Genomic DNA, 259,941 nt, shown 5'->3' with positions numbered 1-259,941 from the left:
GGATGTGTTTCCTTCAGGTTTCACCTGGTGTTTTTCTCTCTCCCTTCCCCCCCACCAGCTTTTTTTCTCCAGTCTTGCCAAAGGGTTTCGGCCCGAAATGTCGACTGTACTCTTTTCCATAGCTACTGCCTGGCCTGCTGAGTTCCTCCAGTATTTTGTGCGTGTGTTGCTCGGACTTCCAGTGTCCGCAGATTTTCTGTTTGTGACTGAATCTGGCTCCGGTCCTAAAGTGGAGTGGAGGAATGCAGTAGTTACCATAATCGGAGGAGCAGAAAGTAGATTCTGTGGACATGAAAGAAACAACCAGATGGTACTTTGCCTCCCAGGTGCCAGGGTCAGGGATGTCTCGGGTCAGGTCCACAGAATTCTAAATGGGGCGGGTGAACAGCGGGCGACATATTGGTACCAATGACATAGGGAGGTAAAATGGGGGAGGCCCAGAAGAGACAATATAGGGAGTTAGATAGAAAGCTGATATACAGGACCTTCAGGGCAGTAATATCTGGATTGCTGCCTGTGCTACAAACAGTGAGGGTAAGAATAGGATAATTTGACAGATGAATGTGTGACTAAGGAATTGGTACAGGGGGCAGAGTTTCAGATTTCTTGATCATTGGGATCTCTTCTAGGGAAGGTGAGACCCATACAAAAATGACAGGTAACACCTGAACTCAAGGCGGAGCGAGATGATTGTCGGGCAGGTTTGCTGGAGCTGTTAGAGAGCATCTAACCTAACTTGCCAGGGAGATGGGCACAACAGTGATAGGGCTGAGGATGGGGCAGTTTGTATACAAGTCGATGCAGTGTGTAGTGAGACTGAGGAAGGGCAGACAGATGACTGGGCAAAATTGCAGTTCGAGGGAAATGTAACAAGGAGGCAAAATCAAAATGAGTGATGAATACTTAACTGAGGTGTTATATTTAAATGCAGAGTAAGGTAGGTGGTTTCAGAGTACAATTTGAGATTAGCAGGCATGACATTATGAGCTTCACTGAGACAAAACTGAAAGAAGATCATTATTCAGAGTGCAGAGGAGATTTAAGAGGATGTTGCCTGGATTGGAGGGTGTACCTTATGAGAATAGGTTGAGTGAACTTGCCCTTTTCTCCTTGGAGCAATGGAGGAAGAGAGGTGACCTGATAGAAGTGTACAAGATGATGAGGGGCATTGATCGTGTGGATAGCCAGGGACTTTTTCCCAGGGCTGACACAAGGGGGCATAGTTTTAAGGTGCTTGGAAGTAGGTACAGAGAGGATGTCAAGAGGTAAGTTCTTCACACAGTGGTGGGTTCATGGAATGCACTGCCAGCAACGGTGGTAGAGGCAGATACAATAGGGTCTTTTAAGAGCCTCTTAGATAGATACACGGAGCTTAGTAAAATAGAGTGCAATGCGGTGGGTAATTCTAGGCAGTTTCTAGAGTAGGTTACATGGTTGGCACAACATTGTGGGCCAAAGGGCCTGTAATGTGCTGTAGATTTCTATGTTCTAGGTTCTGTTTAACACTCAAGGATACACTTTGTATCAAAAGGACAGGCAGGTAGGCAAAGGGTGTGGGGTGGCTCTGTGATTAAAAAAAAATAAAATCCTAAGAAAGAGGTGATATCGGGTCAGAAGATGTAGAATCCTTGTGGATAAAGTTAAGAAACACAAGGGTTAAAAAGTTAGATATGGCCCTTGTGGCTGAAGGGATCGGGGGTATGGAGAGAAAGCAGGTACAGGGTTCTGAGCTGGATGATCAGCCATGATCATACCGGATGGCGGTACAGGCTCGAAGGGCCGAATGGCCTACTCCTGAATCTATTTTCTATGTTTCTATGATGGGAATTATATACAGTCCTTCAAACAGTAGCCAGGATGTAGAATATAACTTACAGCAGGAGGTAGAAAAGACACGTCAAGGGGATAGTCATGAGGGATTCCAACATGCAGGTAGATCGGGGAAATCAATTAATGCAGGTGTCCAAGAGAGAGAATTTGTGGAATGCCTCTGAGATGGTTTTCTAGAGCAGCTTGTGGTTGAGCCCACTAGGGGATCAGCTATTCTGGACTCGATGTTGCGTAATGAACCAGATTTGATCTGGAAGGTTAAAGTAAAGGAAGCCTTAGGTGACAGTGATCATAATGTGATAGAATTCATTCTGCAATTTGAGAGGGAGATGCTAAAGTCAGGTCTATCAACATACCAGTGGAGTAAAGAAACTTAAAGAGGAGTGATTGGAAGGGGACGGGTGCAGGGATGACAGCTGATTAGAAATGCCTGGAGTTTCTGGGAGCAACTTGGAAAGTGCAAGATAGGTCAACCCCAAGAAAAAGTATTCTAAAAGAAAGATGATGAAAACATGGCAGACAAGGGAAGTCAAATACAGCATAAAAACAAAAGAGAGGGCACATAATATTGAAAAAATTGGTGGGAAGTGGCAAGCATTTAAAAACCAACAGAAAGTAATTAAAATAAGCCATAAAGATTTATGGAGTTTAATGCTGAGAAGTGTGAGGTTCTACATTTTGGCAGGAATAATCCAAATAGAACATACAGGGTAAATGGTAGGGCATTGAGGAATGCAGAGGAACAGAGAGATCTAGGAATAACAGTGCACAGTTCCCTGAAGGTGGAGTCTCATGTAGATAGGGTGGTGAAGAAGGCTTTTGGAACACTGGCCTTTATAAATCAAAGCATTGAGTACAGAAGTTGGAATGTAATGTTAAAATTGTACAAGGCATTGGTAAGGCCAAATTTGGAATATTGTGTGCAGTTCTGGTCACCGAATTATAGGAAAGATATCAATAAATTAGAGAGAGTGCCGAGACGATTTACTAGGATGTTGCCTGGGTTTCGGCACTTAAGTTACAGAGAAAGGTTGAACAAGTTAGGTCTCTATTCATTGGAGCGTAGAAGGTTGAGAGGGGATTTGATCGAGGTATTTAAAATTTTGAGAGGGATAGATAGAGTTGACGTGAATAGGCTGTTTCCATTGAGAGTAGGGGAGATTCAAATGAGAGGACATGATTTGAGAGTTAGGGGGCAGAAGTTTAAGGGGGTATTTCTTTACTCAGAGAGTGATAGCTGTGTGGAATGAGCTTCCTGTAGAAGTAGTAGAGGCCAGTTCAGTTGTGTCATTTAAGGTAAAATTGGATAGGTATATGGACAGGAAAGGAGTGGAGGGTTATGGGCTGAGTGCGGGTAGGTGGGACTAAGTGAGATTAAGAGTTCGGCACGGACTAGAAGGGCCGAGATGGCCTGTTTCCGTGCTGTGATTGTTATATGGTTATATGGTTATATAAAGAGTCAAAAGATAAATATGAAGGAAAACTAGCCAATAATATAAAACAAGATACAAACTGTGTCTTCAGATATATAAAGAGTAAAAGAGAGAGGAGAATGGATATTGGAACGGAGGAAATAACAGACAGGACAGACAAAGGAGAATGAGTCGGTGGAGACTGCTTACTTGGATTTTCAGAAGGCCTTTGACAAGGTGCCACATATGAGGCTGCTTAATAAGTTAGGAGTGCATAGTTTTACAGGAAAGATATTAGTATGGATAGAAGATTGGCTGACCTGCAGGAGGCAAAGATTGGGAATAAATTGCACCTTTACTGATTGGCTGCTGATGACTAGTGGTTTTTCACAAAGGTCAACGTTAGGACAGTTTCTATTAGATGACAGAATTGATGGTTTTGTGGCCAAGATTGTGGAGGGCCATTTGAGGAAGCAGGGAGTCTGCAGAAGGAGTTAGACAGATTAGGAGAATGGGCAAAGAAGTGGCAAAGCGAATATAGTAGAGGGAAGTGTATTTTGGTAGAAGGAATAAAGGTATAGACAGCTTTCTAAATCAAAGCTGTAAAAGGACTTGGGAGTCCTCATGCAAGATTCCAGAAAACTTGCAGATTTAGTCAGTGGTAAGGAAGCCAAATGCAATGTGAGCATTCTTTTCAAGAGGATTCAGGTATAAAAGCAATTATGTAATGCTGAGGCTTTTTAAGGCATTGGTCAGACTGCACTTGGAGTATTTTGAACAGTTTTGGGCCCCTCATTCAAGAAAAGATGTGCTAGAATTCGAGAGAGTCCTGAGGAGGTTCACAAGAAGGATTCCAGGAATGAACAGGTTAATGTATGAGTAGTGTTTGATGGTTCAATAGACAGTAGGTGCAGGAGTAGGCCATTCAGCCCTTCAAGCCAACACCACCATTCACTGTGATCATGGCTGATCATCCACAATCAGTACCCCGTTCCTGCCTTCTCTCCATATCCCTTGACTCTGCTATCTTTAAGAGCTCTATCTAACTCTCTCTTGAAAGCATACAGAGAATTGGCCTCCACTGCCTTCTGAGGCAGAGCATTCCACAGATCCACAACTCTCTGGATGAAAAAGTTTTTCCTGAACTCAATTCTAAATGGCCTACCCCTTATTCTTAAACTGTGGCCTCTGGTTCTGGACTCCCCCAAAATCGGGAACATGTTTCCTGCCTCTAACATGTCCAATCCCTTAATAATCTTATATGTTTCAATCAAATCCCCTATCATCCTTCTAAATTCCAGTGTATACAAGCCCAGTCACTCCAATCTTTCAACATATGACAGTCCCGCCATCTCGGGAATTAACCTCGTGAACCTACGCTGCGCTCCCTCAATAGCAAGAATGTCCTTTCTCAAATTTGGAGATCAAAACTGCACACAATACTCCAGGTGGGTCTCACCAGGGCCCTGGACAACTGCAGAAGGACCTCTTTGCTCCTATTCTCAACTCCCCTTGTTATGAAGGCCAACATGCCTTTAGATTTCTTCACTGCTTGCTGTATGTACATACTTACTTTCAGTGACTTATGAACAAGGACACATAGATCTCGTTGTACTTCCCCTTTTCCTAACTTGACACCATTCAGATAGTAATCTGCCTTCCTGTTCTTGCCACCAAACTGGGTAACTTCACATTTATCCACATTAAACTGTATCTGGCATGCATCTACCCACTCACCCAACCTGTCCACGTCACCCAGCATTCTCATAACATCCTCCTCACATTTCACACTGCCACACAGCTTTGTGTCACCTGCAAATTTGCTAATGTTACTTTTAATCCCATCATCTAAAGATTAATTAATTAATTAATCCCTACTCTTTGTTTCCTGTCTGCCAACCAATTTTCTATCCATGTCAGTACCCTACCCCCAATACCACGTACTCTAATTTTGCCTACTAATCTCCTATGTGGGACATTATCAAAGGCTTTCTGAAAGTCCAGGTACACTACATCCACTGGCTCTTCCTTGTCCATTTTTTTCTAGTTACATCCTCAAAAAATTCCAGAAGGTTAGACAAATATGATTTCCCCTTCGTAAATCCATGCTGACTCAGACCAATCCTGTTACTGCTATCCAAATGTGCGGCTATTTCATCTTTTATAATTGACTCCAGCATCTTCCCCACCACTGACGTCAGGCTAACTGGTCTATAATTCCCTGTTTTCTCTCTCCCTCCTTTCTTAAAAAGTGGGTTAACATTAGCTACCCTCCATTCCACAGGAACTGATCCTGAATCTATAGAACATTGGAAAATGATTACCAATGCATCAATGATTTCTAGAGCCACCTCCTTATGTGACCAGCCACCTCCTGGGATGCATACCATCAGGCCCTGGGGATTTATCAGCCTTCAGTCCCATCAGTCTACCCAACACCATTTTCTGCCTAATGTGAATTTCCCTCAGTTCCTCCATTACCCTAGGTCCTCTGGCCACTATTACATCTGGGAGATTGTATCTTCCCTAGTGAAGTCAGATCCAAAGTACCTGTTCAACTTGTCTGCCATTTCCTTGTTCCCCATAATAAATTCACCCATTTCTGCCTTCAAGTGCCCAACTTTGGTCTTAACTAATTTTTTCTCTTCACATACCTAAAGAAGCTTTTACTATACTCATTATATTTTTGGCTAGCTTACCTTCGTACCTCATCTTTCCTCCCAATATTGCCTTTTTAGTTATTTTCTGTTGCTCTTTAAAAGTTTCCCAATCATCTGGCTTCCTGCTCATCTTTCCTATGTTATACTTCACTTTTATTTTTATACTGTCCTTGACTCCCCTTGTCAGCCACGGTTGCCCCCTTCTCCCCTTAGAATCTTTCTTCCTCTTCGGAATGAACTGATCCTGCACCTTCTGTCTTATTCACAGAAATACCTGCCATTGTTGTACCACTGTCATCCCTGCTAGAGTATCTTTCCAGTCAACTTTGGCCAGCTCCTCCCTCATGGCTCCATAGTCCCCTTTGTTCAACTGTAATACTGACACTTCCACCTTTCCCTTCTCCCTCTCAAATTGTAGATTAAAACATCATATTATGGTCACTACTCCTAATGGTTCCTTTACCTTGAGTTCCCTTATCAAATCTGGTTCATTACACAACACTAAATCCAGAATTGCCTTCTCTCTGGTAGGCTCCAGTACAGGCTGCTCTAAGAATCCATCTTGGAGGCACTCCACAAACTCCCTTTCTTGGGGTCCAGTACCATTCTGATTCTCCCAGTCTACCTGCATGTTGAAATCCCCCATAACAATCGTAGCATTACCTTTGTGACATGTCAATTTTAACTCTTGATTCAACTTGCACCCTATATCCAGGCTACTGTCTGGGGGCCTTTAGATAACTCCCATTAGGGTCTTTTTGCCCATACAATTTCTCATTTCTATCCATACTGACTCTACATCTCCTGATTCTTTGTCACCCCTCGCAAAGGACTGAATTTCATTCCTCACCAACATCCCCCCCCCGCCCCGCCCACCTGTCTGTCCTTTCGATAGGATGTATACCCTTGAATATTCATTTCCCAGCCCTGGTCCTCTTGCAGCCATGTCTCTGTTATTCCTACAACATCATACTTGCCAATTTCCAACTGAGCTTCAAACTCATCCACTTTATTTCTTATACTTTAATCCATTAATCCCCTCACCTTTCACATCGATTCCTATTGCACTTGGCCATACACTCCGATCCCTTCCTGAGCTTTCTGCCCCATTAATTCTGTTGTCTTTCTTAACTTTTCTTATTTTCTCTTTCCCTTTAATATCATCCTTAAATTTCCAGTTCGTCTCCTACCCCCCCCCCCACCCCGCTTCAGCTCCTTGAAGAATGGGGGAAGGGGGAATCTCATTGAAACCTATCAAATATTGAAAGACCTAGATAGAATATTGCTTACGACTCTTTACAATGCGAACAATTTGAGTTCAATTCCAGTGCTGTCGGTAAAGAGCTTGCACGTTCTCCTTCTGACCGTGTGGGTGCTCCGAATTCCTCCCACATTCCAAAGGTGTATAGTTTGGCAGGTTAATTTGTCACCTGAGTGTAATTTGGCGGTAAAATTTTGTTGGGCTAGAAAGGTATTTAACAGTGCTATTATCTCTAAATAAAAATCAATAAAATCTCCTCTGCTCCTCCCTAAAGCTTCCAAGTCCTTTCTCTAATCTGGTAGCCAGAACTGAAGAGGTAGTGACTGGGTTTAAGGTGCAGCCTAAAGGTGGTGGTTAAGACCAAGGTCAAACGCAAGGGGCTGCCGATGGAAGCTGTAGCAACAGACGATCTGTGGAGGGAACTCAGCAGGTCGAGCTGCATATCTGGGCTGGTGGGAACGAGGAACTGTCAGTTTCGGGTTGAAACACTGCTTCGTGAGAATGGAGAGTTAAGACAGCTAGTATAAAGGGAGAGGGAAGTGGGAGACAGCTTTCAAAAGGTGATCAGTAGACCACTAAGAGAAGGATGAGGTGCAGATGGAGCCTGCTGGGAGTAAGGTGGAGTTGGGAGAAGCAGAAGTCTGAGAGACAGGGGAAATGTGAGCAAGGCCTCCATCAACTACAAGTGAAAGGGAAGTAGCACGTCTTGCAAAAGGAGAAACTCTCGGATGTCTAGAACAGAGAAAGAGCTGGCATCCTTACAAGAGACAGGCTGGGGTGAGGTATAGTCCAAGTAGCTGTGGGAGCCAGGGAGGTTTGTAGTAAATGTCAGTGATCAGTTTGTCTCCTGACATGGAGAAAAAAAGAGCTAGCAAAGGGAGAGAAGTGTCAACAATGGTTAAGTTGAACTTGAGGGTGGAAATGTGGCAATGGTGATAACGTTGACAAGTTCTACAAGAGTACACAAAGAAGCGCCAATTAAGTGAAACTTTCCCTCTCCATCCTGCCCTCCCCATTAATCCCCACCCCACCACTCAAACCCCTTCCTCAAAGTCTTGGGAGCAAACGGGTGGGTTCCTGGTCTCTGCTCCAAGGAGTGAGTGAAGTGTGATGGAGCTTATGATGTAGGTCCGATGTCCAGTATTTCGAAGAAGCATTGGCGAGGGTCCAGAGGAGGTTCACGAAGATGATACGGTGAATGAAACAATAACTTACGAGGAGCATTTGATGACTCTGGGCTTGTACTCACTGAAGTTTAGAAGAACAACAGTGGATCCATTGAATCCTATTGAATATTGAAGGGTATAGGTAGAGTGGATTTGGAGATGTTACAGGAGCAGTCGAGGACAAGAGAATAGAAGGACGACACTTTAAAACAGAAATTAGAAGGATTTATTTTAGCTACAGAGTAGTGAATCTGGGGAATTCATTGCCACAGATGGCTGTGGAGGTCAAGTCACCGCTATCTTTAAAGTGGAGGTTGATAGGTTCTTGATTAGTTAAGGCATTGAAGATTTACAAGGATGTTGCCTGGATTGGGGAGCATGCCTTACAAGAGACAGGGTGGGGGGAGGTTGAGTGAACTGGCCTTTTCTCCTTGGAGTGATGGAGGATGAGAGGAGACCTGATAAAGGTGTATATGATGATGAGAAGCATTGATCGCATGGATAGCCAGAGGTTTTTCCCCAGGATTGAACTGGCTAACACGAGAGGGCATAGTTTTAAAGTGCTTGGAAGTAGGTACAAGCGGGGTGTCAGAGGTATGTTTTTCCACACAGAAAGTGGTGGGTGATGGAATACACTGCCAGTGTTGCTAGTGGAGACAGATACAATAGGGTCATTTAAGAGACTCTAAGAAAGGTACATGGAGCTTAGAAAATTAAAGGGCTATGTGCTAGGGGAATTCTATACAACACACACAAAATGTTGGTGGAACACAGCAGGCCAGGCAGCATCTATAAGGAGAAGCACTGTCGACGTTTCAGGATGAGACCCTTCGTCAGGAAATTCTATGATGTTTCTATAGTAGGTTACATCGTAAGCACAACATTGTGGGCCGAAGGGCCTGAAATGCGCTGTAAATTTCTATGTATCTCAGTTATGGGGAGAAGGCAGGAAAATGGAATTGAGTAGGATAATAAATCGGCCATGATAGAATGGCAAAGCAGGTTCAATGGGCTGAATGGCCTACTTATTCTCCTATATCTCACTGTCTTTTGGGTGGTATGGGGAAGGGGTGGGGGTGCCCTGATTGCGTTCGGATGCTTGGGGTAACTTGGGCCTTTGTCTACGATCTTTTTTAGGGGAAGGCTCGTAAGGCTTTACAGCAATAATTAAGCAGGCGTGGACACCGGTGGTGGGAAACCTGTTGGCATTTGTGGAGATTAGCCATTGATGGTTGGGACATGGTCAGGACACTGGAGGCTTTTGCAGCAATAAGACTATAAATATAGAAACAGGAGTAGGCCACTCAGCCCCTCAATCTCATTCAATACTGTCACAGATGATCATCTCCACTATGGTAGTTCCCCTCAGCTCTCAATACCCTTTATTTTACTTAGAGATACAGTATGTAACAGGCCCTTCCACCAATTACACCCATGTGTCCAATTAACCTGTTATCCCGTATGTCTTTGGAATGTGGGAGGTAAAGGAAACCAGAGCATCCAAAGGAAAGCCACATGCTCACGAGGAAAATGTGTTAACCTTGGAGCTAAAAGTATCATGGATATAGGCAACTCCTTCCACAACCTCCCAGCATTTGACATCGAGCACACTTCCCAGCAGAGCTCTGTCATTCTGCAGCCCCGGAACATCCCATAGCCCCTGAATCCAGCGACATGCTTTATTTTGCCATTGCAGTCTCCTCCATGACACAGGCCGACAAAATCCAGCGTCACTAGTCAGTAGCTGTACAGAGTGGAGTGCTGAGGGAGGGCGGTGGGCCAGTCTCTGACACCCCTCTGAAGTATTAGCCATTGGAATCTGACTAGCAGAAGGCAGAGAGGGGGGATGAAGGGGGCTTGGCTGTTCGTGACTAGCGATGGGCTCAGTGTTGGGTCCACAACTTTTCACATTTTATGTTGATGATCTGGAGGGTAGAATTGGGGGCTGTGTAGCCATGTTGAGGGATGGTACAAAGATACATGGAGAGGCAGGCGGTGCTGAGGGAACTGGTAGCCTGCAGCAGGTTGGAAGAATGTGCAAGGATGTGACAAGTGGAATATAGTGCAGGGAAGTGTATGGTTGTGCACATTTGATAGAAGGAATAAAGGCATTGACTATTTCCTAAATGGAGAGAACATTGAAAACTCAGAGGTGCAAAGGGACTTGGGAGTCCCAGAGCAGGATTCCCTAAAAGTTAACTTGCAGGTTGAGTCTGTAGTAAGGCAAGCAAATGCAATTGTAAAATTCATTTCGAGAGGACTAAAATATAAAAGCAAGGATGTAATGATGAGGCTTTATAGGGTATTCGTCATACTGCACTTGGAGCATTCTGAGCTGTTTTGGGCCTCTGATCTAAGAAAGGATGATCTGACGTTGGAGAGGGTCCAGAGGAGATTTACTAAAATGATCCTGGGACTGAAACAGTTAACATATGAAGCGTGTTTAATGGCCCTGGGCCTGTAATTTCCAGAATTTAGAAGGATGAGAAGAGATCTCATTGCAATCTGCCAAATACTGAAAGACCTGGATAGTCATAGAACCATAGAACATTACAGCACAGAAACAGGCCTTTTGGCTTTCCTTGGCTGTGCCGAACCATTTTTCTGCCTAGTCCCACTGACCTGCACCTGGCCCAAATCCCTCCAAACCCCTCTCATCCATGTACCTGCCCAAGTTTTTCTTAAATGTTAAAATTGAGCCCGCATTTACCACTTCATCTGTCAGCTCATTCCTCACTCCCACCACTCTCTGTGTGAAGAAGCCCTCCCCTAATGTTCCCTTTCAACTTTTCCCCTTTCACCCTTAACCCATGTCCTCTGGTTTTTATCTCCTCTAGCCTCAGTTGAAAAAGCCTGCTTGCATTCACTCTATCTATACCCATCATAATTTTGTATACCTCTATCAAATCACCTCTCATTCTTCTACACTCCAGGGAATAAAGTCCTAACCTATTCAACCTTTTTCTGTAACTCAGTTTCTCAAGTCCCAGCAACATCCTTGTAAACCTTCTCTGCACTCTTTCAATCTTATTAATATCCTTCCTGTAACTTGGTGACCAAATTCGTAATGAAGAGGATGTTTCCAATAGTGAGAGAGTCTTGAATCAGAGGACAAAGCCTTAGAATAGAAGGACATCCTTTAGAATAGACATGAAGAGTGATTTCTTCAGCCAGAGGTTGGAGGGTCTGCCGAATTCATTGCCATGCAGGGCTGTGGAGGGCAAGCAATTGGGTACATTTAAAGTGGAGGAAGAAACGTTCTTGATTAGTGAGGGTGTCAAAGATTATGTGAAAACAGGATAATGGCATTGAGAGGGAATAATAAATCAGCCATGATCTAATGGTAGAACAGACTCAAAGGGCTGAATGGCCTAATTCTGCTACTATGTCTTATGGTCTTATGGATCCTCTCTGCCAGTCTGAAAACAGAAGCAGTGCCCTGGGTTCAAAAACACAAAGGCAGTGAAATGCTGGCCTAGTGGGACTGATCTTCATCTAACCCAAAGACTGCACAGGCAGCAAGGAATATGTAAATCCAAACACCTCTGATCTGACCTGCTGAAAATACGCCCCCCCCCCCCCAAGTCTTGTTCTTCCACCATCCCTTCTACTATAGTTTCTGGATCAGACCAGGCCCTACGATTTCTGTGGAATCTCAAGGCAGCTTGTTTTTTATATTTGTTTTTGCAAATGGCCTTGGAAAAATTCAAAGAGGAACACTCGCCTTCAAAAGGCAAGTGAGAAAGTGAAATGTAAGCATCTAGCAGTGACATCACATCACCAGCAGGAAGTTCAACTATTTCTGTACACTTGGTGTTTCCTGAGTGTTACTAAAATTCAGACACTCTTTGGGGAGAGAGAGAGAGGGAGAGAGGGGGAAGGAGGGGGTGAGAAAGAAGAGAGAAGAAAATCACAGCTTGTTGATGAATCCTCAAGGTAAGAAACTCCTATGTGATTGGTCTTGTGTGGATTCCTTAGAGCAAACTTTTCTGCCAAAACTCAGGGACATCGCTTTCTGGCATTATCTCTTGTAAGGGAAGTTCTGGTCACTGGTCTGGGCTGATGTCTGTGGTTCTGTTAACACTGCAGGGTGAAACCTTCAGCCAAACTATCTAGAAGACTGTCTAAGTTAACCTTATTTGGCCTATATCCCTCTCGAAAGAGGTTCCCAAGCTGGGGTCCACTTACCCCTTGGTCCATGGCAAAAAAGGGTTGGGAAGCCCTGCTCTAGACCCTGTCCCATGTATCTTAGAATCATTGTAAATGCACCACTTTTGTTGGTCAGCTCATTCCATACACCCACTGGCCCATTTCCCAGTGTGATATTTGCGATTTCCTGCATCAGCTACAGCGCAGATCACTTTCAGCTAATTCCCTCAAACCAATCGATTCCTGAACCTTTCCACAAAACCCTAAACATCACTACAGTTCAGTAACGCTATCAGCAGTCTGATCACTATGCACTAACATGGACTTCTGTTTGGTTTTTCGTAAAAAATATAGCTATGGTGGTGCACTACAGCACAGAAACAGGCCCTTTGGCCCATCTAGTCTGTACCAAACTACTATTCTGCCTAGTTCCATCGACCAAAGCCCTCCAGACCCCTCCCATCCGTGTACCCATGTACCTCTCCAAACATCAATTTTGAAATCAAAGCTACATGATATATAATTTTTTTCTTGTGAATGCTGCTTCCGTGAAGCTCTTGTGCCTACAATGAAGATAAAAACTAGCTTAATTTGTCACACGTAAATCGAAGCATGCAGTGAAATGAGTCTTTGCACATCAAATCAAATCATCCAGGATTGTGCTGGTGGGGGGGGGGGTGGTGGTGAAGAGGGAAGGGGCAGCCAGCAAGTGTTGTCACATTCCCAGTGCCAGAATGCCCACTGCTTACTAACCCTAATACTACCCATACATCCTGGTAATGTGGAAGGAAACCGGAGCACCCAGAGAAAACCCAGGTGGTCATGGGGAGAACATGCAAACTCCTTAGAAACAGTGACGGGAATTGAACCCCAATCAGCGATTGCAGGCACTACTATCGCTAAACGCTACAGATGGTGACAATGCCACCTTACGCACTGCTGCTAGGTCATTTTTCAAAGCAGCTGGACCCACTTGCCTTTGCGTAAATGGCAATAAATTCAATTTTGGCTTTGGCTTGTACTAATGTGTAATAAGGTCAGAGTTGATTCAGACACACCGCAATTTCCTTGAAGCATCTGAATATAAATTATATACAATGTGGGTTTGAGTGTGGAGTGAGCTGCTAGCACAAGTCGTGCATGCGAGCTTGGTTTCAATGCTTAAGAGAAGTTTAGATAAGTACATGGATTGGAGGGGTAGGGAAGGCTATGGTGCAGGTCAATGGGAGTAGGCAGAATAATAGTTCAGCACAGGCTAGATGGGCCAAAGGGCCTGTTTCTGTGCTGTGGTACATCATTACTATGACTATGGAATACTCATACCCATTTCCTTAGAATAGAGAAAGAGGCCATTCCTGCCGCTGAGTCTGTGCTGGCTCACTATTGCATTACTCCCTAATTTCCCCTGTAATCTATTCGTCCCACATCCCCATCCTCTCTATCACCCTCCAACACCAAGGGTTATTTATAACAGACGATTGACCTAGCCGCCGCATCTTCAGGATGTGAGGAAACCACTGGGGGTGGGCAGGTCACAGGGTGTGATCAAGCATCACACAGAGACAACATCAAACCGGGTTCCCTGAAGCAGCAGCTCTGCCCACCATACCACTGAGTCACTCAGTAAGCAACAAGTGCCAGCTTTACCAGGGACAGCTACAAAACACCCCAGCCCAATGCCAGGACTGCTTTGACGACATAATGGAGATTTAGCTGAGTTTGAGACTTTCCAATCCTATTTAATCATAGTGGACCCAACAAAGAGAAATAGAAATGTAATTTTAAAACAGTTACATTGAATATAAAGCGTCCTGTCTCCACATGGTCAGATGCTGCGTGCAAATATTTTGCCACATTGTCTAACTCTTTTGAAGGACGGTGTGTTGACCAATTATTTTCATTGGACCCAAGTCAACAACTCATCAGGGGTGATTGATAAGTTTGTGGCCTAAGGTAGAAGGAGATGAGTTATTAACTTCAAACTGTCTGCATAATCACTCAAAGAGTTGACCTGCATATGCATGTAATGAGAGCTGTATAACTCATATCGTTCTACCTTAGGCCATAAACTTATCAATCACCCCTGCTCTTGGACACTTTCTAGAGGTCCAAGATCCGTATGCTCCATGACCGCTGGACTGTGTGTAAATGTAGGAGGGGACTATGCTGAAAAATAAATATGCTAGGTTTTCTAAAATTGACTCCTACCTTAGGCCACAAACTTATCAATCACCCCTTGTATGATAAGATTCTGCCCCCTTCCTTTCTGGTCCTCATAGAGGGTTTTGATCCAAAACAGCAACTGTTTATTCACTTCCATAGATGCTGCCTGACCTGGCGGGGTCTGTTAAAGGTTTTTCAGCCCTGCAGCTTAATGAGTTGATAACTCTCGCCACTAATCATTTCAACCCATCCAATCTCAGACACTCCCTTTTATTCCACACATCCCCTCCCTCCAATGAAAATCTACCTGCTTTCCAGGTCTAAACAAAGGTCTTAGATATGAAATGTTACCCCACCCACAGAGATTTCCCAACATGCTGAGTATTTTCTGACCGGATCCCAAACTCAACAAGTGACTCCGGCTTGGATAATATCAAGTTCCTTGACTCATTCCAGCTGTAAAAATGAACTTGGATGGTGCAGAATCCCTGAGGTGCTCAGAGATTCCGCACATTCGGTCAATTTTACTGTCCTGTCCTGCTTTTGGCTAAACGTCTACCCTTCAAAGGTGGCAGTTGCAGGGATCCATGTCAGTGGAGACATTATCGGACAAGCTTCTTTAGCCAGGGTGGTAAATCTGTGGAATTCATTGCCACAGACAGCTGTGGAGTCACTGAGTATATTTAAAGCAGAAGTTGATCGGTTCCTGATTAGTCAGTGCATTAAAGGATATGAGAAAGCAGGAGAATGAGTTTGAGAGGGATGTTAATTAAGCTCCTGTGTCCTATGGTCTTAGGGCTGGTCTAAAAATAGGAAAACCTTATTTTAGTTGGAGGAGAAACCACGTCTGAGGAAAATTTTAGTCTTCATATTTTGGAAGGGTACACATGCACTGGAAACTGTTCAGAGTAGATATGCTAGGGTGGTCTGATGAGGGTTAATGATCAGCTTGTTCCTACTATTTTCAGTCTGGAAGAAGAGATTATCTTTATGATGATGGGGGTTGAGAAAAGGAATGCCCTATTGGGGGTGTCTGGACTTAGGTGGTTCGTTCAGATGGAAATAAATAAGGATATCTTCTTTGGTTGGCGAGAGTGTTACCAATCTTAGCAGTTCTTCACCCACAGAGCAGTAGAGGTGGGGCAAGATATTCAAGGCAGAAGTGAGCAGATGTTTGTTGTTAAGAAAAGATGAGGGTTATGTTCAGATGGGAAGGTTGACTTCAGGCCTAGGTCAGATCAAGCTACGATTTCCATAAATGCAAGTTAGGATGGATGGGCCAAGTGGCCACCCCGTCCTATTTCTTGGCAGTAGTCAATTAAGCCTAGGGTTTTCTCTCAATGAAGAGCAAGATAAAGCGAAGCCTAGGAAAGAAAGCAGGGTCGGGAAGGTAAGGGGCGATGGATAGAATCATTTCTGCTTCTGGCAAGAGAAAATGGTTACAATTGTTTGATCATCTCTGTCCCAAACATCTTCAGGAATGTCAAGATCATCCAGGACATTGCAGATTACTTGATTGAACCTGATTGGCTAAGGCATTGGTCAGGACGAAGGGTCTCAGCCCGAAACGTTGACAGCGCTTCTCCCTATAGATGCTGCCTGGCCTGCTGTGTTCCACCAGCATTTTGTATGTGCAGTTTGGGGGCACACATTAAGGGAGGAAGTGTTGGAATCAGAGTGGGCCAAAATGAAGTTTGTGAGAATTATTCCAGGAATGAAAATGTTAACATATGAGGAGCACTTGATAACTCTGGGCCTGTATTCACTGGAGTTTAGAAGAGTAAAGGGGAAACTCATTGCAACATTGAAGGGCCTGGATAGGGTGGACATGGAGAGGATGTTTCTAGTACCGGGAGAATGCAGGACCAGAGGGTACCAATTTAGAATACAAGAATGTCCATTTGGAACAGAGATGGGGAGAATTTCTTTAGCCAGAGGGTAGTGCATCTGTGGAAGTAATTTCCATGGATGGTTACGGAGGCCAAGTCATTGGGTATATTTAAAGCGGAGGTTGATAGGTTCTTGATTCTTAAGGGTGTCAAAGATTACAGGGAGAAGGCTGGAGAATGGGTTGAGAGGGAAAATAAATCAGCCATTATCAACTGGAGGAACAGACTTGATGGGCTGAATGGCATAATTCTGCTCCTTTGTCTTATGGTCCTATGGTTTAATTCATCAATATCCCCGCCAAAATAATTACGGTGTGTATCATTTGTAAAATGTTGTTGGAATTGGTTCTGCCTCTGCCTTAAATATACAAAATGGCCTGACTTCCACAGCTGCTTGTGGCAACAAATTCCACAGATTCACCACTCCCTGGCTAAAGAAATCCCTCCGCCTAGTGGATGTTCCTGAGGCTGTGTCTTCTGGTCTTAAATGCCCCCACCAGAGGAAACATCCTCTCCACATCCACTCTATCGAGGCCTTTCAACATTTGATAGGTTTCAATTAGATTCTCCCCCCACCTCATTCTTCTGAATTCCAGTGAGTACAGGCTCAGAGTCATCAAATGCTCCTCATATGATAAGTCTTTCATTCCCAGAATCATTTCTGTGAACCCCCTTTGAACCCTCTCCAACGTCAGCACATTGTTTCTCAGTTAAGGAGCCCAAAACTACTCACAGTACTCCATGAGGCCTCACCAGTGTCTTATAAAGCCTCAACCTAACATCTTTTATATTCTAGTTCTCTCAAAATGAATGCTAACATTGCATTTGCTTTCCTCACCACTGATTCAACCTGCAAATTAACCTTTACGGAATCCTGCACAAGGGCTCCTAAGTCCTCTTGAACCTCAGATTTTTGAATTTTCTCTCCATTTAGAAAATAGTCAACCTTTTCATTTCTTCTACCAAAGTGCATGACCATATGCTTTCTGACTCTGTATTCCATCTGCCACTTCTTTATCCATTCTCCTAATTTGCCTAATTCCTTTTGTAGTCTCTCTGCTTCCTCAAAACTTCCTACCCTCCACTTATCTTCATATCATCTGCAAACTTGGCCACAAAACCATCAATTCCATCATCCAAATTATTAACATATAACGTTAAAAGAATCAGTCCCAACACAGACTCGTGTGGAACACCTCTAGTCACCAGCAGCCAACCAGAAAGTGCTCCCTTCATGCCCACTCTTTGCCTCCTGCCAATCAGCCAATGCTCTGTCCATGCTAGTATTTTTCCTGTTATACCATGGGCTCTTCACTTGTTAAGCATCCTCATGTGTGGCACCTTGTCAAAGGCCTTCTGGAAATCCAAGCACACAACATCCACTGATTCTCCTTTGTCTATCCTACTTGTTATTTCTCAAAGAATTCCAACAGATTTGTCAGGTAGGACCTTCCCTTAAAGAAACCATGACTATGGCCTATTTTACCATACGCCTCCAGGTACCCCAAAATTGTAACAATCAACGCCAGCGTATTCCCAACCACTAAGGTTAGACAAACTGGCTTATGCTTTCCTTTCCTCTGCTTCTTTCCCTTCTTGAAGAGTGGAGTGGCATTTGCAATTTTCCAGTCCTCTGGAACCATGCCAGAATCCATTGATTTTTGAAAGAGCATTACTAAAGCCACAACCTCTTCAGCCACCTCTTTCAGATCTCTGGGGTATATACCATCTTGTCCAGCTGATATATTCACCTTCAAACCCTTCAGTTTCCAAAGCACCTTCTCCCTTGTAATGGCAACTTCACCCACTTCTGCCCTCTGACACTCTCAAACTTCCGGCACACTGCTAGTGTTTTCCACAGTGGAAAATACTTACATTTCCTTGCCCCCATTACTACCTCTCCAGCAGCATTTTCCAGTGGTCCACAACTACTCTTGCCTCTCTTTTACAGTTTATATATCTGATAGAACTTTTGGTATCAACTTCACACTAATCTTTGCCCTGTTATATGCCTCTTTGGATTTTATGTTGGCTTTGACTTCTCTTGTCTGCAACCATTGTGTCATCCTGCCTTTAGAATACTTCTTCTTTGGGATGCATCTACCCTGTGCCGACCAAATTTCTCGCAGGAACTCCAGCCATTGCTACTCTGCTGTTGTCCCTGATAGTGTTCCCTTCCAATCAATTTTGGCCAGATCATCTCTCATGCCTCTGTAATTCCCTTTATTCCACTGTAATATTCATACATCTGACTTTAGCTTCAATCATTTTATGAACACTAGCTCCCAATAGTTCCTTTACCTTCAGCTCGCTGATCAATTTCAGTTCATTGAACAATACCCAATCCAGAATAGCTGATCCCCTCATGAGTTCAACTATGAGCTGCACTACAAAACCATCTCATAGGGATTTTATAAATTCCCCTTCTTAGGATCCAGCGCCAACCTGGATGCCTGGAATCCACAGCCTGGTATCTTGCAGAAGAAGTTTTTTCAGAGGCTTTTAAGAGATAGGCACATGATATAAGGGAGATGGAGGGATTAGTGTTTAGGTGTTTTTGATTTGCTTTTTAGCTGATTCACCACAAGAAGGCCTGTTCCTGTGCTGTACTATTCTAAGTATATCAACCTGATTTTCCCAATCCACCTGCATATTGAAATCATCCATGACTATCATAACATTGCCATTTTGACAAGCATTTTCCATCTCCTTGTAGACCCACATTCCTTACCACTGTTCGGAGATCTGTTTATAATTCCATCAGGGCCTTTCTACCCTTGCAGTTTTTTAACTCTACTTAGTATAGTGTATAGGTCACATCATGCAGTGGGGAGTACTTGCATTTTTTCAAGAAAGGTTAATTTTCCTCTTATGAGTTTACAGCAGCTCCATCGTGTTCTCCTTCCACTTCCCTGAGTTTCAGACAAGCCCTGTAGCCAACAGTCCATGATAACAGATCCAAATCTGTAAAAGTCCCAAGCCCTCTGTTGTCCAAAGAAACCCACCCCCTCTCAACATCCCAAAAACGCCACCATGAAGTCAGAGACATATTGATACCAAAACTCCTTGGTCAGGAAAGTTAGTTCAAGCCCCACAGCTGACTAATATTAGTTTGCTGCTGATTCCAACCACATCCTAACACTCACTGGAACACATCCAAGACACAAGAAATTCTGCAGTTGTTGGAAAACCTGAGATACATACATAAAGTGCTGGAGGAACTCAACTAGCCAGGCAGCATCTATGGAGAGGAACAAGCAGGCTCAGTCATCAATTTCTCAAACTCCCAGTAACTTATTCCCCCATTCCCCTTCTCTCTTTTCCCATTCTCTATTCTGTTCCCCTCATCAGCCCATCAGCTGCCTCTGTTTCTCCTCCTCCTCCCCTTTCTCCCATTGGCCACTCTCCTCTCCAGTCAGATTCCTTCTTCTTCAGCCCTTTACCTCTTCCACCTATCACCTCGCAGCTCCTTACTTTTTCAACCCTCCCCCACCCACCCTCCTCACCTAGTCGTATCTGTCCCCTGACAGTTTGTACCACTCCCCCTCTCCCCTTCTTCTTATTCTGGCCCCACTGAAGGGTCTTGGCTCAAAATGTCAACTGTTTATTCCTCTCCATACATGTTGTCTGAAATGCTGAGCTGCTGGAAGACGTCCCAGTCCAGGTAGTACTGCTTACAGATTAAATCTGTCTAATAAAGTGCTATTTCCAAAGGCTTATCAAAATCTGGCAACATCAATTAGATTCAGTAAATTCTCATCAAGAACCCCATTTATGTAGTTCTAGGGCTGCAGCATCTCAGTTAGATACAGACCCCTTGTATAATGTCTTTCCAAACAATCCTGGGATAGGGCAACACAGTTAAATACAGAGTAGAATTCCTTCTACAAAACAAAAACCGAGAAAATGGGTTACGTACAATCTACAATTCCCTCGACATCAGGGAATCCCAACATTTTAAATGCCGTGGAGTCATACCATTAACCGAGAGATCCGTGGACTCCAGGTTGGGAATCCCTCCGCAGCCCTATCCCATCAAACACTCAAGGAAAAAGAAGCTCCTTCTGCACTGTTCCATCACACCGTCCCCATAGCAGAGACACAGAGATCAGACAGAGGGTCAGCTCACTTGACAAAACAAAATAGGAAATCTGCTGAAAACAGAAAATACTTCCTTCACAGAAATCCCCGTGCATTACAGCTTGGTTTGGCGGCAGCTCGGCCCTTCACTGGAAGAAACTACAGATATCTGTGGACACAGCTCAGCATATTACAGGAAACCAGCCTGCCTAATAAAGACAGGCTGATTTCTCTGTGTGGAGTCTACCAACACTTCTCACTGCCTCGGGAAAACAGCCAGCATAATCAAAGACCCCACCACCCCAGACATTCTCTCTTCTCCACTCTCCCACTGGGCAGAAGACACAAAAAAACTGAACGCATGTAGCACCAGGGTCAAGGACAGTTTCTACCCCACTGTTATAAGTCTATTGAATGGACCTCTTGACCTCACAGTCTACCTCATCAAGACCCTTGTACCTGCACTACACTTTCTCTGTAACTGTAACACGTTATTCTGCAGTCTAGTACAAGTCTTTTCACTTGTACTACCTTGATGCACTGATGTGACAAAATGATGCGTATGAACAGCATGCAAAACCAAGCTTTTCTCTGCACCTCAGTACATGTGACAATGCTAAACAAATGTCCACGTTATTAATGTGTTCCATCGAACCCTCTCAGGCCATGAGTTAGACACAGAGTAAAACTCCACAGGACAGTACATAACCTGCATTCTTGAAATATTCCAGGTGGAAAAGCCTTTGGAATCCTGAAAGCACAACAGGATGACCGGCTGGAGGGAATCAATAAGGTACGGAGAAGGATTGAACTGCTGTTCAAAGCATCAGGGCTCTTTGTAAATGTTTGTTCTCTCTGTAGGAGTTGAGGCAGTGGAGTTGATTATTGTGAGAATTTCTGGTAGGGAGCTCCATCACGGGAGGTCTCCTATCAAATCAAGTAAGAGTGAAAGGTGTGTGGTGCCTTCAACACTGTTCAGACAAACACTCCCACACATACACACAAGAGTAGGCTGTGTAAAGGCCCTCCAGTTTCCTAAGGGCATCTATGAACTCTTATTGCCCCGTAACCTGGTAGTTTCCTGGTCACTAATAGTGAGACTAGATTGAATTCCACATCCAGTTAACTATCTGAATTTCAACTTTCAAAGTGACATGTCTCTGCATTGTTAGTGCAGAAGTCAGCAATTCCACCACTGTGAGAGAGAAAGCTGGGGAGAGAGGGGAGAGAGCAAGAGGGAAAGTAAGAGAGAGGGGAGGAGAGAGAGTGAAGTGGGAGTGGGAGGAAGGCAGACAGAGAGGGAGAGTGTGTGTGTGTGTGAGAGAGAGAGAGAGAGAGAGAGAGAGAGAGAGAGAGAGAGAAAATGTATGCAAGAGGGAGAAAGAGAGATGTGGGGGAAAAGCAAAAGTGAGAGTGAAAGGGGGTTGGAGAATGAATAGATAAAGAGCATAGGAGTGGGAGAGAGAGAAAAAGTGAGGGAGTGTGAAAGAGAGAGAGCGAGAGAGAAAGTGGGTGAGAGAGTAAGTGAGCTGAAGAGAGTTAAAAGGGAGTAAAAGACTAAAAAGAGACAGCAAGAGGCGAGGGAAAGAGGCAAGAGTCAGTGAGCGAGGGGAGAGATCAGAAAAGTGAGAGAGTGAGGCCGAGCCAAATGAGAGAATGAGAGAAAAAATGAGTAAGAGTGAGGGAGAGAGAGGAAGTGGGATGAGAGATTGAGAGGGGTGCAAGTGAGAGAGAAGAGAGCGATACAGAGATCCTGGGAGAAGAGGGGCTCAGGTGCTGACTGGAGCCATCTCTGCTCTGCATTGCAGGTTTCCATTCGGCCGGTGAGCCAGCACTGACAACCCAAGTAGACAGCAAGTCGCCCCACTCTCTGAAGTCCAACCCCGAAACCGTAGGACGATTGCCAAATGCCACCCAGAGCGTCTGGCCAGTGGGGGGTAGGTGGGGAAGAGGAGGAGAAATTGCTCAAAAAGCCTGACAAATCACAGTCCCTAATAGATAATCGGGAATGGATAAACTCATATCCTCAAAATGATTTCTGTTTTGAGAGAAAGGGAAAAGACTGGACGGATGGCCAAGCATGTGTTTTCCCATCTGTCAGCAGAATTATAATGTAACAATGAGAAATGTTGCTTAAATTGAGGAAGTTATCCAGTGACTCAGTGTGTTTAAACATAGCGGGAAAGATTAACCCCTTCATAGCCAAAGCATGCAGACAGATCCCAGGCAACCAAGGAGAGAGGAATAACCCTTTCACTCCCCACTTCCCACTCACATCAGACACTGGGTAGTTTGTTCCAAGGGAAAGAATTAACCCTCTCACAATCCATCCCCAGCCTGTACCCAGGGGAATTAACCCTCTCACCACTGCTCCCACTCACAGTCCATCCCGAGCCTGTACCCAGGGGAATTAACCCTCTCACCACTGCTCCCACTCACAGTCCATCCCCAGCCTGTACCCAGGGGAAATTAACCCTCTCTCCACCACTCCCCACTCAGAGTCCATCCCCACCCTGTACCCAGGGTAATTAAACCTATCACCACCACTCCGCTCTCACAGTCCGTCCCCAGCCTGTACCCAGGGGAATTAACCCTCTCACCACCATCCTCACTCACAGTCCGTCCCCAGCCTGTACCCAGGAGAGTTAACCCTCTCTCCACCACTCCCCACTCACAGTCCATCCCCACCCTATACCCAGGGTAATTAAACCTATCACCACCACTCCCCTCTCACAGTCCGTCCCCAGCCTGTACCCAGGGGAATTAACCCTCTCACCACCATCCTCACTCACAGTCCGTCCCCAGCCTGTACCCAGGGGAATTAACCCTCTCACCACTGCTCCCACTCACAGTCCATCCCCAGCCTGTACCCAGGGGAATTAACCCTCTCACCGCCACTCCCCAGTCACAGTCCATCCCCAGCCTGAACCAAAGGAAAAGATTAACCCTTCCCTCATCGCTCCTCTCCCATCATCACCAACAGCCTGTTCCCAGCACTGAGTCCGAAACTCGTTGTAACATAGCAGAAGTTTCCCTGGTGTTTAGTACGAGCTGTTGTTCCTTCTCGACCCGACCACCTGACCTGTCAGCTGTTTTCCCTTCTGTAGGAATTCCTGGACAGCCCGAAGTACAAAAGCGACCCAGATTTGGAAGATAAGCTCCGAGCTTTCAAAGGTAACAGCTCCAATCACTCACCTACAATGTGGGACATTAACCTAAGGGAGAGGAGGTGGGGGCTGGGGGGGAGGCTTTGATTTTATAAGTTTGAACTGCCACATTCCTTGGCCTGGACTCTGTCTGACCCTCTTATCTACATAATAGGATCCGTCCTTTGGTCTGTACTCTCTGCAGGTGCACAGCAAGGTTACAGACCATTCCTGAATAATCGACCGCCTCCATTTCCACACGTATCCGAAGGTTAACTTTTTCCACAGGCCAGGAAATGCACCAATGTCACTCAAATGGAGATCATGCCAACACAGTATTGTAATGAGTGGCATTGAAAGCATAGTGTTGGAATAATTATCAAATCATTACCAAAAGTGGAGAGAGAGAGGGATGGGTTCAGGGGAAAGTGAGACAGGGAAATAGAGATAGAGAGGGGGACACACAGAGAGAGGGAGAGACTGAGAGACGGGATGTGAGAGAGAATGTGTGAGAGAGAAAGAGGAAGATAGAGAATATGACAGAGAATGTGTGTGTGTGTGTAAGAGAGGAGAGAGAAAGAGTAAGAGATGGAGAAGGAGAAAGTGAAGAGGCAGAGGGTGAGATGCAGTGAGAGGAGAGAGAGTGAATTGAGAGAGAAAGTGAAAGTGAGAGAGTGAAGGAGAAAGTGAGAAGTACAGCCATAATGTATCTGCCTGGGAACAGCAGCTGACATAATCATAGACCCTCCATTCCTGTCAATCTCTCTTCTTCCACCACCCACTGGGGCTCAAAAAATCAAAGCCTGAGTCTGTCCCGAACAGGCTCGAGCAAATCTCCAACATAATATGATCTCTTGATCTCCCAGTCTACTTCATCGTGGCCCTCGCACTTTACTTGCCCACATTTTCACCGCACTTTCTCTGTAACTCTATCCTGTTTGCTACTTTTTTAACTCGATACACTCATGTATCAAGTCATATAATCATGGAACACTACAGCATCAATACAGGACCTTCAGCCCATTGACTCCATGCCAACCATGGTCGACCCATCAAGTCCCGATTTCCTGTCTTAGGCCCAAATCCTTACAAGTCCACCCATCCATGTACAGTACAGTACAAAAGTCTCAGGCACCCGAGATTTTTTATGTAGTTTCAGACGGTATGGCCTCCACAGAGCCTCAATCTCAACATCGTCGAGGCTGTCTGGGATTACTTGGAGAGGCAGAAGGAAGCGAGGCAGCCAAAGTCTGCTAAAGAACTGTGGCAACATCTCCAAGATGCTTGGGACAACCTACCAGCTGACTTTCTTATAAAACTGCACGCCAGTGAACCTTAGTTCATGCAGTTTTAAAGGCCAAGGGTAGTCACATCAAATATGGATTTGATTTTGATTTTTTTACTATTTACTGCTTTTTATAGAAAATTTTTGATATTCAGAAACTTCTTGTTTTATTATTTTTATAAGCATCTTCACTTTAAGAGAATTTTTTTACATGTGCCTGAGACTTTTGCACAGTACTGTACCTATCTAAATGCTTCTAACCTCAAGTTCCTTAAGGTTGTTATAGACAGGGGTGGTAGTGGAGATAGTCTCCCATTACCCATTAAATGCTCCCAATGGCACACATCCCAAATAGCCTCTGACAACCAAGTCCAACTCCTGGCCTTCTCTTGTGGCTTAGCTACAAAGCCCGGTAAAACCATTTCTCCTGACAGGAGAAGGGGCAAAGGTGGGTTACTGGCACCTGAAAACCAGTCACCTCAGGCAGATGGGGCTGACTTGTGGTTGGCAGCTCACCTGGGTGAAGGAAAACTCTGACCTCAAACCTTGCGGTTATGCCCACTCATGGGGAAGGCTTCGGGGGTGAACCCCGAGGAAAATTCCAGAGTAGGAGTCCCTAAGATGTGGAGTTCAATATTGACTGGCAACTCCTGCAACGCCGCTGATGTCAGAATGGTGCCGTCCCCTTTGGATTCATCGTGGAGTGGAGGAGCCAGCTACGTGGGCAACAGCTTACTCTACGTGTCTTACTGCCCTGGCTTGCGTAACACATAGACAGCTGGGACACAACACCCATGGTCAACCCTCACCAATGGAGGGACAATCTAAATTCTGTTATTGATTTACCTTGTTCAACTTCAATGCACTGAGTAATGATTTGATCTGTATGAACAGTATGCAAGGCACACTTTCCACTGTATTTGGTCAATAAACCAATAACAATAATCAATAGTCAGAGGTCTGAACTATTCAGCTGTTGACAAATGGTTCCAACTCCACATAAAGGCCTCACTGAGTCAAAGTGGGTATTGAACCCTCACGGGTTAAATTAAACACCTGGTATTTCATCACTTTTGAATTGTGGTAAAACAGTTCCTTTCATTTCATTCCAGAGAAATACATGGAGTTTGACCTCAACGCTGATGGAGATATTGGTAAGTCTCTAAAGTTCTTGTGGGCTGCGGGACTCTCAGTTTCCATTTTATGCAGAGTTATTATAACCATATAACCATATAACAATTACAGCACGGAAACAGGCCATCTTGGCCCTTCTAGTCCGTGCCAAACGCTTACTCTCACCTAGTCCCACCTACCTGCACTCAGCCAATAACCCTCCATTCCTTTCCTGTCCATATACCTATCCAATTTTTTTAAATGACAAAATCGAACCTGAAAAATCATTACTTTTTTTTCTTTCCACGCTGCAAGCACTAAGTGTGTACATCCGCTGAGAGAATATTCTTCACAGTTAGCTAGAGGGTCAGCACAGTACCATAGGGTTAGCGTCATGCTTTACAGCACCGGCTGTAAGACTGGGGTTCAATTGCCACCACTGTCTATACAGAATTTGTCGAAGAAAGACAACCTCCGGCCCCACCAAACTCATAAGATTGAGGTGCTCTCACACCCCAAACTCTTGCTTGTGTGGATGCTGTGTAATTTGCTACCCTGTTTCAAAACAGTGCCACAAAATCACCGCATATGATTAAAAGATTATATTTATGATTCTTAATTTGACTAAAGGGTTAGTAAAGAAAGGGAAAAAAAGAAAAGGGCCCATTTTAATGAAACAGTCAAATGCTCACAAGTTACATGTCAAAGTTTCTCCATAGTCACCTATCTCACCCTGGCTTTGTCGAATCACAGTCTTGTTCTGAGTTGAACCCTACGAGCTCTTCTCTCCTGCATTTTCCCTCTTAATCCCCTCTCGAACCTAAAGCCCCAGGCCCATCCTTAGCCTCACCAGTGAAACCTCCACTTAATTCAACCATCCTAATTGGATAGCACATATTTCTCCTCATCTCTTATCTTCAACAATACCCAAACAAGCACAAGCATGAAAACAGAACAGACTGCTCTTACAGAACCGCTAAATGGAATACATACAGCTTAACAGTAAAAGTATGAGTCATGGCATTACACACACACACACACACACACACACACACACACACACACATAGAAACAATAGTTAAATTAAATAAGTAGAGCAAAAATAGAAATGAAAAAGAAGTAGTGAGGTAGTGTTCATGGATTCAATGTCCATTCAGAGATCGAATGGCAGAGGGGAAGAAGCTCTTCCTGAGTCGGTGAGCGTGAGTCCCGGGTATGAGATGGCACGTCCTGGGTGGTTGGGTGATGGGGTCCTTAATGATGGATGCTGCCTTCTTGAGGAATGTCCTTCGGAAGATGCCCTCAATCCTGGGGAGGCTGGTGCCCACGATGGACTGGCTGAGTCTACAACTCTCCACAGCTGTCCGATCCTGTGCATTGGACCCTCCATTCCAGGGGGCTGACGCAACCTGTGAAAATGCTCTGCGTGGTACATTTGTAGAAAGTTGCTGGCCTCTTTGGTGGCAGAGCAAGTACCCTCAAACTCCTAGGGAAGTATAGATGCTGGCGTGCCTTCTTTGTGATTGCATCAATATGGTGGTACTTCCCAGGACTTCCCTTATTGAGCTCAAATCTTGCAGCTGCAATCACTCCACTACTGTGCCGCCCTTTGATATGTATCCTTGAGCAATCAGTCCAGGGCCTGCTAACCCTTGCCTGCTCTCCTTCCCCGCAGATATCATGGGCTTGAAGAGGATGCTGGAGAAGATGGGGGCGGCCAAGACCCACCTGGAGTTAAAGAAGATGATAAAAGAAGTGGTGGGCGAGATGGGCGAGACCATCTCCTACCGAGATTTCGTGATGATGATGCTGGGGAAACGGTCAGCGATTGCCCAAATGTAAGTCATCAACAGAGGCTGTCAAATTGACCCTAGGATCACCCGATGGCTAATTCCACAGGGAAGCTTTCACTTGCACGGAATGTATTTAAGACCATAAAACAAAGTAACAGAATTAGGCCATTTAGACCTCAGTCTGCTCTGCCAAGCCATCCATTGTTTGCTCTCTGAACCCCATTCTCCTGCCTTCTCCCTGTAATCTGTGACACCCTACTAGTCAAGAACCTACCAACCTCCATTTTAAATATACCCAATGACTTGTCCTGCACACCCATCTGAGGCAATGAATTCTCCAGATTCATCAGCATCATCTCCATTCTAATAGACATTCTTTATTCTGAGGCTACTTCTCCCATTATTGGAAAAAGTCCTTGCCTCATTCATTCTATCTGGGCCTTTCAATAGTTGATAGATTTCCCCTCATTTTCCTAAACTCCACTGAGTACAGGCCTAGAACCATTAAACACCTCTCAAGCATCAACATTTTCAGTCTCAGGATTATCCTCATGATCCACCTCTGGGCCCTCTCCAATGCCAGAACACCTTTACTTAGATAAGGGTCCCAAAACTCCTCACAATACTTCAAGTGCAGTCTGACCAATGCCTTCAAAGCTTCAGCATCACATCCTTGCTTTTGTATTGTAGTCCTCTGGAATGAATGCATTTGCAATAACTTGCATTGAAATCAACAGGCTTGTTGTAATCCCCTCACCTGAAGGCATGTGAGAAACTGACCTTTGTTATTCACCGTAATGAATACAGGAACAGTTGAATACAGATCAAGTTGATCAAGGCAATCTTGAGGAGGACTTCATAGAATGCATCCATGATGGCTCTCTTCAACAGCACATCACTGAACCTACAAGGGAACGTGCCATCTTGGATATGGTCCTGTGTAATGAGACAGGCAAAATTAGTGACCTTGTAGTTGGGGATCCTCTTGAGAAGAGTGATCACAGTATGATTGAGTTTCTCAGCCAAATGGAGGGTGCAATATTTCGAACTAAAACCAGTGTACTGCCTAAACAAAGGAGACGACAACAGGATGAGGGAGGAGTTGGCTAGGGTAGACTGGGAGCACAGGCTATATGGTGGGATGGTTGAGGAACAGTGGAAGACTTTCAAAGAGATTTTTTAAGGTGCTCAACAGAAGTATATTCCAGTTAAAAGCAAGGATGGGGAGAGCCAGCCTTGGATAACTAAGGAAATAAAAGAAGTCATCAAACTAAAAGCTCATGTGTACGAGTAGTGGGAAACTGGAAGATTGGGAAAACTTTAGATTTGGTCCTTGTAGATTGGAAGAAGGCAAATGTCACGCCACTGTTCAAAAAAGGAAGTAGGCAAAAGGCAGGTCACTATAGGCCAGTTAGTTTAACATCTGTAGTTGGGAAAATTCTTGAAGCTATCATTAAAGAAGAAATAGTGAAGCATCTGGAAAGAGATGGATCCATCAGGCAGATGCAGCATGGATTCAGCAAAGGCAGGTCCTGTTTGACAAACGTACTGAAATTCTTTGAGGATAAAACAAGCACAGTGGATAGAGAGAAACAGATGGACATTATTTACTTGGATTTCCAGTAGGTGTTCGATAAGGTACCACATAAAAGACTTATCCATAAGATAAGGATGGATAGTTGGGGTTGATGTATTAGCATGGATAGAGGATTGGTTAACTAATAGAAAGCAGAGAGTTTGGGATACATGGGTGTTTCTCTGGTTGGCAATCAGTGGTGAGCGGTGTGCCGCAAAGGTTGGTGCTGGGGCCACAACTGTTCACGATATACGTTAATGATCTGGAAGAGGGGACTGAGTGTAGTGTATCTAAGTTTGCAGATGACACTAAACTGAGTGGAAAAGTAAATTGTGCACAAGATACAGAGGGTCTGCAGAGAGATATAGATAGGTTAATTGAGTGGACAAGGGTCTGGTAGACGGAGTACAATGTTGGTAAATGCAAGGTCATCCACTTTGGAAGGCAAAATGCAAGATCAAATTATTATTTAAATGGTAAGAGATTGCAGCATGCTGCTGTGCAGAGGGACTTGGGAGTGCTTGTGCATGAATCACAAAAGGTTGGTTTGCAGGTGCAGCAGGCTATCAAGAAGGTGGAATGTTGGCCTTCATTGCTAGAGGGATTGAATTTAAGAGCAGGGAGGTTATGTTGCAACTGTACAGGGTGTTGGTGAGGCTGCACCTGGAGTACTGTCTTCAGTTCTGGTCTCCGTCCATGAGGAAGGATATATTGGCTTTGAAGGCAGCACAGAGGAGGTTCACCAGGTTGATTCCAGAGATGAGAGGGTTAAACTATGAGGAGAGACTGAATCACCCGGGACCGTAGTTGCTGGAATTCAGAAGAATGAGAGGAGATCTTATAGAAACATGTAAAATTATGAAAGCGATAAATAAGGCAGAGGCAAGTAAGTTATTTCCACTGATAGGTGAGACTAGAACTAGGAGACATAATCTCAGGATTCTGGGAGTGGAATTAAGATGGAGATGAGGAGGAACTGCTTTTCCCAGGGAGTGGTGAATCTGTGGGTTTTTCTCTGCCCGCTGAAGTACTGGAGGCTACCTCAGCAGATTTATTTAAGTCAAAGTTGGATAGATTTTTGCATAGTTGGGGAATTAGGGTTCTGGAGAAAAGGCAGGTAGGTGGAGATGAGTCCATGGCCTGATCAGCCATGATCTTATTGAATCAGGTTCGACGGGCCAGATGGCCTACTCCTGCTCCTATTTCTTATGTTCTTGTGTTAAACCTATTGGACACTGAAACCGCTAGACAGAGTGTTAGTGGAAAGAGTGGCCCCATTAGGAGAGTCTCAGACCAGAGGGTGCAGCCTCAAAATAAAGGGATGTCCCTGTAGAACTGAGGTGGGGAGGAATTCCTTCAGCCAGATGGTGGTGAACCTGTGGAATTCGTTGCATGGAGAACATTTCATTGTGTGTATTTAAGGCAGAGATTAATATGTCCTTGGGTGGTAAGGGGTTTATAGGGAGAAGGTGGAACAATGGGGTTGAGAAAGATCAGCTACAACTGAATGACCCAATGGGCAGAATGCACTAAATCTACTCCTATATTTTACAGTCTCAGCCTTCCTCAGGTGTGACAGCACTGGAGAGGGTGCAGAGGAGATTCACCAACATGTTATCAGGGGCGGACTGTTTCAATCAGGAGAGATTGGACATGCCAGTCTTTCCACAGAGCAGAGGAGTTTAAGAGGGAACATGACAGAGGTATATAAAATAATGAAGGTTTTAGACAGGATAGACTGCAGGAATACTTTTCCCTTGCCGGAGCCAGTATAACTGGAGACTTTGGGTAAGGGAAAAGATCTGAGAGGGGAACATTTCTTACCCAGAGCCTGGTGAGCAACTGAATCCTGAGAGAGTAATTGAACCCCAGTCACTGGCAGCACGTAAGAAACCGAATAATGGAGGAGGTCAGTGGTCGAGCAGCATTTGGGGAGGGAAAGGTGTTATTCCACGGTTGGGCCTGGTCTCCTAGATCATGGTTGTTTTTTCCCCTTCATATAACAGAAACTGCAGTCTCTTCAATCAAGGCATTTAAGCAATATCTGGACAAGCACTTTAACCATCAAGCCATAGAATGCTATAGGGTGTGTGCTGGATGATGGGATCAATAGAATGAGTGCTCGCTGGTCGGCATGGACGCGTTAGGCCGAATAGCCGGTTGCCCGGTCATTAATATCCGCCATCTCTAGTTTAAGTACTTTGAGCCGCTAGGTGGCAGCAGCGCTATTCCACGTAAGAGCCAGACAAACACTCTCCCAGTCATCCTCCTTCCGACATGGAAGGACTCCCGCACTCTTACAAACTTCTGGCACCTCCAGACTGTTCCAGCGCTACGGGGAAGTATGGAGTGCACAGTCAATATCTGCAATGCAGCTTCCAAAGCTCTGAGGTTAGAAAAAAAAAGAAGGCTGTAGCGATATGGTAAAACAGCGGTGGTCAGTTCAAAAGGACCTCGGGAGAGGAGGTCAGACGAGAGGATGCATGATTAAGATTGGACTTGGACACGCTGCAGTGAAATCAGAGTATGCTTCTCCTGTCAACACACACAAAATGCTGATGAAGGGTCTCGGCCCGAAGCGTCAACTGTTTACTCTTTTCCATAGATGCTGCCTGGTCTGCTGAGTTCCTCCAGTATTGACAACATTATGTAAACAATAGTTTTTTTTCTAATTATGTTGTTTTATTAAAATGGAATATAATTTATTTGCTATATATTCTTAAAGAAGTTGTGTACAGCAGGCAGTGAAGAAAGCTAATGGCATGTTGGCCTTCATAACAAGGGGAGTTGAGTTTAGGAGCAAAGAGGCCCTGGTGAGACTGCAGCTGGAGTATTGTGTTCAGTTTTGGTCTCCAAATTTGAGGAAGGACACTCTTGCTATTGAGGGAGTGCGGCTGAGTGAGGTTGAGTCCCAGGATGGCGGGACTGTCATATGTTGAAAGATTGGAGTGACTGGGCTTGTATACACTGGAATTTAGAAGGATGAGAGGGGCTCTGATTGAAACATATAAGATTATTAAGGGATTGGACATGCTAGAGGCAGGAAACATGTTCCCAGTGTTGGGGGAGTCCAGAACCAGAGGCCACAGTTTAAGAGTAAGAGGTAGACCATTTAGAAGGGAGTTCAGGAAAAACTATTTCACCCAGTGAGTTGTGGAACTATGGAATGCTCTGCCTCAGAAGGCAGTGGAGGCCAATTCTCTGGATGCTTTCAAGAAAGAGATAGAGCCATTAAAGATAGCGGAGTCAAGGGATATGGGGGAAGGCAGGAACGGGGTACTGATTGTGGATGATCAGCCATGATCACAGTGAATGGCAGTGCTGGCATGAAGGGCCGAATGACCTATTCCTGCACCTATAGTCTACTGTGTCTCTGATGCTGTGTGTGAAACTGCTGCAGGTAAGTTTTTTCATTGCAGCTGTTCGTACACATCCCTGTTCGTACACTTGACATTGACTTTGGCTATGGCAGCATGGTGTTAGAGCGTTGTGGAGCCAGTTGCAGCAGTGGGTCACACACTCTCCTGTCTCCTCCGTTTCTGGGTGGGGCAGTGTCACACACACCCCTCTCCTTCAGGGTTCAGGGGTTGTGTATGTAATCTGCAAATAGACTAGACTGGAGGGACCAGCCTGGAATTCTTGGCACTGTATCTAACATGCTGCCTCACTCCTGGGAACGTGTGATCATTGAAGTTGGGCTTACTGTCTCCCACACACGTACCTATCTGTTTAGTTGCAATAAAAAACCCACTTACAGCAGCATAACATTGGATAAACAACATCAACAATAAAATAAAGAATACACAATTTCTACACAGAGGGATGCAGTTAGAACAAAGAGATGACCAGAGCGGTTGTGGTGTTGCTGTGCCGAGGTGGTGTTTAGGGTTGTGGCCAGTTGGGTCAAGAACCGGATGGTTGAAGGGAAGTCACTGTTCCTGAACCTGGTCGTGCGGGCCTTCAGGCTTCTGTTCCTCCTGCCCAATGGTAGCTGGGAGAAGATGCCATGGCCTGGATGGTAGGGATCTTTGATGATGGATGTTGCTTTCTTGAGGTAGCCCCTCCCATAGATATTACCGATTGTGGGGAGGGATGTGTCCGGGCTGAGTCCACTACTCTCTGCAGCTTCATCTGGGCATTTGAACTGCTGTAACAGACCAGGCTGCAACCTACACTTTGGGTGTGACACCCCTCATCAGGCAGTCCTCATACATCAGCTGTTTCACCTCCTGCAGAGGCTGTCCAGCCTGCAGTGTGTTTCGAGTATTTTCTGGTTCCATTTCAGATTTTCATTGCCTGCAGTTTATTTATATTTACTCGAGACACAGAAGCCTACAGCATAAAAAAATCAGGCTCTTCTGACCCAACATCTCCATGACAACCCCGAAGCTCATCTACACTAATGCCATTGGTCTGGTTGAGACCAGTATCCCTCTGTACCTTTCCTAAGGACATGATTCTCGGTAGAGCTTGTCAGAGTGTTAGGTACCAAGCCGAACCTCCTTAACCTCCTAAAATGGGGCAGGGTTGAGGGAGGTCAGCTCAGTAACTAAAGGCCATGAGACACAGGAGCTGAATTTGGCCATTCGGCCCATCGACTCTGCTCTGCCATTCCATCGTGGCAGATTTATTATCCCTCTCAACCCGATTCTCCCGCCTTCTCCCCGTAATCTTTGACACCCTGACTAATCAAGAACCTGTTAACTTCCGCTTTAAATATACCCAGTGACTTGCCCTCCACAGCAGTCTGTGCCAATGAGTTCCACACATTCACCACCCTCTGGCTAAAGAAATTCCTCCACATCTCTGTTCTGAATGGACATCCCTCTATTCTGAGTCTGTGCCCTCTGGTCCTAGTCTCCATCGCTATCGGAAACATCCTCTCCACATCCACTCTTTCCATATATTTCAGTGAGGTCTCCCCTCATTCTCCTAAACACCCTGGGAGAGTGTGACAGGACAACACAGAGAAATGTGCTGTTCTTGCCCTAATCATATTTGGCAAAACTGAACAAGAGAGGTTTTCTGGTGTTTATACCAAACCTCCTTTTTAACGATTTCGCGATCCAGGGCGACCTGCTGGGGAAACGTTGAACTCATTTCTCCTGTTCTGTTTACCTTCACAGAATAATGATGTACGAAGACAAGACAAAGGAACCAGAGAAACCCACAGGACCCCCGACAAAGAAAACCTTCAGCGACCTTCCGTGACCCAGTAGTGATCGTCCGAAACCCAAGTCCGCTCGCCCCGTCCCCAAAGCCGCTGGCGTCGAGCTCGGTAACGTCCCCTGCCCCCGGTCGACCTTGTCTCACCCTCCAATCATCCCGAGCACCGTGGAGAGCGCGCAAAAACCCGCGGGTAATCTGTAACCAATCAGACGGATCTCTTACTTTGTTGTTTATTAAAACTCGTGGTCATGTTTGCCTGATTGAGAGTTATCTTTCTTATCAGTTTCTCAAACAGTCCTCACTTCTCTTTAGTTCCGATTCATTTACTTATCATGTGTACAGTGAAAGGGTCTGTCGCGATGGCACCCAACACACCCAAGGGTGTCGCCGCACATTCCGGCGCAAACCTAGAGCATTCCATAAAGCTCGGCAGAACGACAGAGAACAGAACTCAAGCAACAGCAGCAAAATAAGCCCCGTTCTTCCCTCTCACCCATTTCTGCCCCCCCCCCCCCCCCACCCACAGACACGGACAGTTCTCCCTCTCCAGTCTCAGGCTTCGACCATCCGCCTTCGAATCCTTGGGTACTCGGTAACAACAGACGGACGAGCCGATGACGGGACACTGAACTCCGGACTCGCCGAATGACCTGTCCCCTCAACTCTGCTCGCACAGACATCCGGTCCCGGGTCTCTAAGATTTCCGCTTGCAGAGTAAACTACTGCACTCCTTTCTGCTGCTGCGTAAAGGAGCCGCACTGGGTCTGGAAGGTTAAATCACTTTTTGAAGTACATTGTTTAATGCACCTTTTGCTGCAGCTAATACAACTCCCAGTCTATTATGACTGGATATTCTTGGAGAATCAATCTTCAGCCTCGACATAGAAGCTGTTGAACAATAGAGTCACAGAGTTATACAGCATATTAAGGGGCAAAAGTTTAGGGGTAACATGAGGGAGAAGTTCTTTACTCAGAAAGTGGTAGCTGTGTGGAAGGAGCTTCCAGTAGAAGTGGTAGAGGCAGGTTCGATTTTGTCATTTAAAGAAGAATTGGATAGATATGCGAAAAAAATTTAGCCAGAGGGTGGTGAATCTATGGAATTTGTTGCCACGGGCAGCAGTGGAGGCCAAGTCATGGGTGTATTTAAGGCAGAGATTGATAGGTATCTGAGTAGTCAGGGCATCAAAGGTTACGGTGAGAAGGCGGGGTCGTGGGACTAAAGGGGAGGTTGGGTCAGCTCATGATGAAATGGTGGAGCAGACTTGATGGGCTGAATAGCCGACTTCTGCTCCTTTGTCTTATGGTATATGGACAGGAAAGGAATGGAAGGTTATGGGCTGAGTGCAGGTAGAAGAGACTAGGTGAGAGTAAGCGTTCGGCATGGACTAGAAGGGCTGAGATGGCCTGTTTCTGTGCTGTAATTGTTATGTAAACAAGATCTTCAGCCCAGTACGGTAGCATACCGTTTAGCACAACGATTTACAATATGCTTGACCTGAGTTCAATTCCCACCGCTGCCTGTAAGACGTTTGTACGTTCTCCCGTGACTGCATGGGTTTCCGCTGGGTGCTCTGGTTCCTCCCACAGTCTCAGAAGCTGGAACAATAAGCAAATCGCTGGGGAAATCTGCAGATGCTGGAATTCCGAGCAACACACACAAAATGCTGGAGGATCTCAGCAGGCCAGGCAACATCTATGGAAAAGAGTACAGTCAAGGTTTCGGGCTGAAACCCCTCAGCAGGACTGGAGAAAAAAACCTGAGGAGCAGGTTTGAAAGGGGGGGAGAGAAACACAAGGCAACAGGGTGAAACTTGGAGCGGGAGGGATGAAGCAAAGAGCTAGGAAGTTGATTGGTGAAAGAGACAGAAGGACATGGAAGAAAGAAGAAATGGGGGTGGGGGAGGAGCAACAGAGGGAGCCGATGGGCAGGCAAGGAGATAACATGAGAGAGGGACAAGGGGATGTGAACTGGTGAAGGGGTGAGGGGGCGAGGCATTACTGGAAGTTTGCAAAATCGATGTTCATGCCATCAAGTTGGAGGCTTCCCAAATGGAATATCAGGCATTGCCCAGCCTAAGTGTGGCCTTATCCTGACAGTGGAGGAGGCCATGGATGGACATATCAGAATGGGAATGGGAAGTGGAATAAAAATGGGTGGCCACTGGGAGATCATGCCCCTTGTCATGGATGGATCATAGGTGCTCAGTGAAGTGATCTCCCAATCTACGTTGGGTCACAAGAGGCCACACTGAGAGCACTGAATACAGTATATGACCACATCAGGTTCAGAGGTGAAGTGTCACCTTATCTGGAAGGACTGCTGGGGCCCTGAATGATAGAGAGGGAGGAGATGTATGGGCAGGTGTATCACTTGTGTCGCTTGCAAGGACAAGTGCCAGCAGGAAGATCAGTGGGGAGTCAATCCTTGTGGAAAGCAGAAAGTGGGAGGGGGGAGGGAAAGATGTGTTTGGTGGTTGAGGGTGGTAGAAGCTTCGAGGAATTATGTGCTGGATGCAGAGACTGGTGGGGTGGTAGGTAAAGACAGGAGGATTCTTATCCTTAGTAGCATGGTGGGAGGTTGGGGTAAGAGCAGACGTGCGTGAATTGGAAGGGATGCAGTTGAGGGCAGCATTGATGGTGGAGGAAGGGAAGCCCCTTTCTTTGAAGAAGGAGGACATCTCCTTCGTTCTAGAATGACAACCCTCATCCTGAGAGCAGATGCGGTAGAGATGGAGAAATTGAGAGAAAGGGACGGTGTTTTTAACAAGTAGCAGGGTGGGACGAGGTATAGTCCAGGTAGCTGTGAGAGTCCGTTAGTTTATAACAGACATCGGTGGATATGCTGTCTCCAAAGACAGAGACAGTGAGATTGAGAAAGGAAAGGGAAGTGTTGGAAATGGACCAGATGAACTTGAGTGCAGGGTGGAAGTTCAAGGCAAAGTTGAAGAAGTTGATGAGTTCCACATGGGTGCAGTAAGCGTAACCAATGCAGTCATCGATGTAGCGCAGGAGATGTGTGGGATGGTCACTAGTGTAGGCTTGGAACATAGACTGTTCCATGTAGCCAACAGGCAGGCAAAGCTGGGACCCATGTGAGTGCCCATGGCTACCCCCTTTGTCTGAAGGAAGTGGGAGGACCCAAAGGAGAAATTATTTAGAATGAGGACAAGTTCCACTAGGCAGAGGAGAATGGTGGTGGAGGGGAAATAGTTGGGTCTTTTTCTCTCTGGTCCTGCCGAAGGGTTTCAGCCCGAAAGGTCAGCTGTCCCTCCAGTATTTTGTGTGTGTTGCTCGAGAAATCCAATGGCCAAGCAGTACCTGTGGAGGGTCGGGGAGGGATGGTTGATGTTTTGGGTCTAATGCTTGCAACACAGCATTCCTGATTTAGGGTTTCGACCTTTCGGTACACCTGGCCTTTATATCACAGGGTGTTGAGGGAAGGAGTTGTGACATAACATTGAAGTTGTGTGAGATGCTGGCGAGGTTTTATTTGGAGTATTGTGTGGGTGTTGTGGTCAGTCTGGAGGGTTGTCAGAGGTTACAGTGTGACATCAATAGGATGCAGAACTGGCTGAGAAGTGGCGGATGGAGTTCAACGCAGATAAGTGTGAAGTGGTTCATCTTGGTGGGGCCAAGTTGAACATAGAATATAATATTAACAGTAATCCTCTTGGCAGTGTGGATCTTGGGGTCCATGTCCACTGGACACACAGTGCTGCGCAGGTTGACAGTGTTGTTAAGAAGGTGTATGGTATGTTGGCATTCAACAACTGTGGGATAGAGTTCAAGAGCTGTGAGGTAATGTTACAGCTATGTAAGACCTTAGTTAGACCCCACTACTCTGTTCGGTTCTGGTCAACTCACTGCAGGAAGGATGTGGATACCATAGAAAGGGTGCAGAGGAGATTTACAAGGATGTTGCCTGGATTGGAAAGCATATCTTATGAGAATAGGTTCAGGGTGAAACTGAAATATTTAAAGGGAACCTTTACAAAGGTGGTGGTGTGAGTGTGGAATGAATTGCCAACGGAAGCAGCGGATGTGTGTTCAGTTGTAATACTTACTGTAGAGGCCGAAGGCCCTATTTCTGTACTGCAATGCTCTTATGACACTGACTTCAAGGGACACTGCTGTTTGTCCAGCAGATTGCTTGTTTCCCACCCTAAACCAGGGGTTCCCAACCATGGGCCCCTACGGTTAACTGAGGTGCAGACCCCAGTTTGGGAACCCCTGTCCTAAACCTTTCCTATCCGTGTATCTGGTGTGCAGGAGAATGAGGAGAAAATTAATAAAGACGTACGGGAAAGATACTAGCGAGGATAGAAGGTTGGCTGCAGGCAAGAGGTAAAGAGTGGGAAGGAAGAGAGCCTTTTCTGATCAGCAGCTGGTGACTAGTGGTGCTCCACCGGGGCCAGTGTTGGGACTGATTCTTTTCACAATATCTGTCAATGATTTGGGTGATGGAATTCAGAGTCAGGCTTAATATCACTGGCATACGTCATGAGATTTGTTGTCTTCATGGAGAAGAAAATGTGAATTACAACAAGTATATAAAATACTTAAATTAAATAAATAGTGCAAAAATAGAAATAAAAAAAGTAGTGAGGTAGTGTTCAGGAGTTCCAAATCCATTCACAAATCGGATGGCAGAGGAGAAGATGTTCCTGAATCATTGACCGTGTGCCTTCAGGCTTCTGTACCTGCTTCCTGATGGTAAGTATGAGGAGAAGGCATGACCTCGTGATGGGGGCCCTTCATGATGGCTTAATTGATCGCTGTGTGGCCAAGTTTGTGGATGATATGATGGAAGGGTATTTGGTTGCCACCCACTTCAACTCTGCTTCACATTCCCATTCGGATATGTCCATACATGGCCTCCTCTACTGCCATGATGAGGCCAAACTCAGCTTGGAGGAGCAACACCTCATACACCGTCTGGGTAGTCTCTAGCCCCATGGTATGAACATTGAATTCTCCAACTTCCGGTAATTCCTTCCCTCTCCCTTCCACCATCCCACTTTCACTCTGCCTCCTCTTTTAGCTGCCTATCACCTCTCTCATAATTCTGCCTTCTTCTACTACCCATAGTGCTTTCCCCTTACATTCCTTCTTCACCTCTCCTGCCTATCCCTCTCTGCTTCCCCTTCCCCACCCCTTGATCTTTCCTCTGATTGGTTTTTCACCTGGCAACTTCCACCCTCCCCATACCTTCTTTATAGAGCCACTGCCCCCTTCTTCTTCAGTCCTGACGAAAAGTCTCAGTCCGAAATGTTGACTGCTCATTTCAACGGATGCTGTCCAACCTGCTGAGTTCATCCAGCTTGTTTGTACTTGTTGGTTTGACCACAGCATCTGCAGTGTACTTTGTGTTTGCTTTGAGGAAGCAGGGAGTCTGCAGGACTTAGACAGATTGGGTTAATAGGCAAGGAAGTGGCAGATGGAATATAGTGCAGGGAAGTGTATGGTCATGCACTTTGGAAGAAGGAATAAAGGTGTAGATTATTTTCTAAACAATCAGAATCAGAATTAGAATCAGAATCAGACTTTAATCGCCAAGTACCTGTACACATACAAGGAATTTACTTCCGGTAGATGTTGTCTCTCTGCTCATAACAGATGATAAATATAAATGAAAATATAAATTATACATACAAGTAGTGCAATCCAAGTAATAGTTAGCCGACAGTTAACCGGCAGTTAACTGTTCAGCAAAGTGACCGCAGTAGGGAAAAAACTTCTCCAGTGCCTATTAGTCTTAGTCTGGAGGGATCTGAAGCGCCTACCAGACGGAAGCAGTTCAAACAGTCCGTGCGCAGGATGAGGAGAAAATTCAAAAATCAGAGATGCAAAGGGACTTGGGATCCTCATGCAGAAATCCCTAAAGGTTAACTTGCAGATTGAGTCTGTGGTGAGGAAGGCAAATGCAACGTCAGCATTCATTTCTAGAGGACTAGAATGTAAGAGCAAGGATGTGAGGCTGATGCCTTATAAGGCTATGGTCAGACTACACTTTGGAGTACTGTATTGTGAGCAATGTTGGGCTCCTTATCTAAAAAAGGACATGATTTAATTGGAGAGGATTCAAAGGAGATTCAGGCAAATGATTCTGGGAATGAAAGAGTTAATGTATGAGAAACATTTGATGGTTCTGGGCCAGTACTAACTGGAGTTCAGAAGAAAGGGTGATCTCATTGAATGGTGAAAGACCAAGATAGAGTGGATATGGAGAGAATGTTTCCTATAGTGGGGGAGTCTGGGGCCAGAGGGCACAGCCTCAGAACAGTGGGATTTCCATTTAGAACAGAGATGAGAAGGAATTTCTTTAGCCAGAGGGTGGTGAATCTGTGGAATGCATTGCCACAGATGGCTGTAGAAGCCAAGTCATTGGGTATATTTCAGGCAGACGTCAATAGGTTCTTGATTAGTCGGGGTGTCAAAGGTTACAGGGAGAAGCCAAGAGAATGGGGTTTAGAGGGGTAATAAATCAGTCATGATGGAATGGTGGAGCAAACTTGATGGGCTGAATGGCCTAATTCTGCTTCAATGGGAAGCAGAATTATATTGTCTTATATATTATATTGTTACCCTATAAGCCAGCTGATCAGTTGTCAGGTTATAAATCATAGTCATATAGCACAAAAGAGGCCCTTCAGCCCATCAAGTCTACACTGACCATCAATACCCACTATACTAAAGATGAGAGAGGACTGGAGGAGTTGGTCAGGTCACACTTAGGATCATGGGTTCAAGACACAGCGATCCCATCCTGTGCAGGAACAATTACCTCTGTATTCGTTTCCTAGTGTCTCTCTCTCTCTCTCTCTCTCCCCCCACCCTCTGTCACTCTCCATCTCCTCTGCCTCTCTCTCCTGCTCCCTCTCCAACCCTCTCTCTTCCTCTCCATCCCTCTCTCTTCCTGTCCCTTGCTCCCTCCTCCTCCCTGCCTCCCTTTACCATTCTCTATCCCTCCATCTGTCTCTCTCCCCCTCTCTCTCCCTAGCCCTCTCTCGCTCTCCTTCTCCCTCCTCCTCCCTCTCCATCTCACACTCACTTTTTGTCCATTCTCTCTCCCACTGCCTCTCTCTCCCATTACCCCTCCCTCTGTCTCTCTCCCTCTCCCTCCCCTTCTCTCTCCCACTCCCACTCTCTCTCCCCCTCTTCCTCTCCCTCCTCCTTCCCCTCCATCTTCCTCTCACTCCTTCTCTTATTCACACTCTTTCCACCCCTCTCTCCCTCTACTCCTCTTTCCCATTCTCTATCCCTCTCCTTTTCTCTCCCCATCTGTCCCACTACCCCTCCTCCTCCCCTTCTTCCCCCTCTCTCTCCCACTCCCTCACCCTTTCTCTCCCTCATTCTCCCATTTCTTCACCTTCTGTCACACTCTCTCCATTCCTCTGCCACTCTCTCTCACACTTCAGCTCTCCCTCCTTCTGCCTCATTCTCCCATTCTCCCTTCACCCCTCCCCTTCACCCTCCGCCACTCTCTGTCTCTCCTCTACCTCTCCCTCTCTCACTGTTTCCCTCTCAATCCCTCTCCCTCATTCTTTCTGTCCCCTTCACCCTCCACCACTTTCTCTGTCCCCCTACTTCTCCCTCTCAATCCTCCCACTCTATTCTTCCCCCTCTTTCTTCTTCTCCCCTCCCTCCCATTCCCTCTCCCTCTATCCATCTCCTTCCCTCTCTCCATCTCCACCTCACTCTCTCCCCATTCCTTCTCACTCTCCCTCCCGCTCGCCATTTCTCTCCTCTCATTCTCTCTCCCCACCTCTCTCTCTCTCTACCTCTCACTCTGCGCCTCTCCCTTTCTCTCCCTCTCCCCCTTCCATTCTCTCCCTTCCCTCTCTCTCCCCAATTCTTCTCCCTCTCACTAGGTCCTTTCCATCTCCCACCCTCTACGTCTCTCTCCCATTCTCTCCCATTTCCCTCCCATCTCCCCTCTTGATCCAAGCCTTTTCCTCCCTTTCTCTTGCTTTCCTCTCCCTTCACCACTCTACTTTCCTCCTTATCTTTCCCCCCTTTCCTTTTCTCTCTCAGCCTCCTGCTCCCATCCCCATCTCTCTGTTTCCTTCTCTCCCATCCCCTCTGCCTCTCTCTCCCTCTCACCTGCCCTCTCTCTCTGCTCCCCTCACAATTTCCCTTTCTCCCACTCCCTCTCTCCCACCCTCTCTCTCTTTCCCTCTCCTCCCTTTCTCTCGCTCTCCCTTTCCCTCTCCCTCTCTGTCACACTCACTCCCCTTCCCGTCCTCTGTTGTCTTCTATCTCCCTCTCTCTCTTCCTTTCTCTCTCCTTTTCTCTCTTCCTCCCTCTCCCTCCCTCTCCTTTTCTCTGTATCTGTGTCTCTTCCACCCTCTCCTGCTCTCTCTCTCTTTCCCTCACCCCCTCTCCTTTACTCCCACTCTCTCTCCCTCACTCTCCCTCTCTCCCTTCCCCATCTGTCTCTCTTCCCCCCCGCCATGTCCTCCCCTCTCCCTGGCTCTCCCTCCCACTCTCTTCATCTCACTTGCTCCCCCTCTCTCCCCCCTCCTTCACATTCAGATTTCCTCATTGTCTAGGGTGCTCACGCGAATCTCAGTGAGTAAACAGTGCCCACTGTAGTAATAAATATAACAATAACCGTTGACGCCATCAGCGAACCTGCAGTTCGAGGCCTGCACCGGACCCTCACCCAGGGTCCCCTGTCTTCATCATTGGCGTGACCTGTGTTCTCTCCCGAAGGTCAGTCAGAAGTCTGGAAGTCAAGGCCCGACGTCCAGAGCCCCAAGTCTCCAAATCTAAATTTACTGGAAGCTGGAAGATGGTTGGTCCTGGGGCTGAATAGATGGGAGAGAGAGCTGAAGATGGTTCATCCCGGGGTTGGAGGATGGAGTATGCGCATGTACAGGTGGGTGGGAGAGCTGAATATAGTCTGTCCTGTGGTTTGGAAGGCAGTGTAGGTGGGTGGGAGAGCTGAAGATGGTCCACCCTGGGACTGGAGGATAATGTTCATGCATGTATCGGTGGGTGGGAGAGCTGAATGTAGTCTGTCCTGTGGTTGGAAGACAGTCTAGCTGGGTGTGAGAGCCAAAGATGTCCATTCTGGGGTTGGAGGATAGAGTATGTGAGTGTATAGATGGGTGGGAGGGATGACCTGGACTAGTTTTGCTTGTGTTGTTTCCTCACTTGTGTTCTGTGTTGTTCTGCCTGGCACTGGAATGTGTGGGCTGCCCCCAACCCATCCCTGGGTTTGTTGGTTAACACAATCGGCACATTTCACTGTACGCTTTCGATGTCATCATCATTGTTATATGCCATATCATTTGTTGTGGGCGATCATGATCTTTGACCATGATTGTTCTTGACAAATCTTCCTACATGAATGGTTTGCCAATGCCTTCTACTGGCCAAGAAGGGTGATACCAGCTATTATCAATACTCTTCAGAGACTGTCTGCCTGGCGTCAGTGGTCGCGTAACCGGCTGCTCATACGACCGTCCACCACTTGCTCCCATGGCCTCAAGTGACCCTGATCATGGGAGGGGGAGGAGGGAGCTAAGCAGATGCTACACTCTGTCCAAGAGTGACCTGTAGGCTAGCGGAGCGAGGGAGCACCTTGCACCTCCTTTGGTCGAAAGGTTTTGGTGTTCATGTGATAAACGAGTCTAAATCTGAATGTGAATAGATACAAAGCAGTGGAGTGGTTGTAGTGCAGAGCAGAATGCTAAAGTGACAATAACAGTTTAGTTACCACACCGGGTGGTGTATAGATATCCAACCAGCAGCACACACCATCGCAGCGGCCTGTCTGGGTCCAAACAAAGTGTAATTGTTCATACTGGAAGACACTGCTGGATATGAAGAACGTCAAGTACTGCAGGTCTGCCCCATCTGCGAGTTGCTCGATAGCGACGGAGCTGGACTGGATGCGTACAGTGTTGTCACCCAAACTTGCTGCGTTCCGTTGTTGTGCAGCTGCAGTGTGCGGTCCGAAAAAGCGGTGCAAATGTTTGTCTTGTACGGTTTTTTTGTGTGATCACAAGACTCTTTTGGGCATTGGCAATGTAGAATTCTGCAAGTCAGGTTCACTGGCTCATTGGTGCGACTGGCGGTGGGGTAGCCGCGTTACCTGGATTGTTGTGTGGATCAGGCCCTCGTGCCGCGGTGTCGTCTGTTACAGTAACTGTCGTCGTCATCAGAGGAGAGGCCAAGGCTGTGTGGGAAGGAGCAGAGGCCTCTGGGCATGCTGGGATCCTCACAGAGTTGAGGGGCTGGTCCCTCCTGTGGGTGCTGTTCTTCAGTATTCGCTCAGTGGGAGACAACCTAGACCAGGATAACATCCCATGCACCACCAATCTATAGGTCATTCCACTCAAAGACATGGTGATGCACCATCAAAAACTCTTGGAGACAGGAGGTGAATGATAGGCTTTTATTAGCAGGAGAAGTGACCACAACCTCTTGGAGACTGAGGGAGAAGCAGTGCCTCCAATTGCCATTATACAGGGGTCTGTGGGAGGAGCCACAGGAGCAGTCAGCAGGTATACAGACAGGTATACATGGTTTACCACACGTGGACTATATAATTTTTTTGTGATTATATGTATTTTTGCTATCATAAGTCTATGTACTACGTGCTGTGGGCTACTGGTACTGCGTTTTGCACCTTGGCCTCCAAGGTACACTGTTTAGTTTGGCTATATTGATGTATGGTTGAATGACAATTAAACTTGAACTTGAGAGGAGGCATGACTCACAGTGGACCAGAAGCAAGAAAAATACCCAGAGCTACAGGTAGCTAGCTTAGAGTGTTACTTGGTGAGGTGACGCCTGGCCCACATTGCTCACCGGAGAGAGTCATAGTTACTCCAACTAGTGATAGCTACTCCCGCCAGTCAAAGTTACTCCTGACAATCATTGTCCCTGCCAGTCATCGTGACACAAATAGTGCCCATCCTTCATAGTTACTCCTGCTGCCAGAATTGAGGGTTTGAGAATGTGGCAGCACCATTGGGAAGGGGATGTGAAGGAGATGGTCGATTCAGAAGTCTGACAGCAGTGGGGAAGAAGCTGTTCTTGAGTCAGGATGTCAGGACTTTCAAGCTCCTGTATCTTCTCCCAGTCCGAGGGAAGCCATGCCCACTCCAGAGGCCAGGATCACTGGAGCTGTGGGGCAACAGCTCTACCAGCTTCCTACCCCCTTTGCCGCCCAACCACTTCTCAGTTTGCCACACCCTCTTCCCTCTCCCTGCTCGCTTTCCAGCGAGGAAATGGGAACAGCTCTGCCATTGACTGAGATCATGGTTTACTTCATCTGAGCCTCAGGTACCTTGTACCTCTCTCTCTCTCTCTCTCTCTCACTCACTCACACACACACACACACACACACACACACAGACACACACACACACACACACACACACAGACACACACACACACTCACACACACACACACACACACACACACACACACACACACACTCACACACACACACACACAGACACACACACACACACACACACACACACTCGATCTTTGCCATTTCATTTCATCACTCAGCCTATGCCTCACTGTGGGAGGTCCAAGATCTCCAGAGATTCGCCACTTTCTGGGAACAGAAATTCTTCCTCAGATGCACCTTGAGTTGACCACAGAATAATCAGTAAGCATTTAAGTTTGTAGAAAGATTTATAGATTTCTGTGGTTGCGCCAGGCAATACATCAGCAATAAATTACTTCTGAAGTGGTTCATAATACAAATCTTGTTACCTTTTTAAATAAAAGAAAAATGAGGGGTGTGGAGAACGCTTTAGAAATAGATTCCTACTGGTCTTTGAAGCAGACATCCAATGATTCAATGTTGATTTCACACTCAGGGTTACTTGAACTTGTCCCTCCATGTTTAACACACTTTCTGCGGTTAGTAGAAGAAATAAATGGGTGTTTTTTAAGGTATGCTAACAGCAAACACTGTTTTCTCTCTTTAATCATGCCAAAGCTCTCTATAGAAAGTAAAGTCATAGTGTCGCAGAAATAGCCCCTTTGGCCCATTGCTTTTATGCTGTCCATCATGCTGTTCTATACTAACTGTACTTTCTGCATTAAATGCACATTCCATGTTCATTCGAGTCCCTGTCCCCGCTTCCTCTTAAACATTCTTACTGTTCCTGCCTCCACCATCTCCTTGGGCAGCTCGTTCCAGACACCGACTACCCAATGAGTCAAATTTACCCCTCTAATCTCATTTCTGATCTCCAGTTATTACCCTCCAACCATCAGGCTCCTGAAACAGTGTAGGTAACTTCACTGACCTCAACTCTGAACTGATTCCACAACCCATGGGCTCACTTTCAGTGACCCTACAAGTCATGTCCTCAGTTTATCATTATTTGTTTGTTTGTTTGCTTGTTGTATTCGCACAGATTGTCTTCTTTTGCACATCGGCTGTTGTCATGTTTGTGTGAAGATTTTGATCGACTCTATATTATTTCTTTGTTCTATTGTGAATGCCTGCAAGAAAATAAATCATAGAGTTGTATATGGTTACATATAGATATTTTGATAATTGACTTTGAACTTTAAACTTTAACCTTCTTCCCTCTCACCTAAAGCTCATGCCCTGTAGTTTTAGACAATATTATTGTATGATACTTGCTATCTACTCTCTGACTTTCATAACTTTATATACTTCTATCATTTCACCTCTCAGCCTCCTTCACTCTGGGGAAAAAAGTCCCAGGCTAACCAATCTCCCCTTAAAACCAATTCCTCCAATCCAGGCAACTGCGTCTCTCTGTCTTCATCCCATCTGTCCTGCAACGAGGCGACCAGAACTGCACTCACACTTTCAAGTGCATCCTGACACCTCGGTGCCTCGGCCAATGAGGGCAAGAATGCCAGGGCCATCTTCACCACACTGTCTATCTGAGCCACCTCTTTCAGGAAATCTGACACTCCATCAGACCATAAAGCATAGCAGCCGAATTAGCCTATTCCATCATGGCTGATTTAATTTTCCTCAACCCCATTCTCTTGCCTTCTCCCCATAACCTTTGACCCTTACAAATTAAGAACCTATCAATCTCCACTTTAAGCACACCTAATGACATGGCCTCCTCTTTCATCACACAACTTTATATGTCTTCTTGGCAAAGATCCTTCCAGGAATGAGGTCTTTGGAGCTTTTGTTGGTATTTCTGTAGCTCTGTTTTTTTATGGGATGGGGTTGCTTGCACCATGCCCCCCACCTTCCTAGCTGGCTTGAGACCACCCTTGGTGCTGTTAAATGGAGGGAAGTTGTAACCAGAATTTAGAGAATCTCGTGCCCATAAGGACAGGTTGGAGATTTGGATAATGAGGTGCTGTTTCTCTAATCTGGGTCTAGCCTCTACTTAGCAGTAAAGGAGTCCATGAACAGGAATGTCCATGTGAGAATAGGAAGAGGAGTAAAAAAGGCTGGCCCTGGCGGATCCTGCAGAAGTGTTATTGTGTCAGGCTTCAGAGTTCATGATGACTCAGGACGTTCTTCCTACCTGCTTAATCTTACGGTCATCTGTTGCCATAATTTTAACTGATGAAAGAGATGATTGTGGACTTCACAAGGACACAGATTGATCACTCTCCATTGCTTATCAATGTCTCTGCAGCGCAGAGAGTGAAGAGCACAAAGTTCCTTGGTGTGCACATAACAGATGATCTAACCCGGACCCACAGCACTTCCTCACCAGGCAGGAAGACACAGCAGCATCTACACTTTCTGAGGAGTTTGAAACTTCCACAGCTCCCCAACTTAACAACTTTCTTCAGTAGTATCATCGAGAATGTCCTGTCTGGCTGAATCATTGTGTGGAATGAAAGCTGTAAGGGATTGGACTGCAAAACCCTGCAGAGGATAGTAAAAACTGAGAGGATTATCAGGGTCTCCCTCCCTCTATTTGTGATATTTACTGTGAGTGTTGCAGACAAAGGGCCCAAAGCATTGGTGAGGACACCTCCCACCCATCCCACAGAGTCTTTGATTCACTACTGGAAGGAGGCACAGAAGCATCAGGACTCAGACTGCCAGACTGGGTAACAGCTTCTTCCCTCAGGCTGTGACTAATGAGTACCTGCCACTATCAAGGTTTCATCATTAGAATAGCGAGCTACTCACTGTTTACCTGTGATGCTCTTTAACACATGTGTTTTGAATAATATTTTACTAACTTATTTATAGTGTATATTATTTTCTTTTATGTGCTGTGTGTGATATATGTTGTGTGCATGCACTGAGGTCCAGACAAATGTTGGTTTGTTTGGATATATATAAATATATAAAAAAAAAATATATATATATATATATATATATATATACACACACAGTCAGATGACAATAAACTTGAAATTGAACTTATCCATTCATTCAATTGAAAAAAAATCTCTCTACCCACCAAATGATGAGGAAGTATCAAGTGTGTGGGCTACTTTTAACATTAAGCTGCCGGTATAACCAAGGACCCCACGCACTCAAGACATTGAGTCCTGACAAAGGGTCTCGGCCCGAAACACCGACAGGGCTTCTCCCTATAGATGCAGCCTGGCCTGCTGCATTCCACCAGCATTTTGTGTGTGTCACCCAAGACATTCTCTCATTTTCCCTCTTCCATCAGACAGAAGATACAAAATAGCCTGGAAAGCATATACCAGCTGGCTCAAAGAAAACTTCTACCATGCTAAATGGTCTCCTGGTATGAGAAATTTGTCTCCTGACCACGTGTTATAAACTTGCCCCTTATCTTTTATCTGTGTTGCACTTTTTCTGTACTGCACTGTTATTGTTTTACCTTTTTCTCCCTTGATGCACTGTTAAATGATCTGATTTGTATGCATCTCAGCTTTTCTAGCTGTTTCTCAGCACAGTGACAATGATAAAACAATAAATTTTAAATCCTGATGAAGGGTCTCAGCCCAGAATGTCAATTGTTTATTTCTCTCCATTGATGCTGCCTAACCTGCTGAGTTCCTACAGCATCCTGTATGCGTTGAACTGAACTTTAGGGACTGTCTGCAGTGTTTGTATTTTCATGATTTGGGAACATGATTGACCTGGCCGATTTGCACTCCTACCCTCCCAGCAATAGGGGGCGAGGCCGAGGCTGACCGTCACCTAACCAAGGCTCTCACACAGCGGGATCATCTCGCTTACATCCGCGAATCATTGGCGTTCATTCTCCCCGCCCACTCTCACCATCTCCTCCTCCTCCCAACCAGCCTAATTTATGATAAAAGTATGCCGACGTCGTTCGCATATATAATACACGCCGACGGCATTCAAGTGAGCGGGTTCTGTAAACGTAGGGTAGCAGGTTGCGCCGGATTGGCCAAGCGGCTGAATAATTTATGCTAACGAGCCGGGAGGAGAGCGGCGGCCGTTAGTGAGCAGGGTTTTTTATATTTAGTGGGGGGAGGGGGGAAGTGAGAGGAGCGCAAAAAAAGGGAAGGCCGGAGAGCCAGGATCCGTCTCCATCCGGACTCCTGCGTCGCGTTATTTATTATCTGGTATCGGTATACACACAGCGACGGCCCGATAGAACGAGCCCGGGTGAGTTTATTTCTATTTGGCGAGTTTTGTTCTTGTTTCTTTCTCAATGTCGGAAGCTGTGCCGGGGTTGCGGGCCCCGGCGGCGGGCGCCATTTTGTCACAAGATGGCTGTTCCTTCCCTCCTCCCTCCCTCCCTCCACCTCCACTATCTCCAGCCGGGGCACAAGTGCAGCCCGGGGACGCTGGCTCACCTGGGCAACGGGGTGGGAGAAGCCTGAGAGCCTCGAGATCATCGGACCCCTTACCTTCTTCAGCACCCTCCCCAACATCCTTCCAAAAATCATCCTATTTCAACTTAAACGTTAAGTTTCTCTGCCGATTTAAATCCACCTAAGGCCTGTCTGTTGATTCAAGTATAAGCTACCCTGCTCATTATCTCAGTACCTTTTCCAGTGAATCCCTCTTCACCACTAATTTGTACTCTTCCAGTAAGATGATTTGGAACTGAAAGGAGGCTTCCCTCCTTTTTTTGGGAGACGTGTTATTTAAAATAAAGACTGGTCGGGCCGAAATATCCCGAGCCTGCCTCCATTTTCCTTATTTAGTTACTTTTTATAATGGATGGACTAATAAGAAATGTCCGGATTTAACACGAGATCCTTTAGATGTTGGAAATCTTGAGCAAAGTGCTGGAGGAGCCTAGAGGGTCAAGTAGCATCTATAGAGGGGAATGAGCAATCGACGTTTCGGGCCGAGATTTTATTGAGACTTGATGGAGGGTCTCGGCCTGAAATGTCGACTGTTTATTCTTCTACGTGTGTGCTCTAGCTGCTGAGTTTCTCTAATTTTTTGGGTGTGTGTGTATATATATAGATTTTTCTTTTTAACTGGATAATATTTCACCTTATCAAGACAAGTTTGCCGTTTTAGATAGAGGCATTGCTTCTGTTATTTACTTAGTCTGTTTCCTTTAAGATTCGATTAAACCTAAATATTCTGATGTTTATGTTTTTTTACTTTAAAATATTTATTGTAGGAATATTTGACTTTTTTTAAAATCAGAAATAGCTTGTTCTACCAAATTTTGTTCTCCCCCTGCCCCCCCCCCCCACACGTTGGTGTACTGTTTGAGTCTCTGCAGGCGCTTAACTCTTGAAATATCCTGTTATTTATCCCTACTAGGACATTTTTTAATGTGTCTTTTAAATATAGGGACTCCAGTGTTTTATTTTGATGATATGAGATTTTTGCTTTATCATGTAGAGAGCTGTTTTGCTCCATTTTGAACGAGATTCTTCTGTTCATAGATATCCCAAAAACTTCTTTCAGACCATCCCTCTACCCCTGTTTTGAATGCACTATTCACAAAGGAGCTGTGTATGTTACCATTGCACCTGCCCCTTCCATATGTGAAGTTCCAACAACCACAATAAACAGTTGTATTGAGAGTTTTTCTTATGATGTCTGCTTAAATGTGAAGTTTTGGTACGATATTATTCAGATTTTAAAAAGTCATTATTTCTGCACAACCCTCCTCGTACCCCACTCCAGTCACCCTAGTGTTTATAATTGACTGCTTTTTTCCAATAAATCCTTACTCTGGCAATTCTCCCAGAAAATTCCCATGCCTCAGTACTGTCTCCCTGTGGTTTGAATGCCATGCCTCAGTATTTTTCTTTCCCCTTGCCACAACTCGGCTCCCACCTTTTCTAGAAGCGTGCTCGCAAATCTTTGACGTGACTATTGAAGTACATGTTGTGTAATCAGAAATGGGCAGACTCTGCATTTCCAAAATATCGTTTATAACTGTTAATACAAGATCTGTAAACATATCTTAAAAAGGTGCAGCTAGTGTTTGCATCTTGATGCCTGAAAGTGCTTTGCATCCAAATGCTTTTGAAGTGCTGTCAGGCAGTATTTTGTAGGAAATACAATGAGCAGTTGACAAAGTTATCAAAGTACATGTGTGTCACCATATACAAGCAGTGTGATCTCATAAGTGATAGAGATAAAGGGCAAAATCTTGTGAAAAGTGATTGTGGAGGATAAATGTGCACAAGCATAACACGAGATTTGTTCGGCTTTTTGCAGACAAAAGAATCCTCTGCACCATGCGTGCACAGGGATTTGGTTTTAACAATTCACCTGCCTCAACCTAGATTTTTGTGCTTGTGCCTTGGGCTATCAGCTGGGTTATGTGCTCAAGTTCTGAAACTTAAACATGAGCTTCTGCCCCAGCAGAGATACTTCGTCTCTACTGAGGCTAGAATTTTGATATTCCATTGAGAATTTTCATTGTATCTTAAAACACCTTTACTTGTGCAAAATGGCACTAATAGCTGCCTAAGTGGTCCAGTGACTCGGGTTCAATCTTGACTTGTGCCATCTGTATGAAGTTTGCCTGCTCTCTCTGACCGCACGAGTTTCCTCCTGCACCCCAAAGTTGGTAGGTTAATTATCTGTTGAGTAAATTGGCAGTAGAAGTCATGGGAATGTGGAAAGTAAGTGTTACAGGCATCACGGGAAAATGGGATTGTTCTGGGAGCAGGTGTTGCTTGCTGCTCCATTATGAATAGGAACACAATGGTTGAAATTCACCTAACTGTTAAGCTATGAACATGTTTTACTATTGCTCTAACATCTATCCACAATTGTAATTGTTTTTCTCCCTTTTTTCTCCTTTCCCCCACCTGTAGTGATCATGCTGAACTTTAAAGGACTCTACCTCATTGTGAAGTAGCAGTTAGCATAACAGCATCAACGGCTTGGGTTCAATTCCACTGCTGTCTGCTCTATGTTCTTCCTGTTACCATGTGGGTTTCCAGTTTCCTCCCACATTGTAAGGATGTATGAGTCAGTTTGTTAGTTGGTCATATGGGTGTAATTAGGCAGTGTTGACTGGAAAGGCCTGTTATCATGCTATTTCTCTAAATAATAAAAAGCTACATATATAATCCAAGCTTGGTGGCACAACAGTATCGTAATGGATAGCACAACACTTAGCGTTTGGGGAGTCATGTGTTCTGTTCTGACACCATGTGTAAGGAGTTTATACATTGTACCCCATAAACTTGTGGTTTTCTGGCTTCCTCCCACAGTCCAAAGACCTATCAGATGGTAGCTTAATTTGTCACTATAAAATTGTCCTGTGATTAGGCTAAGGTAAGTTGGGCATCTGGCTCTGAGCTGAATCTTATAATGTTATTTGCTTTCCAGCTGAATTTAGGACTAAGTGTGAGATATTGCCACTCAACTTGTCCCGCGGGCCTTTCTTATGGGCTCTTAAGTTGTGAGCTGACCGTTGTGCCAGGATTTCACAAGATGTTTGCAATCATTAGCTTACAATTACTACATCTGTCAAGTTGAGTTAGGGTAATGAATTTGAAGATCTTGCTTTGCAATTCAATTTGAATTTTCCATAATAGCACAATGGACTTGATCGTCTGCACAAAATTTTGATCCCTTATAACCAGGGCTGAAATGATACAATGTCACATTTTGTGATCTTTGTGGGAGACTTCCATTCTTTTCACGAGATGAATATTGCTATTGACTTTATTAATGTTCTGAAGGCTTTTCTAACCATGATTGTAGTGAGTGAATGGAAAATGGACAGCCAGTGGGACTGATCTAATGGGATCTTGCCTAAGGTGTTTGTTGTGAAAATGGAAAACTTGACTTTTTTTTTGTTTTGATTTTTGAGATCAAGCTCTGCTTTATTTTCTCTTTGGGATTGATTGTGGTTTTTCTTTGACTTTTTGGGTTATCTGACTCATCTTGGGTAGTTGAAGACTGCAATAGGTATTGTGATGTCACTATGCAAGGTCTTTTGTTAGTAGTGTTGACTTGAGACAGAAGCTCCACAAAAACTATCTGGATTGCTTCTACCTAAAGTAAGCAAAGCCAGAGTTTATCTGTGTAAGTTGTGTTTGGATCTCCAGGCTGTTGCTAACCATTGTAGGTAGAAAATGTTGAAGGACTTTTTTAGTTGTGAGGTCACCATTTACTGTGGTCTTTTCAACATTTGTCTTTGAGATATGAGATAGGGTTTATTCAGCTCATTGTGACATAATTTCATTATAAATGGGATTATTTGAAATTGTCTGAAATGAGAAATTTTGAATGTGCCTGACTTTAGAATTTCTGCCTAGATATCTCAAGGCATTTTACCTATTTAAATGATAACTTCATAAGTAACTTGGTTTCATTGGCCATGGAGTCACTTTCTATAGCATGAATGGCGATCCTGGTGTGGGGTTTGGTGATGTCCTTTTCTGCCTTCTCATTGTTTTGTAGAATTCCACAATACGTGCATTTACTGGGAGAGTTAAGGACATACTTATTTGATCTTGCTACTGACATTTAAAAACAGGTGCATAGTCGTAGGTAAATTGGAAATCAAGTAATGGTCTATATTTTACTGTAATGAACAATGTATTCAGATCAACACTCATCTTGCTTACCTAAGGGAAACTTGCATTATTTAACAGGAATTTTCTGAAAGGATTCCCGTAATGAAAGACTTCCAACAATTTTGGGCCTTTCAGTAAGCCCCAAACTGCATTATAGCTTTTAAAGTGTTGTCATTCCTACAATATGAAGGAGTAGTGGAGTTTCATTACACACAGTGTTTAAGATTGAGGGATGAATTGTATTAAATTATGAGGGGCCTAGATATGGTAGGTAGCCGGAATTTTTTTTCCTCGGGGTGGTATTGTCAAATACTAGAGGGCATAGTTTTAAGATGGGGGGGGGGGGGTTAAATGGGAGTAATGAGGCAAGTTTTCCCCCCAACATAATCGTGAGTGATGCATTGCTGAGGAAATGGTGGAAGAGGATTTTTGCAATGTTTTAGAGGCTTTTAGACAGATACCTGACTAGGAATGGAATGGAGGATATGCAGGCAGATGAGTAGTTTAAATAAACACTGGTTGGCACAAACAAATGTCATCACATGCTGGTGACAGTAAACCTGATTCTGAACATCGTGGGCCAAAGAACCTGTGTCCATGCTTACTGCTTTATACAGTTGGCTCTCCTTATCTGCGGATTCTGCATGCGCAAATTCAGCTAACTGCAAATTGCGAAAACCCGGAAGTGCTTTTCCAGCACTTGTTCGAGCATGTACAGACTTTTTTTTTCTTGTCGTTATTCCCTAAACAATGCAGTATAACAACCATTTTACATAGCATTTACATTGTATTAGGTATTCTAAGTAATCTAGAGATGATTTAAAGTGTACAGGAGGATGTGCATCAGTTATCGTGCATCGGGATGGAAAAAAATTGGAAGTTCTCTTACTAAGTAAGTCGGGACAGTACATCCAGTATTATTTAGCGTAAAATTAGTCAAACGTTTGTCTTAGTATATAGTATATATTTTACCTTTCTATGCATGTAAAACACTTAGAACGTATGTTTCAGCGCCGGTCTTGGGAACAGAAGTTCTCGGGACAGATCGCTCTCGAGTGCATTCTCCACCGTGCTGGGTTGATGTGGAGGATCAAAAACCAAAACCCAATAATTAAACCATTGCATTGCTTAGCAATAATTGCAGCTTTCAGCGGGGCAGAACCTTTCTCACTTTAACCTTTAAAATTGTTCTAGTCGTTGACCAACGTAGCCTAATGCTTTTCCAGTGGCCAATGGCATTTCACCTCTTCCAATCGCTTTATTATTTCCACTTCATTTTCAATTGTGATTGTGATTATTTTCATGAACAGAAACACTGCGTATTCAGAGCTCTGGCGCTGGGTCCTAATGTCCACCACACTGAGACCAGTTAAATAAGGTCTGGGGTTCAGCTGGGTCCTAAGGTCCACTGGATTGAGATAGGTTGAATAAGGGACTTGAGCATCCACAAATTTTGGTATCCCCGAGGGGTCCCGGAACCAATCCCCTGCGGATAAGGAGGGCCGACTGTATACTCAACAAGTCAGGCTACGTTCCTGGGAAGAGAAGCATGCTGTACATTTTGGGACAGAGACCCTTCATGAGAAACAGATTAGGAGGATCCATGGTTGAAATTGACGCAGGGTCTTCTGAAGTTGATTTCTTTATTATACTTGACTGCAGTATATTATAAGCTGCACCTGAAGAAAAGAATCTTTGTCTTTCAGAGGATAACAAACTAGCAAATGTATTTCACTTGTATAATTCACAAACAAAAACAATTTAGAAATCTAATACTGGATACTCCTCTTTCAGATGCAGGCTTTTATCTGAGTTCTTGGTAAATTTGGCTTTCCCAGGTGTTGGAACAGTGGGGGGTGGTTTTATTTTGGCACCATCCTTGTAAAGTAATTTTCATAATCAGCTTGCAAAAAAAGTGAGGGTATCTAGTTGCATCTGTTGTAGAAACTGATATTTAAGAGTGGCTCCTTTTATTGATCACAAACAAGAGAAAGTATCCAGATGCTGGAAATCCAAGCAACACAAAATGCTAGAGGAACTTGGCAGACTATTTTTGCTTCAATGGAAAAGAGTGTGGTTGATGTTTCAGACCGAGACCCTTCATCAGAACTGGACTGATGCTGTCCGGGCCCACAACCTTGCCTGGTGAAGTCTGCTGACCTCTCTTCTGCTCAGCCGTGGCAGTTCATGTGTCTGTGGTTGTTGGCTGTCTGGTGTTCTTGGAGAGGGACTGAGGGGAGGAACTTGTGGGGGGGGGGGGTGGATGGGTTGTAGAGTGGTAAACAGAAGCCTCATCAAACTGTTGGAAAAACCCATTTAACTCGTTGGCCCTGTCCCAGTCCCCTTCAATCACCTTGGAAGATGTTGCTGCACTGTTGGATGAGCTATAATTTTATTGAATGCCGGCAGCTTATTTGTGTTGTGATTATTACATTGGAAGCTAGTATATATCTTTGATTCTAGCTTTAATGTTTTAGCAATTCCTGTATTTGCTGGAGCCATCTGCTTGTATTTCACGTTTTTGTTTGTAATGAAGGTTTGAGGAATTTGGAATGTTAGAAGATGGTGTTCAAGTATACTATGGGTTACTTGGTTAAATTTTGTTTGAAGTAAATGCACTATAGTGTTCGTGTTATTTCCTAATTGTACATAATTTGCAATTAAATCATAAACCTTGCCAGATGTCTGTGAAAGTCATTGCAGGTCAGTACCATAAGTGGCAGTAACCCACTGTCTCAACCGAATCTTTGCTTCAACTAATAGATTAAGGGATCTGTTGAACAGTTTGCGTTTAAAAAATTGGTGCCTGGGTTTCGCTTCCATACTTGAGACCTTAAGGTATAAGAGCAGAAGTGGGCCATTTGGCCTTTCGAGTCTGCTGCACCATTCAGTGATGGGCTGATCAAATTCTTCCAGTCATCTCCACTCCCCTGCCTCATACCCTTTGATGCCTTGGCTAACCAAGAACCTATCTATCTCTGCCTTAAGTGCACCCAATGGCTTGGCCTCAACAGCTCAAATTCTACAGATTTACCACCCTCTGACTAAAGTAGTTTCTCAGCATCTCTGTCCTAAGTGGACATCCTTCAATCCTGAAGTCGTGCCCTCATGTCCTAGACTCCTCTACCATGGGAAATAACATTGCCATATCTAATCTGTTCAGGCCTTTTAACGTTTGGAATGTTTCTGCGATCTCTTCCCCCCCCCCCCCCCCACCCCATTCTCCTGTACTCCAGGGAATACAGCCCAAAAGCTGCCAGATGTTCTTCATATGGTAACACTTTCCTTGCCTGTCTGTTTGAGGTTAATTATTATTGTGTTTTCTTACTGAAATGCGCTAGCTGTGTGGATTTGGAGATTGTAATCCAAAATACTACCCCTGCCCTGAATGTATTCAGTGACTCAGCATGCATAGCTCTGTAGCTCACTTCTTGTCTCAATCTTAAATGGGTGACAGTGCTTGCCTCATATTCAATTCCTCCATTGGGCAATGGCATCTTAGTGTATTGTCATTCTTCAGAGTCTATTTCTATGAAATTACATCTCATTCTTTTTGGTGCTAATGAGTTTAAGTAAGCCTATTCTGCTGAGCCCTCCTATTATGAGAAGGCAGTGTCAGGATAAATGGTCAGAATTGGACTAAGTAAGCCATGCAGTTTTCAAAGGTAGAAAAAAATCCTCAAAACTGTTGCAAAAAAATGTCAAGACAGACAAGGTAGTGTTGTCCCTCATGACTTGTCCCTTGTGTACAAGATGATGAGAGGCATTGATCATGGGGATAGAGGCTTTTTCCCAGGGCTGAAATGGTTTCCACAAGAGGATGCAGGTTTAAGGTGCTAGGAAGCAGGTATAGAGGAGATGTCAGGGGTAAGTTTTTTTTACTTAGTATGGTAAATGTATGGAATGGGCTGCTGGCAATGGTGGTGGAGATGGATACAATAGAATCTTTTAGAGGCTTAGATAAGTACGTGGAGCTTAGTAAAATAGAGGGCTATAGGTAAGCCTAGTAATTTCTAAAGTAGGGATGTGTTCTTCACAACTTTGTGGGCTGAAGGGCCTGTATTGTGCTGTAGGATTTCTATGTTTCTACGACTGCCTTTCGCTTAAGAGTCAATATTGTGAATCATCTCTCCATTAGCGAGTCTTTTAATGACAAAACTGGACTACAATTAAAAGAACATCTCTGTACCTGTTGACTCCATTGTTCTTGCAGTGAAGGCCAATATCCTATTTACTTTCCTAATTGCTTGTGCACTTCGTTTGCTAACATAGTTAACATGTGTTGAGCTTAATTTACTTTCATAGTTGAGTTTATTAAATTGGCTGTAATCACATGGTGTGTTTATCTCACAATGGACAAAATTCAGATGCACTTTACTTATCATGGAAACATGCAGTGAAATGCACCGTTAGCGTTAACAATGAACACATCTAAGGACACAGCCAACACATCTAACACAACTAACTAGAACAACATGCAACAAACAGCTCTCTGGTTCTGATGAAGGGTTCAGCCAAAATGTCAACTCTCTTCCTTTGTATAGATGCTACCTAGATTACTGAGTTCCTCCATTTTGTATGTTACACTGGATTTCCAGTATTTTGCAAATCTCTTGTGTTTGACTCACCAGGAAGTTGTCTGGATTGGCAGAGATAAGGTAGATTGATATGTCAACTTGGAGAAAGATTCAAAAACAGGAATATGTTATAAAGCGCAAGGATGCAGGTTTAAAGGAAATTTGAACACAAGTACACTGCAGATGCTGTGGGGTCAAAGCAACACGTACAAACAAGCTGGAGGAACTCAGCAGGTCGGGCAGCATCCGTGGAAACCAACGTTTTGCGCAGAGACCTTTCATCAGGAATTTGAGATGTATGCTGCGCCACCTTCTCTGGCAATGATATTTTGAACTCATTGCCAGAAAAACATGATGGAATTAGATACATAGCTATGTTTAAGCTAGCCATAGAGTAATTCAGCATAGAAATGCTAATTGCTCAACTGATTCATGGCAACTGCAGCATTCTCCTTGCTAAAGAGAGGAACCTAAGGTGAAAACTCCTCTCTGTGTGCAGCTCCGATGGGAATCATCAAATATTTCTGTTTAGGACCATTATAGCTGAAATCCACAGTCACAGCCATGGGTACTTCGGTAAGCTGCATTGTTTTAAGTTGACTAAAATATCTATCGATACTCAATGGTGATAGCCTCTGATGCAGACTTGGGTTGCAAATGCATTTCCCCTCTAAGAAAGAGAAAGTGATTACCCTGTGGTGGAATACATATTTGTTTGAGAAGCAGAGGCTTCAGACTTCCACTCCTGACTATCCTGCTGGCAGATTATCGTCTCTGGAATATTGATGACCTCAGTAAGATTACAGGGCCTGAGAGACGTCATGGACTGCTGTGTGCATAGCTTTACCAAAACGTGGCTCACCCCTGCCATTTTGGATGCAGCGCTACAGCTTGTTGACTTCACTGTTCTCTGTAAAGATGGACAACTCAGCCTTTTAGAGGTAGAAGAAGTGGAGTATGCATAATGATTAACTCATTGTGTGTACTTGGCAATTCTGTCTCAGTCCTGCTCACCTGATCAAGAACATCTCATGGTCAAATGCTGTCTATTTTATCTGTCAAGGGAGTTTTTCACCATGATCCTGGTAGCAGTGTATATTCCACCTCAGACCAATGTCACGTAGGCTTTGGAGGAGCAAGCACACAACTTCACACCCTGATATCTTCCCTGTCATTGTGCAAGATTTTTGTTAGGTAGCTTTAAGTTTCCGAGCGACATATCAGCATATACTAGAGAACCAACCTACTTGACCACTGTTACACCACCATCAAGAATACTTACTGTGTCACCCCACCCCACCCATGCCCATCTTTGGAAAGTCCAACATCTGGCTGTACATCTCCCTGAATACAAGCAGAGACTGCAGCGCCAGTAGAGAGAGCCAAGAAGGAATGATCATGGGAGGTGGAGGAGTGTTTACAGGACTGCTTTGGACAATATTCAACGATTCACCTTAGAATCTGAATGAATACGCTGCACCTCTCATTGACTTCATTTAAACCTGATTGGGCGAGTATGTGCCTACAGGAGCATATTGGACATACCCAAATCAGAAGCCATGGATGAACTTGGAGATTTCATAAGCTCCAAAACCTGGGCCCCTGTTCCTCCCTCTGCAATTGGATCCTTGACTTCCTCACTGAGAGACCATAGGCTGTGGGGATTGGAAATAGCATGTCCTTGCTGACTATCAACACTGGATGTGTGCTTAGCACACTGCTTAACGTTCTGCACCCATGACAGTGTGGTTAGGTACAGTTTAAATGCTAAATACAGTTTCAATACATCTGTTGACAACACAACAATTGTTCGCAGAATTTCAGGTAGCGATGAGATGCATCAGCTAGTTGAGTGGTGTTGCAGGAACAATCTTGTACTCAACATTAAGACTGAAGAATTGATTGTGGACTTAAGGGTGAGGGAACACACACCAGTTCTCATCAAGGTATCAGAAGTGAAAAGAGTGAGCAGATTCAAGTTCCAGGATGTCAATATCTCTTGAAGATTTATCCTGGGCCCAACATATTAATGACAGTGGATATATTTTGGGAATTTGAGGAGAATTGGTATGTCATCAAAGACATGCACAAATTTCTACTATGTACAGTGTGAGAGCATTCTGATTGCATCATCATCTGGTATGAAGGGCTCACTGCACAGAATCAGAATAAGCTGCAGAAAGTTGTGAACTTAGCCAGCCCCATTATGGGCACTAGCATCCCAGCTTCGAGGGCACTATCAGAAGGCTGCATTCATCATTAAGTATCCCCATCACCCAGGCCATGCCACTATGTTTCTCATTGCAACTGTGAAAAAGGAGGTACAGGAGCCTGAAGATGAATTAAACATCTCAGGAGCAGCTTCTTTCCTTCTGCCATCAGATTTCTCAAATGTTCAGTGAACCCATGAACATGTCATTGTATATCTCCCCCGTTTTTTTATGCTATTATTTGTTTTTGTATACTTAATGTAATTTATAGTTATCACAATGTGTTGCTGCGCAGAGCAGCAAATTTCTCCCCTCTTGTCTTGTATTTGTGCCCTATAGTTTTGGACTCTAACCCTGAGGAAAAGACCATAACTATCCACACATCCATATTCCTCATGATTTTATAAGTTTCCATGAGGTCTTCAAGATGACCAAAACTGTACATAATACTCCAAGTGCACCAATGACTTGGCTAACTGCAGCATAATGTCCCTACTCTTAAGCAGTGCCCTGATGCAGGCCAGCATGTTAAAAGTCTTCACCACTCTGTACTTGCATGGATGCTTTCAGCAACTGCACCTGTGCTCCCTGCCAGTCACTGTACAAGTCCTACCGCGAACTGCATCACCTTAAACTTGTCTAAGTTGAAATCCATTTGCCGTGCCTCAGCCAAACTGATCAGGATCTCTTTGCAATTCATCAGACAAGATTTCCAAACTTATTATTCTCAGCAGTGTTTGTTTTTACACAATGCAGAACAGGGCCTTCTGGCTCAGCAAGCCACGCTGCCCAGCAACTTACCTATTTAATCCTAACCCAATCACATGACAATTTGCCATGACCAATTCACTGGTAAAACTTTTGACTATAGGAGAAAGCGGAGTACCCATAGGAAACCCACACGCTGATGGGAAAATTGTACAGACTTTCTTACAGATGATGCCAGGGTTGAATTCCTAACTCTTAGCTGTAGTAGCGTTGCGCAAAACACTATGTTACCACGGTGCCCCACATTCATATCCAAATCATTTACTCAATGGCAGAAGTTCCAACACTGATCTGTGAACCTACTAATCATAAGTTTCCAGTCTCAGAATCAACCTTCAGCCATTACCCCCTGCTTTTTATCACCAGGCCAATTTTGAGTCCTCTTCATTAGCTCTGAGTCGCGTGCAATGTGAATCTTCTGGATCAACCTGTCATGTGGGTCCTTGTCAAAAGTAATTTTGTAAAGTCCATATGAGCAACATCACTGCCCCACCTTCATCTATCCCCTCTGCAAAAGATTCGTTGGGCATGACTGTCCCACCCCTCAACTGCAGTATGCTGATATTCCTGATGAGGTCTTGACTATCCAAGTGATCGTAGATCTTGCACCTCAGAATTCCCTGCAGTAATTTTCCTACATTTGAAGTCATGCTCACAGGTCGGCAGTTCTCTGGCCTGTCCTCACTGCCATCATGAGTATGGAACCACATTAGCCATCCTCTCTTCTAGAATGTTGCTAGAAGGGAATGACAAAGCAAATATCTCTGCCAGGGCCTCTGCAATTTCTTCCTTGGCCTCCCAGAGGATCTGGGTGTGTATTTGATCAGGCTCTTATTCTGCTTTATTTCAGATGCATATTGTGCTGTTGAGAGCATCCTAACATGCTGCATCATTGTGATATGGAAACTGCATTGCAGTGAATAGGAGGGTTCCACAACGGGTAGTGAAAATTGTACATTGCATCACTGCTATCAATGTACCCATCACCAAGGACAGAAAGTTGATGGGGGCAAGGGTCAGCAATATGTAGGATCCCACCAACCCTGCTCAGGGATGAGGCTGCAAAACATCAACACCAGGACCACTATACTTAAAAATAATTGCTTTCCCCCAAGCTGTCAGGCTGATCAGTAAGCCCACTGCCATTACTTTATCATTCTCCTATAAGTTACTTTGTATACAGATAGTCCTGAACCTTACATTGTTTTATGAACATACTGTGCAATCAGTCTGTGTATATAAGATCTTGTGTATTTATATTCATTATTTAATTGTTCTGTATGCTACTTGATTTTTATGGTGCATCAAATCCAGAGTAACAATCATTTCATTCTCCTTTACACTTGTGTGCTGACAAGCGAAAGGAAGCAATCTTGAATCTTCAAGCACCAGCCTGCCTTCTTCCTCATAATTATGTGTTCTAAAAGCTCACTACCTGTATCCTCATTTTCTGGCATCCATGGTGTTCTCCTTGAGAGGGCAGTCTCTCCAGTGGTCCTTTTACTGCTGATATAACTGAGGAATCTTTTGGGATTATCTTTAATTCTGCCTGCCAAATCGGTCTCATATCTTTTTGCCTTGCCTTTTTTCCCTCTTAAACATGATCCTAAACTTGTGTTTGTTGATAGATTCATTCATACCCAGTTGCCTAATGTGATGCATGCTTCATTTTTCCTGGTCAGAGCCTTTATCCCTCATCAGTATGATTTCCCCAAACTTGGTATGCCTGTCCTTACAGCAACATGCTACCCCTGGACTATTCCTATGACCCTTTTTTAAATAAAAGTCACATGTCAATTTCAATTACACAGGCACTTAAGTAGACAAAGCACAGAAAAATATAACATAATGCTGGCAAGTGGGATTAGTGTAGATGGGCAAAAGGTCGGCATTATAAGCAGCAGGCCAAGGGCTATGTCTCTGCTTTCCAAATCTGATGTGCCTGGTCTGTCCTCTCTGTGGCCTTTGTGCCTTTGAGATGAATTGCTCCAAACTGTACGCAGTACTCTAGTTGTATCTGGGCTGGTGTTTATAAAAATTCAATGTGACCTCATTCTTGTATTTTAAGTTCAATTATAAATAGAGGTCAGCTCCAGGACATTGATTGCTATTTGTTTGAACTTCAGCCTATCCTGCCATCATATTCCAATATATTTTAAAATTCTCTACATCTTGTCCAAACTTTTAACATTTTCTTTAAGGAAAGTCTTGATCCAGGTAACACTGAGGTTTTACTTTGTCTTTGTCCTGACCTCAGAGGTAATGGTTCACCATTTGTTCCCCAATCTTACGAATTTCTGTCGTACTACTGCCCATTCTCTGTTCCAGAGTCCTCAGTTTTACTGACGAGGCTGATAAATTAAACTTCTTAATATGCCTTTTGAAAGCACACATGCACAATTTGAACTAATTCTCTTACCTCAGCAAAAAAAAAACATTTCAAAAATATGCAAAAAATGTAATTGTACTACAATTGAATGAAGTTTCAAAACATGCAAGATGTTTTTGTATATTTGAAAGAATGGCACTTGGAGCTACTGTGAGTTGCCTTTTGTAAAGTATTGCCTGGTCTTGTGCAGCATTAACTTGCTCTATCTGCTTGTTTCACCTAGTTAAAGGTGCAGCCACACAGAATAGCTTTTACTGTTGTCTGTTAGGAGAAGAGCAAGTAATCTGACTTCAGTCAGTCATATATCACAACAAGCCCTTCAATTAGCACAGCCGGGACACTCATTTCATTTTACTGCATTGAGACCATATCCTTTAACTATTTAAGTCTGTCTAAATGTTTTTCTTTATTTTATCACCAAGTTTAGACGTGAGCTTCAAGTGTCAACCACACAAAACAGAAACTTTCTCCTTAAACTTCTTCCCTCTTGTTTTTGATGCACTGAAAATTTGGCAGAGGAGGGGTAGGTATGGAGATTCTGGCTATCTGCGATATCAGATCACTCCTTAGCTGCCTTTCTTCCAGGGGAAAAACAAGCCCAGCCTATCCCGCCTCTCCATAAACAAGCTCATCCAGTCCTATCCAGGCAACCTCCTTGAATAACACACACACACAAAATGCTGGTGGAACGCAGCAGGCCAGGCAGCATCTATAGGGAGAAGCGCTGTCGATGTTTCGGGCCAAGACCCTTTGGCAGGACTAACTGAAAGGAAAGATAGTAATAGATTTGTAAGTAGTGGGGGGAGGGGGAAATGCGAAATGATAGGAGAAGACCGGAGGGGGTGGGATGAAGCCAAGAGCTGGAAAGGTGATTGGCGAAAGTGATAGAGCTGGAGAAGGGAAAGGATCATGGGACGGGAGGCCTCAGCAGAAAGAAAAGTTGGGGGGGGGGGGTGACACCAGAGGGAGATGGAGAACAGGCAAACAACTAAATATGTCAGGGATGGGGTGTTTGCTTTTAACATCCTTGAGTGTCCACTTTGATCCATAATGCAATCACACCTTCCTTGTAGTGTGGCACCCAGAACTACATACAATATACAAGGTTAGGGAATGTGATAGGTCAGCTGACAGATGTATGTGTTGGGGAGCACTTCGGGTCCAGTGATCACAATAGCATTAGCTTCAATATAATTATGGAGAAGGACAGGACAGGACCTAGAGTTGAGATTTTTGATTGGAGAAAGGCTAACTTTGAGGAGATGCGAAGGGATTTAGAGAGAGTGGATTGGGTCAAGTTGTTTTATGGGAAGGATGTAATAGAGAAATGGAGGTCATATAAGGGTGAAATTATGAGGGTACAGAATCTTTATGTTCCTGTTAGGTTGAAAGGAAAGGTTAAAAGTTTGAAAGCACCATGGTTTTCAAGGGATATTAGAAATTTGGTTCGAAAAAAGAGGGATGTCTACAATAGCTATAGGCAGCATGGAGTAAAGGAATTGCTCGAGGAATATAAAGAATGTAAAAGGAATCTTAAGAAAGAGATTAGAAAAGCTAAAAGATATGAGGTTGGTTTGGCAAATAAGGTGAAAGTAAATCCGAAAGGTTTCGACAGTTATATTAAAAGCAAGAGGATAGTGAGGGATAAAATTGGCCCCTTAGAGAATCAGAGTGGTCAGCTATGTGTGGAGCCGAGGGAGATGGGAGAGATTTTGAACGATTTCTTCTCTTCAGTATTCACTAAGGAGAAGGATATTGAATTGTGTAAGGTGTGGGAAACAAGTAAGGAAGTTATGGAACCTATGACAATTAAAGAGGTGGAAGTACTGGCGCTTTTAAGAAATTTAAAAGTGGATAAATCTCCGGGTCCTGACAGGATATTCCCCAGGACCTTGAGGGAAGTTTGTGTAGAGATAGCAGGAGCTCTGACGGAGATCTTTAAGATGTCATTAGAAACGGGAATTGTGCCGGAGGATTGGCGTATTGCTCATGTGGTTCCATTGTTTAAAAAGGGTTCTAGAAGTAAGCCTAGCAATTATAGACCTGTCAGTTTGACATCAGTGGTGGGTAAATTAATGGAAAGTATTCTTAAGAGATAGTATTAATAATTATCTGGATAGACAGGATCTGATTAGGAGTAGCCAGCATGGATTTGTGCGTGGAAGGTCATGTTTGACAAACCTTATTGAATTTTTTGAAGAAGTTACGAGGAATGTTGACGAGGGTAAGGCAGTGGATGTAGTCTATATGGACTTCAGCAAAGCCTTTGACAAAGTTCCACATGGAAGGTTAGTTAAGAAGATTCAGTCGTTAGGTATTAATGCTGGAGTAATAAAATGGATTCAACAGTGGCTAGATGGGAGATGCCAGAGAGTAGTGGTGGATAATTGTTTATCGGGATGGAGGCCGGTGACTAGCGGGGTGCCTCAGGGATCTGTTTTGGGCCCAATGTTGTTTGTAATATACATAAATGATCTGGATGATGGGGTGGTAAATTGGATTAGTAAGTATGCCGATGATACTAAGGTAGGAGGTGTTGTGGATAATGAGGTGGGTTTTCAAAGCTTGCAGGGAGATTTATGCCCGTTAGAACAATGGGCTGAACGTTGGCAGATGGAGTTTAATGCTGAGAAGTGTGAGGTTCTACATTTTGGCAGGAATAATCCAAATAGAACATACAGGGTAAATGGTAGGGCATTGAGGAATGCAGAGGAACAGAGAGATCTAGGAATAGCAGTGCATAGTTCCCTTAAGATAGAGTCTCATGTAGATAGGGTGGTGAAGAAGGCTTTTGGAACGCTGTCCTTTATAAATCAAAGCATTGAGTACAGAAGTTGGGATGTAATGTTAAAATTGTACAAGGCATTGGTAAGGCCAAATTTAGAATATTGTGTGCAGTTCTGGTCACCGAATTATAGGAAAGATATCAATAAATTAGAGAGAGTGCAGAGACGATTTACTAGGATGTTACCTGGGTTTCAGCACTTAAGTTACAGAGAAAGGTTGAACAAGTTAGGTCTCTATTCATTGGAGCGTAGAAGGTTGAGGGGGGATTTGATCGAGGTATTTAAAATTTTGAGAGGGATAGATAGAGTTGACGTGAATAGGCTGTTTCCATTGAGAGTAGGGGAGATTCAAACGAGAGGACGATTTGAGAGTTAGGGGGAAAAAGTTTAAGGGAAACACGAGGGGGTATTTCTTTGCTCAGAGTGATAGCTGTGTGGAATGAGCTTCCTGTAGAAGTAGTAGAGGCCAGTTCAGTTGTGTCATTTAAGGTAAAATTGGATAGGTATATGGACAGGAAAGGAGTGGAGGGTTATGGGCTGAGTGCGGGTAGGTGGGACTAGGTGAAATTAAGAGTTCGGCACGGACTAGGAGGGCCGAGATGGCCTGTTTCCATGCTGTGATTGTTATATGGTTAGTTTAACTAGTATTTTATAGACTTACAAAATTATATCCCAATTTTGTATTCTATACCCCTCTATGAAAGCAAGAATGCCATATGACTTCACTGTGTTGCTATCTTCTGAGAACGATAGACTTGAACTTCTGTTCATTGCCATTTCTTATTACCATTTACTGTAGGCACCGTCCTATCTCTATTTGACTTTTTTCTTCTCCTCTTTCCACCCCCCCACCCCCAAAGCATTGCCTTGTACTTGCCAGTGCTCTAACCATCTTTCCATCTGATCTGTAACCTTGCACCAACTTCCTCATTATTCACTCTTCCAACAATATTCCTTGTTGCTTTTTCCTTTTCTGCAAAATGAATAATAAAAGTTTGCATTCTTCACATTAGTATTCCAGGTCCACTTAGTTGAAAATCATTACAGTAGATTCCACAGTTAATTCTATAGTGATTCTGCAATTAATTAGAGCAGCCATTTATTTGAGACAACTCTTAAAGAACAAAAGCAAATGGAGAAAATAGCTTGGATTCCCTTCGTTTATTAGGGACACTATACTGCTTAATTGGGGCAGGAGATGGTCAGTCATGTGCACTTGTGTTGTCGTTAGACACTACACTATGCTTAGAGCAAACAGTTGAGTGTGCTTATGTTGTGTTACCCACTTCAGCCAACAGACGCTGATTCAAAAAACAGAGTATTGTGGCGACCCACTTTCTGTGCAGGCGAACCGGCTCACAAATAGCCCGCGCGCAGGGAGAGACTTTGGTAATGCACCTCTAATGTCATTTACACCCGGAGAGGACGGGAACTAGGGATTAAAAGACAGCGCCGCAAAGTTTTAATAAACTAGTCTCGAAACAACTTATAGACTGCATGTCGTTGTTTCTAGCTCTGTATGTAGTACATCGCTACAGTATTTTGATTTTTTTTGGCTTAAATTTCTGAGATACTTGCCACAAAAATGTGACAATAGCCAATAAAAAACCATTCTGACAAGACATATCACTGGTATTGGGGGAGGAGTGTTCTGCACAGGTCTGAGCTACAAAAAGTTGTAAAATTAATCAACTCCAATTTGGGTCCTAGCCTCCACAGTACCCAAGACATCATCAAGGAAGGTGACCTCCATTGTTAAGGACCCCCACCACCTAGGACAAGCCCCTCTTCTCATTGTTACCATTAGGAAGGAGGCACAGAAGCCTGAAGGCGCACACTCAGATTCAAGAACAGCTTCCCTTCCACCATATGATTCCTAAATGGACATTAAACCATGAATACTATCTCACTTTTAAAAATATATATTCCTGTTTTTGCACTATTTTAATTTATTTAATATATATTTTATTTTTTCTTTGTTACCAGGTATTGCATTGAACTGCTGCTAAGTGAACAAATTTCACGATGGCTTATTCTACTTTGTAGATCGAAAGCAATTGTATAAATGAAATTTGTCAATCTTTTAATTCATAATTGGATGTGGACCTACTGAAAATGCAAACAAATACACCATGTGCGCACCACCCATTTCTGCATGTAATTGTGAAGTTCTCCTGTTTGTCAGTTGCTATTGGAGTAAGGTTCATGCCCTAGTGGCAATCAGCCGACTGTTTAGGGCAGTCCATAATATTCAATGTGCTCCCTAAAATATAGAAAACCTACAGCACAATTCAGGCCCTTCGGCTCACAAAGCTGCGCTGAACACGTGCTTACTTTAGAAATTACCTGGGGTTACCCATAGCCCTCTATTTTTCTAAGCTCCATGTACCTATCCAGGAGTCTCTTAGAAGACCCTATTGTATCCACCTCCACCACCACTGCTGGCAGCCCATTCCACACATTTACCACTTTTTTTTAAATTGCCCCTGACTTCTCCTCTGTACCTACTTCCAAACATCTTAAAACTGCTCCTCTGTGTTAGCCATTTCAGCCCTGGGAAAAAGCCTCTATCAATGCCTCAAGTTGGAACATGTACTATTCCGTGCTCATTCAAGGGAACCAGTTACAAAATATTCAAGGATGTCCTCTGTCACCTTGAAGTTATGTAACTCCCCAATTGACTTCTGGATATCTTTTGTATATGACCACTCTGGAAAGAGGAAAGAAGCAGTCAGTGGTATTGAGGACCTGTGTTGTGTATAAGTAGTAGGAGGAGTGAGTCATATCACAGCTCATTGACTCCCATGTGTGAAAAGAGTCCGTTTTTCCCCACATTAACCACCTTGGAACCCATAATCATTGTGGAAGCAAGTCCTCCTTGGGTCCTAAGATGAGCAGAGGATTCAAGTGTTTTTTTTTAATGGTCCCATGTGCATAATCAAATTTCCTCTTATCTGCTCATATTCCATACAACTTAAAATAAAAGAATGGCTTGTGTACACTTTACTTCAATTTGGCATTGATTTACAGTTTGGGATACTTTAAATGGCCAATTAAGCTCTGTGAATATTCCATTTGTAGCTAACAATACTTTGGCTTATTTATTCTGCTTATGGTCTTGGTGCAAAAATGTCAACCATAGCTTTGAGTAGTAATCTGGTTCTTTCCAACTTTTTAAAATCTAGATTGGCTTCCTCGTGTAGAACCAATGCAGTACCTCTAGCAAGTTGCACAGACAATGAATCATAGCTTTATTAATGTTCTTGGATGATTTTAAGAGATTCCATGACACCATTTCAAAGAGTAACAAAGTTCTTTCAATGGCTCTGATCAACATTTAACTCTTGAATCTTAACAGTAAACATGTTGGGGGTCACTGTCTTTCTGTGGGATCCAAATTAGGGGCAAAAATCATACTAAGCTCCTTGTTTAATATTAAGAAGAAACATTGTGGAAACTGTACCTGTGAGTTCAATGCATTCTGTTTTTTTGTGCTCATCCCTGGAGTGGGACTTGGGCACCTTGGAGGCAAGATTGCTACAAGCTCACATTTCTCTCTGAAATCCAGTCAGAATAAACTGTCCAAGCCAGCAGGAGCAGTTTTCCTGATTTTTAAACCAAGTATTTGGGTTAACTTGTAAACTAACAAAAGAAAGGGTTTTGAGGTTACAAAGACTATCAGATTAAATAGAAATTCATTATTTCCATTGAGATTTTTTTGTGGAGAGTATTATCACATCTGATAGTTTAAGGAGATTAGACTGGGACAAGATCATTTGTGACGTTGTTCTGCTGTTATGGAACGACAGTTGTCTATATGAATCCAACACGGAACTCCTGTTCCGGTACACATTCCACTCTTCAGCTCTTGAGAGTTTAATAATCCCAAACTGGTGTAAACAGCTCGCTGTCTGAAAATCTTCTGAAATATTTGAATAACTCCTTTGCATGGCTAGTTAAACACTCATTGTATACACTGATGCACCAGGCAGATTGAATTTCCATTAAGAGCCTTTATGGTTGGTTGGATTTAAACTTGCTGGGTTTTATTACAAGTGGCATTAATGCTTGAAAAAGAGAAACCTAAAGCCCGACATTAGATTTTTAACAGCTCCTGAAGGCTGCTGATTCTTGACTAGATGATGGATTTGCCATGTGAGCTGCTGCATAGAGAAGTTTGTTTAAAAATCTGTTTCCTATGGAGCTGGACATTAGCATTCTTTAAATTTTTATTCCATCTTTAGTTTACCAGGGTTTAATTATATAATCCTCTAAATACAATGTTCAGTAAAGAGCAGAACCAATGATGCCTAAAATGGTCACCTCCATTTTAAACAGTTGCCGGTTTTGCTTTTCAGATGATTATTGGCAAATAACGGGTCCTATTCATTATAACACCCATACTGGAATAAGTGAATGTGAATCCTGTCAGCCACAGAGTGGATTTGTGGTTTAATGCATCTCTGGCCTGGTTCAATGTCTTGAGGTCACTTGCCATTATAACAAAGATTCTAGAAATGAATGGAGTTTCTAATTTGATGGTTTCTTTGTTTACTTCCAGATTCAGGTTTAGTATCACTGGTATATGTTGTGAAATTTGTTGTTTTGCAGCAGCACTACATTGCAATACATAATAATAAACTATAAATTACAATAACTACAGTTGCAAGAAAAACTTTTGTGAACCTTTTGCAAATAACTGGTGTTCTCCATTAATTACTCTTAACGTTGATTGATCTTTACCCAAGTCACACTAGTGGACAAACATTAATCTGCCTAAACTAGTAACACACAATTGTACTTTTCATGTCTTTATTGAACACATTATTTAATCATTCACAGCCCAGGCTGGGAAGTGTGTGAACCCTTGTATTTAATAACTGGTAGAACCTCCTTTAGCAACAATAACCTGCACTAAATGTTTGCTGTAGCTGCTGACGAGACTTTCACAACAGTGAGGAGGAATTTTACACAGTTCCTCCATACAAAGCTGCTTCAGTTCAACAGTACTTCTGGGATACCTTGCATGAACAGCCTTCTTCAGCATCTCAATTGGGTTAAGGTCTGGACTCTGACTTAGCCATTCTAAAACATGAATTTTCTTCTTTTTAAACCGTTCTGTCGATTTACTCTAGTGTTTCTGACATTGTCTTGTTGCATCATCCAACTTCTTTTAAGCTAAAGGTGCCATTCTCCTGAAAAGTATCTTCATATATTTTGAATTCATTGTTCCCTCAATGATTGCAAGCTGTCCAGGCCTTGGGGCAACAAAACAGCCCCAAACCATGATGCTTCTTCCACCAAGCTTCACAGTTGGGATGAGGTTTTGGTGTTGGTGTGCAGTACCCTTTTTCCTCCAAACATAATGGTATGCATTTCTGCCAGAATGTGCAACTTTTGTCTCATCTGTCTACAGAGCATTGGCCCAGAAGAGTTGTGGAACATCCAGGTGGTCTTTTGCAAAATTGAGACATGCAGCAATGTTTTGAGAGCAGTGGTTTCCTCTGTGGTGTCCTTCCATGAACACCATTCATGTTAAAGGTTTTTTTTGTATAGTGGATACATGAACAGAGACTTTAGAATGTTCTATCACCCTACCAGCCTACAGATCCAACGTATAAACCCCCCATAACTCCTGTCACCTCCTACGTGATCCCTCCACCAACCACATCTTCTCTCTCCACCCCCCCCCCCCCCCCGCCGGCTTTCCTTGACACGACTCCCTTGTCCATTCATCCCCCCATCCCTCCCCACCGACCTCCCTCCAGGCACTCATCCCTGCAAACAGAAGAAGTGCTACACCTGCCCCCACACTTCTTCCCTCACCACCATCCTAGGCCCCAGACAGTCCTTTCAGGTGAGGCACCACTTCACCTGCGAGTCATCTGGGGTAATATACTGTATCCGGTGCTCCCCGATGTGGCCATTTATACATTGGGGAGACCCGCCGCAAACTGGGAGACCGTTTCGCCCGACACCAGCGCTCAGTCCTCCAGCAGTGGCAGGATCTCCCTGTGGCCACACACTTCAATTCCACAGACCACTTCCACTCCGACATGTCTGTCCATTGTCTCCTCTACCGTCAAGATGGAGCAATACCTTGTCTCCCGCCTAGGTAGCCTCCTGCCTGCCGGCATGAACATCCAACTCACAGACCTCCGTTGATACCCCTGCACCCCCCCCCCCCTTACCCCCATCCCTATCTATTATTTTAGTCTGGTTCTCTTTCTCTTTTTTCCCCCTCACTATAATCTCCCCCTAGCCCTACCTTTTTTTCTCTTTCATTTCCCATAATTTTCCACCTTCCCCCTAGCCCGTTCCCCTCCAGCCTATCACTTCCCAGCTCTCTACTTCTTCCCTCCCCCCACTTCTAATTCCCCCCCCCCCCTCAACCATCCCATGTTACTTCACTCCTGATGAAGGGTTTCGGCCCGAAACATCGTCACTACCTCCTCCCGTAGATGCTGTCTGGCCTGCTGAGTTCTGCCAGCATTTTGTGTTTTTATTTATCAATTTCTGCAGGTCTTTTGCTGTAACCTTTGGCATTCATTGATTGGAGCACCTGACTCCAAATAGCTTTTGTAGAAGGTATTACCCCAGAGATTCACGTACTTTCTTTTGAACCCAGAAGGTGATTGTTTAAATGGTGTACTCAGTGTTGATGAGAAATACAATTGTTTGTGTGCTAATACTTTAGGCAGATTGTGTTTGTCTATTATTGTGAGTATATGAAGATCAGACCAAATTGAGTAAATAATGCAGAAAACCAGGTAATTGCAAAGAGTTCACAAACTTTTTCTTGCAGTGGTGTATATTTAAAAAAAAATTAAATGGTAAGAAGAGAGAAGGGGGAAAAAAGTAGTGAGGTAGGATCTGTGGCTATCTGTCTTCAGGTTCTTGGTAGCAGTGAGAGGAAGTCATGTTGTCCTGGGTGATGGGAGTCCTTAATGGTGGATGCTATCTTTTTGATGCATCACCTTTTGAAGACCTTGACGTTGGGGAAGATAGTGCTCATAATGGAGTTGTCTGGGTTTGCAACTTCTGGCAGCTTTTTACAATCCTATGCAGTAGCCCCTTCACACCAGCAGTTGTTCTGACTAATTTTCTTCAATGGAGTGTTTGTTTCTTTCTCAAATTTATGGACCCGCTCAAAACTCTTAAATTTCCCTCTTTTCCACTGTAGCAATTGCAGCTAAAAGAAATGACTGGGGCCATTTACAAATTGGAATTGCTCCCTTCCGTCTCCTTATCTTTGTAAACTGGAATGAGGTTGTGGTAAAATCTAGTGGAAATTGACCCTACTTTGATCATTGCTTTGCTCTTCCTATGTTTGGATGTCACAAACTGAGCATAGCAGCCTACGAAATTTTATTGCATCTGCCTTATTTGTTTGATTCTGCAACACACACTATGCTGAAGGAATGAACTCAGCTGCCAGGCGGCATCTATGGAAAAGAGTACATTAGGACAGCCAACAAATTCCTTCCGAATGAGGATCAAACAAAGTCAAACCTGTTTCACCATCGTAATCGACTTTCCTCGATCTTTTAACTCCCGAACTTCGATCTTCACTCTCCACTGACTTTTAACTGGCAGTATTATAAAGAAACTGCCGGCGATGACCTTTTAAACTTTAGGCATTAGATAAAACTCCACCTTTCAACCAAACTGCATCATAATATTGGACCACGCAGTGGCATGGAGTCAAAATGTATCTTATGGATAGGGGAATCAAGGGATATGGGGACAAGGCAGGAACTGGGTATTGATAGTAGATGATCAGCCATGATCTCAGAATGGCAGGCTCGAAGGGCTGAATGGCTCTACTTCTGCACCTATTGTCTATTGGGTCTCTGCCTGAAACATCACCTGTACTCTTTTCCATAGATGCTACCTGGCCAACTGACTTCCTCCAGCATTTTGTGTGTGTTGCTTGGATTTCTGGCATCTGCAGATTTTCTCTTGTTTGTGTTGATAGTGTTCACTTCGGTGCAGGAAAAGAGATGTTACTTATCCCAGCAGGTGAGAATCAATTGGGAGTCATCCTCTTGATTATTTACTAGTGGGTGGGTGAGCGAGGTTGGGTGTGACCGTAGGTCTTTCCAGAATAGTGTAATTTTTAACATTGGCATGAGGTTGTATGCTAAAAGTAACCACTTAAACTAACATTTTCCAAACACTGATTAATCAAACGAATGATTAACTTTTAGCTTTGGATGTATTTAGAATTTAACACTAGTACTGGATGTTTTTCTTAAATCTGAAGCTCTTAGTTCTGTAATGTTGCATCTGAGGCCAGGGCTAGATGCATGACCATGGTTTGATATTTTTTTTAAATGTTGCAGGTTTTGAATGTATGCTCTGGAGAAAGTGATTCTTATTGCAACTTGGTGACTTGTTTTCCAATAGCTGAATTTTCTGACTGTCTCTGGCTTGTTGTTTAGCTCCAGTCTTTAAGATTAATGGTTACTTGGACCAGCTCCGATTTCTTATCGAGTAGCAGAGTGGGCTGGAATTGTGTATGGCCCGCTTCTGTTTCCAGTTTATTTGTTCCATTCAGTTCAGTGAAGTCAGCCCTCACCTCCACCATATTCCCTCCAAATTCAGTGATATTTTCATTTCTCAAAAAAAATTGGCCCCGAATTTGGTCATTGACTGAGCAAAATTGATAAATAATTTCTTTTCAGTCCTTTCCTGTTGGTTGTATCTGGTATTCCCCGAGGGTTGGCATTTGTTTTCCTAGCCAATGCATAGCAGTATCATTCATAAGTCTGAGGTCAACTTTTACAAGAATGAAGGCAGCTCCAGCTTTGTCCCATCATGTTATTCCTTTATTCCAGGCTTGCCTTAACTCCAATTAATAAGGAAATGGAGGCTTTCTTAACAAAATACTTGTGATTGGGGTTATACCAGGTCACAACCTGAAATGATTTTAAGTCTACAGATGCTGCTTAACCCGCTGGCTTCCTCTTAACATTTTTCCTTCAGCAATTTCTGTTTTTACTCTTTACTATTTGTCTTGAGGTAAGGTGGTTAGATGTAAAGTTATTTAACACTTAAAGAATGTAAAGGTATATTTAAGTTCTTCCCATCTCATTTACAAACTCTTATAAAGTGCCTTTTTTTTAAGTCTGTTTCATAGGTTGATAACTGCACAAATATAACTAGATTTTCTGTGGATTTGTGCTGTTATCAAACTGCTAAAGCACAGACTTAAAAAGCTGCTTTTATGTGACTGCTTGTGATGAAGACTGGAAGAACCTTTTCTTGTTTGCTCTTTAGAAAAGCCTGTTTCTGACCTCCTTTGTAGAAAATTCAAGTTGTTTTGATTGGTATATGCAGTAAGATAAGAATTGAATCAAAACGCCAGGTTATATTTTTTGTAACTCAGTTTTCTATGAAAATCATGGTTTAATTATTATTTTAACTGTTTGTGAGTGACAGCAAATGCCCAATTATTGATTTAGAGAAGAAGGAAGAAAGGTGTTATTTTTATAATTGTCTGGACCTTTCATTGTTTTCCAATGTATTGACTTGTTATACTTTGGTTTCACTAAATTTACAACTTCCTCACTGTCCCTGCCCAAATTGCCAAAGCCACCTGCACCAGGCAGTTGTAGAACATAGAAATTTACAGCAATTACAGGCCCTTCGGCCCACAATGTTGTGCCGACCACATAACCTACTCTAAAGACTGCCTAGAATTTCCCTAGTGGATAGCTCTCTATTTTTTTAAGCTCCATGTACCTATCTAAGGGTCTCTTAAAAAGACCCTATTGTATCTGATTCCACCGTTGTTGCCTGCAGTACATTCCATGCACCACCACTGGGAAAAGCTTACCCCTGACGTGTTATAAATAATGTATTAAGTGGTGTGCTGCAGAGATTTTGTCCTAAGTGACTAGGATGGAAATGTATGGGGACAGATCAAGATGAAGATGAAATTTGGGAGTTTGTGAAAAGAAATAGGAACACAAATCTGAAACTTGGAGAATGAAATTTACCTACACTTTTCTGGTTAATTTACTTTTCAATATCAAATGCTAACAGGACATGTGCAGTAAATGGCAGGGATTTCAGGAAGTATATCATTGGAGTGAAAGTTCATAGATCCCTAAAAATGGTGACACAGGTGGATAAATTAGTGAAATTATTTGGTATGCTTGTCTCCATAGGCTAAGCAGTTGATATGAGTTGCAGCGGTACAAAACATTGGTCAGGTTGTACTTGGAGGATTTTGCACAGTTCTGCTCATTATACTAAAGGAAGGATGGGTTAGCATTAGAAAGGGTGAAGAGAAGGTTCACCAGGATGTTGCCTGGAATGGAGAGATTAAGTTTCTCACTGGAATGCAAGAAGCTGAGGGTGATCTTCCAGAAATTTATAATATTAATTGTGTTAAGGTAGGTAGTCCCATTCTTGAGGTGAGGGCATTGGTTAAGATGAGAGGGGAGAAAGGTCATCTGAGGGGCCAAGTTGTTCGACACAATGTATTAATATGAAATGGGCTAGCAGAGGAAGTGGTAAGAAGGTGCACTTACTACAATTAAAGGACACTTGGATAAGAAAGGAGCAGAAGTATTTGGGTGTAAAAGGGCATCGTTGTCAACATGAGTTGGACAAAAGAGCCCAGCTGTGTTGTATAGATCAAACTTTTTCTTCTCTTTATACTTTTCCTCCTGATTTGCACAAATAACCTTACAAGATTTCCAGTACATCCTTTAAACCAGGGGTTCCTGACCTTTTCATGTCATTGACTAATACCATTAACCAGAGGGCCTGAGGAACCCCTGCTATAAACTGAATTGGGAGTTTTGAGATTGGTCTCTGAATTGGTACCTAGGGTGGATAATGTTCAAAATTATTTCAGTCAAGTAAATGAGCATGGCCATTGAATTTAACCAAGGGCCTTTGTAATACGTACAGCTCCATTTCACATTCACTTTAAACTATGCTGACAATATAGTTGAATGAAAATTTCTAGTTCGTCTTTAAGCAACATATCTGAATACTATCTCCCCTGTTCTTTAGAAGGAGGCACGTTTTAAGGGGTGCCTAAAGGAACCACCGTACTCAATGACCTTCCAGCGAGATGTCAGATCGTTTGGGGCAAACTGCAAAGGGAAAGGATGGAAAAACCAAGTACTCGTCACTCAACCTTTTTGATACTTACAAAGGAAAGTCCTTAGAAACTCAGAAACCTACAGGTAATCAGAGAGAGACATTACTGTGTGATTGTTAATGAAACCTGCAAGAACTTGTTTTGCCAGTCTTTGTTTATTATTGGAACCTGCAGTCAGATAAATCATTCATCTAGTTAATCACTAGACTTGTTTCAATGTGCTTTAAGAGAAAAAACACTTTCTCTCCTCTGGTTGTGAAAACAAAGTGAAGTGTGCTGCAGCAAAGCCGGGTTCTGGTCCTGTGCACCTTCGCTTCTATGGCAAGAGATTACTTGACTGATTTTCTTCTCTAGTTTCTGTCCCTCCCTCCTATGGCTTGGGTATGTGCTGGTTTTTGTCCTTCGTGTTAAATAACCCAATAAGAGCTTGCATTAAAAGCATGTAATGATGTAAGTATAGCAATGCAGCATCACGCTTTTCATCCTGACTTCCAGTGCCATCTGTGTGGCATTTCGTTTCCCCCAAGTGCTTGGCTTTCTTCTCACAATTGTGCAGAATGATGGTTAAATTGTTTACTGTAATCTGTGGGATCTGGAGGGACGTTCATGGAAATGAGTTTGTGTGGGATGTGATTGCTGGTCTGTGTGGGTGAAGGGGCCTGTTTCCATACTCTTCTACGTACCAAAAACCTGCCAGAGCACATTTTTTTAAAAAACTTGACACTGAGCTGCATATGAAGATATTTATGCAGAGATAGGTTTTGCAGGGATGCTTTAAAATTTAGAGGGAAATGTACAGCACAATGAATTTAGCCAATCGAGCAACTTTGATAATCAAAGAAACCCATCTGGCTTCTTTTGAGTCCAAATGATGTCTAATATTAGGCTGTTCCAGATTCTTTCCCCTGTCATGTCATCCCCAGTTTGTTCCTCTTGTTGCTGCTTGTTACAAATGCATTGCTTTGGGCTATTACTAACCTCAAGAAGCACGGGGAATATTTCCTCAGAATGGAAACCTGTAAGAAGAATTTCCACAGTTCATAGTGTTTTAGAATCCTCTCCCTCTCTGCTAGAATAGTAGACTATCTGAGCCTAGTGACACTATGTAAGCAAATGAGTGTATAAATGATAACTTAAATACAGCTGCTGTGCATGCACTGTATGCACAAGTTTAACTTAAGTGGTAATATTTTATGTGCTGTGTAATAGGGAGAGGTTGGTCACACTGGATCGTTATTCATTTGAGAAGAAGGGTGACTTCATAGAAGTTTATAAAAGCATGTGTCGTCTTGATGAGGTGGACAGTGAAGATCTCCTCAAGGTTCGAGAGTCTAAAACCAAAGGGCACACATGCTTGAGATTTAAGAGACCTGAAAAGTAACTGCTTTACACAGGGGATAAGTGTAATGAGCTGCTGGAGGAAATGTCAATGGGTACAATTGCAACATTTAAGTTGCATTTGTACGTACATAGAGGGGAGGGGCTTGGAGGATTGTAGACTGACTAGCAGGGTAGGATATCCTGGTCATCATGGACTGAAGGGCCTGACCCTATGCTGTATTATTGACTCTATTTAAACTTCATTCTCCCTCCCAACACAGTTCCTCCACATCATTCTAGCATTCAGAGTATCAAAAGTACTGTAACGACTTTTAAAATCTGAGCCATGTGTTGCTGTGTTGAAATTGGACAATGCCCTGAAAGGAATAGACACACAAAAAAACTGCTTCATCTGGTAGACCCACTTTATATTGCCAAATAATGTGATCATTTTGTGGTTATATTTTGGCTCTGCAGCGGTGTCTTCCTAGTTAAAAAAATTTCATCTAATGTGTTATGTAGTTGTCTTCCTTTGGCACTTTCAGAATCTGTCAATTCAGTGTAGATGGGTACACAATTTCCCTTCTAGTAAAGTTTTTTAGAATGAGTTGCCCTTTTCCCTTTTATCAGGTTTTAAGAATTTCTCTAGTGTGGCATTAAACAACCTTGTTATGAAATCATATAGGAGACATGTGATTTGGATGAAATGAGAAAATCCTAGTGTTTTTAACATGACTACTCAAGCACTGAGCAACTGAGTTGCTAGTCCTATTGGAGCTGGGGTTAGTAGAATCAAAAGCAAGTCACTGTCACTCTGATTTTGTACACAAGGCAGTATAGCTGTGTACTGGATTTTCGAGGGATTGTGCGTTGTATTTAATGCCAATCAATACATTTCACCATTGTTTATACTCCCATTGTTTGTCTGTGTCCGTTATTAACCCATAACCTGAGGGTCCCATATGGCTGACTCAAACTTGCTCTATTAACTAGCATAAGTTGGCTTTTGTAAAGCTCTGAATCACTCAGATGAAGTAATTTTAGGACGTCTCTTTCCACTACAGTATTTTCTTAGCAAGGCAGCTAACTTGATTGCTCATGGGTTTTTGTTTTTGACAGTCACTGCACGTCATGGATTGCAGAGTCTCGGTAAAGTTGCCGCAGCTCGGCGCATGCCACCCCCTGCAAACCTGCCAAGCTTAAAAGCAGAAAATAAAGGCAATGACCCTAATATTTCTTTAGTACCAAAAGACGGAACAGGATGGGCAAGCAAGCAAGAATCACAAGACCAAAAGAGGTAAGCACTTTTACTGGGGTTTTGTGAATGGGTTTACCTGGGTAACTTTCCATATTGTTGGGTAGATGCCAGTACTATAACTAATAGAAAAGCTTGGGTAGCAATGCTGCTGGTTTTAGAGAGCAGGTCTTCGGTATTCAAGCTAGGATGTCATCTGGTTCCATATCCTTTATTGGATCCAATGCTTCCAGTTGTTTTCCGATGTCATATGAAGTGCATCAAATGGCCGGAGACTGTAGATCTTGCAAGAAAGTGTCATAATTTTAATGCATGTTTTGAGTGTTTTTGCCATTTCCTCAGTCTTCATTCTTTCTTCCTCCATTTTGAAGAAGGGCAAATTAACGGAACCTGTTCCTCCTGAGGATCTAACTGATGACCACAAATCATAATTGTGATAAGTTTACAAAGCTTCAATCTGTTCTGTTCGTTGTAAGATCATTTAGCTCAATCTATTGCATGCTATTTTTATTGCTTACATTGAAGAAGTCACATTATTGCTTCACCTCACTGAAATCTGAGAAGTTCAAGGAGTGAGAAAAAAAATAGGCCTGATCATACCTCTGATCATGCTGCTCTCTCACTCACTCACTCACTCAGATACTGTCTTTTCTTTAACCTTGTTCACCTTCTGCTTCTGTCACATCTGATTTATTTTCTTACTTGAAAACACACTTTGCAAAACCTGTATCTGTTGTCATGAGCGTCTCTGATTTGTATCATCAACGTAGACCAATTAAAAGTCAAGCCAATGAGTTTACATAATACATCAGTATATTTGAGTTGGACTTAGTCCCTGTGCTCTGCTTCCAAGAGTTCCTTGTAGTCTGATCCATCTTGAGTTTCTTGTCAGTTCTAGTTTTGTTTTAAACTCCTTGATAAAATCCATATTGATGGTAAATTGAGTTTAGGTCTGTAAATGACACACTAAGGACTTACTCAATTTCTTCATCAACATCTCTGAAAAGCTGAGCTCCTGGATAAGGGAGAGGGCCTGGGAGAAGCCCTGCTGCAGTAGGGAAAACATGTCGTCATTCTGGATGGATGAGCTAAGCTGGATCACATGGCCTTCACATCTTTCAGAAATCACTTGCTACTTGCACATTCTTCTTTGCTTTTGTAATCCTTTGGTTTATGTGTTCTCTTCTTTACTTTTAACAAAGTTATTTATTTAGTTTGATTGCTTTTATTAAAGTAGCAAGCTAGGCAGTTTTGCCTTTGCTTGTTGCAAAACTTTTTAATCTTCATTCTTGGCTTGTGCCCAAAGGCTTTGCACTTGGTTTATTGTCACATATACTGAGATGGTGGAAAAATTGTTTTGCACGCAATCTATACAGATCATTTCAAAGTGTAAGTACATCAGGGTATTACAAAGGCAACATCAATAATACGATGGAATATGGTGTACAGTGCAAGGGTCCTGACAGGTAGATGGTGAGATTATTTGTTCACCTTTGTGGTACAAGGGGTCCACTCAGCAGTCATGTAACAGCTTTATAGAAGCAGTCCTTTAACATCGTGGTGCAAATCTCGAAATTTTTATCTTCTGCCTGACTGAAAGGGGGAATCAGAGAAAGATTGGAATGCGGGGTTCTGACAGCAGGTTCAAATCGTGCTTCAGATCTTGTGTCGCCACCCACAGCTCCAATCTGCTAATTAAATTCGCTGATGGTACTACATTGATTGGCCAAGTCTCAAATAATATCGAGGCAGCCTACAGAGAAGAAGTCACAGCCTGATACAATGGTGTCAAGAAAACGACCTCTCCCTCACTGTCAGAAAAACAAAGGAGCTGTTTGTAGGCTACAGGAGGAATGGATACAGGCTAATCCCTATTAACATCAATGGATCTGGGGTTGAGAGGGTGAACAGCTTTAAGTTCTTTGGCATCCACATTACTGAGGATTTCACGTGGTTTGTACTTACTGGCTGTGTGGTGAAAAAAGCATAACAGCACCTCTTTCACCTTAGACAGTTGAAGATGTTTGTTATGGGTCCCCAAATCCTAAGGACTTTCTACAGGGGCACAATTGAGAACATCGTGACTGGCTGCATCACTGCCTGGTACGGGAACTGTACCTCCCTCAGTCGTAGGATTCTGCAGAGAGTGGTGTGGACGCCCAACACATCTGTAGATGTGAACTCCCCACCTTTCAGGGCATTTACAGTGACAGGTGCATAAGAAGGGCCCGAAAGATCATTGAGGACCTGAGTCACCCCACCCACAACTGTTCAGCTGCTACCACCCGGGAAACAGTGCCGCAGCATAAAATCCAGGACCAGCAGGCTTGGGAACAGCTTCTTCCACCAGGCCATCTCAGTCTGTTTAATTCAAGCTGATAGGATTGTATTTCTGTTATATTGACCGCTCTGTTGTCATGCTGTTTATTACAAATTACTATAAATTGCACATTGAAACAGGTGCAGCAGAGATTTTTACTTGTGTATGTGAAGGATCTACTGGACAAACCAGCCTCCCCTCGATTGGCTCTGTCTACATATCTGGCTGCCTTTGGAAGGCCATTGACATAATCAAGGACCCATCCCAGTCCAGTCACTGTCATCTTGTCTCTGCTGTTGGGTAAAACATTCATAAGCCTGAGAGAATGAGCCATCAGACTTGCACCACTCCCATCCACTGCCATCAGACTCTTGAATGGACCTCTTATCAGAGGATGAGCTGTTCTAATCTACATCATTCTGGCTCTTGCCTACATTAGTCTACATGAACTCTCTCTGAAATACAGACTGTATTGGCATTCTTTTTTTCATACCTCCACATAATTGCATATGGTATAATCTGGTTGGCATGCAAAACAAGTCTTTCCATGTATCTTGGTACATGTACTGTCAAAACTTAAGCATAAAGAACTGTTATTGATAGTCTATTGTTCTATGAGGGAGGGAGTCCTTGCTTTAAGGGTGATTTTTCTTTGAATGATTAAGCTGAAGTCTGATCCAGATGGAGGACACCAAATCAACACTTTAAAATAGTATCAGTGGATATTTCCATATCTGTGTTGGAAGTTTAAATGTCTTCTACAATTCAGTAAGTTCTTTGGCTATAAGGAGCTTTTGAACTGTCTAAAAGAACTTGAAAGATCATGTAGAGCTTTGGGGCTTTTGTCTGTTTCAACCACTTCCTTTTGCTAAAGCCCTTACCGGACTTCTTAGAACTCGGTCTCAGGATAAGTGGGTAGGGGGAATTTTAAGGATCACAAGTGCAGCTGTAACTTTCTTCACACAAGTTATTTTGTCATCATGATCCAGCAGATAAAAATTCAGGTTTATTTCCACTCTTCTGGAACTGTATTTTGTAGTTCAGGACTAAGTGCTGAAGTAGCCGTTGCCATGTTCCATTTACCGTAGATTCCGGACTACAAAGCGGACCTGATTAAAAGCCACACGCTCTAATTTTAGAAAGAAAATCAATTTTGTACTTGTACAGGCCGCACCAGATTTTAAGCCGCAGGTGTCCCATGTTGTAATATGAGATATTTACACAGAAAGATATTACACGTGAGGATTTTTTAACTTTTAATTAAATCCGTATGGTAACATAAACAAATATATATTGCAAATGCTTTTTTCTGAACAGTGCCTGTAACACAGCTACTTTTAAATATACATACGTATCGGTAACACACAAATTATGTTGCGTATACTTTTTTTACTGAACAGTGCACGAACAACATTCCAATATCTCCTAACGACTGGTAAAAAAAATGTATATACTGCAGCCTACCAGGAAAAGTTATTGATCGCCTTATTCATTTTCCTCCTGCGCACTAAAACCATCAAAGTCCTTCAGTGTCCGAATTGAACAACCTCAGGATCTCGTCACTCACTTCAGTCTCTTCGTTGTCGCTCTCACTTGAGCGCACGTGGTCCTCTTCATCATGCAGCAGTCCAGCCTTTCGAAACCCGTTGGTGATGGTGGATGTTGTGACACAGCTCCACGCATTTAGGATCCACTTGCAGACTTGAGCTAAAGATGCTCTTCGCATGCGTCCTGTTTTGGTAAAGGATTTCTCGTTGCTCGTCATCCAAGCCTCCCACTCAACGCGCAGCGCCACTTTAAATGCCCGGTTCACGCTGATGTCCAGTGGCTGCAAATACTTCGTGGTGCCCCCAGGAATCACAGCTGGAATTGAGTTTGTACTCTTGATGGCAGCTTTCACTGAACTTTCATTGTCAGCCGCTTAAAAATCACCATCGGTGGAAGCTTTAGTCCGGATGCTGTGCAGCTCAGAACACAAGTAAAATGCGTTCTCTCATGGCCACTTGTTTTCAGTGTGATGTACGAGTCACCTTTTTTATTAACAGTCCGAGTGAGAGGCAGGTCAAATGTCAAAGGTACTTCATCCATATTTATGATATCATCTAGCCCGATGGAATTCTCCACTATCTTTGTTTGAGTGAATGTGCGGAAGTTAGCAAGCTTTTCCTCGTGGTCGGGAGGGAGGTGCTGACACAGTGTCGTGCGTACCCTGACGGACAGGCCTTTTCGTCTCATAAATCTAAAACACCACGATGGCCCACCTCTAAAAAAAAATCTTCGATTTTCATTTTGGTGGCAATTGCTTTAGCCTTCAGTCTGATCTGCACGGTGGAAACACCGTGCTCTCTGTGTGTTAACCCAGTCTTCAAGAAAGTTTTCTAGTTCGGGCCATCTGCTATGATTACCTCTGAAAGCTTTTGTCGTCTTTTTGCATTGACTCAGTTCTTCACGCTGGCGTCTCCACCATCTCAACATTGATTCATTTATGCCAAGATTATGTGCAGCAGCTCGATTTCCTTCTTCAACTGCCAGATTGATCGCCTTTAACTTAAAAGCTGCATCATATGCTTTTCTTCGAGTGTTTTCCATGTTGATGAGGGTGAGTACACATGACTGATTTACAATAATTTAATTGTGAAAGTGCGCTTGATTTATCGTACAATTTCATTGGACCTCTGTGAATTACTCATCAATTTTATTGGTCTACTGTTACGAGGCAAAATGTTTTTGGCAGCATGAAAAAAAAACATGCATTAGTCACACCGTAGTATAGGCCGCAGTGTTCAAAGCGTGGGAAAAAAGTAGCGGCTTATAGTCCGGAACTTACGGTAAAAAAAAATTAGTTTTTTATTATCCTCAATTTGCTGGGTGAAAAATGTTGGTTGCTCTTTGAAGAAAAGGTGAACTTCAAAGCCTTGTTTTACATCAACTGTGCTTCCCAATTAATAGGGAGAACATAGTCTTCGTTCAAAAAAAAAACATCTTTGTTCAGGGCTTTTTAAGCAAGCCCTCCTGAAGTTGAAGTTTTATTGTGGGATCTTGTACTGCGCAAAACATCTGGCTTTTCTGTGTGACCTACCTGTGTATAGAATGATGGAAATGTATTATTTTTAAAAAAAACATCATTCCAGTCTCTCTCTTTATAGCAGACATGAAATTCCAATGGCTGTATTGAGTATTACATACTTTAATTTCATTAAGTTCTATGTTTACCTTGTTTTTTTCCTGGTAGAGGGTGAGAAGATTTGTTAAAAGTTGTGATTACAGTAGAGTTAAGTAGTCTGAAGTCTAATAACAATATTAAACCGTAGACATTGAAGCAGAATTAGGCTATTCAGCTCAAGTCCGCTCAGTTTCATCATGGCTGATCCCAGATCCCTATCCACCTGCCTTCTCGCCATATTCCTTGATACCCTGACCAATCAGGAACCTATCAACTTCTGCTTTGAATATACCCATAAACTTAGTTTCCACTGCAGTCTGTGGTAGAGCATACCACAGATTCACCACTCTGGCTAAAACAATTCTTCCTTACTTCTGTTCTAAAAGGTTTCTCCTCTATTTTAGGGCTGTGCGCTCTAGTTCCAGGTGCCCTCATCAGAGGGAGCATCCTCTCCACATCCACTGTATCTAATCCTTTCAACATTCAGTATGTTTCAATGAGATTTCCCCCTCCCCCCAGAGTTCTTCAAAATTCCAGTGAGTACAGGCCCAAAGCTGCCAAATGCTTCTCATGTTAACCCCTTCATTCCTGGAATTATCCTTGTGAACCTCCTCTGGACTCTCTCCAATGACTACATCCTATTGGAGATAAGGGGCCCAAAATTGTCGACAGTGCAGCCTGACTCTTGCGAATAAAGCCTTAACATTAGCTCCTTGTTTTTATATTCTATTTCCCTTGGATTTTGTGTCCTCATTTTTAAGTAAAACAAAAAAAAAGTAGAAAATGGCACGAGTACATGAATGGTAGTGCACACCATTTGATTTAAAAGTGATTAGTCATCACTAGCTGAGCAACACAATTTATTTTGCCCACACGGTCTGCAAAGCTGATATTGCTCAGAGGTTGAATTGCTGTTATGAGCCAGAAATAAAACTGCAGTTGTGTGCCCGGTAGTTCAGTCTTATCAATTCAGAGGCTTAATTTCTGGCTTGTTTTGCATATTTCAATTATTTGTGTCAATACAATGAATAATGACAAAATAGCAGAATAAAACTTGAAATTTATTTGTTTTTTTCTATCGAAGTTGCTTTATTGGTTGTGTCTTTCAATGGTGATGTGAAGGTTGGTCACCCTTCAGTTTAACTGCTGCCCTAAATTTGGTATCCAAATTTATTGTCACCAAACAATTGATACTAGAGCGTACAGTCATCACAATATTTGTTTCTGCGCTTCGTGCTCCCTGAAGTACAAATCAAAGTAAACATAATAAAAATTTAAATTATATATCATAATTAGAAAATAGAAAAGGGAAAGTACGGTAGTCAGGTCCGGATATTTGGAAGGTACGGCCCAGATCCGGGTCAGGATTTGTTCAGCAGTCTTATCACAATTGGAAAGAAGCTGTCCCCAAACTTGGCCGTACATATCTTCATTCTCCTGAACCTTCTCCCTGAGGGAAGTGGGACAAAAAGTGTGTTGGCTGGGTTGTACTTATCCTTGATTATCCTGGCAGCACTGCTCCGACAGTGTGCTGTATAAAGTGAGTCCAAGGATGGAAGATTGGTTTGTGTGATGTGCTGGACTAGGTTCACGATCTTCTGCAGCTTCTTCCGGTCTTGGACAGGACAACTTCCATACCGGGTTGTGATGCACCCTAGAAGAATGCTTTCTACAGTGCACCTATAAAAATTAGTGAGGGTTTTATGGGACAGGCCAAATTTCTTCAGCTTTCTCAAGAAGTAAAGGCACTGGTGGGCCTTGGCAGTGGACTCTGCTTGGTTAGACCAAGTCAGGTCATTTGTGAAATTCAGCCTGAGGACCTTAAAGCTTTTGACCTGTTCCACCTACACACCACCCATGTAGATGGGGTCATATGGTCCGCTACTCTTTCTGAAGTCAACAACCATTTCCTTCGTTTTGCTGATGTTGAGGGATAGGTTATTGTCTTTGCACCATGTCCAGTACCTGCTTCCTCCTCCCTGCCTACTCAATGTTGAGAATGAGTCTCTGCAGATTGAATTTATTCAGGATGCACTCCCTCCTTCAATTCTCCTTGAGGCTTTTATATTTCTGAGATTACCATAGCCTTTTTGCAAATGAGCTTGTCCTTTTTTCCTCTTCTTGCGTTAAACTTGGTAACGTGGGTCTTTCCTCTCACAATTTTTAAAAACCATGTCTTTCCCCACCCCTCCCGTTACCTTTTATTTAACCTTTCTCAAATGTTCATTGGGATTTGTATTTGGTAAAATCTGTACTGTGTATTTCAGCCTTGTCTCTCCCTTTTGCTGTTTTCAGTACCGATGCATCGACATCTCAGCAGCCGGAATCGCAGCTGCCGCCGGCTTCACAGACGTCTGGCTCCAATCAGTCGAAACGTCCAGCAGCAGCAACAGCAGTGGTAGCAACTCCACAGGAGGTATGACTGGGCATGACTAGTAAGGAAATTCAGTCTGTTTGGAGCTGACGCTCACCTATATTCCATCTTGCTGAGTTTCTCCAGCATTTTGCGTACTCCGCTTAGATGCTTTTTTTAACCAATTAACTTGAGAGCTGTATGTGTGTGTATGTAATACACACATATCAGTGCTAGGACAAAGAGTGGCACTGCAAGTAGTGGTAAGCGTAAAACATTATAGTGCCAGCTGTAATATCAGTCAGTTCCCAACACTGTTTATAAGGAGATGGTGCGAACTCCCTTGGGTTTCCTCTCCCATTCCGGAGACGTGGTTAGGGTTAGTAAATTGTGAGCTGCCTCGGCACATCTCGGACTGTGGTTGTGGATGCAAAGTATTATATTGTATGTTTCAATGTACATGTGACAAATCCAATTTCTGGTCTGATGTTTGGTACTGGAGAAATGTTGCATCATTTGGTAGTGCTTGAGATGTAAGGTGGGTAAGCTCCTTAATCTGTCTTCATAATTTCAGTGACTCCATACCAAAAAAACAGCAGTAGATCTGTCCTGTTGAGATGTTGCAGATATAAGATTATTATACACTGCCACAAGAGGTATGGCAGATGCTGAAAATCTAGAACAATACACAGTATGCTAGAGGAGCTCAGCAGATCAGACAGCATCTATTAAAATGAATAAGCAGTTGATGTTTTGGGCCAAGAACCAAAAGGGGGAAGAAGTTAGAATCTGACTGATTATGATTCTGACTGAAGTCTGATTTTGACTTCTTCCCCCTTCCTGAGGAAGGGTCTCAGCTCAAAATGTCTACTGTTTATTCCCATCCACAGATGCTGCTTAACCTGCTGAGCTCCTCCAGTACACATGTGTGTGTTTTATATTGCATTCTCTCTCATTCTAAGATATTATCTTCACCCTTTTTGTCCCTTTAAAGCTAAGGTGCACAGGAATTGCTTTTTGGAGGAGGTTGGCAAATCTTTGGAATTTTCAACCTGGAGGGATGTGGAGGCTAGATTATTGGAGGTACTTGAAGTGGGTAAAGTTTGAAAAATGGGAGGTGCTTTGGTGCACTGTCAAGAAGAATTGAAGCCAAGAGCAGGTTGGTCATTGTTATGTTAAATTGCAGGATATTTCTGAGGGCGAGGTTTGCTCCTATTTTTCTGTGAGTCTCAATGGGGAAAAAATAGACCCCAGTTGCTTAGTGAAATGTAAGATCCTTGTACTTGAAGAATTAATAGACGTTGAGAATTGAAAATTTTCATCAAGCAGTGTAGTGCAACATGTTATCCTATTAGCACATAGCTGCAGTTACCCAGGTTCCATCCTGGCCTTGGGTCCTACCTGTGTGGAATTTGTGTGTTTACCCTGTGACCAAATGGATTTCCCCTTGCTACACCAATTTCAACACCCATCCCCTCCCCAATTGGTAAGTTAATTGGCACTAGAATTCTCACCCCACCCCACCCCAGTTCTGAGGGTCAGATAAAATTGAAGGGCCTGTGAGAGCAAGTAGCAAGGATGTAATGCTGTGGCTTTATAAGGCATTGGTCAGACCACATTTAGAGTATTGTGAGCAGTTTTGTGCCCTTTATGAAAGGATGTTCTGTCATTGCAGTAGGTCCAGAGGAGGTTTGCAACAATAATCCTGGGAACGAAAGGGTTAACATTTGAGGAGCTTTTGATGGCTCTGGGCCTATACTGCTGGAGTTCAGAAGAATGGGTGGGGGGGGGGGGAAATCTCATTGAAACCTATCAAACATTGAAAGGACTGGATAGAGTGAAACTGGAAGAATATTTTCAGTCGTGGAAGAGTCTAAGACTGGGGGATGTAGCCTCAGAATAGAAGGATGTCTCTTTAGAACCAATGAGGAAATTCTTTATCCAGAGGGTAGTGAATCTGTGGAATTCATTGCCACAGATGCCTGTGGGAGCCAGGTTGTTGGATATATTTAAAGGTTCTTGATTAGTAGGAGCGTCAAAGGTTACAGGGAGAAGGCAGGACAATTGTGTTCAGGGAGAAGGAAAATAAATTAGCCATGATGTCTTTTGGTCTTTAGAACCAAGGAAAATAAGTGAGCAAATGGGATTGGACTGAGAGCTCATTTAAACCTAGTGTTTTTAAACACAAGTGTAACCCCCTGGGTCGCCTCAGGCTCGCTCAGCTCGTTCTCGTCTGGGGGAGCAGCCTTCGGCCCCGCCAAACTGGGTAATCAGTTGGTGTGGATGCTGTGTGATGTCCCGACTCACCAAAGAACAGACAGTACACCATATGCGATTAAATTAGTACAATTTATAAAGGTTACTATAACTAAGTGATTAATAACGATACAGTATATATGAAGAAAAAAATAAAGAAAAGGCGCCAAACTTATCAAAGTCCAAACCACTTCGTGCACAACCATTGGAGCTCAATTCCTGGAGTCTTCTGGCCACCATTCGATCCCCTCTGAACTCCTCGACTCGCAGCTTAGGACCATCCGAAGTGGCCAACCAAGCACATCTGGCTTCATCTCCTCTCCTCGGAGTACCTTCTGGCCTTGGACCCCCACTTGGGGTCCGTTCCTCGCCCAGCTTACAGCATCACGTCCTCTCTCTCTCTCAACCCCTCGTGCCGATCTCCCCAAAAGCTCGCCAACAATAGCTTACAGACTCAGAAGAAAGAACAACATTAATCCCAATTGGTTTACAAAGGAATACAATTCTCGTTATCAGTAAATTTTAACCCAAACAAGCTTCCAGCGCTCTCTCGCAACAAAGCATTCCTGCTTTTAACAAAACAGAAGCCATTTTGACTACATACACAGTAACAAAGAAAAAAAAAGAAACCCCCTTTACACAAGATAAAAGTAAAATGAGATCTGAAGGGAATTTCTTCAGTAAGTAGAAATCAAATGTTGAATAACAGAATTATTATTAGGAGAGGAAGAACTCTAGTAAGTTGTATTGAAAAAGGAGGAGAATCATAACACCAAAGGACAAGTGAATTAATTGAATAGCTGATCTTTGAGCAGACATGAAAGTTAAAGATACTTCTGTCATACAAGTTTCTCAGATTGTAAGAATTCCTGATTATCTATATCCCTTTCTTCAACACTTTCCAACTGTTGCTACTTAATCTATGCAGTTGTTGCTGCAACCTTTGAGCCTGGAGCCACAATGTCAACTTGGAGATATTGAAAGTACCTGCGAAGCTTGAGAAAATGTATTATTAAAAAGTCAGGGCTGAGCAGTGAAGTAAACAACACTATCTTTTCCCTTGCTAATTATAGACCACCCCTTCAGCACAAAGCGGAACAAAATCCTGGGCACAGGCGAGCGTTACACATGGTGCACAAGGCGATGGTGAGTCTTACTGGTTGTAAGCCAATCACTTCATAACTACATAGTGGCATGTACTTATGTTTGCCTTTAGTAATTTTTACTGTGTTCAATATTTTATTCTAATGAGCTTGAAAACTTGTACTCTGCAAGGCTATCATCAGTTTGACATTTAATTCGATAACATTGCTATAATCAAAATCGGGCCCTCACCATTGCTGTCTTGAGAGCTGCAGTTAACACCTGCTAAATACTGTGGTTACAGGAGGATAGAGCTGGGATGTTGGGCAATGTGCCTTTCTTCCCAAGACCTTGGCATGTTCTCTGGGTACCAACAGGAGGGAATAGTCCCCACTGTTTGGAGAAGTGTTGCTGCAACAATATTCAAAAGTTAGCTACCATCTAAGGCAGTGTAGCCATTTACCATACAACTATTTACTTTTTCCAGTACTGATGCCCTGTTGTTGACAAATGTACCATCTGCAACCTTCACTATAGTTACTTGATTCAGATACTCTAGTGTCCAAACCCGTCACCCTACCAAAGGAGAATGAAGGGTGCATGGTAACCCCAACAGTTTGTAACTTTTTACAAAGTTGCACACCAACCTTTCAAGAAAACATCAAACATTCTCTTTCCCCACATTGAACTTATTTATTCAGATAAACAGTTGTTACCACCGGGGCAGTTCAGATGGAGAATGAATATTGACATTCTCAGCAATGCCTGCATCTCAATTTCCAAATTAAAACTTTCTGAATTTGTACCAGTAGAGTAAGCGTCCTGAATTGTCCTTTTTAGAGGTAGGAGGACATTTGTTGCCTATACTTGGCATGAAAAGAGAAATATATCGTAATTTGCAATTTCGGATGACAAAATTGAAGGCCAAAACTCTAGTATCAGTGTATAAGCCAAATGGTTCTATTACACATTCATGCAATTTTCTTGGCTAATTTTAAACAAAGTAGGAAGATGAGTACAGATCTTCCTGATATATAAGCGGTGAGGCCAATGATCAAAGCAAATTTTACAGTGGAAATATTGTTTAGCTTAATCTCTGCATCTGAATATTTCGCAAGCTAGAAATGGTCACTCTGAAGTTATCTGTTTGCCAATATTATGATGTCATAATATTGCTACCTGATTGGCTGGTTTTTTACTATAGTAGCTATGTTGGCTGGTGTGCAGGTGGGTATTATTTTTAATTTTTAAAAAAAGTTGCCACGTTCAACTCTGTCTAGATCAATTGGGATTTCTTACAAAGATGTACAATATTGAAAGCTTGATTTTTGTTTAACTTTAACAAAAATCTGACCTGAAGTTTGGACCTCAGCCCACACTGAGATTTGTATCTCCATAATAAATTTAAGTTTATCTGATTATTTAATTCAGTTAAAAAAACACAGGTACCAATATTGCCAGGACTTAATCTTCTGCTGAGAGTTTGAACTTATTTCTTTGTCTCAGCTGCCAGTTAGTTGGAATTTAGAGCTGATGTTTGCAGACTTGTGTCCACACATCTTCTCCCCCTTCCTACAGAAGGTTTTATGCAGTACAAGGTTAGTTGCAATCATAATCTAGTTGGCATTCCACTGAAAGCTGAGCTGTGCCGTATTGTTTGAGATGCTGATTTTAGGCTTTCCCTATTCTGCTTGAAGGATAGGGAATTCTCCTGCTGTCCTGAGTAATGTTCCCTTAAACATTCAAGCATCACTTTTGCCCTTTGTAAGAAAATAACGAGTGATAAACAATATATCTGGTATAAAATACACATTGCATCTTTTAAATACAAAATGCAATGGTTCGATGAGGCTTTTAATTATCCAACTGCTTTATAAAGGTAAAGAAATGGAAGTAATTGATGTTTCCATCACAATGTGTAGACCACTGAGTAAACAACAGTTGAATAATTATTTGTGAAAAATTACTTTTTCTGGAAATGCTGCTTTGAGTGCTTCCAGTTTGAATAGGGCTCTGAAAGTGTGTGCTCAAAGTGGGACTCTGTTTAGGCTCCGCTGGAATGTTTTTAAAATAGAAAATGACATTTGTGCTCAGGTGGAAAGGGATCAAACCAACAGTCGCCATTCTCTCGCGAGGAATTTCCAACCCTGCAAGCGGCTGGAGATCAGGACAAAGTTGGCAGAGAAAGGGACATTGCAGATCAGTCGTATGGGCCCGGACCAAGCCTCCGCCCTCAAAGTAAGTCTCTGAATTTTGTGAATTTGTTTTTGTTATTTTGTTCGAGATTTTGTGTGACAGCGACAGGGAAACCTAAATCCTGTTGCTTGTCTTTAGAGGTTATTTGGAATGGATGGCCATGATCAGGACGTGAAACCGTTCTAACATTTTTTTTGTTGTTGAGCTACAAAAATTGTGATATTTGGGATGGCAACCAAAAGCACCAGAAATCTTTCAGGTAGCATTTAGTCATATGTGATGCTTGAAAAGAAGTCTTGGCAAGCAATTCAGTGCAAAGACAAACACAGTTGGGTTTTGATCTAAAGTCTACACTTCACAGAGCTCACTGGTCCTTTTGGGGGAAGAGCTTCGCATAAATATGGTGGAAATTCAGAACCCATTCAGAAGCCTTTGGTAGGATTAATAGCTTCAGCATCAAAATAGCAAAACTTCATTAGACTTTTGGTATTTTAATACTATAAAGGGCTTAGGCCCCAGATTTGTTAACAGATACAAAGCACAATAGACTATTAAAGTAATACATTAAAAATGCTGCAGGAGCACAGCAGGTCAGGCATCATCTATGAAAAGAAATGAACAGTCAATATTTCAGGCAGGGACTCTTCATTGGGACTTGTAAATAGTCTGAATCTCCAGACAAGTAAGACTAGGATTACAGGTACTGCTGCAGGTACAATGCAGTTTTGTATATGGACTTGCACTTGAAACAATCTGTTGTGTTTAAATTCTGTAAGTTGTTTTAACATTTTCACTTTTCTACTTCCTCTTAGATGTGACCAGCTGGAGGGAGGGTGGTGGGCGGAACTTGGGTGCTCCGGGTGTCTCTTTGATCGAGGGGGAAACCAAAGAGCTAAGCCCAGAAGAAGCAGCAAGCTGTATAGCATCCTCAGCCGACCAGAAGGTGCCCCTGAGGATGGCCGAACAACCACCTAGATCAGGGAGCGGTGTGCCACAGCAGGCAGTTCCCCAGCCATACCCTCCACCATACAGGGGGATGATGCCAGCTTTTGTAAGTAATCAAGATCTTGGAGAAAACGTCCTGGTTACTGTTAATGCAGATTATCTAGTTGATTTAATAACACTTTGCATTTTATTAATGTATAATCAAATATTTTGTTTATTAAATGTTCAATTTCTTAAACCCAGGTGACCTTAGTGGTTAGAGTAAACACGAGGAAGTCTGCAGATGCTGGAAATACAAACAACAACACACACAAAATGCTGGTGGAACAGAGCAAGCCAGGCGGCATCTATGGGGAGAAGCGCTGCCGACATTTCGGGCCGAGACGTCGACAGCGCTTCTCCCTATAGATGCTGCCTGGCCTGCTGTGTTCCACCAGCATTTTGTGTGTGTTGTTGGTGGATAGAGTGTATGGTTTGACAAATAGGCTGATCTCTAGCTCCATCACTGAGTGTGCAGTTAGCATCTGGACTACTAATCTGACTGCGGTGCTCTTGGTATCACAAGATCAAAACAAGGATGGAAGAATCCATACTGTCATCCAGTGACACCTGAAAGGAGCTCTGAAGTCAGGTTGATGTCTTGCTAATACTTTCTCCAGTTCAATTTGAAGAAAGTTGATTTGAATGAAGGGCTGATGGGTATTTGGCTTCGTGAAGTATTCCACAAAAATCTTGAAAAATGGAGATGAAATGGGAAAAAGTCACACTGGTTATTATAAGAACAGTTATAGAAATTGAAGAATCTGTTGTTTTACAAGGATTTGTCCAATTCTCAAAGAGTTTGTCATGTTGTAAAAGATATGAGTGTTATTTGGATTTACTGACTAGTTGCAGATCTATCCCACAGATCTTCATGGATGCCCTGCTGAACAAAGGCATCCATTTTTTTGGTTTGAAGGTGAATAGTGTCTGATAATTCCTACTGTTGCATACCCAGTGGTTAATTCTTGATAAAACAGCACTGTTTAACTGCCTGAAGCCTTTTGCATTTAATGATAAAGATGCTGAATGAAAGAATTGCCCCTGAACTCATAACATTAAGATGGCTATAGATAAGGGTATTATGTGGACCTTGTGAGAGTATGAAAGTGGAGCAGGGCAAATTACAAGAGCATTAGGCAGGATCAAGGGAGAGTTAATTGGGAACGGCTATTTCTGGGCATCTGGCATGTGGAAGGTTTTAACACCCTCCAAATGCACAGAGTACAGGGCAGTTATGTTCCAGTAAGAAGGGAGGACCAGGATGGCAAGGTAAGGGAACCTTGAATGTTGGGAGAGGTAATGAATTTAGTCAAGAAGAAGACTGTGTTAAGCCTAGAGTCAAATGGAGCCTTTGAAGGTTATAAACAAGCCTGAAAAGAACACAAGGGAATTAGGAAAGCCAAAAGGGGCCATGAAAAGTCCTTGGCAAATAGGATTAAAGAGCAGTCCAAGTCTTTCTGTACATCAGAAACAACTGGATAACTGGGGGGGGGGGGGGGGCATAGGACCACTCAAAGATAACCAGTGGGGGGGGGGGGGCACATTTGCTTAAATGTGGACGATGTGACTAAGGTCCTAAATAAGTACTTTATCAATATTTGCCAAGGAGAAAGATGTGGAGGATAGGGAGATCAGTCCTGAATCTATGATAGTTTGGGCATTTTGAGGTGAGCAGGTAGTGTTGGTTCTCTAAGAGCATTGATGTGGATAAGTCCCCAGGTCCTAATGGGATATATCTCAGGTTATTGAGATAGGGAGGCAAAAGAAAAGATTGACCAATATCTTGTCCTCCATCCATCGGTGAAGTCCCGGAGATATGGTGAGTAGCTAATGTTCTTCCATTATTTAGGAAGGGAACCAGGGATAATCCTGGAAACTTTAGACCAGTAAGTCTCATTTTGTGGGGAAGTTACTGGAGAAGGTTCTTGGGGGTAAGATTTGACCATTGGGAAGGCCATGGCTTTGTGTAAAGCAAGTCTTAAAACTTGATTGAGTTCTTTTGATAGAAATCCTTTAGGGGAGATTGAATATTTTGTTTATAAGATTGAGAAGCATAAATAGCATAGAAAGACAGCATCTTTTTCCCCAGGGTTGAAATGTCTAATACCAAAGGGCATGCGTTTAAAGTAAGATGGGGTAATTTCAAAGGAGGTGCAAGGGGCAATTTTTTTTTTAAAACTGAGTGGTGGTACCTGGAATGTGCTGTTTGGTGGTAGAGGCAGAAAAGTTACTCTTAAGAGATGTTTAGATAGCAACATGAATGTGAGGAAAATCAACGGATGTGAAAAATGTGTAGGTAAAAGAAATCAGTTTAGTTAGCTATGTAGTTATTTAATTGGTTTGGGATAACATTGTGGGCTGAAAGGCCTGTTCTTTTGCTGTACTGTTTTGTGCTCTGTTATGTTCTGTTACCCTGAGCTGTTTAACAGCTTTGGTGATTTTTAAAGTGTTGGTCAGTTCTGGAACATTTCCAGTACAAAATCAGATGTTGTTGGCAGGGTTACCCTGCCAGAGTTGCCAGGAAATCCATGAAGGGACAGCTGTTGTATTAAATTCTAACATTAGCCTTCCTATTGAAGGCTTGGAACCAAACTTATCTTTTATTAATTGAAGCACTCTGGTGAAGGGGTAAAGGCCAAGCCAGCAACCTGTAAAAGAATATCAGGCAGGTAAAGCAAGAATGTAAAACCGAGAGTAGGAGAAAGAAAAGTTGCACAATTCTCAGTTTTGAATAGAACGGGTGCAGTAGATTTTGAGGTTTGAAATGCCATATTCATAAGTAATTGGCTATTGCTAAGGCTCTGCCACTTGTTGACTGTTCTGTGTGTGAGCCTCAGTCAACAAAGCTGCCAGTACAGCTGGAGGTCAGCTTCGTTCTGAAAATCCAGTGTTCCATTTCATACGTGATGGTCACATTTTAAGTAAAATAAAATGAAAACAAGTTCTATAAGCCCTAGGTGACGACTCTTCAGCTTTGAGCTACACAGTACATGTTAGTTTAATTCAGTTCATAGTAGTGTGACCTGAACACCCAAATGATGCCTGTTTCAACCTAGCTCTGGAAATGGCATTGCTTTGCCATTGGAGTCAATTCTGATGTAGTTGCCTTATGAAAACTATTGTATGGTTGGAGTTTCAAAGAGCAGAAGGCTCAGATTTTGCTAACACATTCCTGTGTAAATCAATACCAGCAAAAGTAAATTAACTGGATAAAATTGCTATTGTTTACTCGCATATCAGTAATTCAGTTTTAAATTATCTATATCTGATGCAATTTGGAATGTCTGAAACATGACTAGACTGTACAAAAACAAATTATTTTCTTTTGAAGTACTGCCAAGTTAATGGCTACATTTTATCTAGCTTGAGGGCTTTTGTATTTTAAAGAATCTGGTAATTCAACCCCTTCTGATCCATGTCTGTTCTTTGTATTTCTATTCTCTTCAGATGTATGCTCCATATTGTGGTTTACCGTTTCCAGCACCTTATGGACCACAGGGATCTTACAGATACCCATCACCCGATGCCAGCAAGTAAGTTTTCTCTGGATTACCTGACTATAGTAAACACGAGATTCTGCTGACGCTGAAAATCCGAAGCAGCACACAAAATACTGCAGGAACTCTGCAGGTCAAGCAGGATCTATGGAGTTTCTCCTCCACAGGTGCCACCTGACATGAGTTCTCCAGTGTTTTGTGCAGATAATGCTGGTGTTAAATTTCATTGTTTTTATGGACTGCGTCAGCATTGTTCCGGTGGTAGCTTTCTTGCATCTGTTCTAGAAAATTAGTTTCAATCGCCAGTTAGAGATATCAGCATTTAGCCATGACGAACTTTACAACTGAGGTGCTGCATTGTATCAAAAACTTTATAAACCATGGTGTTACGCTCCCTCACAAATGTATCACAATTTGAACAATATGGGAATTTTTCCAGTCTCAAAAAAAAAATGGTCATCTGATCTTACTGCTGTTTTTGTTTCAGTCTTCTGTTTATGCATCAAGTTTCAGTTTGAAGTCCCAAAGTTCCAGTTACACCATAGTTGTACAGAACAGAAACAGGCTCTTTGGCCCGAATGTACTGAAAAATGTCTTCATTAATATTCTGATATTAGATGTCTATTATATGTACATAATATACAGTGTTAAATTAGTAGAATCCATTTTTGGGGCTGGGGGGAGCAATTAGAATTTATATCTTTGCAAATTGGTAGGACTTTTTTTTTAAAAAAAAGTCAGTAAGAATAGTTGAAAAGGCAAATATAAAAAGGCCAAGACCCTTCGTCAGGACTAACTGAAAGGAAAGGTAGTAAGAGATTTGCAAGTTGGAGGGGGAGGGGGAAATGCAAAATGATGGGAGAAGACCGGAGAGGGTGGGAGAGTTGAGAGCTGGAAAGGTAATTGGCAAAAGGGATACACAGCTGGAGAAGGGAAAGGATCATCGGACAGGAGGCCTAGGGAGAAAGAAAGGGGGAGGGGTGCACCAGAGGGAGATGGAGGACAGGTAGAAAGAGAGAGGGGAAAAAAGGAGGGGGGAAAGCCAAATATATCAGAGATGGGGTAAGAAGGGGAGGAGGGGCATTAACGGAAGTTAGAGAAGTCAATGTTCATGAACGGCATGAGCATTGACTTCTCTAACTTCCGTTAATGCCCCTCCTCCCCTTCTTGCCCCATCCCTGATATATTTAGTTTGTTTTCTTTTTTCTCTCTGCCCGTCACTCTGCCTGTTCTCCATCTCCCTGTGGTGCTCCCCTCCCCCTTTCTTTCTCCCTTGGCCTCCCGTCCCATGATCCTTTCCCTTCTCCAGCTCTGTATCCCTTTTGCCAATCACCTTTCCAGCTCTCAGCTTCACCTCACCCCCTCCGGTCTTTTCCCATCATTTCGCATTTCCCCCTGCCTCTCCTACTTTCAAATCTCTTACTATCTTTCCTTTCAGTTAGTCCTGACGAAGGGTCTCGGCCTGAAATGTCGACAGCACTTCTCCTTATAGATGCTGCCTGGCCTGCTGTGTTCCACCAGCATTTTGTGTGTGTTGAATTTCCAACATCTGCAGATTTCTTCATGTTTGCTTTAGTAATCTATTTTAAATTGCCAGAGGGCTTTTTAAAAAATATAAATCTTATCTGCCCTTCAGAAATCTGGGCATAAATGAGTGAAGTGCTGGCAGTCTTTTTTTTTTTGCAGTGCTCTATAGAATGGGTGGAACAAGATAGTATTCCAACATTGATTTCGTAATGAGATGTCAGTATTGCCGCCTTCTCGGTACCTCTCATTTCTGTTTCCACATATACTGCTTTAGCCTGAGTTTTCCACAATAAAGTTGGCAATATTGAATTTCTCCCACTATTAATCTGTACTGTCTGATTCTGCATCCTCCTTTGAGCCCAGCATTAAGCTGAGCTTCTGAGGTATCACTGAGAAATCTTTCTGCTGACTCTGTATCAGAGTCTGATGCTAGTTTGATGACTTAATTTCAGTGGAGAGGACTGGGTATGTGGGAGAGAAGCGCTGTTCAGGTCACTTGCATATTCAATTGAGTTAACTACTGTTTTTTAAAAAAATTTAAACAAATGAAGGGGTTTTACTTTTCAAATGGAACAGTCAGACTCAACCTTGAATGTTCATTGCAGGCGATCCACTTATGAGACCCAAGTTTACCGGGGAGGCAACTATGAAAATTTCAGATTATACTTTTTCCATGATTTTGGAGTGGAGTTCATTTGGCTGAGGGATTTGTAATGCAGAAATGCTTAGTCATACACTGGTGGTCAGGCTTCGTGCAAGTGTTGTGGGTAAACTCTTAATTGCTTGTGTGACTGGTCTTCTAAATGAGCTGGACAACTCCTAACCACATGTTGTGGTTGAGCCACTTCAATCCCAGGTTCAGTTTCTTTCATCTTTACCCTAGGTCATTTATAGTGCAGCTGACAGGTTGGGGCAGGCGCTCATCTTCACCAACTGACTAGTTTGTATGTAAATTTGCGAACAAGAAATGAGAGCAGATCATATGACCTTAACCCTACTGGACTATTCAGTGAGGTCCTGGCTGCTGCCTTGCATCTTCCTGAGAAATCCAATAACTGATTTCCTCTAGAGTCCATCTGCCTTAACCATGAATGTTCCCAGTGGCTGGTATCTACAGTTACTCCAAACTAGAAAATTTCAAAAAATTTACATGTTTTGGAGAATTGGGTGTACTTCATCTCAGCCTTAAGGGGAACTTCTTACATTCCTAATTGAAGATTCTCAGCCAAGGGAAATCTAATATCTGTCCTGCTAATTCTACTCAGAATTTGTATTTTGATAAGATTTTTCATACTTTTAAATAAATGTGTGAGTTTATAAAGGTCTTGGTTTTTGATGCACTTGCAACAGAATAGCCTGACATCAACCTCACTTTTTTCCCCAGATATGAATCTTGATTGATAGATACTTAGTTGAGAATATTGGCAATTTATGGTAAATGTTTGGTATTTGTGAGCAAGCAAAATAAAGGGAGAAAACAAAGGTACAAGCTGAATCCTGAAAGCATCATGTTTATCTCGTGGTGGTCTTGCCTTTATATAAAAAAAAAATGCTCCATCTGCTCTTCTGCACAGGTTTCCTCGTGTTCCTGCTCCTCGATTGCCTCAGCATCCAACACGGATGTCCGAAGCAGTGAAACGACCCTCCATCCTCAAACAGGACGACTTGAAAGAGTTTGATGAGCTTGAAAATGAGACTGATGATGGATGGGCAGGTAACACTCTGAACGACTGAAAAGAAATCCACAGTTACTACCTTCTGCAGGATATCTTGGTCTCCCCTGCTAGTCGCATATTAAGATCATAGTCCTGGTTGTGACACACGTTTATCCAGCTTATTATTGAGAATTGACGTCAACCATAATCTACTAAAGTCCTTCAAATAAATTAAAAAGATATGCCATTTTCAAACTGCTTCTACTGGGTATTTTAATGCTCTTTTACTTCCCTCTTGACCTCAACCAAAGAATTTTAGATGTGTGGTCTAACTTGCATTTTCTTTAGCCACTGGTTCTTTTTCCACTTTGATTCCCATCATTGCATTTAAAAATGAAAATTGAAGCTATATTGATTTGAGAGTTGAGATTTGAGTGTATGATTTTAATGGTTACCGCACTTTCACATTTGACTTGAGAAACTAAGTTAGTGGCTCACTTTTATATATCAACACATCGTGGGCTGTGCTAAAACGTAAGCTCATCAGAAGCTGATAATAGCCTAAGAGCAAAGTAACTTTAACTGCGCTACGAGACATACTGAATTTCATGAAAGTTATTGGTGTTGTGGACAGCATAGAAGGCTGTTGTAGGTTGCAACAGGACATTGATGGGATGCAAAGCTGGGCTGAGAAGTGGCAAAAGGAGCTCAACCCAGTGAAGTGTGAAGCAATATGCTTTGAAAGGTTGAACTTGAAAGCAGAGTACAAGGTTATTGGCAGGAGTGTTGGTGTGGAAGAACAGGGATCCACATAGATTCCTTAAGGTTGCTGCGCAGGATCCACATAGATTCCTTAAGGTTGCTGCGCAGGTTGGTAGGATGATTATGAAGGCATATGGTGTGTTGGCATTCATTAGTCTGGGAGGGGGGATTGAGTTTGAGAGCTGCGAGGTAATGTTGCAGCTCTATAAAACTGGTTAGACCACTCTTGGGGTATAATGTTCAGATCTAGAGGCGGAGATGTCTTGATGATGTGTGGATTAGGTGGCATCTCTTATGAGGAAAGGTTAAGCAATCTAACCTTTCTCTTTGCAGCGAAGGACGATGAGTTGATTTGATAAAAGTGGACAACCAGTGCCTTTTTCACCAGAGTGGAAATGCCTAATACAAGAGGGCATAGTTTTAAAGTGATCGGAGGAAAGTAAATGAGGTTGTCAGTTTTTTTAAAAACTCTGTTAAGTGCATCGAACACACTGCCAGGGATGTTGGTGGAGACCCTTGGATAGTTATGTAGATGAAAGACTGAAGAGCTATGTGGGAAAGGGTTAGTTTGATCTTGGGATAGGTTAAAAGGTCGTCACAGCATTGTGGGCTGAAGGGTCTGTACTGTGCTCTGTTTAATTACAAAGCTATTATATCGCCCTTTGTACTCTGGAATACTTAGAAAATTTGCACAGTGCTGGTGTGAGGTTCTCAGAAAGGCAATGTCACTGAATTTCAGCTATAAAGGCTAGATAAAATGTTCCTTGAATATTATCATAGTGTGAACTTTAGCATGACCAGAAATTTGTTGTTCTTGTAACTCATTGTAGTGTGCCTTGTTTATTAAATGGGAAGAAAGATGAGCAGCTGGGCATTGGGCAAACATACTGACCATTCTGCTTATTTCACTTAATTACTGTACACCTTTACTTCCACAGGAGCACACGAGGAAATAGACTACACTGAAAAGTTAAAGTTCAGTGACGATGAAGACGATGATGATGCAGAAAAGGGAAAATCTGATAACTGGTTAGTGTGCCAAAACATTAGTCATCCAACCATCTTTTTTTTAAGTATTGAATCTAGAGGAATAGCTTCTTAACACTGATCTGTTGCATCTCCTCTTCAGTGCCAGTTTCCCCACCATGCCCCTCAAATTTCCTGCCTTATACGCATTTATCTGTTTTTACTTGAAATACAACACATCTGCATGATCTAGCCTTCACAGCTTATCAGGTTAGAATTCCAGCAATTCACGCACCCTCTGAGAAGTAGTTCCTGTGCACTTCAGTTTAAAATGATTACATCCCCTAATTTGAATTCTGCAGTAGTTGAAATATCTTTCCATCTACATGCTTGCTTGGGATCTTATTCTTGATGAGTAAGGGCTTCAAAGGTTACAGAGAGAAGACAGGAGAATGAGATTGAGAGGATAATAAATCAGCAATGATCGAATAACAGAGAACACTTGACAGGCTGAATTGCCTAATTCTGCTCCTGTGTCTCCCAAATTTCAGGAAGATCATTCTTTTAAACTCCCTGAGACAGTTTATTTTGTGTTGAACTGTAATTTGTTGAGTACTAGATGTAATACAAGCTACACATAAAATATCTACACTTCACAAAAATATTTGCTTTATATATTGTTGTAGTTGGCTAAATGAAGCAAGGTTGTCAAACTCAAGCCATAGACTGCCGATGCTGGAATGTGGAACAAGTCAGTGGGTCAGACAATATCTGTAAGTGTGTGCAGGAAAGAATTGTCAATGTTTCTAGTTGAAATCCTGTGTCCGTAGTGGAATGGGGATAGTAGCTACTGCAGAGAACCTTTTAGTGCTGAGATTGGGGTCCCGAGGTGTTTCGGAAACCAGGAAGGATTGAACGATGCCATGCATAGTGAACCAGGGAGATGTTGGAGATGAGCAGGTGGATGGAGGCAAACAAGGGCAGATGAGACAGCTGAGGGGGTGAGAAGCTGGGGAATCTGAAAAGCATGGAAGGTAGTACTGGGGAGAGTTTGAAAGGTAGATGGAACTAGATCTAGATGGAGGAGAGGGAGAACCAGTAGAAAGTGAATGGGAACTAAAAGGAGGTGCCACAAAAATAGATGTGGAGACCTGGAAATGGAAGGTATGGTAAAGGGGGCAAAAGTGGAAGGATTGATGGAAAATTTAAAGTTTTTTGTGGGGGGGGGGGGATGTGTCTGAGGTGAGGGTTACTTGAAATTGGAAAATTTAGTGTTCATATCGGTTGTAAGCTACCCAGATGAAAGACAATTTGTTCCTGTTGTTTGCATTTAGTTTCACCCTGGCTGTGGAGAAGGTAGAGAATGGACACGTTTGGTGTGGGAATGGGGGTTGAAATAACTTTCATACAGGAACTCTAAGACACTATTACAGACAAAGCATTGGTGCTCTGCAGATCAGTCACCTAGTCTGCACTTGGTCTTCCAAATGTGGAGGAAGGCACATTAATTTTAGCAACACACAAATGCTGGAGGAACTCAGCAGGCCAGGCAGCATCTATGGAAAAGAGTATAAACAGTAGGTAGTTCAGGCTGAGACCCTTCATTGGGACATTAATCTTAGCTGCACTTTTTGTGTCCCCAGAAGATGATGAGAAAGGAAGTATTAGAACATGCATTCAGGTTGCAGGGGTCAGGGAAGGATGAGTGAACCAGGAATCATGGAGGGAGTTGTCTGCAGAAGGCAGAAAGGGGTGGGGAAGTAATGAGATCAGGAATTACATCTGGTGAAAACGATCATGTACGATGCGTTGGGTGCAGACGCTGGTGTGGTGAAAAGTGAGGACTATTGGAGCTCTATTTCTGTTATGTCTGAAGGGAGGTGAATTAGGAGCAGATATCCAAGAAATGTAATGAGAAGGCTCTGTTAACCACAGTAAAATAGAAGCAGTGTTTTTTTGCTGGATGAGAGTTGGTGGAAGTTCGTTGTCCAGTTTTGTGCAGAAGGAAATGACAAGTTTTAAGGCCGTTGAGGGGAAACGAGACATCATGGTGAAAAACAGGCAGTAGGGGCATGGAGGTTGGAAGCTGTCAATGTCCCAGATGTAGGTGATAAAAAAGAACTGAACAAAAGGATACTGTATTCAGTCAAGGTATGAGATGTTCAGTGTAGCAAGAATAAGCAAAAATAATGATTCTAGCAAGTCGGTCATGTTTGTGGATCTTGGGTAAGAGATTGAAATAAGAATTGTGAATTTGGGATACTGACGTTGGAGGATATGCCAAGTTCTAGGACTTTTGCAGAAGATTGTAGTCTGTTGCTCATTGAGATCGGGGGAAGTTATGGAAGAGTTGTCTAGGTGTCACATTAAGTGGTCAAACTTCAGAGACATCTATTTAATTGCTATTTGCTGTCTATTTTTGTTTGTGCAAATGCAGTGTATTGGTTCTCAATCTGCTTTGTGTATAGTCAGGGAATTTGGTTCCCTGTGTACATTCTCTAGCCATTTTGTTCATTGAGATTTATTGCTGCCACTGTAAATTGTTTCTCTTCAGGTCCTTATTCCAGCAATTTTGCTGCTTTCTTCTGTTTTATGACTTCCTGTTATTGTATCGATCTGATTTACATGGACTGTTATTACAGTTGTCTTAATGCAAAAATATGAAGTCTGTAGGTAACATAGGTAAATCTTCTTTGTAAAGGGACGGCCAGATCAATCGACCTGAAAGGCAAGAGCTGCGCAATTCTGAGCATAGGAAGGAGACCCCTTCGGAGGAACATCCGTCTGTGAAGGCAACCAGGAGTGAAGGTGCAGCCCCTGCTTCATCAGAGCTGGGTCCACCCCCTAGAGTTCCTACCAATTGGGGTCCTTCTGTGGATTACCAGGTATAGAACAAGAGAATAAATAGTTTATTACCTATGAGTGTGTTGAGGCTCCTGCTACTATCTCCTGTGTGGGGTAAACAAAGGCATTAGAATAATCATTTACAGGCCATTTGTTAGAAACTGATTTGATAAATGGTGTACAAGGTGGATTTTATTTGTCAATACATCAGTTTTCTTTAGCAGAGTCCAAAGTTATAATTACTGCATCCATGTAGGTCCAGCTTGAGGGGTGTGGGGACATTACAACTAATACAATAATGGGTGCTTTCTGGTGGTGGGGAGGGTAATGGCATTTTTGGCATGGTGTGTGGCTTATAAAGCTCAAAATCCGTACTGGATATCCGTACTATTTGCTGTGATACTGGGTTGACTGCCCGATCTGTAAGAAGTTGGTACCTGCTGTATAGAGTGAGCTAAGTAGCCATAGATATTGAGTTTACTATTCCCTCTGCACGATAATAAACCTCTTGGGTATAAATTTAAACCCAAATCAACCAGTGCTTATATAAACCAGATCCAAGTTCAAGGATTTGTTATTCAAGCAAGATTTTCATTGCACATAGGCACACATTCTTGTGCATATACTCAACTTTGACTTGTGTTTATTTTCATGTGTAGCCTGACACAAACAGTGCCATAAGTATGATAGACTTGTTATTTCCCAGAATCTCATCCTATGATCACTTGTACAAGAGCATTGATGGGTTGTATCCAAATTTTGAAACTTTATCCCTGTTCCTTTATTATTCCCCTCTGCTTTTCTGATCAGACTCCCCACTTGTCCTGTGCAGAAATCACCTGAGCCAGAGTTATATATCCTTTCTGTTAACTTGTATGTCAATTCCTTCCTTCGCTCTCCCCCCACCCCCCCGAGTAGCTGGAAACAAGCCCTCCAAGAGTGATCCTTTGCCTGGAGAGATACTGCTTCACAGGGCCTGCATTCTGACTGTACCCAGGATTTTTATTCAGACCCAGCAGGACTCGACCTCTGCACGTACTTCTCTGCCATCCCATTTACCTAAACTAGGGTTTTGGGAGGAAACCCATGCTGATGAAGATAAATAATTCAAAACATTTTAAAATTTGACTCCTGATGAAGGGTTTCGGCCCGAAACGTCGTCACTACCTCCTCCCGTAGATGCTGTCTAGCCTGCTGAGTTCTGCCAGCATTTGTGTTTTTAATTTTAAACAGTATTTGTTTCTGTGATATTTCTGGCCTTGATATCTCTAGGTATCTAATGACCTTTGTTTCATGTCTTAATTGAACTGAGAGTGTTGTGTGATGTGGATCGTTTTGGTTTTGGCATTGTGTATTTAAAAGTGCAAAGGGTTTCCTTTACAGCACTGTCACTGGGGGGAGATGATTATGAAAAGTGATGCTGTGGGAGTTTAATGTGTTACCTATTTTGATATCTACTAATGATTTTTTTCCTTTCATTTTGTTCCAATGCCTGCTACTGGGCTGAAAAGATATATCTGAACATGTTAATTTCAGTAACTCTGTCTTTTTAGGGTCGAAGAGCAGGCATGGGCTTGTCCCATGAGCATCAGGTTACTCACGGGCTGTACAACATCTTCAGGCAGGCCTCTTCCCTCAGCATGCACCAGGTTTGTAGGGCTAGCAATAGGTTACGACAAGACCAGCTTAGGTCAAGTTTCACAAAAGTGTGTCTCAGATTTAAAATTTAAAACCGACTTTTAAATAACTTTGTGACAGACAGGTTCTATGTCCAGATAAGTTTTAAGAAACTGCTCAAGATCTGTGATACAAAACAGGGCATCTGAGAGCTTTGTGAATGGGAGCCAGGTGGAAAACTTCCTGGGAGATACAAGCGTGTGCACAAGTTTTGTGGTCTCTTTGTGCTCCTTCCTCACAGGGAAGGAGAAAACAGAGAACTATCGCCCTGTTAGCCTAACGTCAGTCGTGGGGAAGATGCTTGAGTCCATTATTAAGGACGAAATAGTGGCACATCTTGATGGCAGTAATAGGATTAGGCCGAGCCAGCATGGATTTACCAAGGGCAAATCATGCTTGACTAATCTGTTGGAGTTTTTTGAGGGTGTAACAAGGATGTTAGACGAGGGTAAGCCAGTGGATGTTGTGTACCTAGATTTTCAGAAGGCATTCGATAAGGTGCCACATAGGAGATTGGTGAGTAAAATCAGAGCTCATGGCATTGGGGGCAGGGTTTCAACATGGATAGAAAACTGGTTGGCAGATAGAAAGCAAAGGGTAGCAGTGAATGGGTGTTTCTCGGACTGGCTGGAGGTGACTAGTGGGGTACCACAGGGCTGTGTATTGGGACCACAGCTCTTTACGATTTATGTCAACGATTTAGATGAGGGCATTGAAAACTATATCAGCAAGTTTGCTGATGATACTAAACTGGGTGGCAGTGTGACATGCGAAGAGGACGTTAGGAGAATACAGGGAGACTTGGATAGGCTAGGTGAGTGGGCAGATACTTGGCAGATGTCATTCAATGTGAATAAATGTGAAGTTATCCACTTTGGAAGCAGGAACAAGAGGGCAGAGTATTGTCTGAACGGTGTCGAGTTAGGTAAGGGAGAAATGCAAAGAGACCTAGGAGTCCTAGTTCATCAGTCAATGAAGGTGAATGAGCAAGTGCAACAGGCAGTGAGGAGGGCAAATGGAATGTTGGCCTTTGTTACAAGGGGAATTGAGTACAAGAGCAAGGATGCCCTTTTGCATTTGTACAGGGCCCTGGTGAGACCACACCTGGAATATTGTGTACAGTTTTGGTCTCCAGGTTTAAGGAAGGACATTCTGGCAATTGAGGAAGTGCAGCGTAGATTCACTAGGTTGATTCCTGGGATGGCAGGGCTGTCTTATGCAGAGAGATTGGAGAGATTGGGCTTGTACACGCTGGAATTGAGGAGATTGAGAGGGGATCTGATTGAAACGTTTAAGATAATTAAAGGATTTGATAGGATTGAGGCAGGAAATATGTTCCAGATGTTGGGAGAGTCCAGTACCAGAGGGCATGGATTGAGAATAAGAGGTCAGTTATTTAAAACAGAGTTGAGGAAGAGCTTCTTCTCCCAGAGAGTTGTGGAGGTGTGGAATACACTGCCTCGGAAGACGGTGGAGGCCAATTCTCTGGATGCTTTCAAGAAGGAGCTAGATAGATATCTGAAGGATACGGGAATCAAGGGATATGGGGACAAGGCAGGGACTGGGTATTGATAGTGAATGATCAGCCATGATCTCAGAATGGCGGTGCAGACTCAAGGGGCCGAATGGTCTACTTCTGCACCTATTGTCTATTGTCAAGGGATTACAGCTTGAAGCCAATGAAAAGAGTGATGGGGACAGTAGATTCAGACTTCCACACAAATCTGTATGAACCTGCACAGCCCCTGGAAAGTGCCAAAATAAATAGACCAATAAATATTATTTTGAAACTTTTAGAAGTCTTTTGCTCCACCTTTCTCCCCAACATGAGATTCAAACAACATGCAGAAAAATTTTGGAGAAGCTCAGCACATCAGGCAGCATCTATGGAATGTAATAAACTTGTTTGGCAAGACTGGAAAGGAAGGGGCCAGAATCCTATCAGATTCCTCCTCCATCCTTTTTCTGTTTCCACTTATCCTTCTTGCATCACCCCAGATCCCCCACCCATCTTGCGCCTCACCTATCGCCTGCCAGCTTGTGCCCACCTCTTCTCCCCCCACCCCATACATTATTCTAGTTTCTTTTGCCTTCCTTTCCAGTCCAGGTGAAAGGTATCAGCCTGAAACATCAACTGGTTATTTCTTTCCATAGATGCTGCCTGACTTTCCTACAGCAAGTCCTACTCTCTTTCTTCCCTGACATCAATTGCCTAGCTCTGTTAGTACCTTTTCCTTTCAAAATCATTTTTTTTCCTAAAGGCATATTATGTAGATTCCTTTAATCCTATATTTATCCCTGAGACAGGGACATCTTTGGTGTGACTCAGTAGTCAAGATCAGCATTGCAAATACCCTATTTTTAATTTGCCCAACAGCATATGGACTGAAATTGGTCAAGCTGCTTTGCACAACTCCCCTGTGTTCAGATATCCAGATCACCCCAAGAACATTCACTTCCCTTGGTTGAACAGCCTTTTGTGTGCCAGTGTGTTCTGATCCATTTCCGCAGTTCTTATAGTAAAAATTTGCTGCTCTGCCATATTAGCTGTCTATGTTAAGCTGGAGTTTTAATACCAAGACTGTTGGGGGTGGGCCCTATATGAATAATACTGCAGCAGTGCATTTGATATCTACCTCTGTCCTTCTGTGTGGATGCCTGTAATTTGAACTGGAGCCTTCACCTCAATCCGCCTTCTTTCCCACTAACAGGATGTAGCCCCTCAGGACAAACCTGGTGCCCTGGCTACTCAGAAGGCACCAGTAGGCGAAGATGAAGATGAGGCCTGGCGTCAGCGACGCAAGCAGTCCTCCTCTGAGATCTCTGCTGCCGTAGAGCGGGCACGGAAGCGGCGTGAGGAAGAGGAGCGCCGCATGCAGGAGGAACGGCGGGCTGCCTGTGCCGAGAAGCTGAAGCGCCTGGACGAGAAGTTCGGGGCCTCTGAGAAGCGGCAGAAGTCTGAGCAGGAGAAGGAGGAGGCATCGGAGGGAAAGGAGAATGAGGAGCCAGTCGGCTCTAACAAACGTCAGAGAACAGCCAGCAGCAGCAGCTTTGAAATGACACAGGGTATTTATCTCTTACTTGCCAGTCCCTGGGTAAACTTGCTTTCTGGTTTTCCTTAATCCACCATGTTCTTCCAACCCCCCCACCCAGCTGGGCACACAAGTGTGACTCTGCTGGTGTTCAGTTGAAGTGCATGCAAGTAGTTTGTGCTCTTTCTTCCCCCACCCCACTTCAGAATTGGTTGCTGCATTAGGGGGAAGCAGATCAACCTTGTGTGTGTTTTACATTTTATTTATATTTTTTTAAAAAAGGACTTCATCCAGGAGCTTAGTCCTTTTATGTATGTCATCTTGTTGCAGTGATATTATCTGTTGGAGTATTTCCAGAAGCTGAGCGGAGATCTGATAAAGTTTTAAGATTGAGGGGCAGAAATAGAGTAGACAGGAAATATGTTTCCCAGCATTGAAATGTCTAATACCAGAGGGCATGTATTGGAGGAGAGAGAAGATAGATTTCATGGGGGATGTGAGGGATAAGTTTTTTTTAACTCAGTGGTGGATGCCTGGTATGGTAGCAGAGGCATATACATTGGAGGCTTTTGGATAGGTACATGGATGAAAGGAAGATGGAGGGATATGGACATTTTGAAGGTAGGAGGGATTAGTGTTTGGGTGTTCCTGCTTATTTCAGACTGCTCTGATTTGTATATTTTGACAGGCTTTACCATTGCCCACACCCCTATTCCACGCATTCATTCAGTGCACATCTCTAATGGTGGTGAGGGAGCAACCTCATAACTCTGATAAAGGTTCTCCACATTGCTGTTGGGCAGATGCGCACTGTCTGGTTGCAAGTATGAGACTCACCTGATCTAGCTGGAAGTAATGAACAGAGGGAATACAATTAAATACTAATTGAGCTGCATATTTTTTTCATCTTCTCCAGCTGATCCCCCGCCTCCCCCTGAAAAGGAAACTATTGAAGTGAAAGAGGAGACGGGAGTGGTGAGAGTTGAGTCGAAAGTAGAAGTGGTGGTTCCAGGGCGGCAGACGCAAACTTCACAGGGTTACTCTAAATACCAGAAGTCATTGCCACCCAGGTTTCAAAGACAGCAGCAGGTAAGCTTTGTGGTCAAGTCGTCGCTGGTACATTTCTTCTATCCTGAAGTACATCACCCAGTGATCACTTTGAACTGTTGTTAGTTGATTTGCTTTTGAAAAGCATGCACGGAAAAGCAAACATCTGTTCACTTTTTTTGATCTCAGCATGCTTAATATATATAAAAAAAAAAGTATTGCAGGAGTACTGCCACATGCTTGTATGCCTGACAAATAGCTGGAGGAACTCGATGGGGCAGGCAGCATCTGTGGAGTGGGCTGCACAGACGGCATTTTGTGTTGAGACCCGTCTTTAATAGCTTCATGTGTCTACAATATTGGCCAGAATGGGTGTGATTAAATCCCATCATGTTTCTTTAATTGTATGTCGTCTAGGATTTGACTGTAAATTACATACAATGCTGTAACTTCCTCTTCATATTGCATTTTTCAGGAGAAATAGTCCCACTTTGATTTGGAGGTTTTTGATAGCCTTAATCAAGGGTACTGTGCTTAGTAGAGGCAGCTTTTTTTTTAATAGACTAGGTCCACAAGAAGGGCTATACAGATACTGCCTGGCCCACAGAGTTCCTCCAGCAGTTTGGGTTTTTAACTCCATACTCCAGTATTTGCAGTCAGTTGTACCTCCAGACTGTGGTTGCTTGCAGTAAGTTAACACTGTTATGAGAAGTGCTTCTAACCATGGCGCACTGTTGTCAGGATCTTATGTAGGTGATAGCTCAGTTGGGAGACAGTTTATATGTATCTGACCAAAGTCTTGCAGAGGAAGTTACAGGGGTGAAGGTGATAGAACATAAAACAGTACAGGTGCTTTGACCATGATGTTGCACTGACCTTTTAACCTACGTTAAACCCTGCCTTTCTTCATTTTTCTGTCATCCATGCATCTAAGATTCTTTAAGGTAGCTGCCACTGCCCCGGCACTCAAACTCACCACTCTGCATTTTGAAAAAAGCAATTTGCTTTTGATACTCCACTCATTCATTCCTCTAATCTCCTTAGTTTATATGAGAGGTCATAATTTTTATTTCTGGGGGGAAAGTCACTTGGCTGTCTACTCAATCTGCTCACCTTTATCAAGTCACCTCTCATCCCCCTTTGCTCATATCAGAAAGGTGTAGAATATTTAAATTCTCTGCTTGCCTTAATCCAAAGCATAACTGGTTTCTCTTCCCACAGAAGCTGCTTAACTGGCTGAGGTCTCATGGCACTTTCTGCTTTTGATCAAGTTGTATCTGATTTTATAACTGGAGATTTATTTTCTTGCGGGATTTCACAGTAAATACTAACAACTTAGTGAAAGACTGGACAACGGGACATTTATTGTGTAACAAATGACATTGTGCAAATATAATAAATAAGCAAGCAATAAATATCAAACACAAGTTGAGACCTTGAAAGTGGGTCCATGGGTTGTGGGAACAGTTCAATGATAGGATGAGTGAAGTTGAGTGACGTTAGCCTTTCCAACTCAAGAGCCTGATGATTGAGGCTTTTCCTGAACTTGGTGGCATGTGTCCTGAGGCTCCTGTACCACCTTCCTGGTGGCAGCAGCATGAAGAGAGCATGGCTTGGATGGTGGGGGTCCTTGATGGATGCTGCCTTCCTATGTCTTCCCAGTGGTGGAGAGGGTTTTATCCATGATGGACTGGGCTGTATTCGCTACTTTTTGTAGGTGTTTCTATACCAAGCCATGATGCAACCAGCCAATATACTTTCCACCACACATGTATGGAAGTTTGTCAAGGTTTTAGGTGGCGTGCTGAATAAACACAAGTTTCTAAGAGTGTAGAAATGCTGCCATGCTTTCTTTGTAATGGCACTTGCATGTTGGACCTGGGACAGATTTTCTGAAATGATAGCTCCCAAGGAATTTAGTTGCTGACACTCCTTAGCTGTGATCCCCTGATGAGGACTGGCTCATGGACCTCTGGTTTCCTCCTCCTGAAGTCAATAATCAGCTCCTTGGTCTTGCTGATACTGAGTGAGAAGTTGTTGTATGGCACCACTCAGCCAGATTTTCAGTCTCCCTCCTATGTACTGTTTTGTTACCACCTTTGATTTGGCCAATGATAATGTCATCAGCAAACTGGCATAAGTGTACAGCAAGTAGAACGGGGCTAAGCACACAACCTTGTGGTTCACCTGTGTTGGTGGAGATTGTGGAGGAGATGGTGTTGCTAATCTGAGCTGACGAGGTCTGCAAATAAGGAAATCATGGATCCAGTTGCACAAGGATATATTGAGGCCGATGTCTTGAATTGATTAGCTTATTGATTAGCTTTTAGGTGATGATGGTATTGAATGCCGAGCTGTAGACAATGAAGAGCATCCTGAAGGAACTGTGAAATGCCCTATGTTATTGACTTGTTATGCCGATAGGCAAATTGCAGTGCATCCAAGTCACTTCTCAGGCAGGAGTTGATATGTTTCATCACCAGCCTCTAAAAACACATCATCACAGTGAATGTAAGTGCTACTGGATGATAGTCTTTGAGGCGTTCTTCTTCGGCATTGATATAATTGAAGCCTGCTTGAAGCACTTGGGTACCTCAGACTGCTGAAGCAAGAGGTTAAAGATATCATTGAACACTCCAGCCAGTTGATCAGCACAGGTCTTTAGTACTTGGCCAGGTGCCCAGTTTGGGCTGGTTGGTTTCTGTGGGTTAACCCTTCTGAAGGATGCTCTTGTGTCGGCCTCAGAGACTGAAATCTCAAGGTCTTCCGGGGAGTGGTGGGTCGTCTGTGGGAGTTTGTGAAAGTGCTTCCATGTTTTGACGGTTTACTTTGATGACAGCATTCAAGCCCTGCCACAGCTGTTGAGCATCCTTCAAATTTGGTCTAGAATTGCCACTCTGCATGTGAAATGGCTTTCCACAGACCTGGACCTCTTGTATTTTACTTGGTTGCCAGACCTGAATGCCTTTGATCTGGCTGTCAGCAGATTATGGATCTCATGGTTCTAGTTGGAGAACACTGGGTCTTGTAGGGACACACTTGTAAACGACTATTTTTATGAAGTCTGTGGCATCTGTGGTGTATTTGTTCAGATTCTCGAAGTTGTAGAACACAGCCTAGTCCATTGACTCGAAGCAATCCCTTGCTGCTCCTCTATCTTCCGCAACTGTCTTTTTATTGTCCTTGTCTCTGGAGACTTGCCCTTTAGCCTATACCTGTGTGCAGTTAGTAGGAGAGTCAAGAGATTGGATTTCCTAAATTGCAGTCTAGGCATTCCTCGTAATACTATAGCAGCGGTCAAGTGTGTTGTAATACGTCCCTCCCCCAATGCTGGAGGTGCTATCTTGATAACTGGGCGTGGATTTCTTCTCACACACAATGCTGGTGGAATGTAGCAGTAACTGCTGCATTCTACCAGCATTTTGAGTGTGTTGCTTGAATTTCCAGCATTTGCTGATTTCCTTGTTTGTGGATTTCTTCAAACAGCTTGACTTTAGTCCCCAGGGTAGGCTGTTTCTTGTTTGCTCATGAAGGTACTCTTACCTCAGATGCATAGTCCTTTGCATATGTGAACTGCAGCCAGGATCATAGAGGAGAGAACTCATAATTAGAATGGTCAGTACTTAATCATTAGATGTTCCATGTTGGGGAAACGAGCATGAGCAACCAGCACAAATAATGGTGACATCTTTCAGACAATCCACAAAACTACTACTTCTGCTCTCACTCTGTGTGCGACTGAAGCCTGTAATTTACATTTTGATGTGTTTGTGGTCTGACTGAGTGAATTGGAGCTTATCCTGTCTCCACGTAAACTTGGCATGGTTGAGAGCCAGGTTGGGAACAGAGTATGCGGCCTGATGGTGGAGTGTGAACCCATGATTGGTTCCGTTACTTACTGATCTAAACAATTAAGGCATCGAACAAGTTTGATATCCACGAGGAAAAGAGCAGAAGGGAAGCAGATGTTCAGTACCGTCTGCCTGCGTTTGAACGATCTTCATTCCCGCTGCTTGCTGTGGCTGGATGAAGGTGCAGGAATATTGGGACTAGGACAAGGGTTGATCAGTGTGCTTTGTGGATTGGGCTTGATTTTGAGGGCTCTGCAGTTCATGTCGTGTGTTTCTGATTTTTGTTTATAACACCTTAATTGCCATTTTGTGCAACTTTTAATCAGGGCATCTCTTATAAAATAGTTCTGTGGCCTACAGTCAACTAACAACACAGTACTAAATTGAAGTGAGCTACACTGAACATTCCTAGACTGTTTCAAGGACTCCGCAGTTTGATGTTTAATATTGTTATTCGCTTATTTTTGCCACTTGCATGATTTTTTCTTTTGCATGTTGGATGTTTAATGTTTTCTTTGAATTGGTTCCATGATGTTTCTTTGTTCCGTGGCTGCCTGCAAGAAACAGAATCTCAGAGTTATATAGTGCATGCTTACTTAAGTAAAAAATATATTTTGAATCTTTGAGGACCACTGCATACGAACACCATAAAAATGCACAATGCAGCATAGACCCACACTCTTACTCCACCCTTTTTGCAGTCTGGTCAATTCAGAAGCCCTTGGGTCTTACCAGCATATCTGGCATGTACAGAGTGTGCCTTGTCTCCATGAAGCACAACACTGCTATTCCTTGTTTCCCTCTGTGACAGCAATCTTACACTTTGGTCCTCAGTCTTGTTCTCCAGCGACTGTATATTTGCTAACAAGATGCTGGGTTGCACAGGTTTAATACCTCAACGTTTTAGTGTGGCTTGGAGTCCTCCCGTCCTCTCTAACAATGGTGATATACCTTTTATCCACTTAAAAGTGCCGAGTTCTTCAAACAGTCATGAGATAGCTAGTTCGTTAAGATGGTTCAAAAATATGTAACACTTAACCAACAGGCTGGTATATGTCTAGGGGAAAAGGAAATCCAGCCACATACCAACCCCACCTCCTGTACACGCAGGTGCTGTGAGCATCAAGTTTATGCCTTGCGCCCGCGCACAGTATCAAATTCACACCAGATACCGTTATGAAATACACTTTAAAGAGTTTACTAAAACTAAAAGAGTACTAGGCAATACAATATATATGAAAGAAAAGAAAAAGCAAAAGGCACCAACTTATCAAAGTTCAGTCAGTTTAGTGCACATCGTTGGAGCTCAACCATCGAACCATTCGACCCCTCGTCACTTTCCTCCGACCTTCACTCCCGGGACCACCCCTGGTGGTCAACCAAGCAGTGCAGTGCACGTCCACCTTCCTCGACGTCTTCCTCCTGACTCTCTCGAAAACCCGTGAAACCCCCGCCCCCAAGTTCCCAGCCTCACAAGACAAAATAACATTCCCCATTAGTTAACAAATGAATACAATCCCCATATCAGCAAGTCTAAAGCTAAACAACTGCGAGAGAAACACTTATCAGACAAAGAAGCATTCCTACTCTTAACAAACCAAAGAAGCCATTTTGAGTAACGTACACAGGACATTGTACAAGTATATTACTTAAAAGGGAAATTGCATACTGCAGATTGCAGTGAGTAGTTTTTGTTAGAATATACAAGAGCTAAATGTGGGTCCTCTATAGGTAAGGCCATAAGACATAGGATCAGATTATTCCAGTCAGCCCATCAAGTCTGCTCTGCTATTCCATCATGGCTGATCAGGAAATGAGCAACTTCTGCCTTAAATATATGCATGGACTTGGCCTCCACCACAGTCTATGGCAGAGCATTCCACAGATTTCCTACTTCCTGGCTGAAAAAAGTTCCTGCTTACTTCTGTTCCTCAATTTTGAGGCTGTGTCCTCTAGTTCTGTATACTCCCACCATAGGAAATACACTCTCCATATTCACCCTGTCTAGTCTTTCCAACATTTGATAAGTTTCAATGAGACCCTCCTATGTTCTTCTAGATTCCTGTGAGTACAGGCCCGAAGATGTCAAACACTTCTCATATGTTTACATTCACGTTACACCCATCATCTACTTTAAACTTGCTGGCTCATCCTCAGCTGTATTATCCTGGTTCCCATCCCCTGCTATATTAGTTTAAACCACTCCCAACGTCTCTAGTAAATCTGCCTGCAAGAATATTGGTCTCCCTCTGATTCAAGTGCAACCTGTCCCTTTAGTACAGGTCCTTCCTACCCCAGAAGATGATGAATGAAAATTGGTCTGAAGCAAGTGATGGGTAGTTTGCTGCTTGTCCTGTTCAGGTAGCCACCTTGAGAAGAGAGGGGGTTCCAAAGATTTAAAGCCTTGTAAGTATGAATGATGCCACCTGATCATACTCCATTGTGGTCTGTCGTTTCCCTTTAATTTAGGAACAACTGCTTAAGCAGCAGCAGCAACAGTGGCAGCAGCAGCAACAGCAACAGCATCACCATCAGCAGCCGTCCTCCCAGCAGGCTCCATCACAGCAGCCTCCACAGCCTCTTGCCATGGCTCCGTCAGCACCTATGCACCCACAACAGCAGCAGAAGCCGATGTACCCTGGCTCAATTGGCCGTCCACCACCACCTCCCATGCCCCCCATAGGCTATGACCCGCGTTGGATGATGATGCCTCCTTACATGGACCCTCGTATGATGCAAGGCAGGCACCCCATCGACTACTTCCCACCTGGCGTTCATCCATCGGGTGAGTAAAACTTGCTCCTCTGACAGTTTGATACTGTGTTCTGACCCTGGATTACATTTTTTTCATAAAGTATTAAAAGACGTGTAGTTAGATTTTTGGATGTTGTGTGAGTGCACTGTTATGGGGTTAGTACAGGAGAGTGGTGCAAAGGTGAAAGTTCAGCCATGATTTTACTGAATAATGCACAAGTCTGAGTGGCCTCTCATTCTTAGAAGCTTATCGTTCGATGTTCAACTAGAGTGTGTATATTATTGGTACCAATGTGAAAGGCTGTGTGTGACCTTTCCTCCAATTTCCTGTCTTGAGGGCTGGCAGAAGAATGAGTGGGAGGGAATGTCATTGAAACATTTCAAATACTGAAAGACCTAGCCAGAATGCATGTGGAGAGGGTGTTTCAAATAGTGTAGTGCCAGAGATGCCTCAGAATACAAAGTTGGTCCTCCAGAACAGTTGAGGAATTTTTTTTAGTTAGAGGGTGGTGAATTTGAGATTCATTGCCACAGACAGCTGTGGAGGCTCAGTCTTCGGGTATATTTAAAACATGTACATGAAACTTGCCCCACACATCTTTTAAACTTCACTACCCCAACACCTAAAGAATGTCCTCTAGTATTTAATTCTATCCTGAGAGAAAGATTCTAACTGTCTATTCTATCTACACCACATACTCAAATTTTAATAAAGCCTCCCCTCGGTCTCTACTCCAACAAAAACGGACTCATTTATAGTTTCTACTCTCTAATCTGGACAGTATCCTGATAAATCTGCTCCACATCCTTTCTAAAGCTTCCACGTATTTCCTATAATTGGGTGACAAGAATTGTACACACTATTCCAAGTGCAGCCTAACTAAACTAAAGCATGACTTCCTTACTCTTGTACTCAGTCCCCAACATTGAAGACAAGCATGCCATATGCAACCTTTGCATTTCTAAAATGTATGTCCCATGCCCTCTTCTCCTTTCTACCATCGAGATGATATATGACGTTTTAAAAATAACATCTTCCCTTCTGTCATGAAACTTCTGAATGGACAATGAACTGGTGAACATTACCTCACTTTTGTTCCTTTTTTTTGCATGACTTATTTAATTTAATCTGTTTTATTTACATTTATTGAGATATAGCACAGAGTAGGCCTTCTGAACCTTCAAGCCATGTTGCCCTGCAACCATTGATTTAATCCTAAACTAATCATGAGACAATTTACAATGACTAGTTAACCTACCAGCCAGTACATCTTTGGGCTGTGGGGGAAACTGGAGCACCCGAAGGAAATTCACGAGGTCACGGAGAGAACATGCAGACTCCTTACAGGCAGCGATGGGAATTGAACCATCTATGTACTTATTGTAATGTATATTTTCTATTATGTAGTGCAATATACTGCTGCCTCAAAACAGTTTACCAGTGAAATTCTGACATACTGTGACATTTCATGACAGCTTGCTCACAAATTGGTCGATCAGATGTTGTTTCTTTTTAGCATCAATAGAAATATGTGCAAAGGGAAAGATATTTTGTGGAAATAGTTGGAGATAAAATTGAGAAAATAAATGAAACATCCATTATTTTGGCATTTTGATCATTTATGACTGGAAACTTGAACATGTCCATTAAAGAACACATGCTCAGAATCTGCTATGTAGACTCTATAACTGACATAGAGTTGGAATGTTTACTACACATAAGAGCACACCCAGTTGAATGTGTTTCTGCTTTTGTAGGTTTAATGGCTCGTGAGCGCTCAGACAGTGGTGGTTCAGGATCGGAACCCTTTGACCGTCACCCCTCAAGGGGCACTCCTCCTATTGACCCCAAGCTGGCCTGGGCTGGTGATGTGTTCCCATCAACAGAAATTCGGCCTCTGGCTTCACCGATAAGACCTCATGAAGATGATGACAAAGGCTTGAGGTCAGTTCGTTTGTGTGGCTGAAAAAGGGGAGAAAATAAGTTGCATGCCTGGGGATAAATGGGTTATATTGTGGAGCTTGGCTTTACCAACCAGAGGTCCTAAGCTGCTTGGCCAGTTAGGTACAGTGAGCACTTAACACAAGTGTGTAAAGGAGGGGAGTGAAATTTTGGTAGCAGTAGCATCTGATGTATTTTCAAGGATGATTTAGACTGAAAGAAGCTGCTGTTCAGGTCACTTCCACAGTGTCTTGCTTTAGCCCTGTAATGGCTTCCATTCCAATACACCAAAATGCAGTTAATTGTGTTCTGGTAGTACAGGGATAAATTGATTTTTCTGTAACTGCTTTGCAGTGAAACTGCAAATAATTTTTGTAGTGATGGGTTCATCTCAAGGCCAGTGTTCTGCTTAAACCAGAACGTGCTACCTTAATTTGTAAGTCATGCTTGTCTTTATAAAGTGATACTGTAGCGGTGTGCTACACGCAGCGCTAAAATTACGACACGGAGTCGGTAACTGCAGTCGAAGGAAAAAACTTTATTTGAAAACTTCAGCCTCACTTTTAAGCCTCCCTCAACCGGCCCCCCATGGCGCAGAGGCTCCAAAGCTCTGTGCTCGCAAACCCCCGTGGGCTATCTAATTGTGAGTCGGTTCGGATGCGCCAGGAAATGGGTCGCCACAATATGCTGTTTCTTCACGTGAAGCTATAGAAGTTTACATGGCAAAGCTAGATCTTTCAGCTTTTCAGCCAGCTCCAAAATTTATGTTGCTCTGTTAAGGAAAGAATATATGGCCATATGGTGCACACCTCAATAGCTGCTGGATGTCAGCTTCACATCAGCTTAGATGCTTGAGTAAGAAATGTTCGAAGTAAAGTCTACTTACAATTTGGAGAGGTGGGTATTGGTGTATACACAGTTCAGAAGCAGTTACTCTGTCCAGATACAGAGCCTACAGCCTTGTATTTTCTTTTTTTTTCCCCAAAGATGTCTCAGATGTTGTGCAAAGAGAAATTTATTTCTATTGCATATACTTCCATGACTTTATTTTAGAAACACTGAGAAGTTACTGTCTCTCAATTGGTGATGTTGCAAGAGACTTGTTTAAGGCTACATAATCTAGATCAGCTGGAAAGAATAACAGTAAATGAAATTTAATCCTGACAAATATGAAATGATACAACAGGAAAAGGCTGCACAGAGAATGATACAACAGGAAAAGGCTGCCCAGAGAGTGTTGAAGAACAGGGGACATAGATCTCTAAAAGTGGGCACGGTGTATGATGTGCTTTTCTTCATTAGCAGATTAAAAGCTGGTATATTAAGATACAGCTTTGAAATGTTGGTTAAAGCCACACCTGGAGTATTGTATGCAATTACTTTTAGGAGCGATTAAAGTGTCCTAGACTGAGTGCAGAGGCAATTCAGGATGTTATCCAGATTGCAATGTTCCATTTGTAAGGAGACTCAATAGTTGTTTTGTTTGCCCCAAAGTAGAGGATGATGCAGAGTGATTTGACTTGGGTGTATGCAAAATTGAGGGAATAGATAATTTTCCCATGGTGAGGGCCTTTAAGACAAGTGGGCATAAATTTATGGTAAGAGTGAAGAGGATATAAGGGAATATGAAGGGACTCTCTTCATTTGAGAAGCATCCAGACAAATACTTATGAATTGAGCTTCCAGCACTGGTGGATACAGGTTCTCTTTTAAAATGAGAACAATTTGGATAGGTACATGGATGGGAGGACTATGGTCTTGGTGCAGGTTTATCTGACTAGGCAGAATAATAGTTGAGCACAGACTAGATGGGCCGAAGAGCCTGCTTAAGTGCGGTAGTGTTCTGTGACTACTTGAATCACCATGGCAAAGAATGCAAAGGATCTTGCACAAATGGGGTGAGTATGAGTGTGGTTGACTGCAAGGGCCTTGCTTCCTGCACAACTGACTCCAGCAGTTTTACATTCATACGAAAGAATGATCTTGTGCAGCAGATGAGAACCACTAACAACAAACTTTTGATTGCATTTTCACTGCTGCAGTGATGTGATTTCAGGTTTATTTAAATGGCTTGGTCATGTACAACGAATTACAAAGAGTTATGAGTTGGATAATTTTCTTTTCAAAGGTGCATTTAATGTCAGAGAAATGTGTACATGCTGAGATGCTTTTTCTTCGCATCCATCCATGTAAACAGAGGAGTGCCCCAAATAATGAATGACAGTTAAATGTTAAAACCTCAAAGTCCCCCCTCCCTGTCACTTGCAAGCAGCAGCAAGCAACAATCCTCCCTCTCCCACCAGCAAAAAATGCATCGAGCCACTGAGCACTTAGTTGTGAGCAAAGCAACAGTAAAGACACAGACTCAAAGACTACATTGTTCACCTGGCATTCGACATATCACAGGCTCTCTTCTGAGTAAGGAAGAAAGAGCTTTCTCTGTTTTCACGGTGAGTGGGGAAACATAACAAACAGCGATGTTGAAAGTCTGTTATGTCGCATTTTTGGAGCTCTGCGCACACAGCCATAGATATTCCGACTCCCTCGATGACACACCAGTTTCCTGCCGTGACCCTTCAGGATGAAGGGTTTCGGCCCGAAACATCGTCACTACCTCCTCCCATAGATGCTGTCTGGCCTGCTGAGTTCTGCCAGCATTTTGTGTTTTTGTTTATTTCCAGCATCTGCAGATTCACTCGTGTGGCCTTTGAAGTTATTTTTAAAATGGTTGTTCTGCACAGCAACAACCCTGTCCTGCCCAAAGCAAAAAATATTCAGCATCATTGAATGGCACAGCAGACTCTAGGTCAAATGGCCCAATCTCTACACTTAAATCTTCTGATCATTCTAAAATATTTACAGTAGATGTTTCAGATTATTTTGGCATATTATGCTATTAGCTGTTTGCTAATGCTTTGTTTACTACACAGAAGTGAAACTCCACCTGTCCGACACCGTGATGCTGGACCACCACAATCCTTCATGAGCAGCCTCCAGCCCGTTTCGGAGAGCGGACCCCGGCACGTTGCCCAGATGCAGCGCTATCCACTGGTAGAGCGGCTGGACGAGCAGAGGCCAAGCCCTTGGCAGAACTCACTACCCAGCAGCATCCAGGCCGAACTGGGCAGAGACAGGCGGATGGAGATGTCTGCCCAGCTCCAGCATTCTGCACGCAAACCAGACCAGGAGCCGATGCCTGCCCGCAGGGAGGTGGCCCAGCTCTCACACGAGGACAAGAAGGTGGAGCCACATGTGATGCACCACCCCCGGGAATCCGTGGGGCTCCCCAATAGCGTGAAGAAAACAGGGCCGCCCCCTCAGCCCCTGGAGCTCCTGCAGCATAAGGAAGACCACCAGGCCAAAGAGAACAAACAGGAGGAGAGCAGGAAGGGGGACAAACCTGGCCGTCAGGATATGCACCGGTCGCAGAGGAAGGAACCCAAAACAGAAACCCGCTGGGGTCCCCGGCCCGGCAGCAAAAGCCGTGATGAGGCAGGGGAGAAACCTGCCCGCAGAGCGGGCCCGATTAAAAAGCCAGTGTTGAAGGAGCTGAAGAGGGAAGACAGTGAGCAGGAAACTGAGAAGGGAAAGCCAGCAGCTGGGGAGAAAGTCACTGTCAAAGGAAAAGACAGGCCACTGGAATCCAAGTTCGAAGCTGACCCCTGCAAACCCGATTCTTCCTCTTCCATGGGTTTGAAAGTGAACCAGCCCGGTCCTCCCATTGTTTCCAATAAGTCTCTGCCAGGCCCTCCAGTGACCAATCTGCAGGATGATCGAGGGAAGCCCAAGGCGCCTGGAAAGGACCAGAGGACGGAGAAAGCCAAACCATCCAAGCCACCTCCAAAGGAATTTGGTGGACCCCGACGCAGCAGGGACCGTGACCAGATGTTTGAGGGTGGCTATGCTGGCCGGGGACGCCCGAGGGGCCGCGGGGAGTTCTTCTCAAGGGGCAGAGGGTACCGGGGCTCCTATGGGGGCCGGGGGAGAGGTGGCAGGGGACGCAGCCGTGAGTTCCGTGGCAGCCGGGAGCCTGTATACCGAGCGGGCGAGGAGGGTGCTAAGGGCTCCTTCCGGCCCAGAAACCCCAGCGAGACACGGAGTGAGGGCTCAGAGTATGAGGAGATACCAAAGCGGCGGCGCCAGAGGGGCTCAGAGACTGGCAGTGAGACCCATGAGAGCGCCAGCGATGTGGCCCACTCTGACAAGGAGGCCCCTTCAGGTCCCAAGGAGCCCCGCAATCCCGATCAGGGACGGATGGACAAGAGAGGTAGGCCTGAGCCAGCCAAATTCGGGGACAAGACTCCGCCTCGGCTCAGTGACACTTCCCGAGGCAGGATTTTCACCCCACGTGGCGTGCCCTCCAGAAGAGGGCGGGGGGGTGCCCCGAGAGGTGGCAGCCGCCCCCAGCAGGGTGGCTGGGGCCCCCCTTCGAGGGCACCCCCTCCCAGGAAACAGCCATCCAAGGAGCAGGCAAAGGCTCCAGAAGGCAAGCCACTGGACGTCCCATCAGGCAAGGAACACGATAAGAGCCTGCCAGAGAAGCCGGTGCCAACAGTGGACCCTGGCTTCCCTGATGGTCCACCCCCACGGCCGGAGAGACCCCTAGACAGGCCACCGAGGAGGCGGCGCCACGGCCGGTCCCAGCAGCAAGACAAGCCACCCCGCTTCCGCCGTCTGAAGCAGGAGCGGGAGGTGGCAGCCCGGATGAACGGTGAGAGGAGTCCCTTCCCAGCCGAGGCGCTGCCAGTGAACCCCCCTCCCAACCCCCAGACAGAGGAAGTCAGGGAAGTGGTCCGCCATGCCGCCGGCACCAAGTCCCCTGACCTTTCCAACCAGAACTCTGACCAGGCCAACGAGGAGTGGGAGACCGCCTCAGAAAGCAGCGACTTCACGGAGAGGCGGGACAAAGATGGCATGCTGGTGAAGGGCGTCCCTGGAACAGTCAAGTCAATGGATCCGAACGCTGCCCAGAAGAAGGAATCCTCTAAGCGCAGTTTCTCCAGCCAGCGGCCTGGCATGGACCGGCAGAATCGGCGCTCCAACCCCGGGGATTCAGGGGGCAAAAGTAGCCGCAACAACACTGGGTCCATGAAGAATGAGAAGCGCAACTGGTCATCTCCGAAGAATAAGAGGTGGGTGAATGTAAGATATGTAATGAGGATCCAGAAATCAAAGAGTGTTAATTGTCAAGATGTGGTAGAGCTGGTTCTAGGAACATTGTTGGTCCCCACCCCTTGTGTTCTTAACAGTCTCAACCATTCCTGGTCTTAAATATGTTGTGCTTTAAAAAAATATACACATGTCCTTCTAGTAAAACCAGAATAATAGTGATTGTGATTATGTCCCACCCTTTAATTGGAAATCACTTAAAGGAGATGCGAACTGGGCAGGATTACAGTGACAGTGCAGGACCGTGAAATTGGTTTCAAATTTCTTTCTCAGAGAACGTGCAGGTTGAGCACTTCCCTGTGAACGCTTGAGAATTGTAGAAGCTTAGAAAGAAGGAAAGGACAATTCAGCACCTCTTGTCCATACTGTTATCTTGTATGTAGCTCAGTATACACTGGGTGCCACTTTATTAAGTATAGCAGTCAAACCCAGTGTATTCTTCTGCTGTTGTAGCCCATCTACTTCAAGGTTTGATGTTCTGTGCATTCAGGCATGCTCTTCTGCTCAGTTAGCTCCACTTTCCTGGCGGCTCGTCTGGCCTTTCTCCGCTGACCTCTCATTAACAAAGTGTTTTCTTCCACAGAACTGCTGCTCACTGGATGCTTTGTTTTTTTGTACCATTCTGTAAACCCTAGAGACTTTAGCATGAAAATCCAATGAAATCAGTTTCTGTGAATCAGTTTCTATGAATCTGGCACCAACAATCATTCTGTGGTCAAGTCGCTTCCGTAACCTTTCAACATTCTGCTGTTTTATCTGAACAACCGAACCCAATTACATACTTTTATGCAGTGAGTTGTGGCCACATGATTGGCTGGTCGCATATTTGTATCAACAAGCAGGTGTGCCTAATAAAGTGCTCACTGAGTGTATCTAGATGTGCCGATGATAAATGACCTTTAGAGGTGTACTGGAGGTTTTCAATGTCTGTGAAACCATAACTTGACGTAAATTGGTTACTTTGAGGGTTGTAGGAAAAGAATTATTGCCACTTAGTCTGTGAATTTTATGTTGCTTTTTGAGGTGAAGTAATTGTTTGCACCATCTAATTGAACAGGCCAGTAGAAGAACGTGCACCTTCCCTCCCTGCAGCTCTTTCTCAGAATGCCAGTGCTGTGTTCAGAGTGGACAGGATCATTCCCAGCGATTCCGCTGCCATCCAACAAGCCATCGCTGAAGTCAGCAGCAGGCATAAAGACCGCAAGCTGGCCCCTGCCAAAGCTAAAGAGAAGAGTGATATGTTGACACAATTTGACCTGAATGATTATGCAAGTAAGTCCGGGGGTAATATTCTGTAACTCCTTATGCACGGCTTGAATTTGTTTAGGGTCTGACATTTGCATCTCCCAGTTGCTACCCTGTTTGATAAATGGCTGTATGTGTTCTCACTTAACAAGTGACTTTATTGCACGTGATAATTAAAGTTCTCTGGCTCATTAAAGCATGGTCAAGTATAGAAAGAAGCTACACAATTCGGGTAGTCTCAATGTTGTTAGTACTCCCATCCCTCACTGATCTGTAGTCATCAGACTTCAGCCAAAGCAGTGATGATCTTGCTGTGCCAATCCAAGCCCTTGTCCACCAGGAGGATGAGAAATAACCAGGGCTTCTATCTCTGAATTTATCCAGGGATTTACAAGAGTCTTGGTAGTTAACTATTCCTCCTTGTGTGTACTTCAGCAAACCAGCCACACTTCATGGGCAGCTGGCAGGCACTGAATTGCACTTGGAAGCAGTTGGCATGCTTAAGAGGAAATATTTCATTGTGGGGGAATGAGCAGTTTGAATGTTCTGTACTGCATGGCTGTTTGATGCATTAGTCTGTCCCGCTTACTGCTTGAATGACAGGGTGAAAATTATTCGCAGCTGCTTCTATGGCCTGCTTTCTGTGTTCAGTTGTCAGTTTGCTCTTATAACTGAGCTCTACTGACCTTGGGGTCTGGTTGCTGCTGTTCCCTCTGATTGCAGCTTAATGGATAGACTCCTGCTCTTCCTGTATTGATTGCTCCTAATGAAAATGTCGTGCCTCTGTTATGAGCCTAATAATTGAAAATGTTGAATGTCATTCCACTGGTTAAATGCTGTTTAAATCTCTATGTCAAATGTGATTTCCCTGATATTCACTTACCTTCATATCTTTAAATGTATACAAAGGTATGGTACCAAATTTCAAATGGCACTTTATAAGAACATAAGAGATAGGAGCAGGAGTAGGCCAATCGGCCCCTCAAGCCTGCTTTGCCATTCAACAAGATCGTGGCTGATCCAATCTTAACTCTAGTTATCACCAAATCCCACAAGGCAACAGTGCCAACCAACAGGGCACCATGCTGCCCATTTTATTTTATTATTCATCCCGCCCAAACCCATGTGATCACCCGGGGAAAATAAAAACGATTTGCCAATTGAGGAGAAAAAATCTGGAAAATTCCTCTCCAACCCATCCAGGCTATCGAAAACTAGCCCAGGAGATCACAGGGCTGATCTAAACCTAGCCTCATGTCCACTTACCTGCTCGCCTAATGCCATTTTTATCCAGGAAAGTGTCTATCTCCGTTTTGAATTTATTGAGTGTAGTAGCTTCCACAGCTCTCTGGGGCAGTAAATTCCACAGCCCCACTACCCTCTGAGTGAAGAAATTTCTCCTCATCTCAGTCCTGGAACGGCATCCCCTTATTTTAAGATTATGCCCCCTAGTCCTAGTTTCACCCATCATTGGCAATATTCTCCCCGCATCCACCCGATCAAGCCCCTTCACAATCTTATATGTTTCAATAAGATCGCCTCTCATTCTTCGGAACTCCAATGAGTAGAGTCCTAATCTACTGAACCTCTCATCATACATCAACCCACCCATCCCCGGAATTAACCCTCAGAGTTATGCAATCCTGAGGTTCATTTTCTTGTGGGCATACTTGTCAACCCAATGAAAGACCAAATCCAAAAAGACTGGCAAACAACTAATGTGCAAAGACAACAAGCTATGCAAATACAAAAGAAAAATAAATAAACAAGGAATATCAAACATGAGATGGTCCTTGAAAATGTGTCCCATCGGTTGCAAGAACAGTGGGGCGAGTGAAGTTATCCCCACTGGTTCAAGAGCATGATAGTTGAGAGGTAATAACTGTTCCTGAACCTGCTGGTGTGAGTCTTGAGGCTCCTGTGCCACCTTCCTGATGATAGCAGTGAGAGCAGAGCATAGTGTTTGGGGTCATTGAAGTATCCCAAATATTGGGAACATTTGCTTGCTTTAACAGTTCAGGAATAGAGTGTTGTGTAATGAACCAGATTTGATTAAGATAGAGGAATCCTTAGGATGCAGGGGTCATAATGTGATGGAATTCATCTTGCAGCTTGGGGGGTGGAGAAGACAATGTTAGATGTATCAGTGTTTATAGTACAGTAAAGAGAATTACAGAGGCGTGAGAGGCGTTGGCGAACCTGTTCGGAAGAGGATGCTAACAGGGGTGACAGCAGAATAGCAATTCAGAAGGCACGGGATAGATGCATCCCAAGGTAATAGTATTCAGAAGGGAGGAGGAAGCAACTTTGGCTGACAACAAGTCAAAGGCAGCATAAAGAAGATAGGACATGTAATATAGCAAAAGTTATTGTGAAGTTGTAGGATTGGGAAGCTTTTTAAAAAAAGCAAAATGCAGCTAAAAATTCCTTGAGAAATGATGAAATATGAAGATAAGCTACCCATTACATAAAAAAATAACAAAAAAAACTTCAGTTATATATAGGGTAAAAAAGGTGAGAGTGGACATCAGATCAATGGAAAATTACACTGAAGTAATAATGGGGAGCAAAGAAATGCCAGACGAGCTTAAGTATTATATGGTAGTCTTCACTGTGAAAGGCGCTAGCTAGAAATTCAAGAGTGTTGGGTCAGAAGTGAGTGCATTTATTATCACGAAGGAGAAGTTGCTTGGGAAGCTGAAAGGTCTGAAGATAAATAAGTAATTTGAGCCAGATGAGCTATACCCCAAGGTTCTGAAAGAGGCAGCTGAAGAGATCATTAGTAGTGATCTTTCAAGAGTCAGTAGATTCTGGAATGGTTCCGGGGAGCTTTAAGAAGGGGAAGAAGAAAGGAAATAATATGCAAACACAAGGAAATCTGCAAATGCTGGAAATTCAAGCAACACACATAAAATGCTGGTGGAACACAGCAGGCTGGGCAGCATCTATAGGAAGAAGTACAGTATTTTGAGCCAAGACACTTCGTCAGGTCTAACTGAAAGAAAAGATTTGAAAGTAGGAGGGGAAATCCAAAATGTTAGGAGAATGTATAATTCTCCGTACTCTGGGTCCAACATTTAATTCTCTAACTTCCACCACCTCCAACAGGATCCCGCTACCAAGCACATCTTTCCCTCACCCTGCCCCCATTCTGCTTTCCGCAGGGATCACTCCCTATGCAACTCTGTTGTCCATTCGACCCCCATCCCTTCCCACCGATCTCCCTCCTGGCACTTATCCTTGTAAGCGGAAGAAGTGCTACACCTGCCCTTCCAATTCCTCCCTCACCACCTTTCAGGGCCTCAGACAGTCCTTCCAGGTGAGGCGACACTTCACCTGTGAGTCGGCTGGTGTGATATACTGCATCTGGTGCTTATATATTGGTGAGACCTGACGCAGACTGGGAGACCGTTTCACTGAACACCTGTGCTCTGTCCACCAGAGAAGCAGGGTCTCTCAGTGGCCACACATTTTAATTCCATGTCCCATTCCCATTCTGCTATGTCTATCCATGGCCTCCTCTACCGTCAAGATGAAGCCACACTCCAGTTGGAGGAACAGCACCATATATTCTGTCTGGGTAGCCTCCAACCTAATGGCATGAACATTGATTTTTTTGACATCTGTTAATGCTCCTCCTCCCCTTCTTACCCCATCCCTTATTTATTCCCCCCTCCTTTTTTTCCCTCTCTCTGCCCCTCTCACAATCACTCTCTGCCTGTTCTCCATCTCCCTCTGGTGCTCCCCTCCCCCTTTCTTTCTCTGTAGGCCTCCCATTCCATGATCCTCTCCCTTCTTCAGCTGTGTATCCCTTTTGCCAATCAACTTTCCAGCTCTTAGCTTCAACCCTCCCCCTCCTGTCTTCTATCATTTCAAGTTTCCCCCCCAACCCCCTCCCACTTTCAAATCTCTTACTATCTTTTCTTTCAGCTAGTCCTGACGAAGGGTCTCAGCCCGAAATTCTTCCTATAGATGCTGCCTGGCCTGCTGCGTTCCACCAGCATTTTGTGTGTGTTGTAAGGAAATTGTAGGCCAGTTGGATCATAAGATACAGGATCAGAATTAGGACACTTGGCCCATCAAGTCTGCTTTGTCACTTCATCATTGCTGGTCCATTTTCCTCTTCGCCTCAAATCTCTTACCTGCGCCCCATACGCCCTGACTAATTAAGAATCTACCAACCTTGCCTTACCAATAACTTGACCTCCACAAATGAATTCCACAGATTCACCACTCTAGCTAAGAAATTCTTTCTCATCTGTGTTCTAAATGGATGTCCCTCTGTTCTGAGGCTGTGTCCTCTGGTCTTGGACTCAAATCTGAGGTGGAAAGTGACTTGGGAGTCCTTGTGCAGGATTTCCTAAAGGTTCATTTGCAGGTTGAGTCAGATGATGAGGAAGGCAAATGTAATGTTGAGGCTTTATAATGCACTGGTGAAGTGTCACTTAGTGCATTGTGAGCAATTTTGGGCCCCTTTCCTAGGAAAGGATGTGTTAACATTGGAGAGGGTTCAAAGGAGGTTCACTAAAACAATTCTGGAATTGAAAGGCTTATCATATGAGGAGCATTTAATGGCTCTTGGCCTGTACTTGCTGGAGTTTAGAAGAATGAAGGAGATCTCATTGAAACTTTTCAAATGCTGAAAGGTCTAGATTATGTGGAGAGGATGTTTCCTGTAGTGTGGGTGTCTGGGACCAGAGAACACATTCTCAGAATAGAAGTACATCCATATAGAATGGAAATTAACTTGATCTGTGATTTGATGGAGTGACCTGCCTCGAAGGGACAGAAGGGCCTTTTCTGTGCTGTACAACTAATAAATAAAACAAATATATTTGAAGCAGATATTTATAGCTGCTTGATTAGTCAGGGTATCAAAGGTTACAGGAAGAAGGCAGGAGAAGAGAGTTGAGCCACATGGAATGGCCTTACTCTCTTCCTGTGTCTTATAGTCTAAGCTATAACCCTTCAACCACCAAGCTCCAGAACTAACATCAATAACTTCATTCACCTGAGTTGTGAACTGATTCCACTCCATGTTCTCTGAATTGATTAATTATTTGTATATTAGATATTTGTTTGGGATTTGTTTTCTGTAGTTTTTCATTGATTCTATTGTATTTTTGTTTAATTGTGAATGCCTGCAAGAAAATGAATTGCAGGCTGACACACTGTGACCATAAATCTGCTTTGAACTTAGTTGTTTAGGGAACCTGCAGAAGGCATTCTGTGGCACCATTTGTCACAAGTAGATGAGGCAGACTTGATGGACTAATACTGCTCCTGCGTCTTATGGTCTAATTATTCTGTCATAGAAAAATTAGGCCATTTGGCCCATTGAGTCTGTTCCACCATTCAACCATGGCTGATCCTTTCTCCCCCAACCTCAACCTCATTCCCCAGCTTGCAGGTTGAGTCGTGGTGAGGAAGGCAAGTGCAATGTTAGCTTTCATGTCAAGAGGTCTAGAATTCAAGAGCAGCAATGTTATGTTGAGGAATCACAATACTCCTCTACCTTGAGTATTGTAACAGTTTTGGGCTCCTCACCTATGGAAGTATGTGTTTGTATTGGAGAGGGTTCAGAGGCGGTTCACAGGGATGATTCCAGGAATAAAAGGGTTATATGAGGAATGTTTGATAACTCTGGGTCTGTACTCACTAATTTAGAAGGATGAGGTGTGATCTCAATGAAACTTTTCAAAAGTTGAAAGGGCTAGACAGTAGATGTGGGAAGGATGTTTCCCATGGTGAGTGAGTCTGGGACAAGAGGGTACAGCCTCAGGATAGAGGGGCGTCCATTTAAAACATGCAGAGAAATTTCTTTAGCCAAAGGGTGGTGAATTTGTGGAATTTATTACCACAGGCCAGGTCACTGGGTATATTTAAGGCAGAGCTTGATAGGTTCTTGATTGGACGCAGTATCGAAAGGATACAGGGAGTGGGGCTGAGGAGGGGATAGAAAGGATCAGCTATGATTGAATGACCGAGCAGACTTGATGTGTCAAATGGTCTAATTCTGCTCTTCTGGTCTTGTGGACTAGTTTGTCAAAACCACCTCATTCCTGGTGGCTAACTGATGGATTATGTATGGGTTTTAAATCATACAACTTTTAATCTGGCCTGTGATATATCTTTTGTGTGGAGAGGCTGGGGAAACAGTTGTGTCCCTGTAAGATAAACAAAATGCCAGAAATATTTGGGTTATACATTATCTGTGTAAAGAGAATAATTGTGTTAATTTAGGGTTATTATCTTTATCAGAAACACGATTGATTGATGACAATGGGACTTGACAATTTTTTTTCTGCAGGTGCTGCCTGACTTGAATGTCTCTAGCATTTTCTATTTCCGTTTTCTGATATCTGCACTATTTTATTTCTCTCTCCACCTCTTTATTCCATGCTATAGGTGTGGTGATCATTGATGATCACCCAGCAGTTTCAGCCGACGATGAGACCATATCTCCCCTGAATGACGGCTTCACCCGAGTCATTTCCAAGCGGCAGAAAAGAATCCTGGATGAGGAACGACGCAAAAAGGAAGAGAATCTTCTCCAGGTATTCTAATGAGCTGAGCTCCTGGCAACGATCCTGTCCATCTATATCATCTGTAGTCCCTTCTGCCTCTGAGACATTCTATATCAGTTTGTTGCTGAAAGCTTGCTATACTTATGGTACATTGCCTAAGCACGGATTGTGGAAGTGGTAGGTGTTGAGAGAAGTGTGAGAAGCTATTGCTTAAGTCCTGAAAATAAAGAGAACATTTCCTGCTTTCGCTTTCCATTACATATCAGCAGATTGGAAGGTCAATGATTGCTAACTGTTTAAAAGTGGGACAGGAAGCATTGTGCAACGGAGCAATAATACGAAGCCCGCTGAGTACTTAAATCAGAATCAGTTTTAGTATCACTGGCGTATGTCATGCAATTTGTTGTCTTTGTGGCAGCAGTACAATGTAATACGTATTGTAAAATAATGTGTAACTTGAAGTTGCTCACTTTCTCCACTCCTACTCCCTCTTTAAGGACTGGTGTACCTTCCCTGTTACCCTTTCTGAAGTCCACAATCAGTTCTTTGGTCTTCCTGAAATTGAGAGCAAGGTTGTTGCTGCAACACCACTCTAACTCTGATATATCTCTGTCCTGTATGCCCTCTTGTCACCATCTGAAATTCTGCCAACAATAGTTGTGTTGCAGCAAAATTATAGATAGGCTTTGAGCTATGCCTAGCTACACAATGCGAGATATGTGGTTCTCTCTTAACACAATGTGCTCTTTACTCACTAGAAGGCTGTCAAAATCTGCGGGATAGATACTTTGCAAGCTTCCTTACCTGGTTTCCCCAAAAAACAGTCGAAGAAGGTTACTATGTCAGCCACCAAATCTGAAGAGAGCAACACTGGTCAAACTAATGCAACTGATCTGGGAACTCAGATCTGGAATACTACACATTCTGGTATGTTATTCTGCAATACAAAAAGAAAAGTAATGAGGTTGTGAAACCTGTATTTTTAAATCAGTGATCTCAAAAAAGGCATTCTGCAAATACTTGCAACCCTCAAAGGTGTCATGTGGTTAGCGCAAGTTAATTGGCCATCTGTAACAGATTGTGCAGCATGTTATGTGAGCATTTTTGCCAAGCATGACTTAAATTATGGCTGAAAGGCCTTGCAGAAAGACAATTCAGGTTCAACACCTGCAGCCTTGAGGCATACTGTTTCTCTTCCCAGATGCTTCCTGGCCATCTGAGTATTGTGAAATCTGCTTAATTTCAGATTTCCAGTGCTGTAGATTTTCTTTTGCGCTGGGTATTAGGTTCAATAGGTACATTTAATGTCAGAAGTGTATACAATATACACCCTGAAATTCTTTTTCTGCACAAACATCCTCGAAAACAGAGGAGTGCCCCAAGAATGAATGACAGTTAAATGTTAAATGAACCCCAAAGTCCAGCTGCCTCCCACCAGCAAAAGCATCGGCACCATCCACCAAGCACTCAAGTGTGCAGCAAAGCATCAGTAAAGACAGACACCCTGAAGGCACACTAGTCTTCCAGGCTGGGTCCTTGGCGGCCGCGAAGGCCCTGAGAGCGGGTCCCATTCCCGTAAAGAACCAAAGTCAGTGTAACTACAGGTCAGGGGCTTCAAAGGAACCTTTAAAAAAAAATCAAAAAAATGGAAATAGAGCTGTTTCTGAAGATGCAAGCAAAGGTGTCGTTCAGCGCTATCTTAACTTCACTCTGCCCTCTGATATTATGGCTAAATATTACCTAAAATGATTGAAGTTGTCCTGGAGTAGTTGTTTTTTTAAGTGCTTGAAGTTTATTTTAATGCAAAGTGGGTACAGCTGGGACTCGCCATGCTTCCTCTACCCGTTGTTGTCTCCATTACTGCATTAAAAACACCCAGCCCACTAGATTGCTAAGAGCGATTTGCATTAATGTATTAACAGATCACACATCTGAGCTCTTCAGAAAGCTTTAATGTTGTTTCTATGGAGATACAACCGACTGCAGATACTGTAAATCTGGAGCAACACAAAGTGCAGAAGAAACTCTGTGCGCCCAACAACTGTGGTGGGAAATGGGCAGTGGATGTTTTGGGTCAAGAGCCTTCATCCAGAGTGTCCAGTGAAGGGTCTCAACCCAACATGTCAGCTGTCTATTTCCTTCCATGGAGGCTTTTTGGCTGGAGTTCCTCCAGCATTTTCTATGTTTGACATTGAACAAATGTCATATGAGGTAAGGAGGGTGTGGTTTGGATGGTATTCCTTGATGTTACAGGGCAAGTTTCCAGAGTCCCCAGACTGTTCACAGCACTAGAACCAAACTGGCTACTCTGCCAAACCATTTAAATTCTTGGCAGCATGTGTTTGGATTGCAGAGTACAGTAAAAGCTAGACTGTATTTGTATCAGTGGTTAGCATCTGATTCAGAATTTGAACCTGTTCTAGTGACACAAGTCCAAAATCTTTCAGGTGACATGCAAAGCCGAGGTTCATTGTAGCTCTATCTTCCTGTGTGCTTTAACTGATATTTGGTCAACAGTATTAAAAATGATATACCAGTAGTTTTCACTGTTATATTAAGAATCTTAACTATTTTACTATTGACTGTCATGTTTTAAAAAAAAATTATATCCTGGTTCAAAAAGTTTTGTTGACAGTAAATTATTTTGAAATCTTGTTAGGCAGAGAAATGCTGTCACTTTTTTTAATTTTTGTAACTAGAAGTCCTTTGCTGATGTTAGAATTCGACTTGTTTTGGGCGATTAAGTGGTGCTGTAGCTGACTCCTAACCTACATATATAGCCCACTGTACAGAAGCTAGCTATGTAAAACACCTATCGATGACACGACGATAAAACCACTGTGTGCAGCAGGTTTTGTTTATTTATGTACTTGAAAATTTGAAGTCTGTCAGAAGTCCCCGATAACCACCAGTAAAAATTTGAATTTGTCTATGGCTCACTTTTTGAGTAACTCTTTTAATGTCTTTAAAGAAAACATTTCTTCCTGATCTTGCAGTTGGTTCCCTGAATCCTCCAGCAACCTCTGGGCTGGACACTTGGATCAAGCCTTTGAATGTCTTTGCGGAGGCAGTCAGTGCTGAGGTAAGTCTTCCCTGCCATCTTGCGATCACTGGGGGAAACTGCTTTATCAGAATCGGTATCCGGTTTATTACCATAGACATATCACGAACTTAGTTTGTGACAGCAATACAGTGCAAGACATCAAATTATTGTAATGTACAATTTTAAAAAATAGTGCAAACAAGGTTTAACAGGGTAGTGTTCGTGGATCATTCAGAAGTCAGATGTCAAAGGGCCAGAAGCTGCTCTTGAAACATTAAGTAGATCTCAAAGCTCCTATACCTTTTCTCTGGTACTAATAAGAAAAGGGTATGTCCCAGATGGTAAGGATCCTTAATGAGAGGTGGTGCTTTTTCAAGCCAGTGCCTTTGAAGATATCTTTGATGAGAAGGCTAGTGTCCATGATTTGAGCTGGCTGAGTGGACAACCTTCTAAAGCATCTTGTAATCCTGTGTATTGGGGCCTCCATACCACACAGTGATTCAACCATTTAGAATGCTCTCCATGGTACATGGTATATCAAAAATTCTAACAAATCTCACATTCCTGATGAAGTACAGATGCACCGCATTTCTGACTGAAGTTACATGCATCTTGAACTATGAACCTAATTTTCCTGCAACGTGTACAGATAGAGACTGCCAGATATTGGTGGGCATCCCTTTCAGGTTAGCTGTTTGGGTAGTGGTGTGCAGAAATTAACTGTAGCATTTGGGTCTATTAGACATTTCTATGAAGGAGTCCTTGTTTATTTTGTTTAGGTAGATGTTAGAGTTTGTGTATGATGTTCCCACCAAATATACATACATATACATGCAGTCCCCTCACTCAGTGCTTCATGCTGATGTCACACCAAGAGGTTTCATTGCTTCATTGGGCAACTTGCAAGTATAACATGTAAACCAGAAGAAACCAATTGTCACCCCTACCCTTACTTTTTCTCTTTTACTTGAAATTCTCAGTGAACTCATGGACACTGCTGAGATGGCAGTTAGATTCATCAGCTGGACTTCACTGATATGAGCCAGTGCTCCTGATTATGGCTGCTGTTTAGTGACCAGTGCTGACAAGTGCATGGGCTTAAATGTTGCATGGATTCACCTGTGTGGTTTGTTTCCTGCATCAACTGCCCCCACCCCCCTCCCCTACTTCTCCAAAGGTTGAATAGCCTGCTGGCACTCGTCTTAGGTTCAAGCATCAAGAATAGTCACCTGAACAAGGTAATGGAGAGCAACTGACATCTACAAAATGACCACCACACCAGGAGGTAATGTCTTCAAGTGGGGGAGAAGAGTGACATAGGTATTTTTTGCTCTAGGAAATGTTACCCCAGACCTTCAAGGGTTGATTAGATTTGCAGGTGGACTTGAAACCTCTGACAGCTGAAGCCACTGACCATGATTTGCAGTTGCCTAGGCAAAATGAGTTAATGGCTTGCAGTTGAAAAGGACAGTGTAGTTTGCCTCTTTTGATTAAACTGCTACGTGTGTATCTCTGTTTCAAGGCCAGCCAGACTGACAGTGGGGTGGATTTGAGCAGCGACTGTCAGGTCTCCTCAACCAGTTCCTCGCAGCGTAGCTCTCCAGACGGCAGCCTGAAAACAGACACCGGGGAGCGTGTTGGGCTTATTAACCGGATCAGCACAAAAGTGGTTGATATGCGATCATCAGAAAACCAGCTCCCAGAACCCAAAGAGCAGAGACAGAGACCTGCTAGGACAGGAGCGCTGAAAGAAAATAAGGTATAGCTCTTGCACTCATGACTTAGTCTTATTAACCACCTTGTCTTCCCCACAGCATCTCTCCTGCGGGAACTTGTTCTACTGGTTACCAGATACTGTCCTTCTCTGACCCACTCTTCCCTGTCCCTGGGAGCCATTCTTGCTGTGTGACCCTAAACTGTGAGCTTCAGCAGGCTATTTGCTTAGGAAAGGGAATCTCAATCGAGCATATTTTTGATTTCTGGGAACCTAGGGAAGCAATTTGGCACAAGTATTTGAACACTTGAGAAACCTAGCCCAAATTGTGTTCAAATGAAGGACGTTGTGCTCTGCATAGCGTGAGACAACGTGAAGGGAAAGGATGTTCCCTGCATTGTCTCACACAATGCAAACCAGGAGGATGAGCCAGAAGGCTAAAATATGGCAGGAATTACTAATGAGGCATTTTTAATAAACAGGGTTGAGTAGCATGATTCCAATCATTTAATAGAATGCTACAGTATGTTGATAGAATAGTAAACTGCCAATCCACAATGTACAAAAGCTTTCAAATAGCTTTCTTAACTCCTGGTGGCATGTCACACATTTAATCTTTATGTTATCAGGGATACATTAGTTGTCATTATGTGTCAACCACTTTTGCCTTTCATCATGCGCTTATAATTCCATCAGCTCTCCTCTCTCCATTTCCTACACCAGCTTTGACAGCCTGTGCTTGCAAGTGCAAAGTGTTCACATTCTGATAATCCTTTCCCAATCCACTCTTCTTCATTTCCACCTCTTTGCCATATTAAAGCTCTGCCTCTTTGACTGCACTAACATGGTACCTATCTGAAACAACATACCTTTCTGCTACTGTTTCTACTCCTGATCATTTTATAAATTTATCTTAAAATGGAAATGAAATGGGAGCCAGTATACGTATAAATTGATAAATGTTAAATTGGGTAATGAGAGGCAAATTTCACATTGTGATGCTGGAGCTAGGATTCTGGTTGTCTGAGAATCTAGTTTAAAATGCCTAGTGTTAGTAAAGATGTATAGGCAGTGTGATGGAAACTGGAGAGAAACAGCAGTTGTAATAAAGAGCCATCCTTGAGTATGACCAGTGAAGTAATTCAGTGTTTCAGAGACTTTAGATATTTATTGTTTGCTTGCTGATTGTGAGTTTGTTAAAGGTTAGCCTTTTGTCACATGTATATTAAAACATTCAGTGAAGTGTGTAGTTCATGTCAATAACTAACGGTGTGTGCTGGGGTCATGCACTAGTCTCCATTCTTCGGATGCCAACATAACAAGCTCACAATTCGCTGTCACTAATCCATACGTCTTTGGAATATGAGAGCACATGGGAACAGCTGGAGTAAACACTCTGATGAAACAAGAAAAACGTACAAACTCCTTACAGACTGTACCAGGAATTGAACTCCGATTTTGATCACAGCGCTGTAAAATATTGCACTAACCACTATGCTACCATGTCACCTGTTATGCAGATTTGAAAGTTTTGAACATCTTTAAAAGAGTGCAGTAGTAAATATTCATTAAACTTCAACCTGTTACATCTTCCTTTGCTTCATATGGGAGTAAATAAAAAAGATTTTAGAAGTATCTTGAGCAGTGTAAATATTTCCACGTTTTGCGAGTGGGTATCACAAGCAATGTTACCCAGTCTTGAGTACCTTTCGAAATGGTGCAAATGCTGTGCCATATTGTCAAATACCTAGGAATCAGCCTTTGAGCCTAGTGTACAAGAATGGCAGATTTCCTTCCCTGAATATCACATGCAACTCAGGTGTGCCTTTTCGTGGTCACTGTTACTGGTGCTGCTTTTTAAAATTCAATTCAACTGCCTTCTGTTCCGAGATTATCAAGGTAGTCTTTGAGTAAATGCCTCTCAGATCTTTAAATTACTACTATACCGTGAGCAATTAGCAACATGCTGCTTTCAAATTCAGTTTTAGCACTGAGCACTTGTGCACAAACAATGACATCCCTGAGATACTCATGTTGGTAGGTTATGATAAATTGTCCTTCTTAGGTAAGTAGTTGGAGGGGGAACATTGACAGGAAATGTGAGGGGAAATTGGTCACAAGAAAAAAATTAGTGGACTGAAATGACTCTTTGCTGGCTGAAAATGGCCTTTGTGTCATTGAGCAGTGGGAATCGATGGTTCATTGTTACTGCTCATGTCCATTGTAGTGCAATTAGACTGCACATTGAACTCAACTGACGACAGGGAACAACCTGCCAAGCTTAAAACAGCAGCTAACCGATTAACAACATGTAACTCTGTGCTCAAACTAAGCAGCAAAAATCTGTTTAGTCATGGTACATTACTTCAGCTAATGAACTCCCAGGTTAGTAAATGCATTTCCTCATCTTCAGAATCAGAATCAGACTTTAATCGCCGATTACTGTGCACGTACAAGGAATTTACTTCCGGCAGATGTTGTCTCTCTGCTCATAACAATAATAATGATAAATATAAATGAAAATATAGATTATACATACAAGTAGTGCAATCCAAGTAATAGTTAGCCGACAGTTAACCGGCAGTTAACTGTTCAGCAAAGTGACCGCAGTAGGGAAAAAACTTCTCCAGTGCCTATTAGTCTTAGTCTGGAGGGATCTGAAGCGCCTACCAGACAGAAGCAGTTCAAACAGTCCGTGCGCAGGATGGAAGGAGATGAAAAGGGAGATGAGTTGCTTTCAACAGCTTGATTTTTCTTCTTCCCATGATGGTGCTTAATCATATTCTGCATGACCACCAGATCACCTCTCTGATTTTTGAGCAAAAAGAAAAAAGTCTGCAGAAGCCGGAAATACAAAATCCAGGGAACATTTGGCTATTCAGGTAGCATCTGTGAAGAGAGAAGTAGGACTTTTGACCTGAAACATTAACTGCTTTCCATTCTAGAGATGATGTCTGACCTGAGTGCTTACACCATTTTCTGTGTTTGATTATGAAATAGTCATTACTGATCCAAGTGTATTCCAGGACAGACAGTGTCTCTTTGTGTGTCATCAATTAAAACTGTAGGCTTGGTTATATAGTTGTGTGTGCTGCATAGTATGGGAATTTTGCTTCCTACCCAGGCTGAACTTAGAATGTTCAATGTATTATAACCATATAACAATTACAGCACAGTAACAGGCCATCTAGGCCCTTCTAGTACGTGCTGAATGCTTACTCTCACCTAGTCCCACTGGCCCGCATTCAGCCCATAACCCTCCATTCCATTCCTTTCCTGTCCATATACCTATCCAATTTTAACTTAATTTTAACCGAACCTGCCTCTACCATTTCTGCTGGAAGCTGGTTCCACACAACTACCACTCTCTGAGTAAAGTAATTCCCCCTTGTATTACCCTTAAACTTTTGCCCCCTAACTTTCAACTCATGTCCTCTTGTTTGAATCTCCCCTACTCTCAATGGAAAAAGCCTATCCACGTCAACTCTATCTATCCCCCTCATAATTTTAAATACCTCTATCAAGTCCCCATTCAACCGTCTACGCTTCAAAGAATGAAGACCTAACTTGTTCAACCTTTCCCTGTAACTTGGGTGCTGAAACCCAGGTAACATTCTAGTAAATCTTCTCTGTACTCTCTCTATTTTGTTGACATCTTTCCTATAATTCGGTGACCAGAACTGTACACAATGCTCCAAATTCAGCCTTACCAATGCCTTGTACAATTTTAACATTACATCCCAACTCCTATACTCAATGCTCTGATTTATAAAGGCAAGCATACCAAAAGCTTTCTTCGCCACCCTATCCACATGAGATTCCACCTTCAGGGAACTGTGCACCATTATTCCTAGATCACTCTGTTCTACTGCATTCTTCAATGCCCTACCATTTACCATGTATGTCCTATTTGGATTATTCCTACCAAAATGTAGCACCTCACACTTATCAGCATTAAACTCCATCTGCCATCGTTCAGCCCACTCTTCTAACTGGCCTAAATCTCTCTGCAAGCTTTGAAAACCTACTTCATTATCCACTATGCCACCTACCTTAGTATCATCTGCATACTTACTAATCCAATTTACCATCCCAGCATCCAGATCGTTAATGTAAATGACAAACAACATTGGACCCGGTACAGATCCCTGAGGCACACCACTAGTCACCAGCCTCGAACCTGATAAACAGTTATCCACCACTACTCTCTGGCATCTCCCATTCAGCCACTGTTGAATCCATTTTACTACTTCAATATTAATACCTAATGATTGAACCTTCCCAACTAACCTTCTGTGCAGAACCTTGTCAAAGGCCTTACTGAAGTCCATATAGACAACATCCACTGCTTTACCCTCGTCAACTTTCCTCGTAACCTCTTCAAAAAATTCAATAAGATATTGTCAAACATGACCTTCCACACACAAATCCATGTTGACTGTTCCTAATCAGACCCTGTCTATCCAGATAATTATATATACCATCTCTAAGAATACTTTCCATTAATTTACCCACCACTGATGTCAAACTGACAGGCCTATAATTGATAGGTTTACTCTTAGAACCCTTTTTAAACAATGGAACCACATGAGAAATACGCCAAGCCTCTGGCACCATCTCTGTTTCTAATGACATTTGAAATATTTCTGTCAGAGCCCCTGCTATTTCTACACCAATTTCCCTCAAGGTCCTAGGGAAAATCCTGTCAGGACCCAGAGATTTATCCACTTTTATATTCCATAAAAGTGCCAGTACTTCCTCCTCTTTTAATAGTCATAGTTTCCATAACTTCCCTACTTGTTTCCCTTACCTTACACAATTCAATATCCTTTTCCTTAGTGAATACCAAAGAAGAAAAATTGTTCAAAATCTCCCCCATCTCTTTCGGCTCCACGTATAGCTGTCCACTCTGATTCTCTAAGGGACCAGTTTTATTCCTCACTATCCTTTTGCTGTTAATATAATTGTAGAAACCCTTCGGATTTATTTTCACCTTACTTGCCAAAGCAACTTTGTATCTTTTAGCATTTCTAATTTCTTTCTTAAGATTCTTCTGACATTCTTTGTATTCCTCAAGCACCTCATTTACTCCATGCTGCCTATATTTATTGTAGATATCTCTTTTTCCTAACCAAGTTTCCAATATCCCTTGAAAACCATGGCTCGCTCAAACTTTTAACCTTTCCTTTCAACCTAACAGGAACATAAAGATTCTGTACTCTCAAAATTTCGCCTTTAAATGACCTCTATTTCTCTATTACATCATTTCCATAAAACAAATTGTCCGAATCCACTCCTACCAAATCCTTTCGCATCTCCTCAAAGTTAGCATTTCTCCAATCAAAAATCTCAACCCTGGATCTAGACCTATCATTCTCCATAATTAGATTGAAACTAATGGCATTGTGATCACTGGACACGAAGTGCTCCCCAGTACACACTCCGTCACCTGACCTATCTCACTCCCTAACAGGAGATCCAAAACTGACCCTTCTCTGGTTGGTTTCTCCATGTATTGCTGAAAAAAACTATCTTGCACACATTTTACAAACTCCAAACCATCCAGCCTTTTTACAGTATGGGCTTCCTAGTCTATGTGTGGAAAATTAAAATCACCCACAATCACAACTTTGTGCTTACTACAAATATCTGCTATCTCTTTACAAATTTGCTCCTCTAATTCTCACTCCCCATTAGGTGGTCTATAATACACCCCTATAACTGTTACTACACCTTTCTAATTCCTCAATTCCACCCAAATAGCCTCTCTAGACGAGCTCTCTAGTCTATCCTGCCAGAGCACCGCTGGAATATTTTCTCTGACAAGCAATGCAACACCTTTCCCTCTTGTCCCTCCGATTCTATCACACCTGAAGCAACAAAATCCATGAATATTTAGTTGCCAATCACACCCCTCCTGCAACCATGTTTCACTAATAGCTACAACATCATAATTCCAGGTTTCAATCTATGCTCTAAGCTCATCCATATTTCTTACAATGCTCCTATCATTAAAATAAATGCATTTAAGAAATTCTCCACGTCTCACTCTCTGTTTATCATTAACGGTGCAAACACCTTTCCTATTTTCTTTTTCTTCCTTCTCCCCTGCATCTGTTCCTACACACTGGTTCCCCTCCCCCCTTGTATCTAGTTTAAATCCACTGGAGCCTCGCTAGCAAACCTTCCTGCAAGAGTATTTGTCACCCTCCAGTTCAGATGTAAACTGTCCCACCGGAACAGGTCCGACCTTCCCTGGAAAACTGCCCAAGTATCTTTAAATCTGAAGCCCTCCCTCCTGCAACATGTCTTCAGCCACGTGTTGATATGCACTAACTTACTATTTCTAAACACGCCTGCACGTGGCACTGGTAGCAATCCTGAGATTGCTATCCTGGAGGTCCTGTCCTTTAACTTGGCGCCTAACTCCCTAAACTCACCTTTCAGGACCCCTCACTCTTCCTCCCCACGTCATTTGTCCCTACGTAGACCACGGCATCCAGCTGCTCACCCTCCCTTTTGAGAATACTGAGAACGCGATCCGAGATATCACGGACCTTGGCACTCCTAAGCTAATTAGATTAATTAAAGGAGCTTACCTGGCCTTACCTCACCTGGAGTGAAGCTCGTACTCAGCCTCTGCTCGCTTTTTAAAGATCTCAGAGGCCAACTTTCACGCACTTGCACAGTCGTGCCCGTTCAACCTCGGGACTCAGGACCACAGCTCAGACCTCAGACCACAGCTGAGTCCTGTTCTGGTCCCAGCTAACAAGAAAGTGGTATAGGCTTGCTAATACTGTCCTGGAGACATATTTCAGGCATGATGCCAGACCAGAACAATTGGGGTGGTTGTCCATGAAGCACAGAATTCGAGAGAGCATGTGTTTGGGGTATGCAGATTTAAATAAAAGAAACCTGTCCTTGCCATAAATTCAAACTGGTCTCAAGATAATGGAGTGAGGACCTTGTACAGGATATGATGATCTGGAGATGCTTGCTTCTAAGGGTTGTGGAAGAGGAGTCATTTGGGTCCTTCAAGACGTAATTGTCTAGATCTTTTGGGGGGGTAAAGGGGGATTTGATTATGTTCACATCTGCTCTTTCTATAGCATTTCAGTGGGTTGAAAGGTCTCCTGTAATGTGAATTCTTCGGTATACAAAATCAAATCCTGTTCTGTAACCAGTCTTTCTAACCCATGTATGTTGTGCACTTTGTATACCTTATTACATTCCTTCATGCAATTATATTACTTCATGCAATATAGGAAAGGAAAGTAATCAACCTTCATTGGTGGCAACATTGTAAGGCACTCAAAGGAATTCTTGAGCATTCTTGTTCGCATCCCTAATTGGCCACTTTACCTGTCCCTTCAATGGCCTGTTCAGCTGATTTTGCTCCTGACCAGAATTAATCCGATTCTAAAAGGACGAATCTTAGGTGAATGCTGCTGACTCAGCATGCAGCCTGGTACTGTTATGCACAGATTTTGTGTGCAGAAGCCACTTGGGTGTATCCCAAAGATGCTGGCTCCGCACCATGTTATGCTCTCAGACTGACCAAAGAACGACATTGTAGAGACCTGCAAATTAAACTGTAGTGTCATCTGCTATAGTTTTTTAATTGGTAATTTAATTTATAAATTGGTGTATAATCTTTTGCATGTCATTCATGTAGATCATTCCATCACATCAGCAAGTGCAAGGAAAACCAGTAAAAATGGAGACTATATTGTCACTTAGAGTACAGTGCAGGTAGACAAGGGTACCTATCCATGACAAGATAAATTATAAGTTCAAGGGTTCAACTTGTACAAATTCAAGTGTCTTCCACCGGTGGTATACATTGCTTCAGTCTGCTCATGCTCTGTTAGAGCTAAACTAATCAGCTGCTACAAATTGGATATAACAGCACGTTGGAATTTGTAAAACTATCTCATTATTGGATTAACTAATTTTTGTTGATGGAATACCCCTTAATGTTCCTGATTTTGATACTGCAATGATTAATAATGTCTGTTTCCTAAACCATTCACTGTAAGTCTCAATTTTGTCAAGTTCCAGGAGTCTGCCAGCGAATTAGGTAAAGAGCATAAACCTGGGCCAATAGGAAATGAACGTTCACTGAAAAATAAGAAGGCAAGAGAAGGACAGCACAAATCAAGTCCTGATAGAGGCGCAAAAGCTGTTGGCTTTTCCATAAGTAGACCAAAATCAAAGCCTGACCCTGACTTGCTCCTGGAGAATGAAGTTGCTGTGCCACCGATCCAGTTTGGAGCGAGTGCAAAAGTGAGTCACGTTGATATTTAAAGTCTGATGCCTTTTGATGCTGCCTTTAAGTTACTGGTGAGCAGAATAGCCTCAACAACAGCAGTAGCTTTATTTTTTAAGTGCTTGGGGGTTGAAGTAAATTCAATGGGGAAAGGAGAAAGAATGGGAAAAATGGTCAGGGTTATTGATTGGGTTAAACTTGCCTCCTTTAATCATTGGGAGAGACCCAGAGGAGAACTTCTGTAGGAAAGAGACATGACAACAAAGTGAAATCTGAGAGTACCTAGAACTAAATGAGGTGTTGATAGATGTCTCCAGGTGTGCTGATGACCAAATTAGTGTTGGGGAATTGTCTCCTTGCTGAAAGAGCAGTTAGTTTTTTGGGAATTCGCTCTTCAGAGTATATTTGGATAGATGTATCAAATGAAATGCATCTTTTTTTAAATGTCCTTTGCTTTATTTTTGCATTTGAATTCCCATTATCGTTATATTGACCATCCTACTGGCAATAATGTCCTTCATTTCCTTTTTATAGAAATGCATTTTGCACTAAGTTTAAATAGGGGCCCACTTCTCTTGGTAGAGAAGGCAGTGGCTAAAGTATAAAATAAAGTTGGTATGAGAGCTAGAAGGGAATTGAAATAAAATGTTTCACTAAAAGTTTTTAGTGATTGTTAGTAGTTTGAGGGTTTGTTACTCACTGTGTGAAATGGCAGTAGAGCCAGAATAATCAGGGTATTTAAGACCAACTTGAATGCACACCTGCCATCAGAGAAGCAGACCAACAGCTGGCAAGTGGGATCAAGGCTATTTTTGGCAGCTGTGGACACTGAGTGATCTCCTGTGCTGTAGGTTTACATGAAGGAACATGCAAGTTCTGTGTGACTATGATGCTGCTGGCAAGATTTTCATTGCACCTGTGCATGCTTATGCAGTTGACACTAAACCTGACTTTGAAGTGAATTGGGAGGAGCTTTAAGTTTCAAGTTGGGCTATGTAATCTGTTCAGCCTTTCAATTTAGGTCAGTCATTCAATTACTTTTTGTCTATGTTTGTGCCTCTTGCTGAAAGAAACATTAATTTTGTGGACATCTACTTCTGGCACTCCCCAATCCAGAGAACAGAGGTAGCCCCCTTCCACACTCACCACTCCCACTGTGCTTTGTCTGCATTTTTTGCTCTTTGATACCCTTGTCTGTACATCAGTGCCCTATACCAACCCTGCAGATTTTGAAGCACTTGCAATGCCTTTTGATGGGAGAAATTTCTGATGTTTTGAGTGGATGACCTTTGATTATAACAAATGGAAGCTTTTGATGAAAGGTCATGGACTTGAAATGTTATTCCCATTACTCAAGAGTCACTAGAAAAGATCTGTTAGCATTTGGAAGGTTTAACCGAGCAGTCTCGGAGAAATGAGAGCCATGTTATTCTGAAGTCTCAAGCACTTAGATGTCCAGTGCAAGAACAGCTTCTCACTAGTGAGATAACAAATGTTCCCTAATGCCATCACTGTTAATAGCCCTTGTTGAACAATTCTGTTGTTGGCTTAACCCACAAAGAGGCAATAGTTAGTTTGTTTGGTAATTATTAAAAATATCTTGAACGTCAAGTGCCAAATGACTATAATTTTTGCGTCCTTTGCTTTCAGGATTCTGATTTCAATCTGAATGTGAGTACCCTGCCCAGATCCGCAAGTTCGTCACCCAACACTCTACAGAATTCTGCCAGCAACGATGTACGTGCAATATCATTCCCTGCATCCTTTTGTCAATATTTTATCAGTACTGTGCTTTAAAGTATGTAACTACTTCATAAGCTAATTTATTTAAGAGAAACTTCGGTCTTTTTTCTTGCTATGTCTTTCATGATAGTGCTATTGCCACTCAGGGTGTTGGAGTTCAATTCTGGCTTCATCTTATAGGAGTATTATAGGTGTCTGTATGTCCTCCCCATGGAATGTGCGGGTTTTCCCCAGGCGCTCTGGTTTCCATGCATGGTCCAAAGACCTTGTTGGGTAGGTTAATTGGTCATCATAAATTGTCCTACGATTGGGTTAGGGTTAAATCTGAGTTGTTAGGGGTTGCTGGGGCTGGAAGTGCCTTCTTTGCACTGTCCTGCTATAAACCAATAAATGAATTGCCTTCTGTATTTGGAATGGTCCTCACTACTCTACCTCCCTATAGTGGACCTGTATATTCCCTGACCCTATGGTTGCTAAGTGTGACTGCCCAGGCAACCAGATCAGTGTTAATATTGGTTTATTATTGTCACATGTACCAAGCTAGAGTGAAAAATTGTCTTGCATGCTGTTCATACAGATTAAATCTTTACACAAAGTATTGAGCTAGAATAGGCTAGAACATTAACAATGCAGAGAAGTATAAAGCTACCAAAAAGTGCAGTGCTGGTAAACAGTGAAGTAAAAGATCATAAATGGAGGCCAAGAGTGCATCTTATTATTCAAGAGTCTGCTAATGGTGGGGATAAAAGCTGTCCATGAGACAGGTGGTATATGCTCCTGAGATTTTGTATGCCCAATAGGAGAAGGGAGAAGAGGGAATGTATAGAGTGGGCAGAGTCTGATTATTCTGGCTGCTTCACTGGGGCAATGAAAGGTACAGATTCTCAGTTGTAAAAGATGGTGATCTTAGAGAAATAGTGTTGGAAGATTTCAGCAGGTCAGCCTATATCCATGGAGAAGAATAAAGAACTGACATTTTGGGCTGAGATTCTTCATGATTTCATACTGTTCGCATCCTGGTGAAGGGTCTCAGCCTAAAACATGATTGCTTTATTCCTCTCCACAGATGTGCCTGACCTGTTGAGTTCTTTCAGTATTTTATATGTCCGTGATAATTTGAATTTCCAGCATCTGCAGAGTCTCTTGTGTTAAGGTAGTGATCTCAGTTAACTCCTATATCAAGGCGAGAAGTAAGAAAACTGGCATGGGTTCTGTCCGAAAACACAAAGGTGATGAAGACAGGATGATGTGCAGTAATTCCAGCAGCCAGTATCCCAGCTTCTGGAACATTTAACTTCTGCAAAGTGTTTTAAATCTTGATTCTTCATAGTAACACACTCTGTTGATGGAACTTGACAGGTTAAGCAGCATCTATTGGGGTGGAAGGAAGGAACTGTCAATGTTTCTGATGCGAAGAGGACGTTAGGAGAATACAGGGAGACTTGGATAGGTTGGGTGGGTGGGCAGATACTTGGCAGATGTCATTCAATGTGAATAAATGTGAAGTTATCCACTTTGGAAGCAGGAACAAGAGGGCAGAGTATTGTCTGAACGGTGTAGAGTTAGGTAAGGGAGAAATGCAAAGAGACCTAGGAGTCCTAGTTCATCAGTCAATGAAGGTGAATGAGCAAGTGCAACAGGCAGTGAAGAGGGCAAAGAATGTTGGCCTTTATTACAAGGGGAATTGAGTACATGAGCAAGGATGTCCTTTTGCATTTGTACAGGGCCCTGATGAGACCACACCTGGAATATTGTGTACAGTTTTGGTCTCCAGGTTTAAGGAAGGACATTCTGGCAATTGAGGAAGTGCAGTGTAGATTCACTAGGTTGATTCCTGGGATGGCAGGGCTGTCTTACGCAGAGAGATTGGAGAGATTGGGCTTGTACACGCTGGAATTGAGGAGATTGGGAGGGGATCTGATTGAAACGTTTAAGATAATTAAAGGATTTGATAGGATTGAGGCAGGAAATATGTTCCAGATGTTGGGAGAGTCCAGTACCAGAGGGCATGGATTGAGAATAAGAGGTCAGTTATTTAAAACAGAGTTGAGGAAGAGCTTCTTCTCCCAGAGAGTTGTGGAGGTGTGGAATGCACTGCCTCGGAAGACGGTGGAGGCCAATTCTCTGGATGCTTTCAAGAAGGAGCTGGATGGATATCTGATGGATAGGGGAATCAAGGGATATGGGGACAAGGCAGGGACTGGGTATTGATAGTGAATGATCAGCCATGATCTCAGAATGGCGGTGCAGACTCGAGGGGCCGAATGGTCTACTTCTGCACCTATTGTCTATTGTCTATAAACCTGCATGAGGACTGTTCTCCCTGCAGCCCACCCAGTATAAATGCTGCTTGACCAGCTGACTTCCTGAGCAGAATCGTTTCTTGCTCCAATATTCCAGTATTCTCTTGTCTTTGGAATGGTTGATTGGTATCCGAAATATCAGTGAGCTACCAGAAGACTAGGGTACGACACCCTGTAATCAACAGCACAAGTTATTGTGGATCAGATTCCGTGGGCTTTGGAGAATGAGTTCTGATGAGTACACAGTCCTAACCTCGCCTGATTAGCCACGTGCAAGCTTGCACTTTGCAGAGGACTTATCCACCCCTTCACTTCCAGTTAATGATACTGGTCAAATACTGTAACCTGGTTACAATCAGTAACTCAATTTTGTTGATCTTTGGCTCCTCGTGCTGTATTTATAATTGGAACATAGCAAAGAAAGCCCAGCAGCGTCTCTACTTTCTGCAAAGGCTGAGGAAAGTCCATCTCCCACTCCCCATCCTCATCACATTCTACAGGGGTTGTATTGAGGGCATCCTGAGCAGCTGCATCACCGCCTGGATCATCTCGGATCACAAGTCCCTGCAGTGGATACTGAGGTCAGCTGAGAAGATCAGCTCTCCTCCCGCCATCACGGAAATTTACACTACACGCTGCATCCGCAAAGGAAGCAGCATTATGAAGGACCCCACGCACCCCTCATACAGTCGCTTCTCCCTCCTGCTGTCTGGGAAATGCTCTGAAGCATTCAAGCTCTCACGACCAGACTATGTAACAGTTTCTTCCCCCAAGCTAACGGACTCCTCAATATCCAGAGCCTGGACTGACACCTTGCCCTATTGTCCTGTTTATTATTTATTGTAATGCCTGCACTGTTTGTGTGCACTTTATGCAGTCCTGTGTAGGTCTGAGGTCTAGTGTAGCTTTCTGTTTTTTTTACGTAGTTCAGTCTAGTTTGTTATGCCTGCAGCCCCCTCCTTTTTGAGAATCGCAGGATCGCTATTGATTTGGGTCAGGAGACCCAGGAAATGAGAGAGAGAGTTCGGAATGTCTTGACCCCCCCCCCCCCCCCCCCCCGACGATATAAAGCTACGGGAAACGGCCATTGTCTCTTGGAGACGGAATTGTGTATTACAACACTGTGCTATGTGGAAGCCCTCAGGCAAAGTGGGCTGGTTGAGGGAGGGATTGCATCATCCCAACCTGATTGACACCTGAGACCCTGTGAGTCAGGATAAAAGAGGGGCTGTGGGAACAGCCCCTCAGACGCACCAGAAGAAACGCTAGCGATCCCATAACAGCGGAAGCCAGTGGGGAGGCCACGTGCGTTCGGTTCCATTTGCCCTGGAACCGGTGTCCTTTACCACGGAAGAACGGCTTTTAGCTAACAATGGGGAAACCAACTCCCAACGACTCTCGAAGGATTGACATCATAAAAGGACTGGGCAAGTTTTAACCTGTCTTTCTCTCAAACCAAAACGCTGCAGCTTGAACGAACTTACAGTGACTTTTATATTTCCATCGGACAATACATTATCCCCTAGGCAACGATAGAGCTATTTCTTATTGATTACTATTATACCCGCGCTTTTAGATTTAGTATTGACGATGTATATTATCTGTATGTTTGCATTGATATTATTTTGTGTATTTTTATCAATAAATACTGTTAAAATAGTACCAACAGACTCCAACGGACCTCTCTATTTTTGCTGATAAGTGACCCAGTTACGGGGTTCGTAACAAGTTTTTGTACTGTCATGTAACACCGTGGTCCTGAAAGATGTTGTCTCATTTTTACTATGTACTGTACCAGCAGTTATGGCCAAAATGACAATAAAAATGACTTGACAGTATTTTAAAGTAAGAGCTTGCACTCCTTTTCATTCTGGTGAAAATCAGTTGTGCCACTGGTGATCATGGCAGGACCAGAGGGAAAGATCTAACATCTGCAGTTGTGTGTTAGCAAATGTGGCAGTGAAGCCAAAGGAGGTTTGGTGTTGGTATTCTACAGATTTATAATCACTAACATATGAAATTTGTTTTGCATCAGCAGTACAATGCAAGATGTATATAAAAATTTACAATGGAAATTAAAGTTGTACAGGAAAGCAAAATAGTAATGTAGTGGTCATGAATGCAAGGACTTTTCAGTAATCTGATAAGAGTGGAGGAAGCTTTTCCTAAAGAGCTGAATGTGTCTTCAGGCTCCTGTACACCCACTCTGGTAGTAATGAGAAAAGGGATTGTCTGGTGGGGGTACTTAATGATGGATGCCACCTCTTTGAGGCATCATCTGTTAAAAATGTCCTCTGGGAGGCTTGTGCTCATGATGGAGTTTTTCTGACCCAGTGCACTCTTGCCTTCATGACAGGCGGTGATGCAACCAGTCAGAATGCTCCCAAGGTACATCTGTAGTCTGTTAGTGTTGGTGACATCCCAAAATCTCCTCAAACTCTTAATGAAGTAGAACCATAACATATGCTACCTTCATAATTGCATTGATAATTGGACCCAAGATAGACCCAGGAACATGAAACTGCTCATCCTTTCCACTGCTGACCCCTCGATAAGCAATGGTGTATGTTCTCCCATCTTATAAGACAAAGGAAATTTTGGGTTGCTTGGAAGCTTGTGTTATATCGGTGGGATATATCCAGCTAATCTGAACAACATGTTTTAATATAAAGTATTGTGTGTTTTGGTATCGTAAAGTGCTTTTACAACATGTTTAATTAAAATTCAAGGAGGTTGTTGACATATGTAATTACACTGCTAAGTCGGGCTTCAGTTTTCCTGGTGGCAAGTTAATAGACCTACAGGGCAATCCTGCCAGAAATGGAGAGCTGAATTTAATATAACCCAAAAGTAGCTGCCACACAATTGCCCATCTCCCAGATTCCAAGCAAAATAAATCCCTTTGTAAAAGCTGCCATAGCATCTCAAAAGAACCATTCATTGTTTTAGTGGTTAACTTTGTGTTTTCTCAATTCATCTGTCAACAAATTTATCTTGGAACTTTAAGCAAAGTGCATTTTTAATGGTGTCAAACGTCTTGCACTGAGGTAAAAGATTAACAGAGTTAAACCCTTCCTGACATGAGACTGGGTCAGTAAGGATTCAGATCTTTCCAGGATTCCAGATCAGTTGCATTGTTTTGTACAATTTATCTGTTTGATTTATCTGTGCACTGCAAACCCAGTTCCTTTTGGGTAAGAATCCTGTGAAGCCAACCTTGACTGGAGTGGCCTAATCTGGCAGTGTATTGTTTTTAACAAAATAGATAGCGTTGCATTTAGTTGGGCGTTGGGGCTACTGCTTCATAACCAAGAGTTTTGGGCAATTGATGGCTGGACTAAAGTAAATTTTCCTATTTCTGATTTGTGCACTGCCCTTTATCCCATTAACATTGATACAGGAAACATGAAGGAAATAAGTTTAGTAGTTGTTGCTGCCAGTATCTAAAAGCAATATCCTGGCATTAAAAAAATAGTGTTTTACATGCAAAGAAACATTGCACCTGCATTGAGCATCCCTAAAGGCAGCAATACTCTGTTTACACATTCATTATTGAAGTATGTGCTATTGCAAAGTGAGGAAGGATGGGGAAAAGAATGGATAACTATCTTGGTTTGCAATTCATTCTTTTATATAAACTACCATTTGTTTAATTTCTCATACCGAAGGAAATGAAACATTATCTAATTTGAGATAAAGTGGGGTTTTTTCTCTCCCCTAATCAAGCTGCTCTGCTATTTGGCAAACTTCCCCTTTCTGTGCCCACTTCTCTGCTTTCCACCCTCAACTTCTTTCACCATCTCAAATTGCTGAGTAGAATTTTAGTCCTGAAAAGTTTCCTATATCGCTTGAAGTCACAATTCATCCGTGTCATTTAAGGTGGTGAGCCTAGGTAGGAATGGAATATTGGCCATCTTGCTGTTTAACAGAATGTTGAATGTTTTTCTTTTCTAGGTGCCTTTAGCTCCCCCACTTCCAGTTGCTGCAATTGAGGCCCCACCACAAGACAATGAGATGGCTCCTGCATCTCATCCTGGCAATGAATTGACTCTTAAGGTAGGACTTCTGATTTGCTGTTTATCAAAGGCCAAGTTACAACATTGGCCTTCATCTCTTTCAGGTAAAGGGAGACTTTGATTAGTATCCATTGTCATTCTGGAGAAATCCAAGGGGCATAACTGTGGACTTGTTAATATCTGAAAGTACTGCTAGCCTCTTCTGTTGACATAGGAATTATAATTCCACCTCTTTGCCGATTTGAACCTTAGAGTAGATGCCTATATGCTTTCTCTCCCCACCCCCCATGGATACATTTCCCTAACAGCAAAGGTTCTTATTGCTTGACCTGTGGTTCAGATACTCTTTAAAAGGCACACCTATTTTCTCCCATTTCTGCCCCCCCCCACCAAAATTCAAGGTACAAAGCTTTATGGTAGGTAACTTGTGTTCGACTTCCACCACTGCCTGTTCTCCCCGTGACCACGTAGGTTTCTTTTGTGTGCTCCAGTTTCCTCTCACAGTCCAAAGATATATCGGTTAATAGATTAATTGGTTATTTTCAATTGTACTGTGACTATACTAGGTTAAATCAGTGGGTTGTTGTTGGGTAGCGTGGCTGGAAGGGCCTATTCCACGCTCTATCTCAACAAACAAATAAATGCTTAGACCACCAACAAACATACCACTTCACATAAAATGCTATGGGGATTTGTCTCAAAATTGATGCAGTAGTTGAATTTAAATGACTATATCTACATTGTTGGAGCACATCACTAGCAGAATACCCTTGACATCAGAACCAGTACTTGAGCAACCCTGTGTCTGCTTCTGAAGGTTCTGTTATGGAATATTTGCTTCCTGCCTCCTGCCTAAGGGCTATGATACTATCTGGTGTTGATATCTGATTGCAAAATCAACACTTGAGTAGATGACTTGGTTCCACGTTACCATCTCGTCATACTGGCTGCAGTACTTCAGTGGTGTTCCTTCAACAGTTTTAAGTTTAGCAGGTCACAGAGTTAAGACTAATTGCAACAGGAATGGCAATACCTTTCTGAATCGAGGTTGCATAATCGGGGTGGTAGGCAACATGTAGGTAGACCTGCAGGGAATAACATACCACCTTGTCTGTTTTGAAGGTCGATGTGTTAGGTGCTCTCAGAACCTGGTGAAGGTGTGTAGAGATGGATAGGAAAGGTGGTAGAAAGCTTTCCCCCATAGAGTTTCTAAAGTGAAAGTGGATGGGTTTAGGATCAGGGGTTTAAAGGTGGATCTGAGATGTTTGTTTCTCGGACAATATTTGGAATCGGAAATGCACTACCTGAGTGGCTGATGAAGGTAGGTACACTCTCAAATGTAAGTAAAATATAGATGAGCGTCCGCGTTATAAACATGCCATTTATGGACACATGCACAAATGTGCTTGTACGGCATGGAGAAAGGGTCTTTGGCCCATTCATCTCTGTGCTGACTGAGATGTGCTGTATATTCATGCTCGTCCTGACCTCCAATGTTCCTCTCGTTTTATGCTACTATATCATGTGAAGGAAAACATGACCAGTATGTTAAGACTTTTTGACAAGCTGTAACAATATCTCATGTTAACTCATCACATTTGTTATCACTGACATATGTTGTGAAATCTGTTTTATGGCGGCAGCACAATGCAATACATAAAATTTACTATAACGTGCAGTAACAAATATACTGTATAAATCCTAAAATAGTATTTAGTAAGCAATGTTGTTTTATGACATTAACTTTTCTATTAATGAATTTCTCACTTGAAAAACAACCCTTTCCACTGTAACCAGTTGCTTTTATGACACCAATCTCCAGGTACAGGCTGCATTTGGAAGGTAGAATCTACAGTTGCGCATTGTATATTTTTCACAGGCATTTTCTAGTCATTTCAATTTTTAGGGAAACTCAAATGGTAAATCTGGGCTTGGTTTATGTTGACTGTTATAAAATGGCTCATGCCAGTAGATTTTTTGCTTATTGTACTCTGACTCTAAGATGGAATCTGCTCGCAAGGCGTGGGAGAAGTCGCCAACTGTCACGGAGAAGGAGGTTGCTGCAAGTGTGACCAACACGGATGTTCCTGAGATGTCTGGTGGCTACCATTCCTTTGTCACCTCCATTCCAGCAATACCTGTGGCATCTGTGGCCCCATCTGCCACACTCTCAGGTTGAGTATTTCAAAATGCCATAGCAATGTCTATACTGTCTCACTACTCCACCACCTTGTTTATCATCTCCACTCCCTACCCACTGTCCCTCTTTCCCTGTTCTCCTGCTTGGCATTACATCCAATTTTACTACTAGAGCTAAATGTCACCTTGTTACTTGTACATTCCCAAATACCTCTCGTGTCTTTCACCTTTTACTACTTCTTGCTCCTTCCCACCACCTGATTGTTTGAAATTGCCTACTGTGTTGTCTTCTGTCCTGGAGAAGGATTGCAAGCACAAAATATGAACCTGACTTTTTGACAAATGCTGCTTGAAAGTATCTAACTATCCAGATGTTTGATATTGTTTCATTTCATTCAGGTGCTGTATTAATCTCTCATTACTTTCTGGTCCCACCCAGAGATTGCTGAGATAAGTGTACTGATAGTCCTAATTACCTCATCTAACTCTGAGTTACTAGAGACAAAGAAGGCTTGTATTTCAGTTCTGCCTTTCAGTCCCTGTACTTTGCTCCCAGCCTAAGAGCAGTAGTGAGAAAGGTTTCACCTTGGAGGGGAAGGTCAGACAAGGCAGGTATTCGAGCTCGAGTTAGGGGGAGATGGCTAATTCTGATTAGGGGTCTTAACCCGAAAAGTCAGCTGTTTAATCCCCTCCATTGCTGTTGTTTGGTGAATTCCCCCCAACATTTTGTGCGTTGCTGCAAGCAGTAATGGTAGTTGTAATATTGGAAATAAGTCTGTGTCCATCATAACAAGTGTCAAAGTCATTGACATTGCAAGTATAACTGCGAGTAATCTCAAAACCTGCCTGGCCACTCTTCATAGTAATGACATGTGACCTGAGTGAACTGCATCGTAGCTTTTCTCAATGAGAGCACCTAATGGTGCTCTAGTTATTGGATTAGCAGCCCAAAATTGTGTGTTGAATGCACTGGCAAGATTTGAACCTGTGATTCTGGCTGTGACAGGGCTAGGGAGCATTCGTGTAGTTTGCAGTTCCTGCTGGATCCCTACTTTTTGACATTCTTGCTCAGGGTTTTTAGACTCCCAGATTACTTTCTATTGCTGTTGTAGAGTACCACAGCTCAGAATTGGGCCCTTTGGTCCATCTAGTCAAGACTAATCTGATCTTGGTCCCATCTACCTGCACCCAATCGTATCCCTTCAAACTGCTCCGTTACAATTGGACCCACATTTACCACTTCTGCCAGCAGCTCAATCCGTTTGCACTACCCACAAGGTGAAGTAGCTCCCCCTCAGATATCCCCCTTAAATAATTCATATTTCACCCTAAACCTATGAACTCTCACTTAATCCATGGGTGTGGGGAAGCCTGCATCCATTCATCCTTTCTGTACCCATCATAATTCTGTATACCTCCCCTCAGTCCCCTGCACTCTGCGGGGGTGGTGGAGGTCCTAATCTATTCAACTTTCCCCTCTAACTCATCCTGGCAACATCCTTGTAGGTTTTCTCTGTTCTTTTAAGTTATTAATAACTTTCCTGTAGGTTGGTGACCAGAACTGTATATAATACCCTAAATTTGGCCTTGCTAGCATCTTGTACAACTTCAACATAACATCCTAACTTCTGTACTCAGTGCCCTAGTTTAGGACTGCCATCTCAGCTCATAACAGATGTGCGATTGTTTAACAGCTCTGAGTAGAACCAATATGTAATTGGCAAGTTATCTACGTATCATTCGTTACTAAAGTTTGGTGCATTTTCAAATAATCAACACTCTGCAAGAGCAAAGCAGTACAGGTCTTGCCCATGTTATAACACTTTTGTTCCGGAGAAGTGCTTCTAACCCAATCAGTTTGCAAATTGGAAATGCAATCTGCTGGCATTATATTTAAATAAAAGCATTAGCTAACTAAGGGCAGCATCACTAAACCAGGGCATTAAATCATTCAAATTTCTGAGCATCATGCAAACATATTACTGCACAACTTCCCACACAACTGAAGATGCCTGCATCCTTAATGAATCCCAGCAACTCTTTCCTGCAAGTCTCCCAAACACTTGTCATGTATGGACTGTACATATGCAGTAACCACTTTATTAAATATACCTGTACACCTTGTTAATGCAAATATCTCAGCCAATCATGTGACACTAGCTCAATGGATAAAAGCATACAGACATGGTCAAGAGGTTCAGTCGTTTAGACCAAACATCAGAACGGGAAAGGAATGTGATCTAACTGAGTAGAAAGCTTGTTGGTGCCAGATGGGGTGGTTTGAATATTTCAGAACTTGATGATCTGGTATTTCCATGTACAACAGTCTCTAGAGTTTACAGAGAATGGTGCAAAAATACAAAAAAAAATATCAGTTCCAGTGAGTGCAGTTCTGTGGGCGGAAATGCCTTGTAAATGAAAGGTGAGGGGAGAATGGCCAGATTAGTTCAAGCTGACAAAAGGCAACAGTAACTCAAAAACGTGTTACAACAGTGGTGTGCAGAAGAACATCTCTGAAAGCACCTTGAAGTGGTTGGGATACAGCAGGAGTATACAAGCATATACTCGGTGGCCACTTTAAGTACCAGAGCTATCAGATAAGTGGCACCGAGTGAAAGTCGCGAGTTCGTAACTAGGGAGGCACAAAAGACTGCAAATGCCTGAATTTGGAGCAAAACAAAATACTGGAGAAACTCAGCAGGTCAGGCAGAATCTGTGGATGGAAACAGTTGACTTTTCAGGTCAAGTCTAAAACATCCACTCTCCATTTCTGTCCATGGATGCTGCCTGACGTTCTGAGTTCTCCAGGGTTATATGTGAAGATGTTTCATTTTTCTGCTTTTGAAAAGAGCATTTGTTAATGCAGTGCAGTAGCACCATCTGCTGATGGAACATGGTCCCACAGAAAGACTTTGGTTCATTTTAAAGTAGCCAATGAAACTTTCAAAGGTTCTTCCCTATATTCACTCTCAGCTCTGCACTGTCTGTAGCTGTAGTTCCTATCATGCCATTTAATCCTAATTTATTTCCACTGTAAACACAAGGGGTTGAGTCTTCACTGTTTCTCTAGCAGGTTAATTTGGGCTGTCCATCTTGTTCACAACCATGTAGTTTGTTGTTCCCACTTGTCTTGCAAAAGCAGACTTCCTTCACATTTGAAAGCTGAATCATTTTGTTTCCTGACCCCACAGCCCCAGGTGGCCAGATTCCACCCTGCTACGTGGACAGTCATTACTACAATAGTCAGCCTCGTGGAATGCCTCCCTCCATCTCCCAGCATCAAGGGTTTCAACCTGGCCTCTCACGGGTAAGAGCTTCGTAATCCCATATGGTATTGCAAGTTGCTGCTAATGTGGTCAGGCTGTTTCTGATAGAGGATCTTGACCTTTAGGGTAAGTTTATCATGCCGTAGGTATTGTCCTTACAAACACTTATTTCATATGCAGTGCTTCTTAAGACCATAAGACAGGAGCAGAATTAGGCTATTTGGCCCACTGTCTGCTCTGCCATTCAATCATGACTAGTTTATTATATCTCTCAAACCCATTCTCCTGCCTTCTCCCCATCATCTTTACACTGACTAATTAAGTACCTATCAACCTCAGCTTTCAATGTACCCTGTGACAGCCTCCATAACTGTCTGGGGCAATGAATTCTACAGATTAACCACCCTCTACTAAAGCAATTCCTCTTCATCTGTTCCAAAGAGACATCCTTCTCTTGGGCGGTTTTCTCCTGGACCTAGTCCCACCTGCTATTGGATACATCTTCTCTGCATCCACTCTTATGTAGGCCTTTCAATAGGTGGTAGGTTTCAATGATAACCTCATTCTATTATGATATTGGAACAGAAGCCATTTGCAGCCACTTATTGACGAGGTAAGATATTAAAGTCTGCCTTTGAGTCACTCTATCATTCATTAAGATGTGGATGCTCGGATTTTTTTAACATAATTCTATTTTCTGTCCAGTGTCCCAAAAAAACTTCCCTCCATTTCCATGCAGTCTGAAGACCTACCCTTCAAGCCCCTCATTAAGAAGAGGTTATCACACTGATCTCTGCCCTTACACCGAAGGGGTATCAAGGCAAATCGCTGTCTGTGCTCTTCCATGTTAATCCCAAACATTAAAATCTCTGCAATCCACTTTGCAATCATAATTGGCTTGATCCTCATGGAAAACTAGTTTTGATAGTTTGTCTTTAAATTTCCACACAAACAAATTTCAAACAACTTAGTAAGGAGGCTCGATTGTTGCAAGCTATGTTTTCTATCGCAGGCGATGCCAACACAACAGATCACGCTTCCTCTACACACTCCCCTGCAGGGCCAGGCGCAGGTTTCTGCCCTTGGCATCCAACAAGGGACACCAGTCTCCCAAACACAGGATATGTTTGCTTCCCTCCAGTCTTTCAGGTAAGACTTGGTCATTTCAGTGAATTAAGAACAGCAGGTCTGCCTCTCTAATTCTTCTGCAAGAAATAGAGCAAAGCATGAAGCCACTCCATGTCATCTTGTGGCAGTCATCACTACTCTTCAGATATAATTCCTTAGCATAGTTTTATCATCTGAGCCATTTCACTAGGGGTAAACAGATTATAGATGTTGCTTCAAGAACTTGCATCAGACATCACTTTGATTTAACAAGTAGATTTTTTAAAAAATAACAAGTGTGGGTTTCTCATTGTTCAGAATGCTTTGAAAATGTAAATATTGCACTTAAAGGCAAATTGGCTTCATGTGAAAGAAATAGAGACCATAGGGAGCTTTTGATGGAGCATAGGATACAATCCATTTGACAGCGCTGTAACTTGTAGGAAAATCTGCAGAACAAACCGACTATTCCACCTGGAGAAATATTTTTTTAAATCCCAGGGCCATAGAGCCTTTTGCATTGAAGGTTTTCATTCTTGCTTCCTAGCTTTCTGGACCTACCTGGTTTTTTTAAAAAAAAGGCTGAATCATCTGTGCCATAGTGTCTTGCATTTTTGTTCCAGAAAAGCACATCCACTCACTCACATGGGTGGGGGAGGGCTAAAGCTTCCTTCCTTGAACTCTTCACCACGGATTATTTTCTTAAAAGTGAAAACCATCAAACTGAAACATTGGGAGGCTGCTGGGATTTGTGGATGGGAGGAGGAATCAATTTTTTTAAATATATAAACACTGCAAATCATTTCTATGATTTTTCCTCTATTCCTATTTTTTGCCAGTGAATTGTCTGAATGTAAGTATCTGTTTTACTTGACAGATCCCAACAGTTGTACCTCCAGCCTGGACTGTCCCCACCCTCTGCTGCCATGGTTCAAGGCTCTACGCTAATATCTGGGGGTCCAGTGAAGGGTCAGTATGTTGGCTTCTCAGCAATGCAAGCTGGAGAGGTAACAAAGGCTCCAGCAGGGCTGCCCTATCAGCAGGCAGCTTGCACTCCTCCGATGTCCGTCATTTACAACACGCAACTGGGCAACTCCCAGCTCATTGACTCTCAGTTAATACAGGTAAGGGGCCTGAGCCAGGATCTCAGCCATGCAGAGTTGACTAAGGGGTTTATTGCCTTTCTCTGTGGATCCAATCCCGCCATCTTGACCTGTTTCTTCATCCAATCTCTTTAGAGTCTGATCCATTTGGGACCATTATTTTCTCTTCCTCTCTGACATGTTCCCTCATGAAATAATGAGTAATGCAGTTCTGCCAACTGGCCCCATACTGGCTCAGTGCTTCCATCCCATATCCCTACTAACTCCTTCAGGGCGTTGCATTCATATTTTGTCCCACCCAGCCACATGAGGGACAATTTTTCTGTCACCGCACATTTTGGGAGATGGAAAGAAACTGGAGAACGCAGGGGAAACCCAGGCAGTCGGCTCTGAACCTGGGTCACAAGTAAGCAGCAGCACCAACCATTGATAGCCAAGTTAAGTTTATTGTCCTACGCCAAGTACAGCAAAGTACAGCTACAATGGGAAAAGGTTGCAGTGGTATCACAAGCTTGTAATTTCAGAGAAAATAATATAAATTGTACATCGTACATGTATTGTAGCATTCTTGCTACCGTCATTATGTGTTGTGCATTTCTTCCCGCCTTTCTCAGAATATTACCTGGTGTCCAAAACCCTTCTCAACAGTGAATTGTTAGACAAAGTCACCGTCCTCATGCATGTAAATAGTAATCAGTCAGGTTTATTATTGGCATGTGTTGCAAAATCTGTTAACTTAGCAGCAGCAGTTCAATGTAGAAGGAAAAAAGGTAAAAATAAGTAAATCAATTACAGTGTATGTTTATTGAATAGATCATGCAAAAAAATAGAAAATCATGCAAAAACAAATAAAAATGTGAAGTAGTATTCATGGGTTCAATGTTTATTTAGGAATTGGATTGCAGAGGAGAAGAAGCTGTTCCTGAATTGCTGAGTGTGAGCTTTCAGGTTTCTGTACTTCCTACTTGATGTAATAATGAGGAAAGGGCATGCCCTGGGTGCAGAGGGTCCTTAATAATGGGGCGCTGCCTTTCTGAGACACCAGAAATACTGGAAATAACAATTCAGATTTGTGTCTAGGGCAGCAGGGATGACTTAAAGATGCTATGAGAGAAGGCTTCTTCTGAATTCAACCCTGTCACTTGCTGTGCTATTGAAGGAGTGAAATGGTACAGAGTGGTTTTATTAACACAAGTTGGAATTAACCCAGGCTCTTTTGTGGTTGAACAGGCATAAATATGAACCCGTTTGTATGCTAAAAGGGGAAGAGAAACATTCATCACTCAGCTGCATGCTGGAAATGGTGCATTTAAGTTTAAAAGGTATCATATTTCACCCTATTCTTGTGCTGCAGTAACTGCCTATAGGCAGGATCATGGGGCACACATTAACTGGAATGCTACTATTTTCCGCCCATATGTGGGCATGGAGACAATGCTAGAATTTAATGCTTATTCCTGCTCCTCGTGGGAGGGCATTCTTAGAACTGGTGCAGACAGCTGTGGAGTAGACAGTTCCAGGATTTAGACCTTGTGGTGAAGGAAGAGCATTTTCCAGCTCATAATGGAGGGGAATCTGGTATGCACATGCACATTCATACACAGTGGTTGAGATTGTGAGGTTTGGTGCAGTTTGCTGCAGTTCATCTTGCAGCTGGTGTACAACATAGCCCTTATTGCTCATTCATGTCATTTTGTTGTGAGCTTCCATGTGAAGACAGAGCATCCAAGGATAAGGGTTGTAAAGGGACTATATATCTACTGCAAATCTAGTGTGCTACTTAGTTTGGGAATGTACCTAAATTCTCATCTTGGAGTTGCGTCCAAGGCAAATGCAAAGTATTCCATCTGATTTTTTGCTGTCTGGGTGTTGGAAAGGCTTTGGGGCACAAAATGCAAGATTCCTCAGTGTTCATCCTTGTGTTACTGCTGTAGTATTTAAAATGGGGTGCTAATTTAAAACTGGAGGCTTTAGCAGTACTAATGCTGTTGAAAATCATGGGAAGCTGGTTAGAATCCCTTTGCTTGTTGACAGTTAACCACTGCCACGAGTCTTGTCCAGGTCATGTTGGGTGTGCTGCAGGAATGTTGCTGGAAGAGGAAATGACCCTTCTCGATCGTTGCATTGTGCTATTTTCACCGCCAACCATATGAATGTGGAAGTCAAATTAACACCAACTTGGTTACTGCTTTGTTGTGAAAGAAGTGCCAGAAAGTGCTTTCCACAAGTTGATTGCAGAGAAGAGAGGTTACATTGGTGTGGGGAGTTAGAAGGAATTAGTACATTTAAAGTGATTCATTTTAAACAAAAACTCTTATTGACGAATGAAGGCTTTTACTGGTAGAGGTAGATATAGGAGCAGCATTGGGCCATTCAGACCATCGAGTCAGCTCGGTCATTCCATCATGGCTGATCCCACATCCCGTTTAACACCATACAATTTCCTTATTGCCATATCCTTTGATGCCCTGACAGATCAGGAATTATCAAGTGTACCCACAGACTTGGCCTCCACCACAGTCTGTCGGTGAGCATGCCGCAGATTCACTAGTCTCTGGCTAAAATAATCCCTCCTTACCTCTGTAAAAGGTCGGCTCTCAATTTTGAGGCTGTGCCTTCTAGTTCTGGATATGCCCACCATAGAAAAATATCCTCCAAACATCCACCTTATCTAGTGCAGGTTACAGTGAGATCTCTTCCCCCCCCCCCCCACATTCTTCTAAATTCCAGTGAGTACAGGCTCAAAGCTGCCAAACTCCTCATGTTAATCCCTTCATTCCTGGAATCATCCTTGTGAACCTCCTCTCCAATGACAACACATCCTTTTTGAGATATGGAACCCAAAATTGTTGACAATACTCCCAAGTGCAGCCTGACTAGTATTTTATAAAGACTCAGTATTATCTCCTTTTATAGAAACATAGAAAACCTACAGCACAATACAGGCCCTTTGCCCCAGAAAAGTTGTGCCAGACATGCCCCTGTCTTAGAAATTACTAGGGTTACCCATGTCCCTTCTATTTTTCTAAGTTCCATGTACCTATCAAGAAGTCTCTCGAAAGACCCTATCATATCCGCCTCCACCACCATTGCTGGCAGCCCATTCCACACACTCACCACTCTCGGCGTTTTTTTTAAAAAAAGGAATAAAAAAACAACTTACCCCTGACATCTCCTCTATTCCCACTCCCAGGCACCTTAAACCTGTGCCCTCTTGTGGCAGCCACTTCAGCCCTGCGAAAAAGCCTCTGACTATCTGTTAAGCAGTTGTTCCTAAATTAAAGGGAAACCACAGACCTCAATGGAGTATGATCAGGTGGCATCATTCATACTTACAAGGCTTTAAATCTTTGGAACCCCCTCTCTTCTCAAGGTGGCTACCTGAACAAAACAAGCAGCAAACTACCCATCACTTGCTTCAGACCAACTTTCATTCATCATCTTCTGAGGTAGGAAGGACCTGTACTAAAGGGACAGGTTGCACTTGAATCAGAGGGAGACCAATATTCTTGCAGGCAGATTTACTAGAGACATTGGGAGTGGGAATCGTGCAAGAGGGACTCCTAAGCTACTCTGCACCCCTGTTTGAACCATCTTCTTTCTTTTTCAATCTTTTTATTAATTTAAAAAAAACATAACATAACATAATATTATATTACATATGTTATGAATACAATAGATTTGAAATTGAGTTGATAACAAGATAACAATATCTTATTAAACTATCAGTGAAAAAGGATCATATAATATCAATCTAATCTATATTGTTTATACATGAAATGATTAAAATAATCATCAAAAGAAAAAGAAAAAAATGTAAAATATAAGAAAAAATGTATATTTAAAGAAATAATAAAAAAAACTAAACCTAAACTAACATGGGCAATAATAACAGTTTATAAGTATATGATAGTGTCAAAAAACTCCGGAACTCCATACCTGAACAAGAATAATAAAAGTAAAGGTCTGGAAGAAGTCAAATTAATTCATGTGAAAGTGTCGAATGAACGGTCCCCAAGTTTCTTCAAATTTAATTGATGAATCAGAAATAGTACTTCTAATTTTTTCTAAACTTAAGCAAGAAATAGTTTGAGAAAACCATTGAAATGTGGTAGGAGGATTTACTTCTTTCCAATTTTGTAATATAGATCTCCTGGCCATTAATGTTACAAAGGCAATCATTCGTCTAATTGGAGGAGAGAATCGACTATCATCTTCATTTGGAATACCAAAAATTGCAGTGATAAAATGAGGTTGTAAATCAATATTCCAAATTGAGGAAATGGTAGCAAATATGTCCTTCCAATAATTATGTAAAGTAGGACATGACCAAAACATGTGGGTCAATGAAGCCACATCTAAATGACATCTGTCACATTGAGGATTAATATGAGAATAAAACCGAGCAAGCTTATCTTTAGACATATGAGCTCTATGATATGAGCTCTTTAATACCTTAAATTGTATTAAAGCATGTTTAGCACATATAGAAGACGAATTAACCATTTGTAAAAATTTTTCCCATTTTTCCGTTGAAATATTGTATTGAAGTTCTTTTTCCCATTCCTGTTTAATTCTACCTGATATCTCTGGTTGTATCTTCATAATCATATTATAAATAAGAGCCACTAATCTCTTCTGACAGGGATTTAAAGTAAAAATCATATCTGAAAAATCTATCGAAGTTGAATTAGGGAAGGATGGTAAAACTTTGTATAAAAAGTTTCTAATTTGTAAGTATCTATAAAAATTAGATTTAGGTAATTTAAATTTGTTAGAAAGTTGATCAAAAGACATCAAACTACCTTCAGAAAAAAGATCGCGAAAACATATTATACCTTTCCTTTTCCATATACTAAAAGCTTGATCTGTTAAAGAGGGTTTAAAGAAAAAATTAAGTAAGATAGGGCTATCAAGAACAAAGTTTTTTTAGAGTCAAAGATTTACGAAATTGAAACCAAATTCGTAATGTATGTTTGACAATAGGGTTAGATATCTGTTTATTAAGTTTAGCTAAGTCAACAGGGAGAGAAGAGCCAAGAACAGAAAATAAAGAATATCCTTGTGTAGCGTTACATTCTAAATTTACCCACTGTGGGCACAATGGTAAATCTAAATCTAATTTCCAGTATAATAAATTCTGAATATTATTTGCCCAATAGTAAAATCTAAAATTGGGTAAAGCTAAACCACCATCTTTTTTAGATTTCTGTAACTGTCTTTTACTTAATCTGGGGTTTTTATTTTGCCACACAAATGAGGAAATTTTTGAATCAATGCTATCAAAAAAAGACTTGGGAATAAAAATTGGTAAGGCTTGAAATAAATATAAAAATTTCGGTAAAATCATCATTTTAACAGCATTGATCCGACCAACCAATGATAAGGATAAAGGAGACCATCCAGTAGTAAGTTGTTGAATTTGATGAAGCATAGGTAAAAAATTCAATCTGAATAAATCTTTATATTTCTTGGTAATTTTTATACCTAAATAAATAAAATTATCAGTAACAATTTTAAATGGTATCCTGTCATTCAGTAAAGTTTGTGCATTTAAAGGGAAAAGTTCACTCTTATCCAAATTTAATTTATAACCAGAAAAACTACCAAATTGAGCCAACAAGGATAGAATAGCGGGAATAGAATTATCAGGATCAGAAATATATAACAAGAAGTCATCAGCATAGAGCGATAATTTGTATAATTTCTCATTACGGGTAATACCAGAAATATTAGGGGATTCACGAATAGCAATGGCTAAAGGTTCTAATGCAATATTAAATAATAAAGGACTTAAGGGACAACCTTGTCTCGTACCACGAGATAATTGAAAAGAAGAGGATCTATAATTATTCGTAAGAACAGAAGCAACAGGTTTATAATATATTAATTTAATCCATGATATAAAATTAGAACTAAAATTAAAATTCTTCAAGGCATTAAATAAGTATGTCCATTCAACTCTATCAAAAGCTTTTTCAGCATCTAATGAAATAACACATTCTGGGGTTGTGGGTGAGGAAGTGTAAATTATATTAATTAATTTTCTAACATTAAAAAAGGAGTATCGGTTCCTAATGAAACCAGTTTGATCTCCTGAAATAATCTGTGATAGTACCTTTTCTAACCTAATAGCTAAAATTTTTGTAATCTTAGAGACTACATTTAATAGCGATATAGGGCGATAAGATGCACATAAAGTAGGGTCTTTATCTTTTTTAAGAATTAAAGAGATAGTAGCTTCATAAAAGGACTGGGGTAATCTCTTAATAAATGCATCATTAAAGATTTCACATAACCAAGGGGAAAGCAAAGAAGAAAAAGTTTTTAAAAATTCTATAATATAACCATCAGGGCCAGGAGCTTTCCCTGAATTCATCAATGAAATAGCCTCTCCTACCTCAGCCATAGAAATAGGAGCATCAAATAAACTTTGATCTTCATCTGTCAATTTGGGAATATTCAAATTGTTAAAAAAATTATCCATCATAGACAGATCACCATCAAATTCTGATTGATATAAAGATTTATAAAAATCTTGGGTATTATTAATTTCTTTATGATCCATAGTCAGATTACCATCTTGTTTACAAATTTTAATAATTTGTCGCTTAGTCGAAATAGCTTTTAATTGATTAGCTAACAATTTACCAGTTCGATCACTATGGATATAAAATTGAGCTCTGGTCCTAATTAATTGATTCTCAATTGAAGAAGATAACAGTAAGCTTTGTTCCATTTGCAGTTCAAGTCTCTTCTTATAAAGTTCCTTGTTAGGAGTAACGGAATAAATCTTACCAATTTCTTTAATTTTATCCACCAATAAAGCTATATCTAAATATCTTTGTTTTCTTTTACCAGCAGAATATGAGATAATTTGTCCACGAATAAAAGCCTTAAAAGAGTCCCAAAGTATTCCTCTGTCAATCTCTTCAGTATAGTTTGTTGAAAAAAATAAGTCAATTTGCTGTTTTATGAAGGTAATAAATTCTGGATCTTGAAACAAAGTAGCGTTGAGTCTCCAAGATCTAGTATTAATGAAAGAGTCCGAAATCTTGATAGATAACTTCAAAGGTGCATGATCCGAAATAGCAATAGAATCATATTTACAGTCAATAACATCTGCTAATAAACGATGATCAATAAGAAAATAATCAATTCTAGAATAACTATGATATACATGTGAAAAAAATGAAAATTCTTTATCTTTAGGGTTCAAAAACCGCCATATTTCAGTAATTCCCGAATCGACCATAAAAGAGTTAATAAGTAAAGCTGATCTATTCGGAAGAGTTCGAATAGGTTTAGATCTATCCATCAAAGGATTCAAACAACAATTGAAATCTCCACCCATTATCAACATATATTCATTTAGATTAGGAACGGTAGTAAATAAACGTTTAAAAAATTCAGGGCAGTCAAAATTTGGAGCATAAATATTAACTAAAGCCACTTTTCGGTTAAAAAGTGAACCAGTAATCAACAAAAATCTGCCCTGTGGATCAGATATAATTTCATGATGTATAAATGAGATTGAGGGGTCTATAAAAATAGACACACCCCTAATTTTAGCAGTACAATTCGAATGAAATTGTTGACCCTTCCAGAACCTAAAAAAGTGTTGATTATCCTCCCTCCTAATATGGGTCTCCTGTACAAAGATAATATTAGCATTCAGTCTATGGAATACTTTAAATATTTTTTTATGTTTAATCGGATGATTTAAACCATTAGTATTCCAAGAAATTAAATTAATAGACTTGTCCATCATGCTAATATTAATTGTATATACCATGAAAGGTTGAAAAAAACACATAACCCATAATTGAGGAAGAAGGAAAAATGGTACAGGAGCAACCGGAGAACATGACACTTCAACAATATTAATAATTTAAAGTCGGCCCATAAACTAAAAGCAAAAAAATAAAAAGCAAAAGCGTGAAAAAAGATCCCTACCCCCCTCCCCCCACCCCTCGAAAGAAAGCCAAGCGGCAGGCGCATAAACTAACACTAATATTAACCCCATTTCAAGATGGCAGCTCCATGAAAAGATTTTAAAAAAACTATATAACACCCAGATTTAAATATAGGCTTGCAAAAAGAAAATGTATATCAATCAGAATGAAAAAAATAATATAATAAAACAAATGATCATTAATAAAAAAAGGTATAAACATTAAAATTTGAAAGTGTAATATACCTTTAAAAAAAATTCCATGTTCAAATACAAGAAAAATGACGTTTCAAAAGCAAAGACTTATGGGAAGAAGAAACAACATTTTGAAAAAGCCATATTACAAAATATAAATGTAAGTTCAACGATCTATTAAAAAAATTTAATAGAAAAAAAGTTATCAAAATAGGATTAAAAAAAAGATTTAATAGACTCTACAATATATAATAAAAAAAGACCAAAAAAATCCAAAACATTCGTCCCATTTCCAAGTGCAGGCAGACAGATAAATGTTTACAGAAAGTAAAGTCTTATGGGAAGAAGAAACGACATCTTAAAAAAAGTAAATCCTTATTACAAAATATAAGCGTGTATATCCGAAACAGAAAAAAGAATAATAAAAAAAAGAGATATTATAAAAAGTTAAAAAAGCATCTATAAACGATGGTGATAGTAAAAAAAAAAGAAACCAGACCCGTAGATCAGGATAAGAAGTTATAACCCAGCTTCATAGGTTAAAACTTAAAATGAAATGGCATCTTCTCTCCAAAAAATTTTCAGCATAACACATAGTTCAACTTGCACTAGAAGATCGATATTCTTCAACGAATTTCTTCGCTTCTTCCGGAGTTTTAAAAAATTGCTGACTGTAGTCGTTCAACGTAATTCTAAGATTCGCTGGAAACTTTAAAGCTTGTGTAACGTTCTCCTTCGGGTGTAACGAAACGCCGAATTTAACGTCCGGATAAACCACAGCCAATGCAAACCAGATCGCAGTAAGATTAACCATTTACTGTTCACTCTTCACATTAACATATGGTGAAAACTGTTGATAAAACAATACAAGATTGATACAGTATTTGTTCCTTCCTTAATATCACATTTCAAGTGTAAATACTTGCAAAGGTGACTATAACTACATTACACTAAGGTGCAGTATACAGGGAGAGTTTACCTGCTCCATTGACTACTTTAAATACACTTCCATGCAAACTATCCGCGATTCTTTAACTAACAAAAGCATAAACATTATCTACCGTCGTTACTTCTAACAGGATCAGCGTTAACATCTTAGTTCAATATATCGATTATCTATTAACTTACAGCGTTGCTCTCACTGTGATTTCTCATGCCTGCAAAACTGCTTGTGCTCAGGTGAGCCTCGTGGAAAGCCCCCACCCTCGCGCTAATTTCAAACCGGTGTTTTCCCACAAGACGCGGCGAAACCGGATGTGACGTCATCACATGCCGATATATTTTACATGCAATGAATATACTTTAAACACTCCTAATTCTAACTAGAAAATACTATTGAATGAATTACTAAGCGAAAATATTATAAACTAAATAACTGTCGTAAAGACAGCACACTCCCCGCTTGACCTTCGTAAGGTCACAATGAGCAGAGTACAAACTTAGTCTCTTAATCAGTCATTGGGTAGAAGTAGAATAACTTCTGTAACTGGCCTTTGGTAAATTTTCACATCGCCTTGGTCGGTAGTCTTCAATTCGATCTTCCTGACATGTCCATCCTCGCTAGGGAATGTAGCAGTGATTCTGGCCATTGGCCAGCTGTTGCGGGTGATCTGCTTGTCCCTGAGCAGGACTAGGTCTCCGACTTGAAGATTCCTGCGGGGTTCTGTCCACTTTCGTCTCTGTTGCAACGAGGGTAGATATTCCTGTCTCCAGCGGGACCAGAACTGATTTGCCAGAGCCTGGACTTGTCTCCATTGCTTTGTGTACAAATCCTTGTCTGAGAAGTCTCCTGGTGGAGGAGGTGCTCCTGCCTTCTGCGTAAGGAGCGTTGATGGCGAAAGTATAAAGGGGTTTTCTGGGTCAGAAGACACAGGTAGGAATGATTGTGCGTTTATAATGGCTGTGACCTCTGCCATTAGGGTGCACAGTACCTCGTGGGCCAATCGGGTGCGTTGCTGTATCTCAGGTTTCCTTTTCCAGGTTTTCCGTAAGGACGTGAACCGTTTGACTGCCTGCTCTTTGTTATCTGGTGAGCGCTGGCGTGGTTCTCTGATTGGCAATGGGGCAACCCCATTATTTGCTTCATCTCTGAAGACCTTGGTGTCTTTGGGTTTTAAAGAAATGGTATCTTGAGCTGATTGTGCAAGTTTGTTTCCGTGCTCGGTTTGAACGAAAACTGACTGACCTAGCGTCTCGTCGGTTACTTTACGCTTGGTAATGTCTTGTTGTGCTTCTTTGATGCACGGGACACTCGGGCAGGGTTGAAAGATTGAATGGCGGCCACTCTCTAGCACATTGGTCTTGAGTGTGTTAACCATCGGTTTGTGTACGTCACCGAGACACACCTCTGCTATCACCACCCAGCCCAGATCCAGACGTTGCGCGAAGGGGGCGTTGAGTGGTCCATTGATCTGCTGCCTAACCTTGTGTACCTGGATAACATCTCTTCCTAATAGCAGGAGTATTTCCGCTTTCGGATCCAGTTCTGGGATGTGTTTGGCGATGTGGTGGAGATGCGGCTGGTGTAGCACCGCACTTGGTGTCGGGATCCCAGCGCGGTTATTCATGATTTCATTGCACTCTAAGAGCGGAGGGAGACAGATGACGACTTTACCATCCAGGGACTCGATCTGGATGCCTTCTGCCTTCCTTCCTTGGGTTTCCATGTTGCCTGAGCAAGTTTTGAGGTAGTATGGGAACCGCTCACTCTCAATGTTGAACAATTTAAAGAACTCTGGACTGACTAGTGAACGATTGCTCTGATCGTCCAGAATCACATAGGCTTTGATGGCCTTGTCTTTGGCTCCTTTAGGGTACACCTTAGTGAGGCAGATCTTGGAGCAAGAACGACTTGACTGAGCTTGACCGCAAACTTCTGTACAGTTCGTGCTGACAGCTATTGACCTAGAGTGAGCCTCTCCCTCCCCGCCGTCCTGTTGTGGGGGTGAAGGAGCACTCTCGGTTTGCGGTGACAGGTCGGGATGCATGGCCTCGACGTGATCTGGGCTGTCACATTCCTGACACTTCACGGCGATCGTACACTCTCTGGCGAGGTGAGAGGTTGAGGAACAGCATCTAAAACATATTCTTTTCTCCTTGAGAAGAGCCGTCCTCTCTTCAAGAGGTTTTTCCCTAAACATTCTGCATGCTTTCAGGGGGTGAGGTTTGTTATGCAATGGACAATACTTGCCAGGGTCGTTGTTAGTCGTAAGGGCTTCGGTCTTGAGCACTGACACGGGTTTATCAATGTTGAAAACATTCGAAACAGATCTGCCTGGCTTGGTGTAAATCGAACTGCTTCCTGGACCTACAAGGCTAGGGTCGTTTCGCCTCTTCGCCTCCTTGCACACAAACCTAGTGAGGTGCTTAAAGGGAGGAAATCGACCATCGTGGTCTTCCTTGTACTCTGAGGCAACAGTCAGCCACTTGTCCTGCAGCCCAAATGGAAGTTTGTCCACAATTGGTCTAATCCCGGATGGAGTATCTAGGAATACTAGACCAGCTGAATAGCCATCTTCTTTGGTGCCTTGGATCTCCATGAGTAAATCTCCGAATTCTCTTAACTTAAAGTGATCTTTGGCTGACACCTTAGGAAAGTTTTCCAGACGTCGATATAGCGCCGCTTCAATAATGTCGGGGGCCCCATATCTCTCCCAAAGTCTCTCCCACGCTTCGCTTAAGGCTAGCTCAGGTTTGTTGATGTACACTGAACGCATGCGTCTCACCTGGTCGCGTGATTCTTTCCCCAGCCATTTCGCCATAAGGTCCAACCTTTGGGTTGCACTGAGCTGGACCCCGTCAATCACGTTGGTGAATGTGGAGAGCCAAGCACGGTAATTTTCGGGTTTATCGTCAAACTGGTACAGTCCCGAAGTGACGAGATCCCGTCGTGCTAAATACTGCAGCGTGGGATCGGCTGCAAGCGGCATGCGGGCTGGAGAAGTACGTTGGCGCCTATATGACTGAGAACGCACGTTTCTCATGGAATTTGCCATCCTGGATTCAACCTCCGCGTCTCTTCGCATCGAACTTTGCAACTTTGGTGTCAAAGTATATCGGTTGTCAGCTCTTTCATTCTTGACTTCATCGCGGGGCCGCGAGGGTAAATTCTCTTCCTCGTAGCTGGGGAAATTATCGAATAGGTATGGAGAGGGGAGACGAGCCTGCCTGTCTGCTTGATATTGTACATAGTCGCTCGTGCGTTCCAGTCTGGTCCTTTCCAAAGCAGAACTTGTTTCGGTCAGATCACGCGACCCTTCAGCTTCTTCTATGTACTCTGCTTCCACCCTGGCAGCTTCTCCTTCTCCATCTAGCTGCAGCACATGCAACTCTGTCGATATTTTTGTCATTTCCAACTGGGTTTCGGCTTCTCTGGCGGCCTCTTCTCTTTGTCTGGCAGCCTCTTCTCTTTGTCTGGCAGCCTCTTCGGCTTCTCTGGCGGCCCTTTCTTTCTGGATTTCGGCTTCTCTGGTGGCCAGTTTCATTTTCAAAACTGCCTCTTGTTTGGCGTAATGCAGTCGCACCTTGGCGGCTTCTGCCTTGGCTCTTGCCTGTGTGGACTTACTTGATGTCGTTCTACTGCCCTTGTCGCTGGGCGCCATCGACTTGATCCCGGATCGAGCTGACATTGCAGCACTTGGAACACCTGATAACGCCTGAGTGGGCTTACTTGATGTCGGTTTACTGCCCTTGTCGCTGGGCGGCGTCGACTTGATGCTGGATTGAGCTGACATTGCAGCACTTGAAACACCTGATAATGCCGCTTTTTCACTGTAACGTTCTCCTTCGGGTGTAACGAAACGCCGAATTTAACGTCCGGATAAACCACAGCCAATGCAAACCAGATCGCAGTAAGATTAACCATTTACTGTTCACTCTTCACATTAACATATGGTGAAAACTGTTGATAAAACAATACAAGATTGATACAGTATTTGTTCCTTCCTTAATATCACATTTCAAGTGTAAATACTTGCAAAGGTGACTATAACTACATTACACTAAGGTGCAGTATACAGGGAGAGTTTACCTGCTCCATTGACTACTTTAAATACACTTCCATGCAAACTATCCGCGATTCTTTAACTAACAAAAGCATAAACATTATCTACCGTCGTTACTTCTAACAGGATCAGCGTTAACATCTTAGTTCAATATATCGATTATCTATTAACTTACAGCGTTGCTCTCACTGTGATTTCTCATGCCTGCAAAACTGCTTGTGCTCAGGTGAGCCTCGTGGAAAGCCCCCACCCTCGCGCTAATTTCAAACCGGTGTTTTCCCACAAGACGCGGCGAAACCGGATGTGACGTCATCACATGCCGATATATTTTACATGCAATGAATATACTTTAAACACTCCTAATTCTAACTAGAAAATACTATTGAATGAATTACTAAGCGAAAATATTATAAACTAAATAACTGTCGTAAAGACAGCACAGCTTGTTTAAGTCCAATCGAATGAATCTCTGCCATCAGTGGTTTAAAAGCAATTCTCGCTCTCATTACTTCGAATGAATAATCCTCAACAATTCGAAATGTGTTGCTGTTGTGAGAAATCATACCTTTTTTACGAGCTAATCGAATTAAAAGCTCTTTCTCCCGAAGATAATGAAGGCGAACAGTCACAGCTCGTGGTTTGCCACTCGCAGCTGAAAACCTCACAACTCTGTGAGCGCGGTCGATAACAGGTTTAGTATGCAAACCTTCAGCACCAAAAATTTCCCACAATAATTTAGAGAAAAATTCCGTTAAATCACCGGACTCAACTTTTTCAGGGAACCCGATAATTCGCAAATTCTGTCTGCGAGATCGATTTTCAAGATCAGTAATTTTAAACTTATACTGATCTAATGTTTTAACAGTCGAGTGTACCTTCTTCTCCAGCGCTTCAATTGTACGTACTTTTTCGCAAATTAATTTTTCAAGAGTCGTGATCTTATCTTCATGCCGCTGAATTTCTGATGCCTGCAATTGAAGCTTAGTATCAAGCGATCTAACAAATCCTTCGAGTTCAGATATTTTCGTGGTAAGCTTATTTTCCAAACTTGCCAGTTTACTTTCCAATTTACTTTCTAGCCTGCTTTCCAGAGTTCCAAGTTTAGCGTCCAGAAGATGAGAAATAGCGTCGATGGATAGAGGATCCTTAGACAATTTCTTGCTTGTAGCCATTTTAAGTTTGACAAGATTAAATCAAATATTGTTTTAGAAAAAAAGAGTTAATCAAAAGTATCGACTCATATGATTAGGTTCGAAAAGATTTGATTAAAGGGTGATTATAGTTGAAAAAGTAAAGAGCGCCTAAAAGGCAGATGCTTACGTCGCCATCTTGAAACTCCACCCCCGAACCATCTTCCTCAGCATTACATACCCCTCCACCTATCTTTTTATCATCCACAAACTTTGCCACTAAGCCATCAATTCCATTATCCAAATCATTGACCATGTGAAGAGCAGTGGTTCCAATATTAACCACTGAGGGACACCACTGGGCACTGGCAGCCAGCCAGAAAAGGCCCCTTTTATTTCCACACACTGCCTTCTGCCTATCAGCCATTCCTCTATCCATGCCAGTATCTTTCCTGTAAAGCCAGAGGATTTTATCTTGTTACGCAGCCTTGTGTGTGGCATCTTATCAAATGCCTTCTGAAAATCCAAGTAAATGACATCCACTGCCTTTTCTTTGTCCACCCTGTTTGGTACTTCCTCAAAGAACTCTTGCCTGACAAATCTATTACATGGCTACAGAAAGCTTGCTGACTTATTTTATCATTTGTCTCCAAGTACCCCGAAATCTCATTCTTAATAATGGACTCAAACACTTTCCCAACCATTGACCTATAATTTCCTTTCTTTTGCCTTCCTCCCTTCTTGAAGAGTGGAGTGACATTTGCCATTTCCAGTCCTCTGGGAGCATGCCAGAATCTATTGATTCTTGAAAGGTCACGACCAATGCTTTGGATACCTCTTCAGCAACCTCTCAAGACTCTGGGATGTAGTCCATCTGGTCCAGGTGACTTAACCACCTAAGAACTTTCAGTTTGCCCAACACTTTTTCCTTTGCAATAGCAATGGCACTCATTCCTGCTCCCTGGCACTCAGAGACATCTGGCACACTGCTGGTGTCTTCCACAGTGAAGCCTGATGCAAAGTACCTATTAAGTTCATCTGCCATTTCTTTGTCCCCATTTCTACCTCACCAGCATCATTTTCCAGTGGTCCAATATCAGCTTTCACCTCCCTTTTACATTTTATATAACTGAAAAAACTTTTGGTATCCTGCTTTATATTATTTGTCCTCATATTTTATCTATTTCCTTGTTAGATTTTTTTAGTTGCCTTCTGTTGGATTTTAAAAGCTTCTGAATTGTCCAGCTCCCCACACACTTTAGCTATCTTATATCCCTTTTCCTTGGGTTTTTATGCAGTCCTTAATTTCCCTTGTCAACCTCAGTTACTTACACTTGCCATTTGTCCTTATGATTAGTGAACTTCTGTGGGACATATCTATCCTTGGATTTTCAGAAGGCCTTTGACCAGGTGCCACACATGAGGCTGCTTAGCAAGATGGAATTAGCAAGAGCCCATGGAATTACAGTGAATTACTAGCATAGGTGGAACATTGGCTGATCGGCAGAAAACAGAGTGGGAATAAAGGGATCCTATTCTGGCTGGCTGCCAGTTACCAGTAAAGTTCCACAGGCGACATTGTTAGGACTGCTGCTTTTTATGATGTATGTCAATAATTTGTACTATGGCAAATTTAGCCACAAATCCATTAATCCCAATGATACAAAGATAGGTGGAGAAGCGGATAGTGTTGAGGAAACAGCCTGCAGAGAGACTTGGATAGTTTAGGGAAATGAAATACAATGTTGGAAAGAATATGGTCATGCACTTTGGTGAGAGAAATAAATGGGCAGACTATTATTTAGATGGGGAGAGAATTCAAAATGCAGAGATGCAAAGGGACTTGGGTTTCCTTGTGCAGGATACTCTGAAGGTTAGCCTGCAGGTTGAGTTGGTGGTGAAGAAGGCGAATGCAATGTTAGCATTCATTAAGAGCAGCAATGTGATGTTGAGACTCGATGAGGCACTTGTGAGACCACACTTGGGGTATTGTGTGCAGTTTTGGGCTCCTTATTTTAGAAAGGATATACTGACATTGGAGAGGGTTCAGAGAAGATTTACAGGAATGATTCCAGGAGTGAAAGGGTTACCACATGAGGAATGTCTGGCAGCTCTTGGGCTGTATTCCCTGGAGTTCAGGAGAATGAGGGGGGATCTCATAGAAACATTCCGAAAGTTAAAAGGCCTGAACAGATTAGATATGGCAAAGTTATTTCCTATGGTAGGGGAGTCTAGGACTCGAGGGCATGACTTCAGGATTAAAGGACGTCCATTTAAAACAGATGTGGAGAATTACTTTAGTTAATGGTAAATCTGGAATTTGTTGCCATGAGTGGCTGTGGAGGCCAAGTTATTAGGTGTACTTAAGGCAGAGATAGATAGGTTCTTGATTAGCCAGGGCCTCAAACGATATGGGGAGAAGGCGGGAGTGGGGCTGACGGGAAAAATTGGATCAACCCGTGATTGAATGGTGAAGCAGACTCGGTGGGCTGAATGGCCTATTTCTGCTCCTACATCTTATGGTCGTATGCTGTGCTTTGTGAACTATTCCCAGAAACTTCAGCTGTCTCTGCTCTCCTCTCATCCCCACCAGTATCCTCCTCCAATCTGCCTGGGCAAGCTCCTCTCATGCCTCAGTAATTCCCTTTATTCCATTGTGATACTGATACATGTGATTTATGCTTCCGACTCTTAAATTGCAGTATGAATTCAATCATATTATGATCACTGCCTCCTAAGGGCTTTTTTCATTAAGCTCCCTAATCAGATCTGGGTTGTGACACAACAGCCAATCTAAGATGGCCTTTCCCCAAGTAAGCTCAAGCTGCTCTTTTTTAAAATGAAAGCACTACCTTAAAGACATTGAAAAAATACCCCCTCAGGCGATCCGACGCCAACCTGACTTTCCCAATCTCCTTGCATATTGTAGTCCCCCATTACAATTGTCATTACCCTTATTACATGCCTTTTCCAGCTCCCTTTGCAATCTCAACCCCACATCTTGGCTACCATTTAGAGGCCGATATATGATTCCTCTTTTTTTTATATGGACAATAGACAGTAGGTGCAGGACACCTCCATTCCCTGTGATCTGGCTGATCATCCACAATCAGTACCCCGTTCCTGCCCTCTCCCCATATCCCTTGACCCCACAATCTATAAGAACTCTATCTAACTCTCTCTTAAAAGCATCCAGAGACTTGGCCTCCACGGCCTTCTGGGGCAGAGCATTACTTTTGCAGTCATTGCAAAGATCACTCAAATGTCAGAGAATTCATCATTCTCTGGCCCTATGTCACCTCTTTCTAAAGATGGAACTTTATCTCTTACCAACAGAACTACACCACCTATGCCTACCTGCCTTTCCTTTCGATACAAAGTATATCATTTGATGTTAAGCTCTCAACTATGGCTGCTTTTCAGCCATGACTCAGTGTCATACTGACCAATCTCTGATTGCACCACGAGTTCATCCACCTTACTCTGAATGCTTTGCGCATTAAAAACCAGCACCTTCAGTCCTGCATTTGTTTTTTCAGTTCTAACTTGTGTCACAGAAGAAGGTTTCATGCAAGACACATCAGCATGTGTGGGTACTGCTACCTCAGGCATTGCTGGAAGGATAGTTTTCCTTTGAGTTCCATATCTCAGAAGTAAAGAATAACTTGAGCACGTTTATACCCTGGGTAGATGCTCAAACAGTCACATCATGTACTAATCTGTCACCTGTCTGAAACCATTTGGGATGAGCCTTCAGTTGTTCACCCGTGTCATTTAGTTGTGAGCTTCCATGTGAAAACTAAGCTCCCAAGGATAAGGGTTGAGTTACCTATGAAAGTGAGGCCGTTGTGTGGTAACTGACAGCTGCCTCTGGGGCATTCCGGTCGTCTGCCAGAAAGTTTTTTATGGATTAAGCAAAATCTGAGTTCATTGCAGGGTATCTCTCCCTGGCAAACTGTTTTGTTCAACATGTTACTCTGATCAGAAAGTGAAATCTTCACGGCCTTTCTTTTTAAGCAAAGTAGCAGTGCTTGAGTGTAAAATCACTGGACGAGGTTAGTGTGCTGGAGACGCCTCATCAAACACTTTTACTAAAATGGGCTCATTTAGGGGAGCTTGGTGCCTTGTCTGTACTGTCCCGCACTATGCCTTGATTCCCTTTGAATAACCTCTTGGCTGTTCAGTGAAGTGGTGTCCTGCATCCACTTTGCTCAATCCTCAGTTACTAACTTGGTTTTCCTAAAATCTGTTTCTTGCAACTTGTGTACTGAGCAACAATGATCATCTACAGTAGGTAATTCCAAAGATTCATAACCCTCTGACTAACCTTTCTCATCCCATTCTTTCAGCCTGAGAGCACCTCGGTATTTGCTAGTATTGGTATTGGCATCCTGTTGGTACCTGCCATGTAAGATCTCGAAGAATCTTGTGTTTCTTTGAAATCACTGCTATTGTGCAAAGCCAAATAGCATAGTCTAACTCTGCTTGATCATTACTATACATGTAATTGAACAGCTGGTTAATTTTGTACATTTGTCAGACAATGGCTTCTATATGCATCTGGATCGCACAGGAACAGGCCCTTTCGCCAATGATGTTTTGCAGTACTAATTAAGTTAATAATGTCCCTTCTGTCTGCCCGTGATCAGTATCCTTCAATTCTCTGCTTACTCGTGTTTCTACTCATGAGCCTCTTAAACACTTCTGTCACATCTGCCCCAAACATCTTTAAATTTCTCCCCTCTTATTTAAATGCATACCCTTCAGTATGAGACATTTCAGACCGGGGGAGAAAGGCACTGGCTGGATAATTAGCATTCAACGCTGATGTGTCTGAACCTTTCCTGCAGATGCGGCAAGGCTTGGCCCAACCATCTGACTTCTACTCCTCTCCGCTGCAGCAGCCCAGTCAGAGCAACTACTTCACTGCACCACCGATGTCCAGTGGCCCCCTCCACCAGGTATTCCTCAGCAGTGACTTTTGATGACGCGAATGTTGCTAGAAAAATCAGGCTATTAACATAGGAATGAATTGTCTAACACAACCTATCCCAAGGCCATTGCAGGTCCAAATTATTTAAGGTCTGGAGGAGCATGGTGTGAAAGGAAAAATTTCTATCCTGATACGAGGCTTAAATCCATATGGGGTGCTGCAGCAAATGCAGCTGCCCTCTTATGTCAGGTCCATGCCACTCCAGCCTGATTTAGCTGAAAGTGTGGGTCAGCAGTTGTTTGGAAAGCATCAGCATAGGTGTTGGGGCTCACACCCTGCACTAGTCATACAAGGATGTGGTGTGACTGGAATTTAGAAGGATGAGAGGGGATCTGATTGAAACATAAGATTATTAAGGGATTGGACATGCTGGAGGCAGGAAGCATGGTTCTGCTGATGGGTGAGTCCAGAATTAGAGGCCACAGTTTAAGAATAAGGGGTAGGCCATTTAGAACAGAGATGCGGAAAAACTTTTTCACCCAGAGTGGTGGATATGTGGAATGCTCTGCCCCAGCAGGCAGTGGAGGCCAAGTCTCTGGATGCATTCAACAGTGAGATAGAGCTCTTATAGATAGCTGGGTCAAGGGATATGGGGAGAGGGCAGGAACGGGGTACAGATTGTGTATGATCAGCCATGATCACAGTGAATGGCGGTGCTGGCTAGAAGGGCCGAATGGCCTACTCCTGCACCTACTGTCTATTGACTGTAACTTGAAACTAGGGCAATTGTTATAAAATTAGAAGCCAGCAAAGTCATAGTTCAGACTAATGCTACATTGTAATTACTAACAATTTAAGGCTTTGGTGACAGGGATTCTAACTCCTGATTTCGTCCTTTTTTTTTTGTCATTGTTCATTACTTTGAACCCCTCGCCTCGTTTCTCTTTTCCTGTGCTTACTGCAGAATGCTTTTATCAACAGATGTTGGTGCCTATGTTGGGTTCCCAGTTGTCAGTCCCTGGGTTTGGATCCATGCAGCAACCCCTGGTTCAACTTCCGCAGTCTCTGCATCAGTCACAGGCGCAAACCGTCCCTCCAGGGGCTCCCAGACGAGTACTTCACTCCAGCTTTCATACCACTGCACCTACTCTAGGAAGAGAGGTTGAGGAAAACATTACTTTTTTTTTCCAAAATGCTTCAAATTTCAGTATGAGATTGTTATTGAATGTTAAGCAGAATGAATTTTTTTATGTGCAGGTCAATCCAGTAGATCCGAAGTCATTTCATTTGGACAGAAAGATGAATCAGTCTCCTGGTGCACTTGGATATACTGTTCCATCACCTACAATGTTCAGGTGAGAAGTTGGTAGCTCCCTTATTTGTACCGTGTCTTTTTCTTTCTTTGCAAGGGGACTATGCCTATCACTCCTACTGAAGCATACTGAGCTGCAAACGGCAGCTCTCCAGAGTCCTCTGTCCAAGGCTGGTCTTTAAGTTGTCCCCATGTTCAAACTCAAATTTATTATCAGAGTACGTGTCACCACATACAACCATGAGATTCCTTTTCTGTGGGGCTGGAGCAAATCTGTAAAACCGTAACTGTAAACATCAAGAAATGTGAACTGCATATGCAGATATAAATAAATAGCACTAAATAACAAGCATGAAATAACCATACAAGAGTCCTTAAATGAGTGTAGTTATCCCTTTTGTTCAAGAGGCTTTCGGTTGAGGGGTAATAACTGTTCTTGAACCTGGTGGTGTGAGTCCTGAGGCATCTGCACCTTCTACCTGAGGGCAGCTGTGAGGATCTTTTGATGGATGCTACTTTTCTATAGCACCATTTTGTGTAAATGTGCTCAATGGCTCAGAGGATTTTACCCGTGATGTACTGAGCTTGAATCCATTATCTTTTGTTGAATTTTCCGCTCACAGGCCAGGTTGTTATGCAGCCAGTCAACACACTTTCCACCATGCCATGGTTTTTGATGTCTGCCAAACCTCCACAGACTCCAGAGGTGCTGTTGTTTTTTTCTTCACAATATTTATATGATGAGCCCAGGACAGGTCCTCTGGAATAGTGACTCCTAGAAATTTAAATTTACTGATGCTCTCCTGAAATCTACAATCAATTCCTTGGTCTTAATGACATTGAGTGAGAGGTTGTTATTACACTACACAGCCAAATATTCAATCTCCCTCCTGTATTCTGATTCATGACCTCCTTTGATACAGCCCACACAGTGGTGGTGTCAGCAAATTTGTAGGTGATGTTGGAGCTATACTTAGCCATGTGTAGCCCATCTTCTCGGTGAAGTCTTTTCCTCTCCTAGGAATGAGGTCTTTGGAGCTTCTGTTGGCATTTGTGTTGCTCTGGGTTTTTTAATGGGATGAGGGTATCCAATCCACCTCTTTCAAATCTTTCAGATTTGGACCTGTACATGGCAGATTTGCTGTAGTTTAGAGTGATGCAAGTTTTGCTGAGAGTGTGACAGGATATATTCTTTAAGAAGGGAGGAAGGCAAAAGAAAGGCTATTATAGGCTGGCTAGACTAACCTGGGTGGTTGGAAAAATGTTGGAGTCTATTATTGAAAATAAGGATTCTGAGTACTTGGAGACTAATGGTAAAATAAGTCAGTCAGCATAGTTTCTATAAAGGAAAATCTTGCCCAGGAAATCTTCAAATGAAATAACAAGCAGGGAGGACAAAAGAGGCAATGGAAGTCATTTACTTGAATTTTCAGAAGGCAGTTAATAAGGTGCTACACATGAGGCTGCTAAACAAGATAAAATCTTAAGGTGTTACAGGAAAGATACTGGCATGGATAGAGGACTGACAGGCAGGAGGCAGTGAGTGGGGACAAAAGGGGTCTTTTCTAGTTGGCTGCCAGTGATTAATGGTATCCTTCGGGTCAGTATTGGAATCACTACTTTTCACTGTTTCCCAGTGATTTGGATAACGGAATTGATGGCTTTGTGGCAAGTTAAAAGGATGGGCAAAAAGTGGCAGATGGAATACAGTGTTGGGAAATGTATTGTAATGGATTTGGTAAAAGGATCATTAGTGCAGATGATTATCCAAGTGGGGAGATGGATTAAAGATCAGACGTGCAGAGGGACTTGGAGTCCTCTTGCAAGACTCCACAGTTGGTTAACCTACAAGTTGAATCTGTGATGAAGAAGACAAATGCAATGTTTGCATTTATTTCAAGAGGAAGAGAATATAAAAGCAAGGAGTTAATGCTGAGACTTTATAAGACACTAGTTAGGCCGCACTTGGATATTGTCAACTATTTTGGGCCCTGTATCTCAGAAAGGATGTGTTGTCAATGTGTTCTAGGTGTTCCTGTACATCAGCAAGCATGCAGGTACAGCAGGCAGTGAAGAAAGCTAATGGCATGCTGGCCTTTATAATAAGAGGAATTGAGTATAGGAGTAAAGAGGTCCTTCTGCAGCTGTACAGAGCCCTGGTGAGACCCCACCTGGAGTATTGTGTGCAGTTTTGGTCTCCAAATTTGAGGAAGGACATTCTTGCTATTGAGGGAGTGCAGCATAGGTTTACAAGGTTAATTCCCGGAATGGCAGGAGTGTCATAATTTGAAAGATTGGAGCGACTGGGCTTGTATACACTGGAATTTAGAAGGATGAGAGGGGATCTGATTGAAACATATAAGATTATTAAGGGATTGGACACACTGGAGACAGGAAACATGTTCCCGCTGATGGGTGAGTCCAGAACTAGAGGCCACAGTTTAAGAATAAGGGGTAGGCCATTTAGAACAGAGATGCGGGAAGACTTTTTCACCCAGAGAGTGCAGGATATGTGGAATGCTCTGCCCCAGAAGGCAGTGGAGGCCAAGTCTCTGGATGCATTCAAGAGAGAGTTGGATAGAGCTCTTATAGATAGCGGGGTCAAGGGATATGGGGAAAGGGCAGGAACAGGGTACTAATTGTGTATGATCAGCCATGATCACAGTGAATGGCGGTGCTGGCTAGAAGGGCTGAATGGTCTACTCCTGCACCTACTGTCTATTGTCATTGGAGAGGGTCTAGAGGAAGTTCTCAAGGATTATTCCAGGAATGAAGGGGTTAATATATGAGGAGCATTTGTCAACTTTGGGCCTGTACTTGCTGGGATTTAGAAGAATGCAGGGGATCTCAATGAAACCTGCTGAATATTGAAAGGACTAGATAGGGTGGATGTGGAGAGGATGTTTCCTATGGTGGGGGTATCCAGAACTAGAGGGCAGAGCCTCCGAATTGAGGGGTGACCTTTGAGAACAGGAGTAAGCAGAACTTTTTTGAGCCAGAGAGTAGTGAATCTGTGGAATGCTCTGCCACAAACTGTGGTGGAGGCCAAGTCAGTGGGTATATGTAAGGTTAAAGTTGATAGTTTCCTGACCGGTCAGGGCATCAAAGGATATGTGAGAAGACTGCTGTATGGGGTTGAGTGGTATTTGCAATCAGCCATGATGGAATGACGGAGCAAACTCAATGGGCTGAATGGCCTAATTCTGCTCCTATGTCTTGTGGTCTAACTTCTGCTTTAAATATACCTGATGGCTTGGCCTCCACAGCTGTTTATGATTATGGATGCCACAGATTCACTAGCCTCTAGGTCAGGGGTCAGCAACCTTTACCACTGAAAGAGCCACTTGGACCCGTTTCCCACAGAAAAGAAAACACTGGGAGCCGCAAAACCCGTTCGACATTTAAAATGAAATAACACTGCATACAACGTTTTTTTGCCTTTATGCTATGTATAAACAAACTATAATGTGTTGCATTTATGAAATTGATGAACTCCAGCAGAGAAAACGAAATTACATTTCTGCATGCAACAAAAACATTTTGACCTCCGAAAAAAAGACGTTGGGTTGAAGGTTACTTTTAAGTAAAATACTCAATGTCTATTTGAGTCCTTCTTGTATTTATGAAAAACGCTGAACTTAAATTTGCCGCCAGCAGCAAACCAAAAATAACGTCAGCCAGCTGTCAACCTGAAAAATAAAAGGACTATTTCACTGAACAATGAAAACATATGAATATACGCAAAATAATAGGCAATTAAAATATTTATCATCCTTGTTCAGGTTGACTCACACCTGACAATGCAGTCGTATTCAGTAGGGATGGATCGATGCTTCGGGGAGTGACCGGGAAGGATAATGTGTTTTTTTCCTCTCTGAACTCACAGAAGCGTTTCCCAAACGATGTTTGCATTGCGATGATTGCAGAATGTAAATACTCCGAATTTATCAAGTCGTGACCTTGTTTGAACTCTCTCAAATTGGGGAAGTGAGACAATGTGCCTTTCTGTAAATCTCTGGCAAGCAACGTCAACTTGCGCTCGAATGCCAAAACATCCTCCAACATGTGCAGGGCTGTACGTCCTTACCCCTGAAGAGCTGTGTTCAGCGTGTTCAGGTGCGCTGTCATGTCTACCATGAAGTGTAGCTTTTCCAGCCACTCTGGCTGTTCCAGCTCAGGAAAGGTGAGCCCTTTGCTGCCCAGGAAAGTTTTCACTTCTTCCAGACACGCGACAAAGCGTTTCAGCACCTCCCCTCTGGACAGCCAGCGATTAAAAACGCGTTGTAGCGGTGTGCTACAGGCAGTCAGTAAACTGCAGTCAAAGATAGCTTTATTCGAACTAAACAGCCTTGCTTTTAAGCCTCCCTCAACCCGCCCCCCATGGGCGCGGATGCTGCAAAAGACACGTACTCACAAACCCCCGTAGGCTATCTCCCTTAGCCTGAACGCTGGCTAATTGTGAGCCGGTTCGGATGTGTCAGGAAATGGGTCGCCCGCCACAACGTCTTATTTAGATTGTACAAGATCACCATAATCTTCAAATTTAGATTTACATTTCAAAAACTAACAAACCAACATAAAATACATTTTAATTAAATACTGACCATGTAGCGGTGTGCTACACGCAGCGCTAAAATTACGACACGGAGTCGGTAACTGCAGTCGAAGGAAAAAACTTTATTCGAAATCTTCAGCCTCACTTTTAAGCCTCCCTCAACCTGCCCCCATGGCGCAGAGGCTCCAAAGCTCTGTGCTCGCAAACCCCCGTAGGCTATCTAATTGTGAGTCGGTTCGGATGTGCCAGGAAAAGGGTCGCCACAACCAATTATTTCTCAAAGCAACAGGGAGCCGCAGCACAGACGTAAAAGAGCCACATGTGGCTCCGGAGCCGCGGGTTGCCGACCCCCGCTCTAGGTAAAGGGATTCCTTCTCATCTGTTTTAAAGGTACATTGTTTTATCCTGAGCCTGTGTCCTCTGGTCCTAGACTCCCCTACTATAGGAAACATCACATCCACTCCCATCTCAGCTTTTTAATAGTTGAAAGGTTTCAATGACATTCCGTTCTCCCCATTCTTTTAAATTCTTGAGTATAACCCCACAACCCCTTCCTCAATGGTTTTTTGTTTCACCACTTCTACACTTTCTTTCTTGGTCTGTTGTAGTTCTTCAACCCCAATATGTTGATAGTTCACCCCACATCCTCTCCTCAGCCATATATTCTGCTCTACCTGCTTGGAGATTGTCCTTTTCCATGAGCCACCATCTATCCACTGAAGTTTGGAAGAATAGAAGTTTATCTTTCTGAGCCAGGAATTATTAAAAAGATCACCTAACAAGAGAATTTGAGGTTTGTTTAGGAATATAAGCAAGGTAGAAAATTGGCTGTGATCATGTTAAAGCCAAAAGAGGTTGGAGGTGCTTTACAGCTTCAACTTACTTGCAGCTTGAGCTTAGCTCAGGAACGAGGCCTTTGACCCACGATGTCTATGCCAAGCATGATACCCTTCTAATCTAATCCATTTGGCCTGCCCATATTCCACTGTACCCCCATTTATGGCATTTTCTTGTGCCTATAAAAATTACCTTTTGAATGCCACAATGCTGCCTGCTTTCAACACATACCCTGGCAGTATGCTTCTGGCATCTGCCTCTGCGCTTTCAGAAAAACATCTTGCATTGCACATCATGTTTACATTTTCTCTGCTCTTCTCCCCACCCATTTTAAAGCAGTCTTGTGCCCTGGGGAAAGGGTTGTGGTAAATTTGTTCTTGCCTTTATTTTGCATTCTTGTGTTCCTTGACATTTGCATTGTTATTGATAAGTTTGTTGGTTCGTTCAGTCTGTGACACACTGATACTTGATTAGGTTCTTGATTAGCCAGGGCATCAAAGGGTATGGATGCGGTGAAAGCAGGGGACCGGGGATGACTGGAAGAATTGGATCAGCCATGATTGAATGGCGGAGCAGACTCGATGAGCCAAATGGCCTACTTCTTCTGCTCCTATATTTTATGGTCCTGTGGCCAATGTGTGAGTTAAGCTTGATTTTAACAAATATGTTTGTGTCCTCACTAACAGGCAAGGTCCTAGGGGACTGGGGATTAGCCAATGTTGTGCCTTTGTACAAGATAAAAAATTGGAATAATCCCGATAATTGTATATCACTGACATAATTGTACATCAGTGGTAGGGAAGCTGTTGGACAGGATACTGGGGGATGAGCTTTGTCCACATTTTGGAAGACATGGACTTCAGACAATAAACATGGTTTTCTGAAGTGGAGCCTTTTGAGTGTTTTTTTTTGAAGAATTGTCAAAGGAGCTTGAGGATAAAACAGTGCATGTTATCCAAATTAAGGCATCTGATAAAGTTTTTCATGGCAGGTTAATTCAGAATACATGGGATCCATAGTGAATTGCAAGGTTGGATTCAGAACTGGTTTGATTGTGGAAGGCTGTTATTTTGGCTGCAAGTCTGTGACCAGTGGTATTCTGCAAGGATCAGTGCTAGGACCTTGGTGTGATGTACATCAATGATTTGGATGAAACAGTAGATGGGTGGATTAGCAAGTTTGAGTGACACCAAGATTGGTTGAGTTGTGGTTCATTTAAAAGACTATTTATATGGAGTGTAAGTGGCTGAATAGTAGTGGAATTGGACAGCTTGGAGGAGTTTGAGGCTTTTAGGGAGACGCATGAAAGGAATAGGGAGAACGGGGGACATTTAATATAAATTGACATTGAAATTGGCACGTCATTGTGAGCTGAATGGGCTGTCCAGTGCTTGTACATTCTATGCTTTAAGCCATAAACATTCCGGCAGGTTTTTTGGACAGTGGCAGAAGTCTCAGTGTAAAGGCTGATTTATACTTGTATGTTGCATCTACGCTGTAGGTACCGCGTACCCATACGCTGTAGGTGATGTGCACCTCCCCAAAAATCTCGTGTCACGGTTGCAGACCGCAACAACTGTGATTGGTACGCTTAGTAGCATTGCATTTCCTCCGACGCATTTCCGGTTGCTTCTTCTCCGCCATGTCTGTACACCAATGCGAAACAGATGAACCAAATCGTCAAATCTACTTGCCGACATGCAAAAATGTTGGAAATGCATTTCCTTGTCCGTGTCTGTCATGAAGAAACTCAACACAGTGGCATAGAAACCCTTCCACCAACTAGCGTTTTGGCACACACCAACTGTGGTGTAGCCCATACACACAAGTATAAATCAGCCTTTAGTACTGTCAGTTTGTTTCCTTTAAAGGAATTGGCTTCCATGTGGATGAGGTGATGAGGATTTTTGTTATGCCAATGACGGTTGGAAAGGCCTGATAGAGTGTATGTGGAGAAAATGTTTCCTATAGCGGGGGAGTCTATCAGAACATCAGAATAAAAGGACTTTATTTCGAGCTAAGATGAGGGGGAATTCTTTCACCAGGTGGTGGTGAATCTGTGGAATTCATTGACAGGCAGCTGTGGAGGCCAAGTCATCGGGTATATTTAAAGTGAAGGTTGATAGTTTTTTTTTTGAGGGGCTGGATGGCCTAATTCTGCCTGAAGGTGGTGGGGACAGTTGCTGAGATAATCATCTGGATTGCTAGAGAATGGAAGCCTACAGATGAGATTGATAGGATGGATGAAGCTGGTGATTGATATCAATAGTTGGCATTCAGAGGGCAGGCTCAAGCTTCTGTTTGTGCTGCCCAATTTTATGGTAGTCCTTGCCCTGGCACTTGCATTTGTAAAAGAAGAATGCAGAATGAGGGGATGATGTCAGACTTGTGGTTAGCTTTGTAGCTTACTACGGTGAAGAATTGTATCTGTGATTCTTGAAGTTTGTGCCTCCGTAACCCTAATGTTAGAGCCATTCCAAGTGTTAACAATTCAATGCATTCTTCTTCATTGTCAGGGCTAGACTTTGCAGACAGCCTTTCTTGGAGTAGGCCAGCTGAAGGGTGTGAGTACAGATATGTGGGGTTGAGAACAAGCATGCACTCCCTGAAGCTTTCACCTGTGTTTTTCTTCCCCCCCCAGGCCTGGCACAACGAGTCCAAGGGGCAAATCCCCTGGACCAATCCAATGTGGCATCAATCCATTGCTCTGTTTCAGGGGGAATGTGTCACAGCAGGTAACTATCCTTATGTTCTGTATGTGTTCCTTCTCCAGTTCCCACTTGGACATGTGTCCTCATTTGAATCAATTCAGAGTAATATTGGTCAGGAATGTAAAACCAGTTCTTTCAGATTCCCACTTGGTAGGTTAGGTTAGTACTATCTTAAGATAATCAGGTATTTTTGCTTTCAAGGATCCCTTTTTTTTAATTTCCTTCAGTGCAATGAAAAGTAAAGTGTTGAAATAACCTGTGACTCCTTGATTTGCATTGTATTCAAATTTGTGGCAAACACCACCCTGGTTCTCCTTGGCTCATGAGTACTGCACTCTGTACAGGAACTGTAGCAAGTGGCCAAATATTGAATGTCTGGTGAAGCACAGTAACTTTTCAGCTGTGACCTGCCTAGGATGGCCCCACATACATTTATCGGCAGGGTCATATTCACCTCATCCTCCCCGTTGAAGATTTGCCCTTAAGATAGCTCGTCTTGGACAGGGCCACATCAGTAGGATAACCAGATCTCTAACTAATATAGTGCAAGACAAGACCTTTTTATTCTAGATTTTTCAATTTCTGGAAAGCCAGATTAATGAAGCAAGCAGACAGTCTTGCCACCATCATGCAGATCTGTCTGTAGATCACAAAGAATGAGGTAGGAACAGAACGTGGTTGGGTCTACAACCCAAGCAGAACATTGCTATCTGTCAATGCCAGACATGCCCTGCACTCGAGGCTCTCTAAGCAGTGTGAATCAACTATCCCAGAAATCCACCAGTGTTTGTAGTTGATCTCATTTACATTGAAGAAGCTGTCAAGTGCAGCACAGATCCACTTGGAAATCTGTACCCGCCACATAAAGCTAAATGAACAAAAACAATTATTTCAATGGAGAATTGAGAGGCAACACTCAAAATGCTGGAGGAACTCTGACTTGATATGAAGGTTCTTGGCTCGATTATGACAACTGTATAGATGCTGCCTGACCTGCTGAGTTCCTTCAGTATTGTACATGTGAAGTATCAGCCCTTTAGTGTGACGGAGATGGCAGTTACAAAAGGCAGGAAATTATTTTTTGATTGTAGAGTCCTGGTTGCACTGCATTGTTGAAACCAGGCCAGGGTAGTTTAGACTGTGTGGACTGGCTTTTGAAAATTATATGCTCAATTTCTTTTAGATTGTGTCTCAGTACACTGTAAAATACTGAGGCTTTTAAAAAAAAATGTTGGTCAGACCACACTTGGAGTTTTGTGAGCAGTTTTGGGCCCCTTACCTTAGAGAGATGTGCTGACATTGGAGAGAGTCCAGAGGAAGTTCATTGAGAATGATCCCAGGAATGAAAGGGTAGATGTTTGAGGAACGTTTGATCGCTCACTGGAGTTGAGAATAAAGTTCTCAAGTGAATACTGGAGAGGATGCTTTTGATCGTGGGGTCTCTAGGGACCAGAGAGCGCAGTGTTAGAATAGAAATGTATCCCTTTAGAACGGGAGGAATTTCTTTAGCCTGAGGGTAGTGACTCAATGCCACAGGTGGTTGCGGATGCCAAGTCGTTGGCTATATTTAAAGAGGAGGTTGGTAGCTTCTTGATTAGCAAATGTGTCCGAGGTTATGGGGCAAAAGTGGGGGGAAATGGAATCGAGAATGATATAAATCAGTCATGCCCATGATTAAATGGCAGAGCAGACTCGATGTACTGAAGGGCCTAATTCTGCTCCTGTGTCTGTTACTGTAGTTGTATTTCCCAGCCTTCATAATATGACCTGTACTGCAAAGGACGAGGACCAGAAGCCTGAAGACCCACACTCAACATTGTAGAAACAGCTTCTTCCCCTCTATGGGCTGTGAACGCTACCTTGCTATTCCTGTTGTGCAGTATTTATTTATTATTGCAACTTGCAGTCTTGCACTGTGATGCTGTCACTGAACAAACTGAATTGTTAATGATAATAAACCTGGCTCTGATACTAGAGAAAAAGAACTTGTTTAAAATTCGATGAAAGTACTAGGCTCAGCTGGGATGATCTTTAGAGTTAAATATTGTGCATTCACTCTCTGGGGTCTCACTAGACTGTTTAAGTGCTGCGTATTTGTGGGCTGCATACAGGTTTGCATTGTTAAGAGGTTTAAATTAATGGGGTATTTTTCCAGTAAATATGCTGTATTTTACTATTAGCTTCAGGGCTGACTATTTAGGTAGGGCAGGAATACCAGTGTGGTGATTTAAACAGAGATGTGTCTCGATGAGCTTTTCCTTTCTTGTTTCTTCAAACTTTCTCGGCAGGCAAAGCAACGAGCGGAAGTGCTGCAGAGCACCCAAAGATTCTTCGAGAGAGTGACACCCCGCAGCAGTTGTAACAACAATCCCAGCTCTCTCCCTGCCATCGAGCAGCAGGAAGGAGATGCCCTTACATCACACAAGGACGAGAAATCTTCGGGTAACCCCAAGCCAGTGCGGACGGGGCCCATCAAGCCCCAGAGTGTGAAGCCGCAGGATGAGAAACTGTAACAAGTGATTAGAGACTGCAGCCTCTCAAAACTGAAGCAATCTACATTTAAGGGGTTCTGTTTGTCAGTCTCAAAGAAATATGGCTTTTGTTTTTAGAAAGAAAAAAAAAGATGAAATGTGACTGATGTCAGTGGACTACACAAGTGGTTCGTGAACGAGAGCCAACTCCAGCAGCTTCAACCTGTGTGAAAGTGAAGCTGAACTAGGAGGAAGCAATAAGGGAGAAGAGGCCTTTCTAAGGAAAAAAAAGAGACTCTAGAATTCTTTACCATAATGAAGCATTCATCTTATTGGTAACTAGCAAGTCCTTGTAGATCTACTTAATAAATGCCAATCCCTTATAAGGCAGCTGCTTTCTTTGAGGGACAAACCGTGTAAAGACTAGAATCGGTTTGAACACAAGGTGTTTAGAATAAGAGGGCCACTCAGTGAGTCGAGCATTTCAGAAGTAATGTGGACAGATCTCTCTAGCTTCTGTCTTGTCTATGTTCCAAAACGGTTGTGAATGTTTGCAAATGGTGGTAGATGGGTACAAATGACTGTTTCCATTGCTGTTTTTACTGTGTGGTGTCACACTATTAAGAGGCATGTTTGCCAGTGTTGAGGAGTGTAATAGGCGCTAGATCAGCTAGACGTCTTCCCTTGTTCCTCCAACCTATTCATTCCCTGTTTTTCCACCCTTGCCCTCCCAATCCCCTCAAAAAAGAACAGGGGGTTTTCTTTAAATTTGTTTTCCCCTCTCCCCGGCATTGCATTTTGTCAAATTGCAGGCACACACAGTTCAGGGAAGGTGAATAAGCCAGGTTTCAAATTCGACCCTTGCCTTGCTGTTGGAGCGTCTGTGATGTCAAGTCTCTAACACTGAGCAAAGAATGTGGGTCTCTGACCTGAAATAATATTTGTTACAGGTTCTGTGAACTCAAAGCAGTAGGACTGGTGATTTTCAGAGTAATGACTGTCAGTGTTCAGTGTCCTTGACCGTGTTGCTGTTGCATCCCAAGTAGCAGTGTTAAAATCAGCAGAGAAAAATATCCCTGAAGTACTAAGCAGCTGCTTTTCCCATCTCAGCAGAGCAGTGGCAATGTGAAGAATCAACAATTCATCCCATGGATGGTGAGGTGGTGGCTAAGGATTTGAAAATTGGAACAGATTGCTCCCTTATTACCAGATGGAGACCAGTTTGTAATCTCTTCCTTTTCCTCTGACTTGGAAGCAATGCTCAAATGATGCAATATCTGGAAGAGGGTCACCTAGTGTTGAAGCACTGATTTACAGCCAAATGTTTTATTTGTGCGTTCCCCCCCCCCCACCCCCCTGAGAGAGCTTCTGCTCCATTGCCACACTCCAACCTCCTGATCTGGGAGTGGGACGCGTGGTGAGGTACAGCAGTCAATTTCTTCAGACCAATCAGCCTGCAAACTTGATATCGTTGGCAATATCAGTATGAATGAACAGGGCTAGTGTGTTGATATAGAAGAACTGGTGGTGTGCATCTCCTGCTTTTACTGTTTGTGTAGAATAGGTTTGGGGAAGGCAGGTATTTGTCTGCACAACTGTTGTGAAATATTTTATCTTGAATGATAACTGCAAGGAAAGTGACTTGTTTCCTTTGCAGGTTCAATAGAAATTTGTGGCTTTGAGTTTAATGGGATTAATTGAGCAGGTTAGTTTTGCTACATTTTTGATTTTGATCCAATTTTGATTTTGTGCTCTGGGTATGAGATAGATGCACCTTTCTCTAGGAGAAATCAACCTGAGGCAAATGCATGTCTGTGGATGGATAAGTGATGTTCCTGTACTACCATTTCCTACAGCATGGGGTTAAGTACTAACCACTGCAGCACACAGGTGACCCAGTTCTACAGAGACTGGAGCAAGTGGTCAAAGTGGAGGTTCATTAACTTGGCTCACTGATCATGTGGCAACTTGAAGAGTCATACTGTCACCCCTTCAGAACAAATAGTGCAGGGTTTCAAACACATTTATTGTTCTACCGTTGTCTATTTTATCCCCCAATTGCACTTGGTGCTTCAAATGTGAGTGATAAGGGTGGGTTCCCAACTTTTGAAGAAATGCCGAGCTTGCAATTTGTCTTTATACCGCTGCCTCATTGGAATCTGACATTCAGAGCGCCTGCTGAGCTGATCCAGTACTGACGTCATTTTTTTTTACAAGATCTCGATCTCCTTCCCAAAACCTAGGTCCTAAGAATGCAAAGGCTCATTGTTGTGCTCTCATCTCCCTTGGGCTGGCAGTGTGTGAAATATCTGCTCCCAAGCAACAAGGGCAAAACTTAAGGTTTCTCATCAGATATTAAGGGACAGTTCATTCTCTTATTCTCTCAGCCCACCCCAACCCACCTTAATGTGACCCCCTCAACTTTTGAGCACCTGTAAGAAACTTTAGACTGTTATCACTGCTTGGAAGCTTACAGAAACAGTTCCCACCCAACCAATACTTTTGTGACAGTCTGCATTGCTTAACTACTAAGATACCATAAAAGCCCACCTTGTGTAGCATTGAGTGATGCAGGTCACCAGAGTGGGGTGCTTGGACATGTTGAGGTGCCATTAAGGGTACAGCTAAGCTAGGTGAGATTGCCATTGGTGAATCACTACTTTGAAATGTTTTCTGTGCCAGATCTGCTGTGCTGCCCAAAGCTGGAGTAGAAATAAATGATTAACATACACAAATCAGTTAGACGCATTACAAGTAGTGAAAGAGTTTGAGCTTCACTTTATGTAACACAACTTTCAAAACTGTTTGAGTGCTGATTGATGCCTTCCATTTCTGGCTACATCATTTGAGGTGGGAATACAGTGAGCATGGGGGGCTGAGTGTGGACAAACTACATTCCCAGGTGACACTTTCCAGTGTGCGATGCAGGGGATCTGTTTTGTTTTTCATTTTAGAGAAAGCCAAACCAACATTTGTACCGACCTATCACTATTTTAAACCGTTCATGTTCAAAGTAAATAAAATGATGGGGAGGGAGGAAATGCAAGCAAAGGGAGAGACGGGGTGGGGTACCGGGGGAAAACAAATCCTTTTCGTGATTGTGTGTGACCTCATTTGTGATGGGCCACAATTGTTCTTTGAAGATTCACTAGTTGAAAAGCTCTCTGCTGCATTGTTTGCCTGGCTCCACTTTCATGTACTGTCACACAGTGTAATTTATAATCCTAATAAAAGTGGCTGTTTTGAGGGCTGCAGCAAACCCGCTCCTCAATATTTCACACCACTACTTCTGTTTGTTCTTAGCAGTGGGGGTGAGGGGTAGGGAGAAGGGTCACCACTGACACTTGCAAGTGACTGGACATGTTGCTCAGATGAGTTTGTGTCCTGGAGATTTAAATTCTAATATTTATAGCAGAATTTAATAGTGACCCTTTAACTCCAGTGATGGTTCAAGCATTTTGTGTTTTAAACCATTCAGCAGGCATCATCAGTGGAAGGAAGAGCATTTGTTTCCGTTCAGAATATTTGTCTACAACCTGAAGTGTTAACTGTTTCTCTCTGAAGAAACTGCCTGACCTGCTGAGTGTTGATGCATTTCACTGTATGATTTGGTAAATGCACCGAATCTTTCTTTTCTCCTATTTGTGGTTTTAAGCATCTGCAGTTTTAAAGGTTAGCTTCATTTGCCATACATACATTGAAATACCAACACAGTCGGGATGTGCTTGGTGGAACCTGCAAGTGTTGCATGCCCACAACTTACTAACTCGTCTTAACCACCCTATCAACTTGCATGGCAACTTTGAGGGATCTAGGGACAACAGACCCCGTTCCTCCAGCGGTAATGTCAGCCTTCTCCCACCACGTAGTGAGTGGGCCTGGCACATGAGACCAGAATAAGGGTGGAGTGGGAAAGGACAGGCAGGGAGACAGAATCCAGTGTTCAACCATGTTTGTGATTGTGATGATAAATGGGAACAACAATTGAATTGAGGAAGTTTCTCTTGCTCTCTATTTCCATCTGCAAGTACCCACTCTTGAACAAGGTCATAATTATCTGTTAATGTATATTGGTTTTCATGACTGAAAAAGGAAATGCTAGTTCACAACACGGTGGCCATTGTTCCTGCAGTACTTTTGTGATGACCCAGAAGCTAAAACCAATCTGCAAGATGAATTCTGTCTGTGGGCAGAAAGAAATTGTTGACGTGCAGGTCAAAACCTTGTATTGAGTGTCCAACTGATTTCAGTTAGAAGCTGCATACTATACTTGGCAGCTCAGATGCAGATACATTTATTTATCACCGAAACACAGTGAAGTATATCAAGCAACACACACAATGCTTCTCCTTATAGATGCTGCCTGGCCTGCTGTGTTCTACTAGCATTTTGTGTGTGTTACTTGAATTTCCAGCATCTGCAGATTTCCTCGTGTTTGCTAGTGAAGTGTATCATTTGTGTTAAGAACCAGCTCAGCCAAAGAGGTGTTGGCAGCTGCCCACAAATGTCACCGCACATTCTGGCACCAATGTAGCTTGCTCAGAATCTTCAGCAGAGCAATGCAAAACAAGCCCCTTTCAAACAAGTTTACAACTCCCTCACTCCAATCAAGAGTCTTTTGCTTGGAGCCCTTCAACTTGGGTAGGAATTTAGTACTTTGTGCCTACAAACAATCCTTAGAACAAGTCTGGACCCAGTCCAGAGGAAGGGTCTCAATCAGAAATGAATACTGTTCATTCCCCTCAACAGATGTTGCCTGATCAACTGAATTCCAGTGTGTGTTCTAAATTCCAGCAGCTGCTGTCAGCTTCTCACATGGAAATAACTTCTATTGTGCTGGTTCATTCTTTCTGCATGGATTTAATAAGGTTCCCCATGCAAGCCCCATTCAGAAAATAAGGAGATGTGGGATCTAAGGAGACCTTGCTTTGTGGATCCAGAATTGACTTGCCCACAAAAGGCAAAGGGTGATTCTGGATGGTTCGTATTCTGCATGGAGGTTGGTGACCAGTGGTGTTCTGCAGGGATCTGTTCTGGGACCCCTCCTCTCAGTGATTTTTATAAATGACCTGGATGAAGAAGTTGAAGGGTGGGTTAGTAAGTTTGCTGTTGACACAAAAGTTGGGGGTGTTGTGGATAGTCTGGAGGCTTGTCAGAGGTTACAGTGGGATATCGATAGGATACAGAACTGGGCTGAGAAATGGCAGATGGACTTCAACCCAGACAATTGTGAAGTGGTTCAGTCTGGTTGGACCAATTTGAAGACAGAGTATAATATTAATGGTAAGCCTCTTGGCAGTGTGGAGGATCTGAGAGATCTTAGGGTCCGTGTCCAAAGGACACTCAAAGCTGCTAGGCAGATAGACAATGTTGTTAAGAAGGTGTGTGGTGTGTTGGCATTCATCAACCATGGGATTGAGTTCAAGAGCTGTGAGGTAACATTACAGCTGTATAAGACCTTGGTCAGACCCTACTTGGAGTACTATGTTCAGTTCTGGTCACCTCACTACAGGAAGGATGTGGATACTACAGAGAGAATGCAGAGGAGATTTACAAGGATGTTGCCTGGATTGGGGGTGTACCTTGTGAGAATAGGTTGGATGTACTTGGCCTTTTCTCCTTGGAGTAATGGAGGATGAGAGGTGACCTGGTAGAGGTGTATAAGATGATGAGGGGGGGCAGTGATCATGTGGGTAGCCAGAGGCTTTTTCCCAGGGCTAAAGTGGCTAACGTGAGGGGGCTAACATGAAGGAGCTTGGAAATGGGTACCGAGGGGATGTCTGGGGTAAGTTTTTCACACTGTGGTGGGTGTGTGGAATGCACTGCCTTGGTGATGGTGGAAGCGGATACAATGGGGTCCTTTTAAGAGCATCTTAGAAAAGTGCATGGAGCTTAGAAAAATAGAGGGCTATGCGCTAGGGAAATTCGAGACAATCTCTAGGTTACATGGTTGGCACAACACTGTGGGCCAAAGGACCTGTAATGTGCTGTAAATTTCATGTTCTATAGACTGAGCTACAGTGGGGGAGGGGTATCCTAGTCTGCAAACTATTTGTACAGATCATTTCAAAACAGACACTTTGAGATAGTGCAAGAGAAAAAAATAACCGTGCAGATTATAGCATCTCAATTCCAGAGAAAGTGTAGTACAGGCATTCAATAAAGTGTAAGTACTATGAGATAGATAATGAAAACGGGTCTTTTAATGTAGAAGTCCATAAAGAGTTACCACAGTGGAATAGAGGCTGTATTTAACTGGTTGTACATGTTTTCAAGCCGCAGGTTGCCAAAGAGAATATGATCGAGCTGGAAGGAGTCCTTGATCATGTTTGATACTTCACTGAGGCAACAAGAAGTGTGTGGAGGGAGGCAAGGCTGGCTTCTGTGGTGGACTGAGCTGTGTCCAGAACCCCAGTTTGTTGTGGTCTTGGGCAGATCAGTTGCCTGTCCAATCTATGATGCACTTTCTTGTGATTGTAGAGGAGCTGACTGGTTATTCCTGCTGAATTTCCCAATCGGGAAGGGTGCATTGACCTGGTATAACACACATTCCCCTGGGGTTAATGAATATTACAGCACAGCACAGACCCTTCAGCCCACCCACCAGATTGTGCTGTCCTTTTAACCTTCTCCAGAGCCTGCCATTTTTCTTTCATCCATTGCTGGATGGAGTAGGTTAAATTAACAGGTCAGTGGGACAACAGTTGGGGAGATGGGACTATGCGATAATCTACAAAGAGCCAGCATGGATCCACAGGGCCAAATATTCGCCTTCTGGGGCACCATAGCATGATCGCACGCAGTCTTTTAGTAACCTTGAGTGGCAGTTTGCACCAGGGTGGTATGGCTATGGAAAGAGCTGCCAGAGGAAGTGCTTGAGGAAAAAGCACTTAAGAGAAGTGCACTGCATAAACTTGGATGGATGCAGGCAAATGGGACTGATGTGGTGGGCACAGTTGTTGGCAGAGGACAAATTGGGCTGAAGATTAATACAGAGTTCAGCGGCTTTTATCCTGAGGCTTTGGGTTCTGAAACTTGCTGCCTTTAAGGTACAGAAACCAGCAGCACCACATGAGTCTGGATCGGCACCATTCCCCACAGGAATGAGGAGGCTGAAACTGAAAGCTCTTCCTCAGCACAAACACTCCTTTGTCCTGTGAATTCCCCTGCCTTCCAATTAGCCAATGGGGCAAAGAGAATTGGAAAGAAGGTTAGTGAAGTGGTTAGCCTGGCTGCCCAATCAAGCAGAATTAGTGAGCAGGCCATTCCAGAGATTATAGTGGGACAGCTGTCTTAAAAACCTGTAGTAGTTTCTTTCTGCAGCTCTGGTGTAAGAGGCAAGGTCCTGGCCTCCTGCCTTACCTTTGGACTGGCTTAGTGCACACAAACTGACAAGTCACCCTTAAATATTGTTCAATAGTTTCATTTAATATAAGAAATGTAAGCAATATACAGCCTGAAATTCTTGTTCTTCACAGACATCCACAAAAACAGAAGAGTACCCCAAAGAATGAGTGACAGTTAAAACATTAGGACCCTGAAGCACCTTCCTCCATTACCTCAATTTCTTGGTGCCTTACCTAGGCAAACAGCGCAGAAACAAGCCCTTCAGCTCAACTCATCTCAGTGAACCAACTTCATCCCTTTTGACCGCATTTGACCCATAGCCCTCTAAACCTCCAAGTGCACTTAACTCCATGGCCTTAAAATGTTACTAATGTGCCTGCCTCAACAACTATTTCTGGCAGCGCATTCCAAGTGTGTAAAGAAAAGTGACCTTTTTTAAATATCTTGCCTGGCTCCATATTTCCAGCATTTCCTGCTTTTATTCTTGATGTCCAGGTTCTCTAGCTTTTAAATTTTTTCTGTAATATTAGGTAAGAATCACACTCGTCCCTCAATCATTCCTTCACACACATTCCCATCAGCTCCCCTTTCATTCTTTTGCCACTTACCAACACAAAGGGCAGTTTACTGTGGTCAATTAACCCACCAGTGTGTCGTTGGGAGGTGGGAGACATGCAAACTGTACAAAGATGGTGTGGGAGAGCTGAATCGAACCTGGGTCTCTGGTAGGCTGTGAGGCAGTGACTCTTCCTGCTGTTTCACTGTGCCACCTTGTTTCCTCCCTCATCCTTCACACATGTGCTACCTCCCTCAACAATATGATATCCCAGCGCGGACCAAAGTGGTGGCTCCCACTTTACAAAGAAACATAGAAAACCTACAGCACAATATAGTCCCTACCTTAGAAATTACTAGACTTACCCATAGCCCTATATTTTTCTAAGCTCCATGTAACTATCCAAAAGTCTCTTAAAAGACCCTATCACCTCCACCACTGTTGCCAGTAGCCCATTCCACAAACTCACCACTTTCTGCATTTAAAAAAAACTTAATCCCTGACATCTCCTCTGTACCTACTCACCAGCACCTTAAACCTGTGTCCTCTTGAGGCAACCATTTCAGCCCTGGGAAAAAGTCTCTGACTATCCGCTGATGTCTCCTCAGTACCTGCATCCAAGCACCTTAAAACTGTGCCCTCTCGTATTAGCCATTTCAGCCCAGGAAAAAAGCCTCTGACTATCTACACGATCAATGCCTCTCATCATCTTCTACACTCTATCAGGTCACCTCTCATCCTCCATCATTCCAAGGAAAATTTATTTATTCATTGCCTTCTGTGGAGAAGCCAGTTCTGGATCCACAAAGCAATGTCCCCTTGGATCCCATGCCTCCTTACTTTCTTAATAAGCCTGGCATGGGGTTCCTTATCAAATGTTTTGCTGAAATCCATATACACGACAGAAGAAGCCGGAGGGGACTAAAGATGCTGGAATGTGGAGCGACAAACTAGGTGCTGGGGAACTCAGTAAGTCAAGTGGCATCTATGTGGAAGGAAACAGATGATGGAAGACAAACCCTTCACCTGAACTGAAAGACAGGTGATAACCAGGGTGCTGGAGGAGGGAAAAACAAAAGCTGGCAGGTGATAGGTGGATCCCGGTGAGGAGGGAGTGATAGGCAGATGGAGGAGGGAGGGATAGGGGTAGAAACATAGGTTGAGGGGACAGATGGTGGAATCTAATAGGGAAGTGGAGCATGATATCAAATGTGGGAGTGATGGGTAGGTGATGTGGGAAAATGTGCTGAGGGTGACTGGGAGGAAGAGCATAGGTCAGGAGGGGGGAGAGAAGTGATAGGAGGGAAGCAGATTACTGAACCTGACATTGATGAAATCAGTCTTCACTTCATCGGGTTGTAGACAGCCCACCCAGAACGAGAGTTTTTGTTCACCCTCGCCCTGGCATTGGAGGAGGCAGAGGACAAACACCAGTGTGAGAATGGGGAGGGATATTTAAATAACTGGCAACCACAAGCTCCAGCAGCCATGGCTGATGGATTGATCTATGAAGGCCAATGTGCCAAAAGCTTTCTTTACAACACTATGTACCTGTGATGTCACTTTCAGTGAATTCTGTACCTGGATTCCCAAATCCACTCTCCTCAGTGCTCTACAGTTCACTGTGTAAGACCTATCCTCACAGTTGTCTGCATTAGATTCCATCTGCCATTTTTCCAGCCGATAGAGATCCTGGTGCAAGCCATGATAGCCTTCCTTGCTGTCCACTACACCCTCAGTCTTCTGCAAACTTGCTGAATAAGTTAACCACTTTATCATCCAGATCATTGGTGTAGATGACAAACAACAAAGGACACGGCATCAATCTCTGTGGCACTCCACCAGCCGCAGGCTTCCAGTCAGAGTGGCAACCATCTAATACCACTCTGTCTAGTCCCACGAAGACAATGTCTAATCCAATTTACTATTGCATTCTGAATGCCCAGCCTTCCATGCAAGACCTTCCTAAACTCCATGCAGACAGCATCCAAGGCCTTGCCTTCATCCACTTTCATGGTAATTTCCTCAAAAAAGATTGGTTGGATAAGACTTGCCATCCACAAAGCTAAGCTGACTATCCTTAATTAGTCTGTATCTATCCAAATACTAATACATCCAGTCCTTTGGAATACCATCCAGTAATATTCCCATATCACTGACCCATCATTTCCAGGCAGCATCTATAGGAAGAAGCACTGTTGACATTTCGGGCTGAGACTCTTCGTCAGTTGCTTGAATTTCCAGCATCTGCAGATTTTTTTGTTTTCCTGGTTTATATTTGGGTTTTTTTTAAACAGTGGAAGAATATTGGCCATCCTGCAATCCTCTGGCATCTCTTCTGTCACTAAGGATGATGAAATACCTCTGCTGGTACCCCGCCAGTTTCTGCACTGGCACTTGCCTCCCACAGGGTCTGAGGCACTGGGGATTTCTCCAACCTGATTGGCCTCAGGGTAGCAAATAACTCCTCTGTAATCTGTACAGGCTGCATGAAGTTGATGACACCTTACCTCACTGCTCTAAATTCTGCATCTATCTCCTGAGATGCAAACAATGCTTTTAAGATCTCCCCATCTGTTTTGGCTCTACACATGCATTTCCTTTCTCAGACATTTCCTGTCCAAAAGTTGGAGAAGTGTCAAGATGGTGGGAGTGAGGAACAGGCCTCATTTTGCTGCTGCTGTTTGAGTTCTGTTTTGTTCTGCTGAGCATTGTGGACATGCTATGTTGGTGCTGGAATGTGTGGTCTGCGCCCCCCCCCCCCCCGTCGGCAACATCTTTGGTTGCTAACATAAAGGACACATTTCACTGTATTTTTTCACGTACATATGACAAATAAATCTGAATGCACAGGAATCAGGCCCTTCAGCCCATTGAATCCATGCTGATCTCCAAACACTCATCTGCACCAATCCCTTTGTATTCTCTCTAATGCACATGCACAATTAACCCAGCACCCTGCACACCTTTGTGTCAGCTATTCTGATGAAAGGTCTTTGACCTGAAACATTAGTTTTGTTTTAATTCCCACAGATGCATCCTGACCTGTGTATTTCCAGCGGTTTGTATTTAGGTTTCCATATAAACCATACAATTACAGCACGGAAACAGGCCATCTCGGCCTTTCTAGACCGTGCCAAATGCTTACTCTCATCTAGTCCCACCGACCTGCACCAAGCCCATAACCCTCCATTCCTTTCCTATCCATATGCTTATCCAATTTTACTTTAAATGACGGGGGTGGGGGGGGGGGTGTCTGATTCTATTTGCAGGGGAAGACGGGCACCACAGGCAAGGCCAGCATTTGTTGACAATCCCTAAAATCGCCTGGGGAGGGCGCTGGTGAGCCACAGCTGCAGCCACGGAGAAAGTCCGGAAGGCGAACTTCGAAAGGTATTGGTGATGCTCGTGGGGCGTGTGGAATATAAACAGTAGAAAGATTGGAGCGGAATTGGATTGCTTTTGCTTTCTTATTGTCGCACATACAGCAACACTGTGAGAAACTTTTGCAAGGTGGAAGAACATCGGTAAAGATAAAGGTTCTTTATTTGTCACGAACCTTGAAATACTTAGTCAAATGCATCATTTGAGTCAAATCAAATCAGCGAGTATTGTGCTAGGCAGCCCGCAAGTGTCACCATGCTTCCAGCACCAACTTAGCATGCCCACAACTCATAACACTAATCCATACATCTTTGGAATGTAGGAGGAAACTGGAGCACCCGGAGGAAATTCACAAGCTTCCGAGATGAACTAATGAACCCCTTACAGACAGTAGCAGGACTCAAACCCCAGGCTTATGCCTGGGCCTACTTGGGTTTTGTCAGTTACCATATGAAAGGTCCATTCAAAAAACTGCAAACAGCGGGATAGAAGTTTTATTTTAGTCTTGGGTTTTTCACTTTTCTGCTTGATGATTAAGGTAAAAGAACCCTTAGGGGCAAGTGATCATAATATAAGCTAATTCCCCTGGAAATCTGAACAGGGGAAGTTAAAGTCAGATGTATCAGTATTACAATGGAGTAAAGGGAATTCTCGAGGCATGAGAGCAGAGTTGGCCAGTATTGACTGAGATACAGCCCTTCAAGCTGTACCAACCAGCAACTCTCCGTTTAATCCTAGCCTAATCACAGCACAATTTACAATGACCTGCCAATTAATTGGACTGTGAGAGGAAACTGGAGCTCCCGGAGAAAACCCATGCAGTCATGGGGAGAACGTACAAACTCCCTGCAGGCAATGGCGGGAATTGAATGCAGGTCACTGGTACTGTAAAGCGTTTTGCTAACCGCTATGCTTCTGGGTCTCCAGATGTGGGGAGAACCAAATAGGATCTGTATAAATGGATGGCTATTGGTTGGAGAAGAGCACTGGCAGGGATGATGGCACAGCAGCAAAGGTTGGAATTGTTCCGGGACTGGAAAATTGGAAATGTCACTCTGCTCTTCAAGAAGGGAGAGAGGCAGGAGAAAAGAAACTACCACCCAGTTAGTCTGCTACTTGCACATGATCCATATCCCTACATTTTTTGCATATTGATCGGTCTATCCTAAACACTATTTCATCTGTCTCAAGAAGGCAACATCTAGCACCAAAAGTTGACACCAGCTAGGAAATACTATCTTCTCGCAGCTCCCATCGAGCAGGAGGTACAGAGCCTGAAGTCCCACACCACCTGGTTCAGGAACAGCTACTTGCCTTCAACCATTCAGTTCTTGTACCTCCCTGCACAACCCTAATCACTACCTCAGTATCGAACACCTTATCAGCATTGGTTTAATATTGTCTGCATACTGAGGTACAGTAAAAGTCTTATCTTCCATTAGACACAGTGAGCTAGGGCAGAACAAGGTAAAATAGAATTGAAGCAGAGTAAAGCCTAACAACTCCAGACAGAGTGCAGTGCAGATCATGATGAGGATTGGGAGGTCTAGAGTCCATCTCATTGTCCAAGAGAACTACTCAATAGTGGGATTTACTTACTGGGACACAGCACGGAGTGAGGCTCCCTCAGCCCTTTCAGCCGTGCTGCCCTGCAGTTCCCGATTAAACCCTAGTCTAATCACGGGACAATTTACAATCTCCAGTTAGCCTACCGACCTTGGGAGGGAATCAGAGCATCCGCAGGAAACTCGTGTTCATAGGGAGAATGTACAAACTCCTTATGGGCAGCACCAGGAATTGAATCTGGGTCCCTGGTACTGTAAAACGTAGAGGCTACCCTTGTGCCTATTGTCTGCCTGTGCCGCCCTTGCTCTGTCACTGTAACACACCATTCTGCATTCTGCTATCGCTTTTCTGTTATGCTTTGGAATGATCAGTATGAATGGGATGCAGAGCTGCGTCTTCCTGATCTTTAGTGCATATTAAAATTGGGGTATTATTGTCACATGTCAGGAGATACAGCAAGAAGCTTCTTTTGCATATCGTTCATACAGATCAATACAGTGCACTGAGAGTGCAAGGTGTAGCGATAACAGAATGCAGGGTAAAGTGTAACAACCATAGTGAAAGTGCAGTGCGGGTGGACAGTATGAAAGCACCATGAAAGGGAAGATTGTGAGGTCAAGAGTCCATGCTAGGGGACAATTATAACAGAAGCTGTCCTTGACCCTGGTGGTCTGTGCTTTTAGACTTTTGTGTTGTCTGCCAGATGGGAGGGGGAAGAGGGAGAATGTCTGGGAGGGCTGGGCTCTTTGATTATGCTGGCTGCATTACTGAGGCAGTGGAAGTATAAAGACAGTCCAAGGAGGGGAGGCTTTTCCATGAAGTGCTGGTCTGCGTCGGCAGCTCTCCCCAGTGACAATAAAAAATTCCACTTTGAGTCCTGTGATTCTGCACACCCTCAGCGCTGGGCTGGGGACAGGACAAGACTTGCTCCAGGCTGTGAGATCTGCTGACTGCAGCCTGGATTGGTTCTGCTTTGAGAAGAGGCACCTTCAAAGTTCAAACTAAACTTGTTATCAAAATATGTCTGTATATATCATCAGATACTAGCTTGAGATTAATTTTCTTGCAGGCCTTTAGGGGGAAAAAAGTAATAAATAGAATTTACAAGAAATATACACATCAAAGACTGACAAATAACCAACACAAAGGAAGTCAAGCCATGCAAATAAGAAATGCATAGAACATGAGTTGAAAGTGAGTGGGTAGGTTGTGGAATCAGTTCAGATCTGCGGTGAGTGAAGTTTCCACGCTGGTTCAGCAGCCTGATGGAGGAGTAATAATTGTTCCTAAGCTTGGCCGTGTGGGACCTCTACCTCCTGCCTGATAGGCGTAGTGAGAAGAGGGCATGACCTGGATGGTTAGGGTCCTTGATGATAAATCCCTATCTCTTATCCCAGGCAGCAACTGGCAGTGATCCAAGCTTCTCGACTCTGAAGACAAAAACAAAACTCAAAAGCTGAGCTCAGCCCTCAGGCAGCCACCCGCTCGCTGGTCCGTTGTTGACTGACTCACACAGGGCAAGACAATCCGAGCAATCTCCCCAGTGAGCGGCCCACCCAAACCTGTTTATCCAGACGCAGAGTCATAGAGCACCACGGGCCCTTCAGCCCATTCAGGTTCAAGTTTATTGTCATTTAACTGTACACACGTATACAGCAAAAGAAACAATATTCCTCAGGGACCAAGGTGCAAAGCACAATACGCATATCACATACAACACATCAAACAATATTAGCACAATAGCATTAACAGATAATAAAATATATTCTGTAGATGTACATGTGACGTAGGTTTAAATACACAGCAGTATAATGTTACAGGTGCTGTGATACCGAATATGTACTGGGTGCTCAGAGGTCTTCTAGCCCGGGGAAGAAGCTGTTACCCAGCTTGGCAGTCCTTCTGTCTGATGGTAGAAGGTCAATGGGATCGAGGGGGTGGATGGGAGGAGCCGTTGACAATGCTCTGGGCTCAGTGAATGCATCACTTCTGGTGAATGCTTAAGAGAGGTGGTGGGTTGGGGGAAGAGACCATGATGATTCCCTCAGCAGTTCCTGCATCCTGTTGCAGGGCCTTGCTTAGTTTGTGCAGTCCCATTTACCTGCATCTGGAGCTTAGCACTCCATATCTCTCTCGTCTTTATCCTCCTCTTAAACTTCTCTTGTCCCCTTTGTAACGACAACTCGATCATTAACACGGGGTTCCCACTGCCTTCTCATTAGGCCCTTCATGCACTCTGTCAACCGACAAGTGACAAAAGACCGTGGCTGTTCCCATCGCGGTCTGGGTCAGCAACTCAGGAAGTATGGAGAGTGGTGATCTTTACCCAATACAGTACCACCACGTGCTCACTATCAGTACCGTCTACAGCAGGCACTGCCTCAAGAAGGCAAAATCCCTCAACAAGGAGTAACACACAGTAAATGCTGGAGGAACTCAGGAAGCATCTGTCATCAAAGATCCCCACCATCCGGGCCACACCACTTTCACACAGCAACCATCGGGCAGGAAGCACAGAGGTCTGGAGTCCCACACCAAAAGGTTCAAGGACAGCAACTTCCCTTCAAGCATTCAACTTCCCTTGAGAGAAGTGGAGAGATGAAGGTTTGTGTTAAGAAAAGATCATAAGATATAGGAACAGAATTAGGCCATTTGAGTCTGCCTCCATCATAGCTCCCTGAGGCACCCACCAGTGCTTTAAACAGGGCCTGTCAGGCAAACGTGTGGGTAGGAGATGGAAATGGGCAGTGCAGGGTTGAGGAGAGATGCAGTTAGAGAGGAGATACCTCCAGAACTGATCAGGTCTGTAAAATCCTGATGGACATTTATAAAATTGTGACAGACATCAATAGGGTTGATTACAAAATCTTTTTACCAGGGTGAAAGGTCAAATAGGTTTAAAGTGTAGGGTATAGTGTGTGGGAGTTTAAAGGAGCTGGGCACGGTAAATGTTCCTTGTCCAACACCTTACACATGCACTTCTCTTCATCTACCTGGGCAGGGATGGAGGGATACAGAACGTGTACAGCTTAAACACACGAGGTTCTGATGATTCTCAGCAATGGCAGAGATGTGCCTGCGCTGTAGGGTATACAACATGCCCCTCTCAGCCACAGAAAGAAAGAAAACAGGCTGCATTTGGGGACTGAAGACCGTAAGGACACCTTAGTACGTGGGATTTGTTGGTGTTCTAAATTTATTTGCAAAGAGAAAAACACACACACACAAATGAGGCCCAGAGATAAAAGGCTAAAAGAATTCTGTATATTTTCTCTGCCCTGTGTTATCACATGTTCTCATAACAGGGCAGCACACTCAGATAATGAGTAAACCTCCCTGTCAAATGTTGCACACAGGTCACACGTATAAGAGACAAGGGAAAGGCAGGGAGAGCGTGGCTGAAATCTGCAGTGTTTCTGGGATGGTTATCTGGAGGGAAGTGGGTAACTAAACGCCTATACGGTGTGCGATAAAGTGTCGGGGTTCAGAGGAGGTGCTGGTGGCTGAAGTGAGCGACCTGCTCTGGAGAAAAGCCAGCACAGACAACAATGGCCTCTCCCCTACTGCAACCATTCTGATTCCACATTGTCACATTTATCCAGAGGAGTCTAGTTCCTATCAAGTGAAAACGTTGGACATAAAACCCTAATACAGCACAAGCAAAGATCTAGAAAAATTATTTCCATCCAATCCCAGTCTATAACTCAGTCCGAGGAATCTATTATTCCATATGCAAACTCACTGTACCCCTGGACTCAATCCCGGCTGGTAACACATTCCCAGGCGTCCATTATTCTACATATAAACCCCTGAAATTCTAGATTAGATCCCAGCCTGTAATCCACTCTCAGGATTCATTATTGTGTGTATATAAACTCCTATGAACCCCTTGGATTCCAGACTGTGATACATTTCTGGCTATACAGTATTCTACATATAAACCCTGAACCTCACAATTACATTCCAAGCTACTCCCAGATACTAATTATTCCACACATAGTTTGGCAGCAGGTAATGCTTGCCACTGTCTTTTTCCTCTTACCTGGCTAACTCACTCCCAAGTGCCCATCATTTTCTATATAAACCCCCTGAACCCTGTGACTTAAGAGGGTTAAGAGCACCAAATGTTTCGGTGTTCTCCTGGTGGAGAATCTCACCTGGTCCCTCAATACCAGCTCCATAGCAAAGAAAGCCCAGCAGCGTCTCTACTTTCTGCGAAGGCTGAGAAAAGTCCATCTCCCACCCCCCACCCTCATCACATTCTACAGGGATTGTATTGAGAGCATCCTGAGCAGCTGCATCACAGCCTGGTTTGGAAATTGCACCATCCCGGATCGCAAAACCCTGCGGCGTATAGTGAGGTCAGCTGAGAAGATCATTGGGGTCTCTCTTCCCGCCATTACAGACATTTACACTGCACACTGCATCTGCAAAGCAAACAGCATTATGAAGGACCCCACGCACCCCTCATACAAACTCTTCTCCCTCCTGCCATTGGGGAAAAGGCACTGAAGCATTCAGGCTCTCACGACCAGACTATGTAACAGTTTCTTCCCCCAAGCTATCAGACTCCTCAATACCCAGAGCATGGACTGACACCTTACTGCCTTATTGTCTTGTTTATTATTTATTGTAATGCCTGATTGTTTTGTGCACTCTATGCAGTCCTGTGTAGGTCTGTAGTCTAGTGTAGTTTTTTTCTGTGTTGTTTTTTTACGTAGTTCAGTCTAGTATCACCATGGTCCTGAAAAAATGTTGTCTCATTTTTACTATGTACTGTACCAGCAGTTATGGTCAAAATGACATAAAAAGTGACTGGACTTGATCCCAGCCTGTACTTTACTCCAGGGTGTTCAATATTCTATATAATGGGTAGTCAAATCCGCCCAATGCATCACTGGAACCAGATTACCCACCGTTGAGGAGGTCGGTAAAGAAAGGGGCTGTACGTGGGCCAGCAACATCATGAAGGATCCCACCGCTCCTGCTCATGGACTGTTTGTCCCACTCCCGTCAGGGAGGAGGCTACGTAGCAGCCACACCAGGACCACCGGACTCAAAAACAGTTACTTTCCTCAAGCAGTAAAGCTGATCAACACCCCCAAACACTAAACCTTCCCTCCACACTCCCAACCACCACAACTTTATCATTTCATGTTAGTCATCTTATACACAACACTTACTCAGAACTTTATGGACAAACAATCAATCTATGTATATATATTTTATGTATTTGTATTTATTTTGATTTTTTTAAATTACTATTGTGTTTATTATCTTATTGTGTTCTTTTGTGCCACATCAGACCCGGAGTAACAATTATTTTATTCTCCTTTACAACCTGTGTGCTGGAAATGACATTAAACAATATTGAATCCTGAATAAAGTCCCTGTACACTTCAATCTGATTCCAGTTTGCAACTCCCTCCTGGGGGTCCATTATCCTAGAAATACTGTTTACATAGATTTCAGTCTGTAACACACTAAGGAGAAACATTATTCTATATATAAACACTCGGAACCTCTGGATTACATTCCAGACTGTAACACACTCCCAGGGATCCATTATTCTTTTGAGAAACCCCTTGTTTTGATCCAGCCTGTAACTCACTCCTAGAGGTACATTATATATAAACCCCCTGAGTCCCTCAATCCAGCCTTTAACTCTCTCTTGAGGGAGAGTTATTCTATGTATCAGCACACCAAACCTGTCACTTACACCAAGTCTTGGTACAATACAAATATTTTGCATTCGGGTCCCAGGAAGTTATTACAGGCAGTTTGCAGCTTCAGATCAGGGCATGCTGGTGGATGGAACATGAGAGACAGACCGAATGTCGTCTGGTTCACCGCTTGTCCTCTGAGAGTCCAAGCAAGTTAAAATGGGGGATGCTTTCCGCTGCATTGGCTACCCGGGACCCAGCAGGTAAAGAGCGGACAGGTTTACAGCCTGTGCCATCGCCCAGGAAGGGTGGATCCTTCCACAGTGGAGAAGAAGGGGTTACAGCTCTAATCTCGTACAGTACCACAGTCAACTGAAAGAGATTTGCAGAACATCTACATCCTCGAGTAACATACAGCATTCTCGGAGTTTTATTCATTTTTATATATAAAATACTTGTTGGAAATAAAGAACTTTCCAGAAAGGTGCAGCACAGTTGATAGGCTTCTTGTCACTGGGCTGCAGAGTCTCGGGAAGAGGCCCTCTCTCCAGCCTGGCAACAGGATCTCCTCCCCAGGACAAAAACCCGCTGTGCCAGTCGCAGATCGTTCACTGCTGTCAGGCCGCCATCCCCCTGAATCTTCAGCAAACTGGCAAACCTTCAGCCGGCAAACAGTCAAGTCCTAGGCCTGTTGAGAGCCACCAGGCCCGACTGCAGCAGGTAAACCCTTGGCAGAACCATGGCCCCATTCCGAGACAAATTGCTGGTCCCATGTTGGTGAAACTACACTAAAAAAACAGCTACAGAGGGCGCTGTCCATACAATTGAATCGTACCTCAGCCTAACCCCAGACTTACTTGCCTATGACACCCCCCACACCGACCGAAACCCTCCACGCCTCTCTACATGGAGCAAATCTGGACACGGGAGAATCGGCTGGTGGCACACGGAGTGATTGGCCTTTGGGTGTGTTGAGAGAGGGATGAGGTTCCACAGGGTCACACACGACCAGCCGTTCAGGACGTGCGCTGATGAAGCACGTTGCTTTTCTTGACTTTCCTTCCTCCCGCAGTCCCAACTCCCCTCACATCTCCCACCAACCCCAACTCCCCCTCTTCCTCCTCCCATCCCTTCATTCAATCCCATTTTCCCCCTCCTTCGCCTTTCACCCTCCACTCAAGATCTCCTCCCTCCATCTCCCACACGTACTCAATCTCACCTTCTCGCGCCCTCCCTGCACCTCCCAACAGCATCCCTCAAACAACAGGTCCCACCCCTCCTCTTCCTCCCACTCTCACCCTTTCTCAAACCGTCTCCTCCTCTCCCTCTGCCCCACCCTCCTTCCATCTCCCACCCCTCTCCTCCTGCACTACCGAGGTGACCCGGGTCCCTCACGAGGCCCACCGCGCCTCGCCCTCCGAGTGCCCGAGGTCCGGCCGGCGCCGCTGTGAAGCAGTCACTCGTTTAACAACGAAAAATAAGTTTAGCGTCCCGCCAGATGCAAACACCCACAAGGACTTGTGGCCGCCGCCTTCCTCCTCAGAGTCCCGCCTGTTCTGTTGCTGACCGCTCCGGTACCGAATCCGCGCCGTCCTCCGCCGACTCTTCATCCTGCGGCTGCTCCGGGCGCAGGCTGACGCCCAGCACGAGTAGCTGCAGCACCCCGTAGGCGAGGGCGAGCGGCGCCAGGTAGGTCTGCAGCAGCCACAACACCAGCGACATCCCGTAGGAGGTGACCAGAAAGAGGCCCATCCCGTGCAGCCAGAGGCCGGCCAGGCGCCGCAGCCCCAGCACGTCCAGGACCACCCGAAAGACAGGCGAGGCCAGGCAGAGGAAAGCCACCACGCACAGGTCGAAGAGGTGCCGGATCAGGTTGAAGGAAATCTCCAGGTGGTCGCCGTCGATGCTGGCCCGGGGCTCGCACGGACCCTGCTCTCCCGTCCTCTCCGCCGCTGCCGCCGCCGCCACCACTGCCGCTGGCTCCCGGCTCCCGAACAGATTCAGCGGCCGCCTCAGCCAACTCCATAGGCCGGTCAGGAGCCTGGGGAACAGTCCCACTAACCACCGAACGCTCCGAACGGGAGGCGGAGGGACGTGGCCCGGCGCTGATATCGGCGTCAGTCTGTTCCCCATGGCTGGACGCGCACACACACACAAACTAATCCATGGGCTGCCAAACTTCCAAGCGGGCTGACGGGGTGTGGGGGTGGGGGTGGGGGTGTTGGACGGAGACGGAGAGAGAGAGAGAGAGGAAACAGCTGAGACTCTCCTTCCTTTAACCCTCCTCTGAGCACATTCCTCCTGACGTTTCTGGGAGAGAAGGGAGGTGTTAACCCGCAACACAAAGCTGGATTCTTTCCAGCGGCTGGAATCTGCAGCAGGCGGCCGGGGAGCGGCGAGAGGAGGGCTGTGAAGGGAAAGAAAATGAGACCCCTCACCCCCGCCTGCCTTTCTCCTCAGGAACCGCTCTCGTCCTTCCGAGTGCATCCAAGTTTCTCACCAAAAAAAAACTTCCTGTAAAATTTACAAGCAATTACAGCTCATTCCGCTGGCCGGTTAATCCCATTCTCAATTGTCCCTGGGACTCCACAATGGGCTGTGTGGAAGGGAGGGGTTAGAGCGATACAGATCGGCACTACATTGTGGGCCGAAAGGCGCGTACTGTGTTTTATTGTTCTGTGTTCTGCCGGATTATACCACAAGAATGTATATTCACGCTGGTTTGTGGTCTGTTGCTCTCTGCGTTAAATCTGGTTCAGTACCCTCCCCCACCCCCAAACATGCTTTCCAGTAGAGACTCCAGGGGGCACCTCACCATTCCAGGCGCCTCATCCCCAGTGACCCGGCTGCCCTCGTTAGTTATCCACCATGATGGTGCTACGTTCTGCTTTGAAGGACAATTTGCTGGTGGCTAGTGCAACAAAAAAGCAGCTAAATATTCCCATTTTCTGGTGATCGATCACTGCGAGCAGTGGCCCGCGGCTTGCCTGTCCGAGCGGAGATGAGTTCGGTACCATCTGGCGTTTTTGCGGTGTGACGAGTCCTGCTAGGGCAGGGCTGGAGTTGCTGGAGCAGATTTGGATTAAATGCGGCAGAGGCGTGGATAGATCCGAGGTCCGGTTGATGTGAGAGCTGGAAAGGTTGGATATGGGCCGGATACGGCCCGTGCCAGTGAGTGAGGAACGAGCCGAGGTTCGGACAGTTTAAACTCCAGGCCGTATTGAAATGGTCGGGGTATTGGGATGGGGGGGGGGGGGTGTTTGCTCGGCTCTTTGCTGAGCTGAGGCTGCAGCCTGCAACTTGTGGACTTCTGGATCGGCAGCAGTGATGCCTGGCCTTGTGAATGCTGTTCGCTTGCGTTATTGGTAGCACCGTTTGGTTTTTCCCCCTCAGCTCACATTGGGTGCTAGATGGCCTTCTTTTGTTTTTAATGATTCTGTTAGGGTTCTTTGTTTTGTGACTGCCTTTAAGCAGACAAATCTCTATACAAAGATGACATACTTTGATAATAAAATGTACTTTGAACTTTTGAACTTTTCGTCTGGGAGGGAATGGCTTTGAGCATAAAGCTTGGCCAGTCATGCTGCAGTTATGTAAAACTCCCCTTAGGCAGCACTAGTGAACATGCTTATCTGCCTGGAATGCTGCTGCGAATAAGTTTTTCATTGCACCTGCGCACGTGTATTTGTGCAGAGGAAAGTACACTGGATTTTGACTTGGAGAATTGTGTCCAATTCTGGTCACTCCTTTACAGATCCAGATTTACTTTGTACTTTGTACAGATCAATTGTACTTTGAAACATGCACAGGCTCCCACGTAGTGTGTCCACCATTTTCAGCCGAACGACACGGGCAACAAAACAACAGCGGCAAAACAAGCCCCACCTCAGGACAGGTCACCTCAAGGCCTCCAGACTCTCAAACTCTCAGACACCGCCCCTCCAGACTGCTGACTTCCGTCTTCAGTATAGGAAGGATGTGGCTTCGGAGAGGGTGCAGATGCTGCTGGGCTTAGAAACTACTAGCGAGGAGAGATTTGTACTTCCACTCCCCCAGCTTCTTATTCTTGCTTCTGTCCCTTCGTTTCTGTCCTGATGAAGGGTCTCAGCTCGAACTGCTTATTCCTCTCCATAGATGCGACCAGTCCTGCTGAGTTCCTCCAGCATTGTGGGTGTGTGTTGCTTTTTCATGAATGTCTGAGGCTGAGGGTGAACTGATAAAAGATCATAAATTTATGATAAGGCAAATCGTCTTTTTTTTCCCAGGAGAAAATGTGAAATACTAGAGGGCGGATCACACGTGCAAAGTGCTGGAGGAACTCAGCAAGTCAGGCAGCACCTATGGAGGGAAATAAAGAGTTGACACTTAGGGCTGAGACCCTTCATTGGGACTAGAAAGGAAGGGGGAAGAAACCAGATTAAAAAGGTGGGGAAGTGGAAGTACAAATTTCTACTAGCTGGTCCCAGCAGCATCCTGGTAAACTTCTGTACCCTTGCCAAAGCCTGCACATCCTTCCTCACTCAAACCATCTGAATCCCATTCAGCTTTTGTACACTACTTTGCCTTTCGATTATATTCCTTCAGTTTGACGTACACTGAATAGCTTTAATTGTCACATGTATGTGAAAACATACAGTAAAACATCAACAACCAACTGGTGCGCTGAGGGCAGCCTGAAAGTGTCGCCTTATTTCCAGCACCAACATAGCACAGCCATAACCTAACCTGCATGTCCTTGAACACACCAGGCTCAGGAACAGTCATTACCTTACAACCAGCGTTCCCTCTAATTTGTAATGACCATTGTCCCAAGAATCTTGTGCTGTGCAGATTTTTTTGCCCAGTGACAATAACATGTGCGCACCAAATAATTTCTTCAGTAAGCCCCACCACAACTTCAGAAAGCTAGTTCTAAAATTTGGAAATCTTTGCCAACTCCACACTGTCAACACCATGCCCATCATAAACAGTGAAAGGAAATGCGATTGTAAATATACCTAACTTGCCAACGAGGTAAAGGGTGAGAATTTCTTGTGTGCAGTTTAAATTCCTTTGTATGCTGGTAGCTAAATATTTGTGCATGTTCACAAGTGGACACCTCCGAGGGAACATTGCTCACAACCAGCTGGTTCCTGAACTTCACTCCTCTCGATTCTGAACTGACTCCAAAAACCCATAGACTCAGTTTCAAGGACTCTGCGGATGTACTTCCTGTGGCTCTTGAGGAAATATGGTCTGCCTCAGGAATTGCTGCTGCAGTTCTATACTGCAGTCATTGAGTCTGTCCTGTGCACCTCCATCACTGTGTGGTTTGGAGCCGCCAGCAAGCAGGATAGAACCAGACTACAGCGCACAGTGAAGACTGCCGAGCGCATCATTGGAGCCTCCCTGTCCTCTATTGTGGACCTGTACTCTTCCAGGTTGAAGAAGAGGGCGGGGAACATCATAAAGGACTCCTCCCACCCTGCGCACGGACTGTTTGAACTGCTTCCGTCTGGTAGGCGCTTCAGATCCCTTCAGACTAAGACTAATAGGCACTGGAGAAGTTTTTTCCCTACTGCGGTCACTTTGTTGAACAGTTAACTGCTGGTTAACTGTCGGCTAACTATTACTTGGATTGCACTACTTGTATGTAAAATCTATATTTTCATTTATATTTATCATTATTATTGTTATAAGCAGAGTGACAACATCTGGTGGAAGTAAATTCCTTGTATGTGCACAGGTACTTGGCGATTAAAGTCTGATTCTGATATATCTACATTTTTAAAAATTGCATTTATCTTCTGCACAATGGTTATTTGTCTTTGCTATATATTATTCTTCATAAACTACTAAAATGAAAATAAAATTCCTTTATTTTTCTGTAAATGCCTTCAAGAAAATGAATCTCGAGATAGTATATGGCGACATATACGTACTCTGTTAATAAGTTTAGTTTTAACTTTGGACTGTGGGAGGAAACCGGAGCACCCAGAGGAAACTCACGTGGTCGTGGAGAGAAGGTACAAACTCATTACAGACAGCAGTGGGAATTGAACCCGGATTGCTGGTGCTGTAATGGTGTAATGGAAGCTACCGTACTACCTCCAACAATTTGCCTCTCCCCTTCATATGCTATCCAAGGTAAAAAAAAAGTCAAGGCACAAGAAATTACATAGAACATAGAGGAATACAGCACAGGGACAGGCTGTTTGCCCCACAATATGCAAAAAGGAAAACACAAGAGAGGGTGGAGCCAGAAGGGGAGTGGTTACTGCAAGTTAGGGAGATTGATATTCAAGCAATTCGATAGTTTTGTTTTACGCAAGTTCCACCTTTTCAGTGTACAAGAGTGGAGAATCTTAAACTAGGCTTGGGTGATATTATCTTCACAACAGGCTCTGTCCTGCTCCCAGGGCACAAAGAGACCTCACCCTTCTGTGGACCCTGGCTCAGGCTGTGCCAGGAAAGGGGTTAAACTCCCCTCCCCTTCTGCTTGCTGTCCAATTATCTGTATCTTTTTTTTAAATGCCAAGACTTTGAGCAATGCAGGGAACAGGAAGCCAGGCCAGTTTCTCACAAATGGGCCAGATGAAGAGATCTGTGGTTGCTGAAAGATTTGGGACTCATTAGCAAGGTTCGTCACAGTGAAGCAAACGTTATGGAATTGAACACCAGAGGTCCATGTCCTTCCTCTGGCCCTGTATTAACCCACGCCCCCACCCTGAGATCTCCACGCTCAAACCCCTCCATTTCACATCTATGGTAGTCAGTGTCATTGCTCTGCTGTGCCTTTAGTTGCCTGAGCCTTGAATTCTCCCCCCTGAACATCTCCTCTGCCATATGTTCTCTTTCTGAGATCTGCAGCCAGTCCAGAAATTAGAACATTACAGAACAAGTGTGAGGTATTGCACTTTGGAAGGACAATCCAAGGTAGAACATACAAGGTAAATGGTAGGACACTGAGGAGTGCAGTAGAACAGAGAGATCTGGGAATACAGATACATAATTCCCTAAAAGTGGTGTCACAAGTAGAGAGGGTCGTAAAGAGAGCTTTTAGTACATTGGCCTTTATAAATCAAAGTATTGAGTATAAGAGTTGGAATGTTATAGTGAGGTTGTATAAGACATTGGTGAGGCTTAATTTGGAGTACTGTGTGCAGTTTGGTCACATAATTACAGGAAGGATATTAATAAGTTTGAAAGAGTGCAGAGAAGGTTTACAAGGATGTTGCCGGAACTTGAGAAACTGAGTTACAGAGAAAGGTTGAATAGGTTAGGACTTTATTCCTGAAGCATAGAAGCGCAGAAGAATGAGGGGAGATTTTATAGAAATGTATAAAATTATGATGGGAATAGAGTGAATGCAAGCAGGCTTTTTCCACTGAGGCTGAGAGAGAAAAAAACCCAGTGGAAATGGGTTAAGGGTGAAAAGGGAAAAGTTTAAAGGGAACATTACTCTCAGAGAGTAGTGGGAGTGTGGAATGAGCTGCCATTTGAAGTGGTGAATGCAGGCTCACTTTTAACGTTAAGAAAAACTTGGACACGTACATGGAGGGATATGATCTAGGTGCAGGTCAGTGGGACTATGCAGAAAAATGGTTTAGCACAGCCAGGAAGAGCCAAAAGGCCTGTTTCTGTGCTGTAATGCTCTATGGTTCTAATACAGGCCCTTTGGCCCACAATGTTGTGCCGGCCCTTTAACCCACTCTAAGATCAGTCTGACCCTTCCCTCCCAAGTACCCTCCTTTTTTTTCATCCATGTGCCTACCTGGGAGCTTCTTAGATCTCCCTAATGTGTCTGCCTCTACCACCATCCCCAGATCAAGATCTCTGCAAGTTCATTGTAACCTGCTTTCACTATTAAGAGAAGTGGGATCCAAGATGCCCACCACTCAGGCTATGCTCTCCGGCTGCTGCCATCAGGTACGAGGGCCTCAGCACTACCAGGTCCAAGAACAGTTACAACCCCTCAACCATCAGGCTCGGCTCTGGAACAAAAGGGGATGACTACTCATTCTTCTGGTGTTCTCACTTACGGACTCTTGTTATTTCATGCTCATTATTTGTTGCTATTTATTTGTATTTGCAGTTTGTTGTCCATTGATCCTGTTTAGTTACTGTTCTATAGATTTGCTAAGTGTGCCAGCAGGAAACAATCTCAGGGCTGTATTTGTATGTACTCTGATAATAAATTTTACTTTGACTTAGTGTGATTGGTAAACTGCTAATGGCGCCGTGTACATTCACATCCAAATACTTACAAACATGGTAGCAATCAGCATAATGGTCAACATAACGCTATTGCACCACCAGTGACCTTGGTTCAGTTCTGCCGCTGTCTGTGAGGGAGCTTGTCCATTCTCTCTGTGACTGCATGGTTGTCTTCCCATGTTAACCTTACAGGTTAATCGGCCATGTGTGTTAACTTGGCAACATAGGCTCGTTGGGCCAAAAGGCTTTTATCACTGTGCTCAATAGCTGCCCCTCTTCTGAACTCACCTGGGAGTTTGTTTAGGACTACAGTGTAATTGATAAGTAATTCACTACTGTCAGCTGTACCAGGGTACACTGAAAACCTTGCTTTGCACAGCCTCCATGTTCATCATTTCACCATATCCATGTGTAAAAGTACTTAATAGGTTGTGTTGGTTCTAAAGAAATTGCAATGCAAGCATACAATTATGAGCACAGGCCATAATGAGGTAAATTAAAGTTAAGCTCTATTTATCACATGTACATCAAGTGAAAGGCATTGTTTGCCTCAACAACCAACACATCCATGAAGTACCAGTGCAGCCCGAAGCAAACATAGAATGCCTACAATTTACCAATTCTATCTCTGCAAACAGAGGCACCGGGGCAAAACCAGAGTGTGAAATGAACTGATTAATTTTACAGCTGACATTACCATGCCACCCAGTGACAGTGAAGTATGTCTTTAATGTAGGGAGATTGAGGCCATCTCATCATACTGTTTCAGAGCGAGCATACAAATTTCAACCCTGAGACAGATCACTTAAACCTGCTAGAGATGATGTTCTGAGAAAACCTCCCAGGATAGCACAGGGTGCAGGTAAATGGAAGAGGCTGGTATCTGGAACAATGAGATGCTGGAGGAACTCAGCAGGGCAGCTTGTGTGGAGCAAAATGGGAGTGTTTCTGGTTGACACCCTTCATCTGGATTAAAGGTAGTGACTTTCAAGGGGACAACCTCACAATCTACTTTGTTGTGGACCTTGCATCTGCATAGCTGAGAGACTAAACCAGGTGAGGGTAGCAAGGAACCTTTAACCCCCATGAGGTAAGTATATGCCTACCCCAGCATGCAAAGCCAGTTCCACAGCATACTGGGCAGGTGAGATCAACTACAAGATCTAATGGCCAAGGTTTTGTAACACTTTGTGGAGGGCATATTAAGGCACAGAGTGTGTCATGACTATCAACTGCAGCCAAGGACGTCTCCAGTCATGATGATTTTTTATATCATTGGACCAAGATTTTTCAGGCTGAGAGTGCGGCACTATGCACAAAAAACTCACTGCAAATGGAACCGCAATGATCCAATTTATCAAGTATCAGAGCAAGTCCAGTAGTTTTCCCATTAATAGATTTATTTAATACCCTGCCCTTTCTTTTTTAAGGCCAGTTCTGTTGGATTCATTTGTGGTGTGAGTCCAATCAGTATGTTTCAAAGAAGCTGCAACAATTTTATTAAGTGAAACAATTTTATTAAGTTTATTACAGACTTTGGATACACTGTCTACAATTTAACCCCTAGCGACACCTGAAGGCAGAGAATACCACTGTATCTAGGCACAAAGAGGCCACTATGGGGGTCATCATTGTTCTTGCCCTCTCCCTCTGGGGCTGGAGATCCCATGGTCCAGGGTGCTTCCTCTGTCACCAGCTGCAGGGAGAACAAAACGGAAGCATTAGCCGGAGAAGGGGAGCTGCTGTTAAAAGACACCAGGAGCCAGTGGCAGGTGGGAGAGTTCAGAGCACTGTGTGTATCATCCAGACTGATTCAGAAACTCTAGTCTGTTCAGTGTCATCACTACAGCTGCACACCACCACCCAATGATGGGGCTTTTTACAACAATTCACTCACCTCTCTGCCACAGCCACCAGCGAAAAGACTCTACAGCTCTTCAATGCACCTGCAGAACAGACAGAACATGAAATGGGGCTCCACAAAACAAATTCTGCACACAATTTATCTCCATATTGATGTACCAGACAGCGTTCTACCCCGATGCATCACAGCTTAGAGAGGCGAGAAACTTCAGAACTGCGGATACAGACAAACCAGCCTCCCCTCCATACACTCTGTCTACACTACTCGCCGCATCAGGAAAACAGCCTTGTAATTCTCATTTCCTATCTCCCCCAGACAGAAAAACCTGTGACCGCACAACACGAGGCTCAAATCCCACGTCTAACCCGCTGCTATCAGACTCCCGAGCAGACCTCCCATATGCTAAAGATGACCCCCCACCCCCGATTTACCTCATCTTGGCCCTTGCAATTCAGCTGCTCACCCACGCTGTGCCATGCCTGGAGCTGTAACTATACTGTGCTTTAGTTGCTGTCATGCACTTTCACTTTGAGTTCAGTTATTGCCCTTCGTTTTGTACTTGTGGCTGGAATGATCAGTCTAGATCAGGCATGGGCAAACTACGGCCCGTTAAGCTTTTTAATCCGGCCCGCAGAACTTGATGAAATTATATTAATAAACCTTGTTAACGTTTTCCCCCCCGCAATTCTGGCGTTTTCCCAATAGATGACGCACTCTATATACATTGACCTTTGTTGAGGTGCAGCGTATTACTCCACATTTGCGCTTTACTTTGTGACCTTGTGGCGACCCATTTCCTGGCACATCCGAACTGGCTCACAATTAGCCAGCGTTCCGGCTAAGGGAGATAGCCTGCGGGGATTTGCGAGCACAGAGCTCCGCATATTGGCGCGCTCTCACTGTTCTGTCATTGTGCGGGTCGTTGTTGAGTTTTGGCACAGGGGACAATTGAATAAGAAGGAGCAGGACAAGTAGACCTGCATCTCCTACCGTTTTTGAAATAAGGACAGTCAGGAGGAGAGTGATGATGATAATATCTTGAAAGATAACAGAATTTTCAGTGCTTTAAAATAATGTTACTATTAAAAAAAGCTGTATTTTATTCATTTAATTTTCAGTGTTTTAAAAGACATTTCAATAAATAGCTAAATACCATGGGACTTCAAAGACAGATATTTTGTTGTAATGCATTTGTTCATTTTCAATTGAAATAAAAGCACATGTTTTCTACATATCCCATGATATTTTATTTTCTCTTATGAGGTGTATTACCAAAACACTCTGTCCATCTGCTCCTGGTCCGGCCCCCCTGTCAAATTTTAGAACCCTTTGTGGCCACCCCTGGTCTAGATCATGCACAGGTTCTTCCACCATTTCAGCTCATGTCACAGTAATAACCCGGTCAGCGACCAGGAGGAGGAATGTTCAGAGCACTGCGAACATCAGCAGAGTTAAATCAGTGACTCTAGTCTGTGATGTCTCATCATTCACATTCCAGTTCACTCGAGAAAGGAATCTGGCTCACTGGGCAAGTTCACCGGGGGACATCCTCATTCCAAACTTTCAGAGCAACAACTTAGAGAAGAGTTACTCACCTCCGTGCTGCAGAACGGCTGCTGGGCCCTCGTTAGTAAATCGGAAATGTTTCCCCATCAGACACAGCACAGCCACGCTGAGTGTGGACCGTGTAGTTCCGGTAGCCCATCGTCAACCTGCCGCTCCCAGGAGCTGGGCTCCCAATGTGGGAGCTTAGCGTATACCCGCTGGGCTGAATGGGCCACTCTCTCCCAGTTAGGTCTACTGGAGCCACACGTGGACGCGCTGATGCCAGAGATAGCGAGGCGGAAATAAAAACAAATAAAACCAGTTAGACAGTCAGTCAGCACTGTCCACAGACCTGGCAATTCACTAACAATGTAGTTACTTCTGGATTTTTCTGTAGTTCTTCTGCAACAGGTGTTAGATCTGCTGCTTTATAGGTTATCACCGGAATGTTACTTTTTTTAAAACTCAGTTTCTTTTTGTACAAGATGAACCACATCTTTGTTCTTCTAACACTTAATATACTGCCGCAAGCCACAAGTTTTATTCCCCTTTCTCGACTCCTGAACCTTTGGATTGGGAATTCACTAGTACCCAGCAGTACACAGGATTGAACCTGGGTCACGGGTGTTGTAAGAGTGCTCTGCTAACCACTGCAATACCCTGCCACCCACAATCCCACCTTCCACTGCAGTCTGTATGCTCTCCCTGTGACCGTGTAGCTTCCCCCCCCGGGTGTTCCAGTTTCCTGTCACCTCCCAAAGGTGTGCGGGCAGGCAATTAGTCTCAGCCCACTTCCCATCACCCCCAATCTTTCACATTTCAATCAATCTCTGCCTCAGGACAATGACTCTTTCACTACCCCTCCCCACCAAATGTCAAATACGAGAGGGCATGTTGAGAGGAAGAGTTTCAGATGTGTAGGGCATGCTTCATTTTAAAGTAACAGTGACAGGAGCCCAGAGCAGGTTGCCAGGGGTGGTGGTGGAGGCAGATATGACTACAGCATTCAAGAGGATGTTGGTCAGACACGTGAATACGCAGGGCCGGAGCAGTGAGCTTTAGAACTGGCTGTACACACTGCATAGAGTGTACAGGCCAAACCGAGGCAGCAGCACCCAGACCTGAGAGCAAGCAATGAAACGATATCTGGCCGCTACTGGAATGGACTCGGAGGCAGTTTGAAGCAGCAGAGTTGAGGGAAAGCAGTGGGGCCTGGGCCCAAGAGCGAGAAACAAGGTGATATTTGACAGATTTAAGTGCCAGGCCAGATTGGAAAGGTTGGGTACAGACCAAATTGAGGCAGTGGATAATGGCCCAGGACCGAGAGCAGGAAGCAACCTGATGTTTGGCCGATTTACGCAACCAGCCAGACGGAAAAGGTCAGGGTGGGGCCAGTGTTCAGCTTGTGCTCACATGGTTTCCTCATTTCGGCACTGAACCAAGGCCACGGACTGCAACTAACGGGCTGCCGACTCACTTTGTGAACTGCAGTTCCGGATGATTATTGATTTTGACATTCGTTTTTTGATTGGATGTTTTGACTTTTTTTTTGAAATGGGTTACTGTTTTGTGGCTGCCTGCAAGAAGATGGATCTCATGGCCGTACACAAGACCAAAAAATACAGCAGCAGAATTAGGCCATTTAGCCCATCAAGTCTGCTCCACCATTTCATCATGGCTGATTCATTTCAGTCCCAATTTCCTGCCTTCTCCCTGCATCCCTTCATGTCCTGACCAATCAATCTCTGCCTTAAATATACATAATGACCTGGCCTCCTGTGGCAAATTTCACCACTCCCTGGCTAAAAAAATTCCTTCTCATTTCTGTTGTAAACGGATGTCCCTCTATTCTGAGGCTGTGTCTTCTGGTCTTAGACTCTCCCACCATAGGAAACATCTTCTCCACATCCACTCTATCAAGGCCTTTCACCATTCGATAGATTTCAATAAGGTCACCCCTCATTTTTCTGAATGCTAGTGAATACAGGCCCAGAGCCATCAAACACTCTTCATATGACAAGCTGTTCAATCCTGGAATAATTTTCGTGAACCTCCTTTGAACTCTATCCATTTTCAGAACATCCTTTCCAAGATAAGGGGCCCCAATCAGCTCACAATACTCCCAAATGAGGCCCTGCCAGTGCTTTATAAAGTCTCAACATTACATCCTTGCTTTTATATTCTAGTCCTCTTGAAATGAATGCTAACATCAAATTTGCCTTCCTTACCAGACTCAATCTGCAAATTAACCTTTAGGGAATCCTACACAAGGACTCCCAAATCCCTTTGCACCTCAGATTTTTGTATTTTCTCTCCATTTAGAATGCAGTCAACCTTTTCATCTTGTCTAGCAATTTGAGACTGGACTAGAAGAGCTCTCTCACAATCCCCATGTACTCTGACAGAGCTTGAGTAGTTTTGTACAGAGGAATGGGGAAAAATTGCAGTGCCCTGATGTGCAAAGCTGATAAGAGACCTATCCACAGACTTTGGAGGGATCTGAAACATGCACAGGTACAAGTTTAAAGTTGCCGTTGTGTTTGGTCAGACATTGTGGGCAGAGGTGTGGGGTCCTATTCCTGTGCTGTTGTTTTGTTTTCTCCGAGGATTGTCACCTCGTCATGCTTGAGATCGCAAGAATAAAACTGCCCGGAGCTTAACTCATGATAAGGGCACCATGGTTGCAAGGTCAAGGGGGAGGTTCCAACCAAAACCTCAATGGAGGAGCTAGCGGAAGGTGATGATATCACAACAGCAGTGGAGGAGGAAGGCTGCCAGAGAGAAGACAGCCGATCATCTTGCATGCCATGCCACTGGACCCTGACTCCAACCTCTCAAGGACCATGTGTAGCTTCCCGTGCACCAGCCTCCGCACATTAAACAAAGTCACTCAACCATTCTTCAGTAAGGGAACATCGGTAACCCTTTGGGAGAACATCATACTTGACTTGAGTGATCATACTACTGCTGCTGTGTTAAATATATCTAGCGATTTGGCCTCCACCATCCTCCGGAGCAGAGAATTAAAAATATTTATCAGGCTCTGAGAGAAGGCATTTCCATGCACTTCAATTTAAATAACCGGCACTTTATTCTGTCACTATGCTCTCTGGTTTCTGACTCTCCCACTAGAACACAAAATAGTACACCGGAGAGAACAAAGGGCCTGTTTCTGTGTGGTAGTGTTCGGAATTGATATACATTGTGTACACTCAGGAGCTGGCTCTTCAGCTCAAAGCTGTGCCAAAGTTACACTCATGACACCTAATTGCACAAGATGTTTATCTACCACACAGAAACAGGCCCTTTGTTCTATCCAGTCCCTCACCCAGACTATAACCCTCCACACTAGAACTTCAGGACATAGCCTCAAGATTCAGGGGGAGTAGAGTTAGGATGGAGATGAGGAGCAACTGCTTTTCCTACAGCGCGGTGAATCTGGAATTCTCTTCCCAATGAAGCAACAGAGGCGACCTCAGTAAATACATTTTAAGAAAAGATTTGACAGATTTTTGCATAAGAGAGGAATTAAGGGTTATGGGGGAAAGGCAGGTAGATGAAGATGAGTCCATGGTGAGATCAGCCATGAGGCTGTTGAATGGCAGAGTAGACTTGACAGGCCAGATGACCTACTCCCTAGTTCTCAGCTACCCTTCCATTCAAATTCCTCTGAAATGCTGAATTCAAACCAGCATCCATCAATTTTGTGGGCAGCTCGTTCCACACCACCACTGCCGTGTGAAGAAGTTCCTTACGCTCTCTAACATTGCTCCTTTAATCCATGACCTTTAGCTCTAGTCTCAACCATTCTCCACTATCCTTCCATGTTCTGCACATCTGTGTGCCCAAGAGCCTCTTGCACACCTCTATCATAATTGCCTCCATCACCACCCCATGCATCCACCACCCTGTGTAAAAATACTTGCCCCATACATCTCCTTTGAAACACCTCACTGTTGAGTATTTGATATTTCAACTCTGGGGAAAGAAGCTGTGAAATAGCTTCCTCTGAGTCTCTACATCCACCCCGTGAAGACCTTTCGTGCCTCACCTCATGACCACAGCTGTCTTTTCAGATGTGCCTGCCGTTCCTGCCACCTGAAAAACAGAGAGAATGTTAAAGTGTGCTTCTGTGACAGAGCTACAGTAACTGACCAAAAGGAGGAATGTTCAGAGCACTGTGATTATCACCAGGGTGACTCAGTGACTCTAGTCTGTGAAATCTCATCATACACATTCCTAGAGACTCCTCTCATCCACTCCTGTTGGGAGTTCACCACAGAATGTTCCATTCCATACTCACAAACAGCTTGAAATAATTAACACGATTAAGAGTCAAAAATGATCTGGGAACTTACACACCTCGCATCTCTTGTGTGGAAAAGCTGAGCAAGCTAGGGCTTTCTTTAGTGAAGGAAGATGACAGGCAATGCGAGGGAGGTGTACAAGATTATAAGAGGCATGGACAGAGTGGACAGTCATGACCTTTCCCCCCAGGGTTGCAATGGTTAGTACCAAAGGACATCCTTTTAAGGGAGTACAGAAAAGCACAGGGAGTTATCAGAGGTATGATTTCTCCTTACAGAATGAAAGTGCCAGGAATGCAGTGCTGGGTGTGGGGCTGAGGCCAACACATTAGGGGTATTTAACCCTTAGATAGAAAAATGGTGGGCTATGTGAGAAGGAATAGTTAGATTGATTGTGGAGGTTAAAGATTTGATTTTTGGGCTGAAGGGTCCATTCTGTGCTGTACAGAGGAGATTTATGAGGGCATTTTTAGGACTTGAGGGACTGAGCTATGGGGAAGGTTGGATTTTATTCTTTGAGGGTAGAAGACTGAGGGGTGATCATATAGACAGCCCATTCTGTGCTGTGTTCCACCGCCTTTAAACTTCACCCTCTCAGCTTAAATGAATGTTCTTAGTATTCAAATTTTGCAGCAGTCTGCTTGTAAACTTTTCCAAGTGCAAACATCCACCCTGTGAAGACCTTTCGTGCCTCACCTCATGACCACAGCTGTCTTTTCAGATGTGCCTGCCGTTCCTGCCACCTGAAAAACAGAGACAATGTTAAAGTGTGGTTCTGTGACACAGAGCTCCAGTAACTGACCAAAAGGAGGAATGTTCAGAGCACTGTGATTATCAGCAGGGTGACTCAGTGACTCTAGTCTGTGAAATCTCATCATACACATTCCTGGAGATCCGTTATTTCCACTCCTCTCATCTACTCTTGTTGGAGTTCACCAGAACAGAGGGAATTCTAGTTAGAACATCAGAGGCAGTTTTTTCCCCTCTACAGTGTTAAATGCCTGGAATGCACTTGGTGGGGTTGAGAGACTCAGCTAGGCACATGGATGAAAGTAGTAAAAAAGATGGGGATTTTGAGCTATGTAGGTAGTTAGGGTGAGATTATAAAGTTGGCACAAGATGATAGGCAGAAGCGCCGTACTGTGGTATACTCTTTGACGTCCTGTCTTCTTTCACATTAAATGACTGTCGTCTGGTATTCGAGTTCACCAGAGAACACTCCACTCCAAACACTCACAACAGCTTGAAATATTTAGTCTGGCAATTTACATCTCTCTGTTCAACACAAGGCACTCAGCTCTTTATTCACATCAGCTTTGCTTTAAATGTGCTTGGCAGAAATTTCTTGGGAAGTTCTGGACTCGTAAGTGTTCAAGTTGTGATCCCGCTCCTGTAGGGAAGATGCCATTAAGCTAGAAGCAGTGCAGAGGAGATATGAGGGCATTTCTCAAAACTGAGGGACTGAGTTACGGGGAAAGGTTGGACAGAGTGGGACTTTATTCCTTGGAGTGTAAGAGACTGAAGGTTGATTTTATAGACAGTCCATTCTGTGCTGTACTGTCCAATGTTCCACCTCCTTTAGACTTTGCCCTCTCATCTTAAATGGAGGAGTATTCGAATTTTGAATCTGGGGGAAAAAAGATGCAAGCAGTCTACTTGAAAAGTTTTCCCCAAGTGAAAACACCCACCCTCTGAAACCCCTTTGGTACCTCACCTCATGACCACAGCCGTCTTTAGACGCACCTGCCGTTCCTGCCACCTGAAAAAAGACAGGAAGTTGAAGTGCAGTTCCGTGACACAGTTACAGTAACTGACCAAAAGCAGGAATGTTCAGAGCACTGTGGTTATCACCAGGGTTAACTCTGTGACTCTAGTCTGTGAAATCTCATCATACACATTCCTGGAGATTCATTATTTCAATTCCTGTCATCTACTCTGTTGGAGTTCAGAGAATATTCCATTCCACACTTGATAGAGGCATAAGATTACATAGGCACGGATAGAGTGGACAGCTGTGACCAAAAACATCCTTTCAAGGGGAATGCATTCAAATATGGACAGAGCCATACAGGCTTTGTTTCTTTACGAGTGGCAAGTACCTGGAATGTACTGCTGGGTATGGTGGTTAAGGCTGATACATTAGGGGTATTTGAGAGACACTTCAACAGGCACCTGGATGGAAGACCTCACTCACCTCACTGCCTCGGCCACCTCGTGACGCTGTGGCCCTCCTCTCCGCCTGTAACAAGGCCAGAAGGTGGAAGAGTCCCAGGAAACACAGCTTCAGCAACTGACTGGAAACAGTAAGTCTCAGAGCTCTGCGATCAGCTATAGGAGTTGTCATTATTCCTGCTGTCCTCACTGGTGTAGGCAACTTCCCTTGTCACCGGCTGTCAGGAGAACGGAGACATTGGTTGGAGAAGGCGAGTTTGTGTCAACAGACGCCGGGAGCTGGGTGGTTGGTGAGGAAGTTCAGAGCACTGTGTGTATCATCCAGACTGATTCAGAAATTCTAGTCTGTTCAGCGTCATCACTAACAGCTGCACACCAACCAATGATGGGGTTCATTCCAATAAATCACTCACCTCTCTGCCATCTCCTACTCTTCTCTCCACCACAGCAACGTACAGAACCAGGCCCCTGTGAAAACACAGACGCACAAGCAATTCTTATAGAAAAACCACATAGTTATTACTCTGCATCAATCAGGTCCCTGAACTGGTGTGGTTAACAACTGACCTCAACTCTAAACTGATTCTACATTCACTTTCACGGACTCCACAGCTCATGTTCTCAGTATTATTTTTATCTGAAAAGTTTCTCTTCTCTTACACTTTTTTGTTTGACGATCTTTGTTAATGTAAATGCCTGCAAGAAAATGAACCTCATGATGACAAATACAGGACTGTGCAAAAGTTTTAGGCACACGTATAGCTAGGGTGCCCAAGACTCGCACTGCACTGTACTTGTCAATGTGGGAGAGAGAGAGTTTGTAAATCTGGCAGGAGCAAAAGATGTTGGAAATGGCGAGGGTGAAATGCCACAGAAGGGGTGTGGACAGGTGCCAGGGGCAGGGGGTGCTGTGGGAGCAGACACATCTAGCCCTGAGACACCAGGCAAGGGCACTTGATTCCAAACAATTGGTTCATTGATGATGACAGTGTCTTTTTGGTGCTTCCTGCTCCTCCCTACCATGATGCCCCTCTCCCTCCCTCATTCCCACATCAGAATCAGGTTTACTACTCAGGTGTCATGAAATTTGTTTCTTTTTACAGCAGCAGTACAGTGCAACTACAGCAGTGTGCAAAACTCTTAAAGCTCCCTAGCAATAAGATACATGTGCCCAAGAATTTAGCACAGTACTGCAATCGTTCCAACAATAAATTTTCTTTAAACTTTGAAAGCATTCTACCCTTACGCATCACGGCTTGCTACAGCAACTGCTCTGCAAGAAAACTTCAGCGTGGTGGACACAGCCCAGTCCATCACTCAAACCAGCCCATTCTCCATGAACTGTCCACACTTCCTGCTGCCTTGGGAAAGCAGCCAATATAACCAAAGGCCCCTCCTGCCGCGTTCATTCCCGCTACCTTCGCATCAGTCAGAAGATACAAAAGTTGGTAACATTCATCACCATGTTCAAGGGAGCTTCTGTTATTGGCCACTTTAATAGACCCTCCCATGCGAAAGATGGATTCTTCGTTCCCCCAAATTACCTTGCACTTTATTTGTCTGCTTGTACTGCACTTCCTCTCCAACTATAACAACGTCTTATGCATTGCTTTTGCTCTTTCCTTTCTACTAGCTTGATACTTTGATGGCTGGATTGATGGCTCACTAAACAATACTTTTCACAATACCTTGGTACATGTGACAACAGGCCAGTTAGGAAGATCAAAAGAGGAATGTTCAGAGCACTGTGGGTATCACCAGGGTTAACTCTGTGACTCTAGTCTGTGAAGTCTCATCATCCACATTCCTGGAGCTTAATCTCTTCTACAAATACTAGAATGCTCGTCAGAACTCATCAGGGAACATCCCATTGCAAATATTCAGGGACAAGTTCAAAATATCACCGCATTCCCATGACTGACAGAACTTACCTACTTCCCCGCAATGGGCAGGAAGGGCTTGGCTCCTCAACAGTAGCTCGAGTCCTGCAGAAAGCAAAAATCATTCAGCATGCATCGTTCGACATATCCACCATGGAGCTGCTAGCCATGCCAGGTTATAAAAAGATAAGGTTAGCTTTATTTGTCAAGTACACCGAAACATAATGAAGTGTGTCATTCGCATCAATAACCAACACAGATTAAGGAGCAGTATGCAAGCGCTCACAACACCTCTGGTGTCAACGTAGCAAGCCCACAACTTACTCACCCTCACTTGTAGGTATGTGGGCAGGGACTGGTGCACCCAGAGGGGACCCACAGGGTGAATGGACAAACCGCTGACCGGACACCGGCAGAAACTGGACAGAGACTGACTGGAGATTTCTCACACTGACCACAGCACTACTGTGGCTGCCAACCCTCAGGCAGATGTGCAGCGGAACACTGAGGTACCGAGGCTTAAAACACACAGGCACTGGGCGAATGTTAAGGAGTTACACAACATGGAAACAGGCCCACGAGTCGCTGGATGTGGCAGTGGGATCAGACACAGTAGCTACGTTTAAGGCATTACAGTCCCAACATGACAAATGGGAGTAGTGTAGATGGTGAATGCTGTGGCCCAAAGGGCCTGGTTCTGTGGTGCAGGTCTCGCTGACCACGAGCAGTATCTTACGTGCCTATTCCCACTGTGCAAAATGGGCACACACCAGCTGGGCCCAATGGCCTCCCCAGCACGACCTAATACCAAGCTACTCATCCTGGTGAAAGAATCTACAAGACAGAAGTTGGTTTAAGCCTCCTCTGCTGGAATCCGAGAAGTACACCACAGATGGGCTGAACGGACTAATTCTGCCCCTATGTCTTATGGACATTTACTAAAGGGCACCGAGAGATCCCTGAACCTTGACTCAGTAACCCCAGTCTGAAAAGGGATCATCATGTAGTGTGGTGACACAACTCTATTGCAGCTTCTCCCGTGCACATAGGTTTCGTCTCACATCCCAAAGACATACTAGTTAGTAAGTTATCTGTCCTGGGTTAGAAAGGTGGTTGCTGGCCAGTGCAGCTGATTGGGCTGGATGGGTCCTGTTCCTCACTGCATCTCCAAGTACATAAAACCAACTTCCTGACTGCATTGTCTGTCTACCTGCTAGGGATAAGTGTTTACAGGGATTTTTTTTTTAATTACACGAAGTCAGGAAACTCCCACACAAATCCCTAGACTGTCATATGACCCAGGCTCACACCGGCTGCAGAAATAACAGAACAGAGACACTGGATGCAGAAGGGGAGCTGCTGTTTGTTAACAGACACCAGGTGTGGGCTTGGGTGGGAGAGTTCAGAGCACTGTGTGTGTCATCCAGACTGATTCAGAAACTCTAGTCTGTTCAGTGTCATCACTTTAACAGCCACGCCACCCATTGATGGGGTTTGTCACAATGACTCACTCACCTGAAGACATCTTTAGACTCTCCTGCCTTCTCTCCGTCTGTGGGAAGGACAGAATGCAGCCGTATGAAACACAGATACAGTAAGCAGTTGTTCAAGAGGGCACCTAACTGGCTTGATATCGTACCTGCTCTGCTGTGACCGCACAGTTGTGGGCACCTCAGCACATCATGGAAACCAGCCTCCCCTCCACCCACATCATTCTCACACCCCCCATCCTGAGAAGATATAAAAGCTTAATTCAGTAACTAGTGGGGGAGGGGGAGATGACCATCACGTTGTACTCCTCAGCTTCCCATCACAGGATCACTTTCCTTTTATAACCTGCATGAGTTCTCCCTCAAATGATCATTGGCAGGTCAGCTCTTTTGAAATTCGCTCCTAAACTGTGCAACACAATATCTAAAACTATAAGCGGTGCAGACTAACCGACACTTTTAAACGCCAACTTAAAACCTATCTATTTAACCTTGCTTTTCGCTAACATCTTTGTCTTTTAATTTTTTAAAAAATCTTTCATATTCTTACTTTTATCACATTGTAAAGGGCTTTGAACTACATCAATCTGCATGAAAAGTGTTCTATAAATAGTTATTTTTCGCACGTACTTACTTGGCACGTGGCGTCCAGGTTCTGAGATGTTATCCCACTCCGCTGGGTAACAGAATAAATGCATACACTGCAACCGGACCACCCCACCACAAACCTCATTCTGACGAGCGAGATGGAACCCTGGGCCTCACACTTGTAGGTTCAATTTTTCCAATTACTGTTCACTAATACGTAACATGTCCTTTGGCCCGCAATGTCTGTGCTAAACACGATGCTACATTAAACAAAATCTTAGGGCTGCACATATTTTTTAATCCATCCATATTCACTCAAACCGCATTTTATCTACTTTCAATCATTTCAGTGCTCGTTTATTCTCCCTACATTTCCATTCACTATTGCCAGATTTCACCACTCTGCCAACACGCTAGCACGAGTTACCACGGCCTTTTAACCCACTAGTCTTTGGGATGTGGAAAGAAACCGGACAGCCGGAGGAAACCACGAGGTCCCAGGGAACATAACAGATTCTGAAGATCTCAGACCCGAAACACGAACGGTTTCCCTTTCCACACTTGCTACCTGTCAGAAACACACTGAGTCTCAGCAATTTGCAGAACGGTAAACTTTATTTTTCGAGTCTGCAGAGTCGGACCCAACCAGCTCCTGCTAGATTGAGTGCCGAATTACACTTTGCACAGTTTTTTATACCCTACTTGTTTACGACTTTGTGAGTTGCACCCATTTGAGGTGCAGACATTCTTCCTTAATCTCATTACAAAATTACAAATGTGATTACCCTTTGGCCCACTTATCAGCCTCAGCGCATTTTGACCGTTATTGTTCAACCGTTAAGCATGTCTTCCCGTTACCCGTATCGCTTCTTTAATCAGCAAGCTATTGTTTCATCCTCATTTTGCAAATTGGTTTATACGTTGCCCTGCAAGTTGCTTTGCACGCTCTTTCTGTGTCAGCACATTCTAAATGGACTCCTTAAGTAGTCTTTAATTTAATAATTTCTCTCACTACCCAACCTGCGAGTTTCTCCCCAGCGCTTTCTGATCTTATTTACAAAGGGAGCAGGGAGTCGGCCACTCAGCACCTCGTGCTCGTCCTATTTGATAGGGTTAACCTATTAACCAGGGTCACTGTAGCTCTGTCCAGTGTGTAGTCCACCCCGTTCCTTCTCGACCACCTAAGTAGGCTACTGCTGCTCCCAATAATAAACAATACCCACACATCCTACAAGTTCAGTAGCCTCGGCAAAAACGCACTAAAAATTTACAACACAAGAGATTCTGCGGATGCTGGAGATCCAGAGCAACGTACACAAAATACTGAAGGAACTCAGCAGGTCAGGCAGCATAGACGGAGAGGAATGAAGAGCTGACGTTTCGGGCCGTGGCCTTACTTTGGGACTAGTCTCGGCCTGACCTACTGATTTCCTCCATTACCGTGTGTGTTACTCTTGGCATTCTCCCTGCGGCTTACCCAGGCGCCTTCTCTCTCTCCTTCCCAGTTCTGAACAAGCGTCCTCCAGCAGAGATTTTAACTTTGTTCAGCTTAGTATTGATAGCAAATCCGGTGCCGGGCCTGAGCTGCGCACCGCCAGCAGCAGCAGCAGACCACATGGAGTTCCCAGGGCTTCAGGACCCCGGCATTAGGTGCCCGTTCGCCCGCCTGAACTGGTTCACCGCCAGCAGCAGCAGCAGACCACATGGAGTTCCCATGGCTTCAGGACCCCGGCGTTAGGTGCCCGTTCGCCCGCCTGAACTGGTTCACCGCCAGCAGCAGCAGCAGACCACATGGAGTTCCCAGGGCTTCAGGACCCCGGCGTTAGGTGCCCGTTCGCCCGCCTGAACTGGTTGCATTCTTGTTCTGATCCCGGGACAACGTGGTGCTGCCTACTAAAATAAATTGTTATCGCTTTTTTTCTCCTTTCAAATAAAAATCTTTACTTGGGTTTATTGCGCGAGTGAGAGCAGCTTCCGAAGTTGGGCGGCGGGGGATAGCGGAGTAGCAGAGTGGAGGCAGGGGAGGGGTTAAGGAAGGTCAGGACAGATAACGTGGATGTGGTAGGAAGGGAGGGGGGAATAATACAGATGGGAGGTGGAGGAGAGAAGAGGGTAGGAGAGATGGTAGAGTGATAAAGAGTGGGCGATGGCCGATGAAGAGGTGGTGGGGAAGATGGAAGGGGATGGTGCTGGTTGATGGAGGACTGATGAAGGATGAGAGCGGAGGGTCAAGGGTGGGCAATGGCATTCCAGTCTTAAGTATTCCTTCTTTAAGCTTCCTCTCCTTCCTATTCCTCCCGTCTCTGCCAGTGATAACAACAGATGCTGACATTGCCCCATTGCAGAGCATACATACAATATTGAAATCCACAGGTTAACAGAGCAGAAAGTAAAAATCTTGAAATCAATCTTGGTGCAACATGTACTGTAAAAGTCTCCGTGATACCTTGGCCTCCATTGACACAGCCCTTCCCTAACCCTGTACAGCAAATTCATCTGGATTCCCTAAGTAAACATCTCGTCAGAGAGTTGTCCAAGTGCAGTGGGCTTCAACCTATGCTCCACCCAGAATGTTTGAATCATCCGGAAACCTCCGACAAAGTTGGGAATTAATCACCTGAACTTCCAGTAATTTACTATGTTACGAAAGTGGAGCAACTCTGATGGGCCGAAAGGTGCAAAGTCGCCCCCTCCTTTTTGAGAATCGCAAGGTCGTTATTATTTCAGGTCTGATACCCAGGAAATGAGAGAGATACACATCATGTCAGTAATGAGAGAGAAAAACGCCAGAATACGCAAAGTGGAATGTCTCCTTCTAACAAAAGCGGAACGGAACCACTGATTACTGCTATTGACTCTTGGAGAAGGAATTGTGTATTGAGTACTGTACTATTCATTGAAACCTTTCAGGGGACAGCCAGAGTGGTCTGGTTGAGAGATTGCATCATCCCAACCTGATTGACATCTGAGACTCAGTGAGTGAGGATAAAAGTCGGGTCTGGGGAACACCCCTCAGACACACCAGGAGAAACGCTAGAAATCCTGTGACAGCGTTTCATAGCGAAAGCCGGTGAGAGCTCATGTGCGTCCTCCCTTGCCTGGGTGGCGGGCTCATCACAGAAGAACGGTTTAGCTAAAGGAGAGGTCATACTTGAACGGCCACAACAACGAGACACCGACGGATCGAAATCATAAAGGAAGGTTGGCAAAAACAATAGCGGTAACTGTTCCCATTCTTCTATCTCTCTCTCTCTCTCCAACAATTGCAACACAGTGACAAACAACCACTGCAGCCTGTGTGAACTGAAATGAACTTTATATTTCCATCAGACAATTTATTATCCCCTAGACAATGATAGAGCTTATTTCTTATTGAAGATTATTATACCCGCACTTTTAGGTTTAGTATTGATGACGTATATTATCTATATATTTGCATTGATATTATTTTTGTGTATTTTTACTAATAAATACTGTTAAAAATAGTATCACCAGATTCCAACGGACGTCTCTATCTTTGCTGGTAAGTAACCCAGTTACGGGGTTTGTAACAACTATTATTGTCATGGCCATTCATTTCAATGCTTCCCATTCCCATTCTGATATAGAAAACCTACAGCACAATACAGGCCCTTTGGCCCACAAAGCTGTGCCGATCATGTCCTTACCTTAGAAATTACCTAGGGTTACCCATAGTCCTCTATTTTTCTGAGCTCCATGTACCTGTCCAGGGTCTTTTTAAAAGACCCTATTGTATCTGACTCCACCACTGTCACCGGCAGCCCATTCCACGCACTCACCACTCTCTGTGTAAAAAAAAAACTTACCCGACATCTCCTCTGTACCTACTTCCAATCTTCACTGTGGAAGACACTAGCAGAATGCAAGAAATGCAAGGAGTAGAAATGAGTGTCATTGCTATTACGAAGGACAAGGTGTTTGGGAAGCTGAAAAGTCTTTTGGTAGTTAAGACACCTGGACCAGATGGGCTACACCCCAGGGTTCTGAAAGAGGTAGTTGAAGAGATAGTGGAGGCATTAATAATGATCTTTCAAAAATCACAGGATTCTGGAATAGTTCCCGAGGACTGGAAAACTGCATGTCACTCCACTCTTAAGAAGGGAAGGAGACAGAAGAAAGGAAATTATAGGACAGTTAGCCCGCCCTCAGTGGTTGGCAAGCTGTTGAAGTCTATTATTAAGTATGAAATTTCAGGGTATTTGGAGGCACATGATAAAATGGGCCAAAATCAGCTAGGCTTTCTAAAAAGGAGATCTTTCCTGACAAGTCTGCTGGAATTCATTGAGGAAATAATAAGTAGTATTTTTTTCGAGAGGACTAGAATACAACAGCAGGGATATAATGTTGAGGCTTTATAAGGCATTAGTTTTGCTCTATTGAGAAAATTCCCTCCTGACGTGGTTTTAAGGTCAAGCCATTCACTTTCTGACCTTCGGTCTAATTTGTGGTCTGACAGTTTTCATGCAACAGCAGCCTCGCCACTCAGAATGTTCTGCTTATGCCACTTCATTTTACCCATTCCGGCTCTGCGATACATCTGCCCATGGCCTCCTCTGCTGTCACATTGAGGCCAAATTCAGGTCAAAGGAGCAACACCTCATATTCAGACTGAGTAGCCTCCAATCTTATGCATAAACATCAATTTCTCTAACTTCTGGTAATTTCTCCACCTTCTTTGTTCTCTTTTTCCATTCTCCATTTGGTTACACTCTCATTCCTTCTCTTCCCCTCTCCTGCCGATCATCTCATCTGGTTCCCCTCCACCTCCACTGTCATTGAGTACAGCATGGGAACAGGCCTTTTGGCCCAACTCGTCTGTGCTGACCAAGGTGCCTACAAGAGCCAGTCCCATTTGGCTGCATTTAGCCCTTCTCCTAAACTTTTCCTAACCATATACCTGTCCACGTGTCGTTTCAATGCCATAATTGTCCCCACCACAAGCACTTCCTCTGGCAGCTTATTCCATATGCTTGTAACACTCTGTGTGGATAAAGTTAATCTCTCGGGTCCCCTTTAAACCTTTCCCCTCTCACTTGTTACAAGTTGTCCAACAAATGCAAGTTGAGAGTGGCTGAGGCAGCCATGACTTTGTGACAAACCTGTGCTGTGACATGGCCAGTCTGTGATCTATGTACGTGTCTTCCCCCAAGGTTATGTCAGGGTTCTGTCTTCAAGTTCCTGGGTATCAACGTCTCAGAAGGGATCAACATCAACACCCAACATTATTGATGAGGGCATGCCGGGGCAATATTTCATTAGGAATTTGAGCAGTTTTGTTATGTCACTGAAGACTCTTGCAAATTTCTACAGGTGTACTCGTTACATCACTGTCTGGCACAGAGGCGCCCATGCACAGGAAAGAGCTGCAGAGGGTTGCAAACGCAGCCAGCTCCATCATGGGTAAGACTCTCCCCACCAGCAAGGTCATTTTCAAAAAGCGGTGCTTCAAAAAGGTGGCATCCAGCATGCAGGAACTTTACCATCTAGGACATACCCTCTTCTCATTACTACAATCAGAGAGGAGGTTCAGAAGCCTGGAGTCACACTCTCAATGCTTTACGAACAGCTTCCTTTCCTCTGCCACCAGATTTCTCAACAATCCATGAACATTACCTCACTGTTTTGCTTTCTTTAGTCTCTTTTTTATTGCTCTCCTTATTTATTTTGTTATATTCCTTATTGTAACAATGATTTTTTACATCTTGCACTGCCTTAAAACAGCAAATGTCAATAAATCTGATTCTCTCCCTGTGAACTTACAATAGAGGAAAATGCGGCTGTGCACTGAGGTCCTGCCCAGCAGAGGACACCTGGGGGTTGTCGCTGCCAGTAAACCGGTCCCTGCCATCCTCCTGAATGCCTCTCTGTATGCACGGATTGTAGACAAGCCAGGTGTATATAAACTGGGGAGGAGCTGAGAGTCTGGAGAAAAGGACTGGAGGCCAAGGTAGCCTGTCCTAGGCTGTGTGAGAGGGTGAGCGGGTGGGACGGATGGGAAAGTGGCCTGCTTTGCCATTTGCTGCTTGTATTGTCCTGTGGAACATCCTTAGCACCAGAATGTGTGGAAACACTTGTGGGCTGCCCCCAGCACACTTTGGTTATTAACATAAACGACACTTTCACTTGATCTATGTGATAAATGCATCTGGATCTCTATATGAGATGCAGGAGGTTACAACTGCCCAGTCTCCACTTCTGTGTAGGGACTGGAGGTTTTTTCACCCAGGGTAGCTCCAGCATGCCTTGCAGGTGGGGAGAGGCTCTTGTGTTATCGCTACATGAAGCAAATACTGGAGCTCTCCCAGGGTAGGAAGAGCATAGTTTCCAATACACAATAAAACTTCATTTTACATCAAACACTCCAGGACTGAGACTGCAAAGTTTAAATACAGACCACAAGTCTGGGACAACATGCATAAGATAGAGAGTAAAGCTCCCCCTACAGTGTCCCATCACATACTCTCAAGGTAGGGACAGCATAGGTTAGACACAGAGTAAAGTTCCTCTATACCAGGGGTTCCAAACTTTCTTACGTCATGGACGCCCACCATTAACTGAGGGGTCTGTGGACCCTAAGTTACAAATCCCTGATTGCACAGTGTAATTTCTCCTCATCCCTGTCCTAAATCTAGGAGACGTAGCCCCAAATCTTGAATCTACATCCTGTAGTTACAGTCTCTATCTTATCTATCCCTTTCATGATTTTGTATGTGTTTCTATGGGATCTCGTCTTGTCTGAATTCCAGCGAGTACAGTCACAGGCAACTCAATTTCTCCTCGTAGGCAAACACCCTGATTTCCAAAATCAAATCAACCTGGTGAACCTCCTCCAAAGCCAGTACATCCTTCCTCAAGTAATGGTGTCACGGTGGTTAACGCAACTCTATTACAGCACAGGGCGTTCCAGAGTTCAGAGTTCAATTCTGCCCCTGTCTGTAAGGAGATTGTACACTCTCCCCGTGACCATGTGGATTTCCTCCGGGTGTTCCAGTTTCCTCCCACAGTCCAAAGACATACCCGGTTAGTAGGTTAATTGATCATTGCAAACTGTCTATGATTAATCTCGTGTGAAATAGGTGGGTTGCACTGCGGTGTGGCTTGTTAGGCCGGGAGGGTCTGTTCTGCACTGTATCTTCACATAAATAAATACACACTAAAACAAGGAGAGCAGAACTGCATGCATTCCAACCTTGGTGTGTGTGATGGGTCTGTGTGGAGGAAGCTTTTAGTCAGAGTTAAACAACACAGCAACAAGCTCTTCAGCCCAACTCTTCCATGCAGACTAAGATGCCCAACTAAGCTTGTCCCATTTGCCCATATCTCTCCAAACCTCTTCTATCCAGGTAACTGTATCTTAATCTGTATCTAACCCATGCTCTCCCTGCCCTCAGATTGTGCGATAGGACAGTCTAGGGGAAGTTTTATTCCCATGCTGTCTCTGAACTGACAGTATGTGATGGGAGAGAAGAGGGAACTTTACTCCATGTTTAACTTGTGCTGTCCCTGTCTACAGAGTAATTAATGGGACAGTGCACTCTTCTCGCTGCTGCCATCAGGAGCCTCAGGACTCACACCACCAGGTTCAGGAACAGTTAATACCCTTCAACCAAAGGCTCCTGAACCAAAGGGGATAACTTCACTTGCACCATCATTGAAATGTTCCCACAACCTATGGACTCACTTTCAAGGACTTTCATATCATGTTTTCGATACTTACTATTATTATTTCTTTCATTTTGAATTTGCACAGATTCTCCCTAGTTGAGTGTCCAGGGCGGTGAGGTCTCTCATTGATTCTACTATGGTTATTATTTTATTATTTCCTTATTGAGTATGCTCACAAGAAAATGATTCTCAGGTTGTATATGGTGACATATATGTACTTCGATAATAAACTTATTTTGAACTTTGAGATTTATTCTGTCCATTCTGTATTGAACTTTGCTGTTTCCGCCCTGGGAGTGTTTGATGAGACAGTATAGAAGAACAAATATATACAGTAGATCAAACATTATTTAGTTCCAAAAGGCTTTCTTGTGGTTTCTGAAGTAACATTGTTGTTTTCATTTTGTGACACTTTAATTTTTAACAATAAATGATGCAAGAAAATTGACTTTAAACACAACAGAACCAGTGGTAACATACAAAATTATTGGACAATCTTTGTAGGAAGCAATAGTACTTCTCCCTGAACACACCTCTAATTAATGTACATTCTGACCTTCACACCTGACATACATTAAAGAACATTCTCTAAGGTACTATTCAATGTTCACTGTAAGTTCTCCAGACACCCCAACTTCTGGAGCTGGTGTAATTTGATCAGAACTAATTACAATCACTCAGGTATCTTGAGTCAATTAGAAGATAAACCAGGAGAATGACTGAAAATCCAAGTGTGAAAATATCAAAGGAAGGAGATTCTAAACACAATAAGTTCTGCAGATGCTGGAAATATTGAGCATCACACACATTCAAAATGCTAGAGGAATTCACCAGGTCAGGCAAAATTTTTAGGAATCAATGTTTTGGGTTGAGACCCTTCACCAGGACTAGAAAAGATGGGGGCAGAGGGCAGAATAAGATGATGGGGAAGGTGGAATAATATAAGTTGGTAGGTAATAGATGAGAGCAGGTGAGAGGGAAGGTGAGTGGGTAAGGGAGGGGAACAGGTTAAAGTAAATGGCTGAAGAAGAACTAATCTGATGGGAGAGGACAGTGGGCCATGGAATACAGTGAAGAAGGGGAACCAGAGGGAGGTGATGGGCAGGTGAGGAGAAGGGGTGAGAGGATAACCAGAATGGGCAATGATAAACAGAGGAGGGAGGGGGAAATTACCAGGAGTTGGAGAAGTCAATGTCCATGCCATCAGGTTGGAGACTATCCAAGAGAATGAGATGTTGCTCCTCCAACTTGAGTTGCCTCCACACATCCACCTTCACGCTCACCTGGTCACACCTATTACCTGTGAACATGTACTCCTTCCCTCCCCCCTCACCCAGTTTCTTATTTATTCTGGCTGCTGTCTCTTCCTTTCCAGTCCTGATGAAGGGTTTCGGCCCAGAACGTCAACTGTTTATTCCTCTCCATAGATGCTGCCTGACCTGCTGAGTTCCTCCAGCATTTTGTGTGTGTTGCAGATACTGCCATATGAATCATCTGATTCAGGATAACTCACCATCCAGTGGGAATGCAATGAGGGCTGAGGTTGGGTGCAAGGGCGATGGGTGTGTCAGATAACCAATGGTAGTAGGAGATGAAGTCATGTGATGACACTTCTGAGGTGACCTCTGACCAGAATATGGCAACCCCTAGTTCCATCAGTGCAAGGCTGGCACAAGGTGAGGGCAGCGGATCACCTGATCTGACGTTTGATGAACATCCAGTGCTGCCACATATCCAAGTGGATGCATTCTGCCATCTTCAGTTGCTTCCCCCTCACCGACAAGCAGAGCCTCAAGCCCGCATTCAGGATCATTCCTTCCTGGGGGAATGAAGCACAAGGAGAGCCTCCATCATCTGTTCCCACCATGGGGTGAGATTCATGGCCAGAATGGAGGTCACTGGGCATTTTGGGAAAGGTAGGGCTTTCCTTCAAGCCTACACTGACATCTGTGCCTTAAGATGTGGCATAGCTGCTAGAGCCATTGCCTCTCAGTGCCAGAGACCAGGTTTGAGCCTGACCTCAGGCGCTGTCTCTGTGGAGTTTGCTCGTTCTCAATGTGACCATGTGAGTTTCCCCCATGCTCCGGTTTCCTCCCACAACCCAAGGAAGTGCAGGTTGGTAGTTAAAATGGGTGCTATAAATAGTCACTAGTCTGTGGGTGAGTGGTGGAATCTAGGGGAGGGCAAGGGTTACTGAGAACACTGTGAGAATAAACAGTAGGAATTAATGTAGGATTAGTGTCAAAGGGTGATTGATGGTTGGTGGGACGTGCATTTGATGCCTCTGGGCCTGTACACAATGACGTTCAGAAGGATGAGGGGGATCTCATTGAAACCTACTGGTCATTGAAGGGCATGCATAGAGTAGACATGGAGAGGATGTTTCTATTAATAAGAGACCAGAGGATCCAAAGGTATTATTAGATAGATTTTTGATTGGTAAGTGGTGGTGGGGGGGGGGGGGGGGGAGGTTGCAGCTGTCAGAGGCCTCTGCACTCAAGCGATCTTCCCCTTGATGGTGAGAGACAGTCTGCTTGTTCTTCAATCAGGGGAGCTCGAATAAACGATGCTGCAGATTGTAACATTGAAACGTTGAGTTGTTGGACTCCCCTCTCACTGTGAAACATGGAAACATAGAAAACCTACAGCACAATACAGGTCAATTGGCTGTGCTGAACACGTACTTAGTTTAGAAATTACCTAAGGTTACCGATAGCTCTCTATTCTTCTAAGCTTCATGTATCTATCCAGGGGTCGCTCCAAGGAGAAAAGGCCAAGTTCACTCAACCTATTCTCATAAGGCATGCTCCCCAATCCAGGCAACATCCTTGTAAGTCCCCTCTGCACCCTTTCTATAGTTTCCACGTCCTTCCTGTAGTGAGGTGACCAGAACTGAGCACAGTACTCCAAGTGGGGTCTGACCAGGGTCCTATATAGCTGTAACATTACCTCTCAACTCTTAAAATCAATCCCACGGTTGAGGAAGGCCAACGCACCTGTGGCAGGGGCACTATCTTCCTCTCTGTCATTGGTGAGAGAGAGGGGGCCTGTTTGAGATGTTGAAGTGTTGGGTTGGACAGTAGTGTTTGATGGACTCTAGATCCTGGTCTCTTTGTGGGCTTGTGCTTGCTCACATGTGGGTGGTGGGGGTGGCTGATGCTCTTGCTGGAGCAAGTGAGGGGAGGGGGCTGATGCTCTTGCTGATGCTTGTGCATGGGAGGGGGCGGGTGGGCTTTAGAGTTCTAACATTTTTCTATCATTCATTCTTTGGAGCTGTTCTTCTCTGTTTTGTGGATGTCTGCGAAGAGTAAGGATTTCAGGTTGTATACCGTGTATATTTTCTGATATTAAATTGAACCAGCCAACCACTGAAGTTGGAGGGTGGGGTTGAAATAAAATCAGCCATGACTGAATGGTCTCTCAATCAGAGTCCCCAACCCCTACCTCCTTACCTGATTGAGTGCAAACCTCTGCTCTGGGGTCACATAGGCCCCCCTACTGGTGGCAGCACACCTGACCAGGAGTATGATGAGAAGGCTAGCCTGCAGGCACCGTGAGCTGGCTTCTTTGCTGATGATTTCACCCTTGTCTGTGTACTCAAAGTTCTGCAGTGGTGGGGGGAGGAGAGGAGGGAGGGAGGGAGGGGGAGAGACAGAGAGAGAGACAGGTTCGGGGTATGAGTTGGGGATATAGAGACAAAGGGAGGAGGTGGAGAAGAGACAGGGAAAGCGAGTTACATTAAAAAGCCACTTTCACAGCTTCGATCTACCTGCTGCCTATTAAATATTGGTGAGTTACACACCTCAAAGAGCTTTTATTTAACTCACTGAGGCATGCTGAGAGGTAAATGTTGTAAAGACTCTTGGACAGAGCCATGTGGGCAAATGGGAGCTGCTTGGGTGGGTATCTTGGTTGGCAAGGATCAGTTGGGCCACGTGGTATGACTCAAGGTAGGAAATGGGGATAACTTCCCTATTAATCTTTACTGTTGTTCTGGGGTCTGGCATTGGGGGCGGGGGTCAGAGTTTGGAAATTCAACTCCTGTCCGGTGAAGCTCTTGCCCTGGAATGCAAGTGGGAGTCGTATTAAGGGGCTTGCAGAATCAGAAACAAAGCAGTGTCACCCGCTGAAACTCACCTGTGGTCAACGCAAAGGAGAAGGCCATGCCTGGAAAGCGAAGGTCTACAACTACAGGTAACTTGACTTCTGTCTGTGCCCATCATCTGTATGTCATAAAGCAAAAGGTGCTGTGCAGGTAAACGCTGAGGTGCAAGGCATGACAAGGTAGATCCTGAGGTATTCTCATCCCCAATTCACCCACTTGCCAGTTAACCTTACTTCTAACTTCTATGTGACACCTACCGGTCATAGGTTAACGGTGAAAGGCAAATACTTACAGAAAACTGATGGGTAAGTTCTTCTCCCATGAGGGTGGTGTGAGTGTGAAATGAGTTGCCAACGCAAGTGGTGGATGTGGTTTTTTACAGTAATTAAAATTTGTATAGGTACATGGATAAAGGATATGGAGGACTATGGCAGGCAGGAGTCGACAGGACTAGGCATAGTAACTGTGGGACACAGACTAGATAGGCTGTAGGGCCTGTTTCTGTGGTCTATGACTCTATATAACACCAGTCAAAGACCCCTGCCATCAGGCTTAAGATACAAAAGCTTGTAAGACTGTACCTCTGGGCTTAAGGCCAGCTTCTGCCCTACTCTTATCAGGCTCTTGAACAGACCTCTCATATGGTAAAGCTGAAGTCTTGATCTATAAGTAGTTCAGCAAAAGCTGGAAATCCAAAGCAACAAACAGAAAATGTTGGAGGAACTCAGCAGGCTGGGCAGATTCTATGGAGGGGAATGAGCAATTAACGTTTTGGGCTGAGACCTTTCCTTTCCTCAGGACTGGAAAGGAAGGGGGAAGATGCCAGACTAAAAAAGTGGGGGAATGGACGGAAAATAACTAGAAGTTGATAGGTGAAGCCAGGTGGGTGGGAAACTGTTTCCACTCACCCACTGGCCAGGGAACGTTTACAGCTTATCCCCAGGGTCACCCTAGTTTCACCCCATCACAGGCATTCCCCACACTGCCCCACCCTCTTGCTGCTGTCTGTAATAGGTTTGTATGTTTTCCCCATGATGGCGTGGATTTCCCCTGGTTGCTCCGGTTTCCTTCCACATTCCAAAGGCGTACAGTTAGTGTTATGTTTAACGGGTTCCGACCCCGCTATGATGGCGTCGGCAGCGTGGCGACACTTGCAGATGCCCAGCAGAATCCTTGCTGATTTGATTTGACGCAAACAACACATTTCCTTGGATACTTTGATGTACGTGTAACAAATAAAAGTTAACCATTATCTTTTAATAAAGCTAATCATTTGTTTCCTTTCCAGTTCTGATGAAGTGCCTTCAATGTGAAATATTGACTCCCTTTCTCTTCCCACAGAAACGGCCTAACTTGCTGAAATTTTCCAGAATTTTCTGTTTTTATTTTGCCATCTCTTGTAGACCTGGTTAACAATTGGCATTGCCCTGAATCAATTTTCCACTCTCACCCCCTCCTCTCCATACCTCCTACATCCCGGATTTTTGCTGCCTCAGCAGAGCAGCCAGAAGAATCAAAGACCAAACCCACCCTGGACATTCCCTTCTCTCTTCTCCCATTGGGCACAAGATACTTGATTTCTAACTACTAGATCTCATTGTTTACTTGTATGGTTTCATCTGTTGTTAATTACTTATTACTGCATTGTTAGGCAATTAACCTTCGACATCAGGTTGGCCATTATATAATTGCTTATACTGTATATTTATCCATTAGTTAGTCAGCAGCACTTTTATGAGTCCGTGGAATTTTAGTCAACAATGGAATCTAACTTTCGTGAGAACGCTTATCAGTACTGTCTCTTTACTCAGTTCCTTGTGTACTGTAACTCGTAGGTGAACAATAAAAACATCTTCAAACTACAGCTACGCCGGGACTGGAATTTCCCTATCTGTCTAGCTTGAGAAACAGGAGGATCATTGCACTCGATCTCACAGTTGTCATGATCTGCATGCTATTGTTTAGCTGCATTGCACCTTCTCTGTACTTTACTCTCCATTCTGTTCTTGCTTTACCTTGAACCTCTTCAGTGCAGTGTGTAATGATTTGATCCGTATATTCAAGCTCAAGTTTATTGTTATACACCAGTACACATGAACACTGCCAAACAGAACAATGTTTCTCCAGACCAAGGTGCAAAGCACAGTACACATAACTCACACACACCACGTAAAGTAATATTGCCACAAATCAATTGACAAATAATAAGGTGCACTTATGACGTAAGTTAGAAAGCAAACTGTAGATGTTACAAACATTACTGGCGCTTCACATGTGAAGCATGATCTGCAAATTAGACAAGTTTTTCACCGTATCTCGGTACACGTGACAATATGAAACCAACACCGAGACCCTCCTTGTTCCTCCATGCCTATACCCTTTTGCATATTTACCTGACGTTCCTCTTGTCCATTGCAGGTGGACATTGACACTAACATTTTGGTCGCTCCTGTGGTCAGGCAGAGGGAGATGCCTTGGTTCTTCAGCTGGAACAGTAATGCAGAGTTGTTACTCAGATTCACACTGCAGAGGAACAGGGCCTTCAGCCGATCAGATTCATGATGACCAGCAAGTCCCCAACCATACTCGACCCATTTGCCTTGTCCTGCAAAGTTATCTGCTTCCACCACCGCTTCTGGCAGAGTGATCCAGATTTCCAACGATTCTCTGGGTAAAAAAAAATCTTCCCCATGTCCCCTGCTAAACCTCAGACTTCTCACCTTAAACCTATGCTCTCTGTTCTTTGAAACCTCTGCCTGAGTTTGTAACCCTCTCTGCGTGGGTGGGAGAAAGGGAAAGGGATTTGCTGTTGTTGTTTGTTGCTGCCTGTGTTGTTCTGCTGAACAAGGTGGACATGCTACGTTGGCACTGGAAAATGTGACAACACTTGCGGGCTGTGCCCAGAACACAAATGAAGTATTTCACTGTCTGTTTTGATGCATGTGTGATGAATAAATGAAATTGAATCTGATTTGCTGATTGTATTAACTGCTACATCTCAGCTCTGAAAAAAAGTTATCAACCTGAGTCGTTGCCTCTGTTTCACTCCTCACGGATGCTTCCCGACCAAGTATCACTGGCAATTTTTGTTTCATTTTAGACTTGCACCACCTCCCCCCACTGACTTCCCCCCATCCCTTAACTTTCCGCTACACCCCTTAAAAACACTGCAGTGTAGCGGTTAATGTCACACTATTACAGCGCCAGCGACCCGGGTTCAATTCCCCCTGCTGTCTGTAAGGAGCTTGATCGCATGAGTTTCCTCTGGGTACTCCAGTTTCCATCCACATTCCAAAAGGTTAGTTGATTAATTGGGCCTGTTGGGCTGGAATGTATCTCTAAATAAATAAGGATAACTTTTAAAAAACCACTTAGACAGGAGCAGTCACTCAGGCACAAAACAGCTCGAAGTTAACCGGCTGCCAATGTCAAAGGGAAGGCGGGACAACTCACAGCAGTGCGCATCACTGGTCGGACAGCGGGGATGTAGAACTCCGGGTGGACATTCTGGAGATACCAGGAGAAATTCTTACACTGTAGTCGCTTTCTGAGCTGCCTCCTCTCAGAAATGTCACCAAACAAACCCTGAGAAATGGAAGCAGAAACATTTTAGACTCCTTCACAGGACAGTGGGTTCCAAGGTCACCTATGGTGTATCCCTCAGCTCCTGACATTGGTAACTCTGCTAGGACACTATCCTGTGTGTGACTATTAACCCATTCCTCCTATTGGTATAAGAGTCCGACACTCTCTGAGAAGTTTAAAGGGATTCAGCAGGTCATTCGAAGACTCTGACAGAAGTCTGTGGATGTACAGTGGAAAGCATTCCAGACGGTTGCATCACGGCCAGCTGTGGGAACTTCAATGCAAGCGGCTGCAGAGTGGTGGACTCATCCAGCCCTCACCACCATCGAGGACCATACGAGAGGTGATGTCTCAGGAAGTTGATATCCATCATCAGGGATATGCACATGCCTTCTTCTGAAAGCTGCCATCAGGCAGGAAGTTCAGGAGCCTGTAGACCCACACCTCAGGGATCAACAACAGCTCCTTCCCCATGACCATCAGGCTCTTGAACCGACCTGAAAACCTCCCAACACTACCTCAGACGATATTTCCCTTGACTTGCACTGTCATCTTATATCTATTTTAATTACTTTTAAGTTTTTGTTTACTGTTTCATGTAAATTATGTACAATTTACATACGTTAATTTAATTTCACAAAATTAGTTTGTCATGTTTAGTTTGCTGCTGCTGCAAAAAACTAATTTCCCTGGCAGTAATACTCTGAGTGTGTATGCCCATGACAATAAGCTTGAACTTGGATACATTTCCCTCACCTAGTATCAATTACCAGAGCACTACACTTAAATTTATATATTCAGTGTTCATAAAATCAGTTTGATACTAAAGGTGGATCCTGTACCTTTCAATTCCAGATCTTGAGGTGCCATTTCAAGAAGGCAACATCCATCATCAAAGATCCCCACCATCTGGCTATGCCATCTTCTCACAGCTACCAGCGGGCAGGAGGTACAGAAGCACGAAGTCCCATTTCACTGGGTTCAGGAACAGCTACAGATACTTCCCTTCATTCATTTGATTCTTGAACCAAATTGCACAACCCTAATCATCATCTCAGTATCACAACACTATGAGCTCTTTGCACTGTTGTGAACATTTATCTGTTCTAATTGTGTTCTCTTTTGTAGAATTTATTTTTTAGTTGCATCTCTGATGCTCAAGTATGTTTTTCATTGCACCTGTGCATATGACAATAAACTCAATTTCTCGACCACTCCCCCGGTGCACTCCAAATGTCGCCTCAGAAAAGTTTGATATGTTAGAAACATAGAAAATAGGTGCAGGAGTAGGACATTCGGCCCTTCGAGCCTGCACTGCCATTCAGTATGATCATGGCTGATCATCCAAATCAGAACCCTGTACCTGCTTTCTCTCCATACCCCTGATCCCTTTAGCCACAAGGGCCATATCTAACTTCCTCTTAAATATAGCCAATGAACTGGCCTCAACTGTTTCCTGTGGCAGAGAATTCCACAGATTCACCACTCTCTGTGTGAAGAAGTTGTTCCTCATCTCAGTCCTAAAAGGCTTCCCCTTTATCCTTAAACTGTGACCCCTCGTTCTAAACTTCCCCAACATCAGAATCAATCCTCCTGCATTTAGCCTGTCCAATCCCTTTAGAATTTTATACGTTTCAATAAGATCCCCCCTCAATCTTCTAAATTCCAGTGAGTAGTCAATGCAGTCTTTCTTCATATGAAAGTCCTGCCATCCCAGGAATCAATCTGGTGAACCGTCTCTGTACTCCCTCTATGGCAAGAACGTCATTCCTCAGATTAGGGGACCAAAACTGCACACAATATTCTAGGTGCGGTCTCACCAAGGCCTTGTACAACTGCTGTAGAACCTTCCTGCTCCTGTACTCAAATCCTTTTGCTATAAATGCCAACATACCATTTGCCTTTTTCACCGCCTGCTGTACCTGCATGCCCACTTTCAATGACTGGTGTACAATGACACCCACAGGTGTACAATGACACCCAACTGGTGTACAATGACCCCAATCTGAGTGTTTCTTAACTCTCCTGCACTGGAAATCAACTTCCTCAAAACATATTGTCAGGGTGACTTTCATATTCCTTTAAACTAACATCGAGGCTCATTTTCCTTGCGACCTCCGCTGCTTCGTGGACCCAATCATAAAAGATATCTTTGTACTCATCCATCCACACCTCAGCCACTCGCACCAGGTTATGATAGACAAAGGGGGATCTACTTGGGGATAAGCAAGGGCTGTTGCTGCGGAACACGCGTCCCACTACGGAGCAGGGTATTATTTCCAGTTGGTCTCCACACTGCCAGACCTGTGGGCAATAGCAGGCAGTCATTTAATTAATAGCCAGCTGCCAATGCAAAAGGGAAGGCGGGACAATTCATGGTGGTGCACAGTGCTGGTCAGATATTTTATTTATTTCATTGACACACTGCACAGAGTAGGCCTTCAAACCACACCACTCAGCAATCACCCAGTTTAATCCTACCCTAATCACTGGACAACTTACAATGACCAATTCACCTACCAACCGGTAATTCTTTGGAATGTGGGAGGAAACTGGAGCACCCGGAGGAAATCCACGCAGTCATAGGGAGAACGTACAAACTCCTTACAGGCAGCAGCGGGAAATGAACCTGGGTCACTTGTACTGTAAAAAGTTCTGCTTACCACTATGCTACTGTGTTGCCCTGAGATATCAGTGACATACAGCTCTGGGTGGACATTGTGGAGGTACCAGGAGAAATTGTAGTCATTCTATAAGCTGTCTCCTCTCAGAAATATTACCAAAGAAATCCAGAAAAAGGAATGGAGAGATGGTGTGATTTAGAGAGTGGTCCGGCAGCATAGCGGTTATCACAGGGCTTAACAGTCCCAGCTGTAAAATCAGGGTTCAGTTTCCACCCCTGTCTGTACGTTCTCTGCATGACGGCGTGGCTTTCGTTTGGGTGCTCCCGTTTCTCCCACATTTCAAAGATGTAAAGTTAGAGTTAGGGTTAGTGAGTTGCCGGCTTGCTGTGTTGGCATGGTAACACATGTAGGCTGTCCAACACAATCCTTGCTGACAAGAAAAAATCTGCAGATGTTGGAAATCCATGCAATGCACACAAAATGCTGGAACTCAGCGGGCCAGGCAGCATCTATGGAAAAGAATACTGTTGACGTTTGGGCCGAAACATAGGACTGGTTTAATCCTTGATGATTTAATTTGATACAAATTATACATTTTAATGTAAGTTGGACAAATAAAGCTAATGTCTTTCTAATAACACACTGGCGTAAACAGAGTCACTACCTCACAGTATCAGGGAACCACGTTCCATCCTGACTTTTGGAGCATGCATGTGCTCTCTGGACCCACATGGGTTCCATTCCTCCCCCCAGAGGTGCTCCAGTTTCCACCCACCTCCCAAAGAAGAGTGGACATGGAGAGGATGTTCCCTGGATCAACAGTTCCATGTGAGCAGCATTTAGCGCACGACAGAGCTTACGTTGCCAGTAATCAGCAGGAGCTCACAAAATGCAGCTACGATCTGCACAAAGTCATCAAGGCAGCGAAACAATACAAAGACAGATTCAACTTTCCACCAACAACACACACAGCTTATGGCAAGGTCTGCACACCATCGCAGACTTCAAAGCTAAACACAGTGGAGTTTCCAACATTGATGCTTCTATCCCAGATTAGCCAAACCTTTTTAATGCTCGATTAGATGTCGCCAATATTGAGCCCCTGAGGAGACCTGCAGATGATGCAACTGGCGGCTTGGTCACCTCTGAGGCCGAAGTACGCTGGTGTTTCGGTGGACAGTCGCAAGGCCGCGTGACCGGACAGCATCCCAGTGTGAGTACTCAGGATGTGCGCGGCACAACTGGCAGGTGTGTTTACAGACATTTTTAATCTCTCACTCTCCCAGTGCAGAGTGCCCTCCTGCTTTAAAACAACCATCATTGTCTCTGTACCAAAAAAGACCAAGGTAACATGCCTGAATGACTGACATCCTGTCACACTCACCTCAATAATAAGCAAATGCTTTGAGAGGCTGCTCAAGGACTACATCTGCAGCTTGCTACCACACACACTGGACCCCTACAATTCACCTACTGACACAACCGATTGACAGATGACACAATAGCCTTAGCTCTATACACCGTCCTTACACATCTGGAGAAGAGGGATGCTTATGTGAGAATGCTGTTCTTGGACTACAGTTCAGCATTCAACACCATAATTCCCTACAGACTCGACAAGAAGCTTAGAGACCTCGGCCTTCACCCTGCCTTGTGTAGCTGGACTTCCTGTCCGATCACCAGCAGGTGGTAAGAGTGGGCTCCCTCATCTCTGACCCTCAATAGAGGTGACCCTCAGGGCTGTGTACTAAGCCCTGACTATACCCATGACTGCGTCATTACCCACCGCTCCAATTTGCCAATTAAATTTGCTGATGACACCACACTGATTGGCCTAATGTCAAATAATAATGAGGCAGCCTACAGAGATGAAGTCATCACCCAGACACAGTGGTGTCAAGAAAACAACCTCTCCCTCAATATCACAAAAAAAAAACAACTGGCTGTGGATTACAGGAGGAATGGAGACAGGCTAACCCCTATAGACATCAATGGATCTGGGGTTGGGAGGGTGAACAGCTTTAAGTTCTTTGGCATTTACATCACCGAGGATCTCACGTGATCTGTACATACCAGCTGTGTGGTGAAAAAAGCATAACAGCGCCTCTTTCACCTCAGACGGTTGAAGAAGTTTGGTATGGCCCCCCAGATTCTAAGAACTTTCTATAGGGGCATGATTGAGAGCATCCTGACTGGCTGCATCACTGCCTGGTATGTGAACTGTACTTCCCTCAATCGCAGGACTCTGCAGAGAGTGGTGCAGACAGCTCTGCACATCTGTAGTTGTGAACTTCCCACTATTCAGGACATTTACAAAGACAGGTGCGTAAAAAGGATCACTGGGGACCCAAGTCCCCCAACCACAAACTGTTTCAGCTGCTACCAGTTGGGAAAGGGTACTGCAGCATAAAAGCCAGAACCAACAGGCTCTGGGACAACTTCTTCCACCAGGCCATCAGACTGCTTAATTCATGCTGACACAAGTGAATTTCTATGTTATATTGACTATCCTGTTGTGCATAATATTTATTATAAATTACTATAATTGCACATTTCACATGTCACATTTGATTTTTACTCATTATGTAAGATGTAAGTAAGAAAGTCTATTCAATTCAATCCTTATAGTGGGATGTATAGGACCAGAGGGCACAGCCTCAGAATGCAAGGACATCCATTTAGAGAGAAGAAATTTCTTCAACCAGAAGGTGGTGAATCTGTGAAATTCTTTGCCAAAGACAACTGTGGAAGCCAACTCATTGAGTATATTTAATGTGGAACTTGGTAGATTCTTGATTAGTCATGGTTTCATTGGTTACAGTGAGATGGCAGGAGGTTCAGGTTGAGAGGAAAAATAAGTCAGCCATGATCAAACGGTAGAGAAGACTTGATGGCTTGAATGGTCTAATTCTGTTCCTTTGTTGGGTGGTCAGCACAGACTCAGTGAGCCAAAGGGCCTATTTCCATGCTGTCTGTCTCTATGACAAATAGGAGCAAAGGGAGCCCACACTGCCTTCAATCTTCTACAAGATGCTACTTGGAACTTATTCCTTTGATCAAACATTTGGCCATCAGTCCTAACGCATGTGAAGTGCTTGAGGAACTTTACAGGTCAGAGAGCATCTATGGAAATGAATAAACAGTTAACATTTCAGGCCCATCAGGACTGAGAAGGAATGGACAAGATGCCAGAATAAAAAGGTGGGGGAAGGAGACTAGCTGGAAGCTGATTGGTGAAGCCAGCTGGGTGGGAAAGGTCGAGGGCTGGAGAAGAAGGAATCTGACAGGAGAGGCAAGTGAACCACAGCAGGAAAAAAGGAAGGAAGGGACCCAGGAGGAAGCGATAGGCTGTTGAGAAAAGGTAAATGTTATGGTGGGGAATAGAGGAAGGGAGGGGGAGAATTTGTTTACCAGAAAGAGAAATTGATATTCATGCCATCAGGTTGGAGGCTACCCAGATGGAATATAAGATATTGCTCCTCCACCCTGAAGGTGACCTCATCACGGCACAAGAGGAGGCCACGGACCAATACATTGGAATGGGAATGGGATTGGAAATGGGAATTAAAATGTTTGGTCACCAGAAAGTCTTGCTTGTGGTGGCTGGTGTGGAGGTGCATGACAAATTGGTTCCCCCAATTTAAAACAAGTCTCACCAATGTAGAGCAGGCCAATCAGGGTACCGGACACAATAGGCGACCCCAGCAGATTCGTAGGTGAAGTGTGGCCTCAGCTGGAAGGACTGTTTGGGAAGCTGAATGGAGGTGAGGGAGGAGGTGTATGGATATGTGTAGCAGTTAGGCCGCTTGCAGGGATAAGTGCCAGGTGGAAGATTAACCGGAAGGGATGAATGGCCAAGGGAATTGTGGAGGGAGTGATCCCTGCAGAAAGTGTGGGGGGGGGGTGGAATTAAAGATATGTTTAGTGGTGGGACCCTTTTGGAAATACTGGAAGTTGCGGAAGATAATGTGTTGAAAGCGAAGGCTCATGGGGTGGTAGATAAGGACAAGAGGAACTCTATCACTATGAGGGTGACAGGAAGATGGGGTGAGTACAGATATACGGGAAATGGAGGAGATGAGGATGAGGGCAGCATCAATACGTAAAATGCTGTTCTTTAAGGAAAACATCTCTGATGTCCTGGAACTGAAAGCCCCGTCCTAGGAACAGATGTGGCCCAGATGAAGGAACTGAGCATTTTTACAGGAGATAGTGTGGGAAGAGGTATAGTTGAGATAACTGTGGGAATCAGTAGGTTTATAAAAGATATCATTTGACAGTTTGTCTCCAGAGATGGAGACAGAGAGATCGAGAAGGGAAAGGAAAGTGTCAGAAATGGACAAAGTGAATTTAAGAGCAGGGTGGAAGGTAGAGGCAAAATTGATGAAATGACGAGCTCAGCATTGGTGCATGAAGAAGTGCTAATGCAGTGGTCAATGTAGCAGAGGAAGAGTTGGGGAGTATTACCAGGGAAGGATTGGAACATTGACTAGTCAATGAAGAGGCAGGCATAGCTGGACCTATGCAAATACCCATGGCTACCCCTCAAGTTTGGAGAAAGTGGGAGGAGCCAAAGGAAAAACTGTTCAGGGCGAGGACCTGTTCTGCCAGATGAAGGAGGCTGATGGTGGAGGGGGATTAGTTGGTTCTTTTTCGCAAGAGAGCTTTGAGGCCTTTTTGATGGGAGGGATAGAGGTGCATAGGGACTGAACATCCATGGTGAACGAAAGGCTAGTCAGGGCCAGGGAATTGAAAGGTAGTGAGGAGATCGAGGGCATGAGAAGTGTCATGGATTGGAAGGGCAGGGACTGAACCAACAGGGATAAAATGGAATCAAAATATGAGGACACAGGTTGTGGTGTGGGTGATCAAGTTGAAACACACAAGATACAGTAGGGGTTCTGTGGGGGAAATGTTGAGAAGCTGCTTCCCCTTGATGGAGAATCCAGAATTACAAAATACTGGAAACACTCAGCAGGTCAGGCAGCATCTGTGCAGAGAGAAACATTTCAAGTCAAGCACCTCTCAGAGAAGGATATAATACTGGTCTGTGTAATTTATGAAGAGAAGTTACAGAAATTAGTGTATTTAGATTTTATTTTAAGGGCAGATTTGAATGAGTTTTATTTCAGGAAAGATCAACTGGTCAAAGCTTTGCAAAGAGAAGACAGTCAACTGAGAGAAAGTTATACTCTGAAATGGAGCTGACAGGACTGTCTGCTAGTAGTTGGTATTAGAACTTCTCGAGGTACTGATGGGATGATTGGTGCACTGTAAAGGGATATGAACAGTATACATAAGACATAAGAACAGAATTAGACCTTTTGACCCTTCAGGTCTGTTCCACCATTCCATCATGACTGATTTACAATCCCTTTCAACCCCTTCTCTTGCCTTTTCCCCATAACATTTTATGCCCCAGCTAATCAAGAACCAAACAACCTCCACTTTAAATATAGTCAGCGACTTGGTCTCCACAGCCATCTGTGGCAACGAATTCCACAGATTCACCTCCCTCTAGTTAAAAGAAATTCCTCCTCAACTCTGCCCCTCTATCCAGAGGCTGTTGCCTTTGGTCCTAGACTCTCCCCCCAGAGGAAACATCTCTGCAGGCCTACTCTGTCTAAGACATTCAATATTTGATAGATTGCAATGAGATTTAAGTGAATAAATTTTCTGTTGTTTGTATGTAGAAGAATAATTGAGCAAGAGCCTGTAAAGCCTATAATGAGCTGAATGTTAAACCAGACAACAGGTATACTGGGTGTCTGCTCAACCATGGTGTCATTAAACGGAAGAACAATGGAGAGGGGCTGAATGGCCAGTTGTATTACCCGAAAAGACAGCTCTAGATTCTCTCTACCCCATATCTCTATCTGCATGTCGTAGGCACCAAAGTATTCAAAGTAGGCCTTGGACACAGCAAAAAGTTCTCCAGGGATAGTTGGGGTCCTAAAACCAAGCAATAAACCATTGTGTCAGCTCGGTGCAGGAAACCACTGCTGTCCACTGCTCATTTCCTCCAATGATCCCTGGAAACCAACAGGGGATACAAGAGACCAGAGGAACTCAGCAGGTCTGTGAAAGGAAAAGAAATACCACTGTTTTGGGTAGAGACCTGAGATCAAGACTGAGAGCGGGGAGAACATAAATACATAAGAAATAGGAGCAGGAGGAGGTCATCCTACACTGCCATCCAATAAGGTCATGACAGATCAGAGGGGGAGATAGCTGGTATAAAGAGAATGGGGAGGGCGTGCAAGTGCCAGCACAAGCAGGGCTGAGGGAATAATAGACAGAAGGAGCCAGGTAAGGAAGGGAGAGAGATCCAGTTGGGAGACAGAGGGAGTAGAGGTGGACAAGTAAGTTTGTTCAAGTTTATTGTCACTTGCCTGTACATTTAAAAAAGCAAACAAACCAAACATTTCTCTTGATCACAGTGCTCCAATAATACAAAGTTCAAATTTATTCAAATGTATATCTTAGACAACATGGGCAAAGAACAGAAAAACAAAACATTACTACAAATAAGTTAGTAAAATATAATTCAAAATGCATGCAAAATGTGTCGTACAGATAAACAGTAAACAGTTACAGTAAACAGCTCGCTGACCTAGTGATGAGATCTTGGTGATGGCAGGGTATTCGTTAGCCTGGAAGAAGAAGCTATTACCCACTCGGACAGTCCTATTCCTAATGCTTATGTACCTCCTTCCTGGCAGTAGTGGATCAAAAAGATGGTGGGATGGGCTGTAGATATCCTCAACAATGTTTCGTGCCCTTCATATTGGGAAAAGGGATGAAGGTGGAGACAAAGGCAAAGACTGGAGGGTGGTGAACGGGAGACAAGGGTTATAAATTGTGGAAGCTGAGCAGTGAGGAAGATGGTCATGGAAACTGTGAAGTGAGAGGCTAAGGGGTGAAGGGAAGGTGGAAGCAGATGGGAGAGGCTATCCAGTGGGTAAAAACCGGTGGGCAGTAAGTGGATGGCAGCAAAGAGGGTGAAAATGGGTGAAGAGGGGATGGGTGGGGGATTACAGGTAAAAGAAAAAAACATGCGCAGCAGATGACAGGAGAGAGGGAGGGAGGGGGAGGGAGGGAGAGGGAGAGAGGGGGGAGAGAGAGGGGGGAGAGAGAGAGGGGGAGAGAGAGAGGGGGGAGACAGAGGGGGGAGAGAGAGAGGGGGGAGAGAGAGGGGGAGACAGAGAGGGGGGGAGAGAGAGGGGGGAGAGAGAGAGGGGGGGAGAGAGGGGGGGGAGAGAGAGGGGGGAGAGAGAGGGGGGAGAGAGAGAGAGGGGGAGAGAGAGAGAGGGGGAGAGAGGGGGGAGAGAGGGGGGAGAGAGAGAGAGGGGGAAGAGAGAGAGAGGGGGGAGAGAGAGAGGGGAGAGAGAGAGGGGAGAGAGAGGGGGAGAGAGAGAGTGGGGGGGAGAGAGAGAGAGGGAGAGGGAGAGGGAGAGAGAGAGGGAGAGAGAGAGAGAGAGAGAGAGAGGGAGGGAGAGAGGGAGAGGGAGAGAGAGAGACCCCAGTGTAGAGGTGAGGGTTTGCAGAAGTAGAAAAATGGTTCATACCTTTGGGTTGTAAACTACCTGTGGGGAACCACACATACCTGTCTGGACTCGCCCCCCCCCCCACTGACTGCTCCTGTGGCTCCTCCCATGGACCCCGGTATAAACACGATTGGAGACACAGCCCTGGCCTCAG

General features: G+C 43.7%; 2 protein-coding genes and 1 long non-coding RNA gene across 7 annotated transcripts; 2 read left to right on the top strand and 1 right to left on the bottom strand.

Moving 5' to 3' along the window:
- The first annotated feature begins 12,168 nt into the window (after positions 1 to 12,168).
- On the top strand, positions 12,169 to 34,952 carry aif1l (allograft inflammatory factor 1-like). The gene is made up of 6 exons (XM_059970900.1): positions 12,169 to 12,265; positions 21,342 to 21,403; positions 23,718 to 23,784; positions 26,154 to 26,195; positions 27,830 to 27,992; positions 34,650 to 34,952. Exons 1-6 carry the CDS (start codon positions 12,253 to 12,255, stop codon positions 34,732 to 34,734), a joined length of 432 nt encoding a protein of 143 aa, XP_059826883.1. The 5' UTR covers positions 12,169 to 12,252; the 3' UTR covers positions 34,735 to 34,952.
- Positions 34,953 to 50,086: 15,134 nt separating this feature from the next.
- On the top strand, positions 50,087 to 196,960 carry LOC132394582 (protein PRRC2A-like). 4 transcript variants are annotated; one of them, XM_059970897.1, is made up of 34 exons: positions 50,087 to 50,246; positions 78,360 to 78,535; positions 80,890 to 81,067; positions 88,804 to 88,924; positions 92,191 to 92,263; positions 94,295 to 94,438; positions 95,209 to 95,447; positions 98,831 to 98,916; positions 101,982 to 102,121; positions 103,763 to 103,853; positions 106,492 to 106,675; positions 108,188 to 108,283; positions 111,023 to 111,377; positions 112,260 to 112,432; positions 118,711 to 119,026; positions 120,754 to 120,940; positions 123,868 to 126,069; positions 127,164 to 127,378; positions 133,760 to 133,908; positions 134,637 to 134,805; positions 136,875 to 136,960; positions 138,444 to 138,680; positions 146,697 to 146,921; positions 148,555 to 148,641; positions 154,905 to 155,006; positions 156,969 to 157,140; positions 160,297 to 160,412; positions 161,384 to 161,520; positions 162,356 to 162,602; positions 181,714 to 181,824; positions 182,778 to 182,957; positions 183,033 to 183,151; positions 191,142 to 191,235; positions 193,500 to 196,960. In XM_059970897.1, the coding sequence occupies exons 2-34, from the start codon at positions 78,421 to 78,423 to the stop codon at positions 193,722 to 193,724; spliced, it is 7,371 nt and encodes a 2,456-aa protein (XP_059826880.1). In that variant the 5' UTR covers positions 50,087 to 50,246; positions 78,360 to 78,420; the 3' UTR covers positions 193,725 to 196,960. The 4 variants fall into 4 exon arrangements, with proteins under 4 accessions (XP_059826880.1, XP_059826881.1, XP_059826879.1 ...); XM_059970898.1 differs by having other exon boundaries at positions 146,691 to 146,921; positions 183,054 to 183,151; XM_059970896.1 differs by having other exon boundaries at positions 146,691 to 146,921.
- A 24,276-nt stretch (positions 196,961 to 221,236) lies between these two features.
- Positions 221,237 to 235,923, bottom strand: LOC132394581 (uncharacterized). Of its 2 annotated transcripts, none has more exons than XR_009512382.1 (11): positions 235,718 to 235,923; positions 233,678 to 233,714; positions 232,214 to 232,267; positions 230,696 to 230,750; positions 230,305 to 230,500; positions 229,825 to 229,869; positions 228,807 to 228,853; positions 227,855 to 227,901; positions 223,854 to 224,079; positions 222,292 to 223,295; positions 221,237 to 222,090 (listed from the first exon to the last, which is right to left on the bottom strand). It is a non-coding gene; the product is annotated as an uncharacterized LOC132394581 (long non-coding RNA). The 2 variants fall into 2 exon arrangements; XR_009512381.1 differs by having other exon boundaries at positions 221,239 to 222,090; positions 222,292 to 222,340; positions 235,718 to 235,917.
- Between the last annotated feature and the right edge of the window lie 24,018 nt (positions 235,924 to 259,941).

This window comes from Hypanus sabinus, chromosome 5 (assembly GCF_030144855.1).
Source record: "Hypanus sabinus isolate sHypSab1 chromosome 5, sHypSab1.hap1, whole genome shotgun sequence".
In the NCBI taxonomy this organism is placed as follows: domain Eukaryota; kingdom Metazoa; phylum Chordata; class Chondrichthyes; order Myliobatiformes; family Dasyatidae; genus Hypanus; species Hypanus sabinus.
Note: the sequence above shows the minus strand (reverse complement) of the source record. Positions and strands in the feature narration are given on the sequence as shown.

What these genes read in the sequence shown, in the direction of transcription:
- aif1l (XM_059970900.1), top strand. An exon ending in GGCTGGAGGGAATCAATAAG is followed by an intron (nt 21,404 to 23,717) that starts GTACGGAGAAGG and finishes TCCCTTCTGTAG; the next exon opens with GAATTCCTGGACAGCCCGAA. An exon ending in CGGTCAGCGATTGCCCAAAT is followed by an intron (nt 27,993 to 34,649) that starts GTAAGTCATCAA and finishes TTACCTTCACAG; the next exon opens with AATAATGATGTACGAAGACA.
- LOC132394582 (XM_059970896.1), top strand. Translation starts at nt 78,421, where the DNA reads ATGTCAGATCGTTTGGGGCAAACTGCAAAGGGAAAGGATGGAAAAACC. An exon ending in AGAAACTCAGAAACCTACAG is followed by an intron (nt 78,536 to 80,889) that starts GTAATCAGAGAG and finishes TGTTTTTGACAG; the next exon opens with TCACTGCACGTCATGGATTG. An exon ending in CCATCACCTACAATGTTCAG is followed by an intron (nt 183,152 to 191,141) that starts GTGAGAAGTTGG and finishes TTCCCCCCCCAG; the next exon opens with GCCTGGCACAACGAGTCCAA.